Genomic DNA, 287,372 nt, shown 5'->3' on the forward strand with positions numbered 1-287,372 from the left:
AAGTGTGAAGTGGTATATTTTGATAGGAAGAATGAGGAAAGGCAATATAAAATAAAGGATACAATTCTAAAGGAGGGTGCAGAAACAGAAAGACCTGGGGGTATATGTGCACAAATCATTGAAGGTGGCATGGCAGGTTGAGAAAGTGGTTGAAAAGGCATACGGGATCCTGGGCTTTAAAAGTAAAGGGATAGAGTACAAAAGCAAGGATGTTATGATAAATCTTCATAAAACTCTGGTTCCATCTCAACTGGAGTATTGTGCCCAATTCTGGGCACCACACTTTAGGAAGGATGTGAAAGCATTGCAGAGGGTGCAGAAAAAATTTACAAGAATAGCTCCAGGGATGAGGGACTTCAGTTACGTGGATAGAGTGGACAAGCTGGGGGTTTTCTCCATAGAGAAGAGAAGGTTGAGGGGAGATTTAATAGAAGTGTTCAAAATCATGAGGGGTTTGGACAGAGTAGATAGGGAGAAACTGTTCCTATTGACAGAAGGGTTGAGAACCAGAGGACACCGATTTAAGGTGATTAGCAAAAGCACGAACAACGGCATGAAGGAAAACACTGTATGTAGCGAATGGGTAGAATCAGAAATTCACTAGCTGAGAGCGTGGTGGAGGCAGACACAATTGGGGCTTTCACAATGGAATTGGAGCACCTGAAGAGAAAAATATTTGCGGGGCAATAGGGAAAGGCCATGGGAGTGGGACAAGCTGAGTTGCTCTGCAGAGGACTGGCATGAACACGATGGGCCGAAGGGCCTCCTTCTGTGCTGTAATCATTCAAGAATTCAAGAAATAATTTAATGCTTCAGTGGGAGGACTTTAACGTCTTTCTGGATGGATGAACTTATTTGTACCAAATGGCCTTCTTTATCTATGATGATCCTGTTGAATATTGTATAAGTTTGATTCTTTCTGTAACTTCAAGTGGCTTTCTGTATCTTCATTTTATTCCATATGTAAATAAATGTGAAAAACTTGCTTTTGCCTCTACATAATTGGAAGTATAAGGAAATTGTGATGGGCTTCCCATATATTCTGCAGTAAATCGTGTACAGTGATTAAAGGTTAATTGTTAAACCCTGGAGACACTATCGCATACACAGTGGTGAATGAAGGTGCATGGTTCTCGACATAATGGACTCAGTCTGCTTGTGGAAATTTCTATCTGTAAACATGAGAGCAATTGCTAGGGGAAGAAAAATAAATTGTATTATAGTATTCCCACAAAAGAAAAGGCTGAAGCATTTGCATACATCTTCTGCCAGAACTGCCAAGTGGATGATCCATCTTGGCCTCCTCCTGAGGTCCCCAGCATCACACATGCCAGTCTTCAGCCAATCCGATTCACTCCTCGCGATATCAAGAAGCAGCTGAAGGCACTGGATACTGAAAAGGCTATGGGCCCTGACAACATTCCAGCAAAAGTACTGAAGACTTGTGCTCCAGAACTAGCCAAGGCTGTAGCCAAGCTGCTCCAGTACAGCTACAACACTGGCATCTACTCGGCAATATGAAAAATTGCCCAGTATGTCCTGTACACAAAAAGCAGGACAAATCCAACCTGGCCAACTACTGCCAGTCGACTCGCGATCATCAGTAAAGTGATGGAAGGGGTCATCAACAGTGTTATCAAGTGGCACTTACTCAGCAATAACCTGCTCACTGACACTCAGTTTGGGTTCCGCCAGGGCCACTCAGCTCCTGACCTCATTACAGCCTTGGTTCAAACATGGGCAAAAGAGCTGAACTCAAGAGGTGAGGTGAGAGTGACTGCCCTTGACATCAAGGCAGCATTTGACTGAGTATGGCATCAAGGAGCCTTAGCAAAACTGGAGTCAATGGGAATCAGGGGGAATCTCTCGATGGTTGGAGTCATACGTAGCACCAAGGAAGATGGTTGTGGTTGTTGGAGGTCAATCGTCTCAGCCCCAGGACATCACTGCAGGAGTCCCTCAGGGTAGTGTCCTGGGACCAACCATCTTCAGCTGCTTCATCAGTGGCCTTCCCTCCATCATAAGGTCATAAGTGGGGATGTTCGCTGATGATTGTACAATGTTCAGTACCATTTGCAACTCCTCAGATACTGAAGCAGCCCATGTCCATATGTAGCAAGACCTGGATAACATCCAGGCTTGGGCTGATAACTGGTAAGTTACATGCGCACCACACAAATGCCCAGCAATGACCATCTCAAACAAGAGAGAACCTAACCATCTCCCCTTGATGTTCAATGGCTTTACCATTGCTGAATCCCCCACTATCAACATCCTGGGGGTTACCATTGACCAGAAACTGAACTGGACCAGACACAAAAATGATGTGGCTACAAGAGCAGGTCAGAGGCTGGGCATTCTGCAGTGAGTAACTCACCTCCCCAGTGCCTGTCCACTATCTAAGGCACAAGCCAGGATTGTGATGGAATACTCTCCACTTGACTGGATGGGTGCAGCTCCAACAACACTCAAGAGCTCGACACCATCCAGGACAAAGCAGCCTGCTTGATTGGCACCCCATCCACAAACATTCACTCCCACTACCACCGATGCACAGTGGCAGCAATGTGTAACATCTACAAGATACACTGCAGCAACTCACCAAAGCTGCTTAGACAGCACCTTCCAAACCCGTGACCTCTACCACCCAGAAGGTCAAGGGCAGCAGATGTATGGGAACACCACCAGTTCCTCTCCAAACCTCACAACATCCTGACTTGGAACTGTATCACCATTCCTTCACTGTCGCTGGGTCAAAATCCTGGAACTCCCTTCCTAACGGCACTGTGGGTATACCTATCTCACATGGACTGCAGCGGTTCAAGAAGGCAGCTCACACCACCTTCTCAAGGGCAATTAGGGCGTGGTAATAAATGCTGGCCTAGCCAGCGACACCCACATTCACCCGAACGATTAGATAAAAACTTGCATGCATGATGGCAGGTTTCACAACTGGATTAGTATGACTGCCTCCAGGCCAACTCTCATTTCCCAGCCATCCTTCAAGGAATTTCAGTGGCACAAGTAGCTCATCGACTTTGGTTCTGAAGGGGAGCAGATGTTTGGGGGAGTAGGTGGAGAGGAAAATTCACTTTATGCAAACCACATTTTAGCACACATGCAGCATGAAGAGTTTTAGATAGACAGATTCTGTTAACCGCTTGAAGGCTGCTGTCCCAGTAGCTTGTGGGCATCAGCAGCAGACAGACTGACTTCAGATATGTTTTTATTCCTGGACATAAAATGGGGCACTCACATTCTCAAACCTCCAATTTGAAGGAGCATAATATGAAATATGAAATGATAAGAGTTTCTGTATGCTTTGGTGCTGAATCTCCTTAGGCAGTGCTTGAAACTGACCGCCCTTCACTTATCCTGAGCTATAGTGCTCCGGTTTCCTCCCACAGCCAAAGACTTGCAGGTTGATAGGTAAATTGGCCATTTTAAATTGCCCCTAGTGTAGGTAGGTGGTAGGAGAATTGTGGGGATGTAATAGGGAATATGGGATTAATGTAGGATTAGTATAAATGGGTGGTTGTTGGTCGGCACAGACTCGGTGGGCCAGAGGGCCTGTTTCAGTGCTATATTTCTCTATGACTCTATGACTCTAGTCCATTGTTGCTGCTCCTTTACATACAGAGAATCAGCCATCTAGCCCTTGGTAATACTCTGAGAGTTGTCGTGAGCTGGAAGGCTCTACCGGCAAAGGTGGTGAAAACCAATACATAAATCATTTTAAAAGGGAGTTGGACAAGTACTTGAGGATGAGGAACTACAGGGTTACGGACAAAGAACCGGGGTGTGTGACTAAGCACGACTGCTCCTTCAAAGAGCCAGCACAGGTGTGAAGGGCTGAATGGCCTCTTTCTGTGCTGCAAGTTTCTACGATTCTCTGAGCCTGTATCATAAGTATTGAGTAATTATGTTCAAGAGTTTTAAATGGGTTGTATGTTTGTATGCAGTTGAATATATTAGTTCACTATTTCAGTTTATGATGAAGTTGATAATCAATAGCTCAGTGGGTGAACAGGTGCAAGAACAGGGAACCAGAAAGAGGTTTTGTACCAGTTAAAGAGGAGAGAGTTGAAATATTTTCTGAGTAGTTTTCAGGAAAGTATGTAAGCATTTTCACCTGGTGCTTGTACCAAAATACTAATGTTAACCTTGATCTGTCCTGATCCATGTTAATAATTACCTTAGCAGAACAAAGGTTAAATCGAACCAATGCAAATGGACTGCATCATGAAAAATTTATATGCTGTTCCATCTGACGCCAATTTAACGTTGCCTCAATAAAGCACCCTGACATGCCACATCTCTGATATAAACATATATCAATAAGGCTTTGTCAGTTAAACAAAATATATAAAACCCCTTATAATACAGCAGAGTTCTAAAGATGTATCTTTTACTAACCTGCATTAATTTACAGTAGGTCTACTACCCCGAAATATAAAAAATCAATCATAATTAAATACTGCAGTACCTAATTTTATGAAATATACAACATTTTTCAATTTGCTTTCCTTTCAGTGTAAAAAGGACATAAAATGCTCAGTATTCTACAGTCAGGGAGTTCTTAGGGTACATTTTCCCCCGTGTGCACCAGTGGAATGACTGACAGGTGTAGTCCACCTTAGGTACAGTGACTGAAAGGAAGCAACTGCACCTGTTTCTTCCTCCCCTGGGCCAATTACGTGGCTTGAAGGAACTCCAGGCACAGGCCACCCCTTGGTTTGGCCATGCACCTAAAATTCAAGAAGGAAATTTGAGTACAGCTGTTAGGCCCGAGACCCTTGCAGCTGTGCTCCTGGTCTCTGAGATTGGCAACTTTGGCCAGGAGGTGGAGAGTAGAGGTCAGATGGCCTTGAGTGCTTCAAATTGTCCTGAAAGGGTTTGTAAAAATAAATTTGGACTTTTCCAAAGAAGACCAGGAAGTCTTCAACCAACCCTCTGAACCACATTCGACATTCTATCCACCTTCAATGTAATGACATTTTTCTAACCTCCCCTTCAATTGTTTTGTGATTATTTTTAATTTGTTCCCTCTCATGACCATTCTGCTAATTAATGGAAGTAACCTATCATTACTTACCACATCATAACACTCCATAACTTGTTACTTTTGTCAAGTGTCTGTTTTTTTCCAAAAATCTGGAATTAAAAAGCTCTATTTGAAAAAATACATTACAAAACAGTTCAAATTTCACATTCTGGAAAGTACAATAGAGATCAGATTTCTTCGATACAGAAACATGAAGTGCCTCACAATTCTTGCCATTCCATTTTAAATGCAATATACATTTTGGTGCATACAGCCCGAGAGGTTTTATACAGGTTCCAGACCCTCTGTATACCATGGCAGGAGGACCTTACACAGTGGCCTTTCCCCATTGAGCCTTTGCGGCGGCTGCCTCAAGCTTTAGAGAGTCCCTCAGCACGAAGCCCTGGACCTTAGAATGTGCCAGTCTGCAACACTTGGCCATAGACAACTCCTTGTTCTAGAAGACCAGCAAATTTCAGGCAGACCAAAGTGCGTACTTCACCGGGTTGATGGTCCTCCAGCAACAGTTGATGATTATCTCAGTGTGCATCCCTGGGAACAGCCCGTAGAGCACAGACTCCTGTGTTACAGAGCTGCTCAAGATGAACCTCGATAAAAACCATTGCATTTCTTTCCACACATGCTTTGCAAAGGCTTTGTCAAGTGTCCCCCCAAACTTAGTTACTGTGAATTACACCCTAACTTGTCAAGTCTTTCTTCATACTGTAATCCCCTTATCCATGATAATATTTTAGTGAATCTTCTCTGCTCCTTTTCCATTGTTTTTATGCCCATCCTATTAAGGGGTGCCCCAAATTATGCACAGTACTCCAAGTGAAGCCTGACTAAGATCTAGTACAAGTTCAATATTACCTCCTTGCACACCAAGGTCTATCTTATACTCAATTTTAAAACTGACCATATATGGTATACTGCCTTCCCCTCGTCTCACTTCCAAAATGTATTGCTCCTCAATTCACTACATTGATCAGTTGCATCTGCCCATTGTACTAGCCTACTTACATCACCTTGCAGTCTTTCACAGTCCTCGTCACTATTTGCCATACTTCCTATTTGGTGTCATCAGCAAATTTCAATTTGATTCATTCAATACTTACGTACACAGTAACAGCAACTCTGAGATGACCCTTGTGGAACAGCGTTCACAATATCTTTCCAGTTCACTAAACTTATCTTCACCCCAACCTTTTGCTTCCTGCCCCACATTGCATTACAACAGTGACTATACCTCAATGGCTATAAAATGCTTTGAGATGTCCTGAGATTGTGAAAGGCACTATATAAATGCAAGTCTTTCTTTTTTCCAATCTTCTCTATCCCTGCGACTACATTCTCCTTAATTCCACGTGAAATTAACTTTATGCCTCTATGCCTCTTATGTGTCGGCTTTTTTTTTGAAAATCCGTAGAGCCACTTCCTCTAGATTAAACAAACTTAGTTTTATTTATAGTATCACTGAAAAATGCAAGAAAACCAGAAATAAATACTATCCCCAATTCCTTTCTAATTCGAATTGTGTTCATTGACAATGGAATAGAAACATTTGCCTATGAACGGCAACGAGATAACCTTTCCTCTGTCGGCATGTAATCGGCTACCTAACATAGATATTGTTCTACACTCTTTGCTGAACATTCTAAACATCAGGCATTTGTTTGCTGACAAACTTCCGAATTCCAAGGCATGATACTACTCCACAGGACTTAAACCTCTGGCAAATTTATATAAGGACAATGTGCAAATACTGAGTCGATAAAATCTCTGCAGGGGACATTAAATTTTGGCAATGGTATTAATAAAACAAAGTCCCTGCATTCTATTTACTGTTCAGTTAGTCATGTTAATGGAAGTTATACAGGTGTAAATAATTCACACTTCCTTAAGTAAACCTCAACACTAACTGGAGTCTTGTGTCCAGTTCTGGTCACCACACTTAAGGAAGGATGTGAGGATCCTTGAGAGGGTGCAGAGGAGATTTACCAGGATGGTTCCAGGGATGGAGGATTTTAGTTACAAGGTTAGAATGGAAAAGCTGGGGTTGTTCTCCTTGGAGCAAAGGAGATTGAGGGGAGGTTTGATAGAGATGTACAAGATAATGTCAGGCTTAGGTAAGTTGGACAAGGAAAAACTGTTCCCATTAACTGACGGTACAAGGACTAGGGGACACAGATTGAAAGTTTTGGGCAAAAGATTGGAGAGGAATGCAAGGAAGAACTTTTTTACACAGCAAGTGATAATGACCTGGAACTCGCTGCCCATGAGAGTGGTGGAAGCGGAGAGAATCAATGATTTCAAAAGGAAACTGGATGAGAACTTGAAGGAAATAAAATTGCAGGGCTTCGGGGATCAAGCGGGGGAGTGGGACTGACTGGATTGCTCTGTGGAGAGCCGGCATGGATTCATTGGGCTGAATGGCCTCCTTCTATGCCGTAAGTGACTCTATGATACTGCAATTTTGCAGCTTTAGCCTATGCTGAGTTCGCAGGATAACAGTGGGGGCGATGCAATTTCCCACAGCACCTACAATAGACACCCAGGGCTGGATTTTTCCGTGATTGTGAAGTCCTGCTACCGGGGATGAAAGCGGAAGCCGATCCCATTTCAATGGGCAGCAGGACCCTGGGGCAGCATTTTGAGAATGACAGCCTGACCCCAAGAGATGCTGGCCCAATCAGAGGTCTGGCTGCTCAGCAGCGTCACCACTAGTGGTGACCATTAATAAGGTTGCATCACCAGGGAGAGGGTGTCTCAATGGTGGGTTGCCCTTGAAGAGAATGTGAGTTTTTGTGGGGAGGTCAGGGCCAGCCAGGCAGGCCACAGTGATTGGTTGGAAGGGGGGGGGGGGGTGTTGTGGTGCACTGGCCATTGCTGCCAGGGGGTGCTCCTTTGTAGGCCATGGAGTGCCCATAAAGGAGGGATCCCCCCCCCCTCCCCTGGGAATTTGCTGGGAGGCTGCCAGGGTTTACCTGGCAGTCTCCCCACATGGAGGTAGGCCCTCCCAATGCAGGCAAAATGCCCACCGGGGTGGGAAGTGGTCCATAATTGGCCTCTTATCTGACTCAATTGGCCACTCAGCAGGCAGCTGAGCTCCCCACCACTGGCAATATGCCATGGCAGCAGGAAGATATCGGGAACCCCTCCTGACACCTTCCCCCGCCTGACTCCCAGTCCATCTCCAATGGGCCAGGAAAATTCAGCTCCCACTGTCAAAGTTTGCACGTGGAAAATGGTGACTTCAGCAAAGTACCATATACCTACTGGTACCAGTGAAGACATATTCCCTCATAAGTCAGCATGTTCCGAAGTGGAGGGGATAAACTGGGAGGGGGAGGAAGTCTGTGTATTCTCAACTTCTGACTGCAGTCCTGAATGTGGCTGACCAGAAACTGGTTTAAATGTTAACGTCTCCATTGTCTGTAAGTTCATATTCAAAGATGATGAATGAGGCACCAAAGAAACAGAAACAGCTGAAACCCAAAGTAGATTGTTAATGTGGTGGCTGTAAATGGTAACACAGGTATGAAATGTGAAAGAAAATAGGTTAGAAACAAGTACAGTCCTTGTTAAGTTAAAGTCCAAGTTAAACATGTGCAAACAAGAGAGAGAAATGTGCGCAAAAAATCAAAAGACACAATATTGCAGGAGTGGAGGGGAGACTAGTGGAGGGGTTTACATTGCATGTTTCACAAGCAAACTTGTTCTTGCCACAAAACTGTCTTTTGCACACAAAGCAAATTCAATGAATTCAGTGCTCCAAAACGATCCCTGAATAAATCAACTGAAACCTCAGGGTAGGATCAATTCAGCGTCAGTACCTTATAACAGAATGGCAGATTCATCACTGTATTAATTGTCCATCCATATTTCAGATTTCTGAGTTCATATGAATTACACAACATGATCTGTTGTTCCTCACAACAAATTACAAAACATTTTTACAGCTTTAAGCTTGTTAATCTTATGTTGAGATAAATTATACCATTACATGCAAGTCACTTTACAAAAGGCAGATGTGGAGAGGGATTGTACTGTAACTAATAACATCCAAAACAAAAGTCCAGCTATCAGTTAAGTGTTCATGGTTGGTTACAGTGAACCACCCTGCAGAATAAATACAGCAACCTCCAATGATGCTGAAACTACAAGCTAGAACTCACAAGAATGGAGGTCCAGTCTCCTCATCAATGTGATTGGGGGAGAGGGTATGGGAAGAAGTTCTATCCTGACCAACCAGAAGGCACGGACACCCTTATACCATGCCACTAACTGGTGCATATCTTCCATTCACACATGCACACATAAAACCACCTAGGTGCAATGCCACAGCTACAAACAACATCACGATAAGAACTAATTATGTGCACAGAGCAACATTTCTTTCCTTCTACAATTTTTACTCTTTTCTTGCTAATTATCTGCCGAGCCCCTCTCCTATGTGTGTTAACTCCTGCCTGGGAGGGGGTGGTACAGATACATGGTCCTAGGGCGCTTGCTGGTACCTAAGGGGCCATAATTCAAATGTGAACATTAATGGGCTATTTTACCACAGGGATTTTCATAGCCAAGCTCAGTCTTGTCCTTACCCAACCCCTGCATGCACACTTCTGGCAAGGAATGTTGACTAGCAATCAGGAACAGGAAACTCTGGCTGATTTTCCCCTCAGCAAGGCCAATGGGTGCAATCCTCTCCTTTCTAAAATCAGTTGACTGCACAGATCAGGGAACAAATCTAGGATGTTACCTTGTAGACCTCAGTCACTCACTGGCTGAGACATCCAGGGAGTTCTGTCACTTTCCTTAAGTGGGAAGTAACTGAAAATAAAATCACACAACATGAGCCAAAGTAGAACACGCTGCTTTAGATTTCCTGCCAGCTCTGAGACAGATCAGCAGGGAATTTCTGCCCCAATCTCCCACAGTCAGGGCCTGGCAGTGTACAATTCACTCGCCTTTATTATGGCCAGGTGTACTGTACTGTCAGCTGATGAGAGAAACACAAGCAATACTCCACCCTGCCCCTTGTAGAGGCCACCTAAAAATGGTAATGATCTTGTGACTGGATTATTATCTGGGGGTCAGAGGCACATCTTTGTGGCCAGAAATCCCACCATACTGTGGATGTCAACTACTGCAGAACACCTGGGCTCCTATTATTAATGATCCAAAGTGTTGTTCATAATAAGGATGCTCAAGGCCTCTAAGTGGAAGTGAGTTTCAAGTACATACAGTTTACACACTCAGGGCACAAATCTCTGCTCTTCATCCCCAAGTTATAATTTTGTAATTGGAAGAAACAGAGGCAAAAGGCAAAGGTTATTGAATATACATGCGGTTGATCCTTTGTAAACTACCCATCGCTAATTTCTAAGATAATCAGAATGAAGAACACTTCTCAAATTTTATTTTTCTTATACAATGTCAAAACCCATAGGTTATAGTTAAGTTGAGCACACTAGGTGTTAACTTGCTCTCGGCCTGCTACAAACAGCTCGCTGTTTGCTAAAAGATGCAACACTGGCCCCAAAATGAAGATCAGCAATTTGGCAGCATGGGGAATGCCAAATGTGGAGTGTGTTGGAGCTCCGATGCACTGTGCTACCATTAGAAACATATCATTTTTAATGGTTAGGCTTTCTTAGTTTTTATCCAACCAGATAGAAAATAAACTTTGAAAAAGATAAGCATCTGCTATTATAATAAAAGCAAAATACTGCAGATGCTGGAAATCTGAAATAAAAACAGTAAGCGCTGGAAATACACGGTAGGTCTGGCAGCATCTGTGGAGAGAGAAACAGAGTTAGCGTTTCAGGTCTGTGACCTTGCATCAGAACTGGGAACAGTTAGAAATGTAATAGGTTTTGAGCAAAATAGAAGGTTTGTGATAGGGTGCAAGTCAGGAGAAATTAAATGACAAAAGGTGATGGTAATGGGACAAGTAAGAAAACAAAATATGTCTCGAGAAGAAATGTGAATGGCAGGATAGCTGCCGTCCAAAGGAAATAAGAGAAACAAAAGGGAGAAAATAAAGTAAAGAAAAAGGAAGCAAGATGGGTATGATCTAGGGCAGATAGAGAGAAACTATTTCTGCTGGTTGGATAGTCCAGACCAGGCAACATAACCTTCAAGTTAGTGCCAGGCCTTTCAGGAGTGAAATTAGGAAACACTTCTACATACAATGGGTGGTAAAAGTTTGGAACTCTTTTGCAAACAGCATTTGATTCTAGATCCACAGTTAATTTTAAAGCTGAGATTGGTACATTTTTGTTAACCAACGGTATTAAGGGATATGGGGCAAAGGCGGGTATGTGGAATTAGATTGCAGAGCAGCCATCATCTCATTGAAAGGTGGTGGAACAGGCTTGAGGGGCTAAATGGCCTATTCTGTTCCTATGCTCCTAAGAAGTCATTGGGATGTCCTGATGTTGTGAATGGTGCTATATAAATGTAAGTTCTTTCTTTCTTTACGTGGTTGTAGATCATTGATGCTAGTAGCAAATTAGGCAATTGACCCTCATTTTGAGGGCAACTTCACTGACATTTTTGATATATGCTAACATGGCTGATTACTAAGCTTATTCAGATATTTTAGTTCAAGCAAAAAGTGGAGGGTAGAAATTCGTCTTGGCCGATGGCACAAAATGGCAGTATCGGATCAGCTGCCCGTTTAACACGGTGCCAAATATTTAATTCCATTAACTGCAATGAAGCTGAATATCAGACGCGGTGTATAACGCGTGGTTGAACCAGTACTGCCCAAGATGAATTTCTACCCCAGAGAGTTTGGGACAGCTGTAGCTGCTGGGTGCCTAAAGTATCCCCTGTAAATCTGGCTACAGCATTTGCATGAGTTTTCATCTTCATAATAGTATCCTCCTGTTAGAAGTTCTCTTTGTATAGTTCATGACAAGCAACGTACACATGTTTTGATGTCATAGAACTGTTGAATGATACAGCACATGAGGAGGACATTTGGCCCATCTTTGAAAGAGCGGTTCAATTAGTCCCACTTTCTACTCTTTCCTCATAGCCCTGCAAAGTATTTAGCCAATTCCCTATTGAAGGTTACTATTCAGTCTGCTTCCACCACCCTTTCAAACAGAGCATTCCTGAATATAACTCACTGCGCTAATCATTTTTTTCCATATGTTGCCTCTAGTTCTTTTGGCAATAACCTTAAAACTATCGCCTTTGTTTACTGACCCTTCTGCCACTGGAAACAGTTACTCCTTATTTACCCTATCAAAACTTTTCATGATTTTGAACACCTTTATCAAATCTCCCTTAACCTTCTCTGTTCTAAGGAGAACAACCTCAGTTTCTCTAGTCTGTCCAAGTAACTGAAGTCTTTCATCCCTGGTACCATCCTAGCAAATCCCCTCTGCATCCTCTCAAAGGCCTTGACATCCTTCTGAAAGCGTGATGCCCAGAATTGGTCACAATACTACAACAAGCCAGTCTTTTATGAGGGTTTAGCGAAACTTCCTTGCTTTTGTACTCTATGTTCAAATTTATAAAGACAAGGATCCCATATGCCTTTTTAACAGCCTTCTCCGATTGTCCTGTCACCTCAAAGATTTATGTACACACACTCCCAAATCTCTGTGTTTCTGCAACCCCTTTAAAGTTGTACAATTTATCTTGCGTCTCCTCATTCTTCCAACCAAAATAAATCACTTCATATTTCTCCTTGTTAAATTTCATCTGCCATGTGTCTCCCCATTTCACCAGACTGTCTATGCCCTTCTAGAGTCTGTTACTATCCTTCTTGCTGTTTACTACAATTCTATGTGAGGCACAGTGCGGCTTTCGAGCAGAGAGATTCACCATTGACACACTGTTCTCCCTTCACCAGCTTCAGGAGAAATGCCGCGAACAACAGATGCCCCTCTATGTTGCTTTCATAGATCACACCAAAGCCTTTGACCTCGTCAGCAAATGTGGTCTCTTCAGACGACTAGCAAAGATCGGATGTCCACCAAAGCTACTAAGTATCATCACCTCATTCCATGACAACATGAAAGGCACAATTCAGCATAGCAGTGCCTCATCAGACCCCCTTTCTATCCTGAGTGGTGTGAAACAGGGCTGTGTTCTCGCACCTACACTGTTTGGGATTTTCTTCTCACTGCAGCTCTCACATGCGTTCAAGTCTTCAGAAGAAGGAATTTTCCTCCACACAAGATCAGATGGCAGATTGTTCAACCTTGCCCGTCTTACAGTGAAGACCAAAGTATGGAAAGTCCTCATCAGGGAACTCCTCTTTGCTGACGATGCTGCATTAACATCTCACACTGGAGAGGTCTGCAGAGACTCATCAACAGGATTGCGGCTGCCTGCAACGAATTTGGTCTAACCATCAGTCTCCAGAAAACAAACATATGGGACAGGACGTCAGAAATGCTCCATCCATCAATATCGGCGACCACGCTCTGAAAGTGGTTCAAGAGTTCACCTACCTAGGCTCAACTATCACCAGTAACCTGTCTCTCGATATAGAAATCAACAAGCACATGGGAAAGGCATCCACTGCTATGTCCAGACTGGCCAAGAGAGTGTGGGAAAATGGCACACTGACACGGAACACAAAAGTCCAAGTGTTTGAAGCTTGCTCTACGGCAGCGAGGCCTGGACAAAGTATGTCAGCCAAGAGCGACGTCTCAACTCATTCCATTTTCGCTGTCTCCAGAGAATCCTTGGCATCAGGTGGCAGGACCATATCTCCAACGCAGAAGTCCTCGAGGCGGCCAACATCCCCAGCATATACATCCTACTGAGCCAGGGCGCTTGAGATGGCTTGGCCATGTGAGTCGCATGGAAGATGGCAGGATCCCCAAGGACGCATTGTACAGTGAGCTCGTCACTGGTATCAGACCCACCGGCTGTCCATGTCTCCACTTTAAAGGCGTCGGCAAACGCGACATGAAGTCCTGTGACATTGACCACAAGTCGTGGGAGTCAGTTGCCAGTGATCACCAGAGCTGGCGGACAGCCATAAAGGCGGGGCTAAAGTGTGGCGAGTCGAAGAGACTCAGCAGTTGGCAGGAAAAAAGACAGAAGTGCAAGGGGAGAGCCAACTGTGTAACAGCCCAAACAACCAATTTTATCTGCAGCGCCTGTGGAAGAGTCTGTCACTCTAGAATTGGCCTTTATAGCCACTCCAGGCGCTGCTCCACAAACCACTGACCACCTCTAGGCGTTTACCTATTGTCTCTCGAGACAAGGAGGCCAAAGAAGGCAACCTTTGAAATTATGCCCTGTATATCCAATCCCAGGTCATTAATATTTATCAAGAAGAGCAGTGGTCCTAATACCAACCCCTGGGGGACATCACTGCATACTTCCCTCCAGTCTGAAAAACAACCATTCGCCACTACTCTCTGCTTTCTGTCCCATTGCCAATTACTTGCCCACATGGCCACTGAACATTTAATCCCATGGGCTTCAATTTTGCTAACAAGTCTATTATGTAGTACTTTATCAAATGCCTTTTGACATTTCATATACACAACATCAACTGCGCTACATTCATCAACCCTCTCCATTACTTCATCAAATAATACAATCAAGTTAATCAAATATACGAACATACGAATTAGGAGCAAGAGTAGGCCACTCGGCCCCTCGAGCCTGCTCCGCCATTCAATAAGTTCATGGCTGAACTGATTTCTCCATATTACCACCTACCCCCAATAACCTTTCACCTCCTTGCTTATCAAGAATCTATCTCCCTCTGCCTTAAACATATTCAAAGACTGCTTCCACCGCCTTTTGAGGAAGAGAGTTCCAAAGACTCACAACCGTCACAGAGAAAAAATTTCTCCTCATCTCTGTCTTAAATGGGTGACCCCTTATTTTTAAAGAGTGACCCCCTAGCTCTAGATTCTCCCACAAGAGGAAACCTAATTTCCACATCCACCCTATCAGGACCCCTCAGAATCTTATATGTTTCAATCAAGTCGCCTCTTACTCTTCTAAATTCCAGTGGATACAAACCTAGCCTGTCCAATCTTTCCTCAAAAGAACCAGAGGCAACATATGGAAAAAAAATTATCACAGCGAGTTATGTTCAGGAATGCACGGTTTGAATTAAATTAAATTAAATATGATTTCCCTTTAACAAATCTGTGCTGGCTTTCATCATACTGACCCATGTTTTTCCAGGTGCCAATTAGTTTTAGCCCAGATTATTGTATTTAAATGTTCCTCACCACTGACATTAGGTTGACTTGATCTGTAGTTGCCGGGTTGATTCCTCTCCCCTTTTTTTGAACAGAGGTATAACTTTTGCAATACTCCAACCCTCTGGCACCACTCCCATATCCAAGGAGGATTGACAGATTGTGGCCAAAGCCTTCACAATTTCTACTCTTAGTTCCATCAGCAACCTAGGATACATCCCATCCTTACCGGATCACTTTTCTACTTTGAGTGGTAACAAACTTATAAAAAGCTCCTCTTTATTTTTATCCTATTCAATTTCTCCACTACTTTCTTTACTGTGACATTGGAAGCATCCTCTTCTTTGGTGAAGACAAATACAAAGTACCTATTTAGTACCTCAGCTATGCCCTCCGTCTCCACAAGATCTCCTTTTGATTCTTAATTGTCCCCACCCTTCCCTTGACTAACCTTTTACCATTAATGTGTTTATAAAAGACTTTTGGATTCCCTTTTATGTTACCCACTAATCTATTCTCATGCTGTCTCTTCGCCCTTCATTTCCTTTTCCAGTTCTCCTCCATACATTTTGTATTCAGCTTAGATCTCTACCGAATTACGAATCTCACATTATCACAAGCCTCCTTTTTCTCTTTCAATTTAATTTCTATATCTTTAATCATCCATGGAGCTCCAGCTTTCGATACCTTTTCTATCACCTTGTGGGAAAGTTTGTATCTGAAGTCACACTCTTTGAAGGTCTCCCATTGCTCATGTACTGCTTTGCTTACCAATCTTTGATTCCAATCCAGCTGGGCCAGATCCCTTTTCAACTTACTGAAATTAGCTCTCTCCTCCTGTTGAGTATTTTTATATTTGATTTTTCCTTGTCCTTTTCCATAACTATTCTAAAGAGCAAAGAACAGTACAGCACAGGGACAGGCCATTCGGCCCTCCAAGCCTGCGCCAATCTTGATGCCTGTCGAAACTAAAACCTTCTGCACTTCCGGGAATGTATCCCTCTATTCCCACCCTATTCATGTATTTGTCAAGAATCCTCTTAAACGTCGCTATCGTACCTGCTTCCACCAGCGCCCCCGGCAGCAAGTTCCAGGCACTCACCACCCTCTGTGTAAAGAACTTGCCTCGCACATCCCCTCTAAACTTTGCCCCTCGCACCTTAAACCTATGTCCCCTAGTAACTGACTCTTCCACCCTGGGAAAAAGCTTCTGACTATCCACTCTGTCCATGCCACTCATAACTCAGCATCACAGATGCCAGACTTCAGCCAATTTGATTCACTCCGCGTGATATCAAGAAACGACTGAAGGCACTGGATACTGAAAAAGCTATGGGCCCTGACAATATTCTGGCAATAGTACTGAAGACCTGTGCTCCAGAACTTGCCGCGCCCCTAGCCAAGCTGTTCCAGTACAGCTACAAAACTGGCATCTACTTTGCAATGTGGAAAATTGCCCAGGTATGTCCTGTACACAAAAAGCAGGACAAGTCCAACCTGGCCAATTACCGCCCCATCAGCCTACTCTCAATCATCAGTAAAGTGATGGAAGGTGTCATCAACAGTGCCATCAAGCAGCACTTGCTTAGCAATAACCTGCTCAGTGATGCTCAGTTTGGGTTCCACCAGGGCCACTCAACTCCTGACCTCATTACAGCCTTGGTTCAAACATGGACAAAAGAGCTGAACAAAAGAGGTGAGGTGAGAGTGACTGCCCTTGACATCAAGGCAGCATTTAACCGAGTATGGCATCAAGGAGCCCTAGCAAAACTGAGGTCAATGGGAATCAGGGGGAAAACCCTCCGCTGGCTGGAGTCATACCTAGCGCAAAGGAAGATGGTTGTGGTTGTTGGAGGTCAATCATCTGAGCTCCAGGACATCACTGCAGGAGATCCTCGGGGTAGTGTCCTGGGCCCAATCATCTTCAGCTGCTTCATCATTGACCTTCCTTCAATCATAAGGTCAGAAGTGGGGATGTTCGCTGATGATTGCACAATATTCAGCACCATTTGTGACTCCTCAGATACTGAAGCAGTCCGTGTAGAAATGCAGCAGGACCTGGACAATATCCAGGCTTGGGCTGATAAGTGGCAAGTAACATTCGCGCCACACAAGTGCCAGGCAATGACTATCTCCAACAAGAGAGAATCTAACCATCTCCCCTTGACATTCAATGGCATTACCATCGCTGAATCTTCCACTATCAACATCCAAGGGGCTACCATTGACCAGAAACTGAACTGGAGTAGCCATATAAATACCGTGGCTACAAGAGCAGGTCAGAGGCTAGGAATCCTGAGGCGAGTAACTCACCTCCTGACACCCCTAAGCCTGTCCACCATCTACAAGGCACAAGTCAGGAGTGTGATGGAATACTCTCCACTTGCCTGGATGGGTGCAGCTCCAACAACACTCAAGAAGCTCGACACCATCCAGGACAAAGCAGCCCGCTTGATTGGCACACCGTCTACAAACATTCACTCCCTCCACCACCGACGCACAATGGCAACAGTGCAGCAATGCACCAAGGCTCCTCAGACAGCACCTTCCAAACCCGCGACCTCTACCAACTAGAAGGACAAGGGCAGCAAATACATGGGAACACCACCACCTTCAAATTCCCCTCCAAGTCACACACCATCCTGACGGAACTATATCGCCGTTCCTTCACTGTCGCTGGGTCAAAATCCTGGAACTCCCTTCCTAACAGCACTGTGGGTATACCTACCCCAAATGGACTGCAGCGGTTCAAGAAGGCAGCTCACCACCACCTTCTCAAGGGCAATTAGGGATGGACAATAAATGCTGGCCTGGCCAGCGTCGCCCACATCCCATGAATGAATTTTTTAAAAACTTTGTAAACCTCTATCATGTCGCCCCTCCACCTCCGTCGTTCCAGTGAAAACAATCAGAGTTTAACCAACCTCTCCTCATAGCTAATGCCCTCCAGACCAGGCAACATCCTGGTATACCTCTTCTGTACCCTCTCCAAAGCCTCCACGTCCTTCTGGTAGTGTGGCGACCAGAATTGCACGCAATATTCTAAGTGTCGCCTAACTAAAGTTCTGTACAGCTGCAGCATGACTTGCCAATTTTTATACTCTATGCCCCGACCGATGAAGGCAAGCATGCCGCATGCCTTCTTGACTACCTTATCCACCTGCGTTGCCACTTTCAGTGACCTGTGGACCTGTACGCCCAGTTCTCTCTGCCTGTCAATACTCCTAAGGGTTCTGCCATTTACAGTATACTTTCCACCTGTATTAGATCTTCCAAAATGCATTACCTCACATTTGTCCGGATTAAACTCCATCTGCCATTTCTCCGCCCAAGTCTCCAACCGATCTATATCCTGCTGTATCCTCTGACAATCCTCATCTCTATCCACAACTCCACCAACCTTTGTGTCGTCCGCAAACTTACTAATCAGACCAGCTACATTTTCCTCCAAATCATTTATATAAACTACAAACAGTAAAGGTCCCAGCTCTGATCCCCGCGGAGCAACACTAGTCACAGCCCTCCATTCAGAAAAGCACCCTTCCACTGCTACCCTCTGTCTTCTATGACCAAGCCAGTTCTGTATCCATCTTACCAGCTCACCTCTGATCCCGTGTGACTTCACCGTTTGTACCAAACTGCCATGAGGGACCTTGTCAAAGGCTTTACTGAAGTCCATATAGACAACATCCACTGCCCTTCCTTCATCAATCATCTTCGTCACTTCCTCAAAAAACTCAATCAAGTTAGTGAGACACGACCTCCCCTTCACAAAACCATGCTGCCTCTCGCTATTAAGTTTATTTGTTTCCAAATGGGAGTAAATCCTGTCCCAAAGAATCCTCTCTAATAATTTCCCTACCACTGACGTAAGGTTCACCGGACTGTCATTTCCTGGATTATCCTTGCCACCCTTCAGAAACAAAGGAACAACATTGGCTATTCTCCAGTCCTCTGGGACCTCACCTGTAGCCAATGAGGATACAAAGATTTCTGTCAAGGTCCCAACAATTTCTTCCCTTGCCTCCCTCAGTATTCTGGGATAGATCCCATCAGGCCCTGGGGACATATCTACCTTAATGCTTTGCAAGATGCCCAACACCTCTTCCTTTTTGATAATGAGATGACCCAGACTATCTACACTCCTTTCCCTAGACTCATCATCCACTAAGTCCTTCTCTTTGGTGAATACTGATGCAAAGTACTCATTTAGTACCTCGCCCATTTCCTCTGGCTCCACACATAGATTCCCTCCTCCGCCCTTGAGTGGGCCAACCCTTGCCCTGGCTACCCTCTTGCTCTTTATATACGTATAAAAAGCCTTGGGATTCTCCTTAATCCTGTTTGCAAATGACTTTTCATGACCCCTTTTAGCCCTCCTAACTCCTTGCTTAAGTTCCTTCCTATTTTCTTTATATTCCTCAAGGGTTTCGTCCGTTCCCAGCCTTCTAGCCCTTACAAATGCTTCCTTTTTCTTTTTGACTAGGCTCACAATATACCTCGTTATCCAAGGTTCCCGAAACTTGCCAAACTTATCCTTCTTCCTCACAGGAACATGCCGGTCCTGGATTCTAATCAACTGTCGTTTGAAAGACTCCCACATGTCAGATGTTGATTTACCCTCAAACAGCCGCCCCCAATCTAAATTCTTCAGTTCCTGCCTAATATTGTTATAATTAGCCTCCCCCCAATTTAGCACCTTCACCCGAGGACTACTGTTATCCTTATCCACAAGTACCCTCAAACTTACGGAATTATGGTCACTGTTCCCGAAATGCTTCCCTACTGAAACTTCAACCACCTGACCGGGCTCATCTTTTTTTTTCCAAAATATACTTTATTCATAAAAATCTGTAAAAATTACATTGCCAAACAGTTTCCAAACAGCACCAAAAAATACAAACGTTGCAAGGGAGATCAGTTTCCTTCAATACTGTCATGAGTTTCTTCCCAACCCTTCCATTTCACAATTGTCGTGCCAATTACAGTTTTACATTTACAGCAATTGAAAATATTAACGATACAGTTCGAGGGGTTTCCATTGGATCCAGCCCCTCAGTCCAGCTTGGTGGGGGAACCTTACACTGTGGTCTTTCCCCATTGAGCCTTTGCTGCGGCTGCCCCAAACTTTAGTGCGTCCCTCAGCACGTAGTCCTGGACCTTGGAATGTGCCAGTCTGCAACATTCGGTGGTGGACAACTCTTTGCGCTGGAAGACCAGCAAGTTTCGGGCAGACCAAAGGGCGTCTTTCACCGAATTGATAGTCCTCCAGCAGCAGTTGATGTTTGTCTCGGTGTGCGTCCCTGGGAACAGCCCGTAGAGCACAGACTCCTGTGTTACAGAGCTGCTTGGGATGAACCTTGACAAAAACCACTGCATCTCTTTCCACACCTGCTTTGCAAAGGCACATTCCAGGAGGAGGTGGGCGACCGTCTCTTCCCCACCACAGCCAACGCGGGGGCACTGTGCGGAGGGGGCGAGACTTCGGGTGTGCATGAAGGATCTGACGGGGAGGGCCCTTCTCACCACCAGCCAAGCTACGTCTTGGTGCTTGTTTGAAAGTTCTGGTGATGAGGCATTCCGCCAAATGACTTTGACGGTCTGCTCGGGGAACCATCCGACAGGATCCACCGTTTCCTTTTCCCGTAGGGCCTTGAGGACATTCCGTGCAGACCACTGCCTGATGGACCGGTGTTCAAAGGTGTTTTTCCGCAGAAACTGCTCCACGAAGGATATGTGGTACGGCGCCGCCCAACTGCATGGTGCGTTCCGCGGCAATGTGACCAGGCCCATCCTTCACAACACCGGGGACAGATAGAACCTCAGCACGTAGTGACACTTGGAGTTTGCGTACTGGGGATCTACACATAGCTTGATGCAGCCGCACACGAAGGTGGTCATCAGGATGAGGGCCACGTTGGGTACATTTTTCCCGCCCATGTCCAGAGATTTGAACATCGTGTCCCTCCGGACCCGGTCCATTTTAGATCCCCAGACGAAGCGGAAAATGGCTCGGGTGACTGCCACGGCGCAGGAGTGGGGTATGGGCCAGACCTGCGCCACGTAGAGCAACAACGTGAGCGCCTCGCACCTGATGACCAGGTTCTTACCCACAATGGAGAGAGATCGCTGCCCCCACATGCCCAACTTTTGTCGTACCTTGGCTACTCGCTCCTCCCATGTTTTGGTGCACGCCCCGGCCCTTCCGAACCATATCCCCAGCACCTTCAGGTAATCTGACCTGACGGTGAAGGGGACAAAGGATCGGTCAGCCCAGTTCCCAAAGAACATGGCCTCGCTCTTGCCGTGGTTAACTTTGGCTCCCGAGGCCAGTTCGAACTGGTCGCAGATGCTCATCAGTCTGCGCACGGACAGCGGATCCGAGCAGAAGACGGCGACGTCATCCATGTACAGGGAGGTTTTGACCTGAGTGCCTCCGCTGCCTGGGATTGTCACCCCTCTTATGCTCGCATCCTTCCTAATAGACTCAGCAAAGGGTTCAATACAGCAAACAAACAAGACCGGGGACAGAGGACAGCCCTGTCTGACTCCAGATTTGATCGGGAAACTTTCAGATTCCCACCCGTTGATTGACACTGCGCTACTGATGTTTGTGTAGAGCAGTTGGATCCAATTGCAGATTCCCTCCCCAAACCCCATTTTGGAAAACACGTCCATCATGTAGGTGTGCAATATCCTGTCAAAAGCCTTCTCCTGGTCCAGGCTGATGAGGCAGGTGTCCACCCTCCTGTCCCGTACGTAGGCGATCGTATCCCTGAGTAGCGCGAGACTATCAGAGATCTTCCTGCCGGGTTCGACCACCTGACCGGGCTCATTCCCCAATATCATGTCCAGTATGGCCCCATCCCTAGTTGGACTATCTACATATTGTTTCATGAAGCCCTCCTGGATGCTCCTTACAAATTCTGCCCAATGGTATTGTGTTCACATTAAAACCAAAAAGTGGATTATTGGAAATGTTAACCAGGTTAATTCCTCTTCAAAATCGCAGAAGGCGATTTGGGAGTGTCAACATTTGTACATAATAACACCGAGAGAAATTTCTCCTTTTAGGTGGGAGGAATGTAAACTGAACTAATCGGAAATCTGCTTCCCAGCTGACCTCTGAAAATTCTGTAGATTTTGCTCAGTTCTGTGAGCGGATAGTTTCGTGGTGGATTTGATGTTTAGCAGAGACTAACACGAAGGTAAACACCCTTCGGCTGAGAAAGAATTAAAGGGTGGAATTTTTTTTAAAAAGCGATCCTGAAGGGACGGAGCATACGTCGAAGAAGGAAATGTGCAAACGCTGCAGTGCGAGGGAAGCAGTGAGGTCGGGGCTATAACTTGGAGTCTGTCACTCACACCTCGGGAGTACACGCCTTGTCCAATTTTCGAGGGTTGCTCATTTGCAGAAGGAACTGTGAGTAGAAGCAAAAGCATTGCGTTGTAACATCTGTACAATAAAAGCAAAGCCTGGGTGGAAGAGGGGGGTGGGGAAGGTGGGTATTTCCCCAGATGCCAGAGAGTGAGTGGTGATCTGTGAGTGTGCAGCCTGCTGTTATTGGTTGGGGTCTGCCGGTAACCAGGGCAGCTGTGCTTGCTGACGGAAGGCTGGAGCTGTTCCTGGGGAGCTCACGGTGCCAGTTCCGGGGGTGAGTACAGATGCAAATATTCCATATTTTAATTTGAAACGCTGCCCTCCGGTTCGGTGGGGTGGGGATGTTGTATTTCTCCCCCGCGGTGCAGTGGCTGCTGCTGTTTGCTGTCTCTCTCCCTCCCCCGACCTCCTAGGCTAGGAGCCGGCTGCTATTCCGGGCTTCACCTGCAGTAATCGGCTGGCTTTGCTCTCCGGGTTGTCTTGGGCGCAAGGCCGAGGCTTGAGCCTGCCTGAGGCGCTGAGCCCGGTCCAAGCAGAGCCACAACCTCGGCAATCCTCAGAAAGGCGCTGCCAGCCGGGTTTGCAATTTGACAGCGAGTTCCCGTGTTTTAAAGACTTTTATTTACCAAGCGTGAGTTTTTATTAAATCTATATATATATATATATATATATATATTTTACATTTTGGTTTGAATTCAGAATAATTGTACAATGCAGTGGAATTGTACAACTCGTGTTGGCAGAACAATTCATGTTGCTTTTTTTCATTTTTCCTTTTTAAATGATGTATGTGTGGTTTGGGGGGGATCCTGTGTGTCTTGGGTCTCCAGCCCTGGTATTGCTGTGCTGCTCCTGGGGAGGAATCACCATCCAGTCCCTTTCAAAGATTGGGTGTCGGTTACAAAATACGTGATTTTGTTTGTTGTCGCTTTGGTTTGAAGGAATAAACACCTTTTCAATAGTGTATTATGCGGAATACAGCCGATTGCTTTATTCCGTGTGTAGTGCAGCTCAAACAACGTAGTGCAACAAACATTTTTAAATGTTTTGGAACGCCTATAGTTTAGTTTATTTAAAAAAAAAACAATTTTTGGTACTAAAGAGTCATTTTATTTTATTTTTTTTGCACAGGCAGGAATGCACTTAATGCGGATAGGAATGAGGGAGGGTCGCCCTGCTCGGTGCTGAAATTGGTTACCTTCATACGGCTGGTTGTGCGCCGGGATGCAGTAACCAGTTACAATGACCGTGTTCAAGCAGGAAAATGTAGACGATTACTATGAAATCGGCGAGGATTTGGGGAGGTGAGTGCTTGGATGTTCGGATAAAGGAATCTTGGTGACAGGAACAATGGATAAAAACATTTCTATTTACTATGTGTTCTGCCAGGTAATGGATCCATTTTGTCAGGAGGTGAAGTTGTGTGGCTGAAATTGTACTTAGTTTAATTTCCCCCCCCCCAACGGACGCATGCACACAGAAGCCAGCTGCCTATTTTTCAGTTTAATTTCCAATAAATCTACTTGCACAAAGTATATTCTATTGTTGCACTTATTATAGTGGCAGATGCTATCGCTTTGACAATAGCCAAGCTAGGTGTGCTGCACATGGATTGCAGGGTTTTCATGGTTCTCATTCAGTTCATTTATTTCACCGTGCAGATAATCCAGTGGAGATGATGATGAGCTTTATGCTCTAATTTATTTGTAGTTATATTTCCCTTGGAAGGATCTAGTTAACTTCGAATATGGTTGGGAGTAAAAATAAGTCAAGTTAAATGTTTCCTCCATCACTGTTAAGGGATTGCGAGTTCTAGGCATTTGGAAGATTTATGGGGTTCGGCCATATCTTGGTTACCTAGGAACACTTAACTAGAACTGAAATAGTATGCAGTAACACATGTTCGTATCGGTTGCACAAAACCCCCCCTACAAAAATTGCTCTAGAAAAATGAGTTTTGAAGAGATTGGGTGACCGCTTTGCGGAACACCTCTGCTCAGTCTGCAAGCATGACCCTGAGCTTCCGGTTGCTTGCCATTTCAGTTCAGCACCCTGCTCTCACACCCACATTTCTGTCCTTGGTCTGCTGTAGGGCTCCAGTGAACATCAACGCAAGCTCGAGGAACAGCACCTCATTTTCCGATTAGACACTCTTCAGTCTTGCGGACACAACATTGAGTTCAATAATTTCAGAGCATCGCTGACCTTGTTTGCTTTTAGTTTTCAACCATGTGCCTGCCTTAAACTTGGTTTGTCATGTTTGTGCTTTTGGACAGCGCTGTCTATTATTCTGTCATTAACACTCACTCTGGACTTATGCTTTGTCTTTCACCACACCATTAGCACTCCCTTTGCCTTTTGTCCCATGACATCTTTGTCATTTAATCTCTCCTGCCCTTTTGTTCTGTTCGCCCCCCCACCCCCCCCCCCCCCCACCCCCAAACCCCTGCTTCACTTGCTTAAAACCTATTACATTTCTAACCTTTGCCAGTTCTGATGAAGGGTCACAGACCTGAAACGTTAACTCTGCTTCTCTCTCCACAGATGCTACCAGACCTGCTGAACATTTTCAGCATTTTCTGTTTTTAGTTCAGATTTCCAGTATCAGAAGTCTACCCTGATAGCACTCTGTTTAAAACAGTGTGTGTGTGCACCTCACAACACCCTATTCCAGGATCATCCTCCTCCAAATATAACTCCTGACTTTTTTTCTCTACTGTGAACTGTTTGCATAAGCCCCTTTCCCCTGTCTCCTCCACCCTCACCTCCAACAACATGCGAGGAACTCACGGACTTCTTTGTCACTAAGATGGAGACCGTCTGATCAGCTGCCTTTGCCACCTCCCTCTGTTCCCCTCCAACGGACCATACTTCCTCTCAGATTGCTCCTGTCCTAGCTCTGAACTCATCTTTCTCTACTTTTTCCTCCTATTTCCCCTCATGTCCTCTCCAAGCTTATCTTGTCCAGAAGACCCACCTTCTCCCTTGAACCTACTCGCACTAAACTGCTCAGCACTCAACTTCCTTTCATGTCTCCTGTGTTGGATGATAGTAACAGTTCTCTCTCCTCTGGCACTGTCTCCGGCCTTCAAATCTGCCATCATCATCCCTCTCCTCAAAAAAACCAACCCTTGACCCTTCCATCCTTGCAAGCTACTGCCCTATTTCCAACCTCCCGCCCTAATTCCAATCTCCCTTTGCTCTCAAGTCTTCAAGTGTGCTGTCGCTTCCCAAATCTGTGCCCATCTTTCCCAGAACTCCATGTTTGAATTCTCTTCCCACTTCGTTCCCACCCCTCCACACTACTGAAACAGCTCTTATCAAAGCCACAAATGACATCCAGTGACTATCTGTCCTCGTCCTGCTTACCCCTCTGCAGCCTTTGATATGGTTAACCGTGCCATTTTCCCCCAATGCCTCTCCTCCATTGTCCAGCTGGGTGGGACTACTCTCACCAGGTTCCATTCTTATCGTTCTGGCATAGCCAGAGAATCAGTTGCAGGGACATCTCTTCCTGCTCCTGCACCATTACTTCTGGTGTTCCCCAAGGATCTGCTCTTGGCCCCCTCCTAGTTCTCAACTACATACTACCCCTCTGCAACATTATCAGAAAACACAGCATCGGTTTCCACATGTGCACTGATGGCACCCAACTCTACCTCACCACCACCTCCCTTGGCACCTCCACAGTCTCTCAATTTTCAGATTGCTTGCCCAACATCCATTACTGGATGGGCAGAAATTTACTCCAATTAAATATTGAAAAAACCGAAGCCATGGTTTTCGGACCCGCCACAAACTCCATTTTGTTGCCACTGACTTCATCCCTCTCCCTGACAACTGCCTGAGGCTGAAACAGGTTGTTCACAACCATGGTGTCATACTTGATCCCAAGATGGGCTGCTGACCACAATCCCGTCATCACTATTTTCCCCCTCTGTAGCCTCACCCAACTCCAGCCCTGCCTTAACTCGTCTACTGCTGAAACACTCATCCAAGCCTTTGTTATTGCTAGAATTGACTGTTGTGACACACTTCTGGCCGGCTTCCTATGTCTACCCTCAACCCTCCATAATCTTGAGGTCATCCAAAACTCTCCTACCGTGTCCTAACTGGCACCAAGTCCTGATCACCCATCACTCTGCTCACTGACCTACATTGGCTCCCGATTTAAGAAAGGTCTCATTTTTTAAATCCTTGTTTTCAAATCCCTCTGTGGCCTCACCCCCTTCCTATATGTGGAATCTCCTCCAGCCATACAACCCTCCGTTAGCTGTGCTCCTCCAATTTTGGCTTCTTGAGCATCACCAATTTTAATCACTCCACCATTGGTAGACCTGCCTTCAGCTACGAGGGCCCTAAGCTCTGGGGATTCCTCCCTCAAGCTCTCTGCCTCTTTTCCTCTCACTGTCTCCTATGAGAAGCTCCTTAAAACCTACATCTTTGACCAAGCTCCATCTGCCCTAATATTCCTTATGTGGCTTGGCGTCAAATTTTGTTTGATAATGCTCCTGTGAAGCACCTTTGAAATATTATACTATGTTAAAAGTGCTATATAAATACAAGTTGTTGCTATAGTCTGTGTGCTGTAGCTTGTTAACATACTCATTATGTTTGTTTAGTCTGCTGTAATTTACTTGAACAGATCTGAAACGCATATTGTTTCATAGCTAATGAAGAAAATATCGTTTTGCGCTGGTTAGGATTACTGTGATTGCGATTTTTATCTATTGCTCAGGTCACTTTAACTGGGAAGTGAAGCCTGTGGTTAGAAATCTTGTGCGAAGTACAATGGCTTCAGCCATCCTCAGCCCAGCAGTCTACAAGGAGTCAGTTTAGTTTTGTGCATTATATGTTTAACCTGTCGAACAACTTGCATTTTCTTGCACTGCGGTCAGTTACTTCAAATTGGAGTCTGTTTGAAATAAAACATTTATTGTACTATGAAGCTTCTTTCTTATAAAACAGAGCACTTTCAAGTTTTTACAGAAACTCTTATTTTGTTCCCAATGGTTTGATTAATGTTATCTAGCTTTATTAAATGCAGCGTTAAATTGGACATGAACCAGGCACTCTCCTGGTTTGTTATTACTGAGCCTTTCTGTGTATTCTGACAGCAGTGGGGTTCATGTTCACTCTTGCTTGTTAAAACACTCATTCTAAGTCTGTGCTCAATACATTTGTATTCTAACGTACAGTCACTTAATACAAGGGTGGTTGGGAAAGTATCACATTTATAAAACGCATTTCCGATAATCTTCAGAAAATAAGCAGAGTTCTCTTTTCAGTTCCCTTCCTGTGCATATTTTACCACAGGAGTTCATATTTGTTGCTGCGGTCTGTCCCTGAGCAGGTTTCACACACTATGGTGCTTCCTGTGCACTGCATAACCTTTCACTCCAGGTCTGGAACTGGAGGCCCTGGAGGAAGAAGGCCAACCTGGTGTGGCAGACAAAGCCACCAGTAAGCAGAATTCAAATTGGGGGAGGCAGCTGTCAGGGAAATGCATTGATCATGAGACACTCTGAAGAGAATGTCACCCCCTCCTGCCTACGCTGCCCTCACTACATAGTCTGCTGTGCGGCTCTGCATCATTCAACAAGCTTAACTTATTTTTATTACTGTTCCAAAGGAGGTATGATAGAGGCAGGTTTGTTGTGTTAACATTCTTTTTAAATAATAAGCTGAGGTATAGGTAAACTCTTTTTTTAAAAAAGTTTTTAATATAAACAATTTGAAGATTACCTTTCGTGTAATGGATTTACAATGCAGTGTTGCATTCATACTTTACTGGGGGATTCATTTTCATTTAAAGTATTGTGCTATATAAATACATGGCACTAGCATCATGTGCTTTTGTGTCTATGATTTACCCACGCAGACTTTTTGATCTCCGACATGTTGTAGGGATGGAGAGATAAGGCCATGCCCTTCCAGGTAAGGCGGGAGTCTTACTTTGTACTTCCGGTGGTAGATCACAGACCAGAAGATCCATGGAACTGCCCACTCATCTCCTTGGCCAAAAAAGGATGTAGAAAGAGGACCAGAGTGAGAAAAGAAAAATAAGTGTGTAGACGAATGCTTCCATATTCGTGTTACAATGACCAGATTGCAGACTAGATTTTCCCCAACACCAAAATACTTAATTTTCACCATCCCCATAAAAGCAAATAAATGATAGAAATACAATGACAGTTGTATATAATCTAATTACTCAATAAATACCTCTTTATTTCAGTACATTAGTTTGTGCTCCATGTTTGTGCTTTGTGTGTCAGCCTTGGCTCAGTCGGTAGTACTTTCTCACCTCTGAGTCAGCAGGTTGTGTGTTCAAGTGCCATTCCAGAGACTTGAGCGCACAAATCTAGGCTGACAACCCAGTGCAATACTGTGGGAGTGCTGCACTGTTGGAGGTGTCGTCTTTCAGATAAGACGTTATACAGAGACCCCATCTACCCTGTCAGGTGGATGTAAAAGATCCCATGGTGCTATTTTGAAGAAGAGCAGGGGAGTAATCCCTAGTGTCCTGGCCAATGTTTATCCTTCAATCAACATCACAAAAAGAGTTCATCTGGTCATTATCACATTGCTGTTTTTGGGAGCTTGCTGTGTGCAAATTGGCTGCCATGTTGTTTCCTGCATTACAACAGTGACTACGCTCCAAAAGTAACGCATTGGCTGTGAAATTCTTTGGTTCTTTATAAATGTAAGCTCATTTTGTTTCTTCCCCTTAATTCTCACTGCTTAATTTAAACGGGCATTTCTTTCAATGGACTTCAAAATTCAAAACTCAAGGATACAGGAAGAAATGTTCTGACTTTGCAGGCTATGCAACTTTTAAAACTGAAAGCTCTAGTACAGGGCTAGAAACTTTTTGTGAAATTTGTTGTGAATTTCTACCTCGTGGCTTGGATCTGCTTGAATAATAGTACATCTTTAGTATAACTGGGTCTTGAATTCTAGAAGTTAACTGCACTTCAGTAAAATTCATACCTTTTGGTAATTCTTTGCTGCTTCTCTTCTCCTGCTGCCCCTTCCCCAAAGAAAGAAATTGTCAATTCAAAAATGCTATTATGTGTGAAGATGAGTGAAATATTAATTGCTGACTCTCCTATCTATGTACAGGTAATTGCCACCCATTTACATTCCAGTGAATACCTCAATCTATTTTTAACCTTGAAATTAGTCAAACACATGTTTTCAGATGACCAAAACTATTGTTGCTAGCATACCTATTTCAAGTGTCTTTTTAAATACCAGCCTGACAGCTTTTCTGATGTTATTGCTCCCTTTTTTCATTTTTGACTATTTTCACCTTTTCCTGCCATGACCGTACCAGTGAGCTATTTTCTGGAAGGTAGGGGGAAGGAGACAGCTGAGCCCATTCTGGTAGTCCCACCCACTACCTTCCATCCATGACCTAGGTTGTGCTCAGACAAATTATGTTGTCTACAATTAGTATAATACCTAACTCAGGACAGAACAGGGATTGAAACTTGGGAGTTACCTGCCTGAGCCAACAGAGGATCTCCTCACTATCATGTATTTAAAAAAAATTGTAATGATCCTTGTGGATGTTTTAGCACATCATTGGTCTGCTTTTCAATGAGAATTTCAAACACCCTAATTACCAAAATATTCTGTAGTAATTGTATAATTAATCTGGCTCAGGAGCATATGGAGTGAGAGGCATTGTTAGCAGATGAGTATTGATTTCAGACTTGAGGGTCACCAATTTGTAACCAAGTTATTACTCATTTATGGCTGGTGTCTTGATTAGATGGCGGTTTTGCCAGCTCAGAACTTGCAAGTCCTATGATCTGGAATTTCCTGAAGTCAAATCTGACAAAAATGAAAGAATTTGTATTATTACAGCCAATAAATTACTTTTGAAGTGTAGCCATTGATGTTAAGTAGGCTAATATGGCTGCCAATTTGCACAAATCAAGGTATCTCAAACAGCAATGAAGTAAATGACTAGTTAAGCTGTTGTGATTGAGAAATAAATGCTGGCTTAGACAACAGCAATGTTCCCATGCTTTTTGAATATTGTCTAGGAATCTTTTGATTTCTATCTGAACTTGCAAGTGGGGCCTTGGTTTAAATTCTCATCTGAAAGACAGCACCTCAGACAATGCAGTATTTCCTATATACTACATTAAAATATCAGCCTAGATTATGTGATGAATTCCTGGAGTGGGGCTTGATCTTGCAACATTTTGACTGTGAGGCAAAAAAGTACTGTCACTGAACAGCCAATTCATCAATAAACCAGGGGAAAAACCAATAGCAAAGTTCAGAGAATTTTTGTTTACGGTTGGGGAAGAATGCAACATGTTTACTTTTTTATTAACCGGAAATGACTTCATGAAGTAGCTTATACCATAATTTGTGTTTGTGGCATTCCTAGTATAAAAGTCAAATGCGGCAGGTAAATGCATTTAAACCACAAACCACTGAAATATTGCAAGCAGAGCCCATAGCTGCACGCTATTTATTTATATGTTGGTGTTTATTTGCACACTCGATCAGTATAACCCACTCTTGATTTCATTGCTTATTGCACTGTGGTATTCTGTTCTGAAATCTCTTTGCTTGCTACCCTTCTGCAGCAATCCTTCAGTCTCCTTTCTCAGATTTCCACCTTCCTATCCTTTGTCCACTGTTCCCTCTGTAAATGCCTTTATGTTGCATCATCTAAATGTAGGTGCTGCCTTTGTTTTATTGTTCAACTTTCACTTGTAGGAAAGAGGTATACCACATTGGGCTGCTAAAAGTTGTCTGCAACATTTAAATACTTTCCCTTTAGTTTTGTGGTTTTTAAAAATTTCTTACTGGTTTCTCAAAGTACATTTATGTTTAATGAAGCCTACAACGGTCCCCACCTGTTAAACTGTCCCGCTTAGCATGGACATCCATCTATGTTGGGCAAATGGTGCTAATCATTTGCCAGTAGAACAGGAATCAATTAAAAAGGCACCTCTTGGAACACAGATTGAGCAGTTCAGGAAGTAGTTGCCCATTTTTAAGGCTCTGCTGCTTTCAGCAAACATTGAAACTGCTTGAAGGTTCCATCAGCTGTTAGACCTTGTTAAAATGTGACTACCCTACTGATGAGATATGGATGGAACTGAGAGGCAGTTGCTAAATGGGGATTAGTTGTAAAATAAAGTGTTGGTTATCTTTTTGGTTTTACCGCGCACAGCATATAGCGGACAAATCGCATTAACGTAGACAGCGCTGTGGACGGTGGGCACTGTACATTCGATTGCATGATGCTTGTGGGAGGAACACAATGAATCATCTAGGTTTCTTGACGTGCCGACTGGAAGTCAAGTGTTTGAAGCTTGTTCTTGGGTTTTAGTAATTAGTTGGGCCTGGGGAGGAGGAGGCCCTACATACTCGATCTAGGTTGCAAATCCTTTATTTCAACAGCTCCTTTACATTTCCATCTAATTCACTCATAGAAACGAGTTTTGATCATTTGCGTCCTGCATGGTAGTATTGTTGCATAATATAACAAAATCCTTGATATGTTAACATTCTCTAAACTACTGAAAAAAGATCTTTCTTACCATCTGACTAAATTTGTTCACTGCTTCAAATGGTTCTTGCCATAGTATAATACATGATCAGTTTTGAGAGGTATCCTACCATCTATGCTAAACAAATTCTGCTTGTATCTGAATTTACTGATGCTGATCGGATGACAATATATCTGAAGTGTCTGAGGCAATGTGTTGATCAAAAGATTCACAGAAATTTTAAACAATTATTTTAGTTATATAATATAAACAGAAAATACTGGAAAACATTCAGCAGGTCAGACTGCATCTGTAGAGAGAGAGAGAAGCAGTTAATATTAAAGGTAGATGGCTGTTCATCAGAACTGGAAGATGTTAGAAGATGAATAGGTTTTTAAGCTAGTACAGGGAAGGAGAAGAACAAAAGGCTAGGTCTGCAATTGGGTGGAGAGCAGTAGTAATGACAGAAGGGATGATGTGCAAGGCAAAAGGGAATGGTAATTGGACAAGTTTTTTTAAAAAAAAAAGGTCCTGTGGTGGTGTAAATGGTTACAGCAGAATAGCTGTGATTGACAGCAACATGGAAAATCTGGCAGAGAAGACTCCCATATTCCAGGAATGTAAACCACCTGTCGAGCACTGTACAGATAGGGGGATCAGTTCCCCCTCTCCCCACACATCCAACAAACACCAGTCCCCACATCCTCTGCTCCCAGTGGCTCTGGTGCAGCCATCCTCCATTACCATCGCCTGCTGCCCAAGATAATGGGAGCAGTGATTAAGATATAACCCTGATGTTGTGGCCGAAGGCTGTAAAGTGACTAATAGAAAGATGAAGTACTGTTGTTTGAACTTGCGTTGAGTATTGTTGTAGGAGGCCAAGGGCAGCGAAGTAAGAGTGAGTGTGGGATGGAGAATTCAAGTGACCAGGAGCTCAGGGTCATGCTTGTGGACTGAACAGAGGTGTTCAGCAAAGCAATCACCCAATCTGTGTTTGGTATTCCCATTGTAGCGGAGACAACATGAGCAGCGAATACAGTGTACCAAGTTGGAAGAAGTACAAGTAAGTTGCTGTTTCATCTGTAAAGTATGTTTAGGTCCTTGGATGGGAAAAGGGAGGAATTAAAAAGAGCAGCTGTTGTATCTCCTGTGCTTGCTGGGAAAGTGCCGGGGTTAGGGGAGCAGGTTTTGGGGGTGATGGAAAAGTGGACCAGAGTTCAGTGGAGGGAATGATCCCTTCTCACTTTGTAACATGCTAAGGAAATGGACAAAGGACAGTGCAGGAAGTGGGATATGGACTGCATTTAACCATGAAATGTCCATAGCCCACAAATGTGAGGTCCCTATACTAAGGATTAGCATGTTGCCACTATGTGCTAAAATATTTTCAAAGTTGTTAACATCACCTATCATTTGGAAAGCAGTATAAATTATGCTTCCTAGTGACCTCATAAACTATCATGGTTATCCAAAACCTTATCCCATAGGTTCAACTGTTGACATTAAAAGTGTGACATCACCTTCCCTATGTTCACTTATGAGAATTTTATTTTGCATATGTAGACCAAATTCCATGCAAACCAGCAAAGCTAGTTTGGAAATATGGGACCATAGTTTATCGTAGCAGTGCATCTAATGCCTTCTGCTATTGGGTATTTACATTTTTTGCACGGCGAGTTGCTGAAAGTGAGCTGGTAATGTCAGACTGAAGGAAACCAGGCATCTGGGACCTGAGCGAACAGAGCACACAACTGTGTATCTCAAATTGAAGAATTGTGAAATTAACAGCACAAGGACTGAAAAGGAAGTATAAATTAAAGTGGGTGAATTCGATGTCAAATCAGGTATGGAAAGAAATGGGGAGAAAGGGGAAAATATGTTTTTAATTTTCAGTTTTCTTTTTTGTCATTAAAAGGATACTTAGACTGGAGTGGCCAATATTTAACTTGCTGTGGCAAGTTTAGTTTGTATCTACCAACAGCACCTTGCCGCCATTCTGTGCATTTCAGTGCTGGGTCAAACAGCGAAGCTATTAGCAGAGCAGCTCAACTCAGACAGCAACTTTTCAATCTTTGAGTTTAACTGTGCATCTGTCCTTCACATGAAGTTGCTGTAGCTTAGTTTTTAAATAGCGCTGAGTGCTATTAGCCTTAGTTATTTTGAAAACAAAATCTGGGATGTACAAATCCACTTCTATTCTGCTACTTAAGTAGTGGTTAATAAGTGTTTTATACACTGTTAATCAGTTCAAGTCCCACTGTAGGTCTTAAGCACAAAAATCTATACTGACACTCCAGTGCAGTACTGAGGGAGCACTGCACGGTTGAAGGTGCCAACTTTTGGGCAAAACGTTAAACCAAAATCCCACTGCCTGCTCGGGTGGATGTAAAAGATCCCGTGCCACTATTTTGAAGAAGAATGGGGGAGGTTCCCCAGTGTCCTGGGCAATATTATCCCTCGATCAACATCACAAAAACAGATTATCTGGTCATTATCACATTGCTGTTGGTGGGAATTTGCTGTGTGCAAATTGGCTGCTGCATGTCCTGTATTACAGCAGTGACTCCACTTCAAAAAGTACTTCATTGGTTGTAAAGCACTTTGAGATGTCTGGTGATTGTGAAAGGCGCTATATAAATGCAAGTCTTTTATGTTTAGCAAGACGTTAGGTTTGTTGGGTTTAAACTATGTTTATCCTTTCATAGGGTAATTGTGGTACCTAACACCTCTGCACTTCTATGATCTTTGTCAGATTAAAAGTGGGTGAGGTTTCCTTTAGTGCTTAGTTGCTTTCTAAAGGTGGCGGTGAGAGTAAGGGCGCGGTAGTTTGAATTATTGGAATTCATAAAAATTAAAAACGCTACCTATGTGATAACTTAATCCATTTTTAAACTGTTGCTTTTTTAGCGAGCAATTCAATGAAAGAAATCATTTGTTAATGGAAAGGAGAATAACTTTATTTCAACTCTAATCCTATTGAAATATTGCGGTTTTTGTCTGTTTTGTATTTGTTCTGAATGAGCTTTGATTTTGATAAACTAATACAAATAACAAAAGCAAAATGCAATGGGTGCTGGAAATCAAATAAAAACAGAAAATACTGGCAATACTGTGCAGGTCAGGCAGCATCTGTGGAGAGAGAAACAGAGTCAACATTCTAAGTTGATGTTTGATGTATCATCAGATAAAAGGTTATTGACCTGAAACATTAACTTTGTAGCACATATTGTAATTAAATTGCCTTGCTCTATCCTCACAGGTGAATAGTGGCAATCTGGTCAAATAGCCTGTTAACACCTGCTGTTGAATCTGACCTACGAAGAGTGGGTATTCGGGTGAGGTTCTCAAGAGTGACTCTCACCCATGTTACCATATCCCAATGGAAATTGATGCCTTCAGGAGAAGTGTAAAGAAGAAAATTAACAAAATCTCAGCTGATTTTTTATTTTTTAGGTATTTTGTCATTCTACATGAATAGTAAATGCAAGACTGCTTTAATGCTCATTAATCTGTGATAGATGCAAGTTTTTATTGCTTGAGCTGTCTGAATTATATGGAAATAATCAGTTGCTCGTGCTTCGTAAACAGCGCTGGACAGTTAATAGATTTAAGATATCAAGCGTTATTAAGTATTTCTGTTTCCAAATTGAATTAAAGGTAACTATTTGAAGCTAATTATTGGCTTTCTGTGTCTTTGGAACTTTACAGACATGAATCCTGCTTTGAACTGACACTAGAAGAACACATTTAACTTCCATTTTGTTTTGATAAACCTTTGTTCTGCAGAGATTCAAATAGACAGACATGGCCTATGAGGAATACAAATTCCTCATTTTATGTGTCTTTTAAAAGCTTGAGTAATAACACTCCTGTTAGAGTGAAGGATTAATCATGTTATAATGTGAGTGAGGAGAGAAAATAGATTCAGACTTGCAAATTCCTTGCACTGTGCTCCTTTTTTGTGGAGGTTAATATTGATTTTGTATAGTTTTTTAAAAAAAAAAACCTATTTGTGATGTGGGCATCACTACAAAGCCAGCATTTATTGCCCATCCATTTATTACACATGGATTTGGTTTATTTGGACTTTGAGGAGGCTTTCAACAAAGTCCCACATCAGAGATTAGCGTGTAAAATTAAAGCACATGGGATTGGGGGTAGTGTGTTGCGATGGATAGAAAATTGGTTGGCCGACAGGAAACAAAGAGTAGCAATAAACTGGTCTTTTTCCAAATGGCAAACCATGACTAGTGGGGTTCTGCAGGGATCAGTGCTAGGACCCCAGCTATTCACAATATACTTTAATAATTTAGATGAGGGAACTGAATATAATACCTCCAAATTTGCAGATGACCCAAATGGGTGGGAGGGTGAGTTGTGAGGAGGATGCAGAGAGGCTTTAGGGTGATTTGGGCAAGTTGAATAAGTCAGCAAATGCATGGCAGATGCAGTACAATGTGGATAAATGTGAGGTTATCCACTTTGGTAGCAAAAACAGGAAGGCGGATTATTACCTGAACAGCTATAAACTGAGAGAGGGGAATATGCAACGAGACCTGGGTGTTCTCGTACACCAGTCGCTGAAGGTAAACATGCAGGTGCAACAGGCGGTAAAAAAGGCAAATGATATGTTGGCCTTCATAGCGAGCGGATTCGAGTACAGGAGCAGGGATGACTTGCTGCAATTATACAGGGCCTTGGTGAGGCCACACGTGGAATATTGTGTGCAGTTTTGGTCTCCTCATCTGAGGAAGGATGTTCTTGCTCTCGAGGGAGTGCAGCGAAGGTTTACCAGACCGATTCCTAGGATGGCGGGACTGACGTATGAGGAGAGATTGAGTTAGTTAGGATTATATTCACTGGAGTTCAGAAGAGTGAGGGGGGATCTCATATAAACCTATAAAATCCTCACAGGACTTGATAGGGTAGATGCAGGAAGGATGTTCCCGATTGTGGGGGAGTCCAGAACCAGGGGTCATAGTCTAAGGATACAGGGTAAACCTTTCAGGACTGGGATGAGGAGAAATTTCTTCACCCAGAGAGTGGTGAGCCTGTGGAATTTGCTACCACAGAAAGCAGTTGAGGCCAAAACATTGTATGTTTTCAAGTAGGAGTTAGGTATAGCTCTTGGGGCGAAAGGGATCAAAGGATATGGGGGAGAAAGCGGAAGCAGGTTACTGAGTTGGATGATCAGCCATGATCATAATGAATGGTGGAGCAGGCTCGAAGGGCTGAATGGCCTACTCCTGCTATTTTCTATGTTTCTAATCCCTAGTTACTCTTGAGAATGTGATGATCTGCCGCCTTGAACCGTTGCAGTGCATGTAGTGGAGTTACTCCCACAATGTAGGGAGTTCTAGGATTTTGACCCAACAATAATGAAGGAATGCCGATTATATGGTCCCAAGTCAGCATGGCTTGTGACCTGGAGGGAAACATGAAATTGATGGTGCATCCATGTGCCTGCTGCCCTTGTCCTTCTAAGTGGTGATGGTGCTGTTGGAGACCTTGGTGAGTGGGTGCAGTACATCCTATAGGTAATGTACACTGCAGCCACAGTTTACTGGTGGTGGAGGGAATGGATGGTTTGTGGCAGTTCAAGAAGGCAGTTCACCACCTTCTCCAGGGTAATTAGGGATGGGCAACAAATGCTGGCTTTACCAGTGACGCTTGCATCTGATGAAACGAATAATTAAAAAAAATGAAGGTGGTGTATAGGCTGCTGATCAAAGTGGGCTGCTTTGTCCTGGATGGTGTTGAGTTTAGAAGAATGTTGTTGGATTGCACTCATCCTGGCAAGTGGAGAGTATTCCATTACGCTCCTGACTTGTGTCTTGTAGGTGATGGAGAGGCTTTGGGGAGTCAGAAGGTGCATCTCTAGCTGCAGAATACCCAGCCTCTGACCAGCTGTTGTAGCTACAGCATTTATCTAGCTGCTCCAGTTAATTTTCTCATCAATGGTCATCCCCAGGATGATGATGGTGGAGGATTAAGAAATGGTGATGCCATCAGATGTCATGAGGAGGTTGACCTCGCTTGTTGGAATTGGCCACTGTCTGGCACTTCTGTGGTGCGAATGTCCCTTGCCAATTATCAGTCCCAGTCTGGATGTTGTTCATATCTTGTATGCCAGTACAGACTGCTTTATTTGAGGAATTGTCAATGGAGTGAATCGTTTGCGAATACATTTGGCTTGGGTTTAAACTATGATACTGATTTCAGCTTGGCATATAATTGTGGCTAGTTTTCTTTGCTTTTATGATCTTTCTATGTGATTTAAAAGTAGGCGAGGCTTCCTCATCCACTTCCTTTTGTGACAGTGTTCTCAGATGGGAGAAAAGCTTAAATCGTTTGAATAATTTATGCAAAAATGAAAAACACTACATTGCAGTGGTTATGGCTGAATCGATGTTTCAAATGATCTTTTAGGTGTAACAGTTTAAATGATTTATTAAAGCAACCTGTAAATCTTGTTGAAGTGCGAAGTGATGCACTTTGGAAGGACTAATGTAGAAAGACAGTGTAGTATAAATTTTATTTTAAATGTAGATGAACAGAGAGACCTTGGTGTCTATATATGCAAATGCTTAAAAGTGGCAGGGCAGATTGATCAGATGGCTAAAAAAGCATATGGGTTACCTGGTTTATAAATAGAGGCACAGAATATAAGAACAAAAATCAAGCTAGAACTTTATAAATCACTGGTTAGACCTCGTTTAGAGTATTGCAGACAGCTTTCGGCACCACACTTCAGGAAGGATGTGAAGGCCTTAGAAAGGATACAGAGTAGGTTTACCAAGGATGAAAAACTTCAGTTATAAGGAAACATTTTAAAAGTTTAGGACTCTCTTCCTTGGAACAGAGAATATTAAGGGGTGACCTGATAGAGGGTTTCAAGATGATGAGATGTTTTGATAGCTTTATCCCGAGTTGGCTCTTATTTTAGATCTAGTATTGTGTAATGAGGCAGGGTTAATTAGTAATCTCAGTAGAAGACCCACTGGGAAATAGTGATCATAATACAGTAGATTTCCATGTTAAGTTTGAAAGCGACATAAATATCATACTTAAAACCAGTTACATCGGTAGAGAGCTGGCTGAGGTTGATTTGGTATGTAGACTAAAAGGTATGGCAATAAACAAAGAACAAAGAAAATTACAGCACAGGAACAGGCCCTTCGGCCCTCCAAGCCTGCGCCGATCCAGATCCTCTATCTAAACATGACGCCTATTTTCTAAGGGTCTGTATCTCTTTACTTCCTGCCCATTCATGTATCTGTCTAGATACATCTTAAAAGACGCTATCGTGCCCGCGTCTACCACCTCCGCTGGCAACGCGTTCCAGGCACCCACCACCCTCTGCGTAAAGAACTTTCCACACATATCCCCCCTAAACTTTTCCCCCCTCACTTTGAACTCGTGACCCCTAGTAATTGAATCCCCCACTCTGTCCATACCTCTCATGATTTTGTACACCTCAATCAGGTCCCCCCTCAACCTCCATCTTTCTAATGAAAATAATCCTAATCTACTCAACCTCTCTTCATAGCTAGCGCCCTCCATACCAGGCAACATCCTGGTGAACCTCCTCTGCACCCTCTGCAAAGCATCCACATCCTTTTGGTAATGTGGCGACCAGAACTGCACGCAGTATTCCAAATGTGGCCGAACCAAAGTCCTATACAACTGTAACGTGATCTGCCAACTCTTGTACTCAATACCCCGTCCGATGAAGGAAAGCATACCGTATGCCTTCTTGACCACTCTATTGACCTGCGTTGCCACCTTCAGGGAACAATGGACCTGAACACCCAAATCTCTCTGTACATCAATTTTCCCCAGGACTTTTCCATTTACTGTATAGTTCACTCTTGAATTGGATCTTCCAAAATGCATCACCTCGTATTTGCCCTGATTGAACTCCATCTGCCATTTCTCTGCCCAACTCTCCAGTCTATCTATATTCTGCTGTATTCTCTGACAGTCCCCTTCACTAACCTTATTCCACCAATCTTAGTGTCGTCTTCAAACTTGCTAATCAGACCACCTATATTTTCCTCCAAATCATTTATGTATATCACAAACAACAGTGGTCCCAGCACGGATCCCTGTGGAACACCACTGGTCATACGTCTCCATTTTGAGAAACTCCCTTCCACTGCTACTCTGTCTCCTGTTGCCCCGCCAGTTCTTTATCCATCTAGCTCGTACACCTTGGACCCCATGCGCCTTCACTTTCTCCATCAGCCTACCATGGGGAACCTTATCAAACGCCTTACTGAAGTCCATGTATATGACATCTACAGCCCTTCCCTCATCAATCAACTTTGTCACTTCCTCAAAGAATTCTATTAAGTTGGTAAGACATGACCTTCCCTGCACAAAACCATGTTGCCTATCACTGATAAGCCCATTTTCTTCCAGATGGGAATAGATCCTATCCCTCAGTAACTTCTCCAGCAGCTTCCCTATCACTGACGTCAGGCTCACCGGTCTATAATTACCTGGATTATCCCTGCTACCCTTAAACAAGGGGACAACATTAGTAATTCTCCAGTCCTCCGGCACCTCACCCGTGTTTAAGGATGCTGCAAAGATATCTGTTAAGGCCCCAGCTATTTCCTCTCTCGCTTCCCTCAGTAACCTGGGATAGATCCCATCCGGACCTGGGGACTTGTCCACCTTAATGCCTTTTAGAATACCCAACACTTCCTCCCTCCTTATGCCGACTTGACCTAGAGTAATCAAACATCTGTTCCTAACCTCAACATCCGTCATGTCCTTCTCCTCGGTGAATACCGATGCAAAGTGCTTATTTAGAATCTCACCCATTTTCTCTGACTCCACGCATAACTTTCCTCTTTTGTCCTTGAGTGGGCCAATCCTTTCTCTAGTTACCCTCTTGCTCCTTATATATGAATAAAAGGCTTTGGGATTTTCCTTAACCCTGTTTGCTAAAGATATTTCATGACCCCTTTTAGCCCTCTTAATCCCTCGTTTCAGATTGGTCCTACATTCCCGATATTCTTTCAAAGCTTCGTCTTTCTTCAGCCACCTAGACCTTATGTATGCTTCCTTTTTCCTCTTAGCTAGTCTCACAATTTCACCTGTCATCCATGGTTCCCTAATCTTGCCATTTCTATCCCTCATTTTCACAGGAACATGTCTCTCCTGCACGCTAATCAACCTCTCTTTAAAAGCCTCCCACATATCACATGTGGATTTACCTTCAAACAGCTGCTCCCAATCTACATTCCCCAGCTCCTGCCGAATTTTGGTATAGTTGGCCTTCCCCCAATTTAGCACTCTTCCTTTAGGACCACTCTCATCTTTGTCCATGAGTATTCTAAAGCTTACGGAATTGTGATCACTATTCCCAAAGTAGTCCCCTACTGAAACTTCAACCACCTGGCCGGGCTCATTCCCCAACACCAGGTCCAGTATGGCCCCTTCCCGAGTTGGACTATTTACATACTGCCCTAGAAAACCCTCCTGGATGCTCCTTACAAATTCTGCTCCATCTAGACCTCTAACACTAAGTGAATCCCAGTCAATGTTGGGAAAATTAAAATCTCCTATCACCACCACCCTGTTGCTCCTACATCTTTCCATAATCTGTTTACGTATTTGTACCTCTATCTCACGCTTACTGTTGGGAGGCCTGTAGTACAGCCCCAACATTGTTACCGCACCCTTCCTATTTCTGAGTTCTGCCCATATTGCCTCACTGCTCGAGTCCTCCATAGTGCCCTCCTTCAGCACAGCTGTGATATCCTCTTTGACCAGTAATACAACTCCTCCACCCCTTTTACCTCCCTCTCTATCCCGCCTGAAGCATCGGTATCCTGGGATATTTAGTTGCCAATCATGCCCTTCCCTCAACCAAGTCTCAGTAATAGCAATAACAATAAACAGTGGGAAACATTTTAAAGAGACAATTCAAAATGTTGAACAAAAGTACATTCTATTGAAAAATGAAAACTCAGCAAAAAAAGATCCATCCATGGCTTACTCAGGAAGTTAAGGGCGGTATTAGATTAAAAGAAGAGGCTTCTAGTGTTGCAAAGAATATAAACAAGTCTGAGGATTGGGAGTACTTTAGAATCCAGCATAAGGCCACCAAAATGTTGATGAGGGGGAAAAAATAGAATACGAGAGTAAACTAGCCAGGAATATTAAAACAGATTGTAAGAGCTTTTACAAGCATATAAAAAGGAAGAGAGTAGCTAAAGTAAATCTTCCCTTAGAAGCAGAGACAGGAGAAATTATGGGGAATGAGGAAATGACAGAGACATTGAACAAATATTTTGTGTCTGTCTCACAATAGAAGACACAATTCTGGGGCCTCAGCTATTTACAATCTATTTAAATGACTTAGCTGAAGAGACAGAGATGTATCAAAGTTTGCTGATGAGACAAAGGTAAGTGGGAATGTAAGCGGTGAGGACAAAGATATAGACAGGCTATTTGTGTGGGCAACAAGGTGGCAGATGGAGTATAATGTGGGGATGTGTTAGGTTATTCACTTTGGTCATAAGAATTGTGAAAGGCTAGAAGAGCAGAATATATTTTAAAAGGCATGAAACTTCTAATTGTTCAAAGTGTTGTGCCTAACGCACACTGTACACTTAAAGAATTCACGGAATCCGATTGGTGAAGGGTATTTCAATATTTTATTCACACACTAAATCATCAAGTACAAGCTTTCGCTACTTGTACAGTATACTACCCATCAAGACACGAGGAGATCAGTCTCGGACTTGCGGCTGCTCTTCTGTTCTCTGAGCCCCTGGCTCAGGGTATCTTCTCGAGAGTTCTTCCTCGGGGTTCTCGTACCTTCCTCAGTTTCAGTCAGGGTTTAAATCTTGTTTCTAAGACCCGCCCCTCTTACTTACTCATAGGGGTCTGGTATAATGATAATTCCTTATTTGGCTCAGTGAGAACCTGTTCAAACCTTCACAGTTTCCCATTGTCTATTATGAGTTTAATCATATCTGGTGTCCATGACGACTCCTAGTTTCTGGGATCCTCCTCAATACCTTTTCTATTATCATATCTACAACTCCTTGGCCATCTGTGTGCTGTGGCCTCTTTTACTCATCCTCCCTTCAACACACTCTTCATTGTTGTGTTACTGGCCCCTTTGTTTTAATTAAGTTCTTATGTGTTTTTGCTATGTGTTTTTACTGTATCTACAGTCCCCCCTTTGATCCTGCAGGGCAATGCCCAAGGGATCTCTCACTCATGTCTCTTAGGTAGTACACTTGTACAATTACAATTTCAAAGCAAAAGCATAAGCAGTGTAATATTGAAGAAAGCACAATTTAAACATCATTTACAATCAATCAATTGTGCGAACATAATACAGTTTCATTCTTAGAGTACATTGATCATTAACTCATTAAGTATATACGAATAGGTTACACAATTACCCTTGTGTGGCATAACTAATTGTCTATCCTTTTATAGATCAAGTTCGGATACTGATTGCCTTTCGGGTAGCTGTCCAACCTGTGTTCATACATCCTCTCACGTCGCCTAATTAATTTCTTAAGTTGCCAAATTAAGTACGTCACATATATCACCATGCTCCCAAAACCACTATCAGGACATGGGAGATAATTCTAAACCAGGGGTGTATCTGCACATTTGACCCCCAGATCCATAAGTCCTCCAACCAGGTAGAATCGTTTATCTCATCAATCTCATCTTGTAGCTTCTTTTGACTGTTGTTCCAGATTGTAGTACACTACACCAATGGATTCTAGCTGCTGTCTCTCTTTACCCAAGCGCGTGGGCAATGGCTGAATAGTATATTCATATTCCTGGAGGTAATTTGTCAAATCCTCCTTAATCGTTTCTGTCTTTCGTTTCTGTATGTCTACCAACTCCACCTTCCCTACTCGGTTTGGTATTTCTGGGTTGAAACAAAACGTACCGTTGCTCACCGGACAAGTCCGGTTATGTCCATACTGGTATTCCTTCGTTGTGGTGGTTAAACAATATCTCCCCTTTCCCATATAGGCCACATGGGTTAGCCCTGACGATGCTTTCCTAGTCTCCATGGTGCAATTTACAGTGGCATTAAATCCACATTTTGATTCTGCTGTTTTATATATAGGATGAGGACATATGACCACCTGGTTTTCCAGACTACACTCAGACAATGTTGTTCCAACTACCTCTTTTCCAATTTCCATAATGTAGGGTAATGCATCATAGTATTTTATGTAATCCTTTCCCCTTATCACCACTATATTTTCTACTTCATGTAATTGCATCCCTAACTTATCTCTCAGAATTACAGGTATTCCCAACACTACTCCAATACTCAGATCCTGTATTTACACATTCCTGACCTTTCCATACCTTAAGTTTTCTGAGTTGGCACCTGATAATTTTATCATTTGTGTGACTAGCTAAGTCCTCCAACTGGGTGTCATTGATCCAAACTGGTACCAGTCCTGCATCAATTTGCCTCCAATTTTCCTTCGTTTGTTCTAACATCCACGGACCATATGTACTACAAACACTTTCATTATTTGAAATGTCGTGGACCTCCTTTACCTTTTCTATGATATCATCAATAGTATGAGCATGACCTTCCCGTACTCTCACCAGTCCTGTCACTGCATTCATCAAATCCTGTCCTACTTTAGCTACACCACTTCTGTGCCTTTGTTTCTTTTTCAAAATATCCTTTACTAGCTGGCTGAGAGTTCTAACCTTCTGGTCCACATTTTCCAAATCTATAGTATTGACAATTGAAGTTCCTGTATTAAAGACTGTGGCTGCATCATTCACTAAACTACATTTACGTTTCTTTCCCTTTATTATTCCCTCATCACCAAATTCTTGTCTTAGTAATTGTTGCAGTAGTACCTTGTACAACTCTCGGGTCTTCTCGGGTCACCAGTCAAGTAGCTGGATATCTGAGATATTCAATATTACCGGTACCAACTCAAGCTGTATGTTATATACAATTTTATTAGTTTTTATTATCGCACGTCCATTTTCTGGTCCTGCAGTTAAGGCAGGTCAAGGGAGACCAGTCACTTGTGGCTGCTGGGTCGTAACCTTACTCGTCGGTAATTCGGATGTGGGGGTAACTGTGGGATTTGATGCTTTTTGTCCGTTTAATCTCTCAACCTGGAATAGGAACTGTCCTTTTTTTATTTCTCCAAACACAATAGAGCCAATAGCCCTGATCGTTTTGTGGTTTCACACATATTGATCGGTTTCTGCAGTCTTTATCATCACACTGCCATACAGGGAACTCTGGGGGGGCCCCCTGGTGGATTCCTTTTGGGCATTCGACACATACCCACTGTCCGATAGTAACATTTACAAGAAAGACCCACTGCAATTCGTCCGAGTCTGGGACTTAGATCCTCCTGTACATGTAATCCACACCCTGTCTGCCTAATCCCGTCCTCCACTGTAGAGGAACGATCAACAGAAAAAAATTTGAGTGCTGTGGGTTTGATTGCTGGCACCTTCCCTTGTACACCCACCCCCCCCAATGATTTTGACACAAAAGGGCCCTTGAGGGCCTTTGCTGTCAAAACCAGACACACCTGGTAGATTAAATTGTCCACTAAAATAAAAGCAAAATACTGCGGATGCTGGAAATCTGAAATAAAAACAAGAAATGTTGGAAATACTCAGCAGATTAAATTGTCCGCCAGGCACTTAGCTTTCTCAGGAGATTATATAAAGGGGCTGGCTTTAAGGCAAATCCATCAGTAAGGTTCCTGTGATACCCAACAAGGCCCAAAAATGATCTTTGAGCTTTAATATCTCGCGGTAGGGGGAGTTCGAGGATTGTCTGCACTCACTTTTGCTCTGTCTCATACTTTCCCTGTGTTATTACTATTCCCAAATAGGAAACCTTTTCCTTCATTATCTGTGTCTTTTTAGGGTTAACTTTCACTGACCTTCTGGAGGAAGGTGGAATAGCGACGGACTATTATGAAATCCCTGGGAGAGACGCATCCAGGTGTACTGTTGTCCCAGGAATGTACACGCAAATTTATTTTGACACTCTTGTGCCAGCAGTATGGACCAGAACAATTGCTAATGTCCAACACAGTAAACCACTTCGACTGTTTTTTTTTTTAACCTTTGATTGTCCTCTTAAATATCAGATAAATTTCCCTTTCAGTGCTTTAAATCACTCATATCAATTAAATTGTGTTTATCAATTCCAATTTCTTATGCCCAGTGTTGGTGGTATTGCATTTTTTACATTAACGACAGAAGTGCTTGCAACTATCTCGCTTTCTCGAGCACTTTTTCTCATTGATCAAGATGCTGTGACATTTGATGTCTGCAATTAAGTTCTTAAATTCTTCAAGCTGCTGGATCTCTTGCTGTGGCATCAGTTCTCATGTGGCCTTGGAACCTACCATCACCTGCTTAAAAAAAACAGAGAATCCATTGTGGCTCTGCCCCTGAGCACAATGGGTTATTTTTTCCAATTCTATCTGTCAGCTTAGACATTTAAGATTTAATATCCAATATATATAAATTTTACACTCAGAAATGCAAAAATTGTGTGGTGCATTAAATGGAAAAACAATAGCTGCAGCGGGGTTAATTTCTTTGTCTCCAAGGGGGCGGAGCAAAACATTCTCAGCTGCGTCACTTTACGTAACCTTTTTTTCTGATTGAAAAGAACTACTGTCCATTTTAAACTTTTTTTTTTCAATCCTTTTGGTATCCTTAGGGTTTGAAAACAACAAAATCATTAGTAACATTATCAACTTCAAAGGAAAGCCTCTCCATCAGGAAAGACTGCATTTTAGATCAAACTGCAATTGGTTCCAAATTTTTAGCATCTTTTGTAAGAGGTTTCTAATGCCAGGATTTTTTTTATAACAAAGATGAATCCAAATTCCAATTCACTGCAATAAATATTTAAAAATCAAAACTGCCAATGTTATATGAACAAGTCTTATGTCTGGAACTGAAGACTCCTCCAAAACTTGACATAATAAACTTGAATGTTCATTGTGGCCACAAATGAAATTTCCAGTTTTTTACTTAACAGGTTAGTTAACCTTAATAGTATAAACTTAACTCAGACTTATTAACTTATAATACTTATTAACTACACACAGAACAGAATAGCACATGCTTTTTTTTTTAAAGATGGTAAATTACGTCATTTTTCTTCTTTCTTCAGGCGCCTTTTCAAATGACTAATAAAACCAAAAACTAAAGAAAAAGTTATTTAACATTCTTAAAACAAAAGATTTAACATCAGCTTCTTAAACAAACTTTAAACAGACAGAATCTTTCCTATATCTCAAGAAATGCTGGAACCACTCAGCAGGTCTGGCAGCATCTGTGAAAAGAGAAGCAGGGTTAACGTTTCGGGTCACTGACCCTTCTTCAGGTTACTGACCCGAAACGTTAACTCTGCTTCTCTTTTCACAGATGCTGCCAGACCTACTGAGTGGTTGCAGCATTTCTTGTTTTTATTTCAGATTTCCAGCATCCGCAGTATTTTGCTTTTATCTTTCCTATATCTCCTTTGCTTATCCTTCTCTCCCTTAAACCAATATCCAATTCCTGTCATTTGCTACTTAAAACAGTCAGTAAAACATGTCTTTAAACTCCCAAAAAAAACTAGAACAGATTTTAAACTAGAACTCCAATTAAAGTAATGTTTTAAACTTCAAATTGTATTTCTGCCAAACACCTTCAACCTTCAAGGCTGAAGCTTATATCTTACAAAATTGTTCATTGCCTTTTCACAGTTGAAAAACCAATTTTTAAAATAAAAATAAAACTTTAACTTAAAATATAATTCAATTTTATATCCCATTACTGGGTGCACAGTCTTAAATTGAAATGAATACACTCAACAATCACTTTTCACACTTATTCAGTTCCAAACAACTTAGAAAATTGATTCCTGTAATGGGTTATGAATTCAAAATACCACAATCTCTGTCAAATTCCCTGTCCCGATGCTAAGGAACACACACAGGTTCAACAAGTTCACAACCAAAATATGACTCAAGATTCCCACAAAATATACACGTGTAAAAATAGAAAAAGTAACAGACTCATTCTTTCAACGTTAAGGCCAGACAACAAAAAGTTAACGACTGTCGGTTCTACAGAACACAAGTTGCACATTCATGGAAACTTCCAACATTCACGCATTCGAATCAAAAGACACAGTAACTTATTTTTACTCACTTGAAATTTCACTAAAACATAGTCTATTTATGTCACTCTGCCATAAACTTTGTCATGGAGCCCTCTTGCCCCCCCCCCAGTTATTAATGGGCCATAGGTAAGTCCAGGGTTGGGGCTGAAGGCTTGATTGGGGGTTCGGGCAGTTTGGGGGGTGGTCATCCCATGGTACTTGCCTTATCTGCCAAGACGGCCAGATTAAAGTAGTCATTGTCGTCATCCTCCCTATCCACAAAAGTGTATATTATGCCCCTCTGTGCTGAGAGTTGAGACAGTAGTTTATATGTCTCCTCCTGACATTTGGTATGATTCGCTGACTGGTACACCCGCTCCTTCTGTAAGTGGTGCAGAACCGTCATTGCAGTCTGTAAGTCAGAGCATTTCTGTTCCGCTCCTGTGAGCTGTTCCTTCACCTTGTCCGCTTCCCTCTCAGCCTTCCTGCGACTGTACTCAGCCTTTTCGGCCTGAGACTGGAATTGGATTAAATGCACTACCTGTGCTGAACTGACTGACTCTGCCTTCAGGGCCCTAACATGCCACTCAGCAGTGGCTTTCACTAACTTTGGCCCCCATTTGGCTTGGTGGGTATGCGCATCCTCCCAATGCTGTACCCCAACGGACCCCTGGCCTGTGTACTGTTTAACTGCAAACTCTATCCACGAGGGCCACTTGTCCTTCAAATATTTCTGGAGTTTCAACTCCCACTCTGGCCTGGCCAGGGCCATAATTACTCAAAGGTTCACCAATCCGATCCATCAGACTCGTAGCTTTGTTTATAATTTAGTTCAAACTCAGCAAAGCTATTCAAAATAACTTGAAATAGCACTACAACCGAGTCCCTGTTCGGGCGCCAATTATGTTGTGCCTAACGCAAACTGTACTCTTAAAGAATCCACGGAATCCGATTGGTGAAAGGTATCTCAATATTTTATTCACACACTAAATCATCAAGTACAAGCTCTCACTACTTGCACAGTATACTACCCTTCAAGACACGAGGTGATCAGTCTCGGACTTGCGGCTGCTCTTCTGTTCTCTGAGCCCCTGGCTTGGGGTATCTTCTCGAGTGTTCTTCCCCGGGGTTCTCGTACCTTCCTCCATTTCAGTCAGGGGTTAAATCTTGTTTCTAAGACCCGCCCCTCTTACTTACTCATAGGGGTCTGGTATAATGACATAATGATAATTCCTTATTTGGCTCAGTGAGAACCTGTTCAAACCTTCACAGTTTCCCATTGTCTATTATGAGTTTAATCATATCTGGTGTCCATGACGGCTCCTAGTTTCTGGGATCCTCCTCAATACCTTTTCTATTATCATATCTACAACTCCTTGGCCATCTGTGTGCTGTGGCCTCTTTTACCCATCCTCCCTTCAACACACTCTTCATTGTTGTGTTACTGGCCCCTTTGTTTTAATTAAGTTCTTATGTGTTTTTGTTATGTGTTTTTACTGTATTTACAAAAGAGACTAGGGTACACTTATGCAAGGAACACAAAGTTAGCATGCAAATACAACAAGCAATTAGGAAGGCAAATGGTATGTTGGCCTTTATTGCAAGGGGATTGGAGTACAGGAATAAAGAATTATTGCTACAGTTGTACAGGGCTTTGGTGCGACCACACCTGGAAGACTATGTGCAGTTTTGGTTGTCTTTAAAGGAAGGATATACTTGCATTGGAGGCATTATAACGGAGGTTCATTAGATTGGTCCCTGGGATGAAGGGATTTTCCTATGATAGGCTGAGTAAACTGAGCTGATATTCTGTGGAGCTTAGAAGAATGAGAGGTGATCTCATTGAAACTTTGAAGATTCTGAAGGGGTTTGACAGGGTAGATACTGAGAGGTTGTTTCCACTGGCAGGCGAATCGAAAACATGGGGGCACAATCTCAGGATAAGGGGCTAGTCATTTAGGACTGAAATGAGGAGAAATTACTTCACTCAAAGGGTTGTGAATCTTTAGACTTCTCTATCCCAGAGGGTAGTGGATGTTCTATTGTTGAATTTGCTTAAGGCTGGGATTGATAGATTTTTGGGGTCTCAGGGAGTCGAGGGATATGATGAGCGGACAGGAAAGTGGAGTTGAGGCCCAAGGTCAACCATGATCATATTGAATGCGGGGCAGGCACGACTGGCCTTGTGGTCTCTTCCTGCTCCTATTTCTTATGTTCTTATAGAGTGGATAGAGAAAAATGATTTCCTTTGGCAAGTGGTTCAAAAACCAGAGGTCATACATCTTTTCCCAATAATTTTAAATCAAGAGGGAGTTGAGGAGAAATTATGTAAATGAGCCATCCAGAGAGTTGTCAGAATTTGGAATACTCTACCTGAAAAGATGATGGACCAAATAGTTGTCTTCTGTGCTGTAAGATTCTACAAGTGTCCAAGCTAGAGTTAGTAACTACTAAAAGTTTACAAAACACATTACCAAAGCAATGGACTTTTAACAATTACTATACACAATAGCTCTTATGAAGGTAGCATGCAGATCAGGAAGGTCCCAGGTTCAAACCCTGCTCAGTACTGTTGGCTAATCTCAGCTGGGACAGTGTTAGGAATACTTCAAGTGGCCTTTGTGTTTTCCATTTTGTTGGAATGGAAGGAGAATTGGCCTGGGTCCCTCCAGTGGCTTTTGCTGGAAGTAACCATGTGTAGATAGCTGAGGATAGGATTGGGTATGGCTGAAATGCTGCCAGCTCATACTTCCTGTCTAGCGACAGGCACAAAGAACAGCCATTTGGGTTAAGTGGGTTGCCAACAGGCACAGATTACACCCTAGCAGAGTCAATAGGTTAAGGAGTGATAAATCTTGGTCAGAAAAAGGAGGAATTAACTTGTCTTCCCAGCTCCACCCATTCCAATACGTCAAATGTATAGTAGAGGGAGAAAGTTTATTCCATAAATAAATGGCAGTGGTCTTTCTGGCATGAGTTGCAAAAGATTGGGTGGGGGAAGAGAAATGCTCAGTTGAATCATTGCCTTCTTTCTTGCCTTCCTTTCTCTCTTTCCCTTTCTTTCCTTGCCATCCCTATGGATGCCATCCAATTACCAACCTATTCAGAATGCTTTATTTTCTAATTATTACAAATACCCAGAATTTTATTTTAAACTTTCAAAAGGGTCTCTGCTACATTATTCATACCAAATTCATGTGCATTGCTAAACATCTGGCACTCTTGTTAAATAGAGCTGCTTAGGGACTTGTTTTATTTGGCACATTATAGCATAGCTGTGAATCTAGTTTTCATAAAAGCAGGCTACAGTATTAAATATTATTGATCATAAATTTCAGCACTAAAGAAAGCCATTCAGCCCATTACTCCTGTGATAGGTCTCTGAGCTAGCTATTCATTGCACCCATTCCCTTGACCTTTCTTCACACCCTTATAACATTTTCAGATTTTTTTTTAGTACTGAGATCAGTGGCAGGGGTGCTGACCAAGTGAACTCCTCAGTTCTGTTTGGTTTGAATGTTAACAGCTGTTACCTAAGTGTGGATGTTGTCAAGTTTCTGCTGTAAGGTAATGTGGGCTAGTTCCTTATTGGAGGAGTTGTGTATATACAGTGCTTGTCTCCAATCATCAGCAAATGGTCTCAATCCTGGCCTTGTGAGATTGATGAAGCAGCTTCCCAGATGGGCTCCTGCAGTAGTGCTCTGGAGCTGTGATTGATTTCTAACCAGCAATACCATCTTCCTTTGTCAGGTATGATTCCACCCACTGGAGGATTTTCCCTATGGCTACCATTACTCTCTGTTTTGCTTGGTCTCCTTGCTATCGTACTCTATTAAATAGAGCCTTGATGTCGAGGGTCTTCAGGGTTGCTTCTCTTCCGACATTCAGCTCTTGCATCCGTGTCCGGATCAAGGCTCTGAGGAATTCTGGAGCTGAGTGGTCCTGGTAAAACCTGAAGTAATCTAAAATTCTAATACAATATTGGCCTTTATTTTGAGGTTGAAATTTAGAAGAGTGAAAATGATGCTTCAATTATACAGAATCTTAGACTATTCGCGTTCAGATCTGGGCATCAACCTCGGGAAAGATGTATAGAAAAGCGAAATGCTGCAGATGCTGGAAATCTGAAATAAGAACAAAAATGCTGGAAATACGCAGCAAGTCGGGCAGCATCTGTGGAGTGAGCTGCCACCTTAAATCACTGCAGTCCATATTGTGAAGGTACTCTCGGTCGTGTTTGGTAGGGAGTTCCAGGATTTTGATCCAGCGACGCTTAAGGAATGATATTTCAAAGTCAGGATGGTGTGTAACTTGGAGGGGAACTTGAAGATGGTGGTGTTCTTAGTGCCTGCAGACCTTGTCTTTCTGGGTGATCGAGGGCACTCATTTGGGAGGTGCTGCTGAAGAAGCCTTGAAGAGTTGCTGCAGTGCATCTTGTAAAATGGTAGAGACTGCAGCCATGTTGGGCTGGTGGTGGAGGCAGTGAATGTTTAAGGTGGTGAGTAGGATGGCGATCAAGCGGGGTGCTTTGTCCTGAATGGTATCATGCTGCTTGAGTGTTGCTGGAGTTGCACTCATCCAGGCGAATGAAGAGTATTCCATCACACTCATGACTTGTGCCTTGTAGATGGTGGGCAGGCTTTGGGGAGGCAGACGAGTTATTCACCACAGAATTCACAGCCTCTGACCTGCCTGTGTAACCGCAGTATTGATATGGTTTGGTATATTCCCCAGGATGCTGATGGTGAGGGATCAACTGATGGTAATGCCATTGATTATCAAAGGGAGATGGTTAAGCTCTCTTGTTGAAGATGGTCATTGGTTGGCACTTGTGTGATGCAATTGTCACTTGCCACATTCCAGCTCAATCTTGAATGTTCTCCAGGTCTTGTTGTATGTAGGCACAGTCTACTTCATTATCTGAAGAGTTGCGAACAGTACTGAACACTGTGGAAATAATCAGCAAACATTCTGATGTTATGGTGGAGGGAAAGGTCATTGATGCAGCTGAAGATGGTCATTGGTACCCCCTCATCACTTTTGGTGTTGAAGACCTCCACTCAGCACATTTTGTGCTCTTTTGTTGTTCAGAACTTCTGCCCAAGTGGCCTTCAACAAGGAAGAAGTAGTTGTGTAAAGAAGTGCTAATTTGTCAGTTTGGGATTGGTTGAGGGGCATGGAGGGGATTTTGTGATGGGGTGGTTGGTAGGTGGTGATGAGCTGGAGATTTCCTTGGCCTTGTTTGATCTGAAGGTATGAGACTACATGGGGTCTGGATTTGATGTTGAGGATCCAAGAGCCAAGCCTACCTGACTGTATACAACCATGCTCCCACCTCCAGGTGAATGTGTCTTTCTGTGAGGCAGCAGATACCCAGGGCTGGTGATAGCGTGAGTCAGGATAGAATCAACTGGAGTAATCTGTCAGACTCTTGCTTAAGTAATCTGTGTAATAGCTCCTCCAATTTGAACATCAGCAGCCAGAGGTTAGTGAGGAAGATTTTGTTTGGTTGGCCAGACTGCAGTTGCCTAAATCTTATCCTGGATGGATTAAATGCTGTTTTTAATTTTAAGAATAGCTTTAACACTATATAAGGACTGTTGCACAATGATACAAATTTATAAATCGCACCTTATAAATGAACAAAGATACTAACTTTTTTAAAGATATTTCCACAGAAACTAAGCTGGGTGAAGGGTTTTGTCCTTGTCTTATTCTAATTAGAATTTGGATAGTGGATTCTCATCTAGAGATCAATGGGTGGTTGTTTCATTGACCTGAATGTACAAAAGGCTGTTTGATTTTATATCAGATTACTTTGGATTACAAACTAGTTTTTTTTATGGGTTGATTCCTGGTAACTTCTGCAGCTCTACACTCTCATGTACTTTAAATATTTGTGTACATTTGAATGCAACATTTAAATTTGTTGCCCACAGTCATCATCTTTGCTTTTACTGATATTCTCTAAAAGGCCAATCGAGGAACCCATTGCTCCCTGTTTATGAGCAGTAACTACAATTGTTTCATTCCTTTTCATTCTCCAACTTTCCTGACCAACAGGCCTGCTGGAAGATAATTTCAGCAACCATCTTCCTGTCCTCAATCTACCCACTGTTGCCCGCTTGGACTCTGCCTGCTAAATTTATGACATTTCTTTTTAAGGTACTTTATTGGAACACTCCTTCTGAACTACCTTGTACATTTTAAGTACCAAATCGTTACTTTCAAGATTATTTTACTGATATCGCGGCTGCTCATTTTTTTTTTTCTGTTGTCAGTGTGCGGTGGACTATAAACAGTCTGTTCCTGTTTTTATGTCCCATGATTATGAAATGGTAATTACTCCCTTTCTGTGGGGAGTATCTTCCCTCTGCACTGTACCACTTCAGCAATAACACCAAGATGGCTGTTTGGATTGCAAATCTATGTTGTGCAAGCTGATAGATAATACATTACTTCACTTGCCTTGTGAATTAGAAGTTTTAGCAAAAGGAGTAGGCCATTCAGCCGCCCGAGCTGGTTCTGCCATTCAGTTAATATCTGCCTGCCTAGGTTCAATCCTTAATAAATACCCTTGCATAACAAAAGCCAATCAATCTCCAGTTTTGACATTTTCAGTTGACCTTGCCTCAACAACCTTTTGGGGGGGGGAAGTTCCAGAATTCCACCAGCCTTTGTGTGAAGAAATGTTCCTGACATCACTCCTGAACGGCCTAGCCCTAATTGTAAGGTTGTGCCTCCTATAATTTTGAGGACAAGTGATGATGTATTTTAACATGACAGATTTCAAGTGTCTAAAATTGTTTTAAATTTATATAGTAATGGTGGGCACTGGTACCCCATTGAGCTGTATTACAGAGGTGATAGGAGATCATGCTGTAATTGTATGTTGGTTCTACTGAAGGAGGCTAGTCCTACCTAGGGAAAAAGAGCAAAAATCTGGAACAGTTCCTTGCTTGAGCTGAAGTTTGTTTTAGTTTTAGTCAGAAGTAAAATGGGAAATGGAGGCAAAAGCCTGGGAGCAGGTTACCAATCCTACTAGTGACTCCTAACATATGTTGGTTGGGGAGGAGAGAGAAAGATGTTAAGATAAGCAGTCCATTTGAGTTCATTGAGTGCAGTGTGGTTGTACTCTGAGGGAAAATTTAAACAATATTTTAGTGTTTAGAATGGCAAAAGGAAATAACAGCTGTTTGTATTTCTATTTAAAGGAGCAAAGATTTTCTGGGCCAAGTGTTTGGCATGTCTGTCTATGACACGCTGGTGTAAATTATACCAGAATGCATTATTATATCCTCGGTGACATCATTATGATACATATATCTTCATGAGGCAATAGCACTCTAAGATCAAACTTGTGACTCTTTAATGTTAGGCAGTTTATAAAGATAAACAAGATATGTGAAAATGAATTTGTGGAAGTGATACTTTATTACTAAGAGAACTGAGGGCCATCTGGTGTTACCCAAAAAAATGTTCTTATTTGCCATTAAACTTGACATTAAACTTTTTTTTTGCATTGACCACTTCCTTCAACCTCATGCTCATAATTTTGATTTAATTTGGACTTGGCATTGAACTGCACCAATAGCACCAATTACTGGTCTCTGCAAAACAGGATATACCACTGCCCCCTGGCACCCCCTTTCCCCCACCCCCCCCCCCCCCCCCACCCCTGCCCCTACCACAACAAAGTTCAGCACAAGCTCAAGGAGCAGCAGCACCACATATTTCTACTGGGGACTTCACAGTCTTCCTGGTTTAACATCGAGTTTAGATATTAATTGCTGCTTCCATTTTCTCTTGGACGTTCTGTTACCATTTACATCTCCTTTGGACCCGTCTTCTATTTATATGTTTATCTCACTCTAGCCTGCTTTTACATCATCCCTTTTGTAATTTAATCCCTCCATCCTATCAGAGACCTCACCTTGCCCACCGCCCCCCCCCCCCCCCCCCCCTCAAACCCAACCCCCACGCACCTCTATCGCCAGCACCTTCCAGTTTTGGTGAAAAGATTCTATGCTAAATACTACATAAAACCTCAGCAGGTCTGGTAGCATCTGTGGAGAGAGAAGCAGAGTTAACGTTTCAGGTCAGTGACCCTTCATCAGAACTGATTTTCCAATGAAAGGTCACTGACCTGAAACGTTAACTCTGCTTCTCTCTCCACAGATGCTGCCAGACCTGCTGAGTAGTTCCAGCACTACTTGTTTTTATTTCAGATTTCCAGCATCTGCAGTATTTTGCTTTTATATATTACTACATAAAACCTAATGCAAAAACAAAATACAGTGGATTCTGGAAATACTCAGCAAGTCGGGCAGCATTTGTGCAGAGAAACAGTTCCAGGCAAAAGGTCAACAACCTGAGACATTGGGCTGGATTTGACCTTAGGCGGATGGGAATTCGCTACCGATGTAAAGGTCTGTGGCGAACCCGCTTCCGCCTAGACTGGGGATCCGACCCGCATTTTACGGGTCCCCGGTCTTTAATTGTCCTGAGGCGGGACTTCCACCTGCTTGAGGGAGGAGGTCCTGCCTCAGTGAGCTGCCGGCCAATCAGTAGGCCATGGAGTCAGGACCTCGGGTTAAGTTGGGCATGTCTCGCCAGTGAGATCGGTTGTGCCCTGGTGAGACTAGAGTGGTTGTTTGGGGGGAAAGGGATGCGTCTTGGGACCCGGGGGTGATTTGGGAGGCGGGGGCGGCCCTCAGTTGGGCACTCTGTGCCTAATTGCCATGGCCCCCCCCCTCCGGCGTGCAGAAAGGCTAGCAGCTATCACTGGGCGGCCTTTCACGTCTCCAGCACTCACGCTTGCCACAGTTAAAATACCCATGGAGGTGGGCGAGGGCCCTTAAGTGGCTGTTAAGTGGCCACTTAAGGGCCGTGATTGGCCTCGGGCGGGAGGGCCATTCTCCTCCCTCCCCCCACCTGCCCGACCACTGTAAAGTTGACTGGTGGCGGGAGCAGGACAGGTAGACCTCCCAGAGCCTCCTACTCAATGTTACCTTGCCCCCTTCCTCCCCCACGTCACCATCCAATCCGCTGGGCGGCATAAAATTCAGCCCATTGACTCAATTTCTTTCTCCATGAATGCTGCCTAAACTGCTGAGTATTTCTAGAATTTTATGTTTTTATTGTTGCTGTTATGTTATATTAAACCTTTTTATTAAGGCATTTTTTTGTGCAAGTTTATTGTACAGCAATGTTCAAATTTAACACTGTCCAAATTGTGAATTCTGCTGTAGCTTTATTTCAGTAGCCGACAAGTACAGCACAACAACCTGTCACTGATTTCCTATTGTAAACAGTTTGATGTTGAAAACAAAATTGTCCGTCTTATTACTTTCCAAGATAGACTAGTGCATGTTGAGCAATGAAATAACCATCTGCATAAAACATCTCAATTCACAGTATTTTATCTTGATAATCACCTACGTTCTCCTTTCACGTGTCTATGTGCCACATGAAAGCATAGTTAGAATTCTGCCCACACAGAATGATTGCCACTGAGGGTCATTGATTCTTTGTTCAAGAATCAAACATTGCAAATGATTCTGGACTTTTGCACCTGTCACGTATGAGTGTTGTGGTTTAATTTACTGAAGTCCTAAAACATAAGAAATTTGTGAAACTACAACTAATGTGCGATTTGTGTAATTACACGTAATACGGTGGTAAATGCTGCATTGAAATGGGTATCTTTGCCTAGGCTGCTCTGTTATGATCTTTAAATCTTTATCATTTATATTTGTCTGTTGGAAACTATAAGTATGGAATGTTGGCACCAAACCAATTTGCAATGACATTTATGGCCAGAGCAATATTACATTCCACTGTGATTCAGGTGTCTGATGGCCCCTTAAGCTGGGGTTACTACAGGCTTGTCTCTGTGAGTGGCAAACATCCTAACACTCTGCTTTTCTTCTGATCCATTGCTAACAGATAAAAGAGCTTATACTGGTGTTTGTAGAGTTCAGTGGCTCTGTTTCCTGGTTTCTTAAAATAAGACCCTCTCCTCTTTTAAGGTGCATGCAGACATAAAGCACTTGTACATTGGCATAGTTCTCCTACTGTAGGCAGCACTCTTTAGGATAAAGCTGGGGGCCTCTGTAGCAGATTATATTTCTGCAAAGGAAAAGGAAAGGTTCAGGAAGTTTGTGATCTTAACATAAAAAATAGAAGCAGAAATAGGCCATACTGCCCTTCAAACCTGCTCTGCTATTCAATATCATGGCTGATCTTCTAATTCAACTCCACCTTCCCATATTCCTTGATTCCCTTAGTATCCAAAAATCTATCTTTGTCTTGAATATACTCAATGACTGAGCATCCACAGCCCTCTGAACTGGAGAATTCCAAAGATTCACAACCCTTTGAAGACATTTCTCCTCATCTGAGTTCTAAAATGGTCAGCCCCTTATTCTGAGACTGTGACCCCCTAGTTGGACACTCCTGTTAGGGGAAACATCCAACATCTATCCTGCAAAGTTCCTCAAGAATTTTATGTTTTATTGAGATCACCTGTTCTTCTAAACTTTTGAACGCCAGGGATATAGGCCTACTGCACTCAACCTCTGCTCAGAGGACAGTTCCGTCATCCCAGAAATCAAACTCCTGAATCTTCATTGCACTACCTCTAAGGTAATTAAAGTAAGGAGACCAAAACTGTGCACAGTACTCCAGGTGTGGTCTCACCAATGCCCTATACAATTGAAGTAAAACTTCTTTACTCTCGTACTCCCAATCCAACATACCATTTACCTTCCTAATTGTTTGCTGTACCTGTGTGTTAACTTTGTGATTCATGTACAAGGACACCCAGGTCCATCAGAATATCAACATTTCCCAGTCTCTTTCCATTTAAAAATTATTATGCTTTTTTATTTTTACTACCAGAGTAGATAACTTCACATTTCTCCTCATTATATTGCATCTGCCACATTCTTGCCCATAACTTGAATAGATAATTTTGCGTCCTCCTCACTGCATAATTTAACACCTCGCTTTGTAATGTTAGCAAACTAGGATATCTTGCACTCAGTCCCTTCATCCAAGTCATTAATATAGGTTGTTAACAACTGAAGCCCAAGTACTGATCTCTGTGGTACCCTGCTAGTTGCAGCTTGCCAGCCCGAAAATGACCCATTTTATTTCTACTGTTTTCTGTCTGATAACTAGTCCTCATTCCATGCTAATATTACCCCCAATCCCTAATTTTGTGTAATAGCCTCTTGTGTGGTACTTTATCAAATGCTTTTTGAAAATCCAAATGTACTACATTCACTGGTTTTCCCCCCTATCTACCCTGCTGGTTAAAACCTCAAAGACACTAATAGATTTGTCAAATACGATTGGCCTTTCATAAATCCATGTTGATGCTGCCTGTTATATTATGATTTTCTAAGTGCCCTGCTGCCACATCCCTAAAGGATTCTAGCATTTTCCCTACTACTGATGTCTGGCTAACTGGGGGCAGGGTCTTGGAGTTGTCGCATCCTCTAATTCCCAAGTCATGTATGGTGCATAGTGTTGTCATACTTGTCTATAATGCCCAGAAAACGTATGCACCTTTACCTGGGACAAAAGAAAATTTAAAGCTTTTTCTCATATAAGACTGAATCCTATGGGCTCCCACATCATTTTAACAGCCCTTTGTCACAATAGAAGTGAATGCCGTACTCATCCTGAAGCTAGTATTCAAAATCTGATCTTGAGTTCACATAAAAGGTTTTTTTAATAATCATCTATGCTGTACATTGTACTTGTTACAGCTGACTTGTAACAAAACCGTAACTATCAAGATGGGGTGGACACACCTAATTTTATTGGAGCTATATCCTGAAGCTCTGGAGCAGAATGACTTTATTTCTGTTTTTTTAAGCCCGTCTTTGGACACAACTCGTGACATGTTCACTTTGCAAAGAAATAATCAAAAGCTGCTTTGATTTTAGTTTACTGTCACATTTTACCATTTCTATTTGTTTCTTTTAGTAACAAAGGTACAGCATCACAGGTTGAAATAAGCACTGCAGCTTTGTAGAATCTTACTATATTCTAAAATACTGCATTAGTAATCTAGTATTCTAATACAGTTGTTATATAGAATTCACTTGGAGAAGAGATCAGGGCTTAGTGCATCTCTGCAAATCTCTGAGGCATGCATGGGGCACTGTTAACCTCACCACAGATCAAATGCCAGGCCTTGTCTCAAAAGCTAAGCATCTCTGGCTCCTTTGAGGTCCCCACAATCTCAGATGCCAGTCTTCAACCAATTCCGTTCACTCCATGTGATGTCAGGAAATGGCTAAGTACACTGGATACAGCAAAGGCAATGTTCCCCAACAACATCCCTGCTGTGGTGCTGAAGACTTGTGTTCCAGAAACGGCTGCACCTTTAGATGAGCTGTTCTGGTACAGCTACAATACTGGCATCTACCCAACAAATTTCTCAGTTTATATTCTGTTCACAAAAAGCAGGACAAATCCAATCCAGCCAATTGTTGCTGCATCAGTCTACTCTCAATCATCAGCAAAGTGATGGAAGGTGTTGTCGATAGTGCTATCAAGCAACACTTACCCAGCAATAACCTGCTAACAGATGCTCAGTTTAGATTCTTCCAGGATCACTCTGATCCAGACCTCATTTATAGTCTTTGTCCAAACATGGCCAAAGGAACTGAACTCGTGAAGTGATAGTGACTGCCCCTGACATCAAGGCAACATTTGATTGAGTGTGGCTCCAAGGAGCCATGGTAAAATTGGGGTAAGTTGGAATTGGGGGGAAAACTCTCCACTAATTGGAGTTATACCTAGCACATAGATGGTTGTGGTTGTTGGAGGCCAATCATTTCAATCCCAGGACATCTCTGCAAGAGTTCCTCAGGGCAGTATGCGAGGCTCAGTCAACTTTAGCTGCTTCATCAATGGCCGTCCCTCCATCATAAGATGAGAAGTGGGAATGTTTGCTGCTGTTTGCACAATGATTGCATAAAGGTAAACTTGTTTTTCTCGATCTGTCTGCAACCTCCAACACAGTTGACTACACAATCCATCTCTAATGTCTCTCCATCCCCCGCCTGGGTCAGACTGTACCTGCCTGGTTCTGCTCTTGGCTAATCATAACCAAAGAATCACCTGTAATGGCTTCTCTTCCTGCTCTTGCACTGTTAACCTCTAGTGTCCCCCAAGGATCTATCCTTGGCTTCCTCCTATTTCTCATCTACATGCTGCCTTTAGACGATAGCATCTAAAAACATAGCATAAGGTTCCATATGAACGCTGATGACATCCAGCGCTATCTCACCACCACCTCTCTCGGCCTCGCCATTGTCTCCAGATGTCCTCCAATTAAATATTGGGAAGACTGAAACCATTGTCTTCGGTCTCCTCTACAAACTCTGTTCTCTAGCCACCGACTCCATCCCTCTACCTGGCAACTATGTGAGGCTAGACTTGACTATTCTGATGCAATCCTTGACCGTCTGCTACGTTCTACCCTCGATAAACTTGATGTCATCCAAAACACTATTGCTCGTGTCCGAACTCTCAGTAAGTCCTGTTCACCCATTACCCCTGTGCTCACTCATCTATATTGCCTCCTGGTTAAGCAATGTCTCCATTTTAAAATTATCATTCTTATTTTCAAATCCCTCCATGAGTCACCCTCCCTATCTCTTTAATCTCCTTTAGCCCCACAACTCTCAGACATCTGCGCTCTTCTAATTCTGGCCTTTTGAGCATCCTTGATTTTAATTGCTCCACTGTTGGCCATGCATTCAGCTACCTTGGCCTTCAGCTCTGGATTCCCTCCCTAAACCTCTCAGCTTCTCTGCTTTGCTTTCCTCCTTTTACGTTGCTCCTTAAAACCTACCTCTTTGTCATTTTTCTTAATATCTGCTTACGTGGTTGGGTGTCATATTTTGTTTTGCAGTGCCCTTGTGAAGCACCTTGGAAGGTTTTATTACATAAAAGGTGCTTTATTCATACCAGTTGCTGTTCAGTTCTATTTGCAATTCCTCAGATAATGAAGCAATCTATGCCCACAAAAGCTGGACAGTATTCAGGCTTGGTCTGGTAGGTGGCATGTAACATCTGTGCCACACAAGTTTTTTTTTTTTTTTATTCATTCATGGGATGTGGGCGTTGCTGGCTAGGCCAGCATTTATTGCCCATCCCTAATTGCCCTAACTGAGTGGCTTGTTAGGCCATTTCAGAGTGCATGTAAGAGTCAACCACATTGCTGTGGGTCTGGAGTCACATGTAGGCCAGACCAGGCAAGGACAGCAGATTTCCTTCCCTAAAGGACATTAGTGAACTAGATGGGTTTTTACATTTGACAATGGTTTCATGGCCTTCATTAGATGAGCTTTTTAATTCCAGATTTATTAATTGAATTCAAATTCCACCTTCTGCTGTGGTGGGATTTGAAACCATGTGCCCAGAGCAATACCCTGGGTCTCTGGGTGACTAGTCTAGTGAAAATACCACTACGCCACCACCTCCCCTGTTTTAAGTGCCAGAGAATGACAATCTTTAACAAGACAGAGTCTAGCCACCTCTCTTTAACATTGAAAGGCACTACCTTTGTCGAATCCCTCATCAATATCCTGGAAGTTGGGGGGATGGGGGTCACCATTGGGTAGGAACTTCGCTGAATTAGCAACTTAAATACTGTGGCTACAAGATGAGGCCAGAGGCTGGGTATTCCGCAGTGAGTGACTCGCCTCCCTTTTCCCCAAAGCCTTTCCCCCACCTAAAAACTCAAGTCAGGAGCGTGATGGAATACTCTCCACTTAGCTGGATAAATGCAGCCCCAACAATACTCAAGCTAGAAGCCATCTAGAAGAAAGCAGGCTGCTTGATCTACACTCCATCTACCACCTTAAACATTCACTCTCTACACCACTGGTGCAACATGGCTACAGTGTGTACCATCTACAAGATGCACTGCAGGAAGTCCACAAAGCTGCTTCAGCACCTCGCAAACCTGTGACTTCTACCACCTAGTAGGACAAGGGCAGCAGACACATAGGACCAGCACCACCTCTGTGCTCCCCTCCAAGTCACACCCCATCCTGACTTGAACATATGTTGCCATTTCTTCATCATTGCTAGGTCAAAATCCTGGAACTTTCTACCTATTAGCATTGTGGAAATACCTTCACTTCACTGACTGCAGTGGTTCAAGAAGATGACTCACCACCATCTTCTCGGGCAAATAGAGATGGGGAATAAATGCTGGCCTTATCAGCGATGCCTGTGTCCTGTGAATGAATTTGAAAAAAAAAAATGCTGCCACGGTCCCAGAAACTTTTTCAAAACCGAAACTTCCACTCTCCCCTCACATTATATATCTAGTATATTCTCGCTCTGCTTAGACCAAGCTCCTTAATCAGTAACATAGTCAATCAGCATTGTCCCACTAATAAAATGCTCCAGTTGCCAGACCAGCTTCAGTTATCAGCTCCAAGTACATCATCTCACTGTACCTAACCCACAATCAATCACCTCTTCCTCTCACACAGATAGCCATTCTGCTACTTTGTCCATCTCTTGGCTCAGAGACACTCGACATTTACCTAAACTTAATTGTCTCTACCTAGTACAGTAAATTCTCTCTGCACATGGCCAATATATTTCTTTCCCTCTTAAACATAATTACATTATATTCGAAGAAATTTGTCATTTCCTCAGGACTGATTTTAACTTCCAGAAGAAATGGACGGCATTCTCATGGGTGTCTTTGTCAGAGGCCCAGCAGATTTTTATTTTTGGGCCTCATTTTGATGTTGGTCAACTGCTCCCCCATCTTGTGTGGAAAGCAATAGATGGTTGTCAGAGGGAGGGAGCCAAAGTTTAGGCGGGCTTTAAGCTGTTGCCCAGTACCAGGAGAAGTCTGCCAGCAAGAAGATAAGTCCAAGAGGAGGAATGTTGAGCGGTTGTTGCAGGGAGCTTGGGGTAGCAGTGGCTCGAACTTTCCTAGGGGAACACAGGAACTCCTGGCTCCTGTGAGGACATTTACATTGAAGGATTTCGTTGGATTCCCTAAAGCTTTTCCTGGTTTGGCAGCCATGGCAGAGGCCCTGCTTCGGAGCAGGTTAAAATGGCTTTGGGGTTCCATGTATATCAGTATTTCTTAATGGAGACCCATGTAATCCTCATCCATGGCTAAAACTAGAGACTTTAAAATGAAGAATCGGCAGGAAATGGAGCCACTTCATCTTTGCTCTCCCATTCCTTTCCTGCTGATCGTGGAGAGTTAAAACTCCCCCTTTCCGTTCTGTCTTCATAATATTCTAGCTTGATCATCATTTCTGCCAGCCTGTTATTACTTTTATTTGTGAATGGGATGTGGGCATCATTGGCTATATCAGCATTTGCCTATCCCTAATTGCCCTTGAGAAGGTGGTGGTGAGCTGCTTTCTTGAACCGCTGCAGTCCTTGGGGTGTAGGTACACTCACAGTGCTGTTACGGAGTTCCAAGATTTTGACCCAGTGACAGGGAAAGAATGGCAATATCGTTCCAAGTCAGGATGCTGTGTGGCTTGGAGGGGAACTTGCAGATGGTGGTGTTCCCATGTATTTGCTGCCCTTGTCCTTCTAGTTGGTAGAGGTCGCGGGTTTGGAAGGTGCTGTCGAAGGAGCCTTGGTGCGTTGCTGCAGTGCATCTTGTAGATGGTACACACTGCTGCCACTGTGCATCGGTGGTGGAGGGAGTGAATGTTTGTGGATGGTGTGCCAATCAAGCGGGCTGCTTTGTTCTGGATGGTGTCGAGCTTCTTGAGTGTTGTTGGAGCTGCACCCATCCAGGCAAGTGGAGAGTATTCCGTCACACTCCTGACTGCCTTGTAGATGGTGGACAGGCTTTGGGGAGTCAGGAGGTGAGTTACTCGCCACAGGATTCCTAGCCTCTGACCTGCTCTTGCAGCCACAGTATTTATATGACTACTCCAGTTCAGTTTCTGGTCAATGGTAGCCCCTAGGATGTTGATAATGGGGGATTCAGCGATGGTAATGTCATTGAATGTCAAGGGGGAGATGGTTAGATTCTCTCTTGTTGGAGATAGTCATTGCCCGGCACTTGTGTGGAGCAAGTGTTACTTGCCACTTATCAGCCCACGCCTGGATATTGTCCAGGTCTTGCTGCATTTCTACACTGACTGCTTCAGTATTTGAGGAGTTGCGAATGGTGCTGAACATTGTGCAATCATCAGCAAACATCCCCACTTCTGACCTTATGATTGAAGGAAGGTCATTGATGAAGCAGCTGTAGATGGTTGGGCCCAGGACACTATCCTGAGGAACTCCTGCAGTGATGTCCTGGAGCTAAGATGATTCACCTCCAACAACCACAGTCATCTTCTTTTGCACTAGGTATGACTCCAACCAGCAGAGAGTTTTCCCCCTGATTCCCATTGACTCCAGTTTTGCTAGGGCTCCTTGATGCCATACTCGGTCAAATGCTGCCTTGATGTCAAGGGCAGTCACACTCACCTCAGCTGTGGAGTTCAGCTCTTTTGCCCATGTTTGAACCAAGGCTGTAATGAGGTCAGGAGCTGAGTGGCCCTGGCGGAACCCAAACTGAGCATCACTGAGCAGGTTATTGCTAAGCAAGTGCTGCTTGATGGTACTGTTGATGACACCTTCCATCACTTTACTGATGATTGAGAGTAGACTGATGGGGCAGTAATTAGCCAGGTTGAACTGGTCCTGCATTTTGTGTACAGGCCATACCTGGGCAATTTTCCACATTGCCAGGTAGATGCCAGTGTTGTAGCTATACAGGAACAGCTTGGCTAGGGGAGCGGCAAGTTCTGGAGCCCAGGTCTTCAGTACTATTGCTGGAATATTGTCAGGACCCATAACCTTTGCAGTATCCAGTGCCTTCAGTCGTTTTTATGATATCACGTGGAGTGAATCAAATTGGCTGAAGTCTGGCATCTGTAATGCTGCGGACTTCAGGAGGGGGCCGAGATGGATCATTAACTCAGCATTTCTGGTTGAAGATTGTTGCAAATGCTTCTGCCTTATCTTTCGCACTGATGTGCTGGGCTCCCGCATCATTGAGGATGAGGATATTTAAAGCCAAAACAAACTAGAAAGAGCCCGTGTTCAATTCTGTGCAGTTCGTAATTCTCAGTCAGGGCAGCAATTTGAGTGCTATATCTGGGCTAGGGATATTGCGGCCTTGGTGTAGAATTATAAGTGGAAAAGAAGCAATCAGTTGCAAATAATCAGCTGGAACAAGGAAGTAGGGAAAGACAAAAGATGAGTTGCGATAGAAGCAGTATACGTAGCTGCTTTGGGTTCTTATATTTGTTCTAACAGGAAAATAATTCTCACTCTGATGATTTAACAAGTGGAACTTCTCCATCACTAAAACAAAAACTATTCATGCATTTAAAAAAAAAGCCAAGTAATATCATGTGATCCTGAAGCTAATATTGTATTCAATTGGATGTAAAGCTATAATAAATATACCTCCCAAAAATCTATCTTAGTGCATTTTCAGCATAGTCCAAGAGTGATCTGGGAATAGGTTGTCTGGAAACTACTTCTGTGATACTGGTGCCAACTGAGCAAACTGGTGGAGCTGTGGGCTGACAACTCCCGGGTCCTGATGGGCTTCATCCTATGGTCTTAAAAGAGTTGGGTAATGAGGTAGTAGATGCATTGGTGTTAATTTTTCAAAATCCACTCGATTCTGGAAAGGTTCCATCAGACTGGAATGTAGCAAATATAACCCCTCTATTCAAGAAGGGGGTTTGGGGGGGGAGAAAACTATAGGCTAGTTAGCTTGGCACCTGTTGTGGGGAAGGTGTTAGAATCGATCATTAAGGAGTTTGTTGCTGGGCACTTAGAAAAACTCAAGGTAATCTGGAATAATCAGCATGGTTTTGTGAAAGGGAAATCATGTTTAACCAATTTGTTGGAGTTCTTTGAAGGACTAGCATGCACTGTGGATAAAGGGGAGCCCGTTGACATACTGTACCTGGATTTCCAGAAGACATTGACAGGGTGCCACGTAAAAGGTTATTGCGCAAAGTAGGAGCTCATGGTGTAGGGGGTAACATATCAGCATGGATAGAAGATTGGCTGGTTGGTAGAAAACAGTATGCATAAATGGGTCATTTTCTGATTGGCAGGATGTGACGAGTGGAGTCCCACAGGGGTCTGTGCTGGGGCCTCAACGTTTTACAATTTATATCAATGACTTAGATGAGGGGAGCGATGGCATGGTAGCTAAGTTTGCAGATGACACAAAGATAGGTAGGCAAGTATGTTGTGAAGAGGACATAAGGAGGTTACAGATGATTAAAAATAGGTTGAGTGAGTGGGCAAAAATCTGGCAGATGGAATATAATGTGGGAAAATGTGAAGTTGTTCACTTTGGCAGGAAGAATAAAAAAGCAGAGTATTTCTTAAACGGGGGATGACTGCAGAATTCCGAGGTGCAGAGGGATCTAGGTGTTTTCGTGCATGAGTCGCAAAAAGTTAGTATGCAGGTACAGCAAGTAATAAGGAGGGCGAATGGAATGCTATCCTTTATTGCGAGAGGAATTGAAAATAAAAGGAAGGATGTTATGCTTCAGTTATACAGGGCATTGATGAGACCACATCTCGAATACTGTGTGCAGTTTTGGTCTCCTTATTTAAGAAAGGATGTGAATGCGTTATAGAGTCATAGAGAGATACAGCACCGAAACAGGCCCTTCGGCCCATTGAGTCTGTGCCGACCATCAACCACCCATTTATACTAATCCTACATTAATCCTATTTTCCCCCCTCGCATCCCCACCTTCCTACACTAGGGGCGATTTTTACAATGGCAGTACCTATCCACCCGCAAGTCTTTGGCATGTGGGAGGAAACCGGAGCACCCGGAGGAAACCCACGCGGTCACGGAAAACTTTTTCACAACTATTTGTTGAAGCCAGGTGTTTTCCAGTGCATTGCATCATCCCGACATATAATGTGCCCTGCAGAATAGATCCATGTTGTTCTACCTTCATTTTCTTTTTTTCTTAGTGTTATTAACAGTTCTTTAGTTTTCACACTGCTGCTTTGTAACTTGGGAAAGTTTTAGTCAATGCCAGTTCCATTTTTAACCTGTGAACATAAATTTTTCGTTTTTTCTTTTCAATGTAGTACTTTTAAAAAGAAAAAGTCCTTGGCCTGTGTTATGTACCTTGGCAATTAATCTAGGTCTCAATTTTTTTCAAAACATTTCCACACTTTAATTCTCAGATGCCTTTTTCTGTGCCAGTTATGATGAATACTTTTCTTTGTACTTTTCTGACATGTCTTCCAAAGTCATAACATTATTATGGTCAAGTGAGGAGGGTTCGAAGGGCTTCCCTCTTTTCCCTTTCCTTGTTTGACCGCAACAGGTTTAATTATTTCTTAAAGTGGACATACTGGCCAGTTTAGTAGGTGTTTGGTTCTGGTTATGAACTACTAGCAAAGTCATCTTTTATCTGTTCTTTTTAAAATTTCTTCAAAAAATATAAATTCAAATCTCCAGTCAGTGGATTAAAGAAAATTATCATTCAACAAAGCAACTTGGCGTCACAGCATCATAGTTTGAGTTTTGGAAAAGATTGCACTGAAAATCTAATTGTGATGGAATGCTCTTGGGTCAGACTAAGTGTAGGTTGCAGGATGAAACATCAGTATGGCTCTATTCAAAATGCAGGGCACCTCATTGTGTCACTTCCAATTTTTACATTCACCAGTCGCTCTCTAAGTAAGACTGACAGTTGTACTATTTGCTGTCTGTGCTGTCGACTTGCATTCAGTTAGGATCTAGTTTGAAACGGCTAAACTAAAGGTTCTTAAATTTGACTCACTCATCTCGACAGTCTGGGCAGAATTTCAATGCAGGTTTTAGATGTGTTGGGGTAATGCTGGAAAATAGTTGTGGTCAACAACTCTCACTCCCTTATTTGCACCTGAACATCTCCAAATACTAACTGCTGGAGTAATACCACCATGGATTTCTGAGTGATTCTGGTTTGCAGTGAAATCTTAGAGGCACGGGATGAGATATTATCCATCAAGTTGACAGTGGAAATTATTTCTTCCCTTTGCAGAATGTGGAATCCACAAAGTCAGGAAATTGTAACAGAAGCTCTCCCTTTGTTCGGAGCAGTGGGGAGAGAAGAGAAAAACTGCATCTCCCAGCCATGAGTGAGAATGCACAACTATCAGGAAAAATGCATTCTCTCTGACTTTAAAAGGGTTAGTCACATCAAAAACAAAATCTAATATTCAACTTCTATATTTATTTATTTAGAGATACAGCACTGAAACAGGCCCTTCGGTCCACCGAGTCTGTGCCGACCAACAACCACCCATTTATATTAATCCTACGTTAATCCCATGTTCCCTACTACATCCCCACCATTCTCCTACCACCTACCTACACGAGGGGCAATTTACAATGGCCAATTTACCTATCAACCTGCAAGTCTTTGGCTGTGGGAGGAAACCGGAGCACCCGGCAGAAACCCACTCAGTCACAGGGAGAACTTGCAAACTCCACACAGGCAGTACCCAGAACTGAACCCGGGTCGCTGGAGCTGTGAGGCTGTGGTGCTAACCACTGGTTCATGTTTTAATTTTCAGAAACTTTACTGCAGTCAGGGTAAAGTAAAGATAGTTTACGTAAGTTGACTGCATAGCTTGTCATTAGTCAAATGTTGTAACTGGAGAGCAGGGGTTAAGTACAGTTCAGTGCTAAACAGGGTGTTTTTTCTCCTTCAGTAATAGCTGCAAATGTGCATGTCAACTGTCACTAATACTTAATGACATTGCATTGTCAAATTGATATAAACTTCCTTTTGTTAGCTTGTTTTTGTTACCCTACAGCTCTGCTCGACTTTCCTACTCTCCTGCTGCTGTCCCAGGCTTGGCTTCCTCTTACAGCTACAGCTTCCCTCTGCCTCTATTGGCATCTCCCGAAGGGCCTAAGGCATTTGTCGCTGCCTCCTTATGAGCAGCAACTGCAACTGCCCTCGCTGAACTTCCTGCCCAGCATGCCTGCAGGGGACTAATTTTGTCAATCTCCTTCCTAACTCACCCCTCAGCAATCACCGCCCCTCCATCTCGTCACAAAATATCCGTTCGTTGTGAACAAGGCTCTTGTCATCCATAAGCTTATTGTGGATGCTTGCCTTGACTGAAATCTGGCTGAGGGGTAATGACACCTTCATGCTAAATGAAGCCCCCCCCCCCTCCAATCTGGCTTCCACCACCTGCCTCACCCAGTATGTAGACATTACCTTGGAACTCTCTTATGATCAAATTTCCCTTTTGTCTGCCCTCATACTCCTCTGGCACTTTCTCTTCCTTTGAGCATCTCGCCATGTTCCACAAACTTCACCCCTCATTTAAAATCATCATTCTCTACTGCCCACTCAAGTACCATATAAAAAAAAAAAATTGTCAATGACCCATCTTCACTGCTTTCCTCCTTCAGCCTTTGCATCAAGCAATGCCTCATCTCTGATTTTGATCTCTGTATCAATTCGTCATGTTCTCTCTTTTGGAATTCATTGTCCTCCTATCCTCCCTTAATCCCTCCTTCATGTAAACACCACAACCCATATTCACGGCTACCCTCTTGACCTTGCCATTTCACATGGCCTCGATACTCTCCTCATGTCAATCACCAGATAAGGCCATTTCTGAGCGCTTGCTTGTGTTTCTCTCCACCCACATCCCCCTTCCCTTCCAACTCTACTTCATTCTGTAATAAACAGAGCGCTGGAAGTACACAGCAGTCCTGGCAGCATCTGTGCAGACAGAAACCGTTGATGTTTCTGGTCCGTGACCTTTCATCAGAACTTAATTCTGTGCCTGGCCCATTGTTCACTCTAAGCTGTGTGGCCATGCAGAAACCTGAAAGTTCCCGCTCAGACAGCCTATAAGTCGACCCCCTTAAATGCGTTGCCCTGCAAAAAAATTTAAAGGGCCCGTGCACTTAAAAGAATTGGCCACGTACAAGAAAAAAATTTATTGTATATGTTGGTCTTGCCCGAGAAAAAACACACTCCCAATTCACTTAACTGCACTTTGAAAATCCCAACCATCTAGTCTTTAGCTCACCATTCACCAAGCCATTTCTGCAACTACTGATCTGCTCAACTACACCCTCACCACCTCCTTTTAATGCTGTAGTCCCCATTAAAACCACTACTCTCTCACCCTGGCCACTCTCCCTTCCTGGATCCCTTTTTAGCATATAAGAGATGTTGACTTGAATATTGTAGAAAACTTGTCATTCATCACCAGATCTGACTGGATACCCTAAAGCACAAAACTGCCAAAACTGCTCACTATTCCAGGATTATCCTGGAATGCAAAGATAACCCCTGGCTTCTTTTGTCTACTGCATACCGTTGTCATAAACAGTTCTCCCCTGTCTTCTCGAGTGATGTAGTTGATTCTGAGACCAGGGTCCTGAATCTTAGTAAAGGAAACTACGAAGGTCTGAGGTGTGAGTTGGCCATGACGGATTGGGAAACGTTGCTTAAAGGGATGATGGTGGATAGGCAATGGCAAACATTTAAAGAGTACATGGATGAACTGCAACAATTGTTTGTCCCTGTCTGGTGCAAAAGTAAAACGGGAAAGGTAGCCAAACCATGGCTTACAAGGGAAATTAGAGATAGAATTAGATCCAAGGAAGAGACATATAAATTTGCCAGAAAAAAACAGACCTGAGGATTGGGAGCAGTTTTGAATTCAACAAACGAGGACCAAGGGATTAAGAAGGAGAAAATAGAGTACGAGAGCAAGCTTGCAGGGAACATAAAAACTGACTAAGTTTTTGTAGGTATGTGAAGAAAAAAAGATTGGTGAAGACAAATGTAGGTCCCTTACAGGCAGAAACAGGGGAATTTATTATAGGGAATAAAGAAATGGCTGACCAACTAAATGCATACTTTGGTTCTGTCTTCACAAAGGAGGACACATATTTCATACCAGAAATGTTGGGGAACACAGGGCTTAGTGAAAGAGGAACTGAAGGAAATCAGTATTAGTAGAGAAATGGTGTTGGGGAAATTGATGGGATTGAAGGCCGATAAATCCCCAGGGCCTGATGGTATGCATCCCAGAGTACTTAAGGAAGTGGCCCTAGAAATAGTGGATGCGTTGGTGGTCATCTTCCAAGATTCTATAGACTCTGGAACAGTTCCTACAGATTGGAGGGTAGCTAATATAACTCCAATATTTAAAAAGGGAGGTAGAGAGAAAGCAGGGAATTATAGACCAGTCAGCCTGATGTTGGTAGTGGGGAAAATTCTAGAGTTTATCAAAGATTCTATAGCAGAGCACTTGGAGAACAGTGGTAGGATCGGGCAGAGTCAGCATGGATTTACGAAAGGGAAATCATGTTTGACAAATCTACTAGAATTCTTCGAGGATGTAACTAGTAGAGTTGATGAGGGGGAGCCAGTGGATGTGGTTTATTTGGACTTTCAGAAGGCTTTCGACAAAGTCCCATATAAGAGGTTAGCTTGTAAAATTAAAGCGCATGGGATTGGGGGTAGTGTATTGCGACGGATGGAAAATTGGTTGGCGGACAGGAAACAAAGACTAGGGATAAATGGGTCTTTTTCCGATTGGCAGGCAGTGACTCGTGGGGTACTGCAGGGATCGTTGCTAGGACCCCAGCTATTCACAATATACATTAATGATTTAGATGAGGGAACTAAATGTAATATCTCCAAATTTGCAGATGACACAAAACTGGGTGGGAGGGTGAGTTGAGGAGGATGCAGAGAGGTTTCAGGGTGATTTGGACAAGCTGAGTGAGTGGGCTCATGCTTGGCAGATGCAGTATAATGTGGATAAATGTGAGGTTATCCACTTTGGTAGCAAAAACAGGAAGGCAGATTATTATCTGGCTGTAAACTGAGGGAGGGGAATATGTAGCGAGACCTGGGTGTTCTCGTACACCAGACGCTGAAGGTAAGCATGCAGGTACAACAGGCGGTAAAAAGGCAAATGATATGTTGGCCTTCATAGCGAGAGGATTAGAGTACAGAAGCAGGGATGTCTTGCTGCAGTTATACAGGGCCTTGGTGAAGCCACACCTGGAATATTGTGTGCAGTTTTGGTCTCCTTATCTGAGGAAGGATGTTCTTGCTATAGAGGGAGTGCAGCGAAGATTTACCAGACTGATTCCTGGAATGGCGGGACTGGCGTATGAGGAGAGATTGAGTTGGTTCGGATTATATTTGCTGGAGTTCAGAGGAGTGAGGGGGATCTCATAGAAACCTATAAAATTCGAACAGGACTTGACAGGGTAGATGCAGGAAGGATGTTCCTGATGGTGGGTGAGTCCAGAACCAGGTGTCATAGTCTAAGGATACAGGGTAAACCTTTCAGGACTGAGATGAGGAGAAATTTCTTCACCCAGAGAGTGGTGAGCCTGTGGAATTCACTACCACAGAAAGCAGTTGAGGCCAAAACATTGTATGTTTTCAAGAAGGAGTTAGATATAGCTCTTGGGTTTAAAGGGATCAAAGGGTATGGGGAGAAAGCCGGAACAGGCTACTGAGTTGGATGATCATAATGAATGGTGGAGTAGGCTCGAAGGGCCTAATGGCCTACTCCTGCTCCTATTTTCTATGTTTCTCCACCTTTACTTCCAAAAAAGTGTGAGGAGCTCATGGATTTATTTCTCACTAAGATTGAGACCTTCCGATCAGTTGCCTATGTCGCTTGCTTTCCTTCCCCCAATCCACAGGATAAACTTTCCTGTATGGTTTCCCCCAGCCCCTGCCCTCGCCCATACTTGCTAACCACCGCCGCCTCTTAAACACCCCTTTCCTCTCCAAAGTCTTTGAACTTGTTGCCTCCCAAATCTGTGCCCATCTTTCCCAGAACTCTTTGTTTGAATCCCTCCAATCAGGTTTCCACCCCTGCCATGGTTCTGAAACTGGTCTTAAGATATCATTTGTGACTTTGTTATGTGACTGTGACAAAAGGTAAATTATCCCTCTTTGTCCTTCCTGACCTGTCTGCAGCCTTTGACATGGTTGACCACACCATCCGCCTCCCAAAGTCTGTCCACTTCCGTGCTGCTGTGCCGCCTTGTTCCATTCTTCATATCTATCCACTCATAGGCAGTGAATCACCTGCAATGGCTTCTCTTCCAGCTTCCATGCCATTGCCCCTGGTGTTTCCCAAGGATCTATCATTAGCCCCGTCCTATTTCTCATCTACATGCTGCCTCTCAGTGTCATTATCTGAAAACCTAGCGTCAGTTTCCGCATGTATGCTGGTGACATTCAGCTCTATCTTACAACCCCCTATTTTGACCCCTCCACACTCTCTCTAAATTGTCAGACTGCTTGTCCAGCATCCAGTACTGGATAAGCAGAACTTTCCTCCAACTAAATATTGAAAAGCCCAAAGCCATTTTCTTTGGTTGCAGCTACAAATGCTGTTCCCTAACCTCCAATGGTATCCCTCCCCCTAGGAAATGTCTAGCCTGAACCAGACTGTGTGCAACTTTGTCATATATGCTCCCGAGATGACCTTCCAACCTCAAATCTGAACCATTACTAAGAGCGCCTATTTTCACCTCTAACATCATCCGACTCATCCCCTGCCTCAGATTACCTGTTGTTGAAACCCTCATCAATGCCTTGATTAACTCTAGACTCCACTACCCAAGGGCTGTGAGGATCTAGTGGGACAGTGGAACTGAGGTCCAAGATCAGTCATTATCTTGTTGAATGGGGGAGTGGGCTTGAGAGATTGTATGGCCTACTCCTATTTCTTATGTTCTTCTTCCAGTGAACTCCCGACTGACTTCTCACGTTCTACTCTCTGTAAACTTGAGGCCATCCAAAGCTCTGCTGCCCATGTCCTAACTCGCACCAAGCCCAGTCCACCAATCAACCCTGTGGTCGCAGACCTATTTTGGCTCCCAGTTAAACTCGCCACAATTTTAAAATTCTCATTTTGTTTTCAAATCCCTCCCTAACGCTGTAATCTCCTCTAGCCCCATAACCCTCCAAGGTACCTGCGGCTCTCATTCTGGTCTCTTGAGCATCCCCAATTTTAATCGCTCCACCATTGGTGACTGTCCCTTCAGCTGCCAAGGCCCTAAGCTCTGGAATTCCTTACCTACGCCTTTCCGACACTCTATTTCCTCTTTTCAAATGTTCCTTAAAATCTACCTCTTTGATCATGTTTTTGGTCATTTGTCCTAATATCTCCTGATCTGGCTCAGTGTTAAATCTTCATTGTGCTCCTGTGAAGCGCTTTGGGCATTTTACTCCTTTCAAGGTTCTCTTTAAGTACAAGTTGTTCTTGAGTAAATGTTCTGGCATCGTGGGCAATGCAGCTTTTTTTTTTTGCAGTTCCACATTTTCGTACAGAAGCAAGAAATAGTAAACATTATCACTTCCAGAGGGACCGATGTGGACTAGTCCTCTAGAAATTTTATAATATGACACTGAGGAGACAAAGAAATCTAATCTTCAGAGCTGACTCATTTCACAGTTAGCAGTACACAAGATTTCATCAGATCTGTAAATGCTTGTCCTCATTCCTAGTGTCACGCACACTGGAAGTGCAATGATGCAAATTATGGACTAACACTGAAGAGTTATGAAACATTGACTTTGTCTTTTAAAAATGAACCTTTATTTTAACAAGTGAATAATGGTCCAGAATGGCTGCTGAAGAAAAAGGATTGGCCTTTGTGCATTCAAACTGTCTGACAAAGACAAAAGGACACATCTTCAAAGCTAAGAGGTGTCAATTGCACCTCATCCTAAAACATTCCAGAATTGAATATCTCCTTCTGAAACAAAGAAGGTGTGAGGTAGCCACATCCTGGACCATTGTGCAATCACCATGGGGAAGAGATCAGAACGTCTCCTACCAGGAGGTGAGAAGTAGCGTAGCTTTGCCTTTTTAAAAAAAAAAAGAGAAAGCGAGAGAAGCAACATCCAGTAGCTTGTTTTCCAATAAGCCAGAAAGTGCGAGCCCTGCTGTAGAATCCTGCATCTACATTAGACAGCAGTGAACTAGAAGTGACCCACCATCTTCAACTGAACTTTCAATCGAGAGAAATCTACAATCCTCTCAGGCCTGCGCCCCTCGAGAACTTGATTTCCAAGAAAATTCAACAGGTTTATTGTGACCTTTTTTCCCTTCCCCCCCCCCCCCCCCCCCTCTATCTGTCGTGTATGTACGTGTGCGTACACGTACAAGTGGATGCGGTTGTAACAATTTCGGGATAAGACGTATTGATCAATAAACAATTAATTTTCCTCTCTTTAAAATCTACAAGAAAACCTGTTGCTGTCTGTTTGTTTTTGAAAAATAAAACACAAAGGGGTTAAACCCCAATAACAAAATACATTTGCTGCAGTCAGGTGGAGAGTTGAACAGTGGGAACCACCCACCTCGCACAATGTGGTCTCACAGCTCCAGCGACCCGGGTTCAGTTCTGGGTACTGTGTGTGAAGTTTGCAAGTTCTCCCTGTGTCTGCGTGGGTTTTCGCCGGGTACTCCGGTTTCCTCCCACCACCAAAAGACTTGCAGGTTGATAGGTAAATTGGCCATTATAAATTGCCCTTAGTATAGGTAGGTGGTAGGAGAATATAGGGACAGGTGGGGATGTGGTAGGATTATGGGATTAGTGTAGGATTAGTATAAATGGGTGGTTGATGGTCGGCACAGACTCGGTGGGCCGAAGGGCCTGTTTCAGTGCTGTATCTCTAAGTAAAAATAAAATAAATATGAATGGAGGTCAGCTTTTGTTTGATTGAATTCCATCCTTGAGTAAAATTGAATTTAAAGGTGCAACATGTTGGGCTGCTATTTGTGAAGTGGCAGCACACACATTTGCCCTTGTGATTTTTGCATGTAGTGACCTTGGCTATGTATCTGTATAGTTGCTGAGTGAAGGCCAGGTGTTTCCTCATGAAAGAGGGAAATATCACAGGATCAAAGTCACCTCCTGACCCATTCCTCCTCCTACCTTGCAGCTACAGCATTGAAAGTAGTATATGGAGCAGGAGATGTTAAAAGAGAAGAAAATCCTTTCCCAATGAATCCAGTTTATTCAGATGAAGGGATCAAAAGCTTTGAATGGAACAAAATTTCAGTTTAAATCAAATTCTGAAACTAACCTTTTAGGCAATTAAGCCCAACATTAAAGCGGAAGGCTCAGTGAAATTATTGAGAGTAGCTGAACTGTACAGTTCAGATGTTCCCTGGCTCAAACCTTGGATTATTACAGCTGTGACAGCTGCTTTCCTCAGCATTCCTCGAATAGGAAGGGGAAGCATTCGCTCCCCAGCATTCCTTGTAGATGTCTGATGTGAACAGTATTGAATTTGGCTGTCGTGCTGAACACAGTCACAAGGCTCATTCGTGTATAGTGGCCATACTGGAAGCAGCCATGGAACCCCTAGTACCCATGGAGCTATACAGCAGCAAGGACATAAAATGAGAAGTGAGGAGAAGAATTGCTTTTAACTGCATCATGTAGAATCTGTGTCTTGCTATTTGATTTATTCTTCTTCTTTGGCCTCCTTGTCTCGAGAGACAATGGGTAAGCGCCTGGAGGTGGTCAGTGGTTTGTGAAGCAGCGCCTGGCGTGGCTATAAAGGCCAGTTCTAGAGTGACAGGCTCTTCCACAGGTGCTGCAGATAAAATTGGTTGTCGGGGCTGTTACACAGTTGGCTCTCTCCTTGCGCTTCTGTCTTTTTTCCTGCCAACTGCTCAGTCTCTTCAACTCCCCACGCTTTAGCCCCGCCTTTATGGTTGCCCGCCAGCTCTGGCGATCACTGGCAACTGACTCCCACGACTTGTGATCAATGTCACAGAGCTTCATGTCGCGTTTGCAGACATCTTTAAAGCTGAGACGTGGACGGCCGGTGGGTCTGATACCAGTGATTTATATTATAGGCCTAAAGATATTGTTTCTGACTCTAATCAAATGCACCAAAACCTTAATTACATTCCTCAGCAGAGGAAACAATATTATTTGGGAACCCCACAGAAAACATGATGGCAAATATTAGTCATAGAGAGATATAGCACTGAAACAGGCCCTTTGGCCCACCGAGTCTGTGCCGACCATCAACTATCCATTTATACTAATCCTACATTAATCCCATATTCCCTACCACATCCCCACCTTCCCTCAATTCTCCTACCACCTACCTACACTAGGGGCAATTTTACAATGGCCAATTTACCTATCAACCTGCAAGTCTTTGGCTGTGGGAGGAAACCCACGCGGTCTCGGGGAGAACTTGCAAACTCCGCACAGAACCAAACGCGGGTCGCTGGAGCTGTGAGGCTGCGGTGCTAACCACTGTGCCGCCCAGTGCACTCCAGTATTTTGTTGAAGCTGCAGTAACTCACTCTAATCCCCCCCCTCCCCCCAATTACTTCTCCCCAATAATAATTAAGTGACTAATTGTCAAATCTTTCTCCCATCTCCCCATGTTGACTGTTTCAAAGTCGCAAGAAAAAAAACTTGTGCAGCTGGTTTAGGCAGCGGGGCCTTCAGTGAATGGCAATAATTATAGGAGGACGTTACTGTACAGAGGGAGGAAGTATTACTACATTTATCTCCAGAGTACTTTCTCGCACTGGCAGAAAAAATGGGCAGAGTGTCACTAGTCAAGGTTCATTAGATAGAATTATTGAATGATGTTGCACAGGAGATGGTCATTTGGCCCATCACTACTTTGTCGGCTCTTTGGTTTGTAAATCTATCTAATTGGTCCCATTCCCCTGCTCTTTCCCCTTGGTGCTGTAAATTTTTTTGCCTTAAATTATTTATCCAATTCTATTGAATGGGAGTCCACCATCCTTTCGGGCACTGCCATCCAGAACACACCAACTCACACTTTATTTTTTTTTTTAAAACTCCTCCTGTCACCTGGTTCTTTTGCCAGTCAGCTTTTAAATCTGTGTCCTTTGGTTACTGACCATTCTGGCACTGGAACCTCTCATTATTAAACTTTATTAAAACTGATTATTTTGAACACCTCTTGAACCTGCTCTTAACCTCTTTAAGGCGAACAACCCCAGTTTCTCTAGTCTCTCCACATAACTGAAGTCTTTCATCCCTGGTACCATTCGAGTAAATCTCTTTTGCACCCTCTTTCAGGCTTTGACATTTTGTGCACAGAACTGAACATGGTAATCTAGTTGAGACCTAACCAGTGTTTTATAAACATTTAGCATAAATTCCTTGCTTTTATATTCTGTGCCAGGAGTTTGCAACCAGGGATTGGCAGCCTCTAGGGATCTGCAAAAAATGTATCAAGGGGTCTAACAAAAATAATCAATAAAAACTGTTGTTTCATCCGTTGTCTCAATCTGCCACCCTCTTGACCAATAATCTTTTCCCAGCTCGCACTTCTGGTTTAGATGTGGCCAATCTGTTTGTTCCGTGTATTTATAAAGCCAGTCAGCACAGTGATAATTAGTCAGGTCGAGACAGTCGATGTTCTTGCGCTCAGATATGGCGGGCAGGGTGATCCTGTATAGAGAGACGTACATTAGGAGTTGGCCAACAGGGAGTCTATTGAGGTAATCAGCAGCATTAAAAAAAAAAGCAGATTTCCTCTATTCATTTAGTAAAGAGCAGCAGCCAGTGAATAATAAATAACTAGCAGTAATTATAGAGTCACCAAAGGAGAGCTTCCTGTTTACACCCACTCTGTGGATGTCAGTAATGCTGAGGCCTGGTTCAGGTCATGTTCTGTCTTAGTTCGTCTCTGACTTGATGGCAGTGGAAAAATAAAATTGCAGTTAATTTCCAGTTATTAATTACTAGGAGTGGGGTCTTCGTGTTCCAGGTCTCCCTTCCTGCACCCTCTTTTAAAATTATACCATTTAGTTATATTGCCTCTCTTCATTCTTTAATGAATCACTTAAATACTTCTCTGTTAAATTTCATCTGTCATGTGGCTGCCCATTTCACCAATCTGGTCCCCCTGAAGTCTGTTACTGTGCTCCTTGTTTATTACATTTGTCTTTCATCTGCAAACTTTAAAATTATGTCCTGTATACCCAAGTCCAGGTCATTAATATATATCAAAGAGTGGTGGTTGTAATATGACCTGGGGAGCATCACTGTATACTTCCCTCCAGTCTGAAAAGCAACCTTTTGCCACTACTTTTGCTTTCTCTCCTTGAACCAATTTTGGATCCACATTGCCACTGTCCCTTTAATTCCATGAATAACAGCTTCTTGGTTAACACACCAAAAGGTTCCAGAAGTTCTTGGGAAAAGAAAGGAAGAAAATCAGAGTTATACTTCCTGTCTTGGTTGAATCACCACTGATCATTTTACAAACGTAAAGCATGTGTCTAATAGAAGCATTTGTTGATGGATCTATTGATCAACGGTAACTTGCATTTGTATTGGATCTTTGATCGAAAACATCCCACACTGCTTCACCGGTGTAATCAGACAAAAGTGAGCCAAAGGAGGGGATATTAAGACAAATCATCAAAAGTTAGGTTGAAGAGGTAGGTTTTAAAGAGGGTCTTAAAGGAAGAAAGCAAGATGGAAAGGCAGAGGCTGCGAATTCCAGAGCATAGGGTCCCAACTGCTGAAAGCACAGCCGCAGTAATAGGGCAAAGGGAGTGAGGGATGAACAAGAGGCCAGAATTGGAGGAATGCAGAGCTCTTGGAGGGTTGCAGGGCTGGAGAAGGTTACAGTGATGGGGAGGGTCAAGGCAGTGAAGAGATTTAAACATAAGGTTGAGAACTTTCAATTACAAGCATTGGGAGACTGGGAGCCAGTGTAAATCAGGCAATAGTGATGGTTGAATAGGACTTTGTGTAGGATGGGATACAGACAGAGTTGAATGAGCAGAGGTTTATGGAAGGTGGAGGATGGGAAGCTGGCTAAGTGTGCTTTGATATGTGTGAGAATCTTTAACTGTTCTATTTGTCAACAGTGATGAACAGTTGAGCTAGCTTCATATCCTTGATTTTCAAATCACAGTTTTAAATTTGTAAACTTCTGTCAAGTACATACTAGTAAAGTTTTTCCTAAGTAGAATAATTATTTTGCTATTTTCTCGTAACTTGGGGAAAGTTTACATTGAAATTACTTCCCTGCCTTAAATTAATGTTCTTTTTAATTAACGTAGTTCTGATGCACTGATTTTTATTTAAATTGAAGAAAATGCATTACTATTTTGTCATGTAAGTATTTTAAAGGCAGTTTTTTAAGCATGCGTATGTATTTTGGGATAGACTTGTAGAATAACAACTCTGGGGACAGGTTTGGAAATGTCAGTTTTCGTGTATACATTGTACACTGACAGAAAATCTGTTTTTTTTTTAAAATAAGACTTAACCCACCCTCATTTTAATCCTACTAGTGGACAGTTTCTCCACAGGTTTTGTTCAACTATAGTACCTTAGCGATTTTGTTTCCTTGGTGTCTTATGTTTACACACCAAAATTATTTGCTCCAGTCTGGTTAACAATTAAAGGTAATTAGCTAATCACATTACGGCTAGCAGACTTACAAGCTTCATACAATTTAATAGTTTCTCTCTTTTTTTTTTAAGTGTAGTCTTCATTCCCGTCACAAAAACACTCCGACTCTCTCGACACCTTCTGTCTCATTATTTCTGTAAGTTTGCCCTTTCTGTCTCATCTGTCATATGTATCTCACTACATTTGGAAAAAAAATACCAGCGGTGCAAGGGAACCTAAAAATAAGTCAAAGCGGGGAACGTAATGGACCGAACATGAGTAAACAGAAATGGCAATGGAGAAAATACTGGAACTTAACAGACAAATTGTTGGCATGTGGTAGGTTAGTTTTGGTAGCATTAGGGGCCCTTCAATTTCCACTCCAGGCTATGGAAAGGACTAGGTGAGGAAATTGCAGATGCATTAGCCATAATTTTTTAAAGCTCTCTAGATTCAGGAATTGGGCCTCTAGATTGGAAAACTGCAAATGTCATTCCATTATTTAAGAAGCAAGGGAGAAACCAGATAAAGACAGCTTAACATCAATTGTGGGGAAAGATACTGAAAGCTAGTATCAGAGACAGTGACTTAGCACTTTGACAATGAGCTAATCAACGCAAGCCAGCATGAAGTTTAGAAGTGTAGGCTATGTCTAACTAAGCAATTCAAATTTTTTGAGTTGACTAGCATGTGGGTAGAGGTATATCCATGAATGTTGACTTCTAGAAGACATTTAGTTAAGTTCTGCAGAAGAAATTATTAGCAAAAATAAATGCATGTGAAGTTGTTGGTAGCCTTGTGATGTGATTGCTATTTGGTTTGGAGGTGTGAGACAAATGAGTGGGGAAAAAGATGTTTTCTGTCCCGCAACAGTCTCTATTGGCATCTCAGCATTGCGCTAAAGGGGTAGAGAATTGTATATCCAAGTTTGCATATGACTAAGTTCGGAGGCAAAGTATGTTTTGTCAGTGGGAGCAAGAAGTAACAAATGGTCATTGGCATGCTAACTGTGCAGAACTATGACAGATGAAGTTCAACATGGGGAAATTAAAGGTCATTTACTTTGGATCTGAGAAAGGCAAAGCGGAACATAAAATAAGAAATAGGAGCCGGAGTAGGCCATTTGGCCCCTTGAGCCTGCTCTGCCATTCAATAAGATAATGGCTGATCTGATTGTGGCCTTAACTCTCCTTTCCTGCCTGCCCCCATTAACCCTCGACTCCCTTGTAGATCAAAAATCTGTCTAGCTCAGCTTTGAATATATTCAATGACCCAGCCTCCACTGCTCTCTGGGGAGAATAATTCCAAAGATTAATGACCCTCTGAGAGAAGAAACTCCTCCTCATCTCTGTCATAAAAGGGAGACCCCTTATTTTGAAACTGTGCCCCCTAGTTCTAGATGTCCCTCATGAGGGGAAACATCCTTTCAGCATCTACCCTGCCAAGCCCCCTCAGAATCTTGCATGTTTCAACAAGATCACCTCTCATTCTTCTAAACTCCAATGAGTATAGGCCCTATCTGCTCAACCTTTCCAGTTTATCCCTCCTTTAAGGAGACCAAACTGTATGCAGTTGTCTAGATATGGTCTCACCAATACCCTGTACAGTTGTAGCAAGACTTCCCTACTTTTACACTCCATCCCCCTTGGCCAACATTCCATTTCCCTCCCTAATTACTTGCTGTACCTGCTAACTTTTGAGATTCATGTATGAGGACACCCAGATCCCTCTGCACCACAGCATTCTGCAGTGTCTCTCAATTTAAATAATCTGCGTCTCTTACCTTCTCATAAAAGTGGACAACCTCATATTTTCCCACATTCTACTCCATCTGCCAATTTTTTTCCCACTCGCTTAACCTATCTATATCCCTTTGCAGATATTTTGTGTCCTCCTCACAACTTGCTTTCCTATGCATATGTTGTCATGAAGAGACTGGGGGTAGATCATAACTGATAATGTAAAACAGGTGATAGCAAATCAGCAACGTATTTATTTACATCTCTCTATTTATTTCCAACAACTGCAACTGGGGTTAGTGTTGTAATGTGCGTACAACAGATTGAGTCTGGCCTGGATTGATGATCTGGCCTGAATTGATACAGGCTATTTGGGAACAACTGTGACACCTAGTAAGGGGAAAATCTGGGAGTAGAGGAGGGCATTGAGTGATAGCAGGAAGAGGTTCAAAACCAGAAGGAGGAAGGAACATTGTGGAGCCCAAGGTGCAAAACTTGAGCAAGTGCAATCTGAAGCAACAAAGGAAATGGAGCGAGTCGCCAGCCCAAACCTGGAGCTAGAAGAGGTAGATATAGATGGATCCATTTCGACAGTCTATTCCCTAAATGCAATGCTAGTTCTTCCAACTTAGTGAATTCATTTGGTGCCACAGCTTTGGCTGATTCAAATTATCTATATGCTGTGCTGTTTAACTTTGCTTTTTTTCCCTGGTGTGGGGTTGCGGGGACTGGATAAAGGATGGAGGGCCAGGGCCAAGTGGGATGGCAAAAGTCTTTGATGGCATTAGTCACAACTTAGATAAGTTGACAGCTTTTGTTTGATGAGTGGTTGATTTAAGGAGAGGTTGGGCGTGAAGATCGGGTATGGAGCTGAATTATAACAAATGATAAACAACTTGCACAACTTTTAACGTAATAAAACATCCTAACATTCACCGGTGCTGGTAACAATGCTCACCTAAAAGCAAGACTTAGTTGATGGATTCTTTACCAGTGGGCAGAAATCTGGCCTTTAATATTTACATAGAATGTACAACACGCAAACAAGCCATTCAGCCCATCTGGGCCATACTGGTGTTTATGCTTCACATGAGCCTCTTCCCACACTTCATCATCTAAATCTATCAGCATAACCTTCTATTCCTTTTCCCCCTTTATATGTTTATCTAGCTTTCCCTAAATGCATCTCTGCTATTCACCTCAATTACTCCTGTAGTAGCGAGTTGTACATTCTAACCACTCTCTGGATAAAGAAGTTTCTCCTAAATTCCTTTTTGGATTTACTAATGACTAATTTATATTTATGGCTACTAGTTTTGGAAACATCCTGTCTACATTTACCATATCAAAACACTTTAATAATTTTAAATCCTCTATCATATAATCCCTCAGCCTTCTCTTTACTAGAGATGCAGATATGTTCTATCTATTTTTTCACGCAAGGTCATTCTTGGTATGGGTGTGATACAGTAGTAAACATGGCAAGCATTGGAAGACCTGCGACGATAAAACTATTTACTTTCGTAGTGCATTTTTTCTCTCTGCCCTATCTTCAAATTCACAGCACTGTTTGCAAGCAGTTCGAGTACTTTTGTTGGTGATTATTTCTTTTTAGCTTGAAAGAACAGAGAATACATATGCTGCAAAGTCAAGTTGTGTTTAGTTTAAATGATATGGACCTAGTGTTTGTTCATTCCCGAATGGTCATCAATTGGGTCTTTTTGAAATTTGTGCTCATTAACTGCTCATTGCTAGCCACAATTTAAACATTATGCTTCATAAAACACCAGTCACAAGGAAAGTAACCTTGATGGAGTTAGCAAATTTTTTTTATCAGGTGTTTGAGTTTACCTGAAATGACTTTCGGAAGAAGCTTGTCAAATGCCTGCAGCAACTGATTCTATTAGCAAAATTGCTGTTTATCATGCATTTCTGCTTTGCACCAGTAAGTTAAAAGGACAACTAAAGTTAAACATTGTATTTCTCATTCTTTTCAATTTCCCCACCCCACCGTATTGTCATCTCTTGGCTGCATAGCCTATAATTGGGGAGAGAGAGAAAGGGGGGGGGGAGGGGCAAATAACCATGCCAAAATAACACAAGTGAAGTCGTTTAAGAAGGGCTTCATTGGCAAATCAAATGTTATGAGTTTTTACTCTCAAGGATTCCCTTTAATTAATTTTAATAGCTGGGTTGTTGAAAGGACAGGTCATTTGGTTTTGGTTGTTCATTTAACTGTGCAGTGAATACTGAGTAGGTGGCACCATGCTGTGATTTCCTGTACTGCATCCTTGGATGTGATTATATATGCATATGGTTATCAATGCACATTTATCACATCCAGAAGGCTCACTCAGCAGAGCTTTGCAAAATTGCAGGTGACAAGAAACTTTTAGTTTAGTTTAGTGATACAGCACTGAAACAGGCCCTTCGGCCCACCGAGTCTGTGCCGACCATCAACCACCCATTTTATATTAATCCTACACTAATCCCATATTCTTACCACATCCCCACCTGTCCCTATATTTCCCTACCACCTACCTACACTAGGGGCAATTTATAACAGCCAATTTGCCTGTCACCTGCAAGTCTTTTGACGGTGGGAGGAAACTGGAGCACCCAGAAGAAACCCACGCAGACACAGGGAGAACTTGCAAACTCCACACAGGCAGTACCCAGAATTGAACCCGGGTCGCTGGAGCTGTGAGGCTGCGGTGCTAACCACTGCGCCACTGTGCCGCTTTTGACAAGTTCTTTGAGGTATATTCAGGCTGCTTTTTCACTCCGTTTTCTTCCTTCTCCTCCAATTGACTCCTAGCTGGGTCACAAGTCCAGCATCGTCTAGTACCTCACCCAAGCCCATCCTTCACGTACCAATTTAGATTGAGTGTCAGTAGATATTAAGTCGGAGCATTGTGATTCAGACAAACTGGATCCAGTCTTTGTCCTATGCAGGTGATAAGTAATCAGCAGAGGTCACTGGATAATGGTCAGGGTCACTGAGGTGTCTTAAAGGGCCCCCAAAACTAGCCCAAGTACCCTAACACACACCAGCAATTGAGCCTGGAAGTAATTGCAGGGTAAATTCACCAAACAATGAGGCGATGCAGAAAGTTTTGTGATCCACACGTTAATTCTGCTTGCCAAGAATTAAATTTATATAATACCTTCATAAAGTTCATAAGAATACATTTTACCACTTTTTAAAAAAGTTTTATTTAATGCTGAATCATTTGAACACCACTTGTGCACACATCTGAAGCCTGGGTCAGTTGTAGATTTTAGCCTGTTTGGAAGAGGATGAAACTTAAATTGTGAAATAAATGTAGTATTCTTCAGAGATAAATTATCTGGTTTCTAGCACTGGTACTACTGCTCAGTAATGTCATTAGGAATATTACCTCTTCTGGGGTTGAGCTGTTGGTTAATAAGGCAAGATAGTTTACTTATTTACATGCAGATTGCATTACTTCATTGAATATTCATGATCAAAAGGCTTATTTTTAACTTTGCCATCTGTACACATAGCTAGATGTTAAAATGTTTGTCTGCTGCTGTATTTCACTTACTATGAATCTATGGTTAGTATAACACCAACATTGGGGAACAGCATCTTTACCAGATTTGCACATGATTTTGAGCAATTAACATGAATCTGGTCTGGTGATAGATTGATGTTATAAACAAGCCAACTGTAGAAAGGTACCTTTAAACCTATAAAACTTGCATAAACTACAGTTGTATTTCAATATAATGGAGTCACTTTCCCTATTTGGTACTGAAAGGAAGCATTTAGCTATCTGTCAAATCCAGATGTCTGGCTGAAGTTCCGTGGGGAAGAGCTTCTCTATAGATTACACAAAGTCCCTTTAACATTAAACTTGGAAAAAACTTTAGTGTTTATTACTTTACGATATTACATTTTTTTCTTCCAAGGGTGGTTTTGATGATTTTTTTTTTTAACCCAGACTTTTTCCATAAGGTTTTATTTATTTATTTATTGTACCAAAAAGAAATACATCTTTTGCGGCTAACTTTACTCAAAAAAAAAAATAAAAAATTTAAGATGCATTCAGAGCACGAAACAGAACCCAAAATAAAGGTCAATTCATTACCCAATTTAGTAATGTAAAGCAAATCTACAAAATTTTGGGCAATTCAGGTAACTTGTATTGGGGGCAACAAAGCAGAATTTGGGAGTTGTGAAACTATTTTAAACATAATGAATTATTACATAGTCATTTCCACAAAAGTCATGTAGTGCAGGTTTTATTTACAGTGTAGGAGTTCTACAGCTGCTTTCTCGAGATTTAGATTTAGAAAAATATCTTGAAGTACTTTTCCAAATTTTCTTCTCACGCATCTGACCTTGTAATTTGAACTAGTGGTGTAGTAAACACAGTTGTCTTTTTTTTTTAGGTGTTGTGCTGAAACCGAGGTTGTCTAGGAAATGGTTAGCTTTTGACATCCAATTGATTTGCATTGGTTTGCCTAAAACTTCCGAAAATCCTGCCAGACCTTGGGAAGGTAGCCTTTATCTACATTTGAGTTAATGGAAAAAATGCTTTTTGCTTTAAAATGATTTGATATTGAATATTCAGGATAATTTGGAATAGAGCTTTAATGGGCAGAAATTAGGATTTTATTTAAGGGAATCGCAACCAAGGACATTTTGGAATTTATACTTGATCACCAGGTGGAAAATTTCAATTCGAAAAACAAACTCTGCAGATTTTGTTGTAAAATGTGCTGTCGTAGCATTCAATGATACTTGATCTAGAACAAATCTTCAAATGAAACTGTTGACTGGAGTCAGTTGGACAAAGGTAAATGAGTGCAGCTAAGCAACAGGTTTGATTATGCTGTGACTGACACACTGCTGTACATTTGCAACTATTCTGAAGTGTTTTCAAGCTCAAAAGGACAGGCTAAAATCCTCCATAATAGAAGCTCACTTTACTGTGGCGCAGTGGTTAGCACCGCAGCCTCACAGCTCCAGCGACCCAGGTTCAATTCTGGGTACTGCCTGTGTGGAGTTTGCAAGTTCTCCCTGTGACTGCGTGGGTTTCTGCCGGGTGCTCCGGTTTCCTCCCACAGCCCAAGACTTGCAGGTTGATAGGTAAATTGGCCATTGTAAATTGCCCCTCGTGTAGGTAGGTGGTAGGAGAATGGTGGGGATGTAGTAGGGAATATGGGATTAATGTAGGATTAATATAAATGGGTGGTTGTTGGTCGGCACAGACTCGGTGGACCGAAGGGCCTGTTTCAGTGCTGTATCTCTAAATAAAATAAAAAATAAATAAAATAAAATTTACCTAATGGTATGATGGGTTTGCAGTGTTCCATGCTTTTATTTTAATCTCATCAAATGTACCTATTCATTTTGTGTTTTTGTTTCAGCCTGGGTTCGGTATTCAGTGGTTTGTACTCCACTGAGTTGATAGTATAAATTATTTTACTCGGCTAGATTTATTTTGGCATGAATGAATACATGATGCTGCCTTTCATGTTCCAATCTATGTAATCCCTTTTTAAACCCTCTAGATCTCAATATAAATGAATCTGATCTATAATACCCAAGTACATTTGAGCGCCTAAGACTTGAGAGACAAAAAGTGTACAATGTTGGGAATTTTTTTTTCTCATCCCATGACTGTAATTGCTTCTGTTGACTCTATGATTCCACTCAAACATTTTCTTTTCATGATCCTGGATGCTGAGTCAGGTTATCAAAGGAGGCAGAAGAGAGAATTTTTCTTATTATTCATTCACCAGATGTGGATGTCACTGGCAGAGGCAGCATTTATGGTCCATTCCTAATTCACCTTGAGAAGGTGGTGGTGAGCCCCATTCTTGACAACTGAGTGGCTTGCTAGGCTATTTCGGAGGGCAGTTAAGAGTCAATCACATTGCTCTGGCTCTGAAGTCACAGGCCAGACAGGGTAAGGATGGCAGATTTTCTTCCCTAAAGGACATTAGTGAACCAGATGGGGTTTTCTTTTGGTAGTTACGTGGCCATCATGAATCAAACTAGCTTCTTATTCCAGATTTACTTAATTAACAGAATTTAAATTCCCCAACTACAGTGGTGAGATTTGAACTCGTGTCTCGGATCATTAGTGTAGACCTCTGGGTTACTAGTCCTGTAACATAATCACAATGCTACTGTACCCAGTATGTACCAAAGCCAAGCCAGAGCCTGCATTCACTTGGTGTCCACATAGTTCTTCCCTGCAGGGATCGCTGGATAGAGGTTAGAAGCAGAAACCCTGGCACTCCAGTACTTGAGAAGATTCATCAATAGCCTCGTATTAACTTGAAACTTTAATCAATGATTGGGCTATATCTGTTTTCCAAAAGACAACTGACCATTGTAGAATTGGGTCGTGTTGTTGAAAAGCTTCCACACAATCCCTTTTTCCTTTACCTGTCAGTTATATCTTGCAATCATTGAAACATTTTGGTGAAGTAGAGTGAAAAGTTGGCATCAATTTTTAAATGTGTGGTAATGCACTTTGCTAAAGGAGATGATGGTATTGAATGTTTCCATATGTCCATTTGCGCTCCTTTTATTCTAGACTTAAAATGTCCAATTCAAAATTCAGAGCATCATTTCAGTACATATTGGTCATTATGACACAGACGGAGGTCATTCAGACTGGGGCTTTGTAAAGCAATCCAGTCAGTCCCATTCCCCTGCTCTATCCCCATAACCCTGCACATTTATTTTCAAGTGTCCTTCCAATTTCCTTTTGAAATCATTGATCATCTCCACTTCCACCACGCTCGTAGGCAGTGAGTTCCATGTCATTATCAATTGCTGCATAAAAAAGTTCTTCGTAACATTTCCCCCCCCCCCCCCCTCCCATACCTCTTGCCCAAAACCTTCTATTTGTGTGTCCTAGTATAGTGTAGGGAAAACTACTGCGTTTTTGTGCAATGAGAAAGGGCTAATTAATAATCTGGTGGTAAAAGAACCTTTACGGAAAAGTGACCATATTATCATACAATTTTCCATGAAGTTTGAAAAAGATGTCGTTCAATCCGAAACTAGGTTCTTAAATCTAAACAAAGGCAACTATGAAGGAATGAGGAGCAAGTTGGCCATGATGGATTGGAAAAATATATTAAATGGTTGATGGTAGATAGGCAATGGCTAGTATTTAAAGAATTAATGAATGGTTTTCAAAACCATACATTCCTTTTAAGGCAAAAGAACCCAATAGGGAAAGTGAGTCAGCTGTAGCTAACAAAGGAAGTTAAAGATAGTGGGCTGAATTTTGTTCTCCCCCAGGCTTTGGGTTCTGTGGTGGGGGGGCGCCAGAAAATGGCTTCGGATGAGGCTCACCACGGACCTCGACGCCGGGAGGGCTCAGCCCGATCCTGTGCCAGCACCCCCCTGCCAGTGGGTGATGGGACTACAATTAACATATTCAAATCAAAAAAATATATTTAAATAGACTTACCTGCGATCTTGATGACTTGCCACGATCTTCGGCGTGGCGGCTGGCACGCCAGTGCCTTCAGATATCAATCCGGGAAACGAGGCGCCACACTGGTGGAGAGGGGGGAGGAGGTAAGTTTGTCAGTGTGGGGTTTGGGGGCGGGGTCAAATATACGTAATGGGTGTCGGGGGTGGTGGGAAGGGTTGAACCTTAAACTTTATGCAGTTTGGGGGTAGGGAAAGGTCAGATGTAAAAGGTAAGTGTTTTGGTGGGGGAGGTTAAATCTTTAATGAAATGGTTATTGGGAGGGTGGGAAAGGGGCGTTATAATTTTATTTAATTTTGGGGGTGCCAGCAGGGCTGGCTGTCCTTTAAAAAGGGCGCCAGCACCTGCGTACAGCCAGCTGCCGCCATTGCCAGGGATGGACAGCCCGCCTCCACCATGAGATTTGGGGCTACCCAGGCTATTTAAATGAGCCGCCATGTGGGAGATTGCGGTGACTCTTTCACATGCGGCCTACACGGGCCGGCTGCCATTTTTTTGAGCGTGCTGCCGAGATCAACGGCGGGTTCTTAAAATCCAGGCCAGTATTAGATCAAAGGGGGGCCTTATAAAGTTGCTAAAAAAAAAAGTCATAAGCTGGAGGATTGGGAGAATTTTAGAATCCAGCAAAGGAGGACCAAGAAATTGATAAAACAGAATATGAATGCAAATTAGCAAGAAATATAAATACGGATTGTAAAAGCTTCTATAGGTATGTAAAAAGGAAAAAATTAGCAAAGACAAATGTGGGTCCGTTCCAGGCAGCGACAGGAGAATTTATAATGGGAAATAGAGAAATGGCAACGAAGCTAAATAATTAATTTGTGTCTGTCTTCACAGAGGAAGATACAAGAAGTCTCCCTGAAATAATTGAGATCCATAGGTCTAGTGAGAATGAGGAAGTGTTGATGTTCAAAGGGGCCTAGGTTCCTTGTTCCTAATTTATTGAAAGCTAGCATGCTGGTGCAGCAAGCATTTAGAAAGGCAAATGGTATGTTAGCCTTTATTGCAAGTGGATTTGAGTACAGAAGCAAAGAAGTCTTATTTCAGTTGTACAGAGCATTGGTGAGGCCGCACCTGGAATATTACGTACAGTTCTGGTCCCCTTACCTGAGGAAGGATATTGTTACGATCAGGTGAGAAAGGTGTCTAGGGGTCTCTCTCAGCTTTCACCTGGTCTTCGCGTAACCGGGTTTAATTTTAAACACACTGTTTTTGGCTCCCCCTTTGGTGAATCCTTGTTCACCGCTTTCCAATTATAAGGCAAAGAAACTAGCACAAACAGGCTTTCTTCGGTTTAAAGATGAAAAGTTGAAATTTATTAAACTTGAACTTAAACTCTAATTTGGTTGACGCCTACGGATACACGCGTGCCCATGCTAGCATGTATACATGCTACACACGTGCAAATAGGGACAGAAAAGAGCAGAAGAAAAATAAAGTGGAAAAGTTTGAGGCAATATCTGGAGAGTTTTTGTTACAGTTCTTCGAGCTCACTAGAGCCTTGATTGTAGGTAGATTTTGCTTTTTGTTGGGGCCCAATATTCTTCTGAAATCTTGTTCGCTGTGGGAGACTTTTCTCTCTTGGGGTTCATGTGTCTTCAGTGGATTCAGAGGCTTGTGAGAAAAAGATGGGAGCAGGCAGACAGGAGGGGCTGTGGCAAGTCCAGGAGCATTCTGCTTTCTGCCCAAACTGCTTGTACAAATTCAAAAAACTCCAGTTGTCCAGCAGGTTAGTCATGTGACTAGCTGGTTTGACCATGTCCGTTTGTGTATTCGGCTATCTTAGCAGTCATCCTGGAATGTGAGCTCTCCCACCTTCGCTGTCTGGTGATCAAAAGTCCATTGTGGGTTGAATGTGTCAGGGAATGGTCCTTTTCTCCTTTCCAAGCGCTGTCTGTTAATATGCAAATGGCTTTCCAGCCAAGAGTCCATTGTGGGTTGAATGCATCAGGGAATGGCTGCTTTGTCCTTCCAAACTCTGTCTTCTAGCCAAGATCTGGTAATTTTTAAAAGCAAGTCCTTTCTTCACTTCAACAGCAGTTTGAAATTTAATGTTCATGTGGCAAAATTAATATGCCTCATGATTGGCAGGTGGGAGCCTGCATGACAATGTACTTCCCATTGAAGGTTCATTAGACTGATTCCTGGGATGGTGGGATTGTCCTATGAGGAGAGATTGAGGAGACTGGGCCTGTATTCTCTGGAGTTTAGGAGAATGAGAGGCAATCTCATAGAAACTTACAGAATTCTTAGAGGGCTCGACAGGGTAGATGCAGAAAGGATGTTTCCCCTGGATGTGGGGTCTAGAACCAGAGGACACAATCTCAGAATAAAGGGCAAGCCATTTAGGCCTGAGATGAGGAGGAACTTCTTCACCCAGAGGGTGGTGAATCTGCCCGGAGGGCACTGAGTAAGTTCAAGACTGAGATTTCCAGTTGCTAATGACATCAAGGGATATGGGGATAATGCGGGGATATCGTGTTGAGATAGACAATCAGCCATGATCTAGAATGACGGAGCAGGCTCAGAGGGTGAATAGCCTACTCCTGCTCCTATATTCCTATTTTGAATGTTAACATGGAAAGTTCACTATTCAAAACATTAATAGGTTAAACCAGCCTTAAATATCATAGACATGAGACTTAATTATTAATGTTGAGAAAGTAATTCCCAAACTCCAAGGACAATTAAGTTGAACAGGCCTCCGTACCATAATTTTCCAAATATAATACATATTCTTCTCCTAAAAACTGTTCTAGCAGTTGGGTACGTATTATACTTGGTAACAAATCAAAATTTTTGCAGCCGGTCAAGAACGTCTTTTCCACATGTGTTGCAAATGATGCATACCTACCAGAAATGTTGCGTTTTGATGGTATTTCTTTAAATTCTTCCTGTTTCTTCTGGCTTCCCGATGGTGTAAACGCATGTACTCCAGAAAAAGCCACCCATTCTGCTTTTGGTGCATCTGCTGTTTAAGTGGTCAGTTGCAGTTGACTTCCATCACTTACAATTGGCCTGTCATGTCTCCAGGAATAATGACAAGATCTCTGCTCCTGGAAAGAAACTGGCTCCAATTCCAAGTGTACTTGGACAGGAGGCTTACGAATGTGCTGTGTTCGATCAACTAATAAACGTTGTCTGCTCATTTGGTCCACTTGAGAATGCATATTTTGCATGGGCATGGGAGCCAGCCATTCAGCAAACTCTGGTGAGAACGGACTGTTTAGCTTAGTCGGGTTTGCTTGCTGCTTTTGTCAATAAAGGGTCTAGGTGCATATTATATATGGTGATATACTGCACAGTGGCGCAGTAGTTAGCACCGCAGCCTCACAGCTCCAGCGACCCGGGTTCAATTCTGGGTACTGCCTGTGTGGAGTTTGCAAGTTCTCCCTGTGTCTGCGTGGGTTTTCTCCGGGTGCTCCGGTTTCCTCCCACAAGCCAAAAGACTTGCAGGTTGATAGGTAAATTGGCCATTATAAATTGCCCCTAGAATAGGTAGGTGGTAGGGAAATATAGGGACATGTGGGGATGTGGTAGGAATATGGGATTAGTGTAGGATTAGTATAAATGGGTGGTTGATGGTTGGCACAGACTTGGTGGGCCGAAGGACCTGTTTCAGTGCTGTATCTCCTTTTAAAAAAAAAAAAAACAATTTTGACTCTTCGTTCATGGAAATCGGAGTGCATATTATATTTTGGGCATGTTGTATTTGGAAAATTACGGTATTTGGAGCCTTATTTTTCAGTCAACTCCAAGCACCAGTGATGCTTTATTTATGCTACACCTTAAATAAGTTAGAGTAAGATAGTACCCTGGTTTATTCTGTTGGCATGTAAATTCACAGGAGATTAGTTGTTCATTGGTTTGGTTGGCATCCTTCCATCTGTGAAAGATGATGTATACGTAGCAACCAATCCATGTAGGTGGGGAAGTGACACTGAGTTGTTTTTGACGTTGGTGCCTGTTGCCGAGCTGCTGTAGCAACTGGTCGTTGTGGTAGTGCACACCAATCTGCAGAATGTGCCGCCATTTCCCTCTTTCCTCCCAGGTGTGATAGTCAACATTTATGGCCTTAAAATGGAGCTTTGGGCACCCCACTGGTCGTCTAGCCCCGGCTGCCTAACCATACAGACGGTCCTTGGGTATACGACCGTCTTCCATCCTGAAGGCATTTCCGATCCACCGAAGCCACCTTTGTTTGATTAATGCCAACACCCTTGGGACCTGTGCCTTTGTGAGGATTGCTGCATTTGTGATTTTTGTCCTGCCAGGATATACCCATGATGTGCTGCAGACAGTGAAGATGGAAATTATTGAACTTCTTTTCCTGGTAACTAAGTTGCCCATGTTTCACAGCCATACAGCAAGGTGCTGAGAACACAGGCCTGATAAACCATCAGCTTGGTCCGAAGGGTCAGCTTGCACGTTTCGCGAGTCGACCAAAGATGGTAGCTGCTTTCCCTATTTCCCTGTTTGTTGTTTACTGTGTGTGATTATTTAGTAGTTGTGCTTAATGTGTAGACAGACTTGATGTGTACATTTTTTATTTGTAAAAGACACTTTAGGGCAATTATTGATAGCATATGGTACAAAAGGAGAGGTTTTAAAAAATACTCCTGTAACTGCACATAGATCTGCTTACATCACGATCAACGCCAGGGTCAAAGTTCATGTTTAGCAAATAAGCCATTGATGATTAATTTATTTGGTATAAAATGCAATATCCAATTTTTGTATTTCAAACTGCCTGCTCCCCATCACTATTGACCTGAATTATAAAGAAATAGAATGTTTTCATTAAGACGTTTGTAAAAAGATTCTTCTAGTGTATGGTTATTGTGGTGCAGAGCCGGAGAACTTTCAAACTTTGCCAATAGTTTTTTTTAATTCAATCAAGGCTACAAGCTGGTTTTGTAAGACATTTGCTACTTGCCAATTTTTGAAAGAAATGTTAATATGGAAACAGAAGAATCAGTTTGTAGAATCATTTCTTTTTGTAAAAAAGATCAACTCAATCAGAATAGTTCTTTGTATTCCGTTGTGCTGTGCAGTGAATATTCCATTGTAAGCACATTTCAACTTGGAAATAAACACACTCCCACAGTAATAACAGCTTTCAACCCACAGCAACCTTTCACTAGTTTCATGTCAGAATCTTATTTCAACTTTTCAGCCCTGTAGACTTCTATATCTGCATTGCACTAACCGCACTGCAAGCTGCTTCCTTTTTTTTTGTAGCTGTATTTGTAATGTATTTATATTATTAAAGTAATGATGTATATAAACACTTCCTTGAACTGGCCATGCATACATGGTGTCCATTTTGGCTCTAGCTTCTTTAGCTCCTCTTCAACCTGCATTTTGAGAGCATAAGGAACAGGCCTAGACTTGCAATATGCTGGCTTTGCTTTCGGCCTGACTTGAATGTGCACCTTCACGTCGATTTATGCCTTCATAGCTGTCCTCCAATGTTCCTGTAACTAAGAGCTGATCAAGCTTCTTGATCATCTCAACTTAGAAAACATGCTGCTTGTCTGACTTCAACTTGCATTGTTTTGTTGACACTACAACAATGGGTAACTTGAGGGACTTGCCCTTATATTGGTCATTGCACTCCATTTGTACAGACATTTCTAACACCTCAGAGTAGTTTTTCACCTGAATTTGCTCTTGTACATGTCTCTACTCATAATTGAGCAATCTGCAGCCGTATTGATGCGCATATTGATGTCCTGTTAGTTTGCCAATACCTTTGTACAAAGGTCTCTGTCATTTGAGTAATTGCTAGTGGCATAAATGTTGTACAACCCTAGCCCCTCTTCGCTTAGGCACTCTCGATTCACTTCAAGATTGTGAACTCCACCCTTGTGATGATGCTGTTTTCCATTACCACTGGAATGAGATCCCTTTCCTGCTTTGCATTTGCTTGGCAAACAGTTGCAATGTGGCCTTTCTTTTGGCAATTAAAGCACTTGATGTTTCTGTACTGACATGCTTATGTCTTTTGATTGCCCCTTACAGTGATAAGACACTAAACTACTATCACCAGCACTCTTCTGACTGGATGTCCCCACTTTAGGCTTGGTGGAAGCCTTCTGACCGTGGACAGAAGCTGTACTAATCACTTGCAGAGCACGAAAATCCCCAAGCATTCTTTTTTTGCTACCTCCGTAGAAAGAGCAATCTTGAATGCAAGCTCAAATGCAAGATTTTATGTGTTTGGTAACTTCAGTTGGATTCTTTCGTCCACCAATCCACACACTCATCTGTCTAGTAATGCACGCCCTAAGAATGTGCCAAAGTTGCAATGTAGTGATAAATTCTTCAGTGCCACAATGTACTCACCAACTGTTACACTATCTTTCTGATTTCTGGTTCCAAATTTGCAGCTTTCCACTATCTCTAGTGGTTTAGGGTTGAAATGTTTCCCTAACTTGGTGATTGTTTTGAATGACACATCTTTTGCCTTATTGGGATCAAGAAGATTTGTTCGCATGCCATACACTTTCAGTCCAATTTCTGTTAACAAAATTGCTTTCTTGCCATCAGGAATTGCCTTATTCTGAATCTTGACCTCTTCACTTTCACCTTCAAGTTCCAAAATGTTGTTAGCTCTGAAAAACATGTCCATTCTTTCAATATACAAACTGAATGGTTCTCGAGCTCTCGCACATGTCCCTAGCTTTCCAGTGGGCACAGCCATATTATCCTGTTTCCAAATTCATAATAACGCAGTAAACACTTTACTGCAGCTGTCCATAACAGTAATAACTAAAACAGTCTAGTCAGTGGTTGAAAATATTCTTTTGCTCAAATGAGCACTTTGAATCCGATTCACATTAGGACCCTGCGGTATTCCATTCCACTGAGGAGAAAGCTTGAGGTTCAGGCTTTGCACAATCCAGACAAAAATCTGGGCCATCTGAGTAGGTAGGTCATCAGGAGCTGGCTGATCTTGTTCACTGCAGTCCCTGCTACTGTTTGCTGCTTATATTTGCAGTCTTTGATCCCACCCTGGTCGCCAATTTCTGTAATTATTTAGGGTGGCACTAGCAGAGAAAATGGACACCAAGCATAGCCTGTTCAAAGAAGTGTTTATTTACATCATTGTCATCACAACATTAGCATAATATACAAATTCCACTGTTGAAACAAAAGCATTTCATTTCACTGTCATTTGGGGTGGTGCTCGGAAGCTCCATAGACTTTACCTGAGACAAAATCTTTCAAACTATCAACCAATTTTCAATTGAAGTCACTTGACTGATTCAATCTATTGTATGAAAGAAAGACTTGTATTTATGTAGCACTTTTTACATCCTCTGGACGTCTCAAAACACTTGAGTTCCATTTGAGATGTTTTCACTGTTTTTCCTAAGGTTATATTCTTGAACAGCATATGTAAAGTTTACAGTAAAGAGGAATTTGCATTATAAATGATTTAATTTGGTGGCTTGAATTTTTGATTTTGGGATAATTTTACATACAATTGTATAGTTGGTTTATTTATTTAATGGTGTTGATTCACTCTTCCCTTCCTGGCCCACAATCAAACACTCTCCAGCAGAAACTGAACCATGTGAGGCATAGGTTGCACCTTGATGCAGATTTTTGTGATTCTACTCCTATATCTTTGCAAACATTTTTTCATTGCTCAGCTACCTTGTTGCACCTGTGATGGTTTCATTAGTTCTTAACCATAATAATATGACAGTAATTTGTCACATTCATAAAGATAATCTGTTTTAACTTTTACAGTTTGCTTTGCTTTTATTTAAAGGGTGAGATTCCCAATGTTATAGCAATCTGCCTAAGGGCAGGTCTTCTCATTTCTCCACGCCTCGTTGTCTTGCGCTTTCCTCTTTAGTTGCCCTTAGGAGCCTCCCATTTTCAATGTGAAGTTGTCTAATATCATTCTCTTTTTCTCCCTTTTGGTTTACATCCCACTAAACTACCTTCAATCACCTCCTTCGTCAAGTTCTCATGCCTTAAAATGTGGCCAGTCCAACCTTGTTGCCTTTTGATGATGGTCACTAATGTTCTATCCTCCACCACCATCCTGAGAACTTATTCATTACTCTTGGGTTCTCTCCAAGTGACCCGCTCCATCCTCCTTCAGATGTGCATTTCACAACTTCCTAGTCTTTGGATATCCGCTTTTCTCAATGTCCAAAATTCAGTCCCATACAGCAAGATAGCCCAAAACACAGTCTTGATAATTTTCTTTAAGATCTTTACTCATTCCTGGACTGAGCAATTCTTTGTTTGGAGAATGCGGTCTTTGCCATTGCCATTCTAGCTCTGATTTCTTTATGGTAGTAACCATCTTCTGGCAAGGTGCTTCCCAGGTAATTAAATTGTGATACCTGTTCTAGCTGTTGACCATTTATCATGACTTCTGCTATCCCACCGTTATTTCTTCCAATCTTAATAACTTTTGTCTTTTTTACATTAGTTTTCATTCCATAAGCTTCCACCACTTTATTCATTCTATCCATTAGTATCTGTAGATCGTCTGCTATGCTCACCACGAAGGCCTGGTCATCTGTAAATCTGATGACCAGATTCCTAATAAGGTATTTTACTCCCTTTTTAATTCCCTTTCAGCACCTTGCGCTACTATTGGTTGAGCAGGCAGATGTTTAACAGTGATGCTGCAGAGCAGGCAGTTTGAGATAAAGGAGCAGAGCTTTTAGGGCTCTGATTCTGCTTTCTTCCCCATTTTTTCTGGTGAGTAAGCACCCAGCCTCTGCTTGATGCAGTCCTAAAAGGATGAGATATAACTTTGTGTATAAATTCATGGGTGTGAATGTGTGTGCATTATAGCTGCTACTCTGGACCTGAGCCCATTACTTCTGTCTCATTTTTTTTTTTTTTCCCCCCCGCTTGGCCCCTGTCTGGCCTTTCTCAGGTTTGAATATCTCCAATCTGGTTTCTATAGCTGCAACAGAACTGAAACAGCCCGAACCAAATTCAAAATGTGGGTATCGCTGGCAAGGACAGCAATTCTTGCCCTTGAGAAGGCGATGGTAAGCCGCTTTCTTGAATCACTGCAGTTCGTATGGTGAAAGTACTCCCACAGTGCTGTTAGATAGGGAGCTCCTGAATTTTAAACCAGTGACGATGAAGGACTGGCGATACATATCCAAGTCAGGGCAGTGTGAGGCATGAAGAGGAACTCACCACAGAATCCCCAGCCTCTGACCTGCTTTTGTAGTCACAGCATTTATGTGGCTGGTCTAGTTAAGTTTCTGGCCAGTGGTGACCCCCAGAAAGTTGATGGTGGTGAAATCGGCGATGCTAATGCCATTGAATGTCAATGGGAGATGGTTAGACATGCTAGTTGAAGATGATCATTGTCTGTCACTTATCAGCCCCAAACGGAATGACGCCCAGATCTTACAGCATGCTTCATTATCTGAGGAGTTGCGAATGGAACTGAACACTGGGCAGTCATAGAATATCCCCACATCTGACCTTATGTTGGAGGGGAGATCATTGATTAAGCAACTGAAGATGGTTAAGCCTCGGACGTTTAGTTTAGTTTAGAGATACAGCACTGAAACAGGCCCTTCGGCCCACCGAGTCTGTGCCGACCATCAACCACCCATTTATACTAATCCTACATTCCTACCACATTCCCACCTGTCCCTATATTTCCCTACCACCTACCTATACTAGGGGCAATTTATAATGGCCAATTTACCTACCAACCTGCAAGTCTTTTGGCTTGTGGGAGGAAACCGGAGCACCCGGAGAAATCCCACGCAGACACAGGGAGAACTTGCAAACTCCACACAGGCAGTACCCAGAATTGAACCCGGGTCGCTGAAGCTGTGAGACTGCGGTGCTAACCACTGCGCCACTGTGCCGCGATGTTCTAGGGCTGAGATTATTGACCTCCAACAACTGCAACCATCTTTGTTTGTGTCTGAAATGACTCCAGCCAGTGGAGAGATTCCCCCCCCGCCCCCCCCATTTGCATTAACTTCAGTCTTGCAAGGGTTCCTTGATGTCACACCCGTTCAAATGCTGCCTTGATGTTAAGGGCGGTCACACTCGCCTCATCTCTTGAATTCAGCTCCTTTGGCCATGTTTACGGCAAGGTTATAGTGAGGTCTGGAGCTAAGTGGTTCTCACAGAACCTAAACTGAGCATCGGTGAGCAGGTTGTTGGTGAGTAAGTGTTGCTTGATTGCACTGTCAACAGCATCTTCTATCACTTTGATGATTGAGGGCAGACTGGAGTGGTAATTGGCCGGATTGGATTTTTGTTTAATTCATTCACAGGATGTAGCCGTCACTTTTTTTTGTCCTCCTTTTTGTGAATAGGACATACCTGGACAAATTTCCAATTTATCAGGCAGATGCTAATGTTGTAGCTGTACTGGAACAGCTTGGCTAGAGGCATGGCTAGTTCCAGAGCACATTGGCATAGGGTCAAGCAGATTAAAGAATGAAATGCATGGCTCAAAGAGTGGTGTGGGAAGAAGGGTTTTCAATTCATGGAGCACTGGCACTAGTATTCAGGAAAGAGAGAGCTGTTCCGTTGGGATGGGCTGCACTTAAACTGGGCTGGGACCAGTGTCCTGACAAATCATATAACTGGGGCTGTGGATAGGGCTTTAAACTAATGGTGGGTGGGGGTGTGGAGGTTTCAGGTGAAGGGAGGTTTAGAAAGCCAAAGAGAAAAGTCGGGGCAATAGAACAGTCTAATGATGTGGATAAAGAGCAGAGTGAGACAGGAAGGGACAGAGAGTTTAGCAGTAACTGCGCACCAGCGAGTAAGGTCGATGTTGGGAATAGCAGTAAAGAAATGAAATTAAAGGTTCTTTATCTGAATGCAAGAAGCATCCACAATAAGATAGATGCACTAGTGGCACAAACAGAAATAAATGGTTTAGATCTAATCGCCATTACAGAGACATTGGTTACAAGGTGATCAAGGTTGGGAAATAAATATTCCAGGGTACACAATATTTTGAAAAGACGGGAAGAATAGCAAAGGGGGTGGTGGGGGAGGGGGAGCGGTAGCCCTGATAGTAAAGGATGGCATAAGGACCTTAGCTCAGAAGATCAGGAGGTAGAATCATATGGGATTAGGAATAGGAAGAATCAGAAAACACTGGTGGGAGTAGTTTATAGGCCCCCTAACAGTAGATATATCATTGGTCAGAGCATTAAGCAAGAAATCATTGGAGCTTGTAACAAAGACAATGTAAAAATTGTGGAGGACTTTAATCTTCATATAGACTGGACCAATCATATTGGCAAGGGTAGACTAGAAGATGAGTTTATGGAATGTTTTTGTGATAGTTTCTTGGAGCAACATGTAGTGGAACCAACTAGAGATAAAGCTATTTTATGTCTAGTATGTGCAGTGAGACGAGGTTAATTAGTAATCTCAGTAAAAGATCCACTGGGAAATAGTGACCATAACACAATTGAATTCAATGTTAAGTTTGAAAGTGACCTACTCCAATCATAAACCAGAATCTTAAACAAATCCACTTATTTAGTTATGGGGAGAGAACTGACTGTGATTGGGAATGTAAACTAAAAGGAATGGCACTAAATAAACAGTGGGAAAAGTTTAAAGAAACAATTCAAAATGTTCAACAAAAATACATTCCATTGAAAAATAAAAACTCAGCAAAAATGATCTATTCGTGGCTTACTCAGGAAGTTAAGGATATATATTGGCTTAAAAGAAGAGGCTTATGTTGCAAAGAATAGTAACAAGTCTGAGGATTGGGAGTGTTTTAGAAACCAGCAAAGGGGTGCCAAAATGTTGTGCAGGGAAAAAAATAGAATGCGTGTAAACAAGCTAGGAATGTTAAAACAGATTGTAAGTGCTTTTACGAGTATATAAAAAGGAAAAGCGTAGCTAAAACAAACAGTGTTCTCTTAGAAGCAGAGACAGGAGAAATTATTCTGGGGAATGAGGAAATGGCAGAGACATTGGACAAATGTTTTGTCTGTCTTCACGATAGAAGACACAAGTTGCATACCAGAAATAGAGGGTAACCAAGGGGCTAAAAAGAGTGAAAAAATTAAGGTAATTAATATGAATAGAGAAAAAGTATTGGGAAAGATATATGGGACTAAAATCTGACAAATCCCCATGGCCTACATCCCAGGGTTCTAAAAGAGATAGCTACAGAGATGGTCGATACACTGGCTACGATTTTCCAAAATTCCCTGGATTCTGGAACGGTCCCAGCAGATTGGAAGTTAGCAAGAAAGGAGGGAGAAAATGGGGATCTGTAGGCCAGTTAGCCTGACATTAGTCATTGGGAAAATGCTGGAATCTATTATTAAGGAAGTCTTAACAATACACTTAGAAAATCATAGTATGATCAGGCAAAGTCAACATGGCTGTAACTGGTAGGTTAGATGAAGGGAAACAAGTAGATGTAGTATACCTGGATTTCCAAAAGGCATTTGATAAGGTACCACACAAAAGGTTAATAGGCAAGATAAGGGCTCAGAGTTGGGGATAATTTATTAGCATGGATAGAGGATTGGTTAACGGACAGGAACCAAAAAGTCGGCATAAATGGGGCATTTACAAGTTGGCAGGCTGTGACGAGTGGAGTGCTGCAAGGATCAGTGCTGGGGCCTCAACTATTTATAATCTATATCCATGATCAATGATTAATGAGACCAAGAGTAATGTATTTAAGTTGGCTGAAAATACAAAGGTAGGTGGAAATGTAAGCTGTGAGGAGGACATAGAGAGGCTGCAAAGAGATATAGATGGGTTAAATGAATGGGCAACAAGGTGGCAAATGGAGTATAATGTCAGGAAGTGTGAGGTTATTCACTTTGGTTGTAAGAATAGAAGAGCAGAATATTTTTAAAAGGCGTGAAACTTGTAAATGTTGTTCAGAGTGTGCTGGTACAAGGAACACAAAGTTAGCATGTAGGTACAGCAAGCAATTAGGAAGGCAACTGGCATGCTGGCTTTTATTGCAAGGGAATTGGAGTACAAGAATGAAGTCTTGCTGCAATTGCACAGGGCTTTGGTGAGACCACACCTGGAGTACTGTGTGCAGTTTTGCACTCCATATTTAAGGAAGGATATACATTCATTGGAGGCAGTACAATGAGGTTCTCCACATGAGTCCCTGGGATGAGGGGGTTGTCCTATGATAGGCTAAGTAAATTAGGTCTATATTCTCTGGAGCCTAGAAGAATGAGGGGTGATGTCATTGAAGGGGTTTGACAGGGTAGACATTGAGAGGTTGTTTCCACTGGCTGGCGAATCTAAAACACTGGGTGGGGGGGGGGGGGGGGCCCACAGTCTCAGGATAAGGGGCCAATCATATAGGACTGAGATGAGGAGAAATTTCTTCACTCAAAGAATTGTGAATCTTTGGAACTTTCTGTTCCAGAGGGTAGTGGATACTCTGTTGTTGAATATATTTAATGCTGTGATAGACAGATTTTTGCCTCTAAGGGAAACTAGGGATATGGAGAGTGGGCGGGCAAGTGGAGTTGAAGCCCAAGATCAGCCATGATCATATTAAATGGCAGAGCAGGCTCAACGGCCATATGGTTTACTGCTGCTCTTGTTCAGTGCTACAGAAGGGATGTTGTCAGGGCCCATAGCCTTTGCTGTATCCAATGCACTAAGACACTTCTTGATATCACATGGAGTGAATTGAATTGGCTGATGACTGGCATCTGTGATGTTAGGGTCCTCAGGAGGAGGCTGAGATGGATGATCCACTTGGCACTTTTGGCTGAAAATAGTTGCAAATGCTTCAGTATTTTTTGTGCTGTCATTCTGGGCTCTGCCATCTTTGAGGATGGGGATGTTCATGGAGCCATCGCCTCCTTTCAATCGTTGAATTGTCCACCACTGGATGTGGCAGGACTGCAGAGCTTTGATCTGATCTGTTGGTTGTGGGATCGCATAGCTCTGTTTAGCGTGCATGTAGTCCTGTGGTGTGCCTTCAGCAGATTGACACATCATTTTTAGGGTTGCCTGGTGCTGCTCATTGAACCAAGGTTGGTCCCCCGGCTTGATGGTAATGGTAGAGTAAGGGACCTGTCGGCCCAAGAGGTTACAGATTGCGGTGGAATACAATTCTGCTGATGGTCCACAGCGTCTCTTGGATGCCCAGTTTTGAACTGTTGGATCTATCCCATTTAGCACGGTAGTGGTGCCACACAGCATGATGGAGGGTGCCCTCAGTGTGAAGAGAGACTTTGTTTCCACAGGGTCCATGTAGTTCCCACTCCTAATACAATCAAGGGTCAGAAGCATCTGCAATAGATAGGTTGGTGAGGACGAGGTCAGATAGGTTTTTCCCTTGTGGATGTAAAAGATCCCATGGCACTATTTTTGAAGAAGAGCAAGGGAATTATCCCCAGTGTCCTGGCCAATATTTATCCCTCAATCAACATTACAAAAAAACGGATTATCTGATCATTATCACATTGCTGTTTCTGGGAATTTGCTGTGCGCATACCAGCTGCTACATTTACTGCCTTACAACAGTGACTGTACTTCTAAACGTACTTCATTGGCTGTAAAGTGCTTTAAGATGTCTAGTGGACATGAAAGGTGCTATATAAATGCAAGTCTTTTTGTGTTGGTTCTTCACCACCTGTCACAGGCCCAGTCTGGCAGCTATGTCCATCAGGACTCAGCCAGCTTGTTCAGTAATGGTGCTATCAAGCCACTGTTGGTGATGGACAGTGAAGTCCCCAGCTACATTTAATTCTGTGCCCATGCTATCCTCAGTGCTTCTTTCAAGTGGTGGTCGACTTGGAGGAGTATTAATTTATCAGTTGAGGGAGGGTGGTAAATGGTAATTAGCAGGATGTTTCCTTATCCATGTTTGACTTGATGCCATGAGACTTCACAGGGTCCAGATTCAATGTTTAGAACTCCCAAAGCCACTCCCTCGCAACTGTTTACCAATTGTCCTGCCACCTCTAGTGGGTCTGTCCTACTGTGGGTGGGATAGGACAGATCCAGGGATGGTGATGGATGAGATGAGACGGAGGCTGAACGGTATGATTCTGAGAGTACGACTTTTGAACTGGTGTTTGACTAGTCTGTGGGACCACTGTCCCAATTTTGGTAGAAGTCTCCAGATGTCTGTGAAGAGGACTTTGCGGGGTTGACCGGGCTGGGTGTGCCTTTGTCATTTCCTGTGTCTAGGTCAATATTAGGTGGTTTTATTAACTTTTTTTAGCGGTTTGATTCAATTAAGTAGCTTGCTAGGCCATTTCAGAGGGCATTTAAAAGGGTCAATCGTATTGCATTGATCTGGAGTCACATATAGGCCAGACCATGTCAGGCCAGCAGATTTCCTTCCTTGGACATTAGTGAACCAGATGGGTTTTTACAACATTTTGGTAGTTTCATGATCATTACTGATAGCTTTTTATTTTCAATTTTATCTAATTAGTGGAATTTAAATTCCCAAGATGCCGTGGTGAGAATTGAACTTGTGTCTCCAGATTGTTAGTCCAGGCTTCTGGATTGCTAGTCCAGTAACATAACCACTATGATAATGTATATACACAACGAATGAGGTTATGTCAATAACTAGCCTACTATGTGTTTTTAAACAGGAGCAGGTTCCTCCACACCCATACCTGTAGCAAATATCTTTTTTGCTACAGGTAATTTACTAATAGGTTGTTTATTTGTAACTTATTTTAGAGCATTCGGAATTGATTGCACCTCAAACTTTTGATTGTCTTGGTTAGGTGTGTATCACAGAAAAGAATTATCTTACATTTTACAGCTAGTGTAATGGAACTGCCTCTGTTTGATTTTAAAGCCACATCTGTTTCACTTCTATATCTGTTTTTTTTCTGCATTTATAACAAAATGTAAATTTTCTAAAGAAGGAAGGTGAGGTTAAAACAAATCCGTTTCATATTTAGTTGAGACCGTGGTTGTACATTAGCCGGACTGCACAGGAGGAGATAACTGCAAATTAACATGCAATTTACAAGAAAAAACCTGAAAAGTATCTTGTTCATGTAAAATGTTTGCTTAATATAAGTTTCTTTTTCCAGAGCCAAGTGATCAAAAAGACTTCATTACGGATTGAAAGGGAAAATTCAATTTTTCAAAAAGAGACCAGAGATCTACCTTCATTTATTAAGGGATTGTCTAAGTTTCAAAAGCCCAATTCTGTAATGACATTTACCTTTTTTAAATGCTAGTTCTTAAGTAAGCTTGGTGATTCCTTCCAATGGTTGCTACTTCATTCACTGTTAGCTAGACTGAACAGTTGAACCACACAGACCAAAAACATTCAAGGCTCAAACCACGTTCCCAGTTCTGACACTGTCCTACTTTAACTGCAAGTGTGTGAATGTCTTCTGAAGATGGGACTAGGCTTAGCTATGACGCCCTCAAGACGATAACCTCCTGACTGTCACAGTCAAGGCCCGCATTACAAGTACAGTATTGACTATTTGTGTGAGCTCACAGATGGTATTGATGCCTATGGAACTGTATGCCAGGAGGATGTCAAAAACTTATCTAAAACAAGAGAATCCCTATACGGAGAGGAGTGTGCTTAATTTAAAGCCATTTTGTTCTTCTCCCTTTGCTTCCTGTTTCTTTACTGTGGAAACACCTTTTGTCCCTAATCCTTGTGTATGGGTGAAAAGATTCCAGGTGAGACTGGCGTGCTTGCAATACAAGATCAAGCGAAAGGAAACGCTTGTGTCCTAGATCTTCAGTATGTGTTCATAATAGAGGTGTTCAGGTTACTTTGACAGAGTTTTGGGCATTTTCTTTGAGCTAATATTCTGAGAATATCTCAGCAAAACTACAGACTACATGCAGTGCAATGTTGTTACCATACCATGATGGAACACAAGCTGGGCATTTTCCATTGCACAGCAGTGCCCCAAATCTTGGCAAAGAACAAATTGTGAGCATCCTGTTGAAACTGGTCATCTTTTAAACCGGATTAAGTTGCCTTTTGAGTCCTGGGACCTTGCCATTCCAGGTTTGCAGATCTTCTGGCTTTTTCAAGTAACAAACAGTTGTTATATTGTTAGTGTGGCTGGTTCCCCATTTTGCTGTCCTGAAGCTGTGCTTTACAGTATCCCAACTCCCCGGCTGAAGGGTGTAAAATGATTCATTGTGGAGATAAAAGATAACAGGAAAACTGGAGGGGTTGTGCAAGAGAGGAAATTTGTGGGGGAAGGAGAATCTACTTTTATACTGATGCTGTGCAGTTCAGATTGCACAAGACTGCCAGTCAGAACTGGCTCCTTTCACTAGCAGCAGAGTCACAGACCCACAAAAACTGGATACGTGATTATCATCAGGACAGGGAGCACTACTTAATGGTGTTAACTTGAGTCAGTTCATGGACAATAGCTGCCCTGAATTCATACTGAACAAGCACCAGTGTGAACATTACTAAAATGTTGGACTACAGTAATTCAGCCCAGGTGTTTCACATTGCAACTTTTAAAAGAAAAAGCTTATTTAGGTTGATGTCAAGTCCAAATAAGTACCATGGCAAGGTGGAACAATAACAGTTTACAAGTACCAAAACAAAATGTGCAAGAGTTTCAAATTTGACTGTTTTTGGTGGATGGAAACATTCATGTCAGTGTATGTCCTTTGAAGCTTAATATGTTTTTAGTGACGAACTTGTTTTGAAAGAAAGTTGTTGTAAAGTCTAAAATTAAGACTGAAATAAAGGTACTAAAGTTTGGATAAATTGCTGTGAACTACAACATTCATCACTGCTCTGTGCATGAGAATTGTAACTTCATAAGCACAGTATATATAAGATCTTCATAGAGAAATGATAACTGACTTGGAATCTCAGTTATTGATTTTTCCAATAAGACTTGCACAAGCCAAGATTTCATGCAGAAAACAATTAGCTGTTTTATGCTTCATAACTGATTAGTTTTTTTTAAGATTCTGAAGTGATGCTTAATTTTTGAGTATTTAAATAGTGAATTATAATGGCATAATTCAAAGTATATTGACCTCTGGTACCATTCTTCATGTATGAGCCTATATCGTGAATTTTGAAAGGTTATTCAACTGTGGAAGGCATCCTCTTTTCACCCAACACCCAAACACTGGCACTTTCCAGCACCAGCCATGGGCAAGTGCAGCAGGAGTCCTGGCTCACTGTTATATTTTCTCTATCTAACTTTAGCTATTGGGCTGGTCTAAGGCAAGTAACTTTGTCTGTCTCTAGTTAGTCTTTTGGTTTGTGATGACTTAAAATAAATTGTATTTGCTAAAAGGCTTTTAGTCTATTTGTGAACAGAGTTAAGAATGCAAACTGATTGATGGAACTATTTTTTTGTTAGCTTCTTTGATGAATCAGTTGGTAAATGCACCTGCAAGCATGGAACTGAGCCAGGTTCAATCCTCAGTCTATACGGAGTTATCTGTCTGATCTCCACTGAACTGCACTATTGGGGTGGGAGAACTTCACTTTGCCTCGGTACTCGTAGATTTTGGAGGTGGGGTAAGTCAGTCAGCCAGGGTTGATGATCCTGATTGCTATCTGGTCGTCACCTGGAAAGTTTGCATGTTTGGTGTCGGGTGAAGAGAGGATTGGGTATTAAGACTCGGGCACGAAGAATGGTCACAATTTTAATTTCCAGGGGGACTACACTTCTGTGAGATCTAAATAAAAGCAAAATATTGCAGATGCTAGAAATCTGAAATTAAAAACAAAAAGTGCTGGAAATACTCAGCATCTGTGGGGAGTGAAGCAGAGTTAATGTTTCAGGTCACTGATCTTTCATCTGTTGAAAGATCAGTGACCTGAAACGTTAACTCTGCTTCTTTCACCACAGGTGCTACCAGACCTGCTGAGTATTACCAGCATTTTTTGTTTTTACGTCTGAGATATCTTGTTTGGCTACCTCCCAAGTCAGGTTTCTGGCATCACTGTCAGCTGATTTTTGAAACTAGCGAGTCATCAGGAGATGATCATCGAGATGGTGATGATTCTTTCCACATTTGCTTGTGTTGCAAAAAATGTAACTGCAGTTAGGCCTGCTACTAGCAACCATTGCTTCGTGAGTTTTCCCTTGAAAACATTGTCCCTTTTATATCTGGGCTACTTGATCAAGTTTGAACCGAGCTTGCCTAGTGGCATTGATCTTTCTTTGAAGCTCGGTTTGCTGCAGTCTTTGCTTCCCATTCTGCACTGTATACCGATGTATATGATATCAGCTGGTCTGCAACATATATCCTTTTCCCCTTTTGCTGACCTTGATTGTGAAATGGAGTCGAGACTGGTGTATTCTCACCTGAATTTTTTTTTATGTTGTATTAGCATGGTGAAAATTAGCATGACTTCGTGAACAAAACCAGGGTGTGGCAGCCTGGTTAATCTAGTCCACTCAGACTTTCATGAGCAGCAGTTGTTTTTCTTTTTAATGTTTTTGTACTGTAAATGTATTGATTCATAAAATCTGGTAATACTTCCAGAAATTCTGATTGAAGAGGTTCCAATAAGGCCTGCAGAAAATTATGTAATTTATCATTTTTCGTTAAGAATCTGAAGTTGATCATTGCATGATATATATTTGCATAGCAACTGGTCAGTTTGTATCTCCGTAACAGTGCGTGATCAGTGTGCACTACTTTTCATAAAATACATCACCTGTGGTTTGTACTTCCCAGTTTTTTTAACCATTTTGAGGTAGTATGAAAGAACATGTGTGGATGCATTTTTGGTGTTTTTGAAAACGGGAATCAATTCATAAAGAATATTCTGGTCATCTGAAATGAGAAATCATCCAGACCTGCTGAGAAGCTGTGCATTCATTGGGCATTCATTATTGAGAATTGATTTGTAAGGGCTTAGTTCTTTCTATTAGAACTTGCAGCATTATGGAGCCTTTGATTGAAAAGCTTCCCTTTTTTTTTAAAAATATACTCATGAGTGTCCTGTCTCCAAGTACCAAGCATTGAAACATGAAAGGCCTTTCTCCTGTCGATGTGAAATGAATACATGTCCACCTATAAAACTTGCAAAAGCTACAACTTAAACTGTACAACTGAAAAATAGCCCCAAGTAAAAGCCTTATGACCAAGTTTGCTGAATAAGTGTAAGCTTGTGTTGAATTTCAGGATTGTTGTTAGTGTTCTGGGATTGCAATTCACAATTCAGTTTGTTTTTCTGTGAAAGTTAAACCCCAAGTAGCCACACTAAGAGAGTAGGGGGACAAAAATTTTATTTCAAGTTTCAGTTGCTCCCAATAATCCAGTAGTTATATTACTGGGACAAAAACAAAAGTGCACTTTTTGCATTGGTAGATTTAGAAATGATTGAATAGTTTAGTGAGCATGAATTATAGAATGATCAGCCCAGCGTGCATGCGCTGTCTCTTTGAAAGAGCTGTCCAATTAATCCCACTCCACTGTCCTATCCCCACAGGCCTGTAAATTTTCTCCTTTCAGTATTTATCTTGATTTCTTTTGAAAGTTACTATTGAATCTGCTTCCACCATCCTTTCAGGAAGTACATTCCAAATCATCATAACTCACCATTTAAAAAAAAATACTCTTCATCTTGCCTCTTAAATCTGTGTCCTCTGATTACTCACCCTTCCACTATAAACAGTTTCTCCTTATTTACTGCATCAAAGCCTCTCTTGACTTTGAACACCTCTATCAGATTTCCCCTTGACCACCTCCACTCTAAGGCAACCAAGCCCAGTTTCTGTAGTCTCTCCATGTAACTGAAAGCTTTCATCCTTTGGTACCATTCTAGTAAATCTCCTCTGCAGCCCCTCTAAGGGCTTGACGACCTTCCTAAAGTGTGGTGTCCAGAATTGTCCACAGTACTCCAACTGGGGCCTAACCAGTGTTTTATAAAAATTTAGCAAAACCTCCTATGCCTCTTTTTTATATAAAGCTAAGAATCCCATTTCCCTTTTTAACGGCCTTTTCAACTTGTCCTACGCCTTAAGTATTGTGTACTCCGCCACTGGATCTCTCTGTTTCTGCACCCCCTTTAAAGTTGTACCATTTAATTTATATTGCCTCTCCTAATGAAGCAAAATGTTTGGGGCAGTGTGGGGTTGAGAGGAAAGGACCAAAAGATGGCACCTCCAATCGCACAGTCCTACCTCAGTAATATATTGGTGATAGCCCAGATCGTATACTCAAGTCTTGGAGAGAAGCTACCAAATGAGCCAAGCTGTTGAGAAGTTTGCATGTACTGTAGAAGGAAGGAGTGAAACACTCTGGCTTCTGTAATATTATACAGGAAGAAAGCTTATTAATTCTTACACTCTACAATCAGTTACTAAGTTCTAAACCTAACCAATGATGCTCCAGTGATTTGCCAATGTCTCCTTAATTCCTCGCTACTCTTGCAGCCAAATCTGCTCTGGCTTGGGATGTATTTAAATTGATTACTGTAAAATTGATAGGTCAGTGGCTGAGGGAGGCATCTTCATGATCTGAATATTTTGCTTTAATCAAAATTCCTTCAACTGATGCATCAGCCAGAACTCTTCACAGAGTATGTAAGAACCTACGAAATAGGAGCAGAAGTAGGACATACGGCCCCTCGAGCCTGCTCTGCCATTCAGTAAGATTATGGCTTATCCTGTACCTCAACTCCATTTTCCCAACTTATTCCCTTAGTATGAATATTTGTGACAGAGCCTGGTTGTACAAAGCTATCTCTGGTCTGGCAGATAGCTGGACTTGGGCAAATTTATCCCAGAGTACAAAGTGTTATTTTACATCTATTAATAGGTTTGTATTATAAATTGAATTGATGCTTTTAGGAAAAGAAAACTTTGTGGAGGAATTAATATCATCTTGGAAGCTAATTATTAACTGTTTAGATTCTGGACCTGATGTCCAATTGCAGGGGAGGGAGGGATTTCTTATCACTAACCTTATTTTAAATTCTGAATTTATATACTATGATCCTTTGCTCATTATCCAAAATAGTTTGTTTATTTCCATGTCCTGTATTTTGTATCCCTTCTCTCTCTTCCTTCTCCCACACAGTTTTTTCTGTAGTGATTTTTTTGTTGTTGCTGGAGTCTTTTTCTTATTCATAATTTAGTTCTCCAAGGCTGTAATCATCCTGGTCACTCTTCTCTGAACTTCTTTCTAATACATCTGTATGTTTTTCTTGCCTTACTGCAAAATTGATTTCATCATTTGATCAGTACAATGTCGTCATAATTCTTTCTGACTCTGAATCCAATGAGCCCCTATACCCAATTTGTCTTAAGAAAATCTGCACCTAGGTGACATTATTACTTGCCACCTTAGGGAGGAAGCAATGATTGATGGATTGCTTAATGTGTTGTGATTATTTCTGCAATGGAGTGATCTCTGGTGCAGTGGAGGTGAAGTGGGAAATGTTTCTCTGTATTAGAGAGGGAATGTGTGTTACGGTGTTTCAGTTGCAAGTCTGTCTTTCTGCCACTTCTGTTTCTGTTCTGTTCAAACAGTCAGGCATCATTGGAGGATCTTTACTTTTTAATTTACAAGCCTACAGTTCAGAAAACTGTCTCAATTCACAGATAAATGAAGGCACATTAACATCACAGGTGAAGACCCTTAAAGCTTCTGCCATTGGGTCTCTACCTGAAAGAGTCTCTCCTCTATTCAGGTGTGCATTTCCATTACTTTCTGCTTTAATTTCCCATTTTCTTCTCATTTGATAAGATTAGATATTTCTGAGGCAAACACCATTCTTGCAAGCTGTAAACATTTCACCAAACAGTTTTTAATGAAATGCATTGTCTTTGTTAGGTAACTTTGGTTTCTTTTTTTGAAAGTCAGCATTTTCTTCCCAAATATGAAGGAATAGACATCCAAAACATCTCATTGATTGGTGAATACCCAATGTTATACGTAAAATGACCAGTCAAATAGTGACTTGGTTATACCTATGCCATTATACACGGGCTACAAAATAGGTTTGTTTTCTTTTAAATTATTTGTTCACACTATGGGCCTGAATTTCTGAAAATTACCACATGCATTATGGTGCAGAAATTCCAGCAAATTATGGCGAGTGACTTATGCCATTATATTACCACACCATAATTTGCTGGGACTTTCATGCTGCTCCAGAGACCCTTGCTGAAAAAAATTGAACAGCTAATTGTTGTAGCTCTGCCCCCTGTTAAAATTAATGGTGAGATTAAGTTTGCTGAATCAACGTCACTGATCACCACAGCCACTTAGATGATTGCCGAAATGGCTAATGGGCTTAATCAGTATTCAGTCGCTCAGCAGGTTCCTGAGGGTGATATTTTTACTGACTTGTTCCAGGAATCTCATTGAAATATTAAACCTCCATTAAGTAATACAAGTGTTTTGACAGGCTGATAGTGCAAAGGCTCCATATAAAACTAAGCATGGATTGCAACCAGTAATAAAATATGGCTAGCGACTGCAGTCAGTAAGGGAGAGAACCGGGCCCCTTGTTAACATGATTTGTGTATTTATAGTGCTTTAACACAAACTCATCAATCAAATTAAATTCTGCCTGGGTATTCTGTTGATTAAACCGAGACCCATTCCCGTGGTACAAGTTCAGAACCATTATGGATGGTATACATAGTCCATAATATTGATGGGCTTCTGATTAAAGGTCACAAACCTGAAATGTTAACCCTGTTTCTCTCTCCACAGATGCTGCCAGATCTGCTGTGTATTTTCAGCACTTTGTTTTTATTTCAGATTTATAGCATCTGCAGTATTTTGCTTTTATTACCATAGTATTGACTGCCCTATTAGACTTCTAATGTGAATCAGACTTGTGTACAATCCACAGAATAAGGATTTAAATAGTTCCACTAAACTGCTTTTATATTTAATTTACCAATCTATGTTATGCATTCATTGCTTATCACGTGCATTTTTTAATTTTCAACGGTGCATGTAGAGTAGATAATATGTATCCAATTTATCAGCCAGGCGAGTTATTACTGTACCCAACCCTCTCAGTATTCCTATGTAACTTACCCTCTATCATCTGTCTCCTCCAACACGATCCTACCACCAAACACAACTTCCCCTAACCTCTCCTTTCCTCTTTCCAAAGGGACTATCCATTCTTTGATATCCTGGTTCACTCTTACAGCACCTGCCCTACCATCTCCTCTCCTTCCTCTTGATATTGTCCCACACAAGCACAGGAGATGCAATACCTGCACATTTACCCCTTCACATACCACTGTTCATGGCCCCCAACATGTGTCTTCTGAGTTAAACAGCAATTTACATGTTACTTTCTCCAACCTAATATAAGACATTCACTCCTGACTGTGTAGTCGCCTCCAAATCAGGATGACTACACGCAGATTAGGTGATCACTTTGCAAAACATTTCTGTTTTGCCCACAAGTACGAATCTAAGCTCCCTTCTGCTTGCCACGTCCGTTCTCGATCCTCTGTTTTGTCCCTCTACACTGTCCCAGTGAAGCTCAACATAAGGGCAAGGAACAGGACCTTGTCTTTCTATTAGGCACTTTGTAGTCCTTTGTACTTAATATTGGCTTTAATAATTCCAAATCTAAATGATGGCTTCCACTTGCCGTTTGGTGGAAATCATAGATTGAAATAGTACAGAAAGAGAACATTCAGACTTTCATGTGTGTTGGTTCATTGGTGGAGTTATCCATTAATCCCATTCCAATGCTCTGTCTCCAATTTATGTTTCCTTCAGCTATTTATCCAATTCACTTTTGAATGTTACAATTGAATTTGCTTTCATTACCCTTTCAGGCAGTGCATTCCAGATCACAACTCTGTGTGTGTATGACACCTCTGGCTCTTTTGTCAATTAATCTTAAATCTGTGACCTCTGGTTACCGGCCTTTCTGCCACTAGAAACAATTTCTCCTTATTTACTCTATCAAAACCATTCATGATTTTGAACACCTCTATCAAATCTCCTCTTAACCTTTTCTACTCTGAAGAGAACAACCTCAGCTTCTCCAGTCTCTCCACATAACTGAAATCCCTCATCCCTGGTACCATTCTAATAAACCTCCTCTGCACCCTCTTCAAGGCTTTGACATCCTTCCTAAAGTGTGCCCAGATTTGAACACAGGACTCCAACTGATGCCCGCCCAACCTTTTTATAAAGGTTTAGCATGACTTCCTTGCTTTTGTACTCAGCTTCATTAATAGAGAAACAATCATAAGAAATAGGAGCTGAAGAAGGCCATTCGGCCCCTCAAGCCTACTTCACCTTTCAGTAAGTTCATGGCTGATCTGTGACCTTAACCCCGCTTTCCTGCCTGCCCCCCATAACCCTTGACTCTGCTGTAGATCGAAAATCTGTCTAACTCGGCCTTGAATATATTCAATGACCCAGCCTCCACTGCTCCCTGGGGAAGAGAATTCCAAAGATTAATGACCCTCTGAGAGAAGAAATTCCTCTTCATCTCCAACTGAACTGGGAGACCCCTGATTTTGAAATTCTGGCTACTCGTTCTAGATTTCCCCCACGAGGGAAAACATTCTCTCCGCATCTACTCTGCCAAGCCCCCTCAGAATCTTTATTTCTTTCAATAAGGTCGCCTCTCATTCTTCTAAACTCCAATGAGTATAGGCCCAACCTGCTCTACCTTTCCTCATAAGACAATGCTTTCATCCCAGGAATCAACCGACTGAATCTTCTCTGAATTGCTGCCAATGCAAGTATATCCCTCCTTAAGTCCATTTAACCCTTTCACTCAAGTTCTGAATGATTCGACATGACCCATATTAGTGATTTTTTTTTTTGTTCAATATAAGTAAGACTTGGCACATTACAGTGTCTGAGCAGTAGTTAATAGGCACTATCATGAGATATATTACCTATTATGCCCTGGGTGGAAATAGCAATCTCCAAAGGAACATAGGAGTAGGCCATTTAGTTAGATCATGGCTGATCATCTACCTCAATGCCCACTTTCCCATGCTATCCCCATATCCCTTGATGTCATTTGTATCCAAATATCCATCAATTTCTGTCTTGTACTTGCTCAGTGATTGATCTTACACAGCCCTCTGGGAAAGATTCGCTTTGATCCTCTTTGGATTCGCCACCCTCTAAGTGAAGAAATTCTTCCTTATCTCGGTCTTAAATGGCCTGCCCCTTATTCTGAGACTATATCCCCTGGTTCTAGACTCACCAGCCAGGGGAAAAATCCTATCCACATCCACCCTGTCACACCCTGTAAGAATTTTATTGATTTCTTTGAGATCACCTCTTATTCTTCGACACTATAGAGAGAATAGGCCCAGTTTCCTCAATCTCTCCTTATAAGACAATCCCGCCAATCTAGGAATTAGTCTGGTGAACCTCCGTGCAAGCCTGTATGGCAAGTATATCCTTCCTTTGATGAGACCAAAACTGTATATAATATTCGAGGTGCAGTCTCCCCAAGGCTTTATACAATTGCAGCAAGACATTATTCCTGCACTTAAAACCCCTTGCGATGAAGGCCAACACACCATTTGCCTTCCTAATTGCTTGCTGCACCTGCATGCTAGCTTTTAGTGACTCATGAACAAGGACACCCAGGTCCCTTTTGGTCATCAACACTTCCCAATCTCTCTCCATTTAAGAAATCCATGTGAGCAGCCCCATCGGTCTGTGTCCCAGGCTCCTTTGTTCATCGGTGTTACACGTGTGGGTCCTCCGCCAGCCATTCCTCCTTAGCTCTGTCTGTTGGATGGTCCCAAGCCCTTGGCCAAATGCGTCTATACTCTTTATGCCCTACACTGTCACCTGGTTAAACAAAGCTTCGATACTAAAATTCTCATCCTTGCTTTCAAATCCCTCCATGGCCTTGTCCCTCCCTCTCTGTAATCTCCTCCAGCACTACAACACTCCAAGATATCTGCACTCCTCTAATTCCGGCCTCTTGAGCATCCCCAATTTTAATCTCACTACCATTGATGGCTGTGCTTTCAGCTGCAGAAGCTCTGGAATTCTCTCCCTAAACCTCTCCATGTCTCTACCTCACTTTTCTCCTTAAGACATTCCTTAAAACCTCCTCTTGACCAAGCTTTTGGTCATTTGCCCCAATATTTTCTTATGTAGCTCGGTGTCATATTTTGTTTTATGTTGCCTTTGTAAAGTGCCTTGGGAGGTTTTATTACATTATAGATGCTACATAAATACATGTTGTTGATAATGATGGTCCCTTTGTTATATTTTTCTCAATGGAACCTGTCCAATGCTCCAACTAGGCCAGGCCAGGTCATTGTCTCTGCAGTGCCTTGCTCATACGATGTCTGGTGTCCTTGGTAATTAACCAGTTTGTCTGAGACAGAAAACATCAAACATCCCATTGTCTCTTATCTCAGTCTATGGAATTCCAGTAATTTCATTAGTCTAGGGTCTCCCGAAGAGGCTGCTGTCTTATCCTGCCAAGAATTCTGCTGATGTCTGCCCTTTTAATTCAATCAAGGAAGACCCAGTACCTCAGTCTACACTACCCTATTTTCCAGCCATGTCTACCCAGAGCATTTCACAATGGGATTAAAAGCATAGTTATATTCAAGGTTCATTGTTCAACATGCAACAAATTACAGAATAAAATCTTTAACTTACAATTGATAATGTTGTTTAATTTAGCCCTTGTTAGTTGGTAACAGAATCTCAAGTGGAGACTTCCCAGGATTCTCTCATTCCTATCTATCTGTTAAACAATTGTTCACTGTTACTTCTTTCTGTCCCTTAGCCAATTTTGTATCCATGCTGCCATGCATCTCGTGGGCTTTAATTTTGCTAACAAGTTTAGAGAAGTATTGACAATGTGGGATGGATGTGGCAGCATTTCTGGGGATGGGGGAGGAGAGAATACTTGGGGTGGGGATACTCAGGTTGGAGCACCACATTGGTGAGGTGGTCTGCACCCTTGATGTCGACTTGCTTTTTTTTTCCTACCAGCCTCGATGATGAGTTATTTCACCTTGTTCAGAGTAGTAGAATCAGAAGACACTGCCTGTGCTCGAAGGGGATAAATTCAAAACTGATCTACAGCAACAAGATTTCAGTGGAACAGACTCCCTAGGGAGACAGTTCGTACTGATTCATTCAAATGCAAATTAGATAGATTTACTTCGCATATGAGTAACTTGGGGCATGATATGTGGTAGTGCAGCATGCTTGGGAGGGAAAGGGTGAACTTGGACCTATGATTCCCAAAGCTCTCCACTACTAGAGGTTTCCTCATGTCATTTCTGGGTCTGTTATAGACCAATTGATAAAGATTGACTGAAATGATGAATGGAGAATTCCAATATCCTTGTATCATGTGACTACCAGAATGGTAGAAGGAAAGCTATATATTGGTCTTTTTTGGGTCTAGTAATTCCATTGTCCTTGGGCAGCTGGCACTTTTTCCACTTTGCCAGCTTATCATGTTGATCTTTTATGTGCCTATTCCCCACCTCTTTGAGCCATTTGCATGTTCTACATCTTGTATATATCTTTTATTTGTAACATAATACTTCCTACTGTCATGCTCTTATTACTTCAGCCATTTAGCCATCTCCTATTTTTGACCTAAGCACTTTACAAGTCATTCTATTTCGTTTCCTGTGTGTTTGTTTATTTCCCCCTTTCCTACTTACTTACCTTTTGGTCTATCCCTTTTTAAGTGAGTTTATCAGTAATATCTTTCAGTTTTGACTATCCAAAATGTCAAACTGCTGCTTTTCAGGCATTCTCTGTTTTTGTTTGATTTACAGCACCTGCAGTATTTTGCTTTTTTGTTTTTATCCCATTAGAAATCTGCAATCACTACAAAGCTTTGATTTTTAAAAAAATATATTTTAACCCGTCCTGCATTGCACATGAGTGCAGTTGTGTTCCTAGCACTGTGGATGAGAAAGCTCATCCTCCAGGAGTGTATTAACTGGTTGTGGCATAATTCTGGCACATGATATGTTTTAAAATGAGCCTCCAGTTTTTATAAAAATTGTTTCACCTTAAAAATGAGTGGCGGAACCTGAGAAGAGGAGGAAATAAGATCACTGAAGGGGTAGAATATATTATTTATTTGAACTTTGCTTTTCTAGCTTTATAGAGAGAATATAAAGGGGCGATGAGGCTTTTTAAAAAAAAAAAATGGCTTTTTATACATATTTTATAGGGTTAAAGCTGCTTCCACATATTCAAATATACTTAAGTAGCTTTATTGCTGTAATATCAGGTCCTGGTTCAACGTCAATGTATGAGTGTTTAAAAATAACCTATCTCGGCCATTTACTACTCAATAAATGGGGTTTTAAAGAAAGAGTTATTTATTTTTGTACTGAAGTTTATATCCTGTTGTAGATATGTGTTAAGTTTCAATTGGCAGAGTAAGGACCTGCAGGAAGGCAGGGAAGAAACTGAGTGAACCAAAAATCAGACCATCTCACAAATAAAAACTTATTTCTGCTTGTGCAGCAATTTCATTATTCACTGTCTTCATTTTTTTTGCCAACTAATGTGTTTGCTCTATAGTGTGTGTAGTTCTTCCTGTGGTATTTTGGCATGACGGGTATAGCTCTATCTTTTATTTACAGCGGGCAATTTGCAATAGTGAAAAAATGCACAGAGAAAAGCTCTGGGATGGGGTACGCAGCAAAATTTATCAAAAAGCGCCGCTCAAAGTCAAGCCGCCGTGGAGTCAGCCGTGAAGACATCGAGAGAGAAGTCAACATCTTAAAGGAGATACAGCACCCAAATATCATAACTCTGCGTGATGTTTATGAGAATAAAACTGATGTGATCCTTATTCTTGAACTGTAAGTAAATGTTTGTGTATTTAATTTGCTTATCCCTCATTGAAACATGATTTTTTCAGTACATTTGCACATTTGAGTGGACCGGTTTGTTTTCCATGTGATGTTGTGAGCATTGTGGATCATAATTCATCTGAGCTAATTGATGTGAAATGCATAGATGATGGCAGAACCTGGGTGTGTAATGAGGTAACCTGTTACTTTACTGCAAGAGAACGAGGGTCAGTAAAGTTGAAGCATTGGTCACACTACATGTGATGCACATTTCTATAATGTACATTAAGTAAATCAATTGTGATATTTCAAATAGTACAGTGGTTTTTCATGTGGCTTAAGATCACTTTGTAAGCCACCCATAAACATTCCAAATGCACTGTTCCCAGTACATCGTCTGTTAGTGGTAGATGTGCAAAACCTCCCTGAGAAACCATTGTAGATGAAATGATCTTTAAAACACAAAATGAATCAACAATGTCTAATAGTATATGTCTGTATTGTGAGTAAGTGAGCATCTGCCTACTCCAGTTTCCTTTTTCAAACTTTTGTTGATTCAATAAAAGGAAATGGATTATGAACATCTGAAATAAAATCTATTTCCTTAACAGAGAACTTGATTTTTCTATTTAATCACAATGAAAGTGGAATCTTGTTTGACATTCAATGTCATAGAGATGCCCTCTGCTATTCCCTTGCTTTTATTCAGTACTGCAAAGTGCTCCTTTCTCTACCAACCGATATAAAGTTTGCAGAGTACTGATATACATTTGGAATTAATTAGGAGGAAATGAACTCACCAGAGCACATTACAAATTCAGAAGCAATTTTGTTTTCCATTTCTGGATTGACATCCTTTTCTCCTAGAGAATTGTACAAACGACCAAAAGGAAATCTAAATGTCCAACCACATTGATCAGTGTTTCAGTGGAGCAGTTTATCAATGCGACTTAATTGCATAAATCATTCAAGAGAACTAGATAATTTTGCATCAATAATAAGACATGAGAACAAAAACAGCAAATCTAAATAAATAGAGACATTACTTAATTCATAGGACCTGCTTCAAAACATAAGCTCAGAGTAGCAGTTCTTAGTAAATTTGGTACCTTATGAGGCTTTTTTTTTAACATGACATTGAACACTTGGGAGTGCTGTACTAGTTCCCGTCATGAATAGATAAACAGAGCAAAATCTAGACTGATGGCCTAATCTTCCCCTAGAAATCAAGCTGTTGTAAGAAGCAAATATTAAGGTAAAATTGCAATTAATCAAAACTGTCAAAAGAGAAAGATTTCAACGTTTTCCTTAAGAACCTAAGAAAATTCAGTGAGAAAACAGAATTCCATCAATCAGTAAAAGCAAAATACTGCAGATGTTGGAAATTGAAATAAAAACAGAAAGTGCTGGAAATACTCAGATCAGGCATCAGACAGTGTGTTTAACAACCTTCAATCCCACCTCAACAGGTTCAGATCCTGCTTTTTAGAGGTGCCAGTTGATATCAAACCAACTTTGAATTATTTTGCAGACTTGAAGCATTTCTCTCCTTGGTCTTTTTGCCCAATGAAAATACTTGAGCATTATGTCATTAAATTTATATTAAGTTACTACAGACACGTCGTTCCGTATAAGCCACAGACACTGGAAATGGAAGTTCCAGAACCAATCCCTTTGGAACTCCACTGGGTATTTTCTTCCCTGACGGAGCATTTTCCATTTGGCACTATCTTGGAAGTAATTTCAGTTATGTCCTAGCCCCCACCCCCCTCCACCCAGTCTGGTTCTGCTGCTAATTGGTATTTGGGAACAATGCCACAGAGACACTTTGTTATAAATATATGAATAATTTCTTTAGCTTATGCACACTGCCCAGGCATACTTTTATTCAGTTTTCTCAGATAAAGCAAGTATATCTATTACAACAACAACTTATATTTATATAGCATGTAATAAAACAACTCAAGGCGCTTTACAGGAGCATTATAAAACAACGTATGACACCAAGCTACAAAAGGAGATATTGGGTCAGATGACCAAAAGCTTGGTCAAAGAGGTAGGTTTTAAGGGATCTTAAAGGAGGAAAGTGAGGCGGAGAGGTGTCGGGAGGATTTTCCAAAGCTTGGGGCATAGGCGACTGAAGGTGTGGCTACCAATGGTGTAGCGATTAAAATCAGGGATGTCCAAGAGGCTAGAGTTAGAGGCGCACAGATATCTTGGAGCGTTGTGGGGCTGGAGAAAATTGCAGAGATGGGGAGGGGCGAGGCCATGGATGGATATGAAAACAGAAATGAGAATTTTAAAATCAAGATGTTGCTTGACTGGCAGCCAATGTAGGTCAGCGAGCACTTGGGTGATAGGGTAATGGGACTTGGCGCGAGTTAGTACATGGGCAGCAGAGTTTTGGATTATCTCAAGTTTACGGAGAGTAGAAAGTGGGAGATAAGCCAGGAGTATATGTATAGGTATTGTAAATAAAGCTAAATGCCGTGAGGTGACTTCAGGCTATTAAGAACTTTTGTGCAGTTGAGATTTTAAAAATAGGTTGTGCAATTGAAATATTTTAACTAGACAAGCAAAAGCCACTTACCAAAATTCCAAAAGGTCAAATGACATGAAGTGAATGCCACCATATTGACTGTGACATCAAATCTTCCAGCATCATCCATGGCAAATGGCAGTTAGTGTTAACTCCATGTTTTTAGATCGGGCATTTAATTTGAATGACCTTAAAATTGATTTATATTTGAGCAAATTGTTTAAGTATGTTGGAAACAATCCCATCAGTTATTTCTCCTCAATAAACTGCAGCGTATCTGGAGGAGAGCTGTTCGATTTTCTCGCTGAAAAAGAGTCCTTGACAGAAGAGGAGGCCACAGAATTTCTGAAACAGATTCTCAATGGTGTCCACTATCTCCATTCCAAGTGCATTGCCCATTTCGATCTTAAGGTAAAACCAATGTGAAGTTGGTGAATTTTTTTATAGCTGCTTAGTATAGGATAAGCAAAATATATTCATTTTATGCACTGTGCCTGTGTATAGTATATAAATTGTTTGGTCATGCTCAAATCGCAAAATAGCTATTTCAATGATGTTGAGATATATTAGTCAGGCCATGTAAAATCATTGTCAGAAACTTAATTGTTAAATCTCTGTAGTAAAATTGTTGATCTAGAATTTCTATTGCCAAAAACTTCAAAATTATACTTTTCTTTTAAAAAAGATTTTCTCAGCTCTTTCCATTTTAAAACCTATGAAAGCGAGTGGTTCATGGCCTTGTCTTAGTCTTTTCTTCTTGCAGCTCTCAGTGCAGATAGCTGCAGTTGCACATTACTGTAGGTTGACGTTTCCATACTTTCAAATGGCACATGGTGAGATGGACAAATTAATTGGCTAACTGGGTGTACTGGATGGACTATTACGGAGACCTGTGAGATATGAGGGTGTGCTTTCCCAATTAACCCCTATTTTACTTATTTCTAAAGAAGAATGGAAGATTGTGGTTAAATACAGTTTTTGATTTTTAAAATGCATTTTTGTTTGGAGGGATGTGACTAGTGGTGTTCCGCAGGGATCAATGCTGGGACCTTTGCTGTTTGTAGTATATATAAATGATTTGGAGGAAAATGTAGCTGGTCTGATTAGTAAGTTTACGGACGACACAAAGGTTGATGGAGTTGCGGATAGTGATGAGGATTGTCAGAGGATACAGCAGGATATAGATCGGCTGGAGACTTGGGCGGAGAAATGGCAGATGGAGTTTAATCCGGACAAATGTGAGGTAATGCATTTTGGAAGGTCTAGTACAGGTGGGAAGTATACAGTAAATGGCAGAACCCTTAGGAGTATTGACGGGCAGAGAGATCTGGACGTACAGGTCCACAGGTCACTGGAAGTGGCAACGCAGGTGGGTAAGGTAGTCAAGAAGGCATACGGCATGCTTGCCTTCATCGATCGGGGCATAGAGTATAAAAATTGGCAAGTCATGCTGCAGCTGTACAGAATTTTAATTAGGCGACACTTAGAATATTGCGTGCAATTATGGTCACCACACTACCAGAAGGACGTGGAGGCTTTGGAGAGGGTACAGAAGAGGTTTACCAAGATGTTGCCTGGTCTGGAGGTTTAAGAGGCATCTTGACAAATACATGAATAGGATGGGAGTAGAGGGATACGGTCCCCGGAAGTGCAGAAGGTTTTCGTTTAGACAGGCATCAAGATCGGCGCAGGCTTGGAGGGCCGAATGGCCTATTCCTGTGCTGTACTGTTCTTTGTTCTTTGTTCTTTGATATTAATAGAATTGAAAGCATTTCAGTTCAAATTAGGGGTAGGCTAAATTCTTTTCTAGGAACATATTTAAATTGCGGTTAAAGGCCTCAAATGAAGAACATAAAACTTGAGAATTCCAAAAAAAAAAGAAAATAACTGAGTGTCAAATTCCTTTTGTAGTCTGACTTAAGGTAAAGGATTTTCTGCTAGAGTTTTCATGGAATGGTTTTCCGTGTAAGCGAGAGATAAATTCCACAGAACAAATGTTTTATCAGCTGCAGAAGGTGGATGAATATATTATAAAAAATTTTCTATCGATAGTTTTCTCCATTCAGCCGTAAACATCAGGAATGTTTGAATTTTACCCTAGCCTCTTCCCCATTCACCCCCTTCTCCAGGCTCTGCCCATTAGCTGATTTAATAGAAATGTGATTTTAAAATAAAGGAAGATAATGCCAGAGATGGCAAGCATACAAAAGCAAAATACTGCGGATGCTGGAAATCTGAAACAAAAATAAAAGCTGGAAATACTCAGCAGGTCAGGCAGCATCTGTGGAGAGAAAAACAGAATTAATGTTTCAGGTCGATGACATTTCATCAGAACTGAAATATTAAGTCTCTTTCTCTCTCTCTCCACAGATGCCGCCTTACCTGCTGAGTATTTCCAGCATTTTCTGTTTTTGACTTGGGTAAGCTTTCACCTCCGATCTCAAATCTAGCACAAACTAATGGAATGAAAGTCATTTCTCTTGCTGGCTGTAAGTAATCGAAGCAGAATAAGTTTAAGGCAGTCTTAACTTGGTTTTTAATGGGTTTAGGCCCACAGGACGAATCTGCCCATAATTTAGAATTGCAGTCACCAGCATGGGAAATGAATATAAAAGTTCCGCTGGTGCAACAATGTATCCTTTTTCAGTGTTGAGGGAGTATATTAGGAATTTTACTCTGCGTTTGACAATGGCTTGGGAATGTCAGTTGAATAATGCAATCTCAAAAGCAAGTAGGAAAATTAGAATCAGATTTCATTTCTCACAGATGACAGTCGTTATGTTCATCCCAACAGTCCATGTTGGTGTTTACCCTCCATGTAAGAAAATAGTACTAAACATATTTACCCACCCTGTTCCCATTTCTCTTTATTCCATTTACCTGCATCCACCTATCCAGTCTAATCTTGAATATTGACATTGTTTTGCCTTGGGCATGAACTCTGAAAGTGAATTCTATAGACTGACAATTTTCTTTGTAAAGAAGATTTTCTTGCTCTCTGTTTTAAATCCCTTACATTTAATCCTGTATCTGTTGCCCTTCATTCTCGATTCCAAGATAAAGTTTAAATAATTACAATTTGTACCTGCCTGCTTTACATGGAAAGCCATTTCCTCAAAGCTCTCAAAAAATTCTGTACCTTAAGTCAGCTTCTATCTATTCTGTACAATTCAATTGCCTTGTATTCTGCATCATTCTAATAAGAAAAAGCTCCAATTTTTCATGTCAGCACCTTAGTAAATCTATATTTTACCTTCTCTAAAGTCTCTATCCTTCCTATAGCGTGGAACCCATTACTGTGCACGGTGCTCTAACTGTGGTCTTAAGATTTTATATATAAGATTTATCATTACCTCATGGCCTTTAAATTATAACCCTTGTGACAAAAACCTAGAATTCCAATAACGCCAGCAGGAATGCATAAAGCCCAAGAGAAGCAGGAAGACTTTTCAAAATGTAACAATGTGTGTAATTCTGCACTTCGAGTGGTTAGCAACTTTTTAATTGGTCAGTATGAAATCTGATTAGGTCATTTTCTTTTAATAAAAACAAGAAATGCTGGAACCACTCAGCAGGTCTGGCAGCATCTGTGAAAAGAGAAGCAGAGTTAACGTTTCGGGTCAGTGACCCTTTGGAAGATGCTGCCAGACCTGCCGAGTGGTTCCAGCATTTCTTGTTTTTATTTCAGATTTCCAGCATCCACAGTATTTTGCTTTTATTTTCTTTTAATAGTTTGGAACAAACAAACAAATTTATTTGACCCTTGAATGATTGACCTGTTCAATGTTGGATCAGTGGAATTACTATGGGCAAAGTGTGAAAATTGTTTACTTGCGTAATATCTTTCCAGTCAAATATGCTTAAAGCCATTAGGTGATGCTGCCAGTAACTCAGGAGAAAAGTCGAGTTTAGCACCTGTGGTTTGAACCTGTCAATTTCTTTGCCTTCTGGTTTTCAAACTCCTTGCATGACACTTTACTAAAAGTTAATGCACAGGTACAAAATGCAACTATCTGAAGGATGTTTGGAATGCAAAACGGAGGAAATCGTGGTTCTGTTGTACAGCCCCTAGGTCAGACCCCCTCTGGAGTATTGCATTCAGATTTAGGCATCAAAGTTCAAAAGAGATATTGACCTTTCTCCTCAACTTCAGTTATGTTCCACGCTATCAAAAAAAAAACTGACCCAATCACGCTGTCGCAAAATAGAAATTCAGCTGTCATGCCCTTTCCCACCCAACATTCAGACTGTGGAAAGCTGTGTTGCTTTAAATGTTAAATATTCTGAGTTGAGTGGATTATTATGTGCTGTAGGGTATAAAGTGGAATAAAACCTGCAAGAACAAAATGGTGTAGCGATGGCCTGGTCTTTCACAACCCTTCGTGCACCCACCTGCCTTTTATGTGTAAGCTAAAAGTTGTATTTTTCTTTTGTAAATTAACCCCGTCTCACTGCCCATACACCCCAGCACCCACATTCCTCCCTAACTCTCGGCACTAACATCCACCTGAACCTGCCGCCCAAACCCTGGCCCTGCTGAACACAGCCCAAATGCCTCTCAGCACAAGTGCAACGACATGAAAGTTTCAACTGTTTTACATTTTATTTAATTCTTTACATTTTTTTTAAAAAATCTATGTATAAGCAAATTGGAATTCAGTTGTGGTTTGGACAGTCTTGTAAAACGTGATAATTCCACTTGTCCCATTTTTTTGAAAGGTATATTTTTTATGGTTGTTCAGTTTGTCGCAATATATTTGTTTCGGTTATCTGTCAATTTGTGACATCAGAAAACCAGGCGCGATGTAGAAATAGCATAGTTGCAAGAATATAATGGCAAATGATTGAGCAATAGGCATTATTGTATGTGTTTTCAGTTAGATTACTGGGGAATAGAACATGTGCATTATAAGACTAATGTGTGTGTAAAAGGATATTGTGCAGGTTCGTTTGTGTTTTGAACTGCAGCCAAATCACCTAAATCAATAGAGAACTATAGCTCTGGAAATGTTTGTTTTTCCACAAGTCACATGATGCATTCTGTCATCAGATATCCAGGAAGTAAAAATGAGTGTTTTACCGCTTCTGCTTTATTTTGTACTGTACAAATTACGAGGGAGGGAAGGAAGTAAAGAAATGGTCGGTTTATCCATATGAGAATTAAATTTAATTGGTAATAATATAACTATATGTAACCTACTGTTCTGAAAATTGAATGTTGCCATTGCTGAATAGAAAATTATTAAAAGCAAAAGAATTGAGTTCCAATCATGGTTGTAAAAAAAAAAAAAATCTGTAATCTGCCACTGCTTTTGAATTTAAAAAAAAAAGGCTTGTACTGGAAGTGAAAATACCAGCCAGCTGTGTCGCCCAAAAAACTATATATGCAGTAACTATCTAAAGGACTAAAATGAGCAATTCTCTTGCAGCTACCAGATATTCTTTATCAAAGGTCTGTATGCATATAACGCATTTTACTTTTTGGATAGCTCTTTAAATATGTATTCAGTGGAAAGCCCCAAAGTTAAGCTCCATCAAAACACAAAAATAAAAAAAGAAAATACTCTTAATAGATATGTGCATAGTGCAGATCAGCCATGATTTAATTGAATGACAAAACAGGCTTAAAGGGCTGAATGGCTGCTTACTGTCACTATGTTCCTATTTGGTTAATAAAGATCTGAAAGGTTAATGTCAGGTTGTAACTTTTCATCAAGTCGTTTTGATCCTGTGCTATATTTTTACAAAAAGAGTATTGTTTAAGAATGGGACTGAGCCACTCAATACTTGGGAGGTCCAGGTTTACCCAGTGTTTGTCAGAGCAGCAGTGGCATCACAGTTTGGTTTGGTATTACTGAGCTAGAGAGGGGGTGGCTCTCTTGCTGCCCAGTGACCCATGCTGAAAGTGCATTATATGGATGCAGTGCTGTGATGTCTCCCTCCCCACATAGTTGATTGGCTTGCTAGGCCATTTCAGAGGGCAGTTAAGAGTCCATCACAATGATGAGAGCCTGGAGTCACATGTAGGCCAGATCAGGTAAGGATGGCAGATTGCCTTCCCTAAAGGACATTAGTGAACCAGATGGGTTTTTATGACAATTGATAGTTTTATAGTTTTCAATTCCAGGTTTTTTTGTTAATTAATTGAATTTATTAATTCAATTTAAATTCCACCAGCTGCCATGGTGGCATTTGAACCCATGTCACCAGGGCAATTAGCCCAGGTCTCTGGATTACTAGTTCAGTGACATTACCACTACACCACCGTCTTGCCCTACTTAAATTGCTTGATATTGTGTGTGAGGGTAGTGGATCGAGTGAGGTAATGGCGAACTTCTGCTTATGCCACTAGAGCCATAACCCAGCAGTAGTTATCATGTTTAGTGCAGGGGAGGTCAGTGGAAAAATCTGCAAGAAAGAATTCAGTGTGTCCTTTACACGCGTTAATCAAACAGATGGATTTTATAATCGAATGACTATAGCAACTGTGTTGCTTCTCAGAGTTGTTAAAAAAAAAATGTATCTTGTAGCAAAGTAGACATTTTTTAAAAGCAGCATTGGTCAATTGAGAACTATAATCAATTTATTTTTGTTTTCGGTTCATATTTGAATAGTGTTAGACTTTGAAATAATTTACTTTTATGTAGAATACCAAGCTTTCATGATGCATTTTTTAAATAGTTCTTTTATGCAGTTTGTGTTTTGTTTCATTAATGGAAACAAGTTAATATTCAAATTCCTTCCACAACCTTTTCTTTCCTGCAGCCTGAAAACATTATGTTGCTAGATAAAAAGTCACCCAAACCTCGGATTAAGCTCATTGACTTTGGTTTGGCTCATGAAATAGATTTTGGGAATGAATTTAAAAACATCTTTGGAACTGCAGAGTTTGTGGGTAGGTATCTTTCAAGACTTATCTGAAATCAGCTTAGTTATTTGTAATTTTTAATGCTGACTTTTCACTGTTTGTCAAATGATTTTTAAAAAATTCTTTGAGGTAAATGTATATTTATTTTGTGGAATTGCTGTATAGTTTTCCTACACAGTATTTGCAGGAAGAATACATGCTGCAGTGAGGTTGATGGCACAGTTGTGCACGCACTGAGAGCAACCTGCTGATTGGGGATCAGAATAATTTAGCCTCAGATTAGTACCTGAGGTTCAACAGGGTCAGGATGATAACAATCCCTACATTATGAAAGGCATGACACTGGATAGGACTTGTTTGCTTGTGGACCTCTTCTGACCTGTGTGAATTGCATTGGTCAGTGTGAGGTATGCAGGTTTCCAGGAGTGGATTTAGGGTTAATAAAAACAGAAAGTACTAGAAATACACAGCATGCACCTTCTGGCAGAGTGTATTGCCTGCACCTTGGGGAAATGCATCTCTTTGCAACTAGTAGTGAGAGTTGCACTAAACCTTGCATTGAAAGGGGTGGGGCTCTGCCCTCAGACTGCTACCCAGAATGCAGGGACATAACCAGAGCCCTTCCAACATTTATCACTCAGATATGGGTAAAATTTGTCGACCATCAGTAGGATATTATTGTAAACCACCTATGCTTTCTGTTGGAGGATAGTTGTCAGGCTATATATGCATACTTCTCTCCATTCTGCCTTATATGGTGACTTCAAGTTTGTATTGTATTTTGATTTGGAGGCAAATGTGAGCATAAGAAGTTTCTGTTTAGAAGTTGTTTCCCATATCATATCAAAACCTTTAATATGAAGTGCCATAAACTGTAGAGTTAAGGGTTGATGTCCTCATAACATTGCTGAAAGCCATTCATTTGCCTAGGATTAGGAGACTGAGAAAGACTTGTAGCAGATTGTTCAAAATGGCAGTGGTCAAGACTTGAGAGCAGTTTGCTATCGTACATGCAAGATTCTAGGCAGATGATGTGGGCTGAGAGTAGAGGAGGAATACAATATACTTACAGTCTGCATCTAATGACTTGTAGCTCTTCCTTAAATGGAGTTAATCTATTGAGGTATGGAGCAGAAAGAGGAAAACAAAGGAAGGGAGCAATGACTTTTTACTATTTCTTCCCCTGGTTGCTTCAGGCAGTAGTTGTTTAGGTTTGGAGTCAGATTTAACCTCTATAAAAGATTGTTGAGAGTTTTGGAACATCTAACGCACAAGTTATAAAGCAACAATATGCGAGCATTTTTTTTTGAAAAGCCTTAATCTCTTGAGGGTTAATTATCCTTTTATATTGTACAGAGTGTTAATTGTGTTTAATTGTATGCAAGTGATGGGCATTAACTGGTGATTCACTTGAATCCCTATACATAAGCACAGACTGAAACTGTCAAATATTGGTTTAGGAGGTGTATGCTTGTAATGTGTAACTCTGTAAATACATATCAGAGTGTGAAAATTGACTCCAGCTCTATACTTCACCATCTGGCTTTTTGGATTATAATAAAAAGTTGGTATAAATTTTATATCCTTTTGTTACCATTTCTGCATTTCTAATGTGGAATATTGCAAATTCAAATAAATTATGTGAGCCACTTCCCTAATAGCTCAGTTGGTAGATGTGCTATCCAGAAAAGTCTCCGGTTTGTTCCTTGATCTGTGTAATGTTATTTGGTCTCCATGCTGCTGAGCTAGGGAGAGGGGAAATATACAGGTAAGGAGGGGAGAAAGTTTCCATGGTTGACTAGCCTGCTTTAACTTGCTGTCTAGACTCAACAACTAATGACAACCAATTGTTGGGTCGTGTGAGATGGTACATTTTGGTCAGAAAAATAAGGTGGCCACATATTCAATTGAAAATAAGTGTTGGAATGAATTGGGGAACAGAGATCTGGGAGTAGAAATACACAAGTTACTGCGGTTCATTTCTAGAGGAATAGAATAAAAAAGTAGAAAAGTTATGTTAAACTTGTATAGAATCTTGGTAGGGCCATACTTGGAGTACTGTGAACAGTTCTGGTCTCCATATTTAAAAAGGATACAGAGACGCTGGAGAGGGTGCAAAAAATATTTTACTAGAATGATACCAGAACTGAGAGGTTATAACTATTTGATTGGGGCTCTCTTTAGAAAAGAGAAGACGGGGGTTGATCATATAGCGGCCTTTAAGATTTTGATAGGGTAAATGTAGAGCAGATATTTCCACGCTGGGAAGACCAGGGGTTGAATTTTGTCACGGACTTTGGGACCCCGACATCAGGACCAAATGGGACGGGACTGGCTCGGCAATTTTACCTGCGATGGCCTCCTAATTGGCCATCTCTGGTCACACCCGTCTAAGAATGGCGGGCAGGCTCCTAATACTGCTGGCCCATTACCGATGGGTACTGCTAAGGCAGCTAGGAGCCCCCAGAGAGGTAAGTGTTATTTAAAATTTTGGATGGCTCTGCTGATCAGAGGGGAATCACCTCTGTGGGGATCGTTGGGTCCACTGCCCCTTCTTTGTGTGGAGGAGCCTCTGACTCCAATAGCCTCCCTAGCTGCCACAGGGAGACTGCATCCATGAAGCTGGTGGCCTGCCCCGCCGTCGACAAAATGCCAGCTCCCTGCCTTCATGGAGCGGGCCACCGATCTGCATGCTGGCCCGCTTTCTGCCTGCGGCTGGGAAGCTTCCCCGGCATTGGAGCTGCGTCAGGGTGCCGTCCTGATGTGGCTTCCCACTATTTTACCAGCATCTCCGCCCCCACCTCTGTTCCCACCATTCAGAGGCCTGTAAATTTCAGAATTCCAGAACTAGGGCCAGAAATATGATCACTAATAAATCCAGTAGGGAGATCAGGGGAAGCTTTGTTACCCAGGGAATGGTTGGAATGTGGAACTTGCTACCACAAGGGGCAGTTGAGACGACTAGCGTAGATGCATTTTGGGGAAGCTAGATAACCACACAAGTGGGCAAGGAATGTAAGTATATATTGATGGAGTTAGATAAAGAAGGATGAGAGGAGGCTCATGTGGAGCATGGACCAGTTGGGCTGAATGGCCTATTTCTGTGCTGTTATTCTTTGGCCTCCTTATCTCGAGAGACAATGGGTAAGCACCTGGAGGTGGTCAGTAGTGTGTGGAGCAGCGCCTGGAGTGTCTATAAAGGCCAATTCTCGAGTGACAGGCTCTTCCACAGGTGCTGCAGAAAAATTTGTTTGTCGGGGCTGTTACACAGTTGGCTCTCCCCTTGCGCCTCTCTTTTTTCCTGCCAACTGCTAAGTCTCTTCGACTCGCCACACTTTAGCCCCACCTTTATGGCTGCCCGCTAGCTCTGGCGAACGCTGGCAACTGACTCCCACGACTTGTGATCAATGTCGCAGGACTTCATGTCGCGTTTGCAGACGTCTTTAAAGCGGAGACATGGATGGCCGGTGGGTCTGATACCAGTGGCGAGCTCGCTGTACAATGTGTCTTTGGGGATCCTGCCATCTTCCATGCGGCTCACATGGCCAAGCCATCTCAAGCGCCGCTGACTCACTAGTGTGTATAAGCTGGGGATGTTGGCCGCCCCAGGACTTCTGTGTTGGAGATACGGTCCTGCCACCTGATGCCAAGTATTCTCCGGAGGCAGCGAAGATGGAATGAATTGAGACGTCGCTCTTGGCTGACATATGTTGTCCAGGTCTCGCTGCCGTAGAGCAAGGTACTGAGGACACAGGCCTGATACACTCGGACTTTTGTGTTCCGTGTCAGTGCTCCATTTTCCCACACTCTCTTGGCCAGTCTGGACATAGCAGTGGAAGCCTTTCCCATGCGCTTGTTGATTTCTGCATCTAGAGACAGGTTACTGGTGATCGTTGAGCCTAGGTAGGTGAACTCTTGAACCACTTCCAGAGCGTGGTCGCCAGTATTGATGGATGGAGCATTTCTGGCGTCCTGTCCCATGATGTTCGTTTTCTTGAGGCTGATGGTTATGTAAATACTACGTAATACTATATTCAAAATCTTCAGGAAAGGAGAGAAGAAATTTGGAAAGAGATATTTCATATTTTCCTCCCAAGCTAATTAAAAAAACTGATTTTGTTTATCACAGAAGTGTATATGTTTCCAAAAGGCATTTTTAAATTAGTACATTTCTGTATTTGTTGTCATGTTTACATGTACATACATATGAGTTATGAGCAGGAGTAGGCAACTCGGCCCCTCGAGCCTGCTCCGCCATTCAACAAGATCATGACTGGTCTGATTGTAACCTCAATTCCACATTCCCACCTACCCCCAATAACCTTTCACCCCTTAAATTTCTGTAATTTTGAGTTTTTAATCTAATACTTGTGCACATATTGATCTCCGATTGTGTGTTCTACTTTTCTTTTGACATGTAAAATTGCTTTTCTTTGGCATGTAAAGTCAAATGATTGAATTGATTTCCTGAGTTAAAATTATTAGGATTGTTCATCAGTAATGTCCAAGGTCCAAATGGTAAATTTGTGATTTTTGTTGTAGTTGGTTTATAATCTCCTTGTACTGTTATTAAGCACTATCTGCATAAAGGCAATTAATATTTAGCAAACTTTGGTTCTGAGTACCAAAACCAAACTCAAAGATGTTGATCTAAAAAAGAAATTCAGAGGACATAAAGTAAGAAATAATGGTGATGCAACCGGTGCAGCTGCACAATAAAACAGTTCACGGGGCTCGACCTTGAAACAGTTGTGAGGGCAGCGCCATCAAAGGGGAAATTTCACTCGTAGGGAAAAGGCAGAGGGAGAGATGAGGAACCCAAATGCACCTTGTCAACTGATGAGAATGCTATTAATTGATGTAGGATAGTTCCACCCTGCCAGCCAAAGGAGGAAATGGGAAGTGGCAGCAGTGAGAATCTATGTAAACTTAAAATGGGGGAAAAAAAATCCTGTTGATCATAACCTGCAATATTTTAGAACTTGTGAAATTAACTTTTTTAATTTTTTTTATTTCAAAGCTCCAGAAATAGTAAACTATGAACCTCTTGGTCTAGAGGCTGATATGTGGTAAGTGAAGACAAACTATATGATAAGCAGAACTTTTGGGTGTGCTTTTTTAAACCATTTGCAGAAACATAAAAGCACTTCTTTCTTGTGTTTCAGGAGTATTGGTGTCATAACCTACATTCTGTAAGTACTACATTTTTAAACAAATGTTCCTTTTCTCTCAGTTGTAAGTGTATTATTATGATGGTACCTGATGTTGCATTCTAATACAGGCACAGTAATGTAATTGATGATGCCATAATGTCAGCACCTTGGACTGCCTGAAATGTCCCTAGCATTGCTTTCTCAAGGATCATTTCCTAAAATGTGTAATTCATTGAGTGTGTCTCTTCAGAATTTCAAGCTTGTGATTGGGTTATGGAGAACTTTTTTTGCCTTCTATATTGTTTGAACAGCTAAATCAACAGAAATGCCCCAAGTATAATTAAATCTTGTGGCAATTATAATTCCTTAAAACTGTGATGAGTACTGGAGATCTGCAGTAGCATAGCGCAGATTGTGATCCAGCATTACTTCCAATTAAGATGTAAGCTGCGGGTTCCCACGAATAGTTGATTCATTTTCGTGAGCTACATTTTTGCTGTGCTATTTGAGAGCCGGAGGGATGGAGAGAAGATAGAACACAGCAGGAATGCCACTCTGTTTCTGTATCTAAAGTTTGGAAACCTATGGGAATCTCACCAGCAGAAGCTTGAGAACAGTTACCTTCCAGCCCTTTATGCCCTAGATCATTGTGCGCTGGTGACCTTAAGCAATGCATTATGTTGCTGAAGTGTATTGGAATATTTAAAATTGGATGACAGATAATCTGCATTCCATAACAATAACAATTTGTATTGAATCTTTTTAATGTAGAAATTTCACAGTGGTATAGAATTGGGAGAAAGGTTAGGGGAAGTAACCAAAAATGAGGCAAGAGATAAATTTTTGAGATAGAGGCTGGGATTTCATGCTGGGTAGACGGGAGAGGGATACCGACTGAAAAGTCGGTGGCGAACCCGCTTCCGCCTTGCCTGGGGACCTGACCTGCATTTTATGGGTCCCCGGGGTGGTAGGGGAATATAGGGACAGGTGAGGATGTGGTAGGAATATGGGATTAGTGTACGATTAGTATAAATGGGTGGTTAATGGTCGGCACAGACTCGTTGGGCCGAAGGGCCTGTTTCAGTGCTGTATCTCTTGAAAAGAAAATAGTTCCGAGGCGGCCAATCAGCGGGTCGGCAGCTCTTAGTCTCAGCAGCACCACTGGGAGCGGAGGCCACTGCTGGGACTGCAGCCCAGCCGAAGACATGGAGCTGGCAAGCCAGGTACGTTTTGGTTGCCTAGCCAGGGGTAATCGTTCGGGCCCCGGCGAAGCAAGGGTGGTCGGTTGGGGGGGGGAAGGAGGGAGCATGTTGGTTGCTGGGGGTGGTTGGGGTAGCAGGAGCGGCCCTCCGTCGGGCACTCTGTGCCTGATGAGCAGGCACCCCCCTCCCAGGGATGATCGCAGCCGCCTGGTTTTCACAGGCAGCTTTTCCCGGTTCCGGAATGTCTGCTTGCCACACGTAAAATTTGCATGGAGGTGGGCGAAGGCCCTTAAGTGGCCACTGAAAGTGAGAGAAGAGAGACAAGCAGCAGCCCAAACTCTCAGAGGGGAGGATGCCAGCTGGGACACAAGACTGGTCGAGCAAGACCATAACAGGATTTAGAAATAGACGCAAGGATTTTGAGGTCCATGCATTAGAGGGTGTAAATCCAATGTTAGATGTTGCAGTTCATCAAAAATAGTTCTATGGTGCATTTTTAAAAGATAAACTTAGAAAAATAAATGTTTCATGTAAAAACACAACAGTCCATAATATACAGGAAGTTAATATTGCTTTCTCAAGTAACTTGCAATGTATTTTATACTTTACTAATTATACATTTTCCCTTGAATGGTCAGCTAGTTAAGGCTGTGAGTGGCTAGGCTGTACAAACTAGGGAGGTCCCAGGTTCAGTTCCCTGGTTTGTGTTGATCTTGGCAAGGTAATCATGAGGATGTTGCAGTTGGCTTCTATGCCCTGAATTAGCGAAGGAAGCTTGTCCAGGGTTCTTACTGCTGATTATTTCTTCAGCAGTCCTTGCTGGAAATTGCCCAAGAGTGACCATCTGGTCAGCTGCGGTGATTCCCACAGTTAGGCAGTCTGCCAGCACATGTTGTCTAGACTCACATGAAGAATTGTCACTTGGGCAAGAGACCAGGAAGTCTCCGTGTTGTGGGACTGTACTCCAACAAGGAATGAGAAATCAATGCCTCCAAGAAGGAGAAAAACAGCAGGAATAAAAGGAAAAACAAATGTATTTGTTTCATCAATGCTTTGAGAATTTTTTCTCTACTGTTGGTGTTTCTGTAATGTAAATGGCTGACAACTGCATGGTTTAGCTGGCAATGTTGCCATTTTTAAATAGGACTGTATAATTGCACTAATTTCTAATTTTGGCTAATCTGTTAGTTTGATTTTCAGTGAATGGTACATTGAGAACAGAGTAAATATGAAGCAAAATATAAACACTGTTGCAATGTCAATTGTGCCATGTTTTTGAATGACTTAAAAAGATGTGGGAGTACAAGAGCCAGACCAGATAGAAATGGTCTTATGAAGAGCCTTTTACAGAAAGTGCCAACAGTTGGTTTCATAATGTTAGATAAATTAATTTCATCAGATAGAGTTAAATAGTGACCACAATATTTCTTGTGCTAACATTGTAGGATTTCTGTTTGGGATACAGAAAGTAAAAATTATTTCGCAACTGGAGCTATTTAGTCAACACAAACAGCAGAATGATACCGAATGATTTCCTGTTTGAAATCTTGCGTCGTTGCGCTCAAACCTTTACAGTAGTAGTTGTAAGAAAAAGTCACCCATAAAGTTTATTTTTGGAGGTGTGTTTTATGAACAGTAGTTATCACGTACATTACAATGTTCTGAAATTTCCATCATTTTCTCTTAATTAGCTTGAGTGGTGCATCACCTTTCTTGGGTGACACTAAACAAGAAACATTGGCCAATGTTTCAGCTGTGAATTATGAATTCGATGAGGAGTTTTTCAAGAATACTAGTGGCTTGGCAAAAGACTTTATCCGGAAACTTCTTGTGAAAGATCCTAAGTATGTGTTCAATGCACTTTTTAAAAATATTGCTTTATTGTACTTTAATTGTAGATGCAAACTAAACTTAAAAATATGAATGTTAAAGATGCTAATTGCTTAGTTGTGTGGTTCTGTGGGTAAATGCATTACCCAGCATGTGATACTGTGCCATGTCAACCAGGTAGAACCCAGGTTTGTGCCAAGTTAGCTGATCTCAGCTGGCAATGGTTGGTGCTGCAATTGTTGTCAATGTCCCTCAGCTTGGGAGGGAATAATCAGTCAAGGTTTCTGTTCCTGATTTCAGTTCCAAGACCTATGTGCAGGTTCGATTTTTTTTTTTTAAAATCAGTTATAATCTTCCTGTGATCAAAGTCTGCTGGCACTTGCTGTCCAGTCTAGCATGCGAAGACTAATTTTGTCCCATATAATCTGTCCGAAATCATGAGTACTTGCCACCTTCAGAATAAGAGGAAAAATAATTTGGGGTGGGGAATGTAATTTTTTTTTTAAAAATTGTATTGTTACAATCTCACTTGTGTATACAGTGATTTTTTTTCCATTTAGGAACAAGACTGGTAAATTTTCCTTATCAATCTTCTATTGATATTTTTCTTCCCATACCTAATGTAGTAAATGGATAATATTGACAAGATGATGAGCCATTTTTTGGTAGCCTGGCACTTTATCAGTGTGAAAATGATAGATGACACTTGGACATCAAAGGGTAAAATTCTCCTGCTTTCTAATTTTCGGAAAAGGAAGCCCTATTGACCTGTTTGTACTCAATACTGACTTTCTGTACCGTTTTTTACAACTACCATTTTGGTGAAAATCCTGTAATTTCACCTCACTACTCTATATTCACATTCTACAAGTACAGCATATGTATTCTGTCTTAGAATACATATGATTCACTATCATGTTTTTAAAAAATAAAACACTTTGCAAAGCTTTCACTTCTGTGCTTATTTTACTGAACTGAAAACTTTGTCAAGGTTCAAGGAGCCACTGAGCTCAACTGAGCCTCACAGCTCCAGCGACCCGGGTTCAATTCTGGGTACTGCCTGTGTGGCGTTTGCAAGTTCTCCCTGTGTCTGCGTGGGTTTCCTCCGGGTGCTCCGGTTTCCTCCCACATGCCAAAGACTTGCAGGTTGATAGGTAAATTGGCCATTATAAATTGCCCCATAGTATAGGTAGGTGGTAGGGAAATATAGGGACAGGTGGAGGTGTGGTAGGAATATGGAATTAGTGTAGGATTAGTATAAATGGGTGGTTGATGGTCGGCACAGACTCGGTGGGCCGAAGGGCCTGTTTCAGTGCTGCATCTCTAAATCTAAATCTTAGTGAAAGATCACAAGGTACAGCCTGAGAAACTCCAGTTGCTCTGATTTTGCTTATTTACCCTCATAATGCAGCACAACCAGAAAATCTGGTGATTCCACAGCCAGATTACATGATGGCAACCATTAGGCCACTGCTCTGGCAAGTTATAGATTTACAATAATGGAAATCCATGTTTTCAACCTCCCCACTCTCTTGGCTACAGAAAGAAAGAAAACTAAAGATGGTTGAAGGGAAGAAAGAATTAGATAGTTTCTGTACTTAACCACCATTCTGTGAACAATAATTATATCCTGTTGACTTGTGTCCTATTTTCAGACCATTTTTATGCACCATGAAATGCTTGACGCTGCACTTGAAGCGATGTCAATTTTTTTTTTAAATTAAAGGAAGCCCCATGGCAGCCTGAAAAACAGATTGAGATGCTAGTGTAGGTAGTGGGATTTTGTTTTGCATTTGATTGCTGCAGTGTTTTTAATTGTACATTTTTACTTTCCTATTCTGTCGTTAATAGGAAAAGAATGACTATTCAAGATAGTTTGCAGCATCCATGGATCAAGGTATGCTTATCTATATGTATTTTAAGACTTCAACATAAAGATACAAATGGAGAAAAATGCATAACCCTCCCTAATTCAATTTTCTTGAATCAATTATGGCACCTAAGTTTAAAGGAAAACCCTGACCTTATCCATTTGTCTGTTTTCCACTAAAGCAAATGCAATTCACCGTAGCAATATCTGCCATTTTCAACTTGAAATAATTTTTTTCTAAAGAAAACATGAATTGTATTTTATTTTTAGAACTGCACTTGAATTATTGCCCCAAACAAAATGTGGAAGATTACACTTTTACCAGACAATTAACCTGTAGCCCATGTTTATCCAGACACATTATTGCAATTAGACGCACTCAAGCTAGAAAACTGGGAAGCTGATTAAATGTAATGATGCATTTCTAATTGACCTTTCAACAGCTTACTGTTTTTACTTAAAAATATATTTTTGAGGCATTGTAACATGAGTTGCATCTGAGGTCAGCCAGGTTTTTTTTATTGCATTAAAAATCTAAAATGTTAATTGAATGGCATCTGTTTCATGTCTCGGTTAGATTATGGGCCAAGGCAAAATCACTATCAACAGAGACTTGAAATTTAAATGTACATGCAGATAATTTGTAAAGAAATGGCACTATTAGGCCTGTTTTTCTAAATAATCATTGTATTTTGGTAATATTTAGCTTGGATCAGTTCTGTTTATCCAAGAAAATTTGGCAGTCGCACACTGGAACAATAAGCTCCTGAGCTAAATATGTCTTGGCTGGTATCTAGAATTCTGGCTGTCATCAGAGGATGAGTTTTCTCAGCCTAAGCTTGGTGAGCTACAGGTAGGAAGGAAAGCTCTCATGTTCCTTCCCATGTCTTGTGCTGGGTCAACTGCGGAATGACATTGATGGTGATCTGATGGGAAAGATGGTTTCAGTGTCTACCCAAGTCTGGGTCAGTGTAGTACAGAAATTATGTTGCTTACATGTGTATTTATTTTCAACTCACAAATGCTCGAAAGTATTTAGTAACTTTATTTTTGTGACATTTCAGCCAAAGGACAGTCAGCAGGCTCTCAGCAGAAAAGCGTCTGCTGTAAATATGGAAAAGTTTAAAAAATTTGCAGCCCGCAGGAAATGGAAGGTATGTGGCTTTGTAACTGACGTGCAGTATTTACTCCCTTACCTATCTCTGTACTCAGTACAAAATTTGTGGGCTTCAGAATTTGAAAATGAATTGACAAAGGAATCTGGGTCAGGTCATTGTGTCCATTATTATAGGGTCGGGAAGGGAGAAGTATAAGAGTTTGAATAAAAGAAAATATTTAAAATATGGCTGCCTTGATGGGGGAAGGAGGCAAAGGAGAAGTTGTTTCAAAAGTTGATTTTTTTTTTTTAAATGAAGGGCCAGGTAATATTGAACATTTTTGTAAGTGAACGTAAGAATGTGCACTTTTATAGCGCCTTTCATATCCTTAGGATATCCCAAAGCACTTCATACAGTGTGGTTGTTTTGAAGGTTAGTCATCGTTGTAATGTTTTCCATTTGAGGATAGAGCCTGAGGAGAGACTAGTCAATTGGACTTCTGTTATCTGAAAGAGAAGACTAAGAGATAATTTGATAGAAATATTCAACAATGAGGGGCTTGGGGAATGTGAATTAGGATAACATTTTTTGTTCTGTTAAATTCAAAAACAAGAGGTTATAGTTTCAAATTAAGAACAGCAAAAGAAAATGGGATATTCAGGCAAAATGTCTTTGGCAAGAGGCTAGTAAACATATGGAGTGACTGCCAGTAAAGGTAGTATCACCAAAATCTATGATTAAGTTTAACTGGAGAGTAGACAAGTAGCATTCAGTTTTAAAGTGTAAAAATGCCTCAAGGTATTCTTGTGTGAAGTTTGGTCCATCTAATATACCCATGAACTACTTCTGCCTGAAAATTGTTACCATGTTACTTTCATCAAGGGGTAGGATTTCATTGCTGGAGAATGGATACCTTTTATTATTTGTTCTGTTGCGCGCTCTGATTAGTTACAACATGGGTCAAATATTAGTCAAGCTTGCTTTTTAACTCTGCCCCAAAAATCTACCTGGAGTCCAACCTCAAATGGCTGTCCTGCATCCTGCCAAGCAACCATTGAGTTTCTGACTGCGATTACCAATTCAGTGCATACACGTGCTGAATAATTAGCACTCTTCAGCTGCTAGCTGTGCTCACTTACATACTGGTATGAGTTGTGATTAATGTAAAACCTACAATTCTATCTGAGCTAATTAAAAAAAACTGTCACAATGGTGGAAAGGCACCATTAATCATCTACGTCACCTTTTTTAGTTTTGATGCTCTTAGCAGGTTATTTGGAATTAGTTTTTATTTTGCTAAATCTCCAATTTCTTTGACCACTTTTTAAGTATAGTTAATGTTTACTGAGAATTGTCATCAGTTCTACTACTGAAAATCAAATTTTTATGCTTCTTTCCCCAGTCTCTTTTAAAGAAATTTTTTGTTTAAATCAGCAGTGTTGAAAATTTAATTGAGAGCATAGTTTTAAGGAAATACTGATCCATTGTCATGAATTAGCGTACAGATCAAATAATGAAATCGCGGAAGTACCTTAGTTTAATGGCCAGTTTCTCCTCACAAAGTTTAGCTGCCTGTCTCAAAACAATTCCTGGCAAGATGCCAGCAAAATCTTTCTTCTGTACTAACGTATTGGTGTTTATACATGTAGGGAAAAATGTTCTTTATTTTTAAGTGATACTGGTGACCGGATCCTGAAATAATAAAATTATATAGCTTTTATTTCCTTTCCTACTTGGATGAATTTAGTTTTTAATCCCTGTGAGCAAGGTTAGGCAAGTAAATATAAAACTGTCTGTAACATTCCATCTATTTAGAATTCATTCTGATGTATCATTGCTAGGTGATTGCAAACTATTAAATGTTCTGTGAGCTGTAAGTTCTTTGTTGAGTTTACATTTAACTGCAAGTTATTTTGTTAAAATGTATTTTCTTTAGCAATCAGTACGGTTAATATCGCTGTGCCAACGGCTATCAAGATCATTCCTTTCTCGAAGCAACATGAGTGTTGCTAGGAGTGAGGACACTTTGGTAAGTACCTGAACAAAAATTCGTTTGGCGCTGAGGACTTTTTGTTTCCTTTTGTGATGGTGAGAACTTGCAAGAGTTGTGTGTGCTGCATAAATACATGCTGGCTGTGCACTAGGTCAGCTTGGTTGTTATTACTCCTTCCCCTATAATAAAGTAGCTTGCTGTTACTCCCTGGTTCACTCATGGTTCACTTGATAAAGTACAGTCCAAGTCTGAACCTTGAAGTGAAAAGGGTTGGAAGAAACTTTTTTTTTAAAGAAAAGGATTGACTTTTCTTTTGGTACCAATTTTCTCCTTCTCCTAAAGGGAGGATTCCTGTTGTGGAATTGACTCCATGGGTGTTTGTCTTTCATTATTCAGCAAGCTATTTTCAGTAATGACATTACAGCCTGTCCTCACCCAAAGTCCACATGTACAAGTTGTTAAAGGATAGCCATTAGTATAGGAAAAGGAGCCTGTCTGGTATTCCACTTCTTAAAACCCTCCTATTTGATCAAACTCTTCAGCTCAATGTTGATTGTTCTCAAATTATACTTCCATGAAGCACCTTGGGACTTTTTTCTAAATTAAACACAAGTTGTTCTTGGGCCAATTGTTGTGCCCTAACTGCTACCCTGGCTGATACCAGTTGGTTCAGCACAGAGCAGAATTGAATCTAGGACCTTCCTTGTCTGAATGGTTTAACTGCTTATGGGATTAATCGGTGGAGCTCTTGAATTTTAATTTTAGTGTAGCTCCAAAGAACTAAAGTTGGACACAGTTCTGTCATCATTACTTAAAATGTGCTGTTTCTAAAATTAAATTGAAAGCTTGATTTCCGCATGATTCGGAATAATTGGCAGAGGATTTTATCTGTGTATAAATTATGCTATTTTTGAAAATAGTGAAAATACTCTCTTCCTTTTTTTTTCCTCCCACACATATGTTCAGTAATGTTGGTTGGCTTCCAAAAATGATTGATTTATTTTTTTCCCCTTGTGATAAGGATGAAGAGGATTCATTTGTAATGAAAGCAATTATTCATGCCATCAATGATGATAATGTTCCCGGTCTACAGCACCTCCTTGGATCTCTTGCCAATTATGACATAAACCAGGCTAACAAGGTAACTTCTGTGCATCCTTTGGTGTGCTTTGTTAATGGCATGAGAATTATTTCCTTCCCAGCTTTCAGAATAACGGGTTCCTACTATGTCAATCTTCACATAATCCAATAATTTAATAGTAGGCAGAGTATGCACGATAAGCTAAATTCACTATATTCCAGTATAGGGGAGGCGGTGGCGTAGTGGCATTATCACTGGACTAATAACCCAGAGATCCAAGGTATTGCTCTGAAGGCATGGGTTTGAATCCCACCAAGGCAGAAGGTGGAATTTGAATTCAATTAATATATCTGGAATTAAAAGCTAGTCTAATGAAACCATTGTCGATTGTTGTAAAAACCCACCTGGTCCACTAATTCCCTTTAGGGAAGGAAATCTGCCATCCTTACCTGGTCTGTAAGGTCCCGTCCTACCCATGTGACTCCAGACCCGCAGCAATGTGGTTGACTGTTAAATGCCCTCTGAAATGGCCTAGCAAGCCACTCAGCTGTATCTAACCACTACGAAGTCAATAAGGACCACCTGGCATCGACCTAGGCACCAGAAATGACGATGGCAAACCCAGTCCTGTCAACCCTGCAGAATCCTCCTTACTAACATCTGGGGGCTTGTGCCAAAGTTGGGAGAGCTGTCCCACAGACCAGTCAAGCAACGGCCTGAAATAGTCATACGGAATCGTACCCCTCAGACAATGTCCCAGACACTGCCATCACCATCCCTGGTTATGTCCTGTACCACCGACAGGACAGACCCAGCAGAGGTGGCAGCACAGTGGTATACAGTTGGGAGGGAGTTGCCCCAAGAGTCCTCAACATCGACTCCAGACCCCATGAAGTCTCATGGCATCAGATCAAACAAGGGCAAGGAAACCTCCTGATTACCACCTGTCGCCCTCCCTCAGCTGAAGAATCAGGACCCCTCCATGTTGAACACCACATGGAGGAAGCACTGAGGGTAGCAAGGGCGCAGAATGTACTCTAGGTGGGGGACTTCAATGTCCAGCACCAAGAGTGGCTTGGTAGCGCCACTACTGACCGAGCTGGCTGAGTCCTAAAGGGAATAGCTGCAAGACTGGGTCTGCGGCAGGTGGTGAGGTAACCAACAAGAAGAAAAAACATATTTGACCTCGAACCTCTGCAGATGCTTCTGTCCATGACAGTATTGGTCAGATTGACCACTGCACAGTCCTTGTGGAGATGAAGTCCCACCTTCACATTGAGGATATCCTCCATTGTGTTGTGTGGCACTACCACTGCTAAATGGGACAGATTTACAGATCTAGCAATGCAAAACTGGGCATCCATGAGGCACTGTGGGCCATCAGCAGCAGCAGCAGAATTGTACTCAACCGCAATCTGTAACCTCATGGCCTGGCATATACCCCGCTCTACCATTACCATCAAGCTGGGAGAACAACTCTGGTTCAATGAAGAGTGCAGGAGGGCATGCCAGGAGCAGCACCAGACACACCACAAGATGAGGTGTCAATCTGGTGAAGCTACAACCCAGGACTACTTGTGTGCCAAACTGCGAAAGCAGCATGCGATAGAGCTAAGCAATCCTGTAACCAACGGATCAGATCTAAGCTCTGCAGTCCTGCCACATTCAGGTGTGAATGGTGGTGGACAATTAAGCAACTAACTGGAGGAGGTGGCTCCACAAATATCCCCATCCTCAATGATGGGGGAAGCCCAGCACATCAGTGCGAAAGATAAGGCTGAAGCATTTGCAACAATCTTCAGCCAGAAGTGCCGAGTTGTTGAATCATCTCGGCCTCCTCCTGAAGTCCCCAGCATCACAGATGTCAGACTTCAGCCAATTCGATTCACTCCGTGTGATATCAAGAAACGGCTGAAGGCACTGGATACTGCAAAGGCTATGGGCCCTGACACCATTCTGGCAATAGTACTGAAGACCTGTGCTCCAGAACTTGCCGCGCCCCTAGCCAAGCTGTTCCATTACAGCTACAACACTGGAATCTACCCTGCAATGTGGAAAATTGCCCAAGTATGTCCTGTACTCAAAAAGCAGGACAAGTCCAACCCAGCCAATTACCGCCCCATCCGCCTACTCTCAATCATCAGTCAAGTAATGGAAGGTGTTGTCGACAGTGCTGTCGAGCGGCACTTGCTTAGCAATAACCTGCTTACTAACACTCAGTTTGGGTTCCGCCAGGGCCACTCAGCTCCAGACCTCATTACAGCCTTGGTTCAAACATGGACAAAAGAACTGAACTCCAGAGGTGAGGTGAGAGTGACTGCCCTTGACATCAAGGCAGCATTTGACTGAGTATGGCATCAAGGAGCCCTAGCAAAACTGGAGTCAATGGGAATCAAGGGGATAACTCTCCACAGGTTGGAATCATACCTAGCACAAAAGAAGATGGTTGTGGTTGTTGGAGGTCAATCATCTCAGCTCCAGGACATTGCTGCAGGAGTTCCTCAGGGTAGTGTTCTAGGCCCAACCATCTTCAGCTGTCAGAAGTGGGGATGTTTGCTGATGATTGCGCAATGTTCAGTACCATTCACGACTCCTCAGATACTGAAGCAGTCCATGTAGAAATGCAGCAAGACCTGGACAATATCCAGGCTTGGACTGATAAGTGGCAAGTAACATTCGTGCCAGGCAATGACCATCTCCAACAAGAGAGAATCGAACCATCTCCCCTTGGCATTCAATGGCATTGCCATCACTGAGTCCCCCATTATCAACATCCTGGGGGTTACCATTGACCAGATACTGAACTGGTGTAGCTATATAAATACTGTGGCTGCAAGAGCAGGTCAGAGGCTAGGAATCCTGCAGTGAGTAACTCACCTCCTGACTCCCAAAAGCCTGTCCACCATCTACAAGGCACAAGTCAGGAGTGTGATGAAATACCGTCCACTTACCTGGATGGTTGCACCTCCAACAATGCTCAGAGGCTCGACACCATCCAGGACAAAGCAGCCCGCTTGATTGACACCCCATCTACAAACATTCACTCCCTCCACCACCGACGCACAGTGGCAGCAGTGTGTACCATCTGCAAGATGCACTGCAGCAACGCACCAAGGCTCCTTCGACAGCACCTTCCAAACCCATGACCTCTACCACCGAGAAGGACAAGAGCTGCAGATGTATGGGAACATTACCACCTGCAAGTTCCCCTCCAAGTCACACACCATCCTGACTTGGAACTATATCACCGTTCCTTCACTGTCGCTGGGTCAAAATCCTGGAAGTCCCTTCCTAACAGCACTGTGGGTGTACATAACCCATGTGGACTGCAGCAGTTCAAGAAGGCATCTCACCACCACCTTCTCGAGGGCAATTAGGGATGGGTAATAGATGCTGGCCTAGCCAGCGATGCCCACATCCCATGGATGAATAAAAAATATGCTACATATCATTTTATCACCTTGTGTACTTGTATAACAAATATATTTGGTGTTCCTGTAGTATAATTATGGTTATGTAGGTCATTTTGTGTTATCAAAGTAATCAAAATTGTGCCAAAGTACAGTAGGCTGTCTGATCTATCAACACATGGAAAAACATCATATAAATGGCAAAGGAAACCCTGTGGATGTCTAGTTTCTACTGGATTGTTACTGTTGGGCCATTTAGCAGATTGATATCCATTCAAACAAATAAGTCTTCAAAGTATGGTTGCAGGGTGATTTCACAAAGCTACCAAGAACATATGTAGTCTCTTTTAATGCTACCTCCAACATTCATCACAAGGCCACATTTGACTTTCCAAAAGCAATAAGGCTGAGTAGTTCAGGAACTTAGCATAGGAAATAGTGAGCAAAAGCACATAGCCATGGTCATCTTGCTTTGGATTTCTAATGTGCTGTTCTTAACTTATCACTCAAGTGCTTTTAGTAAGAACATAATTATTGAACTATTAAATTATTTTTAAAATGTATTTCTTTTCTAATTGTTTGATTACTCAGTAGTGCAAATTTAAACCAATATTCACACCATGGCCTAAATAAACAAATAATCAAACACATAATAGTCTTTTGAACCAGTTTTATGATGTATGGAAGGAATGGATTGACCATGATGTAATCTTAACAGGTGAGTTATTTCACCTGATGTATGATATCACAAAATATCAAGTAAAAGAAAATTTGCATAAAAGGGTGAAACAATATCATTAACAAAGTAGCTTCTTTGTGTGTTTATCACTTACGAAATACCACAGTTTCTCTTGAATGCTTTTAAATGATGACTTCTTAGACAAGCCCTGGCCCAGCTGATTGCTGACTAGATAAACCGGAAAGTTGAGATTTCCTGTCGAACAAATGTTTCTGGTTGGATGGCTTTTCTTGGTTGTTCTACTTGTAATTTCTCCTGTTTTCTTAAGAACAGTGATCCTTGCTGGTGAGTAACTTGACAGGGTCCAGTAGCCAGCTGATACCTCACCCAGATGACCCTTCCTCATTCAGGAGTTTAAAAGACAAACTAATCCACCATAGAAAATTGATGAAGTTTACAAAACTGAGGCAATGTTTTCTCTGTAATCTTAAATTACATGTACCCAATCCCATCAGTGACAGGTGGATATGGTAATATAATGGTTAGGATACTGGGCTAGTGCCAGAAAAAAAACTGCGGAAAGGGCAGGTTGTCATTAAAAAAAAAAACAACTGATTCACTACTGTCCTTTCAGAAAAAGAACTTGTTATCTCTAATCAGTCTAAGTGATGTGGCTCCAGAGCACAGTGTGGCTTAGGCTTAATGCACCATGAAGTGGTGCAGCAAGCAACTTGGATGTACTAACAATTGCTAGAGCAATGAGAAATGGATAGTAATTCATGTTAGCTGGTGTCGTCCAGATTCCAAAAACAACTATAAAACTTTTTTGTTTACATGGTGCGCACTAACAAATTTTGATATTCAGATATCTGGTCCGTGTCAAGCAGTTAAGCATCAGGATGGGTTCTTAACTTATTCTATCAATTTCTAGGTAAATATTTTACCAGGGCCTCCATAATGATTCAGTGATGCTAAGCCATAGAGATCAGCAAGTTTTTGCATTCAATCCCCTTTCAGTACTGAGTTGGCTAATATCCATTGGAATAGTGATAGGGCATTTAAAATTGGTCTTTTATCCCTGATAGAGAAAGGTTAAAAGTTAGGTGTTTCTCTAACTAATTGCTGCCCTATGACGCTGCAGGACAATATGTATGTAACTAACATCGGTGTGGAAGGGATTGGACTGGGATATGATGCCTTATATGGCCAACAGTTGCTATCTGGGCTCGATAGTAAAGTATGATCACAGAGGCATGTTATTTAACATAGGAACATCGGAGCAGGACTAGGCCATTCAGCCCATCAGTCCTGCTCCACCATTCAATTAGATTATGATCTACCTCAACACCACTTTCCCACGCTATTCCCATACCCCTTGATGTCATTAGTATGAAGGTTATCGGGCCCTACAAAGCAATAACACCAGCATGAGTCAGTGCCTTCAAAACAGAAGGAAGGTAAATTGAGGATAGATATTTTACTAGGCTGGAGAGCCAATTTTATAAATGAAGGAAAAAAAATTATATCTGTTTGAAATTAAATAAAGTAATTCCTTAAGTATTAAGACAATACTTTGAATAGAAAATTGATTTCTGTCCATCTGTGAAAATGCATTTTTATTAATGATAAAATAGTGAAGACAAAGATCTACCCCAAGATGCTGGGAATCTGTGTTGATTACATGTGGTGTGTAACTTGTGTATGTACAATAATGTTAACCAAAAAGATAAAAATGGATTGCAGAGTGACGCAACAGATGCGTTGGGCACTGTTTATAAAGCATTAGATAAATTAACAGGTCTTTGTAAAAGTGCAGGAATTCATATCTAAGGTAGGTATTTCCATGGTAAACCTATTTATTGAAAGATTTAGTGTTTGCAGATCACTTTGGAAATTTTGTGGCTTGAATAAGATATTTAAATAAGTGTACCAAGCATGTACGCTGGATCCAGGAGGTAGGTGTAAAGGCGCTCACCTCTTGGATCCCCTAGGCCCTTGCTTGGATATAGCTGCCGGGAAGCCTGGACGATCACAATTAAATTCAATAAGCTAAATGACAAGTTCATTATCATATATAAAAGTACCAATCCACCACCTTGGAGCATGCCGGTTGCTCACCCACCTTTCTGCCTCAGTTAAAGTCAGAAATGGGCATGATTTGGATTGAGAATCTGATTTTTTTTTATTTTAATGCCCTCCCGCCCGACCAAAACCAGTCTGTTTTCTTTTTGGTTAAAATTCACCCCTGACTGGCAATCCGTCTGACAACACACAAACAGTGGAGGAATTGGGAGAGGTGGAGCTGGGTGTCACATCAGGGTACATGTGGATGTTTGGTATTATTCCTATACATGGTATGGAATCATTTTACTATTTACATTAACTTTTTTAACAACAGTCCTTAATGGGAATCAAATCAAGTGCAATCATGTCAATATGTGACATCCACACAATGCACTTTCAGGAAAGGTCACGGAGTTAGAAACTCTGCATTTTTTCCCCCTTTTTCTTTCCTAGTTGCCATATCCCAGGAGCCCTGAGGTCAATTGCAGCACCTAGCTGGGATCAGCTAATTCAGCACAGGCCATGGTTCAAACCTGGGAATTTCTTGATTTTTGTATGGCACAAATACTTCCAGGATAAATTTGCTGAGACATCAAAGTGGCTGGAAAAATGGTTGAAAATAGCACCAATAATTCTTCGCCTTTTCTTTAACATACTAAACTTACTTTAAACTGGTAACATTATGTGCTGCTTCACTTTGAGGAAACTCTGCACACAGACAATAATCACAAGGGTTCAGAGGGCAGGCTGAAGTGCAAGAGAGAATTGGGAAATTAAATCACTGCTGTGGCAGCAAGTAGTACTGGATTGGATCCAGTCCAAGGACTGCAATTAGCCCATGAGCTGTAAGACAAGCACCCTTCACTAAGCAGTCAGTTTAAATAAAAGAGGAAAATTAGACACTTAAGTCTCCATTTCCCACCACATTATTATTTGTTTGATCTTTCTGCAGCATGGAACGCCTCCCCTGATGGTTGCAGCTGGTTGTGGAAACATCCAGATTCTTAACTTACTTATCCAGAAGGGAGCAAAGATTGATATACAGGACAAGGTTTGTACTGGAACATCTCAAAAGTAATGTCTTGTTTTTGACTGAAGATCTTTTATTTCTTGTCACTGAATTGTCATATATGTGATACATATACATATATATTTGTATGTAACTGAAAAGTTTCATTTTGTAATGTGCTGTAGAAAAAATGCCACTTGGTATCCATATAATTTCCCTAAAGCTCTTGCAATTTTAAGTAAAAAATCAGTTGCAGGTTAGATAGACATCTTTTAATGAATATTTGTTTAATTGACTGGGAATCCAGAAGTTTGTGAATGAGACCAATAAAATTCATCTTAAAAAATTACCTTAAAATTGGTATTCTTTTGTGTATCAAGTACTTTAGATGGCTTTTCACAAAATTAATCTCAATTGCCTCTAGTCTGGTTCAAATGCACTTTATTGGGCAGCAAGGCATGGCCATACTGAAACATTAAAGTTCTTGCATCGGAAAGAATGTCCACTGAATGTACAAGACAAGGTAAGAAAAATAAATTAAAATGAATACTAGTGTTACCTTCATAATGTTAGTAAATACATTTTTAAATTAGTTTATATAGAAAGTGGTACATTTGGGTTGAGTTTTTTGTTATGAATGAATTGATGGGGAGCAGTACTAAAGTTATTGTCTTGCCTGTAGATTCAATTAATTTTCCTAAAAGTTTTTAGAATTAATAAAATTCAACAGAAAAAGTATAAAATGTGATTTCGGGTAATTACTCCGCATTGGCAGCATCTGCATTTTAATCACAGATTTTAAAAATTACTCCTGGATAACAGATGCATTTTGTAGATAGTTGCAGGTAAAGTTACCACCAAAATGGTCGGCTGCGTTATCCTCAGTTGTCCAGCTTGATGGAACTGCCATCACTTGGTTCCACCCTTACTATCTGATCGTAGGCAGAGCACCTTTGGTAATGACTTCTATTCTCACCTCTAAACCGTCACCCTGGAGGTTGCTCAATGATCCATCCATGGCCCTCGCACTGTAATGTTACGTATTGTCCCTTGGTGATTATCCAAGAAAGCGGGGACGTCTTCCACGTATACACTGATAGCACCCAGCTCCACTTGTCCTCTGTCATTTGTTGCCCCTCCACTGCCACTGTGCAGTCAGGCTATTTGCCTGACATGCAATCTTGGGTGAGTCTCAACTTCCTTCAGCTAAAAGTTATGAAAACTTAAACCACTAATTTTGGCTCATGCCACAAACTCTGTTCCTTTGCCACCAACCCCATCTCTCTCCCCAGTCACTGTTTCGGAATGAGGCAGACTTTTCATAATCTCAGCGTTATGTTCAACTCCAAGCTGTTTTTCACCTTGTACCATCTCCAGCAGAAAGACCTTTCCGTCTCTGCAGTATCACTCATCCATGCTGCTACCTCAGTCCCATCCACCACTGAAAGCCTTATTCATGACTTTGTCATCTCCAGATTCAATTATTCCAATGCTCTGCTTGCAAGGCAATCATCCTTCACCTGCCATAAAATCTAGTTTGTCCAAAACTCTGCTGCTCGTGTTCTATCTTGCACCATGTCCCACTCACCCATCTTCCCTATCCTGGATGCCCAATGTTGGCACCCATGTACCCAACAACTGAGAATTAAATTTTCTCATGGATCTCTTTAAATCCCTCCATGGTCTCATTGGGCTAAATCTCCTTCAACATTACTAACCTCCACCCTCCAATTATTCAGTTCCTGAGTCAGCCTAATATCTACTTCTGTGGCTCAGTGGCCATTTTCCTCATATCCCTGTGAAGTGCCTTGGGATGTTTTTCTACATTGAGGGGATTATATAAATGCACATTCTTGTTACTTCCTTATTGTTCATCATAATCATCAATATGCCTCAAACATTTCCTTCTTTATCCAGGTCGTGAGGCAAGAGAGAAATATTGATCTTAATTGCTGGGTAAAATAATTCTGCACTCTTCTAAGAGTCATGGAATAATACAGCACAGAAGGAGGCCATTCAGCCCATCATGGCAGTACTGGCACTTTTTAAAAAGGTTTACAATTAGACCTGCTCCCCCGCTCTTTCCCCATAGACATGCAGATTTTCTCCCTTCAACTATTTAGCCAATTCCCTTTTGAAAGTTACTATTGAATCTGCTTCCACCACCCTTTCAGGCAATGCATTCCAGATCATCCCAACTTATGTTTTTCTAAGAAAATGTTTTCTTCTTTCCCCTCTGGTCCTTTTGCCATTTATATAAATCTGTGTCCTCTGGTTACTGACCCTCCTGCCACTGTAAAGTTTCTCCTTATTTACTTGTATCAAAACCATTCATGATTTTGAACACCTCCATCAAAGCACCGAAGGCGAATAATCCCAGTTTCTCTTGTCTGTCCACATAACTGAAGTCTTTTATCCCTGGTACCATTTGAGTAAATTTCCTCTGCATCTTCTGTACGACCTTTGGGTTGGCACAGTGGCACAGTGGTTAGCACTGCAGCCTCACAGCTCCAGCGACCCGGGTTCGGTCCTGTGCGGAGTTTGCAAGTTCTCCCTGTGACCGCGTGAGTTTCCGCCAGATGCTCCGGTTTCCTCCCACAGCCAAAGACTTGTAGGTTGATAGGTAAATTGGCCTTTGTAAATTGTCCCTAGTGTAGGTAGGTGGTAGGAGAATTGAGGGAAGGTGGGGATGTGGTAGGGAATATGGGATTAATGTAGGATTAGTATAAATGGGTGGTTGATGGTCGGCACAGACTCGGTGGGCCGAAGGACCTGTTTCAGTGCTGTATCTCTCTATGACTCTGTGACCTTGATATCCGTCCTAAAGTGTGGTGCCCAGAATTAGCCACAGTAGTCCAGCTGGAGTCTAACCAGCGTTTTATAAAGGTTTAGCATAGTTGCCTTGCTTTTGCAATCTCTGCTGCTATTTATGAAGCTGAGGGTTCCGTACGCCTTTTTAATTGTCTCTTGAACTTCTGCCACCTTCAAAGACTTGCATACTTACACCTCCAGGTCTCTCAATTCCTGTACCCCCTTTAAAATTGTACCATTTAGTCATATTGCCTCATCATTTTCCTACATAAATGAATCACTTCACACTTTTCTGTATTAAATTTCATCTGTGTCTGCCTATTTCATCAGTCTGTCTACCATTCTCAACGTTTACTATATTTCCATGTGTTGCGTCATTCCTTGAAGTACTTTAAATCTCGGAATTCATACACTTGTGCAATTTATTAAACATTTTGCTCTTTATTCTGAAAGGTATTATAGCTGCCTGTAAGTCGCACATCTAAAGTACGAAAGAGGATTCTGGGGAGGGGATAGGAAGCCAAACAATGTGTGCAGTAGCAGTGAGCTGTAAGAGCACAGTTAGCAGTGAATGGGATCAATTTTGTTGCATTGGGGAGGGGCATTTCTAACAACAGTTGTGGGGAGGAGGTGTAACAGAGGGGACAAGATTGAAGCACTGATCAGGAGCAAGCAGCAATTTGGGGCCATGCTGTTAGCAGTGGTGTCAGGAAGATGGAGGATTGCAAGCGGGTCAAAAAAAAGCATTACTGAAGCATTGTAGAGTATTTTTATTCATTCCACTTGGTAGCGTGCTCAAGAGTTGGTTTGGGACTAGAGTAACGTATAGGCTAGACCAGATAAGGATAGCGGGTTTCCTTCTCTATAAAAGCAATTTTTATGACTATCTGAAAATTTTGGTCATTTTTGCTGATGTCAGCTTTTTATTTCCAGATTATTTTTAAACTGAATTCAAATTCTCTGTTTGCCATATTGGAATTTAAGATCTTGTTTACTAGTCCAGTAACACAATCACTGTACTACCATACCCATTATGGTATGTTAGAACATAACACTTTGTTTTTCTGCTTCTGTTGGGATGGTGGTGGAAATCAAGTGGGAAGCTGTCGTGGCAGTTGCATCTTAGAGAATGTTTTCTCACAGGAACATTGACCCTCTTGTAGGATGTGATTGGCTATTCTGTGCTTTGCCTTTCTCAACGAAGATGTGTAAAGAAATGGAGTCTAAGAAATTTAAAACAATTAGAAAGAAATATATTGAAAAACCATGTGGAAACAAACAGAAAATGTAGACGTTAAAAAAAAATTATATAGATTGATATCGCTGAGTTGAACATTTCAGTGTAGACTGCACTGATATTCTTAGGCATTAATGTCATGCCATATACTGTAATTGGAGATTTTGCTGGCAGCCTGCAAGGTGAGTTACATAAAGTACATTCAAAATATGGACTGAAGTCCAGTTCTGAAGAAGGGTCACTGACCTGAAACGTTAACTCTGCTTCTCTCTCCACAGATGCTGCTGAGTGTTTCCAGCATTTCTGGTTTTTATTTCAAAATGTGGACAATGCATAACTTCACACACACAAATATATGCCAAGATATGACTAATTTCAAACCATTCCAAATTATTCAATCTGTAAAACTGTATGCAAACCCACTTGCATACACTATTGCACTTGTTTAGGCTTTCATGTTGTCATGATGGGCCCCCTGCCTGCCAAGAAGGAAGCGCATTAATTTTGTCATGAACATTGATTTTAAACTGTTACTGGAGTGAAGAAAGGACTTGTTAAACAGATTAGCCATGGCTGGAAAAGACATTTGCGTATCAACAGACAGTGTTTGGAAGGACAAAGCAGCCATTCTTTGATACATTCAACCCACAATGGACTTCTGAAGGTGGGGGAGCTCACGTTCCAGGTTGACTGCTAAGATGACTGAATACACAAACGGACATGGTCAAACCAGATAGTCACATGACTAACCTGCTGGGCAACCTAAGTTTTTTGAATTTGTACAAACCGTTTGGGCAGTGTGTCTTTGCTTCTGGACTGATGATCTCTCCTGCATGCTCCCATCGCTTTCTCACAAGCCTCTGAATCCACTGAAGACACATGAACCCAAGAGAGAAAAGTCTCCTACAGCGAACAAGATTTAAGAACAATACTGGGCCCCAACGAAAAGCAAGATCTACCTACAATCAAGGACTATACAGTGAGCTCGAAGAATCATAACAACTCTTCAGATATTGCCTCAAACTTTTCCACTTTATTTTTTCTTCTCTTTTCTGTCTCTCTTTGCATGTGTGTATTGCATACGTATGCTAGCATGGGGCACGACGTGTATCTGTAGGCATTAACCGAATTAGACTTTTTAAGTTTAATAAATTTCAACTTTTCTTCTTTAAACGTAAGCAAGCCTGTTTGTGCTGGTTTCTTCACCTTATAATTGGAAAGCGGTGAACAAGGATTCACCAAGGGGGAGCTAAAAACACGGTGTGTTTTAAAATTAAACCCTGTTGCAGTAAGACCAGGTGAAGGCTGAAAGGGAACCCCTAGACCTCTTTCTCACCTGGTCTTTAACAATGTCAAGAGGGTGACCTAATTATAGTAATGTCTACAGAATCTTATTCTTGGATCAGTTGAACTTCCCAATTTTCAGCTCTTCTCCTTCTCACTCTTTTCCCCCTCCTATATCTCCCCTCCACACCACCACCGACCTTCCCCCACCCACCCCATCGAATCTCCCCGCCAAATTTTAGGTTCTTTCCAGTCTTTAGTTTGATTTCCTATAGGTTCAACCATATTAAACAAGAGCTGCTGAAATACCGGTAAACCACTTATCTGCTTGTCCAAAGATGTTCTATTTCTGCTTTAGTGTTTTGAGTAGTTGAGTACTGATGCATTTTTAAATACTTTGCATTCAGAAAGCGCGACAGCAAATGCCCTTATAAAATGAATCCTTTATAAAGGGAAGTTAAACTCCGAATGACATACTGAATTTGAATTCATGTACAACCAGGTTTTTGAATTTTTCGTTTTGTTTCTATTTCACTGCAGTCCGGTGAAACTGCCCTCCATGTGGCTGCCCGCTATGGTAATGTGGAAGTGGTACAGTACCTCTGCAACGTTGGGGTTAATCCTAATCTTCAAGACAGGGTAAGGCTTATAAAATTGATCTACTGCTTCACAAATGGCACTTCAATTAAATCTCAATTCCTGTCCCAATATTATCAACAAACAATTCGGTTTGGCTTTTTTGGGTCATCCTTTTGTACTGCTACTTGCACATAACCAGCTAATTCATGATCACAAAGTGAATACGGAATAGTGCTGGAATAAGGAATCCTGCTCAGAATATAATCCAGTTTTGTGTCTCATTCCAGCCATTTCTGTTCCAAAGAGATTGTTGAGGAACTAGATTTGATATGTAACAAATGAAAGTTGAAAATTAGTTCCTCTATTCTGAAAATGAAACTGTATAGATTGAGTTTGCAGTTGACAGGCACATTACATAAACAAGTAAATGTTGATGCATCTGTTGTCCTAAAAGCAGTAAGCACTTTTTAAATGGCTTTTATTCATTAAATATGCATCACCTCTGTAGACTGGAATAGATTGAATTCAACAAACATTTCTTAAAATCTGAAATTAATCAAAAAAAATGTGTAGGTTTTAACATTAGATTCCACACATCTTTTTAGTAATCCTTTTTACTTTGTTTACGTAGTTTCCTTTTTTTCTAAAATGTTTTTTCCCTTCAATCTGACCTGAAGATGGTGACTCCTGGAGCACTGTTCTGTTGGTGCCAGAGCCCTCCAATACCTTATCCAAATGGCCATTCTTGGTGTAATCTGGACATGGGCTGTTGATGGCCTTTTTCACATTGGGAGCATCACATCTAGCCCTCACTCTGTCTTCAACTGATGTCCACATAATACTTTCCAACAAGAATTACTAGAAATGATCTGAAGCAGGACCTTTTGTTTTTTTTAACCTTCCCTTTCATAGGCTGGGGACAGTGAGGCCGATTTTTGTTGTGCCTCAACTACTGGCTCAGTTGGATAAACTAACTCAACACTTAATCGGGGATCTTGCCCAGTCTGTGTGGCTTAGTACATCCAATGATGGGTATACTTTGAATAGTTTTTGGTACTTGAGGACTGAAGTAGTGTGTCATTTGCAGAATACTGATTTTTTTTTTTTTCCCTCTTCATGGGCTGGCAATCTTATAACCGTTCTCTTTTTGTCCCTACATAACACAACATTTGTCAACTGAGGAATGGATGCCCTAATTGTTTCCTGACATTTGGTAATACTATTCTTGCTACTTGTTGGAAGGTACCCTCTAATTTTTTTTCTTTCCTCCCTTTGGAAATTGAAACCAGGAAGTTACTTATAGGAAATGAATTAAATGTCCTGTGTTGTTAGAGTATGGATTTTTTTTTTTGTTTTTAGCAGAAGGCGCTTAACAGCTGCAAGAAATATACAAAAGTAATCGAAAGATTTACAACACAGACATGGTGGCCATTCAGCCCATTGTGTCCTTGCTTGCCAAAGAAGAGCTATCCAGCCTAATCGCAGCTTCCAGTTCGTGGTCTGTACCCCTGTAGGTTACAGCACCTCAAGTGCATATCCAAGTGTTCTTTAAATGCATTGAGGGTTTCTGCCTCTACCATCCTTTCAGTCAGTGAGTTCCAGACCCCCATCACCCTCAATTATGTATGTATGTTTTTATGTGTGCAGTATAATTGCTGCTGCGACTCTAAATGAGAGAATTTTACTGAACTGTATCATTGAATGGTAGGAAGCCTATTTGGACACATAATTCCCTACACATTCTCAATCTTGGGTGTATTGTACAACAAAAGAGGGATCAGACCTAAGGGCAGTATTTTCTGCAACGATGGATTCAGAACATCCTGGGAATTTCTCATACATCTCAATAGCCAGCTTGTGTAGATCAGGTAGAGTTCTCTCCATCAGTAGTGAGAAAAATAGTGCTAAAATTAGATGATATAAATGAAGAAAAGTGATTGAAAGCATTTTATAGAAATAATACAAAATCTGTTTCTGTTCAAACTACAATACAATTCATGAACAGTTGCAGCTCAGGTATGTAAGAGCAGGTTAAATAATCTTGCAAAAGCTTTTCAGTGTGACATTCACTCACACTGTCACCTTATAATGAATGTTCTTGTTTGAAGACTTTTTCTTCCCCTAATTTACCCTTTGTGCTGAGGTATGGTACTTTTCAGGAATGGTTTATTTGTGTCCAATCCCATTAACTGTTGTTACCAGGCTGTTGGTCTATAGGGGGCATCACACCCAAGCCTGATTCTGCCCCTGTCCAGTTTCCACATATTTACACTTTAGCAAGGGCCACTAGATATGGAGAGGAGTTCCTTGGTGATTCATTCTTCCCATTGCTACGATTTTAGCTGAGATCAGCTTACCAATCAGAGACCCAGAATCGAACCTAGAACTGTCCCGCCTCCCATCACACCGTGCATTGCAGTTTCCAGTTCAGCCATTGGATGAGCTCATTAGCTTTTATTTTTCTTTCCGTTCTTTAAAAAAAAAAAGTTTTGACACTGCATTATCACCATCAGATACAGATGGGGACTCTGAGGCCTTTCACCCCACCTTAGCTGATCCACCCAGAATTCCTCCAACACAACAACCAACTGTTAAATCTATTGCATGTGATGATCATTCCTTGTATGATGAGGAACACTCTGACATTCATTTAAAAGCAATCAAGTATGATGTATGATTTTTGAAAATGCTGAGTCATTGGTAATTAAAAGACAGGTTTTGTGAATTAAACCAACTTGTCAGCCAGTCACACTGCCCAGTTCCACAAACATGACCATAATAATCTATGGATGTATTCTATGGCTGTATTGTACCTAGATTTCCAGAAGACATTTGATAAGGTGCCACATCAAAGGTTATTGCGGAAAATAAAAGCTCATGGTGTAGGGGGTAAGATTTAGGCATGGATAGAAGATTGGCTAGCTAACAGGAAACAGAGTAGGCATAATGGGTCGTTTTCTGGTTGGCGAGGTGTAATGAGTTGTGTGCCACAGGGATGTGTGCTGAGGCCTCAACTGTTTACAATTTATATAAATGGCTTAGATGAAGGGACAGAAGGTATGGTTGCTAAATTTGCTGATGACACAAAGATAGGGAGGAAAGTAAGTTGTGAAGAGGACATGAGGCTACAAAGGGATATCGATAGGTTAAGTGAGTGGGCAAAGATCTGGCAAATGGAATATAATGTGGGAAAATGTGAAATTGTCCATTTTGGCAGGAAGAATAAAAAAGAAGCATATTATCTAAATGTTGAGAGATTGCAGAGCTCAGATGCAGATGGTCTGGGTGTCCTAGTGTATGAATCGCAAAAGGTTAGTATGCACGTTCAGCAAGTAATTAGGAAAGCTAATAGAATGTTATCATTTGCTGCGAAGGGAATTGAATACAAAAGTAGGAAGGTTACGCTCCAGTTATTCAGGGCATTGGTGAGACCACATCTGGAGTACTGTGTACAGTATTGGTCTCCTTATTTAAGGAAGGATGTAAATGCAGTGGAAGCAGTTCAGCGAAGGTTTACTAGACTAATTCCTGGAATGGGCGGGTTGTCTTACGAGGAAAGGTTGGACAGGCTAGGCTTGTATCCACTGGAATTTAGAAGAGTAAGGCAACTTGATTGAAACATATAAGATCCTGAGGGGTCTTGAATCTAGAACAAGGGGTCACTGTTCAAAAATAAGGGGTCGCCCATTCAAGACAGAGGAGGAGGAGAAACTTTTTCTCAGAGTTGTGAGTCTTTGGAATTCTCTTCCTCAAAAGGCAGTGGAAGCAGAGTCTGCAAATATTTTTAAGGTAGAGGTAGATAGATTCTAGATAAGCAAGGGGTGAAAGGTTATCGGGGGCAGTTGGGAATGTGGAGTTGAGGTTACAATCAGATCAGCTATGATCTTATTGAATGGCGGAGCAGGCTCGAGGAGCCAAGTGGCCTATTCGTGCTCTTAATTCATGTGTTCTTATCTCTAATTCAAATGCCACTTAGCAATAAAATTGTGTCAAACCACAGAGTGCAAAGGAGAGGTAATGATTGGCCTGAATTTTGCGGTCATGGTATGGCAGAACTGTCGGCATTTGTTATCACTTACTCCACTGAAAGTGACAGCAACTTCTGTAGTCCGCAAGGGTGCAGTTAAACACAGAAATTAAGTTGTTGCTGTCGGTGATTCTATGCTTCCCTTTAGAATGTGCTGTTGAAGTCTGATCCCCACCCCCTCCACAATGTGCATTCAATTAGGATTCATGCAAAGGTGCCCTATTAGTCTCACTGTAAAAACCCTTGAATGAGGTGTAACTTGAGTTTTTAACAAAGTACTAAGTTCATAATTACTACTGAATAGCCTCACTTGCCCTGAAAAACTTTTTTTTTTGGTTCTTTCATGAGATTTGGGCGTCACTGGAAAGGCCAGCATTAGTTGCCCGTCCCTAATTTCCTTTGACAACTAAATGGATTGCTGGACCATTTTAGAGGACAGTTAAGAGTCAACCACATTGCTGTGGGTCAGGAGTCACATGTAGACCAGACCGGGTAAGGACGGCGGATTTCCTTCCCTAAAGGACATTAGGAACAAGATGGGTTTTTACAGCAATTAATAGTTTCATGGCATTGTTACTGAGACTAGCTTTCAATTCCAGGTTATTTTCATTAATTAATTGAATATAAATTCCACCAGCTGCCATGGTAGTATTTAAACCCATGTCTCCAGGGCATTAGTCTGTGCCTCTGGATTACTAGTTCAGTGACACCACAACACCGCTGTCTCCCATGATTTTATAGTTGTGGAATATCAAATTTTAATTTGGTAAATCCCACATTTTTAAGTATATATTTTTTTAAAGTTTGATATTTTAGTTTCTACCTTAATCCCATGTGTATGTCTCAATTATTTATTTTGCTGTCTATAAAATTTAATTAAAAGTAAGGTCTAATCAGTGCATTATACTGTCTGGATTGCTGTCTGTTAGAATATTTCAATGTGATTGGCTGCTTACCTTGCTTGATGACATAATTATTGCTGGATGCCTGGAGATCCCCTTGAATTGGTGCCAGATTAAAACTAACTTTGGAAAAGGAGAAATTCACACTAGATCTTTGTGAGCAGCTTCCATCAAGGTCCTTGGCGAGCAATGTCATTTCGTTGCTGACCATGAAATCCAGGCTATAATTGCTTTAATCTGTTTCTTTCCATGTATTTTAAGTATTTGAAGTAGTAAGTTATTTCTGCTTTTTATAAATGATCTAACTATAACTTGCCTACTCTGTGAATAGACCCATTCTGTCTGCAACTTTGATTCATTGCACAACAGAATTTCCCATACCAGTACTTGAATAAGATTAATGTCTGTTATAAACTTGCAGTAGTGTATTGGAGAGGTTCAACTGTCATTGTATAGTATTTGAGTGATTAGACATTGCACACGTTAAATCTGTGATTTATTTACATTGTGCAAATTATACATTGAACCAAATTTGAAGTTATTTGCTGAATAGTTGTTTTCCTCCAGTTGTTCATTGTTAATGTTTGTTAACGGAAAAAACACAAATTTAAGTTTAGAACTGAAACATAAAACTAAATAGCAGTGATAGGCTGACAAGCTCCATTGAATTTATGCTAGAGGTTTAACATACTCCTTTAGTCTCCGTTCATTCGACCTACGCTTTATTTGGTACAGTCGTACATGCACAGGTCAGAAGTGCTGGTTGCCTTGCAGGAGCCCTGTGCATAAGTTCGACTTGGGGGCCCTATGTTTTACTAGATAATACTTATCACTGAATATGCTTAGTCCCATGCAATTGCACAGTTACAATATCCCAACACTCTGGTACAGCATTTCTAGTTTCATTATCACTTAATACTTTATTTTTGTTGTGTTTAATTTTTTTTTTAAATGTGTGCTTAATTTATTTAGTGTTTTTGTTTAAATCGTAACCCTTTTTTCTTTTCATTGCTGTAGGACCAAGAAACCCCTTTGCACTGTGCAGCTTGGCATGGTTACTATGCTGTGGCAAAAGCACTCTGTGAAGCTGACTGTTCTGTTCACATTAAAAATAAAGAAGGAGAGACTCCCCTCCTGACTGCAGCAGCGAGAGGCTATGTGGATATTGTGGAGTGTTTGATGGAACATAATGCCGACGTGGACGAAATTGACACGGTTAGTTTTAAACATATGAAACCTTTGAATTTCCAACTTCATAATGTTACAAACAATTTCCTTTCAGGAATGATTGATTTTCGCATGCACACTGTGGTTGATGTGCTTTTTATAGGCTTTGTCGCTAGCCATGGAGCTAGTTGATTGGAATCTTGGTTATGTGCTATAACTCGGGCTGTAGAGAAGTTTTAAAATAAATAGTTGGGGAGGGGGGGTGCCTGTTCACGTGAGGGGAGATTTGGAAAATTAACAAGAAAGGACCAAGCAGGGTAGCAATATGAGTGTGACAGAAAGGAACAGAGTGTACAAACATAAGAGTGCACCACCAAATAAGGTCAGAGTAGAGAAAAATGGTAAAAAAAAGACAATTAAAGGCTCTTTATCTGAATGCGTGCAACAAGATGGATGAATTGATGGCTCAAATTGAAATAAATGAGTATGATGGCCATTACAGGGACGTGGTTGCAAAGTAATCAAGACTGGGAACTGAATTTTCAATGGTATTTGTATTTTGGAAGGATAGGAAGAAAGGAAATGGAGGTGAGTAGCTCTGTTAGTAAAGGATGAGATCAGTACAGTAGTGAGAAATGATCTTGGCTCAGAAGATCAAGATCTAGAATCTGTTTGGGTGGAGACATGAAATAACAAAGAAGTCACTGGTGGGAGTAGTTTATAGGTCCCCTATCAGTAGCCACACTGTTGGACAGAGTATAAATTGAGAAATAATGGGGGCTTGTAAGAAAGGTACTACAGTAATCCTGGGTTATTTTAATCTTTATATCAATTGGACAAATCAAATTGGCAAAGGTAGCCTGCATGATGCATTCATAGAATATATTCGGGATAGTTTCTTCGAACAATACATTCCAGAACCAACCCGGGAGCAGGTTCTTTTTAGACCTGGTAATGTATAATGAGACCAGATTGATTAATGACCTCCTAGTAAAGGATCCTCTAAACGAGTGATCATAACCTGATTGAATTTCACATTCAATTTGAGGGTGAGAAATTTGGGTCTGAAACTAGTGTCTTAAACAAATAAAGGCAGTTACAAGGCTGTGAAGTCAGTTGGCTAAAGTGGACTGGGAAAATAGGTTAACAGGTAAGACAGTAGAGAAGTAGTGGCAGACATTTAAGGAGATAGTTCATGACTCTCAACAAAGATATATTCCATTGAGAAAGACCCAATGAGAAGGATTGCACCATCCGTGGCTACCTAAGGAAGTTAAGGATTGTTTCAAATTGAGAGAAGAGGTGAACAATGCTGTGAAGATTAGTGGTAGGCCAGAGGATTGGGAAGATTTTAGAAACCAGCAATGGATGGCTAAAAGACAATAGAGGGAGAAATTAGGGTATCAGAGTAAACTAGCAAGAAATATTTTTTTTAAAACGCAGTACAGTATATGAAAAGGAAAACAGCAGCTAAAGTAGGCTTTGGTCCCTTTGAGCATGAGCTTGGGGAATTAATGGGAAACAGAGAAATGGCAGAGACTTTGAACAAGTATTTTATATCTATCTTCACAGTAGAAGACACAGAAAGCATCCCAAGAATAGTAGAAAATCAGGAGGGGAAAAAGGAGGGAGGACCCTAAAACTTAAAGAAAGTAGCTGCAGAGATAGTAGATGTAATCTTCCAAAATTCCCTAGATTCTGGAAAGGTACCAGTGGTTTGGAAAACTGCAAATGTAACACCTCTGTTTACAAAAGGAAGGAGACCGAAATCAGGAAACTATAGGCGAGTTAGTCAAACATCTGTCATTGGGAAAATGCTAGAATCCATTATTAAGGAAGTAGGAGCAGGACATTTAGAAAATAATAATACAATCAGACAGAGTCAACATGGTTTTATGAAAGGGAAATCGTGTTTGACAAATTTATCAGAGTTCTTTGAGGATGTAACAAACAGCGTGGATAAAGGAGAACCAGTAGATGTCGTCTATTTGGATTTCCAAAAGACATGTGATAAGGTGCCACATAAAAGGTTACTGCACAAGAAAAGAGCTCATGGTGTTGGGTGTGATATATTAGCATGGATAGAGGATTGGCTAACTAACAGGAAACGGACTCGGAATAAATGGGGCATTTTCAGGTTGGCAAACAGTAACTAGTGGAGTGCCACAGGGTTAAGTGCTGGGTCTCAACTATTTACGATCGATATTGATGACTTGGATGAAGGGACTGAGTGTATTGTAGCCAAATTTGCTGCTGATACAAAGATAGGTAGGAAAGCAAGTTGTGAGGAGGACACAAAGTGTCTGCAAAGAAATACAGATAGGTTAAGTGAGTGGGCAGAAATTTGGCAAATGGAATATAATGTGGGAAAATGTGAGGTTGTCCACTCTGGTAGGAAGAGCAGAAAAGCAGAATATCATTTACATGGAGAGACTATAGAATGTTGCGGTACAGTGATCTGGGTGTCATTGTACATGAATCTCAAAACGTTAGCATGCAGTACAGCAAATAATTAGGAAGGCAACTGGAATGTTGGCCTTTATTGCAAAGGGGATGGAGTTTAAAAGTAGACAAGTCTTACTACAGCTGTACAGGGCATTGGTGAGACCACATCTAGAGTACTTCATACAGTTTTGGTCTCCTTACTTAAGGGATAGTCTTGCATTGGAGGCAGTTCAGAGAAGGTTCACTAGGCTGATTCCTGGGATGAAGGGATTGTCTTATGAGGAAAGGTTGAGTCTATACTCATTCGTGTTTTGAAGACTGAGAGGTGGTATTCTTGAAACATATAAGTTTCTGAGGGGGCATGACAGGGGAGACATGGGGGAATCTAGAACTAGGGGCCACAGTTTAAAAGTAAGGGGTCTCCTTGTGATGAAATATAGGTATAATAGGCTTAATTAGGTATAATTTAGGTATAATTAATACATTATATCTTTTAGAGTTACAGATTGAATAAATGGTCAGTTTTCAAGACTCACTGAAATTCTCTTTAAGGGCAGAGTTAAAAATCCATGAACATCCCTGTTACAATGGAATGTGTACCAGAAACACCTTTTTAAGTTGTAAAAATATCCATTCCAAGGTCTCTGCCACATTGGAAACATACCGAGACAAGCTATACATGCTGATAACTATAATCCTAATTAGTTGATGATAATGATATAGACAGACTGACTTAAGGAGATGGTATGAGATACCATCAAAGAACCATCACAGATGATCAATCACAAAATGGATTGTTACCAACAAAAACAGATGCCACGTAAACCCAATTTAGCCCAAAAAGGAAAACATTACTGCACAAATTTAATTAAAAATCTTTTAAGTGTAAAACACATTTATAAAATTAAGTCCAAACATTTTGACTAGATAAAAGCTCACAACTTCATGAGAAGGGAATTCTCAGCAGATAATTAATTGGGAATAAGTAAGGTAACACCTATATTCCAAAAGATGTGTTAATAGATTATAAACAGTATAAACATGAGAGCTTTGACTCAAAAAAATCAGTGGGTTAAAAAAAAAATTCCTCATCAATGCTTCTCAACCTATGGTAAGAACGGCTGACTGCATGATAGAGTTCTGCTCTTAACAGAGTGTTTTGTCTTGTTAAGCAGGAGGCTTACTCGGGGAATTTAAGGTAACAGTTTACTTTGAATTTTGATGGATATTCTAAGATATTTTGCTGTAACTTTGTCAAGATTGAACTTTTGGATTCTATTTTAGAAATAAGATGTTTTACATCTCTTAGTAATCTTTGATATTGTAGTATACTTATCCACTTAAAAGTGTATTGTATGGTAAATTTAATAAATCATCTCTTGTAGCATTCTGTATACAACTACAAGAACCCCCTTTCTGTGTCTCTTTAAGTGGAGAGATACGTATTGAAGAGAGCTTCCCAGAACCTGAAAATATCTGGGATATTTACGACTTTACCATAATTATTTAAAAATAGGCTATCCAAAAGATGGCAATATTCTCTGGTGGTTTTCTTTCTTTGAGAGAAAACTAGTTCAATTCTTTGGACCCAAATAAGTGTCTATAAGAGTTTGTCTGGTTTGAACTTAATTAAAGGAGATTCATAGGGATGTACTCCTGATTTGGTTTAGTCATAAATCACTTCATCCCATTTAAGACTGAGATGAGGAGGAATTTCTTCTGAGGGTCGTTAATCTTTGGAATTCACTTTCCCAGAGAGCAGTGGAGGCTGGGTTGTTGAATATATTCAAGGCTGAGTTAGACAAATTTGTGGAGGGGCTGGCAGGAAAGTTGAGTTAAAGCCACAGTCCTATCAGCCTTGATCTTACTGAATGGCGGAGCAGGCGCGACGGGGCATACTCCTGCTCCTATTTCTTATCTTATGCTATTTTGGCAGTAAAGCCAGTGAAGATCACCATTGCCACCAGTGACTGCTTGCACATTGTGCTGCTCTTTTCCTGTATCCACAATAGCCCTATATTGTTTACATTTGTTCTTGCAAAAGTGATATTAAAGCATCGGTCATGTTGCTGTGCTCTTGACACATGCAGGATTAAGCACGAGTCACGCTTAATATCATTGTCAGGGCAGACCCATTCTCCTCAGATTGCTATGATTACTTCCTGCAGGTAATCCCTGCAGTAAGGCGGGTAAGCACTTTTACAGACACTTGTTCAGTTGGGATTGATGGAGACTAGCAACCATGTGCAGGCATCCCATGTTTACATAGTTAAATCTGGCTCTCATCCCAGCAGCAGAATTGTAAACGCACAAAAAGTGATGAGAGCAGGGTTACAAGAGAAAATGCATGGAGTTGTACATGGATGCTGATCTCCTGCATTCTAAAGTGAATAAATGAAATTGTAAGAGCATGTGTTTTGGTTATGCTGTTCTGCCAACATCAGCAAGTACCTGCATACAATGAGTGAGGATGTGCCAGAAAATGTGCAGTGCAAGTGTAACACTTGTGAAAGTAAGATTATGGGTTGGTCTGCATTGAATTTCTCCAACCATTGCGTTATTCCACTGAATGTATGTGTAATGGTTGCAAACAAATGATTTTCATTCCCACAATTGCCTATGTAAGCAGAAATGGCACGCAAATTGCGGATGTCTTAATCTGTCAAAATAGCTCATTTGGACTTTCAAACCTTCGCAACCAGTGAGCTAATACCAGTCATCAGCCACTAAGGAACCAAAAGGTCAGGTTTTAGATTTTCTGTAATGCTTCAAATGGTGAAATTAAGTTAAGTCCTTAAAATGTTTGTTACAATGTCAAAAAAGAAAGGTTCGCAAATCAAATTTTAGATTACAGATGCATGTTTTCTTTCCTCTGAACTTGCATGTGAACCCTTAAGATATAAAAGAATAATATGGTAGTGAGCAATATAGACTGGGAAGGTCTTTGCTGCAATCCTTGGAAAACAGAAGTTGGGTGGGGATGCAACCGGGTTCTGTTATGAGGCTGTTCACTTCCTCCCAATGCACCGGTGAAAATGCCACCAGTACTTTCTATCCACTCTCTCATATGATGGATAGGTATGTGAGTATGCAACTGTGGGGGTTATAGCCCAGTTGATCTATCATTGCTTTTGAATAGGAAGAGTAGGCTCAACTGGTTTAAGCAGTGAATAGCTGACGTTGGCAGACCAGCAAGGTGCAAAATTTGATCACTGGTCGTGCTGAGCTTGCTGATCTCCATGTGTGGGAGTAGTGGTGCTACAGTTGGTTGCAGCACATGTGTTGAAAATCAGCCAGGATTCCTGATGGCTGAAATATCAGCAAGAAAGCAAAGCTTGACTTGTATCAGTGGAACCACAGCCCAGCAATAGGTGAAATCTGAAAGAGGGTTTGGGGAAGGAGAATTACTGCGCAGGAAACCGAAATGGAGTAAATTGGGAAGAGAAACTGGTGAATGCAGGTGCTTTGCAGTTATTGTACTCAAGCCGAAAATTAAGTGAAATTGCAAAGATTCCACAAGGAGATTAGGGAGGCAGAATTCGACAAATAGGCTGTTTATTTGCAAGTTGGGCCTGAAGTTGCTTCTCTGCTGCTATTTTTTTTTAGAAAATTCCTAAAGTAACGCTTGGAACATGTTTGCAAAGACCTTCTTGCTTTTGCTTCGAAATTTCCCAAGTATGTGATATTAATCCAAGTTTTTAGCAAATGGCATGTCAGTTAAAGTTTTTCTCCATTTAGTACAGATTGTGATGGGAAAGTTCCATCAACTGGTGGTGTGACCAGTTTCCTCACATGCAGCTGCCATGTTCAGGACATGGTTGGTACTACGTGTTACTAAAAGTCACATCAAGTGCACCATTAACTGTGAACAGCTTGAGAGTTGGAGTTGATGGGGGTAGTCTGCCATTTTATTTGGATTTTTTTCCAGATCATCCCTTTCCTAAACAAGAATCCCCTTTTTATGCCACATTCACCCTTTCATAATAAGGTCCCTATTGCATATTGGGTAAAATTGGACTGAGCCTATTTTTGGGCCCTGAATCAACGCTGGGGGCGGCATGACCTCTCGAGTCAGGGGAGCACTCCTGCATGCTATAGGGGGAAAAAAAATTCAACTTATCAAATGGACAGGAGTCGCTGAAGAATCCTGAGTGCAGAAAACATGACTCCTACCCCACTCATGAGGTAATGAATTTGTCAAAAGGGTACTTTAACAGACATCAAGCCCCTAATTTACATATTCAAGGAGCCTGACACCTACTTTTAGGCATTCTTCCAGGACAACGTTAAAATGGGCCACACAAATTTGGCATAGGACCAATGCCTCTGCAGATTGGGCATGGGCCGTCCCACTGCTAAATTGAAATGCTTTGCGCCCATTTCACACCCGAAAAATGGGCGCAACAAGTACCAATTTCTACTCCGATGTGTTATGTTAGAGCTGTAAAAGTTTGCATTTGATTTTTTTTTAAGGATGGTCACACAGCCCTGCACCTAGCAGTACGAAGATGTCAAATCGAGGTGGTGAAGTACCTACTAAATCAAGGATGCTTCATAGATGTACAAGATCTACATGGTAATTCAGCTTTACATGTCGCCTGCAAAGATGGCAACTTAGCTATCGTTATGGCTCTTTGTGATGCGAATTGCAGCCTTGATGTATCTAATAAGGTAATGCCATTATCATTAAAGCTTTTCTACTTTAATGCATGTTTTGTTTTATATTTGCACATAAGATTATATTACAATAATGCACAATTGCACAATGCTTTATCATTACAATCAAGATTTTGCCATTCTACTCCTATACCAGACAAGTCTTGCAGCTTCTCGCAGGAGAAATTGGTGCACTGCTTACCAAGCTGGAGCTTTGCATCCAGTTCTGGGCATCACACTTTAGTAAAGATGTGTGGGGGCATTGGAGAGAGTACAGAAAAGATTCACGAGAATGGTTCCAGGCATGAGGAACTTCCGTTACGAAGATAGACTGGAGAAGTTAGAACTGTTTTCCTTGGAGCAGAGAAGACTGAGAGGTGATTTGGTAGAGATATTCAAAATCATGAGGGGTCTGGACAGAGTAGATAGAGAGAAACTGTTCCCACTTGTGAAAAGATAGAGAATGTGATGGCACAGATTTAAGTTGGTAATTGGTAAGAGAAGCAAAAGTGACACGAGGAAAGACTTTTTCACACAGCGAGTGGTTAAGGTCTGGAATGCACGATCTGAGAATGTGGTGGAGGCAGGTTCAACTAAAACATTCAAAAGGGAATTGGACAGTTGTATGAGAAGGAAGAATGTGCAGGGTTTTAGGGAGAAGGCAGGGGAATGGAACTGAGTGAATTGCTCTTTTGGAGAACCGGTGTGGACACTGGCTGAATGGCCTCCTTCTGCGCTGTAATGATTCTATGATTTTTGTGACTGACATCCTTTCCAAAGGAAAACCTATTCATCATTAGATGAACGATACCCATTTGATCAGGCGTGTAGACATTGGGTGAAGACAGTGATGGAATTCAGTTCTCCTGTAACAGCATTGTTAACTCTGAAGCAATGTTCCCGCTAAGCTGCGTGGGTGCATGGCCATGTAGCAGCCTGGAAGGTACCCGGCAGGCCTTGTTCTGTGATAAATACCACCCGACAACCCTCTGAGATCTCTGCGCTGCTCCAAATATGGATTATTGCACATCCCCAATTTTCTTCACTGGACCATTTGCAGCCATGCTTTCAGCTGCCAAGGCTGTAAGGTCTGGAATTCTCCACCCCCCGCCCCCCCCCCAAAACTTCTCTTCCTCTCTACCTCTCTCCCTCTCTCCTTTAAGATTTCCTTAAAACCTACCCCTTTGACCAAGCTTTTGGTCACATGTCCTAATATCTCGTGTGTTTTTGTTAACGCTCCTGTGCCAGCCCTCTTTAAGTGTGCTGTATAAATACAAGTTGTTGTTAAATGGATTCCTACTATGAAATTTTCAAATTTTGGGTCACCCACCTCCACATAATCTAGGGTGATCTTAGTTTTGTTAAATGATATGTAAATAGTACTACAAATATTTGCAAGGCCTCAATCTGTTAGAATCATGAAGGATATTATAATTTTATCTCTGGTCAGACATATGACATTTTAGAGTCATAGAGAGATAAAGCACTGAAACAGGCCCTTCGGCCCACCGAGTCTGTGCTGACCATCTACCACCCATTTATACTAATCCTACATTAATCCCATATTCCCTACTACATCCCCACTATTCTCCTACCACACCTACCTACACTAGGGGCAATTTATAATGGCCAATTTACCTATCAACCTGCAAGTCTTTGGCTGTGGGAGGAAACCGGAGCACCCGGTGGAAACCCACGTGGTCACAGAGAACTTGCAAACTTCGCGCAGGCAGTACCCAGAACCGAACCCGGGTCGCTGGAGCTGTGGGGCTGCGGTGCTAACCACTGCGCCACTGTGCCGCTTTTGTTTTTTGCTCTTGCCCCTGATTTTATTTTGCCAGATCTTAAGCTGACTCGGGGACACGGTCTGCTGCATCATCACTCCACTATTTCTTGCAGGCTGGTTCTGTTAGGGAAAACTGCCCGCCCATAAGTAGGTGGTTGCATGGTAAAGACCTGCAGATTAAGGATACACAGACTGTGCTGAGTTTCCCACCACCAGAATGGTACCAGAGTTAAATTATGAGAACAGGTTGGGACATAAGAAATAAGAGCAGGAGTAGATCATTTGAGCCTGCTCTGCCATTCAGTATGATCGTGGTTGATCTTCTACCTCAACTTCACCTTCCTGTACTATCTCCATATTCTTTAATCCCATTAGTATTCCAAAAATCTATCAATCTCTGTCTTAAATATACTCAACAACTGAATATCCACAGTGCTCTGGAGTAGACAATTCCGAAAATCCTCGTCTCGGCCCTGAATGGCCGACCCATTATCATGAGACTGTGACCCCTAGTTCCAGACTCCCTAGCCAGGGGAAGTCCTCTCAGCATCTATCATATCAAGTCTTTTAAGAATTTTATATGTTTCAATGAGATCACCTCTCATTCTTTTTAATTCTAACGAATATAGGTCTAGTCTCTTCTCATAATCCAATCCCCCAATCTCAGCAATCAACCCATAGGTTTCAGAGACTAGGTTTATAATCACTTGAGCATAGAAGATTAAGGGGTGATCTAATTGAGTGTTAAATATGAATAAAGGATTTGATGGGGAAGGTGGAGAGAAACTATTTCCTCTGGTGAGGAAGTCCAGAACAAGGAATCCGGAGTCTTAAAATTAGAGCTAGGCTGTTAAGTGGTTTTTGCTCTGAAGAGTAATTGAGCCTTAAAAGTTTACAGCACGAGGTGGTAATTCGGCCCATAGTGCTCATTGCGAGAGTAATCCAAAACTAACCCCACTAGGCTGCTGACACCCTTTGCTTCAAATATTTATCCAATTTTCTTTTAAAATGTAACGGTCTGTTATTCAGTCAGTCCTTATAGCAAACGTTCCACCTTCTGCATAAATAAATTTATGTCAACCCTTCTCTCCACTCTATTAATGACAAATTTGCATTAATGACCCCTGATCACTGACCCCCTATTAGCCTTGCTGCAGTGTAAGGAGTCTTGATATCCTTTCTCCTTATAGTTGTAGTTTTCATCACTGGCATCATCTTGGTGCATTTGCACTGTATACTCTGTGTGGGTTCATTATGCTTTCAGTAATGGAGTTCCCAGAACTCCACACAGTACGTTAACTGTTGATACTCAGTATCCCTATTTATGAAACCCCAAATTCATTGGACTTTTTTAGGACTTTGTCTGTCTATACTCAGTATTTCTCATTAGCCTAATTTAACTGAGGTTGAGCGTATAAAAATAAATAACAGTTGGGCATAATTCTTATCTTTTTTCCCTGACTTTTCTTGCAAAGTGACTGGGTATCATTCCACAAATGTCAGTGTCCTTCCACTAACTTAACCTGACTGTTGGTGTGTGAGGCTGGGCAGAGTGTTGGTGGACTGTTGGACCACAGGAGCCATCTCAAATAGCCTCTACACATCCATTTCAAGCTTTTAAGTGAAGGAAGTCCTAACTGGTTTTCTCCCCCCACTTCCTAGCCTAAGAATAGAGGCTAATTGATGCTAAGACCTTCCTGATCTGTGTGTCTAAGAGTGGCGGGGAGTGGGCAAGCAATTTAAGCATTTCCCATTTCTAGAAAAATTGTATTGGATTGTAGTGGAAGTTTCATTCTTTAAGCGTTACTGCCTTTGCTGAATTAAATATGTTTTCCTCTTGATACAGTATGGAAGAACACCTTTGCACTTAGCTGCTAACGCTGGGAGTCTTGATGTCGTCCGCCACCTCTGCCTTGCTGGTGCTAATGTAGAAGCTGTTAGTTCAGTAAGTTGATTGGATTGAGCCTTTTTCTCTAAGCTCTAATTTAGTGCATGCTGTTCATTTTTTTCAACCAGCTTATTTAAAAATCAGAGGAATTAACTCAATACTAAAGAATTGGGAATGATGCTTGACCATGGTGGCTTTATTTATTAATTTCCTGAACTTGACTCCAAGTATTGAAAGGGAAACTGAGATGGTAATGTGTCTCGATTTTAATACTGCTCCAGTCGAATAGACTGATTTGAACACTGTGCCTTTGTTCATGGTGATGTACTCTGTGAAATAAGCTAATATACACAAATTATCCAAAACTTGTACATTGGCTATATCAGAAAGATAGAAGCAATTCAGCTAAAAGATTGTAAATTGTATTCATCCTGATACTTACTTTCTCTCCCAATTTTTCTTCCCTTTTCTCTCCTGAAAGCAGCAAATCATGAGGCCTGGGTCTGTCAACAGCAGCTCTCTGATGTCGCACCCAGTGGCCATTCATTCTGTATGGTAATAGGATAACTATACAGATGTCAAAGCTCATCCTAAACTTCTCTTCACAGAGGTCGCTAGATAGTGAACAGGAATAGGAACCTGGGCTATTTTTTACTCTTCAGTCCAGCTAAGGGTGATACAATCTGTAGTGCTCCCCAGACAGATCAGATAATTCAGCATAGACCGGGGAACAACCTGAGCTACGCGTACCAGCTGAACTATTGAAAGCTTAATTTCCTTATTTACTTTTAACTAAGGGTTTTTATTGTTGAGTTGTAATATCCTTTGTAGTCACGCAATACATACATTTTACATGTCCAGATGAGTCACAGTGCTTGCAAAAAATTTTCCTGATGCTTGCTAGTTAACTGAATAGTATTAGGATTATAAATCTTTTGACACGTTTAAATGGTGAATGCTTTAATAAACTTCTGTCATATTTCCTTTAATCTATAGTTGCAAAATACTTTACACGCATTCCTCTGCTTGACTCCTTCCTATACTGTATATTTGTTGAGACTTATCTAGTTGTGCCCTGAGACTAAGGACACTATTTTAATAGTTTACATAGCATAGCAATCAGTGCTATGTTCTGTAACTTGAGTTGAAACAGTACAAACCAGGAAGGTCCCAGACTCAATCTCCACTCTCTGCAAGAGTAGCTGATGTCAGCCAGGGAGGTGGTATGACACGAAATTGGTTTTGTCCAAGGTTCCCACTGCAAATTGATACCCAGCAGCTCCTGATGCAAGTGTGTGTGTGTATGTTGTGAAGACCAAATGACTCTGATGCACACCGGCAGGTTAATAGCCTGCAGGTGCTCGCTGTCAAGCCTTGTACATGGATAATGGGCTGCGGTACCAAACAGCATAGGTCATTTGTAGAACCATCCATCAGTCTTTTAGATGGGAGAAAAGAAAACTGGTGATGGGGGGTCCAAGTGTCTTGCGAGCTGTTGTGCCAACAGATCAGGTATTAGGCTGTTTGAAATCTGTCTTGTTCGCTGGTACCCAAGTTCTGTTTCTCCAAGTCCTTTTGTATTCTCGGCAGTTAACTTGTGATTCAATTTACTGTAGGAAAAAGTGCATAGCAAATGTGTAAACATGTATCAAGTTTCCAGCATCATCTAAGACAAGAAAGGTACTGAAAAGGCATAGGTACTTGCTCCAGGCTAAGGAAAGCTGGGTGGGTAAGTCTGTGATCATACAGATATACAGTTCTTGGCTGCAGGTTTGAGGGACTTGACTGCTTTAGTGACCAGGGAATCATGTCACTTACAGGAAGGGGAGAATTTCTATACATTTATATTAAATATTCTGTAATTATGCATTAGTAACTTGGAGAAAATCATTTCAAAGCATGTTCTGTGATGAAAGTTTTGAGGCAGTTGCAATCTCCATCAATGAAATCTTGCTGGTAATGTTATGTTGTTAGCAAGAGCTAAGGAACTTGGATCTAAGTGTTATTGGTCAGTGCTGCTATAAACCTTAGTGTGCTCTGAACCACAGTGGCAGAAATCTGTAATTTCTCGACATTTGTTTACAAGAATTGATGGAAATAGAGTATTTTTAAAAATTGGGGAGGGGAGGGGGGCGCGGGTAGGTAAACCAAACAATCAGGTTTCACTCCTGAAACTCAACTTAAAAAAAAAAACATTTGTACCTTATCCATTGAAGTAGCTTCTGCCCCACAGCCGTCACCTTGGAGGTTTATGTTCCACAAAAGTCATCTTTTTGAGTTTGTACCATGGCGAAAAGCCTCGTCATGCATAGTGGTTAAATTGCAGACACCCTGCCCTGAATTTTGTTTACGTTATTTATAATGAATGGAAAATCCTGGACAGCCACCCATGAATTAAAGGTCTGCGCAGGAAGCAAGCAAGGCTCCACATTGGTGACACCAGTTCTGAAAATTGCCTGCTATATGTATACATCTTTTAAAACCTGCCTTTTTTTAAAAAAATTGCTAAACTTGGTACAAATATTCAACAATCCTATTTTGAATTTGAAGAGTGTAGTGCATTTGAAATCTTAATTACACACAGCACAAGCAAAGCATGATCCTCATTAGATCCTGTTCCGATTAAAATCATTTTGATACTAGTTATATATATTACTAGTTGTATATATTCGGCTGAAAACCAGTGACTGAACAAAAAAAGCAATAAAAATCAAAGTGTGAATATGTGTGAGCAAAGTTGCAGCTGGAAAGGTTGTAAAGCTTCTGTATTTCTTGCTTCCAACAGAATAGTTTCTTAAATCAGCACAACGCAAAGATGCAAATGTGACCTAATGACATATATTTGTTCGTAGACCTTTTATCTTAATACAACCCTCAATGTAGCCCAGTCTCTCAGTCATGGATGAGCTGGACGAACAGCCAACAAAATTGGAACTCAGTGATGCCATTGATTCTCTAGCCAGTGGAAAAGCCCCTGGAAAGGATGGTATTACCCCTGAAATAATCAAGAGTGCCAAGCCTGCTATACTCTCAGCACTCCATGAACTGCTTTGCCTGTGAACAAAGAACAGTACAGCACAGGAACAGGCCATTCGGCCCTCCAAGCCTGCACCAATCTTGATGCCTGCCTAAACTAACAACTTCTGCACTTCCGGGGCCCATATCCCTCTATTCCCTTCCTATTCATGTATTTGTCAAGATGTCTCAAACGTCACTATCTTATCTGCTTCCACCACCTCCCCTGGCAGCAAGTTCCAGACACTCACCACCTTCTGTGTATAAAAAAAAATTGCCTCGCACATCCCCTCTAAACTTTGCCCCTCACACCTTAAACCTATGTCCCCTAGTAACTGACACTTTCACCCTGGGAAAAAGCTTCTGACTATCCACTCTGTCCATGCCGCTCATAACTTTGTAAACCTCAATCATGTCGCCCCTCCACCTCCGTCGTTCCAGTGAAAACAATCCGAGTTTTTCCAACCTCTCCTCATAGCTAATGCCCTCCAGACCAAGCAACATCCTGGTAAACCTCCTCTGTACCCTCTCCAAAGCCTCCACGTCCTTCTGGTAGTGTGGCAATCAGAATTGCACGCAATATTCTAAGTGTGGCCTAACTAAGGTTCTGTACAGCTGCAACATGACTTGCCAATTTTTATACTCTGCTCCGACCGATGAAGGCAAGCATGTCGTATGCCTTCTTGACTACCTTATCCACCTGCGTTGCCACTTTCAGTGACCTGTGCTGGGATGAGGGAGCAGTAGCACAGGGCATGCGCGATGCCAATATCTCTAAGAACAAGGGTGACCGCGGTGACTGCAATAACTACCATGGAATCTCCCTACTCAGCATAGTGGGGAAAGTCTTCGCTTGAGTCATTTTAAACAGACTCGAGAAGCTGGCTGAGCGTGTCTACCCTGAGGCACAGTGCGGCTTTTGAGCAGAGAGATCCACCATTGACATGCTGTTCTCCCTTTGCCAGCTACAGGAGAAATGCCGCGAACAACAGATGCCCCTCTACGTTGCTTTCATAGATCTCACCAAAGCCTTTGACCTCTTCAGCAGACGTGGTCTCTTCAGACTATGAACAAAGATCGGATGTCCACCAAAGCTACTAAGTATCATCACCTCATTCCATAACAATACAAAAGGCACAATTCAGCATAGCGATGCCTCATCAGACCCTTTTCCTATCCTGAGTGGCGTGAAACAGGGCTGTGTTCTCGCACCAGTGCTGTTTGGGATCATCTTCTCACTGCTGCGCACATGTGCATTCAAGTCTTCAGAAGAAGGAATTTTCCTCCACACAACATCTGATGGCAGGTTGTTCAACCTTGCCCATCTTCGAGCGAAGACCAAAGTACGGAAGGTCCTCATCAGGGAACTCCTCTTTGCTGACGATGCTGCATTAACATCTCACACTGAAGAGTGTCTGCAGAGACTCATCGACAGGATTGCAGCTGCCTGCAACGAATTTGGTCCAACCATCAGTCTCGAAAACAAATGTCATGGGGCAGGACGTCGGAAATGCTCCATCCATCAATGTCGGCGACCACGCTCTGGAAGTGGTTCAAGAGTTCACCTACCTAGGCTCAACTATCACCAGTAACCTGTCTCTCGATGCAGAAATCAACAAGCACATGGGAAAGGCGTCCGCTGCTATGTCCAGACTGGCCAAGAGGGTGTGGGAAAATGGCGCACTGACACGGAACACAAAAGTCCGAGTGTATCAAGCCTGTGTCCTCAGTACCTTGCTCTATGGCAGCGAGGCCTGGACAACGTATGTCAGCCAAGAGCGACGTCTCAACTCATTCCATCTTCACTGCCTCTGGAGAATCCTTGGCATCAGGTGGCAGGACTGTATCTCCAACGCAGAAGTCTTCGAGGCAGCCAACATCTCCAGCATATATACGCTACTGAGCCAGCGGCACTTGAGATGGCTTGGCCATGTGAGCCGCATGGAAGATGGCAGGATCCCCAAGGACGCATTGTACAGCGAGCTCGTCGCTGGTATCAGACCCACCGGCCGTCCATGTCTCCACTTGAAAGACGTCTGCAAACGCGACATGAAGTCCTGTGTCATTGACCACAAGTTGTGGGAGTAAGTTGCCAGTGATCGCCAGAGCTGGCGGACAGCCATAAAGGCGGGGCTAAAGAGTGGCGAGTCGAAGAGACTCAGCAGTTGGCAGGAAAAAAGACAGAAGAGCAAGGAGAGAGCCAACTGTGTAACAGCCCCGACAACCAATTGTATCTGCAGTGCTTGTGGAAGCGTCTTTATAGCCACTCCAGGCACTGCTCCACAAACCACTGACCACCTCTAGGCGCTTACCAAGGAGGCCAAAGAAGAAGAAGACCTTTTTATTTTAAGTAAACCAATTGCTGATGACAACAGAGGTTTGAAATGGAGCTAATTAAGTTTCAGTAGTGAAATGCATAAATTTGGTACATGTCCCTAAGGTGGTATGGGAATTTAATTTGTTAAACCTGTTATAGTTCGTGGTATTCTAACAGAAACAATTACCATGATTTATAGTTTAGAATAGTGATTGATCATGTGATTCTGACTGAAATATCAAGAAGTTCCAGGAGCCTCCAAAGTGATAGAATTCTAAATAGAAAAGGTGAGGCAAGGCAGATTTTTAACTGAGTATTTCAGTATGTGTTTGAAACGTTAAAACAACTGGAGAGGGTCCCAGTTGATAAAGGTACTACTTTGTGTAGTAATACCGCATACCTCGGAAGGGCATGTTGAGGGAGCAGTTGAGGTGCTGCTATTCGCTGAGGAAGGGGACAAATCTGCTCAAGTTCCTGCTAACCAGTCCGACTTGTTGGAAAGTGCATTTTTGTGAACACTATATCGAGATGGGGAGAGTTTGACTGGAGTGTCTCCAATAATTGGATAGCCTGATACTGCCTGGACAATTTGGGCAAGGTACTGAAGGACTGTTTTCCCCCATAGCACTGTAACCCAACAGGATATAGACAGACTGTTGAAAGGTCAGGTGAAATCTAATGCAGAGAAATGTGAAGTGATGCAATTTGGAAGGAAGGAAGTGAGGCAACATAAACTAAATGGTACGAGTAAAGGGGGTGTCGGAACAGAGAGACCTGGAGGTTTGCAGGGCTATGCGGAAAGAGCATGGGGGTGGCAATAATTGGGTAGCTCTTTGAAAGAGCCAGCACGGGCAGAACAGGCTGAAATGGCCACCTCCTGTGCTGGATGATTCAGTGATTCGGGAGACAACAGGGAATTTTTTTTTAATTAAAGGTTAAGCATAGCATGTTTATTGGAGTTATACCAAATAAACTGAAAGTGACAAAACTGGAAAACCCTTTCTCTGAAATCACTAGTATTCAGGATAAAAGTGCTAATATTCTTGCCAGTTAGTAATGTTAGTAATTTCAAAAAGAAAGAAGAAGTAATGTGAGCCTGAGGGGGATGTTTTGTGAAGCTTTTTTCTTCCTCTTTGTTCTCAGCAGGCATTTACTTATATTATGCATTCATCCAGAAATGCTGTATTTAAATGCGGTGATAGCAGGAACGAATTATTATGCAATCACTATCGTGAATCTGATTCATTTCAAAATCTTCCTGAGTGAATTGTTAAGCAGCTCTTCGCTGAGCGTCTGGTTACACAGTTTGCTATCTTTCATATTCTAGCCTAATAGTGTGAGAATATACACCGATTGCCAAGTGTGACATTTCACAAATTAAATATGAAATTAAGCGGAAATCAAGCTAATTGGATTGATTGCTGGTTGTTTAACAGGATGGAAGAACTGCCGAAGATCTTGCTAGAGCAGAACAGCATGAACAAGTTGCCAATTTACTTGCCAGGCTTAAAAAGGTAACACCTATGTATAAATGAGGGATCTTAATAGTGGGCATATGCTAACACACCTTTCCAACAACACTTTTGACAGCTTGCACTTCTTCCTCCCACAGTGGTAACTCTGTGAACATGTTCCCATGAATTGGTCAGGCAATTAAGCTAGTAATTCAATGCTAGAAAGATTTAAAAATTGTCAAAGAAAAGTTCCTGATGCAATTTAAACATTGTGTCCTTGTGACTATTTATTGGTGAAGAGAATAACCATTATATTATAACACTATGCCAGTAAACAGACTTTTGTACATAGTCATCAACAGCTAAGGTAAAGTCTTCAGCCGATCAGTAACGTAAGTGCCACTGGATTTGTGCTCCCAGAGGCAGAATGTACCAGCCAAACATGGGAACAAGTGTAGGCCATTCAGCCTCTCGAGCTTGCTGCACCATTCAGTTGGATCATGGTTAATATATAGTTCAGCTCCATATCCCTTAATACTTTTATCTAACAAAAATCCAGCTCCAAAATAGGTTGCTTTGACCTAAGGGTGGCGCAGTGGTTAGCACCGCAGCCTCACCGCTCCAGCGACCCGGGTTCAATTCTGGGTACTGCCTGTGCGGAGTTTGCAAGTTCTCCCTGTGACCGCGTGGGTTTTCGCCAGGTGCTCCGGTTTCCTCCCACAGCCAAAGACATGCAGGTTGATAGGTAAATTGGCCATTATAAATTGCCCCTAGTAAAGGTAGGTGGTAGGGGAATTGAGGGAAGGTGGGGATGTGGTAGAAATATGGGATTAATGTAGGATTAGTATAAATGGGTGGTTGATGGTCGGCACAGACTCGGTGGGCCGAAGGGCCTGTTTCAGTGCTGTATCTCCAAATAAATAAATACATTGCTTGCAGTGTTGCTTCCAGCATAAATGTGAAGCAACCTAACCATTGTAGACAAACACAGCAGCAATGCACTGCAACCAATTGAAGTAACGGACACATTTGTCCCATAACAGGCCAAATGGAGTTTGCTCTCGTTTAAACAATGCATACTTTACTGAATTAGGTACCAGCCCTTGGAATGGCTGTCACTTTAAATCTGTTTGCAGATGCATTGTTGTTTTAAAGTAGATCTGACTAAACTGTCAAAACAAACCAACAATATAAATAATTTGATCTCTACGGCAGTGACATTGCAGTGTCATTTTTATAAGTGGTTTTGCAATTTGAATGTACCCATCACTATGCAATGTGCTGTGGACTTCATTGATCACCTTTAAATGCCCACTTTCCTGTACATTCAACGTTCAACAGATTATCTTAGCTGATAACGTGAATTGTTAATGGCCTCATTCCCATCCGGAATTATTTTTTGGATTGCATGACTGCATTCTAAGAGAGTCTTCCCAGTTTTAAGTTTTCGGTAATTTGTCTAAAACACAATTACGATGCATACGTTACTAAATCCATATCGTGTGTGTGTGTGTAGGGAGTTGGGTTCTGCTACTAGTGATAGACATGTCGGTTAGAGGGGTGAAGTGCTTCACCTGTGAGATGTGGGAAGTCCGTGACGCCTCCAGCGTCAGTTGCAGCCCCTCACAGACCGCATGGATCGGTTGGAGCGGCAACTGGATGCACTTAGGAGCATGCAGGTGGCGGAAAGCGTCATAGACAGGAGTTTTAGAGAAGTGGTTACACCCAAGGTGCAGGCAGATAGATGGGTGACCGCTAGATGGGGCAGGCAGTCAGTGCAGGAATCCCCTGTGGCTATCCCCCTCTCTAACAAGTATACCGTTTTGGATACTGTTGGGGGGGATGGCCTATCTGGGGAAAACTACGGCAGCCAGAGCAGTGACACCACGGTTGGCACTATTCAGCAGGGAGGGACAAAGGGCATTCTGAATAGGGAGGGTGAACAGCCAGAGGTTGTGGTACACATCGGTACCAATGACATCGGCAGGAAGAGTGATGAGGTCCTGCAGGGGGAGTTCAGGGAGTTAGGCAGAAAGTTAAAAGACAGGACCTCTAGGGTTGTAATCTCTGGATTACTCCCTGTGCCACGTGCCAGTGAGGCTAGAAATAGGAAGATAGTGCAGCTAAACACGTGGCTGAGCAGCTGGTGTAGAAGGGAGGGTTTTAGATATCTGGACCATTGGGCTCTCTTCAGGGACAGATGGGACCTGTACAAGAAGGACGGGTTGCATCTAAACTGGAAGGGCACTAATATCCGAGCTGCAAGGTTTGCTAGCGTCACTCGGGAGGGTTTAAACTAGTATGGCAGGGGGGTGGGAGCCACAGCAGTAGGGCAGCTGGTGAAGTAAGGAGGACATAGTAAATAAGGCCAGTAAGACTAAGAGGAAGAGCAGGCAGGGAGATGTTGCTGAGCACAGCGGGACTGGTGGTCTGAAGTGCATTTGTTTCAATGCGAGAAGTACAACAGATGAACTTAGAGCTTGGATTAGTACATGGAAATATGATACCTCAGAGAGGTCATGCAGTGAGGTAATATGGGTGGAGCTCAGGAATAGGAAGGGTGCAGTCACGATGTTGGGGGTTTACTACAGGTCTCCCAACAGCCAGCGGGAGGTAGAGGAGCAGATATGTAGACAGATTTTGGAAAGATGTAAAGGTAACAGGGTTGTAGTGGTGGGTGATTTTAACTTCCCCAATATTGACTGGGACTCACTTAGTGCTAGGGGCTTGGATGGGGCAGAATTTGTGAGGAGCATCCAGGAGGGCTTCTTGAAACAGTATGTAGATAGTCCAACTAGGGATGGGGCCATTCTGGACCTGGTATTGGGGAATGAGCCCGGCCAGGTGGTCGAAGTTTCAGTGGGGGAGCATTTCAGGAACAGTGACCATAATTCCGTAAGTTTTAAGGTACTTGTGGATAAGGATAAGAGTAGTCCTCGGGTGAAGATGCTAAATTGGGGGAAGGCTAATTATAACAATATTAGGCAGGAACTGAAGAATTTAGATTGGGGGCGGCTGTTTGAGGATAAATCAACATCTGACATGTGGGAGTCTTTCAAACATCAGCTGATTAGAATCCAGGACCGGCATGTTCCTGTGAGGAAGAAAGACAAGTTTGGCAAGTTTCGGGAAGCTTGGATAACACGGGATATTGTGAGCCTAGTCAAAAAGAAAAAGGAAGCATTTGTAAGGGCTGGAAGGCTAGGAACAGATGAAGCACTTGAATATGAAGACAGTAGGAAGGAACTTAAGCAAGGAGTTAGGAGGGCTAAAAGGGATCATGAAAAGTCATTGGCAAACAGGATTAAGGAAAAAAAAAATATATATATATATGAGCAAGAGGGTAACCAGGGAAAGGGTTGGCCCACTCAAGGACAGAGATGGGAATCTATGCGTGGAGCCAGAGGAAATGGGCGAGGTGCTAAATCAGTACTTTGCATCAGTATTCACCAAGGAGAAGGACTTGGTGGATGATGAGCCTAGGGAAGGGAGTGCAGATAGTCTCAGTCATCTCATTATAAAAAAGGAGGAGGTGTTGGGTGTCTTGCAAAGCATTAAGGTAGATAAGTCCCCAGGGCCTGATTGGATCTACCTTAGAATACTGAGGGAGGCAAGGGAAGAAATTGCTGGGGCCTTGACAGTAATCTTTGCATCCTGATTGGCTACAGGTGAGGTCCCAGAGGACTGGAGAATAGCCAATGTTGTTCCTTTGTTTAAGAAGGGTGGCAAGGATAATCCAGGAAATTATAGGCCGGTGAGCCTTACGTCAGTGGTAGGGAAACTATTAGAGAGGATTCTTCAGGACAGGATTTACTCCCATTTGGAAACAAACGAACTTATTAGCGAGAGACAGCATGGATTTGTGAAGGGGAGGTCGTGTCTTACTAATTTGATTGAGTTTTTTGAGGAAGTGACGAAGTTGATTGATGAGGGAAGGGCGGTGGATGTTGTCTATATGGACTTTAGTAAAGCCTTTGACAAGGTCCCGCATGGCAGACTGGTGCAAAAGGTGAAGTCACACGGGATCAGAGGTGAGCTGGCAAGATGGATACAGAACTGGCTCGGTCACGGAAGACAGAGAGTAACAGTGGATGGGTGTTTTTCTGAATGGAGGGATGTGACTAGTGGTGTTCCGCAGAGATCAGTGCTGAGACCTTTACTGTTTGTAGTATATATAAATGATTTGGAGGAAAATGTAGCTGGTCTGATTAGTAAGTTTGCGGACGACACAAAGGTTGGTGGAGTTGTGGATAGAGATGAGGATTGTCAGAGGATACAGCAGGATATAGATCGGTTGGAGACTTGGGCGGAGAAATGGCAGATGGAGTTTAATCCGGACAAATGTGAGGTAATGCGTTTTGGAAGGTATAATGCAGGTGGGAGGTATATAGTAAATGGCAGAACCCTTAGGAGTATTGACAGGCAGAGAGATCTGAGCGTAAAGGTCCACAGGTCACTGAAAGTGGCAACGCAGGTGGATAAGGTAGTCAAGAAGGCATTCGGCATGCTTGCCTTCATCGGTCAGGGCATAGAGTATACAAATTGGCAAGTCATGCTGCAGCTGTACAGAACCTTAGTTAGGCCACACTTAGAATATTGCGTGCAATTCTGATCGCCACACTACCAGAAGGACGTGGAGGCTTTGGAGAGGGTACAGAGGAGGTTTACCAGGACGTTGCCTGGTCTGGAGGGCATTAGCTATGAGGAGAGGTTGGAAAAACCCATTGTTTTCACTGGAACGACGGAGGTGGAGGGGCGACATGATAGAGATTTACAAAGTTATGAGCGGCATGGACAGAGTGGATAGTCAGAAGCTTTTTCCCAGGGTGGAAGAATCAGTTACTAGGGGACATAGGTTTAAGGTGCGAGGGGCAAAGTTTAGAGGGGATGTGCGAGGCAAGTTTTTTTACACAGAAGGTGGTGAGGGCCTGGAACTTGCTGCCAGGGGAGGTGGTGGAAGCAAATACGATAGCGACGTTTAAGAGACAACGTGACAAATATATGAATAGGAAGGGAATAGAGGGATATGGGCCCCGGAAGTGCAGAAGGTGTTTCAGCAGGCATCAAGATAGGCGCAGGCTTGGAGGGCCGAATGGCCTGTTCCTGTGCTGTATTGTTCTTCTTTGTTCTTTGTACTGTCAGACCAATTCAAATGACAAGATTCAGCTGCAGTAGTTAGCTGTTCATGATCATTCACCACCAGACAAAACAAAAATTAGGAAGCTACAAATTAAGAAGTAGTGGGATGGTTTCGCCACAGGAATTTTTATTGTTTTGTGGGAACTTAGTCCTCCAACTAAGCTTGCATCACTATTTCCAGGCAGGAGGTACCATGCCGATGTTGATCTGGGATAGCATCTCATTTTGTTACTACCTTATCAGGGATGATGCCACAGCCTCGGCCTTGCATATTTCAGATCATGAACTCCAAAGAGTTTCTCCACTGCAACTCTTGTGAAGCTGACCATTGGTGCCCTGAGGCCTGGCGGTGGATTTTGCAGCACCTGGATCCTAGGGGTTCTAGAAATCGTTCTATTGAATGTGGTATATCATCATCATCATCACTGCCACTTGCACTATGAGACATGAAGATCTCATCAACTTCAGTCCCATAATTTCTACTTTGTTAATAGGCTTCCTTGTCACAAAATGTTACATAGGAAAATAGAATAAATATATTAATTTATTGACCACTTGGGATATTGAAAATTGGGAAAGGAATGGTTGGATAAAACAATTGTATTCTAATAGCTGCCTAAAATATTGACTATGAATATAATTTCTAAATATTAGAAAAGTTCCAACAGTTTGTAGGTTTTCTTGTTTGCATTTAGTAGGCCAGTGTGGTTGCAATGATTAAGATCCTCTTTATGTTACAGAAGCACTTCAAGAAAAAGCATTTCTTTCATTATGTCCTAAGCTCACAGTGCAGTTGACTCCATCACTTTTATGTTGCTGGGTAGATTCCTCAACACTACAAGAAAGAACTTGCATTTATATAGCTTCTTTCATTTCTGAGGATGTCTCTAATTGCTTCACAGTTGCTCAAGTGCTTTTGAAGTGTAGTCACCATTCTTCGGTCCTGTAGGCAAAGGCGGGAGCCATTATGGGCGCACTGATCCACAAATAGCAATGAGTTAAAATGATCAGTTACTCTGGTTTTAGGCATGCTGGTTGTGGCTTAATTGTTGGCCAGGACACAGGGAGAGCTCCCATACTGTTTTTCAACAAGTGCCATGAGATATTTTACTTCCACCCGTACAGTGAAATGGGGCCTATTATATCCATCATCGGCAATCCCTCATGTTGGCGATGATTCTTCCTTGCAGATGGCTGGCTGGAAGTGAGATGGCAGTGTTGGCTGTGGGTTCGCAAACGGCTTTTGAGCCCTATCTTAGCCTTGCAGTTCTCCCACAGTGAGGACATGGGTTGTTAGCCAGTAGAGATGGTTGCGGATTGTTGGCTTGAACAGCCGTCCTCTCCGTCTCTCCCACTGTTCTCTCTCAGTTGGCTATTCTCGTTGATTGGAAGGTCTTGACAACATTTTTGATGGATCGCCATTTTGGTCACAATTGGGCATCTTCTTCCCATGTGTTGATATTAGAGCAGACCTTCATGGAGGTTTTGAGATTGTCTTTGAAATGTTTCCTTTGGACCCTGTGTGAATGGGCTCCCTGGCATAGTTCTGAGCAGAGCACCTGTTTGGGCAGTCTTGAGTCAGGCTTTCTGACGATATGTCCCATCCGTCTCAGTTGATAGATTATCATGGCCTCTATTCTTAGCATATCTGTGTCATGGAGGATGCTCATCTTTGTTCTTTTGTCGTCCCACTTGATTTGTAAGATCCTTCTAAGACAGCATTGATGCTGTCATTCTAGGGCCTTGATATGGCGACTATATGTTGTCCAAGTTTCACTGTAGAGAAGCTTCGGGAGAACTGCTGCCTGACAGACTTTGAATTTAGTGTCGGGTCTGATATCACAATCCTCAAAAACTTGAACACTTAATTTGTCGTAGGCTCAGCTAGCATATTGATGGAGAGGTACACCACTGAAACCAATGTCCACTTTCTGGGTTAGATAGCTTCCAAGATATGGGAAGTGAGGGACGTTTTCCAACACTTCACCATGAATCTCAGTTGAAGGTGTTGGGTTTGTTGTGGGTTGGTGGAGGACTTTGGTCTTCCTGATGTTCAGGGCAAGTCACATGCTTTTGTAGGCTTAGAGGACTATTCCAACCATCTGTTGTAACTCTGCAGAGTGAGCACTAACTTGGGTGTCGTCAGCACACTGTAGTTCTACTACAGAAGTGGCTGTTGTCTTGGTTTTGGCCTTCAGCCAGTTGAGATTGAAGAGTTTACCATCAGTGAGCTAAGTTATTCCAATGTTATTATTACACCTAGGGGAGGCCTGTTAGTCATCAATAAATCATAAATAATTCATTCAAGCAGTCAAAACATTAAAATAAAATTCAGCCACAATTACAACATTTACTCCGGTGGCAGAGAGGCAAGAGAGAGCGTGCATACATTATACTGTAGTGAGTGCAATTCATACACCGGATTTTACTGTAAAGTTGACATCCTTCAGTTGATCTGGAGACAGATCATCAAAATCCTTCATTGTTATTGGAACCAACAATAATCACAGCACTAACAGAATGTCTCCGGATAGAGCAATTGTAAAAAAAAAAAATTGCTGTAGTCCTGCTTTCCAATTCACTGCACATGTACCTAAAATTACTAGAACAAAAATATTTATTTGATAAGTTAGCTAATTACCAAAGACAACTTACTGTAATGGAGAAACCTTGGAACTGGAGTCTGGAACCTGTTTTTGAAGTATTTTGTATGATCTATATATAACATGCATAGTGCTTACAATCTGGAATATTCTGGCTGAAAGGGTGCTGAAGGCAGTTTCAAATAATGGCTTTCGAAAGGGAATTGGAGAAGTACCTGAAGGGGAAAAACATTGCAGGTCTATGAGGAAATAGCTGGGGAGTGGGACTAGCTAAATTGCTCTCGCAGAAAGCTGACACAGACTTGATGGGCCGAATGGCCGCCTCCTATGCTGTAATCATTGTGTGATTCTATTCTTTGATTCTAAGGTGCAGTGTTGCTGCAAGAAAGATTGAGAATAGTGTTGGTGCAATGACCCACCCATCCAACACCTCTGACAATACACTCAGTACTTCGCTGAACGGAAATGAAGCAACAAACAACTCTGCACAGTTATTTGCAAGTGCTAGTTTAGAACTTCATTTGTCGTTAAAGATTTCCAGTAGATTTATATAGTCTGGGTAAAATGCCTCACAATAAAGCCTGGCTCGGGTATAAAATTAAAACCCGACCCAGGCCCGAACCGACCCTGTGTCCTTGAAATTTTTTCGTGCCCGACCTGACACGAATATCCTTCATCCGTTCTGGCAGCAGGCTATTCCTGCAACTGGAGTTGTGGGGAATCATGGGTAAGCCTGTGACTTCCCGGAAGCAGTGTCCAGCCCGACCCAACCCAAGCCCGAATGCTGGACTCAGAATTTCGACCGAACACGACACATGTAGTCGGGTTCGGGCCGAGTAGCCAGGCTTTACCCCACAAGCCTGAATTATCAACCCACCTGTGGTTAGAAGAGGACATACGCCCTCAAGTGGTAATGTTTAATACTGACCCCTGGGGCATTATTGCAACCAGAGGGAATAACACAATACATTCTGGCACCGTCATTAAAAAAAGGCATTTTTTGTGTATTTTCCAAAGCAAGTAGTTTGTATGCATCATGCTAAATAATTATTATAACTTTTATTGCATGGTTTGTGTCCTTCTGAGTCCATACATATTTTCATTCTTCTCTGCTGACACCTACTGAAGGAAAACTGAACTGCTTTTAAATGCATATCCATTTCAGATTTACCCATTTTTTTGTGCCTTGTACTGCATTATCAGCAGGTATACATGGATGCATGCTGCTTGCAATGGAAACTACAGAGTTTCAGATGTTGATTAATTTATTGTGGTCTACATTTATACATTGAAATTTCTGAATACGCTATTGTTGACATTTGTGTCTAATCCCTCTTTGCTATTTTAACAAAGTTGTTGACTTTGTTTAAATAATGCACATGAGAATTTAAAATGAGCACAGTAACCGCTTGCTAAAAATAGCCCCTTCAACCCCTTAGAGTCTTAGGTGATACTTATGGAGATGATGTCAATCCGTAAACCTCTATTCATTTCATTGTATTCTTTTGCTTTAGGATACACACAGAGGAATTTTCATTCAGCAGCTTAGGCTTTCTCAGAATTCGCAAGCCCGAATAAAACTCAAGTTGTTTGGAAATTCAGGTACAGGAAAAACAACACTTGTAGAATCTCTCAAATGTGGGCTTCTGCGAAGTTTCTTCAGGAGACGCAGACCAAGGCTGTCATCTACCAACTCAACTCGTTATCCACCTTCCCCGTTATTGTCAAAACCAACAGGTATCCTTAACATTTCTAAACAGTAGTCTGAAGATTATTTCTTTGTAGATGTTATAATTGTGCTGTACCTTAGAGGTACTATCACAATCTGTCATATTTTGGGACCTATTTGTTCCCAGATCATTGTGTGACTAGTTGAAAGTGAATATTGTCTAATTTCACTTGGCAAACTAATGCTAACAATCCAGGCAAGACTGTACTATTTTCCTGGGTATAGACTGATAAAGATACACTAAACCCTTTGTGATGATGTACCTGCCAGAACATCTGAGTTTCCATTACAAAATTGAATTTATTTGTCCATTTTACATCTGTAATGTTCTATCTTTGACCTATTGAATGCATGGTTTTTCCCTTTTTGTAGTCATCAGTACTGTGCAATCTGTCCAGTCCCTCAGTGTCCATCCAATAGCAGGGCTAAATGCAATCTGAAGTGGAACTCCAGTCAATTTTCAGTGATGCTTCTGCGTCCCATCAGTTAGCAGACTGATTGATAACTGAATGCTACACCTGGAGGCTAGGTCAAAATTAGTTAAACTGCCTTACCCTGCCTCCATTTGGGAATAGTTTATGTGAACATTGGCAAGCGCTAGCAGTTGAACCTGGCAGTCCGTATTGTTTGCAATCGTGGCTGGGTATCCATCAAACATAACAAACACAAGTTGGATTCAATCATCCTTGGGCTGAGGGATTGATTTGGCCTCTGATCTGGGATCTTGGTATTCAGTTTTCCTCTACAGCTGGTGACCTTATCCTGTTAAGTTGTGGTGCACTTTCACAAAAGCAGGTAGGTGAAACTTGTAGAAGTATCAATAAAAAATGTGTCTGTGTTGCACACACAACTCCTTCAAAGTGGTTCTCTCAGGATCTGCCTGTGGCTTAGGTACTCCTGGTATAAAAATGTCAAAGAAATGTTGTTAAACTACCACTCTGCTTGCCAACATATGCACATTTGGGTACAGTTCTATATAGGCCTATACTAAGAGGAGCCAGGCCTGGGAGGCAACTGGGAATGGGAGACGAGGTTAGTTCTAGATTACACTGCTGTTTTATCAGTCATTTAAGGCACAGAAGGCTGCCAGTTGGCCCATCAAGTCCATACTGGCTCTGCTCGGAGCTATCTAATCAGTCCCACTCCCCAGCTCGTAGTCCTGCAATTCTATTTCTCTCAGGTGGCCATCCAACTTCCTCTTTAAGTCATTGATCATCTCCACTTCCACCACCCTTGTGGGCATCAAGTTTCAGGTCATTACCACCCGTTGCATAAAAAAATATTCCCCCTACATCTTTTGCCCAAACTTTCAATCTGTGTTCCCTGGTCCTTGCACCATTTGTTAATGGGAACAGTTTTTTTTGTCTAACTGTTCTAAGCCTGTCATAATCTTGTACACCTCTATTAAATCTCCCCTCAGCCTCTTGGTTGAGGGATAATGGGAACACATACTTTTAGGCCTTGATTTAGCCTCAGTTTAACATTTTATTTTATTTCATTATATGAACAGATTTTTTTTTCCTGTCAATTTTCTTGTCTTCCTTCCTTTCTGAAGATGTTTACCCTTTACTGGGGTCTGGTTCCATGGACATTGGGTGCTCTTTAGTACCTCAGTGATGTGGCCAGTTCTCACGTGCAAGCCTTGTCGGTCAGCGTTGATAACCGATTCAGTTGTAGCAGACTTAACCAAGTCCAAAACCGTCCCAATGCAACCTCCATGCAAATGTACTTTTAGCAGAAGTCGCTGGAAAGGAAGGTAATCCCTGACTGAATTTTACCCTCTTAAGACATTGAAGTTAGTTGTATTACCATAACACCATCTCAGCTGAAGCCGACTAACTCAGCATAGACTGAGCATAGGAACCCTCCTGGTCTATGTGGTTCATGTACTCACTGGATAAACTCACTGAGCCATCAGGAAGGGGGAGTGTTTTACCAGAGATCAGACAGGGTATTCTGCCGATTTGTCTTTAGCTCATACAATGTGCCATCTTGACATCAAGGCAACATTTTGCCTGAGTATGGCATCAAGGAGCCCTGGCAAAACTGAAGTCAATGGGAATCGGGGGAAAACTCTCCGCTGGTTGGAGTCATACCTAACGCAAAGGAAGATGGTTGTGGTTGTTGGAGGTCAATCATCTGAGCTCCAGGACATCACTGCAGGAGTTCCTCAGGACAGTGTCCTAGGCCCAACCATCCTCAGCTGCTTCATCAATGACCTTCCTTCAATCATAAGGTCAGAAGTGGGGATGTTCGCTGCTGATTGTGCTATGTTCAGCACCATTCACGCCACACAAGTGCCAGGCAATGACAATCTCAAACAAGAGAGAATCTAACTATCTCCCCTTGACATTCAACGGCATTACGGTCGCTAAAACCCCCACTATCAACATCCTGGGGGTTACCATTGACCAGAAACTGAACTGGAGTAGCCATATAAATACCGTGGCAACAAGAGGAGGTCAGAGGCTAGGAATCCTGAGGCGAGTAACTCACCACCTGACTCCCCAAAGCCTGTCCACTATCTACAAGGCACAAGTGATGGAATACTCTCCACTTGCCTGGATGGGTGCAGCTCCAACAACACTCAAGAAGCTCGACACCATCCAGGACAAAGCAGCCCGCTTGATTGGCACCCCATCTACAAACATTCACTCCCTCCACCACCGACGCACAGTGGCAGCAGTGTGTACCATCTACAAGATGCACTGCAGCAATGCACCAAGGCTCCTTAGACAGTACCTTCCAAACCCGTGACCTCTACCAACTAGAAGGACAAGTGCAGCAGATGCATGGGAACGCCACCACCTGCAAGTTCCCCTCCAAGTCGCACTCCATCCTGACTTGGAACTATATCGCTGTTCCTTTACTGTCACTGGGCCAAAATCCTGGAATTTCCTCCTTAACAGCACTGTGGGTGTCCCTACATCACATGGACTGCAGTGGTTCACGAAGGCAGCTCACCACCACCTTCTCCAGGGCAATTAGAGATGGGCAATAAATGCTGGCCTAGCCAACGACACCCACATCCCATGAACGAATAAATAAAAGTGAAGAGGGGGGAGGAGTGGGTTAGAGGAGACAACAAATTAATGCAAAAGACCTCTATTGCGATATCAGAAGATGGTTATATAATTTAATGTCATTTAATTTGGATTGTGGGACACAGGCATCTATGAGTCAGTTTACGCTGCAAAGTCTGACTCCCTTATCCCACCAGCAGACTTTTAAATCTGCTAATGGAGATTTATTTCGCAACATAACCACCAGGATTCGGATCATAGTCGCCAGACTGTGAGAATACAAATTAAATGTCACCAATAAAAAGATAGTTTATGATTCCAGTTTTGTGGTAAATATTTGTGTTGCTGTTTACTGTAACAGGAAGATTTTCTAATGATTTTTCACTAATATTTAATTTTATGCCTATAAAATGTAGAGTGCCTGAGGATATCATTCTAGAGTTACTTTCATGTTGACACTATTTTTTTATTCAGATTCTGTGAGCCAGTTCCCAGTGTTCTTACTGCCAAATCAGTCTCCCTCATCCTGATGCCAGATTTGTGGAAGCAGTTTTGCATGGGTCTACAAGTCTGCCACTGGGGTAAGGGAGTCAAATTTCAGTGAAAATACAGGTACTCATTTCAGACTCTGATCACCAATAGACCCATAATGGGAATGTTGCTCCCCCCACCCCACTCCCAACGAAGCTCAGGAAACTGGAATAGTATGGAAGGCCAAAAAAAAAAGAAAACTTTGCATTTATATAGTGCAACCACCAGGCATCCCAGAACTGGATGCAATACTCCAATTGAGGCCGCACTGCTTTTGTACTCTATGCCCCTATTAATAAAGCCTAGGATGCTGTATGCTCTATTAATTGCTCCCTCAACCTGCTCCTGCCACCTTCAATGATTTTTGCACATATACACCCAGGTCCCTCTGCTCTTGCACCCCCTTTAGAACTGTACCCTTTATTTTATATTGTCTCTGCGTTCTTCCTGCCAAAATGAATCACTTCATGCTTCTCTGCAATAAATTTCAGCTGCCACTTGTCTGCCCATTCCAGCAACCTGTCTGTCCTTTTGAAGTTCTATCCTATCCTCCTCACAATTCACAATGCTTCCAAGTTTCATATGATCTGCAGATTTTCAAATTGTGCCTTGCACACCAAGGTCTGGGTCATTAATACATATCAGGATGAGCAAGGGTCTTAACACCGACCCCTGAGGAACTCCACTACAAACCTTCCTCCAGCCTGAAAAATATCCATTAACGCTACTCTCTGTTTACTGTCACTCCACCAATTTTGTATCCAAGTTGCTACTGTCCCTTTTATTCCATGAGCTATAACTTTGCTCACAAGTCTGTTGTGTGGCACTTTATCAAGTGCCTTTTGAAAGTCCATGGACACCACATCAACAGCGTTACCCTCATCAACCCTCTGTTACCTCATCAAAAAACTACAGTAAGTTAGTTAAAAATGGTTTGCCCTTAAATCCATACTGGCTTTCCTTAATTAATCCATATTTGTCCAAGTGACTATCAAATTTGTCCCATGTTATTGCTTCTGGCCTGTAGTTTCTGGGCTTATCTTTACACCCTTTTTTGAACAAGGGTGTAACATTTGCAATTCTCCAGTCCTCTGGCACCACCCCTAGGTCTAAGGAAGACTGAAAAATTATGGCCAGTGCCTCTGCGATTTCCACTCTCTCTTCCCTCAGTATCCTTGATACATCTCATCTGCTCCTGGTGCTTTATCAACTTTTAGTACAGCTAGCCTATCCAATATCACCTCCTTATTAATTTTAAACTCTTCAAGTGTCTGAGTTACCTTCTCTTTCACCATGACTTGTGCAGCAGCATCTTCCTTGGTAAAGACAGATGCAAAGTATTCATTTAATACCTCATCCTTGCCCCATCCCTCCATGTGTAAATCTCCTTTTAATCCCTAATCAGCCCCACTCTTCCTTTTACCATCCTTTTACTATTTATATGCCTATAGAAGACTTTTGGATTCACATTTATTTTAGCTGCCAGTCTTTTTTCATACTCTCTGTTTGCCTCTCTTGTTTGTTTTTTCTCTTCCCCTCTGAACTTTCTATATTCCAGCTGGTTCTCAGTTGTGTTATCCACCTGGCATCTGTCATAAGCACACTTTTTCTTCATAATCTCTATCTCATTCATCATCCAGGGACCACTGGATTTGTTTGCCTTACCTTTCCGCTTCATGTGAATATACCTTGACTGTGCCTGAATTATCTCTTCTTTAATGGTAGGGAATATGAGATTACTGTAGGGTTAGTATAAATGGGTGGTTCTTGGTCGGCACAGACTCGGTGGGCCGAAGGGCCTGTTTCAGTGCTGTATCTCTAAATAAACAAATGGCCTGCCTGCCAACCCTTGATTCTAATTTATCGGGCCCAGATCCATTCTTACCCCAGTGAAGTTGGCTTTCCCCCAGTTAATCTTACTCTGGATTGTTCCTTGTCCTTTTCCATAGCCAACCTAAATCTTATGATACAATGATCACTGTCCCCTAAATGTTCCCAAATTGACACTTGATCCACTTGGCCCACTTCATTCCTAAGAGCCAGGTCCAGCAGTGCCTCCTTTCTCATTGGACTGTAAACATAACTGCTGTAGAATTTTATTTTTCCCTGAACACACTCTAGGAGCTCTTGTACCTCTCTGCCCGTTACACTACTACAATCCCAGTCAGTTTGGATAACTATAGTCCCAGATTACAACTACTCTGTTTCTTGCAGCTGTCTGTAATTTCCTAGTAAATTTGTTCCTCTATATCTTTCCCACTAGTTGGTGGCCTGTAGACTACATTGTGCAGTTTAATTGTACCTTTCTTGTTCCTTAGCTCTAGCCAAATAGATTCTGTCCTTAACCCCTCTGGGACATCCTCTGTCTATCCATACAGCAATATTCTCCTTAATCAATACTGCCACCCCTCCCCCTCTCCTATCTTTCTTGAACACCTTGTATTCAGGAATATTTAATACCCAGTCCTGTCCTCCCTGTTACATCCACAACAACATATTTCCACATGGCAATCTGCACCGATAACGCACCAATCTTTCTTGCCACACTCTGCGCATTTATATACATGCACAATAGCCCTAATTTAGACTTTATTACTTACTCCCTTATTCTGACCCCACCTAATAACTCTCTATTTCCTACTCTAGTGCTATCTGTCTCTCCCTGTATTCTGTACACCTTGATATTCCTCTCTGATATTTCCTCCTGGTTCCCACACCCTGCCAAGTTAGTTTAAACCCTCCCCAATAGCACTAGCAAATCACCCCGCAAGGAAATTGGTCCCTGCTTTATTTAGGTGCTTGTACAGATCCCGGCTCTCTGGATAGTGAATTGGAACAAGAGCTTTGGCTGACCTGTTTTTCTCCCCCTTCTCTATTAAAAAGGTGATGTGTTCAATTGTGTAGTTCTTGAACTGCTGCTCTAGCTGAGATCAGTTCAATACCAGATAGTGCCTTTTACACACTGGGCCACAAGTGCATCGTTCATTTAAAAAAAAATCTAATTTGAATAATTTATATTTAACAAGCTTTGCATCTTTTATCATATGGTGACCTTGTAAAGATGCAGGAGTTGCTTGGTCCAAGAATCGTTAAATTTATAAGCAGCATATTTGAATAACCTCCCATTTTAAGTTTCAGTGAGCATTACAAATCTGTACCCTGGCTGTGAAAATGTCAGTGTAAGGAGCCGGAGCATGATGTTTGAACCAAGCCTAACCAAAGGCGTGCTGCAAGCTTTTGTTTCACCCACGCACAATCTACACTATGCAATTGATGACCAGTCCACTAAAGCTATTGATATACAGCATGCTAATGTTAATGGTAAGAAATATCTGCTTTATTACAGAACTGAAAATTTGGAACTTATGACCCTTTTACTGGCTGTTTGTCTACTGGGTTTAAATACAATGCTGTTATGAAATCTGAAGCAATTTTTATAATAAAAGATGCTTAATTGTTTTTGCTATTGTAAATCTCTTTTTTTTTAAACTCATGCTTTTTTGCTTTTGTACTGCATTATTGGTATAAAAAGATTGAATAGGTGAAGCAGTATTTTACAAGAATTAGTTGCATTTGCAGTACATCATTAATTCAACACTTACCTCAAAACCTCAGTAAATCAATTTGTGATGCAACAGTTTGTTTAAACATTTTGTACATTGATGAAGCAAGTACTCTTCTGATGGTGAGTAGCTAAGCCATTTAATCAGAAGAAGCCAGATTGAATTCCCCCTCCACACTGAGTTACCAGACCTTAGCTAGCATAACTCTAGGGATCTTGCAGTAATCCTTGGTATAGATAGTTTAGGGAGAAGGAAATCAGTTGGAGGTCCTGATTCGGATGGCTAGACAACGATCCCTGCTGGAAGCAAGCATGTTTGGGAATCTGGTGAAGGCATGTCCTGGCTTGGATGTGATGCTGTCTGCAGTCAAATAACCTGCAGGCAATCATCATCAAAACTCTCATTGAATAGTTGCTAGGATGCAATGTTAGAGGACTGGCGAACTGTCCCAGCAAGAGTCAGAACATTCAAGAGGATAAGAAAATACACTTTAGAAATAGTATGGCAATTAATTTTCATGTTTCAGTCACTCAGCTTTTCCAACACTGCTTTTCTGTATGAGTTTTGCTTGTTACCACTATCTTAATTGTTCAGCAATTTTAAATAGTAAATAGGACTGTTAACCCATGTGTCTTTTTTTAAACTATTATTAATCACCTCGGGGATAATTGAAGCATTTCAATCTTTTTTTTTAGGTGTTGGTGATTTTAGTGTCTGGGAGTTCTCTGGCAATCCTGCCTACTACTGCTGTTATGATTATTTTGCTGCAAATGACTCCACGGCTATCCACATGGTGCTTTTCAGTCTAGAGGAACCATATGAAATGCAACTGAATCAAGTGACCTTTTGGCTCAATTCCCTCAAATCTCTTCTTCCAGCAGAAGAGCCTATAGGTAAGGTTCAAGCCACGCACTATTCACAAAACACGTACATCAGCCAATCCTGATTGTAGCGAAAGGAAGTATTACAATCATTCAAAATAAGTTTTCATATTTAGATGGGAATTTAGTTTACTAGAAATGAGCTTCATTCAGGGTCAAATGGCCTTTTCTCATCCTTGAATTTTCTTTACATTCTTTTAAAAATCACACTTGGTTTACATTTAGTAAATACTGATTTTACTTAATATTTCCTTGTAAAGACTTCAATAAAAGTTGAGCAGCTTTCTTTTTCTCCTCCCTATGTACTACAGTAATAGTACTGCACAGTGGCGCAGTGGTTAGTGGCGCAGTGGTTAGCACCGCAGCCTCACAGCTCCAGCGACCCGGGTTCAGCTCTGGGTACTGCCTGTGTGGAGTTTGCAAGTTCTCCCTGTGTCTGCGTGGGTTTCCTCCGGGTGCTCCAGTTTCCTCCCACATGTCAAGGACTTGCTGGTTGATAGGTTAATTGGCCATTATAAATTGCCCCTAGTATAGGTAGGTGGTAGGGAAATATAGGGACAGGTGGGGATGTGGTAGGAATATGGAAATGGTGTAGGATTAGTATGAATGGGTGGTTGATGGTCGGCACAGACTCGGTGGGCCGAAGGGCCTGTTTCAGTGCTGTAACTCTAAACCAAACTAATATGCTGAATACATTTTAATCTGTAGCGATATTTAAAAGAACTGAAGGCTAACAGAGCCCCTGGGGCAGATAGCATATATCCTCGGCTGCTGGAGGAGATTAGGGAGGAAATCTTATGCTCAAAGGCTACAATAGTGAAGGAACCTTTAGATAGTAGTGAAGTTTCATGGATATGGAAGCAAACCATTGTACTTATATAGATTTTCTATATATAAGTTCTTGAATTCTCAACTATTTACAATCTGTATTGACGGCTTGGATGAAGGGACCAAGTGTAATGTATCCAAGTTGGTTGACAATACAAAGCTATGTGGGAAAGTAAGCAGTGAGGAGGACACAAAAATCTGCAAAGGGATATAGATGGGTTAAGTGAGTGCAAAAAAAAAAAAAGGTGGCGGATGGCATATAATGTGGGAAAATGTGAGGTTATATAATGAGGGAAAAACAGCCATGGTTTATTCTGCTGATCTGCCATTTATTGAGCTCTGTTGGCAGTGCACACATGTAGATATTGGGTGAGGAGGGGCTTGGCCTTGGCTGCAGTATTTCCCTCCCCTGGTTTGGTCAAATAGTCTGTTGAGCCTAACTTGAATAAATACCATTTGGACAGGTTACTGGAGGGCAACTGTTAACACTGAACTGTATCCCTCCAAGGAGTCTAGTGCAACAACTTGCATTTATATAGCACCTTTTCATATAGTGAACATTTCAAGCCATTCCACAAGGAAGGTGCAAACGCCAGACAGGCGATAAGAAGTTTGAGAAGGCAGCCAAAGGTAAAGTTGAAATGATAGGTTTTGAAGAGACTGTCGAAGGTGAATAGACAGGTAGAAAAGTGAAATGGGGTTTAAGGAGAGAGTAGGACTACAACAGCCTAAAGCTCTGATATGAATGGCAGGTGATTGAGATACACAGGAAGACCAGATGACATGGGTTGAAGGAGATTGCAAAGATTGGGTAAGGTAGGTCCATGGAGAGATTTTTAAACGAGGACAAGAATTCTGAATTCATTGGATTTGGGGATCAGAAACATTGGAGTTTGGTTCGGACAGGGGTGATAGGTGAATGGAACTACAAGGCAAGTTGTGAGCAGTATAGTTTTGGGTGAAGTTAATGTAGGGTGGTTCTTGGGAAGGAGGGTTTTGGAGATGACAAGCCTGGAGGTAATGGCCAGAAGTGAGGATGTTTGGTGACGATTTCACAGTGTTCAGTTGTATTCACAACTCCTTAGATAATGAAGCAATCCATTCCCGCATGCAGCAAGATCGGACAGCAGTCAAACTTAGGACTGATAAATGGCAAGTGATATTCATGCTACACAAATGCCAGGCAATGACTGACTAACAAAAGTGGGCCTAACTACTTCTCCTTGACATTCAATGGCATTACTATCATTGAATTCCTCACCGTTAACATCCGGTGGGGGGGGAGGGGTCACCATTGACCAGAAAGTGAACTGGACCAGCCACATAAACATTGTGGCTACAAGAGCAGGTTACAGCCTGAGAATTCTGCGGCACGTAACTCACTTTCCAACTCCCCAAAATCTTTCCACCATCTGCAAGGCACAAGTCAGGAGTGTAGTGAATTACTCTCCACTTGTCTGGATGAGTGCAGCTCCAACAACACTCAAAGCTTGGCAGCATCCAGGGCAAAGCAACCTGTTTGGTACGCCATGCACGATCAGTGCACTGCAGCTGCAGAATGTACCATCTGCAAGATGCACTGTGGCAACTTGCCATGGCTTCTTCAACGGCATCTTCCAATCCTGTGACCTCTACCACCTAGAAGGACAAGCACAGCAGGTGCGTGGAAACACTGCTACCTCTTGAGTTCCCCTCCAAGTCACATACAATCCTTACTTAGAAATATATCACCATTCCTTCATCATCGCTCAGTTAAAATCTTGGAACTCCCTACCTCACAGCACTGTGGGTGTACCTACACCACATGGACTGCAGCAGTTCAAGAAGGCGGCTCGCCACCACCTTCTCGAAGGCAATTAGGGATGGGCTTTGCCAGCAATACCCACATTCCATGAATGAATTTTTAAAAACTGAATAAGGGTTTCAGCAAAATTGGGGTAAAGAGAGGGCAGCGGTGGATGATTTTGCAGAGATAGATGTAGATGGTATTTGTAACAAATGGTAAGTGGGTCGCAGGCTGCACTTCATTGATTTCAGCCTAAGCGTATAGCTGTATAGAGAGTGCATAGTATTTGACAAGATGGATATGTCTTGCCAATAATTGCAAACTCACCTCCTGACTCCCCAAAGTCTGTCCACCATCTACAAGGCGCAAGTCAGGAGTGTGATGGAATACTCTCCATTTACCTGGATGGGTGCAGCTCCAACAACACTCAAGAAGCTCAACACCATCCAGAACAAAGCAGCCCGCATGATTGGCACACCATCCACAAGCATTCACTCCCTCCACCACCGACGCACAGTGGCAGCAGTGTGTACCATCTACAAGATGCACTGCAGCAACACACCAAGGCTCCTTTGACAGCACCTTCCAAACCCGCGATCTCTGCTACCTCGAAGGACAAGAGCAGCAGATGCATGGGAACATCACCACCTGCAAGTTCCCATCCAAGTCGCACACCATCCTGACTTGGAACTGTATCGCAGTTCCTTCACTGTCGCTGGGTCAAAATCCTGGAACTCCCTTCCTAAGAGCACTGTGGGTGTACCTACCTCACATGGACTGCAGCGGTTCAAGAACGCAGCTCACCACCACCTTCTAAAGGGCAATTAACGCTGGCATAGCCAGTGACACCCACATCCCATGAATCAATAAAAAAAAAAGTTCTGTCTTGTATGGGGCAAGCCATATGGCAGAGAGATAGAGCATTCATGTCGATACTTTTAGAAGAAGAGAAAATTGGCATTGGGTAATTAAAGATTTTTTCCCCTAATACGTGTGCAGCCACGCTGAAGACTGCATTTACATTCCCCAGCAGGTGGCGCTAAAAAGCCATCAAAAAATGTTACTATATCAGTGTCGAAGCCTTTTGACTTTGTGGGCCATATATAAATTGTTAGATTATTTTACATGTCGCTCAATATGAATGCTAACAGACAGAGTTCTGTTTTGGTGTTTATTCACCAACGAGGTGAAAGCACTGCAACTGTCCTTTCCAAATTTGCATTAACCCTTGAAATTGGAATAGAATAAGCTGGTGAGTAAGAAGTAGAATGGAGTTGCTGGGATTTTGTCAGATGAGTTACCAGGGCAGTTTGTGCACTTCTGCTATACTGCAACCATATATATTTTCTGTTGGCAAAACTCTAAAATGCACCATATGTATTTAACCTTCTGCAAACTTGTGCTTTTTTGTTTTTGTAAAATATATGCAGTGGTGATTGTAAAGCAAGTCCAGATGTTTTAATGTTTAATAAAATGATGCACTTCTTTAAATATCACTGATTTTAAATGTTCGAGCATTCCTCAAAAGTCAAAAAGGATCCTAGCTGAGAAAAGAATAAAGACTGAAGATCTGTTTGCTGAACCTTGTTTGCTCTCTGCCTAGCCACTTTTGAGAAGCATTTTTAAAGATGTTTTGTTATGGTAAAATCCAGTCAGCTATAGTTTTTACCTTTTTAATCTGTTGATTCTTAAGTTCAAGGTTTATCCTAAGATTTATCACCTGAATTTTGAAATATTGTTGCTGGGATTTAATCCCGTTTCCTTGTTGGGAGCCCTACACTGTAGCTATAGTGGATAGCTCATCTGTGTGAAATTAACAGTATACCTGACACATGAATGACAAATAGGTTGGAGTCACAATGAACATAAAACTAATGATCAATCTGCTTTATGTTTATACTGAAACTGATTTATTTTCTTGACAGCATTTGCTGGGAAGCTGAAAAGTCCTTTGCAGGTTATTCTTGTCGCCACCCATGCAGATATTGTAAACTGTCCCCGTTCATTTGGAGGGGAATTTGGTTATGACAAAGATTTGTCACTTCTTAAAGAAATAAAAAGTAGGTAAGTAGTCAAAGTCGTCTTAAACTGCCTTTTAAAGATTCCACTTTCCTTAGTTGCCAGGTAAAGACCCCATTGATTCCCAGCTTGGTTCAGTTGGTTGCACTTTCACCTGCAAACTTATGGGTTTGAGCCCCAGTCCAGGAATTGAACAAATAATCAGGACCAACGCTCTAACCAGTACTGAGGGAGTGCTGCATTATTGGAGGCAGCATTCATAAGAGAAACATTTAACACAAGCCCCCATCTGATTCCATGACACTGCTCAAAGAAGAATTCACAAGGAGCTCTCTTTGTGTCCAAACCAATATTTGCCCCTGAACCAACAGCACAAAAACAAGTCAATCGTTCATTCATCTCACTGCTGTTTGTGGGATCTTGCTGTGCTCAGAACATCTGTGACATTTACCAACACAAGTGTCTGCTCTTCAAAGTAATTAATTCATTGTGCAGTGCTTTGGGATGTGAGAAATTTAATAATTCACTAGCAAATTATGTACAAAGGTTGCTTCACAGTGACCTCCTACAAAAAAATGATAGTGAAGATTTCTCTGGGCTTGGAACATATGAATAATGTGAACTATTTCCTTTTGGTACCATTTTTCTTGTAAAGAACATGGCTGTTGTGGTCATAACTGCATCAAAAATAACTAGCCACGACTGACAAAATGGCAAATGAAGTTTCATTTTTGAAAGGATATTGTAATGGTGGAAAAACCTGGAGCAGGCCAGCAACATCAAAGCAATCTCTGACTGGTGGGGAAAACTATATTTAGTCTCCAGTTTTTGTGACATCGTAGCCACTAGAATCCAGGCATAACCATCCAGGTTATCCAGTCAGTTTGTTTTTGTTTAAAATTTGTAACATTTATCGCATTACACAGGTTAAAATGTCATTTGTTCAGTTTAGCTTTGTTAAAATGTGAGTATTTATATTTGATTGCTCTGGGTGGGAGGTAGGGTCGGATTACTTCAGTATTGCTGCCAGGAGCACTCAACCTTTTCCGAAGTTTACTGATCAGTTGTATTCCATCAGGACTGTACTTTTTATAATGGCCTTGTACATTCTTAGGTTTGGAAGCGATATGCAGATATCTGATAGATTATTTGTGCTGGATGCTGGTGCATCTGGATCGAAAGACATGAAGCTGCTACGAAATCACCTTCTAGAATTAAGGAATCGGATTCTTTCTGTAAGTATCCTATACTAAATATGTATGGCAAATGTGACACCCTTGTTCAAGTAAGGATGCAAGGACATTCCTAGTCCAGTCAGTTTAACATCTGTGGTGGGTAAGGTTTTCGAAACAATAATCAAGGAAAGAATTAAAAGGCACTTGGAGAGATTTGAGTGAATCACAGATTTGTGAAAGGCAGATCATGCTTGACTAATCTATTTGAAATTTTTTTAATGAAGTAACAGGGAAGGTTGATGGGAATGGGTTGGATGTCGTCTATATGGATTTTTAAGGAAGCATTTGACAAAGTACCAGATAAAGGTCGTTTAACAATATTGAAGCTCATGGATTAGGAGGGTCCATGTCAGCTTGGATTAAAAAAAAAAATTGGCTTAACAGAAAACAGCAATTCATGGTAAATGATGGTTTTTCAGACTGGAGGGTGGTAAGCAGTGGTGTTCCCCGAGGATCAGTGCTAGGACCACTGCTTTTTTGATATGTATATATGGAATACAGAGCATTCAAAAGGGAATTGGACAGTTATGTGAAAAGGATGAATGTGCAGGGATACGTGGAGAAGGTGGGCAAGTGGCACTAGGTGAAATGTTCATTAGGAGAGCTGGTGCAGACACGATGGGCCGAAGGGCCTCCCCCTGCCTGTAACAATTCTGTGACTGTAAAATTTCAAAATTTACTGCTGATACTGAACTTGGGGGGGGAAACAGTGAGGGTGGTAATCAACTGCAACAGGACATAGGCTAGCAAAATGGGCAGACAAATGGCAGATAGAATTTAATAGAGAAGTGTGAGGTGATGCATATTGGCAGAAGGGATAATGGAGACTTAATGGCACAGTCCTAAAGTGTGTGCAGGGACAGAGGGACCTGGAGGTTCATGTGTATAGATCTTTGAAGGTGGCAGGACATATTGAGAGAGTAGTTAACAAAACATAGGGGATCTTGGGCTTCATAAGTAGAGGTATTGAGTAAAGTAAAAGCAAAATACTGTGGATGCTGGAAATCTGAAACAAAAACAAGAAATGCTGGAATCACTCAGCAGGTCTGGCAGCATCTGTGGAAAGAGAAGCAGAGTTAACGTTTCGGGTCAGTGACCCTTCTTCGGAACTGACAAATATTAGAAAAGTCACAGGTTATAAACAAGTGAGGTGGGGGTGGGGCAAGAGATAACAAAGGAGAAGGTGCAGATTGGACCAGGCCACATAGCTGACCAAAAGGTCACGGAGCAAAGGCAAACAATATGTTAATGGTGTGTTGAAAGACAAAGCATTAGTACAGATTAGGTGTGAATACACTGAATATTGAACAGCAGCAAGTGCAAACCTGAAGAAATACAACCTGAAAAAAACAGTGGGTAAGCAAACTGAACAAACTAAAATGAAATGAAATAAATGCAAAAAAATATTGTAAAAAATGTAAAAAGGAATGTAAAAAAAAGAAAGAAAAAATAACTAAAAATGAAAGTAAAATGGGGGGTGTCATGCTCTGAAATTATTGAACTCAATGTTCAGTCCGGCAGGCTGTAGTGTGCCTAATCGGTAGATGAGATGCTGTTCCTCGAGCTTGCGTTGATGTTCACTGGAACACTGCAGCAATCCCAGGACAGAGATGTGAGCATGAGAGCAGGGGGGAGTGTTGAAATGGCAAGCAACCGGAAGCTCAGGGTCCTGCTTGCGGACTGAGCGGAGATATTCCGCTTAGCGGTCACCCAGTCTGCGCTTGGTCTCCCCAATGTAGAGGAGACCACACTGTGAGCAGCGAATACAGTATACTACATTGAAAGAAGTACAAATAAATCGCTGCTTCACCTGAAAGGAGTGTTTGGGGCCTGGGATAGTGAGGAGAGAGGAGGTAAATGGGCAGGTATTACACCTCCTGCGATTGCAGGGGAAGGTGCCCTGGGACGGGGACGAGGTGGTGGGGGTAATGGAGGAGTAGACCAGGGTGTCGCGGAGGGAACGATCCCTTCGGAATGCTGACGGGAAGGGAGGGGAAGATGCGACTGGTAGTGGCATCATGCTGGAGGTGGCAAAAATGGCGGAGGATGATCCTTTGGATATGTTGTGGTATTGAGTAAAGGCCTGCTACCCGATCCGGACCCGACGACATCTGACAACGTGTCGGGGTCGGGTCTCACTTCCGGGTCCAGCATTCGGGCTCATGTCGGGTCGGGCCGGATCGGGCACTCTAATGTTAATTTACTTTTTGGACTTTAAAGGTGGTTTTGTTAGTTATTTTAAGCTTGTGTAGGAAAGGAACAAAGTGGAAAAATGGAAGGTAAGTTAACTGGTCGGGCGCAGGAAAAAATGGAAGGACTTGGGCCGGGTCGGGCTCGGATGGGGTTCTGTCGGGCCTGGGTTGGAACTCATTTGCAGACTCAGACTTTTTGTATTGAGTACGAAAGTAGGGCGGTTATGCCGAACCTTTCTAAAGCTCTGGTTAGGCCACAATGAAAGTATTACATCTAGTTCTGGCCACCACGCTTTAGTAAGGATGTGAGGGTCCTTGAGAGGGTGCAGAGGAGATTTATCGGAATGGTTCCAGGGATGGGGAATTTTAGCTACAAGATTAGGTTGGAGAAACAGAGGTTGAGCAGAGATTTGATAGAGGTGTACAAAATTATGACCAGTTTAGATAAGCTAGATGAAGAAATACTGTTCCCATTAACTGATGGCACAAGGATTACGGGACACAAATTTACCATGGAGGGCATCACAGAAATCCAAAACTCTGTAAAAAATGCATTTTCAGAAGGAGAAGTACAGTTATAGGCAGTACCTAGAGACATATAGGCTGTAACTAGTGGGGCATTGCAAGTATCAGTGCTTGGACCTCAGCTATTTTACCGTCTATTATCAATGACATAGAAGAGGGGACCAGACAGTACAAAGTTGGAAGGAAAGTGAGCTGTGAGGAAGATGCAAAGAGGCTGCAAAAGTTATAGATAAGTTAAGTGAGTGGACAAGAATGTGGCAGATGGAATATTATATGAAGAAGTGTGAAGTTATCCACTCCAGTAGGAAAAATAGAAAAGCAGAATATTTTTTAAATGGTGGGAAAGTGGGACCTGGGTGTCCCTGTATATGAATCACAAAGTTAAAATGCAGGTACTGCAAACAATCAGGAAGGCAGGTGGTATGTTGGCCTTTATTGCAAAGGGATTGGACTATAAAGAAGTCTTACTACAATTATACAAGACCTTGGTGAGACCACACCTGGAGTACAGTTTTGGTTTCTTTAGCAAAGGAAGGATACACTTGTCTTTGAGGAAGTGCAACGAAGGTTCACTAGACTGATTCCTGGTATGGGAGGATTGTCCTATGAGGAGAGATTGAGTAGACTGGGTCTATATTCCCTAAAATTTAGAAGAATGAGAGGTGATCTCATTAAAACATGAAATTCTTTAAAGGGCTTGACAAGATAGCTGCTGGAAGGATGTTTCCCCTGATTGGGGAGTCTGGAACTAGGTGTCACAGTCAGGCAGGTTAGCTATTTAGGACTGAGACGAAGAGAAGTTTCTTCACTCAGGGTTGTGAATCTTTGGAGTTCTCCACCCCAGAGAGCTGTGGATGCTTAATCTTTGAACGTGTTCAAGACAGAGTTCAATAGACTTTTGGGACTAAAGGATATAGGAATAGTGCAGGAAGATGTAGCTGAATTGGAAGATCAGCCATAATCTTACTGAATGGCAAAGCAAGCTGAAAGGGCCGAATGGCCTACTTCTCTTATTTCTGTTATTAAGTAAGCTTTCTGAAGTTTGGTAAAACTTTCCACAGAACTATCCGGCTTGATTAAGTGCACGATGTGATCCAAGTCCTAACTCTACGTCGGGGGTGGTAGGAGGGAAGCATTGTTTATGCATTCAATTACTGGCCGAGTTATAATGCACTCTCTGACTAATCTCTGTTAATGTCATGGGGCCAAACAGTTTCCTCATCTGATAGGCAAATACAAACAGTAAATGTAGCTTATGACATGTAATGGATTCTGTGCACTGTCAGCATAGAATGAGTCTTCCTGAACACATCATCAGCCACCCCACCAAATTTCTAATGAGATTTCTGTTGGCTGCTAAATCTGAGATTCAGGAATCAGCAGCTCAAATGCCCTGCAGATATTAATGTAAAAAGTACTTTAGATTGGTGTCATCATAACACTGAGTGCAAAGCCTTCAATTGGTTTCACTTTAGGATTGTTGAATTATCTACAGTTCTGTACTTCGTGTCCTGTTTGCACCTAAAGCAAAATGAACGCAGCACTAAAAATCAAATACGTCATGTTGCAATGGCTGTGTCGAACCGTTGATACTATTTCGTTTCCACAGACCCTTCAGCTTTAGTTTGTTCTCTGAATTGATTTGCTATAACACATTAGTTAAAAATCAACAGTGACCTGTGGAGTTCAAAGAGTATATTTTTGGACTTTTGTTACTGCAGCTTGAAAGGTGTCAGTGTTTTCCTACTATGAGCAAACCTCTCCAGCATTTTGCCTGTATTTTTCTTCAATTTTTCCTGTCTCAACACAACTGTGGGCACATCAACTATTGAAACAATAAAACTGTTTGCAAGGTTTTGTGCTTTTGTTGCTTGTATATAGGATTTTTTAAAAATCTTGACGTTTTGTTTTGTAATACTTGGTGTTTACTCTTGTGTTGTATTTTCCTCCTGTTGCTTTCTGTTTCTTTTTGCTCCTATTTGCTATTTTCCCACTCAGATTTCCATCCTTTTATCTTTTCATTTTTTTCTTTCTCTCCTTTGTTCCTTTTTTTAGGCTACCTTAAGTGCCGATCTAGATGCCCTGATTATACTAGAGAGCTGTTTCCAGTGGAAGTAGTTTACATTCAGGCCACATTCAGTCATACTTAAATAATTGCTTACATACAAGATCTTTGTGCGTAGAATTAGCCGGTCTCGCCCAGGGTGGCTGAAGACCATTACAGTTGGCCTCAGTACTCTGATGTTAGGAAGAGGAAGCATCATCCACAGTTCTTTCTCACTATCCATGAACCATGCAGGAAGTACCTATGTCATAATTGGGCTCAAATATGATGCACTCTTATGGTAGATAGCCTCGCTGTCACTCTGCCTAGACAGTGAGTGTCAGAAATCTGTTTGATCATGGGGGATGTCCAAGCCAAAACTGATCATGTTCTGGAATGATGTCTGCTTATGCAATTTTCCAGCAGGGTTAAATAGTTAGCAATAGTAAATTGAACCATGTTTGATTTTTCCCACCCTCCATTTCCTTAGCCCAGGTATGGAGGGCAGTTGTCAAACCCGTTACTCCCAAGTAGACAGACAGACACAGCCTGAGCCCTCCTGGTATGTTTGACTCAACGACTTGCTGGTAGTGTATTCACCTAGACCAAGAGATCTTTACGATGGGTACTTTAAATTTGTTTGGCTGCTCAAAAAGCTTTTGAACTTTGTGCATGGCATATAATAATACTACAGACATTTTGATGTTTAAAAATAAAACTGCCTTAAAGCTACAGCATCTGCATCTTATTGAGGGAAGAAGTAGAGGAGAATAAAGTGGCCTTTTTTCCTTTTGCAACTCATTTTTAATCAAGGACTTCATGCTGTCTAAGTATTTTTTTGTGTGACTGCACCATTACTGTCCTGAGCCATAGAAACTAGGAAGGGCCCAGGCTAGGGAGGGAAAAATCAGGCCAGGTTCCAGATCCTGAATCTTGTTCACTGATTCATGTTAGAAAGTAAATGAGTCAACGTCATGTGAGGATAGGATTAGACTCAGGTGTGATTCTCCCATACATAAATAGCCAGAGGAATTCACTGGCTAGTGAAGGAAATGGCACCTTCAAGAAGTGTCTGACGGTGCTGGTGCCAATGGCATAGTGCCCCAGTTTATGTTATCCTCTTTGGAAGAGGGAGAAAATTGGGAAAATGCATATTAGGAGACTACATTAAAATCTAGTTTAATTGGTTGTATGAAAGTCACAATTTGGATACACTTATTACAACTTAACTTTCAAAATCTGCTTACAATGATCTATAATCCTATCAGGTAATAACAGAGCAATGTATCTGTCCTAAACTCCTTTAGGCTTGTCTACCCATGACATTCCTTTGTGAGAAAATCATCTCTACACTGCCTTCCTGGAGAAAACAGAATGGACCCAACCAGTTTATGTCATGGCAACAGTTTGTTTATGATGTTCAAGACCAAATTAATCCCTTGGTGAGTGAAGAAGATCTGAGGGAAATGGCCCAACAACTGCACAGTTTGGGAGAAGTAAGTGTGTTCTAGTTATTTATAAGGATTTGAGTCTAGAAGTGGCTGCATTTATGGGTAATTCACCATGCTTGACAAATGGCTTACTTTCCGACTCAGCTTACTTCCCCATCTTTGTGATTTTAAATGACACCTACTGCACCTTATTCATTATATGTAAACTGCCTGTGAAATTAAGTGTAGAAAATAGGTTCATGTTGCCATTTTAATTGTGTTTGACAATAGTCTTCCTCAATATTTTTTTTTCACAATCTAATTATTAGATTATCACATCTGCAGAGTCAGCACCAGCTACTTGATTCTGCGCACAACATTGTTCAAAAGCATTACATTACGAACATTTTTTGTAATGTTTGAATTGGGCCTTCAAACTAGCTAATGGCCTGGATTTTCCTGGGGACGTGCACCTATATTGTTGGGAACATTGAACAGTGCAAATGAAAGAGGAAGTTATGGAATTAGTGATTTATGCCTTCGCTTATAGAATGATTTAATGGTTAAAGCACAGGAAGAGGTCATCTGACCTGTCAAGTGCATGTCTGCTCTCTGAACAATTTAGCTAATCCCACCCCCCTTCCCTTTCCCCGTCATCCTGCACTTTTATTCCTTTCAGGTGTTTATCCAATTTTTTTTTTTGAAAGCCACGATTTAATCTGCCACCTCCTAGGTAGTGTATTCCAGATCCTAACCACTCAACAGTGTGTTTTAAAAAAAAAAAATTCCTCATATCGCCTCTTTTTTTTTTTTGCCTATCACCTTAAATCTGGCGCCTCTTATTCTTGGCCTTTCTGCCAATGGGAACAATTTCTCTCTATTTACTCTGTCTAGACCATTCATGATTTTGAATAGATCTGTTAAATCTCCTCTCAATCTTCCCTAAGGCTTCTCCAATTATCCATGTAACTAAAGTCCCTCACCCTGGGACCATTCTTATAAATCTTTCTGCACCCTTTCTCATGCCTTCACATGCTTCCTAAAGTATGGTGCCCAGAATTATACACAGTCCTCTAGTTGAGGCCTAACCAGTGTTTTCTAAAGGTTCACTATAACTCCCTTGCTTTTGTACTCAATGCCTCTATTTATAAAGCCCAGGATCCCGTATGTCGCCTTAACCACTTTCTCAACCTGCCCCGCCACCTTCAGCAATTTATGCACATAAACCTCAGGGGCTGAATTTTACACCACCCCAGCGAGTCAGTTGGTGGCATGGGGCGGCGTAAAATTGAGCGGGAGGCCTACCCGCTCCACTCCGCCTCTGGTCGACTTTACGGCGGGTGGGGGGGGATGGGGGAGAACGGCCCGCCCGAGGCCAATGAAGGCCCTTAATTGGCCACTTAACAGCCACTTAAGGGTCCGCGCCCAGCTCCACGGGTATTTTACCCGTGGCAAGCTGGTGTGCTGGGGACGTGAAAGGCCGCCTAGCGATAGCTGCCAGCCTTCGGGCGCCCTGGGGGGTTCGGGCCATGGCAGTCGGGCACAGGGTGCCCGATTGAGGGCCACCCCCGAGACCCAAGATGCCCTCCTGAGGCTAGAGAATGAGTTCAGTACACCCATGGAGTCTGAGAGTGCACCATGAATTTGAACTCTAAACAGAAGCAGGCAGACTGATTCCACCAAGAAGCGATCAACCTGGGGAGAGTAGCACTTTAGATGAGTGCCATACAGTGTGGATGGCGACACTGACCACTCCCTGGTGTGCAGCAAAGTTGGACTCAAACCAAAGAAGCTACATTATTCCAAGTCGAAGGGCTGCCTGTGCAGCAACACTAACAGAATTTCTTATCCACAGCTGTTACATAAGTGTCTAAAATCATTTGAAAAAGCCCTTCAAAACACTCCTGTAGGGGATGCTGAGACCAAGTGGGCCCACATCAGCGATGCCATCTATGACTCAGCAATGACCGCCTTAGGCAAACGTGAGAAGCAGAATGCAGACTGGTTTCAATCTCACTTTGAAGAGCTGGAACCTGTCATAGCCGCTAAGCGCATTGCACTGTTGAACTACAAGAAAGCCCCCAGCGAGTTAACATTCAGCTGGCCTCCTACACCGGAAACATCAGAGGAATGTATGATGGCATTGAGAGCTTTTGGCCAACCATCAACAAGATCGCAGCTCCCCACCCCCCCACCTTTAAGTCTAAATCATGGGAAATGATCACTGACCAATGCAGCAAATGGACCGCTGTGTGGTGCACTACCTAGAACTGTACTCCAGGGAAAATGTTGTCACTGATACCGCCCTCAATGCAGCCCTGTCTCTGCCATTCATGGATGAGCTGGACGTACAGCCAACAAAATCGGAACTCCGTAATGCCGTTGATTCTCTAGCCAGTGGAAAAGCCCCTAGAAAGGACGGCATTACCCCTGAGATAATCAGGAGTACCAAGCCTGCTATACTCTCAGCATTCCGTGAACTGCTTTGCCTGTGCTGGGATGAGGGAGCAGTACCACAGGACATGCGCAATGCCAGTATCATTACCCTCTATAAGAACCACGGTGACTGCAACAACTACCGTGGAATCTCCCTGCTCAGCATAGTGGGGAAAGCCTTCGCTCGAGTCATTTTAAACAGACTCCAGATGCTGGCTGAGCATGTCTTCCCTGAGGCACAGTGCGGCGTTTGAACAGAGAGATCCACCATTGACATGCTATTCTCCCTTCGTCAGCTACAGGAGAAATGCCGCGAATGACCGATGCCCCTCTACGTTGCTTTCATAGATCCCACCAAAGCCTTTGACCTCGTCAGCAGATGTGGTCTCTTCAGACTACTAGCAAAGATCGGATGTCCACCAAAGCTACTAAGTATCATCACCTCATTCCATAACAATATGAAGGGCACAATTCAGCATAGCGGTGCCTCATCAGACCCCTTTTCCTATCCTGAGTGGTGTGAAACAGGGCTGTGTTCTCGCACCAGTACTGTTTGGGATCATCATTTCACTGCTGCTCTCACATGCGTTCAAGTCTTCAGAAGAAGGAATTTTCCTCCACACAAGATCAGATGGCAGGTTGTTCAACTTTGCCCATCTTCGAGCGAAGACCAAAGTACGGAAAGTCCTCATCAGGGAACTCCTCTTCGCTGACGATGCTGCATTAACATCCCACACAGAAGAGTGTCTGCAGAGACTCATCGACAGGAGTGCGGCTGCCTGCACGAATTTGGCCTAAACATCAGTCTCGAGAAAACGAACATCATGGGACAGGTCGTCAGAAATGCTCCATCCATCAGTATTGGCGACCATGCTCTGGAAGTGGTTCAAGAGTTCACCTACCTAGGCTCAACTATCACCAGTAACCTGTCTCTCGATGCAGAAATCAACAAGCACATGGGAAAGGCATCCGCTGCTATGTCCAGACTGGCCAAGAGTGTCTGGGAAAATGGCGCACAGACACAGAACACAAAAGTCCGAGTGTATCAAGCCTATATCCTCAGTATCTTGCTCTACGACAGCAAGTCGTGGACAATGCGTGTCAGCCAAGAGCGATGTCTCAACTCATTCCATCTTCGCTGCCTCCGGAAAATCCTTGGCATCGGGTGGCAGGACCGTATCTCCTACACAGAAGTCCTCGAGGCGGCCAACATCCCCAGCATATACACCCTACTGAGCCAGCGGCGCTTGAGATGGCTTAGCCTTGTGAGCCGCATGGAAGATGGCAGGATCCCCAAGGACGCATTGTACAGCGAGCTCGTCGCTGGTATCAGACCCACCGGCCGTCCATGTCTCCGCTTTAAAGACATTCGCAAACGTGACATGAAGTCCTGTGTCATTGACCACAAGTTGTGGGAGTAAGTTGCCAGTGATCGCCAGAGCTGGCGGACAGCCATAAAGGCGGGGATAAAGAGTGGCGAGTCGAAGAGACTCAGCAGTTGGCAGGAAAAAAGACAGAAGAGCAAGGGGAGAGCCAACTGTGTAACAGCCCCGACAACCAATTTTATCTGCAGCACTTGTGGAAGAGTCTTTATAGCCACTCCAGGCACTGCTCCACAAACCACTGACCACCTCTAGGCGCTTACCCATTGTCTCTTGAGACGAGGAGGCCAAAGAACGAGAAAGAAAGAAACTTTGAAATCGCATTCAAACAAATTTTAAAACATAAAATTGCCATCCAACTGCTGTATTCATTGAATCACTAGGGGAAAAAAATAGCCACACAGCTTCCAATTCACTGGCATTGTTGCAGCAACATATTCCAATTACAAATGCAAGGTAATACTGGGAAACGTATCAACAGCTAGATCAGCGTGCTAGACAGTCCAGGTCGCCAAACTCACTCTTGCAGGAAAATCTGGGCCATTGTGTCACTTCCATTCCATAAAACTTGGTCCAATTATTCTCGCTGTGTCACGAGTACTGAACACATCATTGCCTTAACACTGATCAACAGTCTCTCGTCTTATTGTATCAGAACAATGCAAGTTTTGCATGTTGACCAGTTCAAAGGAAGAGCGTTGCAATAATTCTGCAGCTAATTATTAACTGTATCTTTATTCAATCTCAACTAACCACTTCATGGTAGCACTACACTTGGCAATCTTGTGCTTGTGACTACTGTAAATCACAAAAACAGAGTGATAAAGAACTTTGGGATATGGGACCAGGGTAGGTAAACATGATTCGAACTATTTACTTGTGTGGAGTATAAACACCAACACAGGCTGGTTGGGCCGTTGGCTACTTTTTGATTTGTAACTTTATACATTATAATGTATAACAAAATTCTTTTCCATATCTAGTCCTCTTCCAACAAATCTATCTTGTCCAGGAAAAAAATAATTGTGGGCTGCTGCGATTGCATTTTAACATTGGTTTCACAGCTTAAGTGGAAGTGCCTTGAATTGATTTTTAAAGAGAGCCATCAGAGGTAGTGATCATTTTGTTGATGGCCCTGGTTAGTGGAAAGCTGGAGACCTCTGGAAACCCAAATACTTCTAGATCCTAAATGTTACCGTCTGCCTTTTTCTATCTGCCTATTTTTAATAGTTAAGCGCTATTAACTTAATACTATAATAAAAGCAAAATACTGAAGATGCTGGAATTCTGAAATAAAAACAAAGTGCTGGAAATACTGAGCAAGTCGGGTAGCATCTGTAGAGAGAGAAGCAGAGTTAACCTTTCAGTTCTGCCTGACCTACTGAGTATTTCCAGCACTTTCTGTTATTAACTTAACACGATATTTTGTAATCGCTTATCGATCGCTGAAGGCACTAGATAACTAAATGCTATGGGCCCTGACAATATTCTGGCAATAGTACTGAAGGCTTGCACTCCAGAACTAGCCGCACCTCAAGCCAAGATGTTCCAGTACAGCTACAACACTGGCATCTACCTGACAATGTGGAAAATTACTCAAGTATGTCCTGTACACAAAAGGCAGGACAAATCCAATTCTGCCAATTACCGCCCCATCAATCTGTTCTCGATCATCAGCAAAGTGATGGAAGGTGTCGTTGACCGTGCTCAACAATAACCTGCTCACTGATGCTCAGTTTGGGTTCTGCCAGGGCCACTCAGTTCCTGTCCTCATTACAGCCTTGGTCCAAACATGGACGAGAGAGCTGAATTCGAGGTGAGGTGAAAGTGACTGCCCTTGGCTTCAAGGCAGCATTTGACCCAGTGAGACATCAAGGAGCCCTAGAAAAACGAGTCAAAGGGAATCGGGCAGAAAACTCCGCTGGTTGGAGTCATACCTAGCACAAAGGAAGATGGTTGTGGTTGTTGGAGGTCAGTCATCTCAGTCCCTGCAGGATTTCCTCAGGGTAGTGTCCTAGGCCCAACCATCTTCAGCTGCTTCATCAATGACCTTCCCTCCATCATAAGGTCAGAACTGGGGATGTTCGCTGATGATTGCACAATGTTCAGCACCATTCGCAACGACTCAGATACTGAAGCATTTCGTGTCCATATGCAGCAAGACCTGGGCAATATCCAGGTTTGGGATGATAAGTGGCAAGTAACATTTGCACCACACGAGTGCCAGGCAATGACCATCCCAACCAAGAGAGAATCCAGATATCTCTCCATTGAATGTTAAGGGATTACCTTCACTGAATCCCCCACTACCAACATCCTGGGGGTTACCATTGACCAGAAACTGAACTGGAGTAGCCATATAAATACTGTGGCTACAAAGAGCAAGTCTGGGGCTGGGAACTCTGCGGCGAGTAACTCACCTCCGAACTCCCCAGTGCCTGTCCACCATCTACAAGGCACAAGTCAGAGGTGTGATGGAATACTGTCCACTTACCTGGATGGGTGCAGCTCCAACAGCATTCTAAGCTGGACACCATCCAGGACAAAGCAATCCACTTGATTGACACCCCGTTCACCACCTAAAACATTCACTCCCTCCGCCATTGACGCACAGTGGCAGCAGTGTTTATCATCTACAAGATGCACTGCAGCAACTCATGAAGGCTCCTTCTACGGCACCTTCCAAATCTGCAACTTCTACCACCTAGAAGGCCAAGGGCAGCAGATGCATGGCAACACCACTATCTCCAAGTTCCTCTCCAAGCGCCACACCATCCTGACTTGGAACTATATCTCCTTTCCTTCACTGTCACAGGGGCAAAATTCTGGAACTCCCTTCCTAACAGCGTTGTGTACCTACCCCACATGAACTGCTGTGGTTCATGAAGGCAATTGGGGATGGGCAATAAATACTGGCCTAGCCAGCAACGCCCACATCCTGTGAAAATAAAAAACTGAACTAGATGATTGTAGTAATAATAATTATTGGAGGTTTCTTAAGGTAACACTAAAGGGGCCAGGAGGAGAAGCCATTCCTGTGTCTGTGATCGGACGGTTAAGAGTGGAACATAGTGAGGACAGTTCCACTGAACTCGAGGAAAGATTTTGGAGGTGGATGGTGCGGTTGACTGTGTCAAAGGCTAGAGAAAGAGGCAGGACAGTGCACAACCATCACAAAGGGAATATTTTGTGACTTTGATTAGGGCAGTTTCAATGCTGTGACAGTTATATAAGTTTGGTAAATAATATTTCCAAATGAAAAATTTGAATGGGGAAAAATTTTTGGAAAAGCCTAGATTTCTTTGCAGCCATGTAGTTGGAAGGAATTTCCTCCCTCTTCTGAAGACACTGATTCATGCAATGAAACGCAGACACCAGCAGTGCTTCATTATCTTGCTCATTCTTCCTGTGCGAGCCTAAACATTTGAGTATTACAAGATGTGACTGTCGGAAATACCAGGACTGAGCCCGATCCTGTCCACATAAATGATCCAAGCAGGAATCACTGGACAGTGCGGCCCGATTTACGGCCGTAAAAATCAAACGGCCACATAAATTTCCAGTCAATTGGCTTCTTAATTACTTTAAGTACTTTCAATTACTTGTGGTCGGGTAGTGAGCGGCGACTCAATCGCACCTGACTTCCTGGATCGTAAAATGGCGTCTGTACATGATGAGGCCGGGGACTCGAGCCGACGTCATCGGACGCCATTTTACCAGCCGGACACCTCCAAACTGACCCGATTACGGTAGGTAGAATTCCGGCCATAGTGTCCGTAATACAACGGGAACTGGAGGCAATAGTACGTTGTGAGGAACCAGATACAGTTGGGATTACTAAGACATGGCCACAGAAATATCAGGACTGTGAAGTCCTCCAACACAGAAGTCCTTGAAGCGGCCAACACCCCCAGCTTATACACACTGCTGAGTCAGCGGCGCTTGAGATGGCTTGGCCGTGTGAGCCGCATGGAAGATGGCAGGATCCCCAAAGACACATTGTACAGCGAGCTCGCCACTGGTATCAGACCCACCGGCCGTCCATGTCTCCGTTATAAAGACGTCTGCAAACGCGACATGAAATCGTGTGACATTGATCACAAGTCGTGGGAGTCAGTTGCCAGCATTCGCCAGAGCTGGCGGGCAGCCATAAAGACAGGGCTAAATTGTGGAGAGTCGAAGAGACTTAGTAGTTGGCAGGAAAAAAGACAGAGGCGCAAGGGGAGAGCCAACTGTGCAACAGCCCCGACAAACAAATTTCTCTGCAGCACCTGTGGAAGAGCCTGTCACTCTAGAATTGGCCTTTATAGCCACTCCAGGCGCTGCTTCACAAACCACTGACCACCTCCAGGCGCGTATCCATTGTCTCTCGGGATAAGGAGGCCCAAAAGGAAGGAAGGAATTAGTGCAGGATATAACATATTATTTAGAAACGATAGAGTGGGGGGAAAAGGGGAAGTGGGATAGCTGCACTTATTAGAGATAAGATATTGGCAGTAGAAAAAAAGAATGCAGCCATCAGACAAAAACAAAATCCTTTATGAATAGCTGAGATTTTTTTTTAAAAGGATTAATCACACTAATAGGGATAGTTTACAGACCATCTCATAGTGGCAGGGAGGTGGAAGAAAAAATATGCGAAGAATAATTGTGGGGGATTTCAACTACCCCAAAATGAATTGGTAAGAAGAGGTAGGTATAGAGGATAAGGAATAGAGATTCTACAATGTGTACAGGATTCCTTTCTAACAGGATTTCCTTCCTTGGTAAGCAAGGGGGTGAAAGGTTATCAGGGGTAGGCGGGAATGTGGAGTTGAGGTTACAATTAGATCAGCCATAATCTTGTTGAATAACAGAGCAGACTTGAGGGGCCAAGTGGCCTATTCCTGCTCCTAATTTGTATGTATGTTCGTATATAACCCAGTATGTCAGAAGCGCAACAAGGGGGGGTGCGGGATCTGGTAATGAGGAATGGAAAATGTTCCCGCTCAGGTGCGCGGGCCTTATTCTATTGCAAATAACACTCATGCATCAAACACGCAAAAAAATTTAAAAGGACTGCGTACTGAGAAAAAAGACCACACACAATAACTAAACTTTAAAGGGAACATTGGTAATGGACCAGAGCAGAAATAGGTAAAAGGGGAACATCTAGAGGACAGTGAGCATAATATGGTACAGTTTGATAATGGAGAGGCAACACAAAAACCAGAATAACAGATTGGAGGAAAGCTGATTTTAAGGGGCTGAGAAATGAACTTAAGAAAATGAAATGGAGAACATAGAACATTACAGCGCAGTACAGGCCCTTCGGCCCTCGATGTTGCGCCGACCTGTGAAACCATCTGACCTACACTATTCCATTTTCATCCATATGTCTATCCAATGACCACTTAAATGCCCTTAAAGTTGGCGAGTCTACTACTGTTGCAGGCAGGGCATTCCACGCCCCTACTACTCTCTGTGTAAAGAAACTACCTCTGACATCTGTCCTATATCTATCACCCCTCAACTTAAAGCTATGTCCCCTCGTGTTTGCCATCATCATCCGAGGAAAAAGGCTCTCACTATCCACCCTGTCCAACCCTCTGATTATCTTATATGTCTCTATTAAGTCACCTCTCCTCCTCCTTCTCTCCAACGAAAACAACCTCAAGTCCCTCAGCCTTTCCTCGTAAGACCTTCCCTCCATACCAGGCAACATCCTAGTAAATCTCCTCTGCACCCTTTCCAAAGCTTCCACATCCTTCCTATAATGCGGTGACCAGAACTGCACGCAATACTCCAGGTGCGGCCGCACCAGAGTTCTGTGCAGCTGCAGCATGACCTCGTGGCTCCTAAACTCGATCCCCCTACTAATAAAAGCTAACACACCATATACCTTCTTAACAGCTCTATTAACCTGGGTGGCAACTTTCAGGGATTTATGTACCTGGACACCAAGATCTCTCTGCTCATCTGCACTACCAAGAATCTTCCCATTAGCCCAGTATTCTGCAATCCTGTTACTCCTTCCGAAGTGAATCACCTCACACCTTTCCGCATTAAACTACATTTGCCATCTCTCAGCCCAGCTCTGCAGCCTATCTATGTCCCTCTGTAACCTACAACATCCTTCGGCACTATCCACAACTCCACCGACCTTCGTGTCATCCGCAAATTTACTAACCCACCCTTCTACACCCTCATCCAGGTCATTTATAAAAATGACAAACAGCAGTGGCCCCAAAACAGATCCTTGCGGTACACCACTAGAAGCTATACTCCAGGATGAACATTTACCATCAACCACCACCCTCTGTCTTCTTTCAGCTAGCCAATTTCTGATCCAAAGCACTAATTCACCTTCAATCCCATACTTATGTATTTTCTGCAATAGCCTACCGTGGGGAACTTTATCAAACGCCTTATTGAAATCCATATAGACCACATCCACAGCTTTACCCTCATCCACCTGTTTGGTCACCTTGTCAAAAAACTCAATAAGGTTTGTGAGGCACGACCTACCCTTCACAAAACCGTGCTGACTATCTTTAATGAACTTATTCTTTTCAAGATGATTATAAATCCTATCTCTTCTAACCTTTTCCAACATTTTACCCACAACCGAAGTAAGGCTCACAGGTCTATAATTACCAGGGCTGTCTCTACTCCCCTTCTTGAACAAGGGGACAACATTTGCTATCCTCCAGTCTTCCGGCACTATTCCTGTCGACAATGACGACATAAAAATCAAGGACAAAGGCTCTGCAATCTCCTCCCTGGCTTCCCAGAGAATCCTAGGATAAATCCCATCTGGCCCAGGGGACTTATCTATTTTCACACTTTCCAAAATTGCTAACACCTCCTCCTTGTGAACCTCAATCCCATCTAGCCTAGTAGTCTGTATCTCAGTATTCTCCTCGACAACATTTTCTTTCTCCACTGTAAATACTGACGAAAAATATTCATTTAACACTTCCCCTATCTCCTCCGATTCCACACACAACATCCCACTACTATCCTTGATTGGCCCTAACCTATCTCTAGTCATTCTTAAGCCTTAAGGTTTTCTTTGATCCTATCCGCCAATGACTTCTCGTGTCCTCTCCTTGCTCTTCTTATCTCTCCCTTTAGATCCTTCCTGGCTAGCTTGTAACTCTCAAGCGCCCTAACTGAGCCTTCACGTCTCATCCTAACATAAGCCTCCTTCTTCCTCTTGACAAGCTCTTCAACTTCTTTAGTAAACCACGGCTCCCTCGCTCGACAACTTCCTGCCTGCCTGACAGGTACATACTTATCAAGGACACGCAGTAGCTGCTCCTTGAATAAGCTCCACATTTCGATTGTGCCCATCCCCTGCAGTTTCCTTCCCCATCCTACGCATCCTAAATCTTGCCTAATCGCATCATAATTTCCTTTCCCCCAGCTATAATTCTTGCCCTGCTGTATATGCCTGTCCCTGCCCATCGCTAAGGTAAACCTAACCGAATTGTGATCACTATCACCAAAGTGCTCACCAACTTCTAAATCTAACACCTGGCCGGGTTCATTACCCAGTACCAAATCCAATGTGGCATCGCCCCTGGTTGGCCTGTCTACATACTGTGTCAGAAAACCCTCCTGCACACACTGGACAAAAACAGACCCATCTAAAGTACTCGAACTATAGTATTTCCAGTCAATATTTGGAAAGTTAAAGTCCCCCATAACCACTACCCTGTTACTCTCGCTCCTGTCAAGAATCATCTTTGCTATCCTTTCCTCTACATCTCTGGAACTATTTGGAGGTCTATAGAAAACTCCCAACAGGGTGACCTCTCCTCTCCTGTTTCTAACCTCGGCCCAGACTACCTCAGTAGACGAGTCCTCAAACGTCCTTTCTGCCGCTGTAATACTTTCCTTGATTAACAATGCCACACCCCCCCCTCTTTTACCATCTTCTCTGTTCTTAGTGAAACATCTAAATCCCGGAACCCGCAACATCCATTCCTGTCCCTGCTCTACCCATGTCTCTGAAATGGCCACAACATCGAGATCCCAGGTACCTACCCATGCTGCAAGCTCACCCACCTTATTCCGGGTGCTCCTGGCGTTGAAGTGGACACATTTTAAACCAAGCTCTTGCTTGCCAGTGCCCTCTTGTGTCCTTATAACCTTATCCCTGACCTCACTACTCTCAACATCCTGCACACTGGAACTACAATTTAGGTTCCCATCCCCCTGCTGAATTAGTTTAAACCCCCCCAAAGAGCACTAGCAAATCTCTTTCCCCCCCCCCCCCCCAGGATATTGGTACCCTTCTGGTTCAGGTGAAGACCATCCTGTTTGTCGAGGTCCCACCTACCCCAGAAAGAGCCCCAATTATCCAGGAAACCAAAACCCTCCCTCCTACACCATCCCTGCAGCCACGTGTTCAACTCCTCTCTCTCCCTATTCCTCACTTCGCTAGCACGTGGCACGGGCAACAACCCAGAGATAACAACTCTCTTTGTTCTCGCTCTAAGCTTCCACCCCAGCTCCCTGAATTTCTGCCTTAAATCCCCATCTGTCTTCCTACCTATGTCGTTGGTGCCTATGTGGACCACGACTTGGGGCTGCTCCTCCTCCCCCTTGAGGATCCCAAAAACACGATCCGAGACATCACGTACCCTGGCACCTGGGAGGCAACACACCAACCGTGAGTCTCTCTCGTTCCCACAAAACCTCCTATCTGTTCCCCTAACTATGGAGTCCCCAATGACTAATGCTCTGCTCCTCTTACCCCTTCCCTTCTGAGCAACAGGGACAGACTCTGCGCCAGAGACCTGTATCCCATTGCCTACCCCTGGTAAGTCGTCTCCCCCAACAGTATCCAAAACGGTATACCTGTTGTTGGGGGAAACGGCCACAGGGGATCCCTGCACTGCCTGCTGGCTCCCTCTCCTTCCCCTGACGGTAACCCATCTACCTTCTTCTTTTACCTGAGGTGTGACTGCCTCCCGATAACTCCTCTCAATAATCCCCTCCGCCTCCCGAATGATCCGAAGTGCCTCCAGCTCCAGTTCCCTAACGCGGTCCTCGAGGAGTTGGAGCTGGGTGCACTTCCCGCAGATGCAGTCAGCAGGGACACCCTTGGCGACCCTTACCTCCCACATTCTGCAGGAGGAACATTCAACTGCCTTAACCTCCATTCCCACTATTCTAAATTCCCAAGTTTTTAACCAATCACACGATAAAACAAGAAGAGAAATAGAAAAAGCCTTACCTTACCTACACACAACCGAGTCCTTTTTTTTGGTAAGAGGAGGCGGGCGGGTGGGAGACACTACAAGAGTAGTGTCTCGGGTTCAGAAACAGCCCAAATATATAGGTTTCTACTTACCCAGCAGTCCCTGCTCCACCGAAACTCCCGATGAAATTGACTTCCCAGCTGTTCACTCCTCGCTCGCAATGCCTGTGCTCCTGGAAAAGCTGCACAACAATATCTGTAAATGATGGGAATAGGAAATATTTAAAATGATTTTCAACAGAGCCCTGGAAAAATATTACACTAAAAAAAAATTACTAATGAGAAACCATGGATGAATAAAAACATGAGGGAAAAATTGAAGGTAAGGAAAGGAATGTACACTAAGTATATGGACAGCAGAGGACAAGGGAGAATACGAAAAGTAGAAGAGAATTCAAAGAAGAACTATGAAATTAATTTATCAATAAACATAAAACAAAATAGTAAAATATTCAACAGACGCATTAAAAAGGAAGGTCTGGATGGGAATAGGGTCACTAAAGGACGGTCAGGATAAAATAACAGCGAAATGACAGATATTAAATCATTATTTTGCTTTATTATTTATCAGGAAACTGATTAAGTGGACATGACTTTGAAAGATGAAATTAGAAATGATATAACTGCATTTAAAATAAAAAGGAGAAATGCTAAATGAACTAATCAAACTCAAAAGAGGATAAAACTCTTGGTTCGGTTGGATCGCATCCATACTTTTCAACAGAATCTAAGGAAGAGATAGCAGAAGCACTATTACACATATTTAAGAATTTGTTAGAAAAGGGTGTCGTGCTTTAGGCCTGGCAGATAAAAAAAGAAAAAGGAAGTAAGGCTTGTATTTATATAGCACCTTCCACAACCACAGGATGACCCAAAGCACTTTACTGGCAATTAAGTACTTTTATACTATTGTAGGAAATGCGGCAGCCAATTTGTGCACAGCAAGCTCTCACAAACAGTAATGTGATAGCTAACAGACGGGAGATAGAACTAATCTGGGGAACTAGAGACCAGTCACCTTAATATCAGTAGTAGGGAAACTATTGGAATCACCACTAATGGAGAATAGAAAAACACCTCGAAAACAGATATAATAATAGTCAATGTGCATTTCAAAAGGGAAAGTCTAGCTTGACCAATCTCATTGAATGACATGAAAATTGGTGGTGTCGTAAATAGTGAGGAGGAAAGCCTTAGATTACAGGACGATATAGATGGGCGGAGCAGTGGCAAATGGAATTTAATCCTGAGAAGTGTGAGGTGATGCATTTTGGAATGACTAACAAGGTAAGGGAATATACACCTTAGGAAGTACAGAGGGTCGGAGGGACTTTGGTGTACTTGGCCAGAGATCACTGAAGGCAGCAGCACAGGTAGATAAGGTGGTTAGGCATATGGGATACTTGCCTTTATTAGCCGAGGCATAGAATATCATAGCAGGGAGGTTATGATGGAACTGTATAAAATGCTAGTTAGGCCACAGCTGGAATACTGTGTACAGTTCTGGGCACCACACTATAAGAAGGATGTGATTGCACTGGAGAGGGTGCAGAGGAGATTCACCAGGATGTTGCCTGGGCTGGAGCATTTCAGCTATGAAGAGAGACTGAAAAGGCTATGGTTGTTTTCCTTAGAGCAGAGAAGGCTGAGTGGGGACATGATTGAGATATACAAAATTATGAGGGGTGTTGATAGGTTAGATAGGAAGAAGCTTTTTCGCTTAGCGGAGGAGGTGTCAATAACCAGGGTGCATAGATTTAAGGTAAGGGGCAGGAGGTTTCGAGGGGATTTGAGGAAAAAAAATTTCACCCCGAGGGTGGTTGGAATCTGGAACACACTGCCTGAAGAGGTGGTAGAGGCAGAAACCCTCACCACATTTAAGAAGTATTTAGATGAGCACTTGAAATGCCATAGCATACAAGGCTATGAGCCAAGTGCTGGAAAATGGGATTAGAATAGTTAGGTGCTTGATGGCCAGCACTGACGTGATGGGTCGAAGGGCCTGTTTCTGTGCTGTATAACTCTATGACTCTTAGTTACCTGCTGGCTTGATGTCCATCAGCTCAAGTCAAGACAACAGGACTAGGGATGAAAAAATGGAATAATATTGATTGCTATCTAATGTCAAATGTCCTTTTTGAAAGGCTGCTTATAGGTTCATAACATTGTTGACATTACTGCTCTTTCGTCCTGTAACAATGAAGAGATCACACTTGTATTGAAGTGAGAATAATTTTGATTTCCAATGAAGTCACACCCAAAACATTGCTATCATTTTCTTTCTCCTTTTAGCCTGCTGTGCTCTTGAGTATTTTTTTAATCTCATAATTTAATCACCATTTAACTTTATATCTCATTACAATTTCAAATGTCAGCTGTGACATTTACCGTACAATGAGATTAGGGTGGAGTGAACAAGCCAACAGTGCATGGAAATCGTGTGAACTTGTGTACATGGGAGCAGTTTATTACAACTAGTGAAGGATCTTGGATCTGAAAGCTGCTTTTCTCAGTTATTATTTAATAAATGTTTGTGATCTAACCAAGGAGAAAATTAGTGGATTTTGTTCTTGAGGAATGCGTGGAAAAGGTAAAGGCTTTATGCTTAATCATGAAACGTTGTTACTAGGCTTGAGGAAACCCACTTGCATGCCTCTCTCCAGTTTTCATAAGCCTTTCAAATTAGTGTACTATCACCTGAAAAGTCATTGTATGCTATAGGAGCATACAAATCTCAGATTCAATTTGAAATGCATACGCCAGCCCAAGATCCATGAAAGAAAGTTTGGAGAATCAGTAAGCCATATTTCTATGAGACGTGAAGAAAGCTTGTGCGTTGTCGCCCATCTTATTTATGTCTTCACGTCAACGTTGTGATAGATGGTATCAGAAGGGACAGTATTGTAGTCTGTTCCAGTCATTTCTGAAAGTATTGCAGAACTTCCTTTCACAGATGATGTGTTGGTAAATTCGCCTGGGGAACTAGTGTGCTCTACAGTGGGTTAACTAGTAGGATTTGGGCGCTACAGAGTCCATTATTATTCTGCATGGCTCCAGAGAGAATCTTAAATGTACTATTTATAAGACGTAAGGGTCAGTCTGTCCCAATTATTTTGTATCTGTGCCTGAAGCTGTGGTGAATGACAACTTTAGCTTGTATGTAGTTCTTCATTAAAGAGGGGCAAATGACTCGGTTAGCTGTAACCCTTTCCTTTACAACCCTGTGAGGATAGCATAGAATTTGGCTGTTACGTACCCATAGTTAAGTAATCTCCCAAGTGTTACGTTCTAGGCATTCGTATAAATAGTTTTTTGGGCAAGGTACTGGATGGCAGCTGTAACCTTCGAAGGTATCAGTTCATGCTTTCAGGAGAGGAGAGAAAGTAATTGCAGGATTTTAGTGTAAACAATTCACAATTTAAAACGAAGACTATATGGCATGATTCTTTCCGATCGATCAGGGCTAAGTGAAGACACAAGGCAAGCCACATTTATCAGTATGAATCTCTCTGTAAACTTCCTGTTTTTATAATGTAGCATTCTGGGGAAAAAAGGGATTCATTCAAATAGTTGAGTTAATCCATAATCAGTCAAACTTCTGACTCCAGAAGCGAGAATGCTACCTCTGAGCCAAGCTGTCAGCCTTGGCTAAGGGGTAGAATCTTCACCACCTCAGAATCAAAAGGTCGTGTGTTCAAGCCCCACTCCAGAGACTTAAGCTTATAATCTAGGCTTTCACTTCAATATAGCACTGAGCTCTGTGATATCAGAGCTGCTGACTTACAAATGAGACATTAAACTGAGGGTCATGTCTGCCCTCTCGAAGAGCAAGAGATTTCTCTTACTGCTGTGGTCAACACTTATCCCAGAACCAACAACAACAAAAACATATTGTCTGTGAGTGACATCTTCATGTGTGCAAATTGGTTGCTGCATTTCCCTACATTAAAACAGAGACTATACTTCATTGACTGAAGCATTTTGGAACATCCTGAGGCCATGAAAGACTGCAAATTCTTCCTTCTCTTAAAATGCAATGGCCCCTGCCTCTGTGTATGTATTTAGTTAAGAAGTTGCAGTATTCAGTTCTGTTTTGTGCTGGTTGTAATTTTCCCCTGAAACATGAAGTGTAATACATCAGTTAACAGATTTTTCACCCTTGTGTTGAGTGTACAGAGCATCCTGCCTCTTGATTACTTAACCCAACACCTGTGAGCCCAAAGAAAACCTAAACAAAAGTAAATCTAGTTTTAGGATTTCAGATTATTTTTTACAAACCACCAGGATTTCATTTTAGCAGTTTATCATCTGAATCTGTCAATGAGACCATTGCCTTTTAATCAAATTAATTTATGTATTTTGTGATTTGCTTATATAACCTAATAATGTACTTCAAAACAACTCCCATTTCTTGCAATGCTGATAGTTTTGTAACAAATGTCCTTGGTTATATATCTCTCTTCCTGTTGTGATGGAACAAAATTAAATTAAATGGTGTAGTTTGCAAACTCGACCCAAAATACAAACCACAAGTACTGAGAACTATAGTTTCTCTTTGAATTGCAGCTGTTTTGGGTTGTCAGGTGCATCACAAGGAACTCAGACAGCAGCTCACCACTGACTGGAGCTATGGAGTTTAGTATGGTGCTCGCCTCCTGGGTAGGGTAGTGGCCCAATAATGTTTGAGCTGGATGTGTCAGTTTTGAGGATTACATCCTGGCACATGTAACACTTGAAAACGGCGCAACAAAAATTACATTTTCAAGCACTGGATTAAAAAAATATTTACACGTGCAAGGGCTGACCAATCCAGTGCAACATATATGCTGACAGTTTGGAGAATATTGTAAATCAAAGCAAAATGTGAGGGCACGTACTTTGGCAACCTTGTAGGCACCAGAAAATTCATTTATCTGCTCCCAGCTTTGGTGCACGGGTGAGGCAACGTCTATTCTTTCTGTCACCTCCATCCAGGCTTGTGACTTCAATAAAAATCGGAAAGATGCAAAACAGGCTCCTGACTTGCAGTCGCTCATTTTATACTATTGCACAAAGTCAAGATCTAGCCATTGAGCCAAACTACAACTCATTCCTACAATTGCCAAACTGAGCCTACTTTATTTATTTTTTTTTTAAAAGCCCCAACATAGCTGAAGGGGCTTACCCATGTTAAATAGGTATTTGGCAACTGCAATGCTGATCATTTGCACAAAACAGATTATGAGGCCATTAACTCAATTTTTCTTATGGTCTTTGTGGGGCTTGCACATACAATATGCAGCCCCTTGTTACAGTAGTGCTTGCTCACAGCATTATTACATGTGTGCAGTGGATGTACAGCAGGCCTTGGTGTGCACAGGTTTGGTTGGCTGCCTACCTCCATGCATCCCAGATGCTAATCCGCACATAAGTTCTCGGATCTTGTGAAATAAGTTCTTGGCAGTTTGTATGTGATTTATAAATCTTTGTTGTTGAATACATTGGATGTTTCTCCTGCACTCAATTCTGAACAAGACCATGCATCAAAAACAGAGGCAAGCTTCCTGCCTGTATGAGTAGGTACGAGTCATTTGTTTTAGGAATAAATTAGTTCAATTTTTGCTTCACTTTTTCCTCTGTCCTAAGTATGTTGACTCTTGCTGGGATATGTTCCACAGGCATCCTTCACATTCTTAAATGGGGTATGCTTCATATGTAAGTCTTTGATAGGGAAAATTAGTAGCTGACTGAGTTTTGTGGTGGTTGGGTAATCCCATACCAGCCTGATTGTTTTCTTACTGTCTACATAATGGGTCATTTTGCAGCAGGAATTCTGACTAGCTTTCTATCTAGTATGTTGACTTCATCAACTTGGATCAGCAATAGGACTCTAATCTTCTGGTTTTTAAGGCTGTTAGATGCTGTCTTTACCAATGAGTTACTGGGGGAGCCTAATTAAACCATTTTTTAAATTGCAAGTGGTATACTTGCGTGAAAATTTAGAAAATGTAACAAAATAATCTGCATTTATAAAGTGCCTTTCATATCTTCAGGACATCTCAAAGTTCTTTGTAACCAATTAATTACCTTTGAAGTATAATCGATGTGTAAGCTAAGTTAATAGTTATGTACAATGTTCATAGTGACTCAAATAAAACTGCCTTGTCCAACATGCTTTAAATTGTGCACATCCTAGTGGATGGATTTGGTTGAGATACGCTCTTGCTTTTTGATAACAGATTTGAACTGAAAATAAGTGTGAGGTCCAAATAGTTTGTTATTGAAACAAAGTTTTTAATTATTTAAAATCCACTAATGTCCTCCCTTCAATCTCCTTTGCCTCACAGATCAATATTTTACAAAGTGAAACTATCCAAGATGTGGTGCTTTTGGATCCTCGGTGGCTGTGCACCAATGTACTGGGAAGACTTTTGTCCAATGAAAATCAAAAGGCTTTGCATCACTACAGGGGCCGGTATACAATAGAGGACATCCTGCGCCTGGTATCAGAGAAGGATGTAGAGGAGCTGTTGCAAATTCTAGACGCAATGGACATCTGTGCTCGGGATTTAACAAGTGGATCAATGGTAGATATTCCCGCGTTAATTAAAGTAGACAGTCTACACCGATCCTGGACTGATGAAGAAGATGAAATGATGGTTTATGGAGGGGTCCGCTTTGTACCTGTTGAACATCATACCCCATATCCTTATGGTATTTTCCACAAAGTGCAGGTGAACCTTTGTAGATGGATACATCAGCAGAACTCTGAAGGAGAGCTAGATATAAGGTTATGGACCAATGGATCGAAAATATCCAGCAAAGGGACTGAAGTCTTGGTGTTACTGGTCAACCATGGACAGGGTGTGGAGGTACAAGTGAGAGGATCAGAAACCGAAAAAATCAAGTGTTTTATGTTTCTGGATTCTATTTGTAGTGTCATTGATAATTTAATGGCAACTACTTTGCCTGGACTGCTGACCGTCAAGCATTACTTGAGCCCCCAGCAGCTTAGGGAGCACAGTGAACCTGTTATGGTTTACCAGCCTAGAGACTTCTTCAGAGCTCAAGCTCAGAAAGAGACTTCACTCACCAATACCATAGGTGGCTATAAAGAGAGTTTTAGCAGCATTCTGTGCTTTGGTTGCCTTGATGTCTATTCCCAAGGAAACCTAGGAATGGACATGCCTGTATCCGAACTGAATCTTCTTACAAGACGGAAACTTAGCCGCCTACTGGACCCCCCTGATCCCATGGGTAAAGACTGGTGCCTTTTGGCTACAAATTTAGGACTTGTTGATCTTGTTGCAAAACTCAATGCACAGAATGGAACTTTACAAGATGGGAAACTTCCCACAAGTCCAACTGGTGCTGTATTGACTGAGTGGGCAGCTTCACCAGAGAATTCTGTAGGCCTTTTAATGTTAAAACTAAGAGGATTGGGTCGTCGGGATGCTGCAGACTTTCTTTTAAAGGCCTCAGCTATTTTCAAAGTTAACTTAGATACCAATGGGCATGAAACCTACATATCCAGTTGCAATGGAGGAACATCTTACAATTCAATCAGCTCGGTAGTTTCAAGATAAAAAGTACTGCAGAACTAATGAGAGGTGCAATTTTAACTGAATCCTCACTTTATAAAATGCATTCATTGTGTACAGATAGTGTTCAAAATAATTGTGTAACCTGCTTCCTTTGACAAGGAGGCAATAGTGAAATTTACCGTTGTACACTTAACTTTTTTACTTCCACATGGTAAACCACAATTCCTTGTGTACTTGCTGTTTAAATGGGTTATTTACTCAATTGCATTCTGTAAAAGGCAGCAAGTTTTTAACAAAAAAAGTTGTGTTCTTAGAATTGAAACGAATTTGTGACTTATGCAGATACACTTTACAAAATTGCCATGTGCAAGTTATCCAGTTTGTAAGGAATATCTTCATCTCTTTGTGATGTCATTTGTGGAAGTAAGTTCAGATGGAGCTGACTGCAAGAATGTGAATTTTTATAACAAGTTTTTCATCATCGCACCCATATACTCTCTTTTTATTTTCTATAATGGTGGGGAAAAGGCGAATGTTTGTTTGCCATTGACAATGTCAAGTTTGTTATGTAATGTCAACAACCAAATGAGAGTGCCTTTTCAGGAAAAGGGTTTCCTGACGTAAGTTGACCGATATTTGTTAAAACTTTTACATAGGACTCTTCTACCTCCCCATTACTCTTCTCTGAGGAGCATGCACATCATTTACCATGTAAGACATTTGTACTTCCTTTTTGTATCAATTTTTCAATTTTGGTCAACTTATATTCATATTGATGTGGTTTATCCACAGTTTAAAAGGGAACAAAGTTATGTGGTAGTTTCATGTGCATTGACAATAAAACAGTGATGTACAGTGAAATTTAATGGTGGGGATTCTTTTTCCATTTTTTGATCTATTTATATTTGCTGTTTTGGGGAGCATGTAATCTTTAATGTTACGGCATTATACCATTGCATACTTTGTGTATTATAACCTGAAGTATTTTTAATAAACAATTTACTTATGAAATATGAAGCTTTTAAAAACCCAATTAATTTTGCATTTTGAAAGTTATCTGTTGGTTTTTAATGCGATGGGAACTTTATAGCCTAGAAATTCACTGGCACTGAGCCCATTTTTCAGGCACAAGACGGGAGCCTAAGCATCCAGTATGGCAGGGGGCACATTTGCTCATTTTGTGCCTGAAGTCCATTGCCCAATATATCCTTGAAGATAGAGAAAGGAGTCCAAGGCTTGCTCCTAAAACAGGTGTTAGGCCCCTAATTTGCATATGCAGAAGATCCAGCACCTGTTTGAGGCCCCCTATGCAAAACCAAGCTACGTTCCTTCCCTCCTGATCGCTCCCCCCCACCCCAAACACACACCACCCTCCAAAACCACCTGAGGGCCACTGCTGGCAATGCAGTTCTCAAAATTGAAATCCTCTGGCAGACACTCCCAAGTAGATGTCTACAGACCTTGAATAAATGAAGCCCAAGGCCCAATATCAGGTGGGCCTTGGGCTTACCTGTTCCAATGCAGGGATCATTCCTTAAACCCATGTCCGTGCTGACAAACTTCTAGGCCTACATCCCAAGGTGCTTCATAGAGTTATTAAACAAAGAAATTGACACTGAGCCACATAAGGAGTTATTAGGAAAGATGACCAAAAGCTTGGTCAAAGAGGTAGGTTTTGGTGGGTGTCTTAAATGAGGAGAGAGGTTTAGGGAGGGAATTCCAATGTTTAGAGCCTAGCCAACTGAAAGCATAGCTGCCAATGGTGGAACGACTGAAATAGTTTGGCAAGAGGTCTGAATTGGGGAATGTCAAGATCTTGAAGGGTTGTAACGCTGAAGCAGCAAAGGGATTTGAAAACAAGGGTAAGAGCTTTAAAAGTGAGGCTTTGTCAGATGGGAGCCAGTGTAGGTCAACAAGTATAATAGGGGAGATACATGAAGGGGATTTGGTGTGAGTTGGAATACAAGCAGCAGTGTGTTCAATGAGCTCAAGTTGATGAAGAGTGTTAGATGGCAGGCCAGCCTGTTGCGTGCTCAAAAAGCTAAGTTTAGAGGTAACAAAGGCATAGATGAGGGTTTCAGCAGCAGATAAGCTGAGGCAAAGTTTGAGTCAGCAAAGTTATGGAGATGGCAGGCATTTTTGGTGGTGGTGTGAATATGTGGTCAGAAGCTGATCTCGGGGTCATATACAACACCAAGGTTACAACTGTCTGGTTCAGCCTGTGACTGTTGGCAGGAAAGTTTGTGGCAGGGACCAAAGACTATATTTAGTTGGAGGAAATTTCTGCTCATCCAGTAATGGATGTTGGACAAGCAGTCTGACAAATTAAGAGGCAGTGAGAGGTTGAGAGAGGTGGTGATGAGGTAGAGGTGGGAGTCATTAGTGTACATGTGGAACCTGATGTGTTTTTGGATGATGTCACCCAGGGGCAGCGTGTAGATGAGAAATCAGAGGGGGCCAAGGAAAGATCCTTGGGGAACACTGCAAGTAATGGTCTGGAATCAGTAAGAGAATCCTTTTATAGGTGAATCTCTGGCTATGACTGGATAGATGAGGAATGGAACCAGGGGAGTGCAGTCCGACCCAGCTGGATGACAGAGGAGAGGCATTGGAGGAGGATAGTCTGGTCAACCAATACATAGGCTTCAGGCAATAAAAGGACTATACATAATTACCAAAACCCACATTCAAAAACAGGATATGCAATAGGTTCATCAGTGAGAACACAACAGGTTGTGTTCTGGGCGGCAAAGTGGCGCAGTGGTTAGCACCGCAGCCTCACAGCTCCAGCGACCCGGGTTCAATTCTGGGTACTGCCTGTGTGGAGTTTGCAAGTTCTCCCTGTGTCTGCGTGGGTTTTCTCCGGGTGCTCCGGTTTCCTCCCACAAGCCAAAAGACTTGCAGGTTGGTAGGTAAATTGGCCATTATAAATTGTCCCTAGTATAGGTAGGTGGTCGGGAAATGTGGGGATGTGGTAGGAATATGGGATTAGTGTAGGATTAATATAAATGGGTGGTTGATGGTCGGCACAGACTCGGTGGGCCGAAGGGCCTGTTTCAGTGCTGTATCTCTCTAAACTCTAAACTAAGGTTAAAGTGAATTAACTGGTGTGGATTCTTTATTGGAATTGGAACTGGGGGACATGTGAGTTATTTAATGAACATAAACCCAAAAAAAAAGGATGGAGGAGAGGTAATAGACTGAATTCCTAAAGCCCTAATTCTATTAAAAAAGCTAGAAGAGGTGAAAATATTGGAAGATGTACAAGGATGATTTAGAAAGGCGTTTAAAAAAAAAACAAAAGGCCATAAAAATAGCTACTGAGAAACTGCAAATGGTTGAAATTTCCAATCACATTGCAACAAATAAATATCAGCAGCATACAGCAGAAAATACACTCCACACCCATCCACAGACATAAATGTGAATTCTGCAGTGACTGGATTTACATAATGTTTCGTGGAATAAGATGGAAGAGAGATTACCTATACAAATTTACAATTCCACGTACACCACACTTAGAGACGTCTGGCCTCTGCAAAGGTTAATAACAGAAGCCCAGGCTCTTCTTTGCAGCACCCTTGGTCACAGCTGTGCTCTAGCTCTGTCTCTGTACACACCTTTACACACCAGTCATACTTCAACCCTTGTAATCTGGGCCCAAGTGATACAATTGGGTACGACTCCCTTTCTTAGTCTAAATATGGTCTCTCTCTACACTGTTCTTTTTGTCATTTGAAGCTGTACTACCTTAAAAGTGTATTAAATTGTCTCCCATCGTGTCCCAAAGACAGTAACTCTCAGATGGCTCCACAGGCAACAATGTTCCAGGACGTTGTGCAGGTGGCCTCAGAGCTCAAACAGTTGAGCGTAAACAGTTTATTCCACTCTGGGAAGCATCACAACCAAAATTAGAAAGTGCAAAAGCAAAATAGTACAGATGCTAGAAATCTGAAACAGAAATTGCTGGAAATACTCAGCAGGTCGGTCTGGCAGTAACTTGATAAGTCTGGAAGGCTGTAAAGTGCCCAGTCGATAGGTGAGATGCCGTTCCTTGAGCTTCATTAGAACACTGTAGCAGGCCAAGGACAGTAATTGAGTTCAATAATTTTAGATCATAACCTCCATCCCCATTTTTTTCTTTTTTTGGGTTTTTATTTTCTCTTTAGTTTTTCATCCCCCACCCCTTGTTTCTTTCTTAATCCCTTTACTTTGTGTTCAGATGGCTGCTATTCTGCTATTTACACCTCATCCAGACACATGCCATTATCACACCCTTTGGCTTTGTACCATAAAACCTTATGTCATTTAATCTCTTCTGCTCTCCACCCTATCACAGACCTTTTCTTTTGTTCTCTCCACCCCCCACCACCGCCCCACCCTCCTTTTACTTGTTCAAGACCTATTGCATTTCTAACTTTTGTCAGTTCTGATGAAAAGTCACACAGACCTGAAACATTAACTCTGTTTTTCTCTCCACAGATGCTCCCTGACCTGAGTATTTCTGGCACATTCTATATTTGTAATAAAGTACAACTCTGATGTAATATGCTGTGTAAGAAATAATGAGTAATTCACGCAATTTCAGGATCAAGCGTATTTGTAATGCTGGTAAACAGGACTCCCTGTTGAGATAGACATCACAGCTAGTGGTCCTTCCAAGACCTGGTACAGTAGCAAATTAAATCAACTATAAATATGGGAATATAATAGCCTGGTGCTCAATGTTAGTTAATTCTATTGCCAAGGTTGGCAGAGTTTTATCTTTTACTTGTGTCCAATTAAATTTGACACATCAGGGAAGAAAAGGAGCGAAAAGTGACTTTTTTTTAATTCATTTATTCATCTATGTGAGCATCGCTGGCAAAGCCAGCATTTATTGCCCATCCCTAATTGCCCTTGAGAAAGTGTTGGTGAACTGCCTTCTTGAACTGTTGCAGTCCATGTGGTGTTAGGGAGGGAGTTCATGTTTTTTGACCCAGGAATGGTGATACATTTCCAAGTCAGGATGGTGTGTGGCTTGCAGCTTGTGGTGTTCCCATGCATCTGCTGCCTTTGTCCTGGGTGTTAGAGGTTGTGGGTTTGTAAGGTGCTGTGAAGGAGGCGTGGCAAGTTGCTGCAGTGCATCTTGTAGATTGTAAACACTGCTGCCACTGTGCGCCAGTAGTGGAGAGAATTAATATTTAAGGTGGATGGGGTGCCGATCAAGTGGGCTGCTTTGTCTCGGATGTTGTTGAAATGTGTTGAATATTGTTGGACCTCCTTCCCTTCCCCTAGCCCATTGGCCAAACTTCATCTAAAGCTCTCTCTGCCCTAGCCCTGAATTCGCATCTTTCTTGAATTTCTCTCCTATGTCCCCTCATGCACTCTCTGACCCCATCTTGTCCATGAGACCCACCTCCTGCTCCCTCGATCCTATTCCCACTAATCCGCTGACCACCCAATCTCCCTTCCTAGCCCCCATGTTAGCTGTTATTGTTAATGGTTTTCTCTCTTCAGGTGTTGTCCATCTCTTATCTAAATCTGTCATCATCACCCCTTTCCTCTCCAAAGAGCTTGAACAGTTTGTTGCCTCCCAAATCTGTTCCCATCTTTCCTGGAAGTCCATGTTTGAATCCCTCCAATCAGGTTTCCACCCCTGTTACAGTACCAAAACAACTCTGCTCAAAGTCACAAATGACATCCTATGTGACTGTGACAAAGGTAAACGTTCCCTCCTCATCCTTCTCTCTTGACTTCTCTGCAGCCTTTGACACAGTTGATCTCGCCATCCTCCTCCAATGCCTCTCCACTGTTGTCCAGCTAGGTGGGACTGCTCTCGCCTGGTTCCATTCTTATCTATCTAACTGTAACCAGAGAATCACTTGCAATGACTTCTCTTCCTGCTCCCACACCAATACTTCTGGTGTCACCCAAAGATCTATCCTTGGCGCCCTCCTATTTCTCATCTACATGCCACCCCACAGTGACATCATCCGAAAGCACAGCGTTAGTTTTCACATGTATGCTGTGGTCACCCAGTTCTAGCACGTCACCTCCTTATCTCCCTAATCGTAGCCAGAGTATCAATTGCCCAATGGCTTCTCTTCCTGTTCCTGCACTGTTATCTCTGGTGTCAATGGCTCCCTCCTATTTCTCATCTACATGCTGCCCATCGGTGACATCATCCAAAAGCACAGCGTTAGTTTTCACATGTACACTGATGACACTCAGCTCCAGCTCACCACCTCCTCCCTTGACTCCTCCACTGTTGCTAAATTATCAGACTGCTTATCCAACATCCAGTACTGGATGAACAGAAATTTGCTCCAATTAAATATTAGTAAGACTGAAGCCATTGTTTTCGGTCCTCGTTACAAACTCCATTTCCTAGCTACCGACTCCATCCCGTTTTCTTATAACAGTTTGATATTAAGCCAGCCTGTTCACAACCCTGGTGTCACATTTGACCCTGAGATTAGCTTCCAACCACATATTCACACCATCACCAAGATCGCCTATTTCCACCTCCGTAACATCACCCGACCTCGCCCCTGTTGCAGCTCATCTGCTGTTGAAACCCTCATTCATGCCTTTGTTACCTCTGGACTTGACTATACAAACACACTCCTGGCTGGTCTCCCACAGTCTATCTTCTGTAAACTGGAGGTCATCCAAAGCTCTGCTGTCCATGTCATAACTCGTACCAAGTCCTGTTCCCCTATCACCCCTGTCCTCACTGACCTATATTGGCTCCCGGTCAAGCAACATCTTGATTTTAAACTTTCTCATCTTTGTTTTCAAATCCCTCTGTGGCCTTGCCCCTCACTATCTCTAATCTCCTCCAGCCCCACAGTCTTCTGAGATATCTGCACTAATCTAATTTTGGCATCTTTAGCATTCCCGATTTTAAATGTGGCACCATTGATGGCCACGCTTTCAGGTGTCTGGGCCCTAATCTCTGGAATTCCCTCTCTATACCTCTCTACCTCGCTACCTCGCTTTCCTCCTCTAAGACACTTCTTCAAACCTACTGCTTTGACCAATTCTTTGATCAACTGGCCTAATATCTCCATTGTGGCTCAGTGTCATATGTTTCGTAATGTTTTATTATGTTAAAGGCGCTATGTAAATATAAGTTGTTGCTGCATTCATCCAGGCAAGTGGAGTGTTCCATTACACTCCTGACTTGTGCCTTGTAGATGGTGGACAGGCTTTAGGGAGAAGGGAGATAAGTTATGTGCCACAGAATTCTTAGCCTCTGACCTGCTCTTATAGCCACAGTATTTTTTGGCTAAGTTTCTGGTCACTGGTAACCTCTAGGACGTTGAGAATGGGGGATTCAGCGATGGCAATGCCATTGAAAATCAAGGGTAGACGTTTAGGTTCTCTCTTGTTGGAGATGGTCATTGCCTGGCACTTGTGTGGTTCGAATGTTACTTGCCATTTATTAGCCCAAGCCTGCACTTTGTCCAGGTCTTGCTCCATGCGGACACGGACTGCTGCAGTATCTGAGGAGTCGTGAATGGTACTAAACACTGTACAATCAGCAGCGAACAGTTACATTTCTGACTTTATGATAGAGGAAAAGTCATTGATGATGCAGCTGAAGATGGTTTGGTCTTGGACACTAAGGGACAGCGGCGTAGTGGTAATGGTACTGGATAGTAATCCAGAGGCACAGGCTAATGCTTTGAGGGACACAAGTTCATATCTCTCCACGGTAGCTGATGGAATTTAAATTCAATTTATTAATACATCTGGAATAAAAGCTAGTCTCAGTAATGGTGACCATGAAACCACTGAATTCACAGAATCACAGAATAATGCTGTGCAGAAGAGGCCCTTCGACCCATCGAGTCTGCACCGATGCATTAAAGACACCTGACCTGTCTACCTAATCCCATTTGCCAGAACTTGGCCCAGGTACTTTTTAAAGGATGTGAGGCAACCCGCCTCTACCACCACCCTCCTGCCCCCAGGCAGTGCATTCCAGACCATCACCACCCTCTGGATAAAAAAGTTCTTCCTCAAATCCCCCTTAAACCTCCTGCTCCTCACCTTAAACTTGTGTCCCCTCGTAACTGACATTTCAACTAAGGGGAACAGCTGCTCCCTATCCACCCTGTACATGCCTCTCGTAATCTTGTACACCTCGATCAGGTCACCCCTCAGTCTTCTCTGCTCGAGCGAAAACAACCCAAGCCTATCCAACCTCTCTTCATAGCTTAAATGTTCCATCCCAGGCAACATCCTGGTGAATCGCCTCTGCACCCTTTCCAGTGCAATCACATCCTTTCTATAATGTGGTGACCAGAATTGCACACAGTACTCCAGCTGTGGCCTTACCAAAGTTGTATACAACTCCAACATGACCTCCCTGCTTTTGTAATCTATGCCTCGATTGATAAAGGCAAGTGTCCCATATGCCTTTTCGCCACCCTATTAACCTGCCCTTCTGCCTTCAGAGATCTATGGACAAACACGCCAAGGTCCCTTTGTTCCTCAGAACTTCCCAGTGTCAGGCCATTCATTGAATACTACCTTGTCACATTACTCCTTCCAAAGTGTATCACCTCACGCTTTTCAGGGTTATATTCCATCTGCCACTTTTCTGCCCATTTGACCATCCCGTCTACATCTTCCTGTAGCCCAAGACACTCAACCTCAATGTTAACCACTCGGCCAATCTTTGTGTCATCCGCGAACTTACTGATCCTACCCCCCACATAGTCATCTTTGTCGTTTATATAAATGACAAACAATAGGGGATCCCTGTGGTACGCCACTGGACACTGACTTCCAGTCACTAAAACAGCCATCTGTCATCACTCTGTGTCCTACAGCTAAGCCAATTTTGAATCCACCTTATCAAGTTACCCTATATCCCATGTGCATTTGCTTTCTTGATAAGTCTCCCATGTGGGACCTTGTCAAAGGCTTTGCTGAAATCCATGTAAACCACATCAATTGTTCAATTGTTGTAAAAAAAAAACATCTGGTTCACTAATGTGCTTCAGGGAAGGAAATCTTTACCCATCTGGCCTACCTGTGATTCCTGATCCACAGCAATGTGGTTGACCATAAACTTCCCTCCGAAATGGCCCAGCAAGCCACTCAGTTGTATCAAACCATTACAGAAAAGTTGAGAAGGAAGAAGAGTGGATGGATCAGAGTGATCCTGTTCTGATGAAAAGTCACTGACCTGAAATGTTAACTCTGCTTCTCTCTCCACAGATGCTGCCAGACCTGCTGAATATTTCCAGCATTTCTTGTTTTTATTTCATCAAATTATGAACTGACCAAAAGTTTAGAACCCTCAAGAAGTAAACTAATCAAACTTATCTGGAGGTTGAAAGAAGTTAGCAGCTGGCTTTTGGCCAGTGGCTGAAGGCTCTTGAAGTACAGCTCAGCTATGAGAATCTGAGAAGTAATTCTGTTAGAGGAATTAAACACTCTCTCCCACTCTCCATAAAGACCCATGTAGAGGAGTGGCGGGTCCAGAGAGCAGCCTGGCAAGCGGCCATCCTAGCCGATGGGTTTATAAGTCTGTTTCCCAGGGGAGAACCTTTCCTAGTCACCCCCACAAATCTGAAAGGGACAAAAGGTGGGAAGGTGATAGGAGCCCAAGCAGTCCTGGGAGAGAAAGGAAAGCCGAAGAGACCAGGAGCCCTCCTCCAGCCAAAAAGGAAGATGCTGTGAGCAAGAGTGAGACCTGGAGACCTTTGTACTTTCAGTGTAATAAAGCAGGGCATTTAAAAGCTGACTGCTGGAAAACTGTAGGGTTAATCAGGGTACACCCGCTCAGTGAAGACGGCAACCTGATGGAAAGCACAGCAGAACAAACTGTGGCTTTAACTGCAGTAAGAGTGAGACCCAGGAAGCTTATGGCTGCAAGTGCAGGAAAAGCTAATACGATTCCTGAAGGTTACCAGGGTTTTTTGTTTGGAGGGACCCCGTACCCCTCGAGTGGTGCAAGCAAGCCCATAGTAATTCTCAGGGACACAGGGGCCACTAGATCCCTTTTACTGGGAAAAGGCCTGACCTTTCCCCCAGAGAGTGCAGTGAACACCAGAATGGTGGTGAATGGCATTGGAGGGCAGTGTATGCCTGTATCTTACACTAGGTGCATCTGGAGTGCGACCTAGTTTCGGGACCAGTACCCGTAGGGATTGTTCCTAGTTTGCTTGTGGATGGGGTTGACCTCCTTGGTAATGATCTGGCAGGGGTGAAGGTGGTAGCCCCCCCAACAGTGAAAGAAAGACCGCAGGAGGTCCAAGACACAGGCTAGTGGCAGGAGACGGTCTCCTGCATAGTCCCTGAATGTGTAGTGGATCAGGCCATGATCAAACCAGCTCCCCCAGAGGAGACTGAATTGGCACTGCAGGCAGATGACCATGAGGTCTGCCTGTCAGTGACTTTCTTTGAAAAGTTAGGAGACCTAGGGAATAAATTAAATGGATTTTCCCTAGCTGAGGCTCAGCAAGCCGACCCAATATTGGGAGAGTTAGCACAGGCTGCCCAGTCTGAAAGTGAAGCAGAGGGAGTCACTGATTGCTACTATTTAAAGAATGAGGTACTGATCAGGAAATGGAATTCTCCTCACAGACCTGAGAGCAAGGTATTGGGCAGTAGTTCACCAGTTAATGGTGCCGCAGAGGTACCGGAGCGAAATAGTAAAAAGGGCCCACGAGACTACAGTGGCTGTACATGCCTGTATACGAAAGACCAAAGCCTGCATAAGACTGCAGTTTGACTGGCCAAAGCTCCACAAAGATGTGGTGTAGCACTGCAGGAGTTGCCACACGTGCCAGGTTCACCAACAGTGAAACCTGCACCCCTAATTCCTGTACCAGTGTGAGGAGGACCCTCCAGCAAAGGGCTGGTGAACTGTAAGGGACCACCGCTGAGAACAAAAAGGGACAAGCAAGCACAAGACTGGCAAAACATTAGACAGAGAAGGGGAAAAAGTGACCAAGACGGCAGGTTAAAGGAAGTCCGGGAGGAATCCCAGATGAAAACCCCTACTGTCTAGTCAGCCAACCCCGAAAAATGTGCAAAATATGACCCCACGTCCTCCTATGTAAATGAAGACACTAGAAGTATCCCACCAGAGTTGCTAACGGCATTTACAGGAACCTGTAAAGACAAAAAAAGAATTCTAGGGGGCAGAGAAACCCTAAGGGTGATGCCTCATCTAGTCAAAGTGCCACGGGAGTGCAGTTTCGTCTGCACAAATACCTGCCGACAGTGTCCTCTGGGCCAAAGGGGAAATTAGCAAAGAATCCTCCCCCACAGTCAGAAAAAAAGCGAACTGCCCATCCCCTGAAGTCAAAAGTCTCTGCATGACTCAGCAAAGCACTGAAAGAGAGTTCAGGATAGACCCGCCCACTACTGACTTTTTTTTTAATTACCTCAGTGGAAAAGAGACCCGAGGCAGCCATGGAAATGGGCAAACGGATGAGAAACTTCCCCAAAAAAAAAGAACTACATGTTTATTGGGATGCCAAAAAGGGGGCAATTAAAGCAGCACGGACACGAAGGGAAGACAGGCTGCAATAAGTTTTAGGATTTATGAATGCATAGGAATGAATGAGAGAAATGCATGTTTTTTTTCTGTATCTTACATTTTCTCGACCCTTATAATGAAATGCACTTTTTCTCAAGTCGCATTTCATTCCACTGGCTGTGGAGGTGTCATGCTGGGCCCCCACCTGCCAATAATGAGGCACATTAATTTTGTCATGAACATTGATTTTAAACTTTTACTGGAGTGAGGAGAGGACTTGTTGAGCAGATCAGCCATGGCTGGAAGGGACATTTGTATATTAACATAGTGTTTGGAAGGACAAGTAGCCATTCCCTGATATTCAACCCACAATGGACTTTTGATCACCAGATGTCGAAGGTGGGGGAGCTCGCATTCCAGGTTGACTGCTAAGATGGCCAAATACACAAACGGACATGGTCAAACCACCTAGTCACATGACTAACCTGCTGGGCAACCTGAGTTTTTTGAATTTGTACAAACCATTTGGGCAGAAAGTCTCTTTGCTCCTGGACTGAGAAGATCTCTCTACTGTCTGATCCCATCACTTTCTCACAAGCCTCTGAATCCACTGAAAACACATGAACCCCAAGAGAGAAAAGTCTCCTACAGTGAACAAGGTTTAAGAAGAATACTGGGCCCCAACGAAAAGCAAGATTTACCTACAATCAAGGACTCTACAGTGAGCTTGAAGAATCGTAACAAAAACTCTTCAGATATTGCCTCAAACATTTCCACTTTATTTTTTCTTCTCTTTTCTGTCTCTATTTGCATGTATGTATCATGTATGCATGCTAGCGTGGGCGTGTCGTGTATCCATAGGCATTAACCAAATTAGAGTTTGTTTAATAAATTTCAACTTTTCTTCTTTAAACCTAAGAAAGCCTGTTTGTGCTTATTTCTTTGTCTTATAATTGGAAAGCAGTGATCAAGGATTCACCAAGGGGGAACTAAAAACAGTGTGTTTAAAATTAAACCCTGTTACAGTAAGACCAGGTGAAGGCTGAAAGGGAACCCCTAGACCTCTTTCTCACCTGGTCGTAACACCATGATGCTACTGCTGGGATACGTTAGTAGATATTACAATGTAAACACAGGAAGTCAAGGTACAGATGTCATCACTGTCCTATCAAAAGAACTGCAAACGCACCAAATATAAAAGCATGTTTAAGTTGTAAGTGGATCTCTGATGACAGCATCAAGTCTCAGGACAAACTAGGTTTTGAGTGCTAAAGCAAAATACTGCAAATGTTGGAAATCTGAAACAAAAACAGAAAATGCTGGAATTAGTGAGCAGGTCAGGCAGCATCTATGGAGAGAAAAACAGAGCTAAACATTTCAGGTCTGTATGACCTTTCATCAGAATGTTAACTCTGTTGTTCTCCCCACAGATGCTGCCTGAGCTGCTGATTATTTCCAGCTTTTTCGTTTTAGTTCTTGAGTGCAATTAGGTCTCTTGACAATGGTTCATTTATATGAAAATGCCATCAATGGTGCTCCGTCACCATTGTAAGAAACCATCCTAGTAAAAGAAAGCCATATAAGCAGAGAGAAGTACATTGACATGAACATGCTTCATCATTTTATCATCCAGACACTAAAATATTATTTTCCTTGTGTTTCGATGAATATTTTGGTGGAAAATCATATTCAGTATTTTACCATTTTAAATTGTAGAAATGGAGTCAAATTAAATGAACTTCATCATAAAAGTTATAAATAATCTATACTATAAAATTTGTTTATTATATGTGCTTTACTGTGAATGTAACATGTGCTTTAATATTATGCAAATTTTATGCAAAGCTTTTTTTGTAAGAACATTTATAAACTATTCAGTAATTGTAATGCTACAATTGTGTATACAATTAGTGCACGCTGTGCCTTTAATTATAGCAGGATACTACCTCTTTAAAAATGATGCGCTGTTTTGTAGGAAGCAGTCGGGGGCTGATCGCAATATTTTTTAAAAAGCCAGTGGCAGCTTTGGGTCCTTGTCGAGCTGCAGTGTGTAAGTGTGCAGAAGTCCTGTGACATTGACCACAAGTCGTGGGAGTCAGTTGCCAGTGATCGCCAGAGCTGGCGAACAGCCATAAATGCGGGGCTAAAGAATGGCGAGTCGAAGAGACTTAGCAGTTGGCAGGAAAAAAGACAGAGGTGCAAGGAGCGAACCAACTGTATAAACAGCCCCTACATCCAATTTTATCTGCAGCGCCTGTGGAAGACTCTGTCACTCTAGAATTGGCTTTTATAGTCACTCCAGGCGCTGCTCCACAAACCACTTACCACCTCCAGGCACTTACCCATTGTCTCTTGAGACAAGGAGGCCAAAGGAGTGTGTAACCAAGTTGCTGATCAGCAGACAGAGGGCCAGCAACCCTACAGCCCAAGCAAATATCAGCAACAAGCGAAAGGAAAAAGTTGTAAAATGTGGAATGACTAGTTTGACTGCTTGTTTTCATTTCAATTCTAACCCAGAGTAAAGTTGCAGATATTACACTGGAGTCAGGTCAAGGATTTAACAATTGGTAATGGCTTTCATGTGTCCCCTGGGCCAACAATGGACAGCAGTGCCGAGGCAGAAACCAGCCGGGACTTGGACTTGCAGCCGCTACTCATTCCACTGCTGGTTACTTAAAACTCCGGCTGTCAATAACAATGGGAACTGGCACGAAACATGTCTGACAGAGGATTGACCCAATATACCGGTCTATACTTGCAACTGCACTAACCTAGCGCCATCTCCACGCTCCATCCAGGAAGAGACAGGAAGTAGTAACCTCCAAAGGGCGCGTTTTGGAAAGCCTGTGAAAATCCAAGATTTCAGAGCCCTCTCACTAAATCATGAGTGAGGCTTATCTTTACTGAGAAATCTCATCTCTCACAAAGTTGGCATGTCTGCAAACATCAACTTTACCACTAATACATTGCATGCAAATAACTCTGTAGTCACTTTTATAGTGTTTTGAATTCAGATCCCTGTGCAGGTCTAGAAATCTGCTACAAATCTAAACAATATAACAGCACAAAATACCAGGAACCAGCTCCTAAATGCCAGACTTCCAGGGCCTGAATTAATAGAACAAAATGAAAGACCAGGAATCATTTAGCAACCAATTAACTGTAGCCATGGGGAAAGAGTGGTTGCTCTTCTGGATGAATGACTTAAAATGGTCAATTATCTTTTTAACAATATAAAATGATCTACTAATGTGATTTAATCTGATTTGCATCATCAGGTTGTGTGCTACTTGATAAATGAAAAAAGGTTTTTCAAACAACTATTCACAAACGCTCTTTAATTGGAACCAGGAGTTTTTCCTTAAAAAGACAATGTGGAGATACCCTAAGGCCATCTAATTTCTCCAATGTTAATGATCCCAATCTCCTGTGTTAATTGTTGACCAAACAATTTTCAATAGAGTGGGCAGACAATGAACACAACCATACCTGATGTATTTTGTTCAGGCCAATAACGCAGTCAGTATGCAAAAGAAGTTGGGCATCTCTGAAACAAAAAGGGGTTCCAGCCAAAATGTTAACTTGTCTATTCTTTCCACAGATGCGAATTGACCTGCTGTGTGCTTCTAGCATTTTCTTTTTAGTTTCAACCTTTGTAGTTTTTTTGTCTTTTATTAATATCTTTGAACTGCGTGTGCATTGGTGGCAATATCACCATACAAATTATTGCAATGACACCAGCAGCAACCACAGGTTTTTGTCGAGGTTCATCCCATTTTCCGCTTTAGAGGTGAAGAGCCAGCAGGCCTCGCTCTTTGCCACGGAGGCCTCCAAGATCATCTTCCGGTCCAGAGTCTGCTCCATCGAGCAGGATGAGACGTGCTCGCGTTACTTCTTCCAAAAGGTACACAGAGAGAGCTCTGTTATCAGCAGCCTGAAGGAAGAGGATGGCTCGGTAACGTCTTCGCAGTCCGACATACTAAGGATCAGCAAATCCTTTTATGCTGGGCTGTATGACGCGAAGCCCACAGACAGCAGAGCCTCCCAGTCCTTCCTGTCATCTATCACAGAGGTCTTAGATGACAGCAGGAGGGAGAGATTGGACAAGCCGCTAACTCTGGACGAGCTGACAAAGGCCGTCGAGTCCTTCGAGACGAGTAAAACTCCCGGGAGCGACGGCTTACCGGTCGAGTTGTACTCGGCCCAGTGGGACTGGGTCGGCCCGGACCTGCTGGAAGTATACGAGAGTATGCTCCTGGCCGGCAGCATGTCAGAATCCATGAGGAAAGGCATCATCACCCTCATTTACAAGCAGAAGGGGGAGAGGGTGGAAATCAGAAATTGGCGGCCCATCTCACTGCTTAATGTTGACTACAAGATTCTGTCCAAAGTCATAGCCACTCAAGTCACGTCTGCTCTGGAGTTGGTGATTCACCCCAATCAGACCTGTACTGTACCCGGCAGGAAGATCTCTGATAGTCTCGCGCTACTCAGGGATACGATCGCCTACGTACGGGACAGGAGGGTGGACACCTGCCTCATCAGCCTGGACCAGGAGAAGGCTTTTGGCAGGATATCGCACACCTACATGATGGACGTGCTTTCCAAAATGGGGTTTGGGGAGGGAATCTGCAATTGGATCCAACTGCTCTAGATAAACATCAGTAGCGCAGTCTCAATCAACGGGTGGGAATCGGAAAGTTTCCCGATCAAATCTGGAGTCAGACAGGACTGTCCTCTCTCCCCGGTCTTGTTTGTTTGCTGTATTGAACCCTTTGCTGTGTCTATTAGGAAGGATGCGAGCATAAGAGGGGTGACAATCCCAGGCAGTGGAGGCACTCAGGTTAAAACCTCCCTGTACATGGATGACGTCGCCGTCTTCTGCTCGGATCCGCTGTCCGTGCGCAGACTGATGAGCATCTGCGACCAGTTCGAACTGGCCTCGGGAGCCAAAGTAAACCACGGCAAGAGCGAGGCCATGTTCTTTGGGAACTGGGCTGACCGATCCTTTGTCCCCTTCACCGTTAGGTCAGATTACCTGAAGGTGCTGGGGATATGGTTTGGAAGGGCCGGGGCGTGCACCAAAACATGGGAGGAGCGAGTAGCCAAGGTACGACAAAAGTTGAGCATGTGGGGGCAGCGATCTCTCTCCATTGTGGGTAAGAACCTGGTCATCAGGTGCGAGGCGCTCACGTTGTTGCTGTACGTGGCGCAGGTCTGGCCCATACCCCACTCCTGCGCCGTGGCAGTCACCCGAGCCATTTTCCGCTTCATCTGGGGATCTAAAATGGACCGGGTCTGGAGGGACACGATGTTCAAATCTCTGGACAAGGGCGGGAAAAATGTACCCAACGTGGCCCTCATCCTGATGACCACCTTCGTGTGCGGCTGCATCAAGCTGTGTGTAGACCTCCAGTATGCAAACTCCAAGTGTCACTACGTGCTGAGGTTCTATCTGTCTCCGGTGTTGCGAAGGATGGGCCTGGTCACATTGCCGCGGAACGCTCCATGCAGTTGGGCCGTGCCGTACCACCTATCCTTCGTGGAGCGGTTTCTGCGGGAAAACACCTTTGACCACCGGTCCATCAGGCAGTGGTCTGCACAGAATGTCCTCGAGGCCCTACGGGAAAAGGAGACGGTGGATCCTGTCGGATGGTCCTGTCTGCTCGGGAGCAGACCGTCAAAGTCATTTGGCGGAATGCCTCATCACCAGAACTTTCAAACGAGCACCAAGCCGTAGCTTGGCTGGTGGTGAGAAGGGCCCTCCCCGTCAGATCCTTCATGCACACCCGAAGTCACGCCCCCTCCCTGGAGTATTGCGTGCAGTTCTGGTCACCGCATTATAGGAAGGATGTGTGGAAGCTTTGGAAAGGGTGCAGAGGAGATTTACTAGGATGTTGCCTGGTATGGAGGGAAGGTCTTACGAGGAAAGGCTGAGGGACTTGAGGTTGTTTTCGTTGGAGAGAAGGAGGAGGAGAGGTGACTTAATAGAGACGTATAAGATAATCAGAGGGTTAGATAGGGTGGATAGTGAGAGTCTTTTTCCTCGGATGGTGATGGCAAACACGAGGGGACATAGCTTTAAGTTGAGGGGTGATAGATATAGGACAGATGTCAGAGGTAGTTTCTTTACACAGAGAGTAGTAGGGGCGTGGAACGCCCTGCCTGCAACAGTAGTAGACTCGCCAACTTTAAGGGCATTTAAGTGGTCATTGGATAGACATATCCATCAGGTGGCAGGACTATATCTCCAACACAGAAGTCCTTGAAGCGGCCAACATCCCCAGCTTATACACACTACTGAGTCAGCGGCGCTTGAGATGGCTTGGCCATGTGAGCCGCATGGAAGATGGCAGGATCCCCAAAGACACATTGTACAGCGAGCTCGCCACTGGTATCAGACCCACCGGCCGTCCATGTCTCCGTTATAAAGACGTCTGCAAACGCGACATGAAATCGTGTGACATTGATCACAAGTCGTGGGAGTCAGTTGCCAGCATTCGCCAGAGCTGGCGGGCAGCCATAAAGACAGAGCTAAATTGTGGCGAGTCGAAGAGACTTAGTAGTTGGCAGGAAAAAAGACAGAGGCGCAAGGGGAGAGCCAACTGTGCAACAGCCCCAACAAACAAATTTCTCTGCAGCACCTGTGGAAGAGCCTGTCACTCCAGAATTGGCCTTTATAGCCACTCCAGGCGCTGCTTCACAAACCACTGACCACCTCCAGGCGCGTATCCATTGTCTCTCGAGATAAGGAGGCCCAAAAGAAGGATAGACATATGGATGAAAATGGAATAGTGTAGGTCAGATGGTTTAACAGGTCGGCGCAACATCGAGGGCCGAAGGGCCTGTACTGCGCTGTAATGTTCCAATTCTAATTCTAATGTCACTAGACTAGTATTCCAGAGGCCAAGGCTAATGCCCTGCGGACATGGGCTGAAATCCCACCATAGCAACTGGTGGAATTTAAATTTAATTAATTACACAATTAATGGGAGAATACTGAGAAGTGTAGAGGAGTGAAAGTCCACAGATCCCTGAAGGTAGCAGGACAGGTCGAAAAGGTGGTTTAGAAGACATATGGAATCCTTGTTTTTATCAGCCGAGGTATAGAATACAAGAACGGGGAGGTTATGCTGGAACTGTATGAATCATTAGTTAGATCACAACTTGAGTACTGTGTGCAGTTCTGGTCACCTCATTACAGAAAGGATGTAATTGCACGAGAGAGGGTACAGAGGAGATTTCCGAGGATGTTGCCAGGACTGGAAAAGTGCATCTATGAGGAAAGATTGGATAGGCTGGGGTTGTTCACGTTGGAACAGAAGAGGCTGAGGGGAGAATTTGATTGAAATATACAAAATTGTGAGGGGCCTGGATAGAGTGGATGGGAAGGGCCTATTTACCTCAGCAGAGGGGTCATGACTAGAGGGCATAAATTTAAAGTAATTGGTAGAAAGATTAGAGGGGAGATGAGGCAATGTTTTTTTCACCGAGAGGGTGGTAGGAGTCTGGAACCCAGTGCCTGTAAAGGTAGTAGAGGCAGAAACCCTGAACTCATTTAAATGGTGTCTGGATATGCACCTCCAGAACCATAGCCTGCAGGGCTACAGACCAAATGCTGAAAAGTGGGATTAGGCTGGGTGACTCAGCCATGCAGCCACGATAGGCCAAGTGGCTTCTTTCTGTGCCGTAAACTTTCTATGACCTTTCGTCAGCTTTTGTAATGTATTTTGGGATTGTGGTTGATTGTATAAGACCTGCTTGGCAGCAGATGTGACACCACAGTAATATGGATGCCTTAAGGATATCGGGATATTTAGATATAGAATGCTACAGCACAGAAGGAAGCAATTAGGCCCATTGTGCCTGCATTGGCTCTTTGGTAGAGCTATCACGTGTCAGCCATGCCTCAGTTGGTAGTTGTCATGCAGGCCCCCACCTGCCAAGAATGAGGCACACATTATTTCGCCACATGAACATTAAAATTTAAAATGGCGGCTGGGAAGAAAAGCAGGCCTTTCACAAGGAATTGCCAGGCCCCTCGTCAGAAAGACATTTTTTGCATACTAGCAAACATTGTTGGAACAAAGGAACCAGTCCCTGCTTCCCCAATACACAGAAGACCCGGTCAGACCAGTTTAGTCACGTGACTAATTGGCTGTTTGAATTTGAACTTGCCACAGAGTGTTTGAAACTGAGAAAGCTCTTTGCTCCTGGACTGAGAACATCTCTCTCATGGAACTGAAGACCCATTGAAGACAAATGAACCCTAAGAGAGAAAAGTCTCCGACGGTGAACTCGGTTTAAGAAGAATCCTGGGCCCCAACGAAGAGCAAAAATTACCTACAAAGGAGTCTACAGTGAGCTCGAAGCACAGTAACAAGAAACTCTTCTGATATTGCCTCAAATCTCTCCATTTTATTTTTTTCCTGATCTTTTTTTTCTCTATTTGCATGTGTGTATCGCACATGCATGCTAGTGTGGGGCAGGGCGTGTATCCATAGGCGTTAACCGAATTAAAGTTTCGTTTTAATAAATTTTAATAAATTTCACTTTTCTTCTTTATGCTCATTTCTTTGCCTTATAATTGGAAAGTAGTGAACAAGGATTCACCAAGGGGGAGCTCAAAACACAGTGTTTAAAATTAAACCCTGTTACAATAAGACCAGGTGAAGACAGTAAAAGACCCCTAGACACCTTTCTCACCTGGTCATAACAGTACTTCATTCGCCTTTGTGAGTTCAGGTTCCACTCCAGGACTTGAGCACAAAATTCAAGGCTGGTTCTTTTGTCAATAGCCTTTGGAACAGTTTCTCATTATTTACTCTGTCAAAATTGAACATCTTTATCAAATCTCCGCTCAATCTTCTCTGCTCTAAATAAAACAATCCCAACTTTTTCAATCTCTCCACATAATTGAAGTCCTTCATCCCTAATACCATTCTAGTAAATTTTCTGGGTACCTTCTCTATGGCCGTGATACCCTTTTCTAAAATATGGAGTTCAGAATTGAACACATTATTCCAGTTGAGGCTAACCAGTGATCTGTAAAAGTATAAAATAACTTCCTTGTTTTTGTCCTAAAGGGATGAATGTTCCCACAGAGGCAGAGGCAGATTAGAGGGCCAGTGAGCTGGCAATTTTGCGTTGTAGCGCGGCATGCTGGTTGCCTGATGTGTAGCCGCTTCCATTCAATTTTTTTTGGAGGTGGCCTCTTGGGGAGGATGCTCCCCCCCCCCCCTCCCCTGTTAGCAGCGGTCAGGCATTAATCAGACAATTAAGAGGTATTTTCGGGCAGGATAGCAGTTTTATCAGAGGCGCATGGGTCCCGCGCTGTGCCAACACCTCAACCAAGTAGCTGAAGCAGCTGCACAGCAGGAACCCCTTGACTGAAGAGGCAGCCATTAAAAACTCCGTATAAAAGAGGCAATCAACAACAAGGAGCTCATGCACAACCAGTGGCTTGCCACGGTTTATCCAGAGCTGTAGGACTGGGAGTTCTGACTGAGAGGGTGGGTCTTGGTGAACAGTTTATTCATCAAGGTGCAAGGGGAAGTTGGCAGCAGGTCCTAGTGCCTGAAACTGTAAATGATCATGAGGGGCACAGACTCAGAGGTGGGAGGGAGGAGGGGGGAGGAGCAGTGGCCCCAGCTACAAAGGCAGTTTACATGTTGCAAATGGATGCAGAGATCCTGGTCAAGGGGCAGGAGGAGCCAGCAGGCAATACCTGCAGAATCGACTGTACCACCAGAGGATCAGCCTCCTGAGAATGTCGGAGCAGCAGTGTGACTGACGGCTTCGCCTATCTTACTTTTTTTTACCCAAAAATATACTTTATTCATAAAAATCTGCAAAAATAATTACAAAACAGTTCAAAACAGCATCAAGTTGACATTCCAAAAAGTGCAAAGGAAATCAGTTTTGTTCAATACAGGAGTGAGTTGCCTCACAACTCTTCCATTCCATTTTACATGCCATGTACATTTTACAGCAAACCCATATTTGGTGTATACAGCCCGACGGGTTTCCCATAGGTCCAGCCCCTCAGTTCACTTTGGTGGGAGGACCTGACACAGTGGTGTTTCATTGAGCCTTTGCAGCGGCTGCCCCAAGCTTTAGTGCGTCCCTCAGCACATAGTCCTGGGCCTTGGAATGTGCCAGTCTGCAACACTCGGTCGTGGACAACTCTTTGCGCTGCAAGTGTTGGGCAGACCAAAGAGCGTCTTTCACCGAATTGATGGTCCTCCAGCAGCAGTTGATGTTTATCTCGGTGTGCGTCCCTGGGAACAGCCCGTAGAGCACAGACTCCTGAATTACAAAGATGCTTGGGATGAACCTCGACAAAAACCACTGCATCTCTTTCCACACCTGCTTTGCAAAGACATTCCAGAAGAAGGTGGGCAACCGTCTCTTCCCCACCGCAGCCACCTCGAGGGCAGCGTGTGGAGTGGGAGAGACTCCAGGCATGCAGGAAGTATCTGACAGGGAGGGCCCTTCTCACCACCAGCCAAGCTATGTCTTGGTGCTTGTTTGAAAGTTCTGGTGATGAGGCATTCTGCCAAATGACTTTGGCAGTCTGCTCGGGGAACCATCTGACAGGATCCACCATCTCCTTTTCCCATAGGGCCTTGAGGATATTCTGTGCAGACCACTGCCTGATGGATTGGTGGTCAAAGGTGTTTTCTTGCAGAAACTTTCCCACGCAGGATAGGTGGTACGGCACAGTCCAACTGGATGGAGCATTACGCGGCAATGTGACCAGACCCATCCTTCGCAACACCAGGGATAGATAGAACCTCAGCACGCAGTGACACTTGGTGTTTGTGTACTGGGGCTCTACGCACATCTTGATGCAGCCGCACACGAAGGTGGTCATCAGGATGAGGGTGACGTTGGGTACATTTTGCCCACCCTTATCCAGAGGTTTGAAGAGCGTGTCCCTCCAGACCCCATCCATTTTGGATCTCCAGATAAAGCGGAAAATGGCTCGGGTGACCGCCACGGCGCAGGAGTGGGGTATGGGCCAGACCTGCGCCACATACAGCAACAACGTGAGCGCCTCGCACCTGATGACCAGGTTCTTGTCGACAATGGAGAGAGATTGCTGCTCCCACATGCTCAGTTTATGGTTTGCCCGGGCTACTCGCACCTTCTAGGTTTTGGCACACACCCAGGTCCTTTCGAACCATATCACCAGCACCTTCAGGTAGTCTGACCTGACGGTGAAGGGGACAAAGGATCAGTCAGCCCAGTTCCCAAAGAACATGGCCTCACTCTTGCAGTGGTTGATTTTGGCTCCCGAGGCCAGTTCGAACTGGTCGCAGATGCTCATCAGTCTGTGAACGGACAGCGGATCCAAGCAGAAGACGGCGGCGTCGTCCATGTACATAACCTCAGTGCCTCCGCTGCCTGGGATTGTCACCCCTCTTATGCCCACATCCTTTCTAATGGACTCAGCAAAAGGTTCGATACAGCAAACAAACAAGACAGGGGAAAGAGGACAGCCCTGTCTGACTCCAGATTTGAACGGGAAACTTTCTGATTCCCACCCATTGATTGAGACTGCGCTACTGATGTTTGTGTAGAGCAGTTTAATCCAATTGCAGATTCCCTCCCCAAACCCCATTTTGGACAGCACGTTCATCATGTAGGTGTGCGATATCCTGTCAAAAGCCTTCTCCTGGTCCAGGCTGATGAGGCAGGTGTCCACCCTCCTGTCCCGTACGTAGGCGATCGTATCCCTGAGTAGCGCGAGACTATCAGAGATCTTCCTGCCGGGTACCGTGCAGGTCTGGTCAGGGTGAATCACCAACTCCAGAGCAGACTTGACCCGACTGGCGATGACTTTGGACAGACTCTTGTAGTCAACATTAAGCAGTGAGATGGGCCACCAATTTCTGATTTCCACCCTCTCCCCCTTCCGCTTGTAGATGAGGGTGATGATGCCTTTCCTCATGGATTCTGACATGCTGCTGGCCAGAAGCACACTCTCGTATACTTCCGGCAGGTTTGGGCCGACCCAGTCCCACAGAGCCGAATACAACTCAACCGGTAAGCCATCGTTTCCGGGAGTTTTACTCGTCTCCAAGGACCTGATGGCATTTGTCAGCTCATCCAGAGTTAGCGGTTTGTCCAGCCTCTCCCACGTGCTGTCATCTAAGACCTCCGTGATAGATGACAGGAAGGACTGGGAAGCCATGCTGCCCTTGGGCTTCGCGTCGTACAGCCCAGCACAAAAGGATTTTCTGATCCTTAGTATGTCGGACTGCGAAGACGTTACCGAGCCATCCTCTTCCTTCAGGCTGCTGATCACAGAGCTCTCTCTCTGTGCCTTTTGGAAGAGGTGACACGAGCAAATCTCATCCTGCTCAACGGAGCAGACTCTGGACCGGAAGGTGATCTTGGAGGACTCCGTGGCAAACAGCGAGGCCTGCTGGCTCTTCACCTCTTGGAGAACCTACGTGACCTTGACCCCCATCGACTGCAGCCAGAGCAGTTTTTGCATTCTTTTCTGGAGTCGGGATATTTTCCTCTGTCTCTCTCTCACCCTCTGAACACCTTTGAAGATAAAGAACCTCTTGATGTTCTCCTTGATCTCCGCCCACCAGTGAACTGGAGAGGGGTTTCACGGTTCTCCAACCTTTGTAATCTCTTTTGAGTTCCTCAACGTTCTTTGGGGTTAGAAGTGTAACATTTAGCTTCCATGTCTCCCTGCCAACTGCTGGTTGTCCTGGAAGTGACAGTCGGCCATTAAGAGGCAATGCTCAGAGAAGAACACCAGCTTGACGTCGGTCGATCTGACCGTGACAGCATGGGACACAAACAGGAAGTCAATCCTGGAACGGGCAGACCCGTCCAATCTTGACAGGTGTATCCACGCTGCGCTCCACCTGCAGCGTTGCTGAAGACGTCGTGCAGCTTGGCATCTTTTACTGTTTCCATTAGGAATCTGGACGTAGCGTCTAGTTTGCTGTCATCTCTGCCAGATCGTCTAGCTGCGTTAAAGATGCAGTTGAAGTCACCGCCTAGAATGACTGGTCTGGATGTCAGCGGGAGCTGCATTGAGCCGGGGCATACATGTTGATCAACCGGAGCGGTGCATTGTTGTACATTACATCTGCTACGAGGATGCGGCCGCCTACCACCTCCTTAACTTCGCAGCTGATGAGGTTACCTCCCCGCAACAAAATACCGAGGCCAGAGGAACAGGAATCATTACCCCCGACCAGATCGATGGCTTGTGGGACCACCATCGCAACCATTGGCTGTAGGTGCTGAGGTGTGGTATGTCACACTCCTGCAGTAACAGCAAGTCGACTTTGACCTTGGCGAGGTAGTCCAAGGTTGAAACACATCGCATAGTGGATTTAATGCTACCCACATTAATCGAAACAATCTTTATACCCATTTTAAAGTTAGTTGTTGCTTCCCACACCAGTTGTCCTTGCTAGTCCTAGTCCTTGGGTATGTTCCTGCATACCTATAGTGTACACAAGTTGGTTCACATTCGTTGGGCTCAGAAACCCCTCCTGGTTTCTCATGGGGGGTTTGTTCTGCCAGGCTGGCATCGGGGTGGGGGCTGTAGGCAGCAAGGCTTGGGCTGTCCTCTGCTGTTGGTGTCTTTCCCCTCTGTTCCTCCTCGAAGACATCACTGCTCCCGGCTTCCCAGAGCTGGAATGTGCCAGAAGCTTCTTTACTTTTGGTGTCCTGGAGCTGGGGTGCCCTGGGCATGTCGCTGGGTTCGGCGCTTTGGGTTTGTGGCGCGCTGGACTCATCACAGCTTCCAGTGCCCCGGAGCAGGGGAGGCTTTATCTTCCAGCTCCTTTGAGTTCTGCCACTTCTTTTACAGGTGCCATCGTTCCAGCCCTTCCTCATCCAATGAGGAGGAGCTGCTGTAGTCTGTCTCAGACGGTAGCCTCTTCTTGCCACTGGTTTGGGTGGTGACCTGTTCCTTATTTGGAGGTTTTTTCTTTGTGGTTTTCCTTTGTACCACTTACCACTGACCTGTTTGTCCATCTGCTGCCTCCTCCTCCATTGATTCTGTCGATAGAGGAGGGGTTTCCGGGCAAGGGGTAGGTGTTGGGTCACTGGTTGCAGCTGCCTCCCCTTTTTTCTCCTTCTCAGGTAAACTTTCCCTGCTGTGGAGAGGGTTGCCTGTCTCCTTCCCAGCACCAGACGCATTCACCATTCCTTCTCCCAGTCTTTCCTTGGACCTTGCCGCCTGAGCATTACTGAGGCAGCGTGTGGGGCAGGTTTTGTAGAGGTGGCCTGCCTCGCCGCACAGGTTGCAGCACTTACTCTGTTTACAGTCCTTGGTCTGATGCCTTCCTTCTTGCAATTCTTGCAGACGACTGTGCAGCAGTTGACTGCCACATCACCAGATTTGCCACAGGTACGACAAACTCTGGGCTGCCCTGCATAGACCAAGAAGCCTCGACTTCCCCCGATAGCGAAGCTGGAGGGAGGATGGATGATGGCTCCATTGACATCGACCTTCAAGGTCACCTTGACCTGCCGCTTGCTGGTCCAAATCCCAAATGGGTCCTTGACATCAGTGCTGCTGCCGGCCACCTCGCCATACCTGGCGACGAAGGTGAGTACATCCACGACAGGAACATGGGGGTTGTAGAGGTGAATTGTCACCACCCGGTCACATTGTGACGGCAGCATGAAGAGTGGCTCCACTGTGAGGATTGACAGTGGCACCTGGTTTCCCTTCTCCTCGAACACCTTCAGGAACTTGATGCATCCTGCCACGTTCTTGAACGTCACATCGAAATATCCACTGCTAGAGAAGTCCTGCAGGCAGAAGATGTCTGCAGCTTGGAATCCACAGCAATCAATAAGGATTTTCTTAATGAAGATACGGTCAACAGGTGCACCTCCTTCATTATCCTTCACCACCATCCGAACGGTGTTACGCACTCCCTGGCCTGAAGCTCTAGAATTGGTTACAGCTATTTTACTCAAAACCTACCTGGAACAGGATCAAAGGCCACTGATCATGGTTTCTTCCCCTGCCAGGTAAGTATCTTCTCCTATCTTCGGCTATCTAGGCAGATCATGACTGAGTTATGCACAATCCTGGAGAATGTCCCAAGGCCTCAAGGCTTGGGGGGAACACTCTATGCCAGTAGCTTTCAAGCTGACAGTGACCTTGAACTTTCTAACTTCTGGCTCTTTTCAGCAGTTGGCAGCTGACCTATGTGGGATCTCATAAACGGTGGCCCCCAGCTACAAATCAGGTGTCGGATACACTTTTTGTGAGGGCATCTGACCTCGTTGCCTTCAGCATAGATGCAGCCAGTCAGGCACAGAGGGCCTTGGGATTTTCCTCAATGCCAGGATTCCCTCAGGTGCAGGGCATGTTCAAATGGATATATATTGCCATCAAAGCCCTGTTGTCTCAGTCAGAGCATTCATCAACAGGAAGGAGTTCCACTCATTAAATGTTCAGGCTGGTGTTTAACCACCGTAAGCAGTTCCTTCAGGTATGAACAAGGCTTTTTGGCAGCTGTCATGATTCATTCATTCTGAGGCAGTCACAGATGTCGCAGCTCTTCATTCCACCACACAGCCTCTATGGATGGCTCCTGGCAGACAAAGGGTACCCAATAAAGAAACGACTTCTGACCCCAGTGCGAAACTCCACAACTGAGGCACAGGAGAGTTTTAACCACTGCCATTTCAGCACAAGAACTGTCAATGAGCAGGCCATCGGGCGACTGAAAATGCGGTTCCCGGGCCTTGACCGATCGGGGGGTGGGAGAGACATCCTCCCGCACACTCCTTCAAGGGTTTCCCGTATCGTTGTAGTCACAACACAGCCCTACAGAGTAGAACTAGAGGAGGTCCATGGGGAAGAGCACACTGCCTCATTGGAGGATGAGGATTTCAAGCAGGACCAACCAGAGGCGTGTCAGGGAAACCAGAGAACGGACTATATGGCAACACAATGACCAGATTGGCAGGGAAGCCCGGACACCCTGATTCAGGAATGCTTCTCCTGAGAACGGCAGAACCTACAATGGAAGAATCTTATCCAGACTGCCAGTTTATATATAGCAGCCCCTGTCCAGAGTACAAGGACAGATGCACTTCTCATGGGGTTTAGCACTCATAATGCATTGAGTCTTTGCGAGCACACATGGCCACGTGGCTCTCTTAGATCTCACACACTGGCAGGACCTAGTAACGAGGTTGCAGTTTCCCAGAACAAAGGATATGAGACATGTTAGCTTTTGACCACAGCCATTTTACTTATATTAAACAAAGGTTTATAATCTGCACCTAGGTGAATCCCTTTGTGGATTTTACTGCTGTTTCTCTACTCACGTGTGAGAGCTCCTACATGGTACTTCCTGTGTGGCTGGAGCAGATGTGGAGGCAGGCTTCTCAAAAGGGTGTCCCAGCAGTTGAGATGCTTATGATGCCCTTCCTAAGCATTGTGGTGCACCTGATGGCATCGTGACAGGCTGCACCAGCTACATTTGTGCAGGGACAGCTTCGGTCATGGTGGCGTGAACCTTATTGTGTGTCTCAGTCAGAGGGGCGAAGGGGTCCCTTGGGTAGTGGCATCACCTACATCCGCATTCAGCAGGTGGTGAGAACACCTGATTGGGCGTCCATGCGCATCAATGCAATGAACCAATCAATACTATAGAATGCATCATACAATCCATTCATGCCAATCCACTGCTCCTGCATCCATTTGGTGGACTGCTGCATATGACTATCCATGAGGATGGCCACTCTTTCATTGGAGGAGCTCATGCACTCATATGCCTGAGACATTGCAGTGCTCCTGTCATGAATGGACTCCTCCATTTTCACTGCCTCAGGAAATTCTGATATGTCCACACATCTCCCATTGCTACTCACTAGCACCTGCTTTGTCTATAGCCCCTGAGGCTCAGCATCTCCAGCTGGAGCTGCCCGCGGCCTCTGCCTCCTTCACCTGTTCCTGCTCACGTAACATGATGCTCATCTTGTGTCACCCAATCTAAAGTCACTTCTGGCCCCATCGAGGTGCGTGTATCTGTGCTGGTGGACAGTGCAACTGATTCCTGTGATGGTGATTCCTCAGAGTGCAGGTCATCCTCCAGCATTGGCCTTGTGTAAGAGAGAAAACATCAGTTACTCGACCCCGATTATCTCAGCAGCTGCTTCATCAGACATCTGGCAGTGCATCAAGTGGGATCTACTGGGACGATTTCACAAAGTAGGAAGCTGCTCCGAAGCACATTCTTGGATCATTCAATAAACTTTCATCCTCTCTCTGCCACACACAAATCTCGCTGTCTCCGATTGTCTGCAATGCGGTCACCCTTCCAATGTTAAGGACCTCCTCCTCCATGCACAACAATATTTCCAGGTTGGCCACTCCACCCCCAAATGACTCCTCTCACAAGGGTTGTGTGATCTTTTTTTCTACAATGTGAGATGAGGAGTTCAGTTACAGTTAACCTTCCCATTTTCCCATCATTATCCACAATCCGAAGTGATGATCTTATTATTACACTGGCCCTGGGTTTACATTACTATCCTCTTAGCATAAGTAGCTTTGATCCCTTCCCTGGATTGACAGTAGGCACTAGGCACTCTTATCCTTGGTGTACCTATACACTGTCTGCCATGAGGCCCTCCTGCTCAGACGTGTGCCATCCTTTTAAGATGCTCATGGCTGACAGCTTGGCTTTGCTTCACACTAACCTTGCCAGGATGCAGAAGTTCACAGAAGCGCTTCCTGCACTGGACCCCGGTCTTGCTAATCACGCTGCAACTGCTGACCTCTCTGGCGATCTCCAGCCATGCCTCCTTGGCAGGCCATCTCAGCCAGCCGATCTCCAGAAACAAAATGTTACTCCGATCTCAGACCCCCCTCGAGCATCACCTCTAGAGAGGCATCGGTGGACCTTGGACTGCCCTACCACAACAGATGCCATGTTACTGCTTTTTTTCCCCTAAAAATATACTTTACTCATAAAAATCTGTAAAAAAATACATTACAAAACAGTTCCAAGTTGACATTCCAGAAAGTGCAAAAGAAATCAATTGTCTTCAATACAGAACGTGAGTTGCCTCAACCCTTCCATTCCATTTTACATGCAATGTACATTTGCATTACACAGCAAAACCATAGTTTGGTGCTTACAACCCGAGGGGTTTTACATGGGTTCCAGCCGCTTGGTTCACTATGGCGGGTGGACCTTAAACAGTGGCCTTTCCCCATTGAGCCTTTGCGGCAGCTGCTCCAAGCTGTAGTGCATCCCTCAGCACGTAGTCATGGACCTTGTCACTGCCAGTCTGCAACACTCGGTCATGGACAACTCTTTGCACTGGAACACCAGCAAGTTTCATGCAGACCAAAGAGCATCTTTCATCGAGTTGATGGTTCTCCAGCAGTAGTTGATAATTATCTCAGTGTGTGTCCCTGGGAACAGCCCGTAGAGTACAGACGCCTGTGTTACAGAGCTGCTCAGGAGGAAACACAGCAAAATCCACTGCAACTCTTTCCACACCTGCTTTGCAAAGACACATTCCAGAAGGAGGTGAGCAACCGTCTCTTGCCCACCACAGCCGCCTCGAGGGCATTGTGCGGAGGCGGTGAGATTCCGGGCGTGCAGGAAGGATCTGACGGGGAGGGCCCTTCTCACCACCAGCCAAGCTATGTCTTGGTGCTTGTTTAAAAGTTCTGGTGGTGAGGTATTCTGCCAAATGACTTTGGCAGTCTGCTTGGGGAACCATCCGACAGGATCCACCATCTCCTTTTCCCATAGGCATTGAGGACATTCTGTGCAGGCCACTGCCTGATGAACTGGTGGTCAAAGGTGTTTTTCTGCACAAACATTTCCACAAAAGATAGGTGGTACAGCACAGTCCAACTGGATGAGCGTTCCGTGGCAATGTGACCAGACCCATCCTCTGCAACACCACAGCGATAGAACCTCAGCATGTAGTGACACTTGGTGTTTGCGTACTGGGAATCTACGCACCGCTTGATGCAGCCGCACGCAAAGGTGGCCCTCAGGATGAGGGCAACATTGGGTATGTTTTTTCTGCCTTTATCCAGAGGTTTGAACATTGTGTTCCCCAGGACACAGTCCATTTTGGATCTTCAGATAAAGTGGAAAATGGCTCGGGTGACCGCCACGGCGCAGGAGTGGGGTATGGGCCAGACCTGTGCCACGTACAGCAACAATGTGAGCACCTCGCATCTGATGACCAGGTTCTTACCCACAATTGAGAGAGAACACTGCTCCCACATGCTCAGTTTATGGCGTACCCTGACTACTAGCTCCTTCCAGGTTTTGGCACATGTCCCGGCCCCTCTGAACCATATCCCCGGCACCTTCAGGTAGTCTGACCTGACAGTGAAGGGGACAAAGGATCGGTCAGCCCAGTTCCCAAAGAACATGGCCTCGCTCTTGCCGTGATTTACTTTGGCTCCTGAGGCCAGTTCATCGGTCTGTGAACGGACAGTGGATCCGAGCAGAAGATGGCGACGTCATCCATGTACAGGGAGGCTTTTACTTGAGTGCCTCCGCTGCCTGGGATTGTGACCCATCTTATGCCTGCATCCTTCCTAATGGACTCAGCAAAAGGTTCGATACAGCAAACAAACAAGACGGGGAAAGAGGACAGCCCTGTCTGACTCCAGATTTGATTGGGAAACTTTCTGATTCCCACCCATTGATTGAGACTGCGCTATTGATGTTTGTGTAGAGCAGTTTGACCCAATTGCAGATTCCCTCCCCAAACCCCATTTTGGACAGCACGTCCATCATGTATGTGTGCGATATCCTGTCAAAAGCATTCTCCTGGTCTAAGCTGCTGAGGCAGGTGTCCACCCTCCTGTCCCGTACATGGACAATTGTATCCCTGAGTACATAGAAACATAGAAAAATAGGAGCAGGAGTAGGCCCTTTGGCCCTTCGAGCCTGCACCTCCATTCAATGGGATCATGGCTGATCATCCAAACTCAGTACCCTGTTCCCGCTTTCTCCCCGTATCCCTTGATCCCTTTAGCCCTAAGAACTTTATCGATCTCTTTCTTGAATATATTAATGATTTGGCCTCAACTGCTTTCTGTGGTAGAGAATTCCACAGGTTCACCACTCTTGGCGTGAAGAAATCTCTCCTCATTTCAGTCCTAAATGGCTTGCCCTTTATCCTTAGACTGTGACCACTGGTCCTGGACTCCCCCAACACTGGGAACATCCTTCCTGCATCGAGTCTGCCCAGTCCTATTAGAATTTTGTAGGTTTCTATGAGATCCCCTCTCATTCTTCTAAACTCTAGCGAATACAAGCCTCATCGCCCCAATCTCTCTTCATACGTCAGTCCTGCCATCCCAGTAATCAGTCTGGTGAACCTTCGTTGCACTCCCTCCATAGCAAGAACATCCTTCCTCAGATAAGGAAACCAAAACTGCACTGCTGCAATAATACTCCAGATGTGGTCTCACCAAGGCCTTGTATAATTGCAGCAAAATATCCTTGCTCCTGTACTCGAATCCCCTCACTATGAAGGCCAACATACCATTTGCCAACTTAACTGCCTGCTGTACCTGCATGCTTACTTTCAGCAACTGGTGCACAAGGACACCCAGGTCTTGCTGCATCTCCCCCTTTCCCAATCTATCGCCGTTCAGATAATAATCTGCCCTTCTGTTTTTGCCACCAAAGTGGATAACCTCACATTTATCCACATTATACTGAATCTGCCATGTATTTGCCCACTCACTCAACCTGTTCAAATCACACTAGAGCTTCTCTGCATCTCTGCATCCCCCTCACAGCTCACACACCCAACCAGCTTTGTGTCATCTGAAAACTTGGATATATTACATTTAATTCCCTCATCTATCAGAGATCTTCCTGCCGGGAAGGTCTGGTCAGGGTGAATCACCAACTCCAGAGCAGACTTGACCCGACTGGCGATGACTTTGGAGAGAATCTTGTAGTCTACATTAAGCAATGAGATGGGCCGTCAATATCTGATTTCCGCCCTCTACCCCTTCCGCTTGCAGATGAGGGTGATGATGCCTTTCCTCATGGATTCTGACTAAAGCCTGGCTACCCGACCCGAACCCGACTAGAACTGACTACATGTGTCGGGTTCTGGTGGGGTCGGGTCGAAATTCCAAGTCCAGCATTCGGGCTCGGGTCAGGTCAGGCTGGACACTGCCTCCGGGAAGTCACGGCATCTGGCTAACCCATGATCGCCCACAATTCCAGCTGCAGGAATAGATGAAGGAGATTCGTGTCAGGTCGTGTCGTGTCGGGACGAGCGTGAAAAAAATTAAAGAGTTTGGACTCGGGTCGGGTTCGGTTTGGTTGTGGTCAGGTCGGGTCCGGGTCGGGTTTAATTTTATATCTGAGTCAGGCTTTAATTCTGACATGCTGCCAACCAGAAGTACGCTTCCAGCAGGTCTGGGCCGACCCAGTCCCACAGAGTCAAATACAACTCAGCTTGTAAGCCATCGCTTCCGGGAGTTTTACTCGTCTCGAAGGACCTGATGGCCTTTGTCAGCTCATCCAGAATTAGTCCAGACTCTCCTGCGTGCTGTCATCTAAGACCTCCGTGATAGATGACTGGAAGAACTGGAAGGCCGTGCTGTCCGTGGGCTTCACGTCGTATAGCCCAGCATAAAAGGATTTGCTGATCCTTAAAATAAAAGCAAAATACTGCGGATGCTGGAAATCTGAAATAAAAACAAGAAATGCTGGAACCACTCAGCAGGTCTGGCAGCATCTGTGAAAAGAGAAGCAGAGTTAACGTTTCGGGTCAGTGACCCTTCTTCCCCGTTCCGAAGAAGGGTCACTGACCCGAAACGTTAACTCTGCTTCTCTTTTCACAGATGCTGCCGGACCTGCTGAGTGGTTCCAGCATTTCTCGTTTTTATTTGCTGATCCTTAGTAAGTCAGACTGCGATGACTTCACCGAGCCGTCCTCTTCCTTCAGACTGCTGATCACAGAACTCTCCCTGTGTACCTTTTGGAAGAAGAAACATGAGCGCATCCCATCCTGCTCAATGGAGAGGACTCTGGACTGGAAGATGATCTTGGAGGCCTCCGTGACAAAGTGCGAGGCCTGCTGGCTCTTCACCTCTTGGAGATCCTCCTTGACCTCGACCCCCATCGACTGCAGCCGGAGCAGATTCTGCATTCTTTTCTGGAGTCGGGACATTTCCCTCTGTCTCTCTCTCACCTTCTGAACACCTTTGAGGATAAAGAACCCTTGATGTTCTCCTTGATTGCTTCCCAGCAGCACACCGGAGACTCAAAGAGGGGTTTCATGGTCCTCCAACCTTAGTGATCCATTTTCAGTTCCTCAATGTTCTCTGGGGTTAGCAGTGTTACATTCATTTCCATGTCCCTCTGCCAACCCGCTGGTCATCCTGTAGGTGACAGTCGGCCAGTAGGAGGCAGTGGTCAGTGAAGAACACCGACTTGATGTTGGTAGATCTGACTGTGAATGCATGGGACACAAACAGGAAGTCAATTGTGGAACGGGCAAACCCGTCTGGTCTCGACCAGGTGTATCTATGCTGAAAGAAGAATGTAGTATACTGTATTCGCTGCTCACAGTGTGGTCTCCTCTACATTGGGGAGACCAAGCGCAGACTGGGTGACCGCTTTGCAGAACATCTCCGCTCAGTCCGCAAGCAGGACCCTGAGCTTCCGGTTGCTTGCCATTTCAACACTCCCCCCTGCTCTCATGCTCACATCTCTGTCCTGGGATTGCTGCAGTGTTCCAGTGAACATCAACGCAAGCTCAAGGAACAGCATCTCATCTACCGATTAGGCACACTACAGCCTGCCGGACTGAACATTGAGTTCAATAATTTCAGAGCATGACAGCCCCCCATTTTACTTTTATTTTTAGTTATTTTTTCTTCCTTTTTTTTACATTCTTTTTTACATTTTTTACAATCTTTTTTTTGCATTTATTTCATTTCATCTTAGTTTGTTCAGTTTGCTTACCCACTGTTTATTTTCAGGTTTGCACTTGCTGCTGTTCAATATTCAGTGTATTAACACCTAATCTGTACTAATGCTTTGTCTTTCAACACACCATTAACATATTGTTTGCCTTTGCTCCGTGACCTTTTGGTCAGCTATGTGGCCTGGTCCAATCTAGACCTCCTTTGTTATCTTTTGCCCCACCCCCACCTCACTTGCTTATAACCTGTGACTTTTCTAATATTTGTCAGTTCCGAAGAAGAGTCACTGACCCGAAACGTTAACACTGCTTCTCTTTTCACAGATGCTGCCAGACCTGCTGAGTGGTTCCAGCATTTCTTGTTTTTATTTCAGATTTCCAGTATCCGCAGTATTTTGCTTTTATATAAACACTAGCTATTGTGCCTTCGGTTATGATTTGGCATCAACAGTGCTGTTGCCAGGATGAGTAATTTGTTGCTGTGTATGGCTATTTGATTTGTGAAAGATGGTAGATGTTGTGGGGGAAGGGGTAAGAAACTCTTGAATCCTAAACTTTTCATGTGCTAATTACGCTCCAAACAGCTTTTAACTCCACTTTTCTGAACTGAAAATCCCCAAAGTACAAGAGAAACCACTTAAGTGGTGAACAACAACCTGTTTCCCAGTAATGAAACACTGCACTGAGGCCAGATTGCTGTAAAAATGGGAGTGTAGTAAACCCAATTAAAATTTCCATCCCTATTTAATTTCACCCTGGCCTCACAACCCCTCTCCCCTCAACCTCCGGGCACTGAAACCCTCATTCAGGTCTTTGTCACCTCTATGTTCGACTACTTCAGTGCCCCCACATCTAGCTTTTTAGCTCCACACTATATAAATTTATCCAGAACTCTGCTCCATGTTTCCAATCCAACAACAAAGTCCCGCTTCTCTATCACCAGTTTCCTTACCAACTTCCAATTGCTCTCCATTCCTTGGCGCATCTACTTCAAAATCCTCCTCCTTGTCTACAAGTCCTTCCATTTTCTTAGTCCACCCTACCTTTGAAGCCTCTTCCAGCCCATCTTCCTATTACCATCTCATCCAACTATGTGGGTTCCCTCCTCCCTGCAACTTATCGGGAGCACAACTTTAACAATTAAAACCATTTGCTCACATGGAGGATAACTTGGGCTGAATGTTTCAGGGTTGTACTTCTATGTAGTATCAGCCTTCACTCATCTCACTTCAAAATCTGGAATTCTCTATTCAAACTCCTTTGCCCTGTTTCTTTAAAATCTATTTCAGCTACCTACATTAATTCCTCTCACACTCCTGCTTGATTATAACCCTGAACTGTGAAACAACTCGACATATTTTGTTCCATTAAAGGTAGCACATAAATGTAAGTTATTGTTGTTACTTCTCACTCTCTGCATAAGATGATGTTGCACTTATACGGTGCCCTTAACATAGCAAAATTTTTCAAGATGATGCACAAGATGGATTGGACTTTGACCTGAAAATTGGAAGACAAGATAGGGGATGTGGTTGATTTTGAGGTGGCTGAACCTTAAAAGCATTAAATTCAAAAACAAATGAGGGACAATTAAAGCAAATGAAATAGAGGAGGATATTCCACAATACTTCAGTAAACAACAACAATGCCATAGGGCATTTAATGTGATGAAACATCAAGGCGCTTCACAAGGGCAATTATCAAACAAGAGACAAAGCCACACAAGGAGATATTAGTACAGGTGACCAAAGCTTGGTCAAAGAGGTAGGTTTTAATGAGAGGAGAGAGAGGTAGAGAGGTAGAAAGGTTTAGGGAGGGAATTCCAGATTAGATAGGCAATTGAATGCATGGCCACCAATGGTGGAGTGATTAAAATCTGGGATGCGCAAGTGGTCATAATTGAAGGAGTGACAAGGTCTTGGAAGGTTGTAGGACTATTGTAGATTACAGAGATAAGTAGGGGCGAGACTATGGTCAAGGATCAGAATTTTAAAATAGAAGACAAATGATATGCTTTTATAAAAGGTTTTTATTTTTTGTACTAAAATCTTGGACTTCTATGTGTTCTAAAAAACTGCGAAAAGTATTTTCTTACTCAGTGGAAGACACCTGTAAATAATCAGAATTCCTGCAGAGTTGAACTTTATGGGTATTTTGAAAGGAAGTTAAACTTGTACAAGGACAGGAAGGCCAGCAGTTTCAAGGAAACCACAGGAGTTTGACCTTTCTTCAGAGATGCTTTTGAACCAAGGGGAGAGACTGTGTCCAGACATGTTCAGGAAGGTTCCTTTTTTTCTCCCCAGACCCTTTAAAAAGCCTGTGAATTGGACAAAGGGCAGATTTGTGAAACCTTACTTTGAACTCCCTGGAGCAAAGGAGAAAAGTGTTACCTCTCTCTGTAAAGGAGACTTGCATCTCTTGAAAAGGAATCCTGCATTTGAAAGGTAGCAAATTCCTGTTGCCTCCGGTCCCTGAAGAATTCTTGCATCCAGTGAGATTCCTGCTGCCTCCTGTGTTCTAGGAAATCCTGAAATCTAAAGAATTCTTCTACTGCAAGACTGCTGCTTCAAAACTCAAGCAGACCTGTTGCTACTCCCCTGATGGAAGACCAATGTGATGCCTGCTGCAGTTAAATTGCTGTGAACGCCTACCCATCACAGACTGTTCATCAACCTCGCCTGGAGAGACTTTGGGTGGCATTCGACTCTGGGACACCTCACCATACTGGAAATATGCTACCAGAACATGATCAACAATTATTTCTTATTATTCCTTCTATTCCTAAGAAACAGCTGTAAACCAAAAAATCCTTTTTCCCCGGTTAACAGGTTTCTTTTTTGAATGTATGTGTGTGTGCATGAGGGTTAAGGGAATAAGTTTTTTTTTTCATATATATATATATATAGAGAGAGAGAGAGAGAGAGATCTTATTATTATTTAAGACTTAGTTTATTAATAAATAGCTCATGTTGTTGTTTAAAGTAATCTGGTTTGGTGTGCTTTATTCTGGGGGACAAATAGTGTTTAATTTGGCTACTTTCCGGTAGGTGGGAAACTTTATTTGATATGCTATGACCTGTGGAGTAATGGGACTGGATTAACCGTGCATTACTCCCGCGTTGGTCGTAACAACAGTTCTAGTGCAATATCTTTAATGGAATGCGGGGCAAGTTGGGTAGATATGCACATAAAACCAGCAAGCTCAGAATAAAGAGGCATGACCATAATTGGATTTACAAATTAAAAATGAAATAAAAAGGGAACGTCACTTTTATGAATCTTGGAGAAAAAAGATTTAAGAACGTAAGAACTAGGAGCAGGAGTAGGCCGTCCGGCCCCTCGAGCCTGCTCCGCCATTCAATAAGATCATGGCTGATCTTTTCGTGGACTCAGATCCACTTACCCGCTCTCTCACCGTATCCCTTAATTCCTTTATTGTTCAAAAAGATATCTACCTTAGCTTTAAAAACGTTTACTGAAGTAGCTTCAGCTACTTCACTGGGCAAGGAATTCCATAGATTAACAACCCTCTGGGTGAAGAAGTTCCTTCTCAATTCAGTCCTAAATCTGCTCCCTCTAATCTTGAGGCTATGCCCTCTTGTCCTAGCTTCACCTGCCAGTGGAAACATCCTCTCTACTTGTATCTTATCTATTCCCTTCATAATTTTATATGTTTCTATAAGATCCCCCCTCATTCTTCTGAATTCCAATGAATATAATCCCAATCTACTCAGTCTCTCCTCATAAGCCAACCCCCTCAACTCCGGAATCAACCTATTGAACCTCCTCTGCACCCCCTCCAGTGCCAGTACATCCTTTCTCAAGTAAGGAGACCAAAACTGCACACAGTACTCCAGGTGCGGCCTCACCAGTACCTTATACAGCTGCAACATAACCTTTCTGCTTTTAAACTCAATCCCTTTAGCAATGAAGGACAAAATTCCATTTGCCTTCCTAATTACTTGCTGTACCTGCAGACCAACCTTCTGCGATTCATGCACAAGGACACCCAGGTCCCTCTGCATAGCAGCATGCTGCAACTTTTTACCATTCAAGTAATAATCCTTTTTACTGTTACTCCTACCGAAATGAATGACTTCACATTTATTAACATTGTATTCCATCTGCCAGTCCTTTGCCCACTCACTCAATGTATCTATGTTCCTGTGCAAAGTTTCACAGTCATCTGCACACTTTGCTCTGCCACTCATCTTCGTGTCATCTGCAAACTTTGGCACCCTACACGTGGTCCCCAACTCCAAATCATCTATATAAATTGTAAATAATTGCGGTCCCAACACCGATCCCTGAGGCATACCACTAATGACTGATTGCCAGCCAGAATAGCACTCATTTATCCCCACTCTCTGCTTCCTGTTAGTCAACCAATCCTCTATCCATGCTAATACTTTACCCTTAACGCCATGCATCCTTATCTTATGCATCAGCCTCTTGTGCGGCACCTTGGTGAAGGCCTTTTGGAAATCTAGGTACACCACATCCACTGGGTCCCCATTGTCCACCTTGCTCATAATGTCTTCATAGAATTCCAAAAGATTTGTCAAGCATGACCTGCCCTTCATGAACCCATGCTGCGTCTGCCCAACGGGACAATTTCTATCGAGATGCCCTGCTATTTCTTCCTTGATAATAGACTCAAGCATCTTCCCCACTACAGAGGTTAAGCTAACCGGTCTATAATTCCCCATCTTTTGTCTACCTCCCTTTTTAAACAGTGGCGTCACATCTGCTGTTTTCCAATCTGCTGGGACTACCCCAGAGTCCAGTGAATTTTGGAAAATTACCGTCCGTGCACCTGCTATTTCTCCCGCCATTTTGTTTAGTACCCTGGGATGCATTCCACCAGGGCCAGGAGACTTATCAATCCTTAGCTCCATTAGCTTGCCCAACACTACCTCTTCCGTAATAATGATTGTTTCCAGGTCCTCACCTACGTTCGTCTCTTTGTCAATCACTGGCATGTTATTAGTGTCCTCCACTGTGAAGACCGATACAAAATACCTGTTCAATGCCTCGGCCATTTCATCATATCCCATAACTAAATTCCCCTTCTCATCCTCTAAAGGACCAACGTTTACTTTAGCCACTCTTTTTCGTTTTATAAATTTATCAGTATAAATACAGAAACATGCAGTAACATGCTAAAAGGGTGATCAGAGGTGATAAGTAAAGCCTAGAAAAAGCCATTGCTACAAATACAAAACATAACAGTAAAAAATTATTTCAGTACTACTGTAACAAAAGGACTATCAGAAATTCAGTCAGAAATTAGAAGGTACAAACAGACTTGAAACTGAGGATGAGTATGAAATTGTAACTGTTCTGAATGATTCCTTCCAATAAGTATTTGAAGGAAAGACACCAACATGCCCTCCCAAAAGAAAGCACTACAGCAAAATTCATGACTTTAATATACTGTAACTGAAATAGAAGTTCTAGTTGAGCTAATACAAGAGCAAAATACTGCTGGAAATCTGAAATAAAAACAGAAAATGCTGGAAATACTCAGCAGGACTGGCAGCAACTGTGGAGAGAGAAACCGAGTTGATGTTTCAGATGAAAGGTAGCAGACCTGAAACATTAACTGTTTCTCTCTCCACAGAGGCTGCCAGACCTGCTGTGTATTTCCAGCACTTTTTGTTTTTATTTCAAATTTTCAGCATCTGCAGTATTTTGCTTTTATATTAACGTTTCAGATCAATGACCTTGGATGACTTGAAATGTTAGCTGTTTCATCTCCACAGGTGCTACCAGACTTGCTGAGTATTTCCATTATTCTACATAAGCTAAATGGGGTTTAAAACATATCTTCTCAGAGGGGGAGGGGAACCAGTATATATTCCTAACATACTTGATGGAATGGAAACCCTGACCTGCGAAGGAAAACTGTCAAAATCGTGTTCAATCCCTAGTCTCCACTGAGTTAGTTCACCTCGACTAGGGGGATACTGAGGTAATTATAACTGGCCGCAGTGCCTATGGGCTCGAGTCCAAAAACAAACAGCTAGAGTTTCTACCTCAGATTACTTTCCAATGTCTCCAGCTGGAAGATTACAGATGTGTGGACAAGCTGAAGAAAGCAATAGGTTAGGGTGTGATGCTCTCCAATTGTGAATAGCCTGTCAACACACACAAGAAGAAAGGCCATTTGAGCAAGGTACTAGAGAGGTGCCACTATTGGTGGAAGTACACCCCAACATAAATCATTGTTCTCAGAAGAAATAGGGCTGCTTCACTCTGATTGTTAATTTCTAATTCCCTTAAATGTCATACTTCCCTCTGTTCAGTGCTATGACAGATTCTCTGACTGAAATAAAGAACTTGCCCATGAGAGGAATTTTTAGGCATGTAAATCAGCATAATCTGGCATTCAAATTTATTTCCCCATATTCAATACACAGTATATTAATGCATTGAGAAACTAGCAAAAGTTTTGTTCTTTTTTAAGCTCCCATTTGTTCAGCAGAAATGCGGAAGCTGATTTCTACATAAATGTATAATTAACATAACAAGATCCCAATGTCTCAACAATTGAGCTATACAGACCAGGTAGATACCAGGTTCAATCTATGGTCTGTACTGAATTAGTTAAACTCAGCTCAAGTGCCATTAGGAGCAAGAGAATTGCTCTCTGTATTTTGGGGCTAAGATGGGGGAATGTACATATTTATATAGGTCAAATAGGATCAATTTTGGCTGTGATGTTCTCCACAGTTGAATAGTTTGTGAGTTGTCTGGGTACACCCATGAACACTAGCCATGTAAGGTTTGCAGTACGGTTGGAACCAGTGAAACCCCAACAAGATTCAGTATCTTCAGGACAGGATCAGAGAAAACTAGGTGTGGGTGGAGGAAGTGAATAAAACGTAACTGAAACAAGTGAAATTCAAAAATTGCAAGTCTAAGTAAATCATATATAAAATAGTATACCTTTTGTAACAATGAACATGCAGTTCACAGGTAATGTTGCATTTTCTGCTACGGAAAATAAATGATCGATTTCTGTACCATAAGAAATTTTTGGAACCAAATAGCTATCAAATTCATAATAAATTTTTCTTCACTGTGATCACTGATAAGTTCAATTTCTATCTGTCTGCTTAAGAAAAAACAACCCAAAATATTGTGTAATGTTAGTAAGTTGCTGCATCTTCAAAAGTCACAGTTCTTAAGTTGAGAAGCACATGAACAGTCATTTCTTCACAAAGCATTTACAGTGATTTACTGCAGGCTGAATTATAAAGAAGCATGTGACATTTCAGCTGCAGTGCCAACTTACACTGGATCTCAGATAATAACATGGCTGAGTAGGAACAGCCTTTATTTTGTTTAAGTTTCGATTTCCCTGTTTTAACTACATCAGATACTAGTTAACTAATGCCATCTTACATCATTTTCACAATTTCTTTAGCCTAGTATTTGAACATTTCAAAGTCGCTTCTTCATAAAAAGCAGAGACTCGATGTAAATTTGGTGGAAGAACCACAGAAACCTTGGGAAAATGGTGTATCAGGGTTTTCATTGAACTTATGGTGGAAGAGCAGGAGAACTTCCATGGAAATTCAGCCCAAAATACGAATCGTTATCATGTTTAGATGAAAACAAGCACAACAAACTTTGTTTTTATCTAAACAGAATCACAGAATCGTTACAGTACAGAAGGAGGCCATTTGGCCCATCATGTCCGCACTGGCTCTCTGAAAGAGCAAATCCCTCAGTTTCATTCCCCCGCCTTCTCCCCATAACCTCACACATTCTTCCTTTTCATATAACTGTCTAATTCGCTTTTGAATGTTTCAATTGAACCTGCCTCCACCACGTTCTCAGGCAGCGCATTCCAGACATTAACCACTTGCTGCGTGAAAAAGTTTTTCCTCGTGTCACTTTTTCTTCTCTTACTAAATACTTTAAATCTGTGCCCTTTCATTCTCGATCCTTTCACGAGTGGGAACATTGTCTCTCTATCTACCCTGTCCAGACCCCTCATAATTTTGAATACCTCTATCAAATCACCTCTCAGCCTTCTCTTCTCCAAGGAAAACAATCCTAACTTCTCCAATCTATCTTCATAAGTGAAATTCCTCATCCTTGGAACTATTCCTGTGAATTTCTACTGTACTTTCTCCAATGCCCTCACATCTTTCCTCAAGTGTGGCGCCCAGAATTGGATGCAATACTCCAGCTGAGGACGAATTTGTATGAGTTCAACATAACTTCCTTGCTCTTATATTCTATGCCCCTATTAATAAAGCCCAGGATACTGTATGCTTTATTAACCGCTCTCTCAACCCGTCCTGCCACCTTCAATGACTTATGCACATATACACCTAGGTCCCTCTGCTCCTGCACCCCCTTTAGAATTGTTCCCTTTATTCTATATTGTCTCTCCATGTTCTTCCTACCAAAATGAATCACCTCACATTTCTCTGCATTGAACTTCATCTATCACCTGTCTGCCCATTCCATCAACTTGTCTATGTTCTTTTGAAGTTCTACACTATCCTCCTCACAGTCCACAATGCTTCAAAGTTTCGTATCATCTGCAAACTTTGAAATTGTGCCCTGTACACCAGTCTAGGTCATTAATATATATCAGGAAAAGCAAGGATCCCAACACTGATCCCTGAGGAACTCCGCTAGAAACCTTCCTCCTGCCTGAAAAACATCCATTAACCACTACTCTTTGTTTCCTGTCACTCAGCCAATTTCGTATCCATGTTGCTACTATCCCTATTATTCCATGAGCTACAAGTTTGCTCCCAAGTCTGTTGTGTGGCACTGTGTCAAATGCCTTTTGAAAGTCCATGTACACCACATCAACAGCATCGCCCTCATCAACCCTCTCTGTTACCTCCTCAAAAAACTCCAGCAAGTTAGTTAAACATGATTTTCCCTTAAGAACTCCAACTTTAAACTTTAAATAAAATTATAAACATAATAAATGTCTAGCTTAAAATCTGGAAAACATATCGTGATATTACTCACGTTTAATGTACTGTTAGTTTGTGATAATCAGTGACAGATTATTACTTGGTAAGCATGCTCAAGTTATGTTAGTTTTTCCACACGGTCTACAAATCAATTTCATTTATCAGTCAGCCTCAGAATTTAACTTTGGACTGTTTCATCTCACTGCCTTACAAGATCACATATTTACAAATTAGGAAGACCATTCAGCCTATCTTAACTCATCCATTCAGAACAACCCTATATTCCCCCCCACTCCCCACCCCCATTGCTACGTTGAATTGTTTCTGAAATGATTTCAGGGTTTTCACTCTGCTTAGAATTCCATTGTGCATGAAGACAATTTTCTAATATCAGACCTAGTTACCTTTGAATCGCTGTTTCCTTGACCTACTGCCACACTTTAAGTATTATTCTGGATTTATTATTTCCATATGATTTGCTATCTTTTTAAAAATTCATTAATGGGATGTGGGCGTTGCTGGCCAGGCCAGCATTTATTGCCCATCCCTAATTGCCCTTGAGAAGATGGTGGTGAGCTGCCTTCTTGAACCGCTGCAGTCCATGTAAGGTAGGTTCGCCCACAGTGCTGTCAGGAAGGGAGTTCCAGGATTTTGACCCAGCGACAGTGAAGGAACAGCGATATAGTTCCAAGTCAGGATGGTGTGTGACTTGGAGGGAACTTGCAGGTGGTGGTGTTCCCAGGCATTTGCTGCCCTTGAACCTTATTAGATCAACTCTCAGATGCCTCCTTTCCAGGATGAACAGCCGTGATTTCTCCAATCTTTCCTCATTACTCAGACCCCTGACACAAGGGATCAACCTCAAGGCTCCTCTTTGCACTGGCTCCAGTATTTGAACATCTTTCTTGTTTATTAGTGAACAGGACTGGATACAGCATTCAAGGTGTGATCTGACCAAAGCACCATAATGTTTGCTCATTACCTCCTTCAACTTGTATCTATTCTTTTGGCTACAATATTCAACATTCTATTGGCTTTGTTGACTGCTGCTCTACATTGGATGGACATGGTGTCTTACTAGGACTCTTGGGTCTCTTTCAATCTCAGCCTTAGCTATTTTAACACCATTCATGCAGCATGTGTGGTTCTGACTAATATGTGCAATACTTTTATCTCCCCATCTTCTGTTTATGATTCACAATCTATCTCAACCTAATTTCTGCCATGCACATGTAACCTGAATTCCTTTTGTGTCCAATCGCTATTGCTGCACCCAAGATCATTACTTCCATCTCCCGTTTTTCTCACCCTCAGGCCTTTGAACCTCTCCATCCTGTCACCTGGCCATTCCGCTTTCACTCGTTAAAGTCCAAGGAGCACAGATTTAAGTATATTTAGACAGGTGTTGCCAGATCTGGCTGGAGCTCAAAATCAAGCCTCATGCTCCTCTGCCAAAACAGCTCACTACATTAAGATAATCCTGGAGGCAAAGATAACGTGGCTTCTTTCTCCACTTTCCTGCCACTAGCCATGGCCGAGAGAATGGCCAAGCAACCCCTGCCATCCCTCTACCAGCTACAACCAAAAGACTGGGCAGGACACGCTTCACCCAGCTCTCTACCACTGGATGAGACACTAAACCAAGCTCCCTTCTGACCCCGTCAGGTGCATGAACAAGATCCCATGGTCAAAGATGAGCGAGACATTCTCCCAGTGTCTAGGCTATTATTTATCCCTCAGCAAACATCACTAGAACAAATAAACAACACTTGGTTGCAATTTCTTGTAGGTCTGCAGTGGAGGGATTTGAAAACAAGATAGAAGTTTTAAAAATGGAGGCATTGTCAATAACATCTTATATTTATATGGCTCCATTATCATAATAAAATGTCCCAAGGCGCTTCACAGGAGCATTATAAAACAAAATAGGACACCGAGGAGCCATTAAGTCAGATGTCCAAAAGCTTGGTCATGGAAGTAGGTTTTAAAAAGTATCTTAAAGGAGGAAAGCAAGGTAGAGGGGCAAAGAGGTGTAGGGAGGGCATTCTAGAGCTTATGGCCTAGGCAACTGAAGGCATGGCCACCAATAGTGAATGATTAAAATCAGGGATCCTCAAAAGGCCAGAATTAGAGAAGCGCAGGGTTATGGGGCTGGAGGAGATTACAGAGATAGGGAGGGGTGAGGCTATGGCGGGATTTGAAAACAAGGATGCGAATCTTAAAATCAAGATGTTACTTGGCCGGGAGCCAATGTAGGTCAGCGAGCACAGGGGTGATACAGGAACGGGACTTGTTTCAAGTTAAGACACGGTCAGCAGAGTTTTGGATGAACTCAAGTTTACGGAGGGTAGAATCTGGGAGAGAAGCCTGGAGTGCATTGGAATAGTCGGTTTATAGATAATGAAAGAATGAATAAGGGTTTCAACAGCAGATGCACTGAGACAAAGGTGAAATCGGACGATCTTACGGAGGTGGAAATAGGTGGTCTTAGTGAGGATGTGAATATGAGGTCGGAAGCTCATCTTGGGGTCAAATATGACACCAAGGTTGTGAACAGACTGGCTTAATCTCAAACTTTCGCCAGTGAGAGGGATGGAGACGGTAGCTAGGGAATGGAGGTTGGAGCAGGGGACGAAAATGATAGCTTCAGTCTTCCCAATATTTAAGTGGAGCAAATTTCTGTTCATCCAGTACTGGATGTTGGATAAGCAGTCTGATAATTCAGCAACAGTGGAGGAGTCAAGGAAGGTCATGGTGAGGTAGAGCTGAGTGTCATCAGTGTACATGTGAAAACTAACGCTGTGCTTTTGGATGATGTCGCCGAGGGGCGGCATGTAGATGAGAAATAGGAGGGAGCCAAGGATAGAACCTTGAGGACACCAAAGATAACGGTGGAGGAGCAGAAAGAGAAGCCATTGGGCAATTGATACTCTGGCTACAATTAGGTAGATAGGAATCTTCCAGCTCCATGAGGGGTCCTGTGGAGCCATTGTCACAGGTGCCCTTGGAGCAGGCTTTCAGCTACCCCTTCAAGAACACCCTGATGCAGATCCACATGGCCTGCATCTGGGCTTGCCAACTGGACATGCTGGCCATGTGTGTGTATCAGTCCCTGACCGTGTAGTGGAGCCTGGTCTCCAACAGTCTCATCCATCCCTGCCATTGGACAAAGACCTTGCTTCGCTCAGACCGTATGGTGGTCGGTGTGCAACGACCACCCCACGTTAAAAGAACCCATGCACAGGCATCTTCCACCCTCTCAAAATGAACTTCGGGACCAGGATTGGATGATTCAGTCACCTAAGGATCCACAACCTTGCAGTGGAAGAAAGTCATCCTTGTTCCCGAGGGACTGCCTAAGAAGAAGAAGAAAATAGAACTGGGTGAGAGCAGTCCCACCCAGCTGGACGACAGTGGAGAGGTGTTGGATGAGGATTATGTGGTCAACCTTGTCAAAGGCTGTAGAAAGGTTAACAAGTTGAGAACGTTTACCTTTGTCACAGTCACACAGGATGTAATGTATGACTTTGATAAGAGCTCTTTCGGTACTGTTACGGGGCAGAAACCTGATTGGAGGGATTCAAACATAGAGCTCTAGGAAAGATGGGAACAGATTTGGAAAGCGACAACATGTTCAAGGACTTTGGAGAAGAAAGGGAGGTTGGAGATGGGATGGTAGTTTGCAAGCATGGTGGAGTCAAGGGTTGGTCTTTGAGAAGAGGGGTGATGATGGCAGATTTAGAAGAGAGAAGGACAACACCTGAAGAGAGAGAACCGTTAACAATATCAGCTAACATAGGGACCAGAAGGGGAAGTTGGGTGGTCAGCAGTTTAGTGAGAATAGGGTCAAGGGAAACTGAGGTGGGTCTCATGGACAAGATGAGGTCAGAGAGGGCATGAGGGGAGATAGAGAGAAACTAGAGAAAGATGCGAGTTCAGGGCTAGGACAGGATTAGAGGAAGTTTGGCCTGATGGGCTAGTGGAAGGGAGGGATGTGGCAGAGGCAGATGATCGGATGGTCTTGATCTTAGTGACAAAGATGTCCATGAGCTCCTCGCACCTATTGTTGGAGGTGAGGATGGAGGGGACAGGGGAAATGGGTTTAAGAAGATGGTTTGCAGTTGAGAAAAGATCCCAGGGTTTATCTTTGCATTCTAGGATGATCCTGGAATAGTGAGCGGTTTTAGCAGACGTGAGCAGGATTTGATAGTGCTTTATGTGGTCTGCCAGATTTGGCAGTGGATTACTAAACCAGTTGTCTGCCATTTCCTTTCAAATCTGCGTCCCTTGGACTTAAGGAATCAGAGATGAGGGTTGTACCGGGGGAACGGCCGGGTAAGAGAGAGTAATGGCTTTTTTGGGGGATTAGGTCATCAAATCTGTAGGTGAGGGTACGATTAAGCAAATCAGTAGCTGCAGAAATGTTGTGGCTAATGGAGGCCCAAAGACTAGATAGTTTGATTTTGAAAATGCAGTTGTAAGTGAATTAGAGGATATTTTTTCCAGGGACGGATACAGAATGAAGGATTGGGGTGTGGAAGGGGGATGTAGGTGGTGAGTGATACATGGAAGTGATCAGAGATGGCCAGCAATTGTTACGAAAGGACTAGCAAGACCACGTGAGATGGCAAGGTCAAGAATATGGTTGTGAATATCAGTTGGGGAGTTGACATGGAGGGAGAGATTTAGGAAGGATGAGAGGCAGTGAACTCAGAAGAGAACATGTTGAGATTGAAATCACCAGGGATGAGAAGTCATTGGTGCAGAGGCTGAGGGAGGAAAGCAGTGAAGACCTCTTGATGATAAAATTTTTGTCGTACTTGGGAGTGCTGTAGAGAATTAAGATTTTGAAAGGGAGGTGAGAGGGGTGGAACAAGGTGAGATGCTCACAGGAGGAAGTGCCAGAGGAGTAAGGGGTCAAGGCAAGGTGTGGTCTGGTGATAAAAGCCACACCGCCACCACGACAGTCTTGGCGAGGCAAGTGGTGGAAGATACAGCCAGGCGAGCAGACTTCATTTAGGGGAAAGGTGCCATCACTCTTCAGCAGGTTTCCATTAAGGCCATGATGTCAATACAATCATCCACAGTCGGTTCATGGGTGACAAGGGCCTTATTCACAAGACAATGGACATTCTGCAGGGAGATGCATAGAGGGGTGGTGAGAGCTGATCCACTAGCCAATGTGATGTGATGAATGAACAGGACGTGGTGCAATTTAGGATACGGGCAGCAGAGTTGAGGATGAGCTCAGGTTTATGGAGGGTGGAAACCTGGTCAGGGGAGTTTGGAAAAGTCGTGGCTAGAGGTTTCAACAGCAGATGAACTGAGGCAAGGAGCAGAGTTGGGAAATTTTTGGAGGTGCAAGTGGGTGATCTTGGTGCTGTAGAGGATATGGGGTTAGGGAGTTCAACTCGGGTTTAATAGAAAGGCAAGGTTGTGAACAGTCTGGCTCAGCCTCAGTGGCCAGGGAGGGGGATGGAGTTGGTGGCTAGGAAACGGTTTGTGGCAGAGGCCAGAACAATGGCTTCAATCCTCCCAATATTTAATTGGAGGAAATTTTTACTCATCAATACTGGATATTGAACAAGCAGCATGACAAATCGAAGGCAGTGGAGGGTTCAAGAGAGGTGGTGGTGAGGATATGGGTGTCGTCAGCATACAGGTGAAAACTGATGTGTTTACAGTTGATGTCAACGAGGGGCAGCATGTACATGAGAAATGGGAAGGGGCCAAGGATAGATCCATTGGGGACTTGAGAGGTGAAGATGCGGGAGTGGGAAGAGAAGCCATTGATGGCAATTCTATGACTACAACTGGATAGATAGGAATGGAACCAGACAAGTGCAGTCCAACCCAACTGGACAACACAGGAGAGGCGTGGAGGAGAATGGTGTGGCAACCGTGTAAAAGGCTGCATACAGGTTCGAGAAGGATGGGAGAGCACAGTTACAATCATAAAGGATGTCATTTGTGACGATGATAAAGGTCATTTTCGTGCTGTGGCAGGAGCAGAAACTGACTGGAGGAAAGATGGGCATGGGATTAGGAGGCAACAACATGTTTAAGGACTTTGGAAAGGAGGCACAGATTGGAGATGGGGTGGTGGTTTTCAAGGACTGACGGGTTTTTGAGGAGTGGGATGATACCGCAGATTTGAAGGGGAGGGGTACAGTACCTGAGGACAGAGAATCGTTAACAATATCAGCTAACATGGGGACCAGGACAGGAAGTTGGGTGGTCAGCAATTTAGTGAAAATAAGGTCGAGGGAAACTGAGGTGGGTCTCATGGACAAGGTGAGCTTGGAAAGGGCATGAGGAGAGAAACTAGAGAAAGATGCGAGTTCAGCGCTAGGGCAGGGAGGAAATTTGGCCTGGTGGGTTAGGGGAAGAGAGGGAAGCGGAAGAGGCAGTTCAATGGATAGCCTCAATCTCAAAAAAAAGCCCCTGACGCCCTTGTACTTGTTGTTGGAGGTGAGAGAGCAGGAGATGAGGAAGAGGGAGCTTAAGATGGTTTGGAGTGCAGAAAAGTTCTGGATTATCTCTACATTCCGGGGTGAACCAAGAATGATGATCAGTTTTGGCAGAGGACAGCAGGATCCAACAGTGCTTACTGTGGTCCAGCCAGATCTGACAATGAATTGCTAAAACAGTTTTTCGCAATAAACTTTTAAGTTTATTTTTTTATTTAGAGATACAGCACTGAAACAGGCCCTTCGGCCCACCAAGTCTGTGCCGACCAACAACCACCCATTTATGCTAACCCAACAGTAATCCCATATTCCCTATCACCTACCTATACTAGGAGCAATTTACAACAGCCAATTTACCTATCACCTACAAGTCTTTTGGATGTGGGAGGAAACCGGAGCACCCAGCGAAAACCCACACCGACACAGGGAGAACTTGCAAACTCTGCACAGGCAGTACCCAGAATCGAACCCGGGTCCCTGGAGCTGTGAGGCTGCAGTGCTAACCACTGCACCACTGTGCCTTGGACTTAAGGAAGCAGAACTGGATCATATCAGGGGTAATGGCCAGGGTGAGGGAGACAAGGACATTAAAGGTGGAGGTGAGGGTGTAATTGAGTAGATCGATAGTTGCAGAAATGTGATGAATGGAGAGCCAACGCTTAGACAGTTGGGAATCTGAAAGTGTTGTAAGTTACTTGGGGAAGAGTTATTTTCTTGGAGCAGCCACAGAAGGAAGTGGGGTTGCGAAGAGGAATTTTTTTTTAAATTCATTCATGGGATGTGGGCGACGCTGGCCAGGCCAGCAATTATTGCCCATCCCTAATTGCCCTTGAGAAGGTGGTGGTGAGCTGCCTTCTTGAACCGCTGCAGTCCATGTGGGGTAGGTATACCCACAGTGCTGTTAAGGAAGGGAGTTCCAGGATTTTGACCCAGCGACAGTGAAGGAACGGCGATATAGTTCCAAGTTAGGATGGTGTGTGACTTGGAGGGGAACTTGCAGGTGGTGGTGTCCCCATGTATTTGCTGCCCTTGTCCTTCTAGTTGGTAGAGGTCGTGGGTTTGGTAGGTGCTGTCTGAGGAGCCTTGGTGCATTGCTGCAGTGCATCTTGTAGATGGTACACACTGCTGCCACTGTGCGTCGGTGGTGGAGGGAGTGAATGTTTGTAGATGGAGTGCCAATCAAGCGGGCTGCTTTGTCCTGGATGGTGTCGAGTTTCTTGAGTGTTGTTGGAGCTGCACCCATCCAGGCAAGTGGAGAGTATTCCATCACACTCCTGGCTTGTGCCTTGTAGATGGTGGACAGGCTTTGGGGAGTCAGGAGGTGAGTTACTCGCCTCAGGATTCCTAGCCTCTGACCTGCTCTTGTAGCCATGGTATTTATATGGCTACTCCAGTTCAGTTTCTGGTCAATGGTAGCCCCTAGGATGTTGATAGTGGGGAATTCAGCGATGGTAATGCTGTTGAATGTCAAGGGGAGATGGTTAGATTCTCTCTTGTTGGAGATGGTCATTGCCTGGCACTTGTGTGGCACGAATGTTACTTGCCACTTATCAGCCCAAGCCTGGATATTGTCCAGGTCTTGCTGCATTGCTACACGGACTGCTTCAGTATCTGAGGAGTCGCGAATGGTGCTGAACATTGTGCAATCATCAGCGAACATCCCCACGTCTGACCTTATGATTGAAGGAAGGTCATTGATGAAGCAGCTGAAGATGGTTGGGCCCAGGACACTATCCTGAGGAACTCCTGCAGTGATGTCCTGGAGCTGAGATGATTGACCTCCAACAACCGCAATCATCTTCCTTTGCGCTAGGTATGACTCCAGCCAGCGGAGGGTTTTCCCCGATTCCCATTGACCTCAGTTTTGCGAGGGCTCCTTGATGCCAAACTTGGTCAAATGCTGCCTTGATGTCAAGGGCAGTCACTTTCACTTCACCTCTTTTGTTCAGCTCTTTTGTCCATGTTTGAACCAAGGCTGTAATGAGGTCAGGAGCTGAGTGGCTCTGGCGGAACCCAAACTGAGTGTCACTGAGCAGGTTATTGCGAAGCAAGTGCCGCTTGATGGCACTGTTGATGACACCTTCCATCACTTTACTGATGATTGAGAGTAGGCTGATAGGGCGGCAATTGGCTGGGTTGGACTTGTCCTGCTTTTTGTGTACGGGACATACCTGGGCAATTTTCCACATTGCAGGGTAGATGCCAGTGTTGTAGCTGTACTGGAACAGCTTGGCTAGGGGCGCGGCAAGTTCTGGAGCACAGGTCTTCAGTACTATTGCTGGAATATTGTCAGGGCCCATAGCTTTTGCAGTATCCAGTGCCTTCAGTCGTTTCTTGATATCACGCGGAGTGAATCAAATTGGCTGAAGTCTGGCATCTGTGATGCTGGGGACTTCAGGAGGAGGCCAAGATGGATCATCAACTCAGCATTTCTGGCTGAAGATTGTTGCAAATGCTTCAGCTTATCTTTCGCACTGATGTGCTGGGCTCCTCCATCATTGAGGATGGGGATATTTGTGGAGCCACCTCCTCCAGTTAGTTGTTTAATTGTCCACCATTCACAGCTGGGTGTGGCAGGACTGCAGAGCTTCGATCTGATCCGTTGGTTACGGGATCGCTTGGCTCTGTCTATCGCATGCTGCTTACACAGTTTGGCATGCAAGTAGTCCTGTGTTGTGGCTTCACCAGGTTGACACCTCATTTTGAGGTATGCCTGGTGCTACTCCTGGCATGCCCTCCTGCACTCTTCAATGAACCAGTGTTGGTCTCCTGGCTTGATGGTAATGGTAGAGTGGGGGATATGCCGGGCCATGTGGTTACAGATTGTGGTCGAGTACAATTCTGCTGCTGCTGATGGCCCACAGCACCTCATGGATGCCCAGTTTGGCATTGCTAGATCTGTTTGAAATCTATCGCATTTAGCATGGTGATAGTGCCACACTGCACGATGGATGGTATCCTCAATGTGAAGGCGGGACTTCGTCTCCACAAGGACTGTGCGGTGGTCACTCCTTCCAAAACAGTCATGGACAGAAGCATCTGCAGCAGGCAGATTGGTGAGGACAAGGTCAAGTATGTTTTTCCCTCGTGTTGGTTCCCCCACCACCTGCCGCTGACCCAGTCTAGCAGCTATGTCCTTTAGGACTCGGCCAGCTCGGTCAGTAGTGGTGCTACTGAGTCACTCTTGGTGATGGACATTGAAGTCCCCCACCCAGAGTACATTTTGTGCCCTTGCCACCTTCAGTGCTTCCTCCAAGTGGTGTTCAACCTGGTGGAGTACTGAGTCATCAGCTGAGGGAGAGCGGTGGGTGGTAATCAGTAGGAGGTTACCTTGCCCATGTTTGACCTGATGCCATGAGACTTCATGGGGTCCGGAGTCGATGTTGAGGACTCCCAGGGCAACTCCCTCCCTACTGTATACCACTGTCCCGCCACCTCTGGTGGGTCTGTCCTGCCGGTGGGACGGGACATACCCGGGATAGTGATGGCAGTGTCTGGGACATTGTCTGTAAGGTATGATTCCGTGAGTATGACTATGTCAGGCTGTTGCTCGACTAGTCTGTGGGACAGCTCTCCCAACTTTGGCACAAGCCCCCAGATGTTAGTAAGGAGGACTTTGCAGGGTCGACAGGGCTGGGTTTGCCGTTGACGTTTCCGGTGCCTAGGTCGATGCCAGGTGGTCCGTCCGGTTTCATTCCTTTTTATTGACTTCGTAGCGGTTAGGTACAACTGAGTGGCTTACTAGGCCATTTCAGAGGGCATGTACGAGTTAACCACATTGCTGTGGGTCTGGAGTCACATGTAGGCCAGACCAGGTAAGGACTGCAGATTTCCTTCCCTAAAGGACATTAGTGAACCAGATAGGTTTTTACAACAATCGACAATGGTTTCATGGCCATCATTAGACTAGCTTTTCATTCCAGATTTATTAATTAAATTCAAATTCCACCTTCTGCTGTGGTGGGATTCGAACCCATGTCCCCAGAGAAATACCCTGGGTCTCTGGGTTACTAGTCCAGTGATAATACCACTACGCCACCAGCTACCCAATGGGGATGTGAATGGAGAGGGATACAAGGAAGCGATCAGAGGGAGTGGCTGTGAATCTGGGTCGGTGAGTTTACATGAAAGGAGAGAGTAAGGGAGGGCAGTGAACTCAGAGGAGAGAGGGCATGATGAGTTGAGATGGAGGTTGAAATCACCATTGAAAGCCTGCATTTTCAGCTGCCTGGGCCCTAAATTCAAGAATTCCCTCCCTAAATCTCTCCGGCTGTCAACCTCTCCCCCTTTAAGACACTCCTTGAAACCTAACTCTTTGACCAAACCTTTGGTCATCTGTCCTAATATTTTCTTATGTGGTTTCTTGTCAAATTTTGTTTGATAATTGCTCCCGTGAAGCATCTATGTTAAAGGCCCTATATAAATGCAAGTTGTTGTTGCTTAAGAAACATAGAAAGATTTAGGGCAGAGAAGGAGACTATTTAGCCCATTGTGACCATACCAGCCAAAAAAGAGCTATCCAGTTTAATCCCACCTTCCAGCTCTTGGTCCACAGCCCTGTAGGTTACGGCACCTAAAATGCCTTTCCAAGTGTTTTTCAATGCACTGAAGGCTTCTGCCTCTACCACTCTTCCAGTCAGTAAGTTTCAGAACCCCACCACCCACTGGGTGAAACAATTATTCCTCAACTCACCTCTAATCCTTCGACCAATTTCTTTAAATTTATGTCCCCTTGCTATTGGCCTCTCTGCTAACCGAAATAGTTCTTTCCTATGCACTCTATCTTGGCCCCTCATAATTTTATACATCTCAATTAAATCTCCCCTTAGTTTCCTCTGTTCCAAAGAAAACAACTCTTGCCTATCCAAATCTTTTCTCATAACTAAAATTCTCCATTCCTGGCAACATCTTCATAAACCTCTTCTGTACCCTCTCTAGTGTGATCATATCTTTCTGTGATATAGTGACCAAAACTGTAGGCAGTACTCTAACTGTAGTCTAACCAGAGTTTTGTTCAGTCTAACATAGCCTCCCTGCTCTTATACTCTAGCCCTCAGCCAAAAAAGGCTTGCATCCCATATGCCTTCTTGACCACCTTATCTACCTGTCCTGCTACCTTCAGGGATTTGTAGACACACACTCCAAGGTCCCATTGTTCCTCGACACTTTTCAGAATCCCACCATTTATTGGGTATTCCTTTGCCTTGTTGTCCTCCCCCAAATGTATTACCTCACACTTCTCCGGATTGAATTCTATTTGCCACTTTTCTGTCCACCTGACGAGTCCATCGTCAGATATCTTCCTGCAGTCTACAACTTTCTTCCCATCATCCACAGTGCTAATTTTTGTATCATCTACAAATTCCTTAGTCACACCCCTTACATGTAAGTCTAAATCATTGATATATCCCATGAACAGCAAGCACCAGTACTGAGCCCTACAGAAGCCCACTTGAAACAGCCTTCCAGTCACAATAACACCTGTCTACCATAACCCTTTGCTTCCTGCCACTGAGTCAGTTTTGGATCCAACTTGTCTCTTTCCCTTGGATCCCATGAGCTTTTACTTTTCTGGCCAGTCTGTCATGTAGGCCTTGCTAAAATCCATGTAGATGACATTAAATGCACTACCCTCTTCGACCTTCCTTGTTAGCGCCTCATAAAATTCAATCAAGTTAGTCAGACATGACCTTCCCTTAACAAATGGGCGGCACAGTGGCGCAATGGGTGGCACAATAGTGCAGTGGTTAGCACTGCAGCCTCACAGCTCCAGCGACCCGGGTTCAATTCTGGGTACTGCCTGTGTGGAGTTTGCAAGTTCTCCCTGTGTTTGCATGGGTTTCCTCCAGGTGCTCTGGTTTCCTCCCACATGCCAAAGACTTGCAGGTTGATAGGTAAATTGGCCATTAGCAATTGCCCCTAGTATAGGTAGGTGGTAGGGAAATATAGGGACAGGTGGGGATGTGGTAGGAATATGGAATTAGTGTAGGATTAGTATAAATGGGTGGTTGATGGTCGGCACAGACTCGGTGGGCCAAAGGACCTGTTTCAGTGCTGTATCTCTAAATAAAAATGGTCGGCACAGACTCGGTGGGCCGAAGGGCCTGTTTCAGTGCTGTATCTCTAAATCTAAATCTAAATCCATGCTGACTGTCCTCAATTAACCTGTGCCTCTCTAAATTATGATTTATCAGAACTTTTTTCAATAATTTGCCCAAGATTAGGCTGACTGGCCTGTAAGGT

General features: G+C 42.8%; 1 protein-coding gene across 3 annotated transcripts; it reads left to right on the forward strand.

Annotated features, from left to right (window-relative positions):
* The first annotated feature begins 22,695 nt into the window (after window positions 1-22,695).
* dapk1 (death-associated protein kinase 1) lies at window positions 22,696-232,290 on the forward strand. 3 transcript variants are annotated; one of them, XM_068030069.1, is made up of 26 exons: window positions 22,696-22,898; window positions 23,756-23,928; window positions 120,579-120,800; window positions 123,603-123,741; window positions 130,096-130,225; window positions 135,219-135,267; window positions 135,364-135,390; window positions 138,245-138,397; window positions 140,235-140,280; window positions 141,318-141,407; window positions 143,287-143,379; window positions 144,365-144,484; window positions 151,530-151,628; window positions 152,011-152,109; window positions 157,459-157,557; window positions 163,444-163,641; window positions 170,512-170,709; window positions 174,327-174,425; window positions 181,137-181,214; window positions 190,411-190,633; window positions 197,312-197,500; window positions 198,438-198,635; window positions 203,163-203,301; window positions 204,371-204,491; window positions 210,560-210,748; window positions 230,077-232,290. In XM_068030069.1, exons 2-26 carry the CDS (start codon window positions 23,867-23,869, stop codon window positions 231,313-231,315), a joined length of 4,299 nt encoding a protein of 1,432 aa, XP_067886170.1. In that variant the 5' UTR covers window positions 22,696-22,898; window positions 23,756-23,866; the 3' UTR covers window positions 231,316-232,290. The 3 variants fall into 3 exon arrangements, with proteins under 3 accessions (XP_067886170.1, XP_067886171.1, XP_067886172.1); XM_068030070.1 differs by lacking the exons at window positions 22,696-22,898; window positions 23,756-23,928 and adding an exon at window positions 95,044-95,492; XM_068030071.1 differs by lacking the exons at window positions 22,696-22,898; window positions 23,756-23,928 and adding an exon at window positions 99,980-100,073.
* The last annotated feature ends 55,082 nt before the right edge of the window (window positions 232,291-287,372 follow it).

The sequence above is a fragment of the Heterodontus francisci genome, chromosome 4 (genome assembly GCF_036365525.1).
Source record: "Heterodontus francisci isolate sHetFra1 chromosome 4, sHetFra1.hap1, whole genome shotgun sequence".
NCBI lineage: Eukaryota > Metazoa > Chordata > Chondrichthyes > Heterodontiformes > Heterodontidae > Heterodontus > Heterodontus francisci.

Bases quoted from the DNA above. Each gene is read 5' to 3' on its own strand.
- dapk1 (XM_068030069.1), top strand. From the start codon at position 23,867: ATGACCGTGTTCAAGCAGGAAAATGTAGACGATTACTATGAAATCGGC. The intron at 144,485-151,529 runs GTAACTTCTGTG...ATCTTTCTGCAG, and splicing joins ACATAAACCAGGCTAACAAG to CATGGAACGCCTCCCCTGAT. The intron at 151,629-152,010 runs GTTTGTACTGGA...AATTGCCTCTAG, and splicing joins AGATTGATATACAGGACAAG to TCTGGTTCAAATGCACTTTA.